General features: G+C 29.4%; 11 protein-coding genes and 1 long non-coding RNA gene across 20 annotated transcripts; 6 read left to right on the top strand and 6 right to left on the bottom strand.

Moving 5' to 3' along the window:
- Positions 1 to 8272: 8272 nt before the first annotated feature.
- On the bottom strand, positions 8273 to 9416 carry LOC129612461 (breast cancer metastasis-suppressor 1-like protein). Its single transcript, XM_055526065.1, has 2 exons — positions 9137 to 9416; positions 8273 to 9070 (listed from the first exon to the last, which is right to left on the bottom strand). The coding sequence occupies exon 2, from the start codon at positions 9046 to 9048 to the stop codon at positions 8365 to 8367; it is 684 nt and encodes a 227-aa protein (XP_055382040.1). The 5' UTR covers positions 9049 to 9070; positions 9137 to 9416; the 3' UTR covers positions 8273 to 8364.
- A 15396-nt stretch (positions 9417 to 24812) lies between these two features.
- LOC129612350 (tRNA N(3)-methylcytidine methyltransferase METTL6) lies at positions 24813 to 25824 on the bottom strand. Its single transcript, XM_055525908.1, has one exon. The coding sequence runs from the start codon at positions 25759 to 25761 to the stop codon at positions 24937 to 24939; it is 825 nt and encodes a 274-aa protein (XP_055381883.1). The 5' UTR covers positions 25762 to 25824; the 3' UTR covers positions 24813 to 24936.
- A 2691-nt stretch (positions 25825 to 28515) lies between these two features.
- LOC129612349 (protein PF3D7_1417600) lies at positions 28516 to 32504 on the bottom strand. Of its 2 annotated transcripts, XM_055525907.1 has the most exons (5): positions 32271 to 32504; positions 30243 to 32220; positions 29909 to 30190; positions 29423 to 29848; positions 28516 to 29225 (listed from the first exon to the last, which is right to left on the bottom strand). In XM_055525907.1, the coding sequence occupies exons 1-5, from the start codon at positions 32310 to 32312 to the stop codon at positions 28525 to 28527; spliced, it is 3429 nt and encodes a 1142-aa protein (XP_055381882.1). In that variant the 5' UTR covers positions 32313 to 32504; the 3' UTR covers positions 28516 to 28524. The 2 variants fall into 2 exon arrangements, with proteins under 2 accessions (XP_055381882.1, XP_055381881.1); XM_055525906.1 differs by having other exon boundaries at positions 29423 to 30190.
- Positions 32505 to 40288: 7784 nt separating this feature from the next.
- LOC129612395 (uncharacterized) lies at positions 40289 to 42394 on the top strand. 2 transcript variants are annotated; one of them, XR_008697226.1, is made up of 5 exons: positions 40289 to 40771; positions 40906 to 40956; positions 41037 to 41915; positions 42002 to 42129; positions 42199 to 42394. It is a non-coding gene; the product is annotated as an uncharacterized LOC129612395 (long non-coding RNA). The 2 variants fall into 2 exon arrangements; XR_008697225.1 differs by having other exon boundaries at positions 40290 to 40956.
- A 3669-nt stretch (positions 42395 to 46063) lies between these two features.
- Positions 46064 to 50100, top strand: LOC129612394 (venom dipeptidyl peptidase 4). The gene is made up of 8 exons (XM_055525957.1): positions 46064 to 46302; positions 46365 to 46518; positions 47441 to 47544; positions 47611 to 47738; positions 47819 to 48622; positions 48679 to 49433; positions 49516 to 49739; positions 49805 to 50100. Exons 1-8 carry the CDS (start codon positions 46297 to 46299, stop codon positions 49910 to 49912), a joined length of 2283 nt encoding a protein of 760 aa, XP_055381932.1. The 5' UTR covers positions 46064 to 46296; the 3' UTR covers positions 49913 to 50100.
- Positions 50101 to 51973: 1873 nt separating this feature from the next.
- LOC129612361 (trypsin-like) lies at positions 51974 to 53710 on the bottom strand. Its single transcript, XM_055525919.1, has 5 exons — positions 53642 to 53710; positions 53539 to 53598; positions 53234 to 53421; positions 52117 to 52637; positions 51974 to 52053 (listed from the first exon to the last, which is right to left on the bottom strand). The coding sequence occupies exons 1-5, from the start codon at positions 53708 to 53710 to the stop codon at positions 51974 to 51976; spliced, it is 918 nt and encodes a 305-aa protein (XP_055381894.1).
- A 9280-nt stretch (positions 53711 to 62990) lies between these two features.
- On the top strand, positions 62991 to 65138 carry LOC129612360 (trichohyalin-like). The gene has a single exon (XM_055525918.1). The coding sequence runs from the start codon at positions 62991 to 62993 to the stop codon at positions 65136 to 65138; it is 2148 nt and encodes a 715-aa protein (XP_055381893.1).
- Positions 65139 to 73978: 8840 nt separating this feature from the next.
- On the top strand, positions 73979 to 213797 carry LOC129612346 (trissin receptor). Of its 7 annotated transcripts, none has more exons than XM_055525898.1 (9): positions 73979 to 74413; positions 148219 to 149279; positions 174957 to 175101; positions 175171 to 175330; positions 181618 to 181818; positions 181886 to 182071; positions 185212 to 185423; positions 195760 to 195967; positions 205124 to 205479. In XM_055525898.1, exons 2-9 carry the CDS (start codon positions 148283 to 148285, stop codon positions 205268 to 205270), a joined length of 2256 nt encoding a protein of 751 aa, XP_055381873.1. In that variant the 5' UTR covers positions 73979 to 74413; positions 148219 to 148282; the 3' UTR covers positions 205271 to 205479. The 7 variants fall into 7 exon arrangements, with proteins under 7 accessions (XP_055381873.1, XP_055381875.1, XP_055381874.1 ...); XM_055525900.1 differs by lacking the exons at positions 73979 to 74413; positions 205124 to 205479 and adding exons at positions 74782 to 74910; positions 213728 to 213797; XM_055525899.1 differs by lacking the exon at positions 73979 to 74413 and adding an exon at positions 74782 to 74910 and having other exon boundaries at positions 175035 to 175101.
- Positions 213798 to 232933: 19136 nt separating this feature from the next.
- On the bottom strand, positions 232934 to 233898 carry LOC129612348 (protein G12-like). The gene is made up of 2 exons (XM_055525905.1): positions 233776 to 233898; positions 232934 to 233683 (listed from the first exon to the last, which is right to left on the bottom strand). The coding sequence occupies exons 1-2, from the start codon at positions 233840 to 233842 to the stop codon at positions 233040 to 233042; spliced, it is 711 nt and encodes a 236-aa protein (XP_055381880.1). The 5' UTR covers positions 233843 to 233898; the 3' UTR covers positions 232934 to 233039.
- A 25195-nt stretch (positions 233899 to 259093) lies between these two features.
- On the top strand, positions 259094 to 259770 carry LOC129612359 (uncharacterized). Its single transcript, XM_055525917.1, has 2 exons — positions 259094 to 259138; positions 259408 to 259770. The coding sequence occupies exons 1-2, from the start codon at positions 259094 to 259096 to the stop codon at positions 259768 to 259770; spliced, it is 408 nt and encodes a 135-aa protein (XP_055381892.1).
- Positions 259771 to 260851: 1081 nt separating this feature from the next.
- On the bottom strand, positions 260852 to 261637 carry LOC129612358 (uncharacterized). The gene is made up of 2 exons (XM_055525916.1): positions 261523 to 261637; positions 260852 to 261453 (listed from the first exon to the last, which is right to left on the bottom strand). The coding sequence occupies exons 1-2, from the start codon at positions 261575 to 261577 to the stop codon at positions 260852 to 260854; spliced, it is 657 nt and encodes a 218-aa protein (XP_055381891.1). The 5' UTR covers positions 261578 to 261637.
- A 3100-nt stretch (positions 261638 to 264737) lies between these two features.
- LOC129612465 (uncharacterized) lies at positions 264738 to 265576 on the top strand. Its single transcript, XM_055526069.1, has 2 exons — positions 264738 to 264849; positions 264919 to 265576. The coding sequence occupies exons 1-2, from the start codon at positions 264795 to 264797 to the stop codon at positions 265515 to 265517; spliced, it is 654 nt and encodes a 217-aa protein (XP_055382044.1). The 5' UTR covers positions 264738 to 264794; the 3' UTR covers positions 265518 to 265576.
- Positions 265577 to 281124: the final 15548 nt, after the last annotated feature.

The following is a 281124-nucleotide window of genomic DNA, read 5'->3' as shown; positions in this document are numbered from 1 at the left end:
TTCTGTGTCTTATAAAATAATTGTAAAGTCTTCCATTATTCATTAATAAACTGATAAGAAGTTAAATATTTGAAGTGAAAAGAGAAAAAGATAAAAATTAAAACCACAGAAAAGATAGAATTTAAAAATAATTAATTATTGCAATCTACGGTTAAGTTAAATTGGGTGTGTTTTGTTGTGTTTTGAAATATTTTGTCAAACTCAAAGAAAAAGAATACCTTATATTATTAAAATATTCAATAAACTAAAACAAAAATATATCATATTGTTTATGATAATAAGTAACAAGTATATAAAAAATTTACCGAGTTAGTAATTTAATTATGTGTGTATTGTACCTATATTTAAATGGATACAAAATTTGATAACGAAATTGATTGAGTGTGATGCGTGTGAATGAATATAAATAAAACTATAAAAAAATATTAAATACAAACTTCTGCCCATCATTTGCCATATAATTCATTAGGTAAAAAAAGTTGATTTAAATATTTTATTATTTTTGTCAATTTTTTATAATTAATATTGTTCATTTTAAATGTAAAATAAAACACACATTGTACATATGATTTCAAGCAGATAAAGTTATTTTTTGATTTAAATAGTAAAATTTAGGTATTATATGCCGTTTAAGACACATTATATATTACTATATCTGAAGGTGTCAAAAAAAATAAATATTTGTGAAAAAAAAACTATGATTAATATATCTATAATTTTTAACATATCAAAACATAGTTTCTTACTATCATTTGTAAAATCATATTAATGGTAAAATAATCGAAGATTTATTTGAGCATATGTGTTCAGAAATCCTTTCAATATCCTTTCGATATCCTGTTTCCTAAACAAAATATTAGGAGTTTTCACAGTTAGGGCAAAAAAAAAGAACTAAAATTAGATTTCAATCCAGTTAATAGACGGGCAATATAAAATTTTCTATTGGTCGGTTAATTGCAATAAATTGACAACCGTTTGTTTCGTAGTTCGGAAATAGCTATCCTGAAAAATTTATTTGGAAATCCTGAAAAAGTTACTGAAAAAGAAATACTGGAAAGCAATTATTGTTATTATTATTACATTTATTATTACCATTTCTACTTTCTTTTTTTTTTTAAACAATTAAAAAACAACAAACAATAAAAATTTTTTTAAGTCAATTTTTTTATTATATATTAAAAAATTTTTCATTATTTCAAAAATATTGCATTAAAAAATTTTTGAAAGCATTAGTTTTACAAAAAATTCTTCATTGAAAATGTTGATAATTTTTCCGAAATATAGAAATTTTTTAGGTGTATGAAAATTTTTTGTGGTGTATTTCTTTTCCTTTGATTTTGTTCTGGAAATCAGCTTTGATAGTGCCTATGTAGCGCACGAAATATATTAGAATAAATTAAAGTATTTTATTTCGAACAAAAGAAAGTTTTCTTTTCATAAACTTTAAAAAATTTAGTTCTACAATTCTGATTACGTATTCGACGTATTGTATCAAAGCTTTTACGATGTCAAGGGGCCTTATGTATACATATCTTATCTTATACTTATGTATGCATTTTGTACTTAACATTTTTTTAGGATATCAAGGGGAGACAGAAATACTTTTTTTATAGTTTGTCCAAATATTGTCTGCTTTTAAATTTAAATTTTCATTAAATATTGAAAGAATCCTAAATATTAATTTCCATCAATTTTGAAAGGATTTGTAAATAGAGTTTTCAATAAAAAGAAGTTAACAAGGAAAATTAAACAGCGGCAAGATATTCAGTTAAATATGAATTTCGCCAAGGCCACCGTCATATAACATTTAAACATGCGCCATGATTTAAACATTAATTAAAAAGGAGTAGAATTTCTATTTAAAATTCGTTATATTTTCATTCTAATTTACTTAAATTAATTTTCATTACTTTAGTTAAAATCTTTAAGCACGTTAAATATTAAGTGCTCCAACTTATTATCATTTATTGAAACATAGCAATTTGCTTTCATTTGCTGCAATTTTTTCATTTAAAAAAAACATTTGTTTTTTTTCTTTAACATTGATTTAAAGTTTCAAATTGAAATTGTTACGAGTATTTGATTTAAATTGTCAATTAATTTAAATAAGTGTTTTTAAAAAAGGTTAATGTTATTTTAAGTTTTGGATCTGAAACTTTTTAACTTCTCTAATTCTACTGTAGTTTCAACATTCTCTTCACTGCAACACAAAATTATAAAACGGCAGCACTGGTTTAAACAATTAGGAAGTATAACAGTGCATTTGCAAAGATAAAATATGGCACCTATGTTTATATGTTTATGTACATGTAACTGATAAATCCCGCAAAAAAAATTTACTAAATTGATTAGTGCCATTTTCGTAAATCATCAATAAAATTTTCTCATCGCTGCACTGAAATGTCCTTTTTAAAAGATGTAAAGAAAATTTAAAGATCAATATAATAAAAATTTTACTTAAAATATTGATCAGAAGTTTGTGCTTTCAATATGTTGATGAATTACAAATAAGATGGAATTAATATAATGAAGTTAATTTAAGTACAAGTTTAAAATTAAATTTCGGATAATTTTATGATGGTAATAATTTAATTCCCAACTCATCCAATCTAAAAATAAATTTCCTTTAAATCCATGTTTATTGATTTGACTGTATTTAAATCCTATTCCAAAAATTTAAAGTTAAGCCGAATTCCGCAATTATTCCTCTGCTAAATCAGCTTTAATAACCGTTATACTGTAATATAGAACAGAAGGTTTGTCATGTTATTAAGAATTTCAGTTGAATGAACGAAATTCCAAAATTGTTAGCAAGTATCCTTCTTCTTTTATAAAAATTAAATAGATGTATAGAACCATAATAATATTGTTACAATAAAAATATCATATAGTTATTAAAAGAACATTTAGCTTAAAGGTATATATTTCAGACCTGTAAATATTTTCAAATATTCCTCAATACATTATTAAAATCAAAAATAATTATGAATTAAATAAACTAACTTTAGATAGCTCATGTTAAATCAATTAAAAAAATAACTTTAAAACTTAAATCTTTTTTCCATTTTGAAACAAAAAAAAAATGCATATACATACATACATATATACAGAAAACCGTATTAATTTACATGTTTAATTATGATTAAATGAAGGTTGTAATATTTATTGGTTTTTCAATGTAATTGTTTTTTAATTAATTTAATGAAAATCTTAAAAATACTAACGTAAGTATGTAAATCCATTTGGAATGAATGATAATTCGGAGCCAAATTGTGGAGTAATTATTTTTTATAATATATTTTGTATTTGTAATGAGTTTATAATTTGAAATTTAGATGTGCGCACATCTAATTAATAAAATATAAAATAATACAACTCTCATAGCTCATAATTATAACATCGAAAAATAAAAATAATTTTGTACATGTTTGTGAAATATTTATACAAAATATATGTGAAAGATAAATGCATATGTATGTATATGGTACGAATATCATATGTATATATACATATAAGTATGTACTTTTTCCATATCACTTAAAATTACGGTTAACCATTATATTCATGTAGCTAAAATAGTGCTGTAAAAAATTATTCAAAAATTATTTACATACACTATGAATTTTTATTTAAATTAAATATATGCATATAAATACATACAAATATTATTGAAAAAGTATTAAAATATTTATAAATCAATATACATGTATATTAAGATATTATTATATGTATATAATTTTATTAATGTACATATAGTTCACTTTGTTTAGACTTAAAATTTCAATATATTCTATCAAGTTTTTGTTTAAATATACATAAATACATATATTCCTCGTCAAAATTTTTTATAATTGTGAAATAATACTGGAAAGTATTAATTTACTTAACTATTAAAACTTCAAATAAAAAAATCTGATTGAAAATTGTTTATTGTGTTTTATTAGCAAACAAATAAACTTTTATGTAAATAGTTTTTAAAATATAAACTATAAATCCTTTAATTTATTATGCTGTTTTAAAAAAGTCTGTGACATCTAAATCATCTCAAAATAAGGATGTGTTATAGTTTACACAAATACAAATTTATGTTTCCCATGGACATATTATACTATATGAACAGAGAGTAGCAGAGGAAATGTTCAAAGCCAGCATAGAATATGATTTATACTCGTATATTGCAACATAAAGAGTTATTGCCAGCGTAAACCAAAAAGTAATAATATTTTTTCCTCCAAAATTGTTAAAGTTTTATTAAAACTGTTGTTTTTTATTTTATCCATTAAGAAATGTAATAAAAAATTTTAATTTTGGAAAAACAAAAATTTCATACAAATTTATCAATATTTCGTTTTGATTGAGGTTTGCTAGGGAATATTTAAAATTTGATCACTGCCTTGCAATCAAATATAAGGCCGCATTAGAAAATTTTTCTTAATTTTTTTTTTGTATGTTTTTCCTCAATTTATTTCCTATTGATATTATTTTTTAGTTTGAAAAAAGCTTTTGAGAAAGTAGGTCCTTTTCGTTTGCTTAATATTTTTTTATTTTTATTTTCGTATATTATAAGAGAAATGACCAATTAAAAGCATTTATTTCTATTTGCTCAAGTTTTTTTGCTTATAACTTCCTTTTTAAAAAAGATACAAGCTTCAAATAAGCAATTTTTGAAAGGGCTAGTATAGGGTTTCAAAGCAACATATTACTTTACTTTGTATTTTATGAACTTTTGAAATACCTGGCCTTCGAACTTTGTAAAAAAATCTAATTTCCCTTCTTTTATTTTTTTATTTTTCTTCAATCGGATAATTTAAGTCATTAAGTCTTGTATGGTATAGGAGATAGAAGAAAAAAATCATTTCTATGTCAAGATTTTAAGGGCCCTAATAAAATCTAAAAAATCAAAAATTTGTCACTATTTTCAATTTTTATTGATTTTAAGTGCTGCAATTATCAACTACTAAATTCATGTCACCTACTTTTTTTGAATAGTGGCCCTGTTATTGAAATAGTTCACTCTATATATTTTATTTCAAAAGACACAAGTTTTTTTTGTATACAAATAAATGGTTATAGCTTTAAAACCGTGCGACATAGAATAACCATCGGGAGCTTGTTTTAAATATATGTAATATGCATTTTCGCATGCTTTTAAGCACATTTAACACGTTTTACTGGCAAAACTATGAGTGGTAGAAGAAATTTGTATGGTTTAATTTTTAGCAGTTTTCATAACGCATAAAAAAATATTTATAACAAAATTTCCAATTTTTAAAAGCAATTTAAAAAAAAAATCGGACTTTGAAGAACTTTATCTCTAAAATTATTGCTCAAATTGAATAACTTGTAAAACCTAAAATAAAGAATATTATTAAATACTCTATATTGAAATGTTCTGAAGTTATGAGCATTTAAATATACGCAGGAAAAATCTAGTATTTTTTTGTTTTTAATAGGCCGTAGCTCGAAAACGAGTATATCTGAAAATTTGGCTCAATTATTGCTTAAGTTAACATTCAAAAAAATTTAAAAGTTTTAATTGAAAATTACAAGTAGTCGAAGTTTATAAAGAAAATTAAATTTAGAAATTTTGTATTTAGAAAACAAATTTTGTATTTAGAAAAATTTGGCGCATTCTGAAGTAAGATATTTTTGTATATCCATAGTTTAAATTTGGATGTTTTGACATTCATTTTCATCTTAAAAATGTTACACCATCATCAATATGCGTAACTCCTTCTGTGAGCTACTAATTGCATTGCAGGTTTACATAATTAGACGTGTTACATTTTTAGAGTGTTATATACATAGGCCACTAAAAAGACACTCGAAATCTGAGAATTGTTAGTACATATTCTTCTATTATTAAAAGGTTGGTGTAAAATAACATTAAACTTCTGAGAAATGTCTAACAAATATAAAAATGAGGTATTATTTATGAATCTCTCGACCTAATTATTGTAAAACAAAAACTGCATTACAAAAATTAATTTCTGCTTAATTTATAGTATTATCATATTTCACATTACAATTTTAGCTCATTAAATTGAACTTATTTAGTAAATTAGAGTCCGAAATCGATCATTAAGGAAAATTTTATTTCAAAGTTATTTAAAGAAAATATATTTTAAATTTCGAGAGGCGATAACTTGAGAGTGGGTGGAGATGGAAAAAAAAAAAAATCATGTCAATAGAAAAAGAAAAGTGTATTTTCAATGCACTGACCCAACAGGTGCTATGTTATTACCGTTATTGGAACAAGCACCGTCAAGTATGTTTACATACTACTTAATTACTAAATAATATGGTTACCTACAATGTATAAACGTAATTATTGCGTAAATTCTTGCAAAGCTGTGTTACGTAAGAGTAAAATGTTGGAAAAGTTTAACAAAAACGAAAATGTATTCAGGTATTCATTTGAGAACACATACATATGTATATGTATATGGTCTCAAATATCGGCTGTAACGTATCATAAGTAACGTATCATAAGTTAACAATTATTATAAATATTTTACCTTACTAAAGCACAGTTTCTTAGTACCTAATCCCTTTGTTACTTCTTCTTAAAAAATTTGCAAAATGTGCATTTTTAGTTGGTGTCAATAATTGTACCGTCATAGTATGTATATACATAGCTATTGACACCCTTCGTCAACAGGAATTCACCAAAAATTCAATCAATTATTGACACCCCCCTTTTTCAATTATTTAATATGTACATATATTGTTTTTTCATTTAAATTAGGTACATACATACATATATATTTATTCAAAATGTGCATCGATTAGATTAAAAATATTGCAGGAACCTGAAAAGTTAATGAGATATACATACACTACTGATGCCTACAAAATGCCAGATCTTATTGACTTTTTTATATCTAAAGGAATTTCGTCAAATTTTTTGACTTTGTATGATGACTTTAATTTGATCATTCTGCTATCGTACTAACTTTAATGAGAAAATTGGTCTGTCTGAATTAAGAAAATTTTTAAAAATATTGTAAAACTTTATTAAGCTACGTTATTTCCTTTTATTTTTTTATTTAAATTACTACATCCACACATTTGAATTACATTTCGATAAGTTCACACTTAATATCCTGTTGTTCACATGGTGTTTATAGGTTTCTGACCATTATTTTAATGGGCTTTGTAATTTTTTTTCATAAGTATGACATTCTAATTTGGCTTTATTAACAGCTTTACTTAATTGTCTAAATTCACTTTTATTTTTAAAATTTATTTTTAAATAATGTTAGACTTTTGTTGTCTTCTTCTTTGGCTTTATTGACTCTCTTTCTTTATAAGTCTCTATTGTTTCCCGCCTAGGAACCTTGCAAGCCTTGAGCTCTTGCTAAACGGGTTTATCAATTTTGCTAAGTGTTCTTTTTCTCCACTGGCGACTGCTCTGCACAACCGCGTTCTTCGCAGATACTTTAGTAGAAATACCTAACACCCTCTGGGTCTAGACGTAAATCAGTAAATGGTCCATTCTGGATCAGACATGCCTAAATCTTGTTCGATGTATTCAAAATTTAAAGCGGGAAACAATTACATAAATAAATAATATAGCAAAATATAAAAGTGCAAATCAATTTTTGTTTTTCACAACTTTTCTTTACAAAAATTATGTACATAAATGCATACTATATTTTTGAGTAATCACTTGAAAGAATGGGACATTATTCAAAAAAAATTTTTTTTTCAATGGTTGATAATTTTTCCGAAATATATGTAATTCTTTTATTGGTATGAAAAGAAAACTTCCTTCTAAGAAAATCAGCTTTGATAAAGTGCGTATGTAGCGCACGAAATATATTAGCAAAAAAAAAAATAAAAAAAGTATTTTATTCCGAATAAAAGGAAGTTTTCTTTTCATACCAATAAAAGAATGGGACATTACTCAAAAGCGTAGAAATTTTATTATACATTTAATTCAGTAAAAAAATTTAAACTTTAAGATTTTTTTTTTGGATTGTAAAATTTTGAATAAAATTCCATACCTTCAAGTGATAGATCTCAAACAGGAGATAAATTCTTAGTTTCCAAATCTATAATGATTGTACATATACATGCTTAAACAGTAATTACCATTTGGGATTTAAGATATTAACATTATTAGTTAGAAATACAAAACTTCACGCATGTATTAAATGTAGAGGAAAACACTTCATTACAATAGCTATTAAAATCTTATATAATTAAGTAGGTACGTAGTGACCTCGAAAATAATAACTATGAATAGATATTGAAATAAGTATTAATGTTATAGTGTGTAGGTATGTATGCATTTATTGAAATGATTTGTACAAAATTTAACAAATATGGAGCAGCTTAAAAAATTATTCGTTTCATTCTTCATGGACCACTTGTTCTTTGTAACGCTTTTCGAATTGTCGTCCAGTCTTCTAAAATATCTTCTTCATGTAACATATAAACAATATAAGGACCTGATACAGTAACAGCTTTCTTTCTTCCAGGACCACGAACCTTATTTGCTCGTTTATCTATTCCCCAATCTGCCCATGATATATCTACATTATGGCGATCTTCTTCTAACCGCCTTATTTTATCCATGAGCTCTTCATGAATTTGATCCATAGCTAACTGCTTTTCACTGTCGAAGTGCTGCCTTGCAGCTTGTTCTTCTGACAAATATTTGTGATTAATATTTTCTAGACGATATTGCTTTAGAATTTCTGCAACCTCTATGCGATTTTTCAAATTTTCATCTAATTGTTGAAGAGGAAGCAAATATTCTTGCGAACGCCCGCCACGAACTTCTGATAACTGCCATTCGATTTGATTGATTCTTTCTTTATATAACTGCTCCCGTAAAATATTGAATTGTCTTTCTAAATTAGTAAGATTATCTAAACAATCGATTCGCCTTCGCTCACACTCAATTTCGTCCATTTCAGAAGAGTCGTCAGATTCCGGTACATCTCCCTCATCTTCACTTGATTCGTGTGTGGAGTCTTCTGAACGAGACACATCGCCATCACTTTCACCATCGTTTTTAACAGGCATAGTCACAGTCATTATTATTTGTTAGAAAAGAACCCTAAAAATTTTTATTTAAAATTTATTTTCGTGTCATTAAAATAAATAAACAAATTGTTTTACGAACAAGTTATTTCTCAATTTTCAAGTTGATATTTCAACCATGTGTTTATTTTTTTATTAAAAGCAAAAACTAAAATATTTTTACATATTCAATACATTTTAAGCCAAATATACTAAAGAAAACATTAATTTAGAACTTATGGTGGAGAAATTATTTTAAAAGAGTGTCTCGACAAAAGTAAGCATTAGGCGATTAGCAAAATTATACATAAACGATAAAATAATTAATTTTCTTTTAGAGACACACAGTATTACAGTAGAAAATTTCAAACTTGTAGTGCCACTAATCACTAAAACTATATTGGCCAGGACTGCCGTTTGGATCCGATCGGGCGCATTTGGCTCTGATTTGAAAATTTGTCTACGCGACTCCTCCTTTTGCATTTTAGCTCCGATTTTGTTTTTTCATCAGTCAGACAAACAATATTGATAATTATTCTTGAAAAAATTTGTCAGTTGAAAAATATAATTTGTAAACGAAAAAAGAATTTTTTTGCAATATTTTAAAAGTTGTTGACCAAACCTTGGCTAACGAAATTATGTTAAAAAACGTATACCTTTTTCTGCTAATTCAAAAGCCGCCACCTACCTTTTTGTAGTCAAGTTAATCAATAAGTCAGTAAAAATGTCAAATACCCGAGCTTAGCAAAATTCGTCGACGTCAGCAGATGAAATATATAGGTTTGTATAAAATTTTTTCAATAAACTAACGATAATATTCCAATTTTCAGACTATCTGTTTAGCACATTGTAGTGCGGCAGCTGAATGGTATTTTATTCTGTTAGTCTGATTAAGACTATATGAATTGTTATGAATATGTCTATAATTTTTGTTAAAAGCTTTTGTTTTGTTTTTCCATTTTTTTTTTTGTATTCGTACGATAATAAATTGTTTTTTTGGATATGAAAAATGGGAACTCAGGCAACTTTTTTGAAGATTTCTCCCTTTTTTGAATGTTTCTCCTCCACATTCAAAAAATCAAACGACTACCCTGATATTAGCACCATTTTCGTTTAAGGAATTGTAAACAGTGCTGCCACTTTGGCCCAATTTTTGGGTCATGTTTGGTTCATTTTTCTTGTTTAAAAACATCTTTTTCGTAATTAGTCTGGCATAAAAGTTGAAAAAAATTTAAAAGGAGAAGCCATTAAATTCTCGCAAAAAGGAAAAAAATCGAAAAAAACTTTTAAAAGCTTTATAAATATGTGATGAACGTCAAACATAAACAAATATATTTTGGTTATGCCAAAAACCGCAAATTTTGAATTTACATTATAAAAGTGTGAAACTTAGAAAAAAATATTTGAGAATTCATTTTGTTTATTTTATTTTTAAATGAAAAGTTTTGTAAAAAAAAATTATTGTTGATAAAAATTTTTTTTTCCAAAAATAAAACATTCTGACATAACCAGGAAAAATATATGTTTCGACAGCTGTAAGATTTTAAAAAATTTTAAAACATTGAGAAATTTAAAACGTCATCATTTTCTCTCATTTTTGTTCAAAAAGTGTTATCCCAGACGCTTTACATGCAAAAACTTTATAAAGTTTTTTAAAAGTTTTTGAAAACTTTCTTACACCAGAGAGACCTAATATTTGGTTCATTCTATAAATCTTAAAGAAAATTTTAACTTTTTAACTTTTCTCTTTTTTAAAAGTTTTTCATGGAAAATTTGATTATAAAAATATAACAAGACCTCAAAATTAAATTATAAAACTGTATAATATTCTAAGTATTTTTTGCAATGCAATTTTCACATTAGATGTTAGTTACACATCAGACTAAATATATACAGTAAGTTTGAAAGGTTTAAAATATGTACAGTGAATTTAACTTACCAATTTTATGGTGTGAGTAAAATAAATTGATAACATTATTTTTAAAGAATCTAAAGTAGAATCTTACATAAAGTAGTATTAATTTATTAGTACGAGTGCTTGTCTATTTTACTGAAGAAGAAAATATTGATTAAAATAGAATAAAAAAAAGAAAAAGAATAGTACAGGTCATTACTTTAATTATGTTTTTTAAGTAAAGGACAGTTCCATGACATAGAGTCAAAACTAATTCTAGACTTTATTGGAAATAATGACGGAGGTTTCAAAAATTTCACTAGAAACCGTATGACACATTCGAAAGATAGAAACTTTGGTGAATTAATAGTGGAATTTGTATAAATTCAGTTAATGGTCCTAACCCATTTGTTTTTAGTGCCATAGATAATATGTATACTCGTATTTTTTTTTTGTCAAAATTTTTAAACTTATGTTTTTTTGAATATCACTCACGGCTGACAGAAATAACTGACAGATTTTTTGTAATGTCAAGATTTTACTTAACAGTCTGAAACTACTGCAAACAAACTAAATAGTTTTAACTATAAAACTAAATAGTTTTAAAATAGTTCAGAAATGAAAGTTAATTACGACTTTCTTTCCATCCATAAAAATAATTTAACTTTTAGTAGTATTAATCTTAACATATACTTTGACATTGCCAAACATAGTTATTTTCTCAATCTATTTTAAAGCTAAACTTGAGGTAATGAAATAAATGGGTTATCTGACATTTATTTTTTTATTTTATATGTATAAAACTGTAGCAGAAATCAAAAATTGAAACATGATTTCCACGTTCGCCGAATTATCACACGCAACAATTGAATTTTTAAGTATCAATTGAAAAAAATTATACGTTTTGTGATCACTTCGCTTCACAACAGAATGCAGTGCCGGATATGACAAATCTCCCAAATTTTTGGTAAGAAAAAGTTGAAATTCAATCTTTTCTTAAAAAAATGTTTGAAATAAACCTTCCAATCTCTATACATTTTTAAAGCTTTCAATGAAGGCAACATTACAAAAAAAAAATTAGAGAAATACTTTTTGAATACGGAATTTGTTCTTGCATATTTTTTAAAATTTTGAAAGATGTACACTTCATGTTAATAAGTTCGTATGATATGTTTTCGTCTCATACGCATCATTATAATGGTTGATTTTTTATCGTTAGACAAGGATTTAGATAATTTTGGAGGGTGATTAGTAAATGTCGAGTCTTGAGTTTTTCGATTGGGAGGGAGTCTTCTGTTGTGCGACATTATTAAGGCAATCTTAACGGGGTGTTACCGGATAGGGTGAGTGCTTTTTGTGATCTTGGGGTTATGATTGCTGTCGGGTTGGATTTTGGGGCTCATTTGAACATAATTCTTGGTACGGCTAATTCGAAGTTGGGCTTTGTAATGAGGTGGCCTAAGAAGTTTGTTGATCCGTATGTTGCAAAGCATTTGTATGTGTCGGGCATTGGGAGACATTTTCTATGGTGGATATTTTTCGTGTTGAATCTGTCCAAGAAAAAATTCTGCGTTTTGCTTTGAGAGGTTTGGGCTGGTCTGATCTATCTTATGAAGCCAGGTTGATGTTGATCGATTTATAGCTATAGTCGCTGATAGTGTTTATCACAATAGATGTTAACACAACATAGTGAGCCTTATTCTAGTTGTCGCGTCACTTACGTGACATTTGTCGTTGTCGCTGTCACATCATTTGAAATGTGGTATTCAGGTTGTCGAGTGATATGAGTGCGAGAAATAATCGAAAATGAAACGTTTCAAGTGAAATTCATACATTTTAAAAAGAAATTTTGGCGAGTAAAGTTCAAACTAAAAAAAATGTTCAGTGTATATATTTATATTTTTAAATAATAAAAAATGTCATTTGCATTATGGTTTACGGATTCATTTCATTCCGGTAGTGATGAAATTGCCATTACAATAATTTTTTCAAGTAAATTAGTTGCAAACATTTTATTTGATTCACAGATTTATAAACTATTACAAACTTCCAAAGGAGGCCTTTGTATATTTACTGAATATTTTCGAGGGAAAAACGAGTACCCGTAAAGGGCGCTCTCTGTCATGAAATTTCCAATTCATCAAATTTATAAATACTTTCACGCTAAAAACAATAAATTGAATTATATGTTTTATGACTTAATTTATGTATAAAATTAATTTTTTTATGATTTTGTTAAATTGTTTTGTTTTAACTTGCATTTTTGGTGTATCCTTCTTGCTTGTCACTTGTTAAATAGTTTTCGACAAAAAACATCGTTTCACTACGACATATCTCGCATCAGAATGGCAACTGGAATATGCACATTTTGCATTTCCCAATAAGGCAAGTTGAGTAGTGTCGGCTAACAAAAATGTTAATAAAAGTAATATAGGTTGACATAATTCAACAATTTGAATTATCTCATTTCGGTTATTTATATGTTACTTATAGAATTGTTTCAAATAATTTCAGTTAGTTTTTAATTTATTAAGAATAAATATGTATGTACCTACTTCCAATCAATTTTTTTTAAATAATTATTTTAAAACTATTTCAAACATGTCCTACTTTCATATTTTATTAACAGGTAAACAACAGCAATCTATTTATAAAATGGCCTTGCCTGTTTATGAATCTTAATAGAAAACGCAACCGGACAAAAATTCACATCAGTACCTATTACCTGTCATTTTACAATCGGAGTTGAGTCATTTGCTAAGATACTTTTTATTTTAAAAATAAAAAAGATATTCGAATCCGGTCCTTTCCTTTCCTTTCCGGTCCTCAAAACCTTTCAAATATTTTTTTACTTAGGTAATATATTAAGTTTTAAAAATTTTCTCAAATAAAAATAAATTTTCTCAAATAAATATATTTTCAACTTGACCCTGCAATTACTTCCCATATCTTGAGTTAACTTACCCTATTAGAAAAAAAAGCTGTTAACTTAAAAATAATGTAATGCTTTCAGTAACATATAAAATGTTGAAGGCGAAGGTTGTTCTTCTTGTTTTTCCGCTTTTTTGTGTGTATTTTATTAGAATTTTAAAATAATTATGAATGAAAATATTAATATATTTAATTGATTTTTTAAATATATTTTCGAAATTTTACCTGCTTTATAGTAAGTGTGAATTTATTTTAATATTTCTTCCCAAAAAATAGATACTTCGATTTTAAAAAACCCATATAAAATAAGGTCATGCTTTCAAGTTTCTCTCTTAGCATTGGGATTTGTTAGACATAAAGACATTAGCTTAATAATCAAGCATTAAGTTGCTGTTTTTGAAAAGAGTACCTTGCATATATTGCTGAAAGGCAAGATTTAACAATTGTGGAAATTATAACCAAAATAATAACAAACTTCCACAAAAAATCAATTGTCTCCATTTGCCTTTTAAAAAATCTGACAGTAAAGCTGGATTCACTGGTTCGTCGCGACGCGCTGATGTATTTTGTCAAAAACGTAATAAATGCATCATAATAAAAAAAACGATCAGCTTTTTTCAGACGAACCAATGAATAATCAAGAGAAAAAATAGTTCGACTACAAATAGTTCAGCTCAAAAACGACGAATCAATGAATCCTATCCGACTTTACCTCTTATCAAATATAGGGAACATATTCACTGTTTTCATTGAAGGGTAACATCAGCCTTTGACTTAGGTGCATGTGACCATCTTTTTCATCATTTACATTTTTGTGAACAGAATAGGAGCGATTTTCCGCGGCGAAACGTGGAAGTTCATATAGAATACACTTACATAAATGGGACTGGCCCTTGACATTACAAAAAATCGAGGTCCTGAACCCTGCTCTTTTTGTGAATGTATTTGTAAAATTGTATATGTAGTTTTGGCGAAATGACATTTCTGAAGACTCATTTTTTTTGTTGCTTTTTTTTAGAAAAATTATGATTTTTGCCTATTTTCATTTTGAGTTTTCTATACGAAAAGTTGATTAAATCCTAAAAATCATATAATTAATATATTTATGTTAATTATATAAAAATTTATACTAACATGAAATTCGGAGTTTTCTCAACTACATATCAAAAATTCAAATTTCAACTCAAAATTTTTCAACTATAATTTTTTCAAACAATGTATTTTCGATACAATTATTTGATTTTAAGTTTTATAATTATGAAAGTGATTTTATAATTTTATAATCACTATAAAAAATGCGTCCTTTCAAATTATAAAGAAATTTGTATAAGTTTTACAATTTCTGATGCAGTAGTTTAAGTAAATCAGTAAATTAGACTTACTAACAATGTGAAAATAATTCCTAACAAAATTATAATCACATACATGCCTAAAAAAATTATGTGAATATCAGTAATTTTCATGAATTATGAAGCATATAAGTTTAATTAATGTAATACATATACACGTGAAAAATATATAGATATATATGTGATTTTGTAAGTATACATTTTGGAAGACATATCATACAAAATTAGCAAACTCGTTAAAATCAAATGTAGATTTCCTCAAATTTGAAAAAATACACCAAAATTAACTAAAAAAAACTTTTTTTTCTGCTGTGTAGGATTTATTGAAATCTTAAAAAAATGAACGGAACCTGGAAGGTTTTTTTAAATCAATTTTTTAATGTTTTAATAATACAAAACTTTAAGATTGTAAGCACTAGTAAAGTAGAAAAGGATTGAATTTTAACTTTTTCTAATAAAAAATGTGAAAAAAGTTGATCTTGTGTTATATTTATAATGCTAAAAAGGGCCCTCTATAGATCCCATAAGAATACGTGAAAATTAATCAGTTGTTAACTGTCACTTTCTCTTAGGGTCCAGGACGGTATTTCTGTCAGCCGTGGACTGGCCGGAATGAACCGAAATACCGACGAATTTAACTGACGGTAGTAGAAAAATTTAAAATTCTATTTTACCGCTATCCGCTTTTTTTTACATCATTTGTTCCTATGTGCGTGTGACGTTAAGTAAAATACTGAACTAACTGTTAATTGACAATATTAAAGGAAGGAGAATTTTAAAAAAAACATTGAAGCCAAACTCTCTTGTTTTCTTATACATTTCATTTCCGAGCATTGTCAAATTCGTAACAAGAGTGTACTCACTTGTTTTATCCGACCATTCTTTTTTTTTAATCAATAGGATATCTGTGATATATAAGAAAGAGTATGTGTAGTCTTTGAAAAAAATCAAATTTAAACAAAACTCGTTATTTTTTTCTCTTTGAATAAATTTATATTATAAATTTAAATTAAATAAACTTATTTTAGTATAATATCCTACTGCCCTTGAAAGTGAACTCGTTCACATATTTTGTACTGCCTTAGGTGTTACTTGCAATATTTATTATGTACTTTTTGTTGATGATGATGGTGTTACCAAAACATTTTTCAATGTAAGACGTTAGGTGCTACTTGCAATATACATACTTTTTGTTGATGATAATGATGTTAGCAGAAGCGTTTTCTAATGTAAGAAATTGTTTTGGGGTGTTATGTCAATTTTTTTGAATTTCGGATACAATACAGCTCTAAAACAATATAATTCTTAATAAATTTTAATGAATATTTTGCTTATTGCTTACTGAAATAGATGGTTTGTTGTTGTACTTTTCCTTATTTTTTAATTTAATGATACATACTCAGTGTAATTTTTTTTATTTTCCTCTTCAGCGTTTATTGATAAACAAAAATTTTAGCTTTCGAATTTTCGATAAATAAAAACTTTAATATAAGTTAAAATATCAAAAATTTTTTTTCATATTAAATAACAAAAATATATATGAGTTGCCAATCTACAGCCCCTTCATTTACAAAATATTCTTTTAAATTTTTCCTGATATACTGCTTTATCTCTTGTTACTATTTCTAGCAATAAATTGCAACCCAGTATCATTTTCTGTGATATTTCTCCAACTTTCAGGAATCACTTCACCGTTCTGATTTGAATTATCTGATTAAATTCGTGATATACTATTATCAATCAATCAAATATGGGCATAATCGGAATGCATCATCGATGTGTAATCATGTAAAAATCACGTACGAAAATGTACAGTAATACTTTAAAATATGGTGTCCAAAAATATCAAAAATACGCTTAAAAAAAAATAAGTTTTTTAAGTGGAAGCTGAGAAGCAAATAATTTATCATTTTAACTCAATAACTAACAAAGTTAATTATTTCTTTATGCACGGTATTAATATTTTTAAATGTTCCATTATATTAAAATCTCCAAAACTTAATTGAAATTAAAACAAATTTTTAATAGATTTTCAATTGTTAATAATGTCAATACTTTTATACAAAACCATTTCAAAATAAACGCCAAAAAACATGATTTAGAAAGTGTCCAAAAAGTCAAAATAATAATATTGCATCAGCATCGCATCGGTATAACATCAGCAACTTTTTTTGCATCGGCGCTGCATTGATGCACATTTTTGATTACTTTCCGATTATACCCTATGTAAACAAGCAGCATCTTTGGGTATATTATTCACTGTTGGTTTTTAAGTTATTATTGCACTTCTGTACATAAGCCATTTGGCAGACAAAATTTCGATTGCATTTTCAATCGTTCTTCGTCCTCTTGAAAAACGGTAATGGAACACTGTTTCAGTTAAATGACCAGTGCAATAACCACTGCACAATTGGTCAGGTACATACTAAGTATATGCATCATATTTTAATTTCCCTGGTGAGTTGGGGAGTAGAAACACCCACACCAGGCATGCTTGTATTATGAGGCTACAAAAATTCGGACAAAATGCAAGTGCATCTGATCCAGAATGGACGGCTTCCTGGTCTGCATCTGATCCCACAGGGACGGCAGTGGAAGAAACCCTGGCTGGGTTAATAAGCATATAACTTATAAACAAATATGAAATGTCTAATAATAAGAATATAAATACGGTAGGGATATCTGCCAAAATGTCGTCAGAGGCCACGGCTGTCGGCGAGGGCTTAACTGAATGCTTAAGACGTTCAGAGAAGTCGTCAGTGGAGAAAAAGAACACTTAGTGAAATTGATGAACCCGTTTGGCAAGTTCAAATGGCACGGAGAAAGACAAAATAGATGAAACAGATGGGGAAGAGTTGGCTAGTAATAGTAAGCAATATCGGTAATAGTAAGTAATATGTAACTAATTACACGAAGCTAACAAGCATCCTCAAAGAGGAAAGTATTAACGTGAAGATAAACATGTTGAACAACGATCAACTAAAAATAAATGTTGGAAATGAAAATGAATATAGGCAATTAACTAAGGTGTAAATAAGGCCAATGGCATACTTATGAAAATAAATTAACCAGGCCAATTAACGTAATTGTCAGAAACCTACATCCATCATGGAAGTCACAAGGTTAAATATGAGCTCATCTAAAGGAGAGTCAAATATGTAAATGTCGTAAATAAAATCAACACAAAAAAATTATGTAAATACTATTAAAAAGAGTCTACTTTTTATGTTATCCTCCGACCATATAGAAGGCACAAATAAAGTATATAAAATAAAATATCTTCAGCACATTAGAGTAAAAGTTAACATCTTAAAAAAAAAAGGGGTTCATCTCGCAATGCAAGGAATGAGATTTTGCCAAAGATGTGCTGGTGTTAAATGTGCTAGTAATCATTAGACGACAGAATGTAATAAGAAAGACTATTTTCTGCTAATTAACCTGCTAATTACCGAGGTTGTTAAATGGCTAAGGAGTTACAAAAGAAGGAGAGTGAAAAAGAACTGGCCTAAACAGGTCCTGGTTAATCATAAAGGGACCCAAAGAAAGATTAATGCTTTTACATCAAATAAGGTAAAAAATGGTATTACATGGCTTCCAAAATGGCAGAAAGTTATATAGATTAAAGACCTAAGAAAGACAAGAATAATAAAGAAATTGACAATAATACAATGCAAAAATCTAAACAAATTGGCGGTAGCATAATGCAAATGATGCAAGACGTGCTACAAGGAATTGACGAAATATCAATGAGACTAACTACTATGGTCCCTGGGGCCGTGGGCTTCTATACAGATGGATCGAAAACCAAAGAGGGCGTGGGTGTGGGTGTGTACGGAGAGGGCATAAGCATCACAAGGGCCCTCGGAAATTGCCCATCGATATTTCAGGCTAAAACATATGGAGCTATGGTCTCTAGAATGTATCAAAAGGAACATTAGAAGGAGCGAGATTCGGATGTAGGACCTTTCTTCGGGCTACCTCGTTTGATGTAGTAGGATCTAGGCTGAAATGCATTTATACCCTAGGGGTCCTGGCTACGCACAATAAATCAATTGGGCCGGAATCAGGCTTTGGGTAATCCCGGGAAGGATCTCGCGGCTTTATATGGTTGCTGTATTTCGGTTTGTCAGAGGCGTAGGTATAGGGCTCATGTAGATGGGTGCAAGACGTAAGAGGGGCTTATGGGCCTCTGTCCTTCGGAGGAAAAAAAACCTACTATGTAGAATAGATGCACTTACATATATCTAGCAACCCCGAAGCATGTTTTGAAAAGTGTCAGTAAATAAAATATGAATTGGTACGTGGAATGCTGATAGCATTCTAAGTACAAATCCCGAATTGGGGGTTTTTCTTAGAGCTAAAAATATCGATGTATTTCTGTTGTCAGAAACACACTTGGGGAAGAACTTGAATGTATTGGGTTATAGATGCTATAGGGCATCCTGGTAACCATTCAGGAAGAGGTAGTACTTTTTTAATTAAGGAAACCATAAAACATGATTAGAAATCCAAAATAGACACTAAGAAGATTCAACTTGTTATGGTTAAAATTGAGTCTACCAGACACAATTTTAATGTTGGTTCAGTATATTGTCCACCAAGGTGTAGATTGTAGATTTTTTCAAGGGAAGCGAGTGGGCAGGAGTATCCCCCGGGCCACCGCAGCCATTCGCGACTTATTGTAGCCTCCCCACGCCCCTCCTACAATATCCGCGCTCCAAGTATGAAATCAGAGATATATCTAAGAGAGTTAGACAGCAGCTCCCGAACACTTAAGAAACCCTATCCAAAACAATTGCGCCACCGGACAGCCAGTACCGAGCAGTCGAAAAATACGTGCATAGCAGTTTCATCACCGCCCCCGCAAACCACCAAGGTGTAACATAAGAAAGGATATTTTTAAGCATCTGCTATGCACGGGGGGAAATAGATTACTGGAAAGTTACTATAATGCCAAATATGTGAATTGAGACTCTAGATTGACCTCAACTAGAGATGGAGAACAAAGGAAAGCCAATCTTCTACTGGCAGTCCGACTTATTGGCCTACATATGCCAACAAAATCCCAGATCTTATTGACTTTTTTATATCTAAAAGGATTTCAGTAAACTTTTCGTGCTTGGTAGATGATTTTAATTTAAATCCTGATCACTCTGCTTAGAGTATAAAATTGATACAGAAAGTCGCCTGGTAAAATACAAGATTCCTTGAATTCAAATCTCCATCAAGTAATTATCCTTAGGATACAACTGATTTAATAGTAATTAATATATAATACAATAGTAATTAATAGTATTAATACACAAAAAAAAAGCAACACGTTTAGGCTATGGATCACCCAGACGATAAAATGCTTATGAATAGACTTTCTCAAACAGTCACAAAAAAAATAGAGAATTTTAAATCAGTATCATATGAAAATTATATAAGGGACTTATTTGCAACTAAAAAAACGAATTATTCGTTGTAGAAAGCAACGAAAGCTACCAAGAAACCAATAAAGCGAATCTCCCCTCTGAAAAAACCAGATGTATTATGGGCAAAAGGCAACAGGGATAAAGCTGAACTATTTCCTGATCACTTGAAAGGAATTTTTCAACGAAATGAACTGAATTCTAGTGTTTGTTTAATAGAAGATATTGATATGGATGAAAGCACTATGCCTTTATTTAATCAAAAAGGAATTTGCCAAGTGACAAAGTCGCTTAAACTGAATGAGACCCCAGATTTTTATCACATTATTACTGACACATTAAGAGAATTGCCGAGAAAGGCTATGAATGAAAAATGCAGTAGTTAACCTGAGGTATGTACCTAGTGCTTGGAAAGCACGAAACAATTGGTCAAGTGCTCGACAATATTTCTAGACGTGCCCCAGATAAAGTTTGGAACGATGTTTATTATTTAAGCTTAAGAAATTGAATTCAAGGTATATCTTTTCACAATTAATTCGACCCTTCATTTACATCACACTAATGCAATCACCTACCAATATTCTTATTCAAAAAAAAAAATCCCTTTACTAGAAGTAAGTTAACTTAAGCAGTGTACTTTCCTATTTTAATTTTTATAAGCATACGAATTATTAGGAGAGGGAAATTATACACAATAGATGTCTACGTAAGTATTTTTTTATATAACCGTACATATTATATATAAAGTATAAAGAAAAAACTTTATCGTTTCAAAGGCGCACAAAGCCATTTCTGTAATTTACTCCAGCGCAATGTGGCAACAATGCAATATAAAAAGGCAATGTAAAAACAAAATAGAGTGTTAAATAAAAAAATAGTTATAACTTATATACCCATAATTTTAAAAAAATAGTAAAAATAAATTTTAAAAAGACAAATAATTTAAAAAAAAAGAATTTCTAAATAAGAATGTAATAAGTTCGTTTATTTAATCTTGTCTTTATAAATTTAAAACACATATATCCACTTTTTCTTTTCAAATTTCTTTATTTCCATACCTCGTTTGTAATTTCGGTGATCAGTGTTAGGATCAATAGGGTAGACTCTGACTGGTTGCTAACCCAGAATTGCAACTGTTGGATTCTTAATCAAGTGCTTGAAGTGCCCGCCCGTGGTGGCAACCGGAAGCTAAATAGTGGATTAATTAACGGTATAAAGCAAAGATTCAACGAAGAAGTTGTAAACGAAAATGGTGAAGCTTTGATTGACGTCTGTACAAAGATATACGTAAAATAATACCAGAGGTGATCGTTCAACAGTTGATGATGTCCTCACAAACAGAAATATAAAGACTCAACAAATGCTAGACGTAAGGTTCCTTAAAACTGCTAATTTAGAAACAGATCACCATCTAGTGCTTTGTAAAATGCGCCTTACAAGAAATTGTTGCAAAAACAAACCTCCATCACACGCAAAAAAAAAATTATTGTTGGATCGGTTATGAATTCATCGACTCAGTATTTATACCAAGAAAGTTTAAAATATAAAATTCAAGACAACATGGTGAATCAAAACGACAAAATTGATGAAGTTTGGAATAAAATTAAACAAAATATAGATTTAGTGGCAAAGAAGCACTTGGCGTAAGAAAAGTCATTGTAAACGCATTTCCTATAGGACAACCGTGGTTCTCTGATGAAGTTAAATATCTTGCGAAAGAAAAACGTCAGAACACTTCAGAAAATTATATCAAACACAGCATCAACATGGTAGAATACAAAACACTTTTTACACTGCTTTTCCATTTAATATAGCAATAGCCACAACAGAGGAAGCAGTGCAAATACTTAAAAATAGAAAATCACCTGGAATTAATGGAATAGTCAACGAGCTTATAAAATATCACGTCAGTCTATTCCATTAGAATGGAAAATCAGCATTAAAATCTCTATTTTTAAAAAAGGTGACAAAAATGATGCAAAAACGTACAGTACATTATTAAGTGCAGTACAAAAGTTATTGACAAAGTAGTAAATAATATCCTATTATCCCAGACATAAATTGCTGAAGAACAGAATGGACCCTGGAGAAATAGATCAACCATCGAAGCAATATTAATAGTCAGGCAACTCATTGAAAAATCTATCGAATTCAACAGACCTATTTTTATTTGCTTCGTAGATCTAAGCCAAGATCTACAGATCGAGATCTGTATACCAACTATACAGCAAAGATCAAATCGAATAACACACTCACCGAATATAACACAACACCTATTGGTATTCGACAAGGCGACAGTCTCAGCCCGACACTTTTTAATATTATAATGGATAAAATTATTAGAAATATAGCTCACACACCCTGGGGATATCACATTGGAGACAAGAACATAAACATTCTATGTTATGCAGATGATGCTGTGATGCTGTATTGTTTGCAGAGGATGAAAATGATTTGCAGAGACTATTAGAGGCAAATTATCATATATGTACATATGTACATTCAATTAAAAAAGTTTTTGTAAACTTTGACTGTTTTATTTTCAAGCACCAAAAAATACATTTTTTAAGGGATTTTTTAATAAAAAATTTCAGCAATCGTTTCTTTGGGATGCGAAAAAGTTTATGTCAAATTAAAAAATGTTTGTACGAAATAGAGAATTATTTTCCCCGCGTTAAAACGAAACTTATTGTGCTACTAGTGTATTTTTGTTTAGGTAAAATTATAACTACTATAAGTAGCAGTATGTTTAAATAATAAGTACTATAAATAGTAGTAATTTTGAAAAAATACTACTACTATAAATAGTAATAATTTTAAATAAATTACTACTACCTACATATGGGCAGAGTCAAAGAAATTTCAACAGGCATGCGTGATGTAAGTGTAGAATTTCATTTGCAGCAAAAATCTTTTCGAGAAATTGAAGCCAGTGAGAGTATAAGTCATGCCACGGCCCAATTTGTGATAAAAAATTATAAAGAAAATAGAATAATAACTAATAAGCCAATGAGTGGTTGGTCAAAAATATTTACTTCGAGAGAACAGCGACTTATTGTCAACATGGTGAAAAAAAAACCAAAAATTTCAGTTCTTTCTATTAAGCAAAAAGTGGAAGATGTAATACAGTTGAACTGCAATCCTTAAACAATTCGAAATATTTTACATGATACTGGTTTTAACGGACGTTCACCTAGACATAATCCTTTCATATCAAACATCAATAAAACAAAACATTTCAAATTTTCTCAACAACACTTACATAAATAAATCGGAATTTGGGTTGACGTAATTTTTAGCGATGAAAGTAAGCATAGTATTTTTGGAAATGATGGTCCTTTAAAATAGTGGAAAAAATCAAATACTGCTTTCAATAAAAAAATTTTGCCAAAAATAAAACACGGTGGCGGTAATATGATGGTATGGGTCTATATGAGTGCTGCTGGAAATGGTAACCTGCTTTTTATTGATAACATTGTGGAAAAAACTGGCTACTTGGATATTTTGAGAAATAAAGCCAAGTGACGAAAAACTGGGTCTTAATATCCGTTATCCATGTTTCAACAGGATAACGATTTTTAGTGCGAAAATTGTTAAAGAATGGCTAATTTTCAATTCGCCAAAACAGTTACCCTCACCTCCACAATCACCTTACCTGGAGGAAAGGACAAATATAACATCTCAAGAGATTTCCAATAGCAGCAAAAGTCAACTCGACAAAACATTAAAAACAATTGTTTACTAATTTTTTTTGCAATAATGTGAATAATAATATTGTTGTATGAATACTTTTTTGATGTTATTTTAATTTTTTTTGTTTCATTAAACTTTAAATTATTTTTGGTTATAACTAAATACATAGATATAATAGCCACAAAAAATAAAATTGGGCATCTTTAATGGTTTAAGATTTAGAGCTTAATTTAATTTAACTTCATTGTTCTATTTTTGATACTTGTTTATTTACAATATTTTCTTTCTTTCTTGTCTACATAACTTATCAGCAACAATCTCTTAATAAAAATGAAATATTTTGAAGAGTGGAGTTGGCAAGCAACCGAAAACTGATGGTTTTGGACAAGTCGAATTAATGATAAAACATGTTTTCATACCATGGTTAAATTGTCAAATACAATTTGTTTTAAATTTATTTTAATTGAAGTGGTTTAGTAAAAATAAAAAGATTCTATCTATTCAAAGCAATTTAAATATGTATTAATATAATGTATCAATAATACACATTAGTACATACATATGTTTTTTAAGTTTGATTGCATTTACTTGTTTTTTTATAAATCAAGAAATGATTTTTTCTTTATATCTTCATAAATTTTCCTTGTATGAAAATTCGTGGGACATCGATTCCTTCTTTAATATTTATTGTTCTCCTATGCACATACCTTCTATCCATTACTTGAAATCCATGTTTTTGGAAAAGCTGAGAAACTTCATCTTCCGAAAAATAATAACTTCTAGTTCCATCTTGTCTTGCATAAAAATTTTCTGCTATTTTGTGACCTGGTTTAAATCGCAGCTGTGTCATATCGTAAAGACCATAATCTCTAAAAAATAAAAGCCCTCCAGGTTTTAAAAGGGATTGAAAAATTGAAATTACCTTCTTAAAATTTTCAGGATGAATAGATGACAACACAAACACCAATATGACAATGTCTAAGCTTTCTTTTTCTATTGTATTAAAAATTTCTGATGTAGTAATATCGCACTGAAAAGCATTAATCCTTAATGGATCAAATAATGGATTATTCAAAACATGGTCAATAGCTCTTTTTGAAAAATCACATGCGTAATAAAAATGATCAAAGTTTTCCTCTACCAAAGGATACATTAAATTGCCCACTCCACACCCTGCTTCCAAAATAATTAACTTTTTGTGAGAATGAATTAATTCACTAAACTCTCTTGTAATCCAATGACGATTCTTAAAAAATTTTGTATCATTTCTTTTATAGAATAAATCCCAGTATTTTTTAGCATCTTTTTCTAATTTTTTGGCATTTCCGTCTGATACTAAACGCAAATCGTGTTTCTTTAGTTGTTCTCTTTCTTCTGTTGATATTATTTTAGAACTCGTAGAATACAGAGTCTGGAAATTGTCTTCGTCAACCTTTACCTCCTCCATAGCATTCAAAATTTCAGAAACAATAAAGGCCAGAAGATTCCTATTCCTGCCGTTTTTGTGCTAACTTGCAATTCAACTAAAATTTAAACGAGTTGAATAGTATTCGTGAACTACTACTACCAGTGTTCCCGTTGGGAAATTTAAAAAGGTGCAAAAAAAGTGTAAAATTTTACTTTGGCAATAACTATATGAAATTAAGCTGAGCTAAACAATATATTAGTATTTTTTTTATATTAATTGTTTCCAAGAAAAAATAATGCAATTATTTTCAGAAAAGCTTTTATTTTCAAAAAATTATTCAAAGATTATCACCCACTTTCTATAAAACGTTATGTCGAGAAGCGATAGGATATTCTTCAAAAGTTTTGTTGTTTTCAGTATAGAATGTAAAATTTTCTTTATTTTTTTTTTAAATTCTACTTATTTCAAAAATCTGACTTTACTCTGAAAACTTAAAAATTTTTGAAGAAAACTCTATCCCATTTAGATTTTAAGTTAGAATATAATGTGTAAATATTTGATTTTAAGTTTTATAATTATGATATTGCTTTTAAAATTTTATAATCATTATAAAAAATGCAACGTTTCAAGTTGTCCCTTATATAAAAGCAAACATAATAAAAATATAAAGAAACTTGTATAAGTTCCTTATGCGGTTGTGTAGGTAAATCATAAAGTGAATTAGCCTTACTAACAATGTGGAAACATTTCCTAATAAGACAAAATCACATACATACATACAAACGTTTAGGCATACAAAGACTTTATATATGCAATGATTTTTATATTTAAGCACATAAACTGAATTAATACAGTATACACATGAAAAATATTTAAATATAAGAAGTATGCATTGTGGGAGACATATCAACGATAATTAGTAAACTTGTTAATATCAAATGTAAATTTTCTCAAATTGCACTATTTTTTTTTCTTGTAGTGTAGCATTTATTGAAATCTTAAAAATATTAACAGAACCTGGAAAGTTTTTTTAAAATCAATTTTTTAATGTTTTAATAACAAAAAACTTTGGGAATGTAAGTACTAGTAAAGTAGAAGAAGATTGAATCTTAACTTTTTCTAATTAAAAATTTGAAAAAAATTAATCTTGTGGCCTACTTTTTTGTCAGCCGTGGTAGAGGCTAAACAAAAAAAAAATAAATATGCTCCTGTTACGACTTTGACAACCGACAGTTCTTGGAACAAAGAAAGAGACAACTAGAAAGAATTTTTTTCATTGTTTGTTCAAGATACTTCTTCTTTTGGTATTATTTTATTATTCATTAATCTGCGTTAATTGTTGAGTAAGTAAAGTAGTAGGTCTCTTGTTGTTTCAAATTAACACAAATAAATACATAAATTATTAAAAGGGATTTGGATTTATTTTAGACTAGTTTAAAATTTACCATCATTCATAAAAACATTACATTCAGATACTTGCAGATACATTCTAGTATTTAGTAAGTACATAATATACAATTTATGTGCTCTTTTAAATATTTTAAAGAATATGTCTAAAAAAAATGATTCTGAAGACTCTGATGAAGTAGAATTCATCGAGCTGGATACCGATGCTAAAAAAACAAGTAAAAATAAACTTTTAAAAAATAAAAATGCTAAAACACAAGAATATTCAATGTGTAGTAGAAAGGTAAATAGTGTTACATCTCGAAGGAAAACCGTTCATAAAGTTATAAATGAAAATGATGAAATAATGTTTGAATCGTATCCAAAATTAACTGATTTGTCCAGAACTTCGTCAGATCGAAAAACAAAGAAAATGCCAAAACTAACACCATGTGGCGGAGTTGAAAATGATAAGAAGGGATCTTTAGCTTTAAACCAGATGAAAAATATCAAGAAAGATGCAACTCATCCCGGGATAGAGCATATGCATAGAATTGCATTTTTGAAAGCATGTATTAACTACATGCTTATCGCTGTTGGAAAGGAGCCAATGGACTTTGAGCAAGTTGGCATTACTCTTTCTAAATTAGTGAATAAATATAACGGAATAACGCCCGCAGAAGATGAAGTAATTGGTATATCTGATTAATCAAATATTTAGAATTTAATAAGTTTATTAAATTCTAAATATATTTATAAAAGCGAAAAACAAAATTTATTTTGAAAGATTTCTATACACTTGCATATTAAATATGTTTATTTCAATTAGTATAATATATAACAAAAACTAAAATTATAGTACATAAAAATGGCATCATACATGCATCCTAATAAATTTAAAATAGTATAAAAGAACAATAAACATAAAATATAGAATATAAACTAATTATTTAATGCGGCTACATAAAAAATCCAAAAATTTAAAAAAATGCCCTTAGTCCAAAATTTAAAAAAATGTTTTTGCACGATAAGAAAAAAACATAATAACGCAAAGAGGAGTAACATAATTATGTCGCGTATCTGTTAATGCATATTTTTGATATTGATATACTGGAATGTAAATACAATTACAGGACACCTTCCGATTTTAAACAAGCCCAAATATTTTTGTATTTTAGGTGATAATAAAGTACGTTTCATTTTTTAATTAATTTTTTAAACATATAAAATTTCTACGGCTGATTCAATTTAAAAATTTCAAAAGTGTTACTTTAACACAATGAGAATTTTAGTGTTGTAGTTCCAATTGATTATTTTCGAAGTTAACATTTATACGTTAGCCAAATAAATAGTGGAACATCTATGTATATTTCAAAATATTAAAGAAACCCGATATCTGAAAAGTAAATATTTTTATTATGATTTTTCCAGGTTGTTAGAATTTTTTTTTAAAGATTCTGTCGCAGTTGCAGCGTTTGCAAGGGCATTATATGTCTTTAGATATTCAAAATACATGCGTCGTGCTTGATTCAATACTCTGTTAACGTCATGTTTTCTCACCATCTTGTCAAAATGCATTGCCATCTCGTTATAGTCTAAATTATTTCTCATTATGATGTTGCGGTGTTGTAGCAATAAGGTTAAACACAGAAATATTAGAAATGGATTACCCCCACCGAATTCATTTGGAGGAGGTAGAAAATTACTTCTTTGATTCACCTTTACTGGACATTGGTCTGAATTCTCTTCTAAATCAAAATCAGACAGTATATTTGAATAAGAATCTGCAATTTTAAAATTTTTGTTTGATAAACTGTTTAAAACTATTTTATCAGTTGCATTCTTTTCATCGTTAGTACATAAAACGTCTTCGATTTTTTTTTTATAAATTTCGCTTATACCATTAGAGTCTTGAATTTTTAAATTTTTTGCGATGCTTAGTTTACTTTCATGAAGCTGATCACTTAAAAACGGGTTCAAAGATAACGATTCGATTTTTGTTTTTTCTACGTTTATGTCTGAGTTGGATTTATACGAAAGAATTTTCTGCTTATTAACTGCTTCTTTAAGAACTAATTTATTAACATTCGTTTGACAGGCTTCATTTTTGTTGTTTTCTGTAATGGAATAATTATGAAAATTTTTGCACATACAATTTGTTTTTACATTCACTAAATCAGGTGATGGGATTTATTCAAAAAATTTGTAACTTGCCGAATAAAATCAATTTTCAAATTAGACATTTTATGCTGGAAAACTAAATACCTTGAATAATACCCCATCGTACATCGAATATGAAGGAATATGTATTTACCTAAATATTTGATGTTATGCTTAAATTCGTTTTCACTAATATCAACTCCGCTTAAGCTGCAAATTGAATTTTTTGAAATTTGATGTAAAGGATTCTCCCAAACATACACGTCGGTATTATTGCCGCTACTTGCATTTTTTCGTTTGTTTATGTTTCCTTTTATGTCTATATTCCTTTCAAGATTCATATTCTTATCTAATCTTTCGTAGTTTATATTAAAGTCAGTTCGTTGGTTATCCTTTTTTGCATTTTCAATTCCCAATTTGTCCTCCTTTGGAAGCGTGTCATAAATATCTTGCATTTTTCCATTTATTTTTATTTCACTGTTTGAAGACTTTCTTTGTAATCCGTATTCTTGTTTATCTTTTATCTGATTTACATTATTTTCTATAATTTGAAACTTATCTTCTAGATCTAATTCAGAAACTAAAAGACAATGTTCTTCTGAAAATGACTTTTTTACTATTTCATTAATTTCTAGGTTACCCGACAATTCCTGCTTAGTCATATTAATATAATTTGAACTTTTTTCTTCAATTAAATTTGAATTATGAATCTTTGGACAGTTTTGAATAGGTTTATTTGGTGTTTTCGTTTTATTTGCGAAATTCAAAAATTCGTTTAGATTTTTCACTACTTTTTGGTTTTTTTCTGTGTTATATTTGTCGCAATGTTGCTGGTATGCTTCTTCTTTGGTAATGTTTTGATTTATGGGCACATTTTTCAAATCCAGCTGTGTTTCAATTTTGTCAGTTGAAGCTGATATACCTGTTGAAATATTGTTTTAAAATTTTCAAAATTTAAAAATAATTAAAAATACCTTTTTTTGAAGCCGTAATTTTTTCTTTTAGTTCTTTGAAATGTCCTTTGTGTTTCGTCATTATTTGCGATGTTGAAATGCTATCCGGTTTACCAAATGAATTTCCTTTATTTGACTCATCGGCATAATTAAGATTTAAATTTTTGTTTAAGTTGGTGCATTCTAAATTAGGTTGAATAAAATTCACTTTTTCTTGCTCCATTTTATCATCGCATATTAAAATTTCTGTACTTCCCCCTTTCACATCATTTATGAAAGGGTTTGTCGAATGGAATATAACTTTTTTATTTTCATAGTTTTTCATATCACATGATTGATTTTTAATTGTTTTTTTATCATTTGCAGTAACTAAATTATTGAAAGTATCTGATGAGTATTCAGTTGGAGAAATGTTTCTCATTAGAAGAAGCATTTTGGTTTCATCTAAACTTTGATGTGCTTTCATAAGATTTGCATGCTTTAAGGGAATTCTTGTAATGTTTTCATCTAAGCTATGATTAAGTCTTTTAAAATTATCTAATTTTGTGCCATTTGTATCTTCATTTAAATTATATAAATTGATCTGATTTAATGAATGATTAGAATATAAAGAACTAGCTGAAGTTTGACGTCTTAAAGCACATATGTTAGCATAATGATTTTCTCTTTGTTTTCTTTGCACTTCCATTGAATTCAAAGAATTATGTTTGCATGGCTTTACCTCTGTTTGCGGAGTATACTCTTTATCAAATAATTTTAATTCCTTGTCAGGTGGATCACTACGCAGTGAGCTCCACTGAACTTCTAGCATCCTCAATGAATCTTCAAATGGAAATTCTCTTTTAAGTTCTAATAACAACCATCTGTAACAAAATAATAAATCGTCTGCCTGTTGAAGTTTTAAATAATTATAAAATTCTATGTCATAGTATTGTAAAGCTTCTGTGAGATGTGAAAATTTTAGTGTCATAGCTATACCATCTAGCATAAAATTTGCTTTTAAACGTTCCATTATAGCGCAAAAGCAAATGTATGCATGAGCTTCGTCATTCATTGTTACCAAAAGGGGTGAGGCTAAATCTGACATTCCTTGACAATAACTTACTTTTGGATGATTTAGAGCAAATGTTGTTAATATATTAAATAGTGATGATATATTTTGATTATCATCACTACCAGCATAAAACTGATGCAAACGATCAGTTCTTAAAACGTCCTTTTTTACCATACTTGTTACATAAGCTAGCTCATTATCGAGTGAGCCACTTTGGACAGCAGATTTCCACACTTCCCGCATTTGCAAATATTCGGACGCTTTTCGCTTGATGTAATCCATTCTCTCTCTTCCTGTCATGCCGTTGGGATATACGTTTAGGATATGCTTCCAAACCACTTTTCGAAGGCTAGGATCTATCCCCCCTAAAAACACTACATGCCGCAAGTCTTGAGGCCTTATTATTTGTCCTACTGAATCTAAAAAACTTCTAAATTCTGAGTCTGATAATGGTGCTCTGGGAGGATACACAGGAATTTGCTCTTCTGCAAAGTTTAAAGCTCGTTGTACCATCGAAAAAGTTTTCTCCATTTGATTCATTATCAAACCAGGAAGTTTGTTTTGCATATTCTGAACATATTTTTGACCAGCATCTATAGACTGTTGAAAAGACGAATGTTCCAATTTATATGCTTCAAAAGAGCTTCTTTCAGAATTATTGGATTCTTCAAATGATTTGACGTCAACCCGCAAATTCAGACAGGGCTCAGAACCAGTTTGAACCGAATAATTGTGAGTTCTTAAAAATGCAGCATCTAAATCCCAATCAGACATCACAGCAAGGAATGTTTCATGCCCTAATGGATCAAGAGTTTTATAGAAAATCGAGAAATCAGACCTTATATCAAATGCTTTAGCTAAAATACTATGCAATATTTCTACTGATGTAATTTGAGGATCAACACTAAATTTTCTCCATTCGGGTTGGCAGTTCATTTCACATTTCTATAATAAATTTTTTTTTTAATTTTATTAGTTTTTAAGTTTCATTTTACCTTCACTTTGACTCGTATAGCTTCTCGACTATAACCGTACATGTTTGAGAAGGTTAGAGTTAAAACTGCAATGATTAAGAATATATCATGATATACTTCATTGGAACAAAAGAATATGTATAAGGTCCACTTAAATTTCTTTTAAAAACAGTCGATATTGAAAGCTGATTTTAATTATGTTCATTTTTTGCATTGTTTAATATATAAAACTGGAAGTTGTCGCGCAAGACAAAATTCTAATTGTCAATCTGTCATACTATATTTATTATTAAAAATACTTCCATATTGAATATTCAATTCAGCTCGACAATTGAAGTTATCAAAGTTCTTTATGACATCTGTATTTAAATATTGGTAGTACATAGTTAAACTTTACAATAATATTTTCCGCTTAAAATTGAAAAAAAGATGAGTTTCCACGTTTATATTCCCATAAAGTTTACGGCAAAAGGAAAGTTTTTTTTTAACATTATTTTAATGATGACATTTCTTGCGTCTCATTTAATAAAGGGAAACGAAAAAAGGCAAGTGAAATAAAATGACGAACACAACTTAAAAATAATAAAAAATAAAATACGGAAAACAAGAAAAAGACTAGGCAGGCAAGGTAAAAAAATATCAAGAACGAAACAGAAGGAAGCGTTAAAAAAGAAAAAAATCTAATGTACATAACAAACCTTTTTCTAATCTACGCAACAATGTATATTACGTAGATTAATAAAAGAATTTCAGAAGATTATGAAAATGCGTTTTAAACACTTCTTTACAATTTTAATGAATATAATAAGTTTTTAGTGAATATACCTAAAGAATCGTGAATTTGGCTCTTAGTAGATTTTTATTTTGTGCCATCCGAATTATACGAAGAGTTCGAATTCCGAATTATACGTATGGTAACTACCAGAGTTCAAATATTAAAACTATCTCAAGAAATCCCATCAATTCGTTCCGCAGATATGGTAAAAACTGTAAAATCGGCCCCTACATCAGTTTCCGAGCCCTGATCTTTCCAAAAAATATAGATTCATTGTTTTAACATCTCGATGAATTTCAATTAAATCGGTTGATTATTCTCTTTATATACCCTCTTTATGTTCCTCTTTATATAAACGTTCAGTTGCTGAAGCCTGATTTCTTCCAAAAGTCGGGAGGTTTCGCGGACGGTCGAATGAAGCTTATATATGAAATTTTAAGTAAATCTGTTGAATATTTTTTTTTAAATTATTAAAAATGTAAGACAGGCCCGCTAGAAGGCCTAGTTCTGATAAATCCCAAAAGTTGATCAATCCATGCGATATCAAAATAAACTTACATATAAAATTTCATCTAAATCGATTCAACCGAACTTGAGATACACGCGTGCACACACAGACAGACAGACCGAAAGGTTACTAAAAACAGTTTATTTATACTTCCTTACTATAGAGAAGTACAATCGCACCGAAAACTCGATATGCAAAATTTGTTTCCATCTCATAACCTATCTTATTGTATTGTAATAGATAAATAAAGAGGACCAAGACAGACAAGAAAAATATTACTATAAAATTAAATTACACAAAATTCTAGATCTAAGAGTACCCTAGTCACTATTAGTAAAATAGCAGGACCAAAGAATTAAAATTAACGCAACGCAACATTCTAGCGACCTGCACGCTTATGGTAGCATAATCAGTATAATAAATCATAATCAGTATAGCGAAAATTGAACAATTCAACAGATCTAATATTCCTTACATTATCCTTAATAGAAACCCGCTCAAAGAATAAAGGAGCAATAAATAACAGATTTATTGCAAGAAATATTCACCACACGGGAGCAGATTTAATACCGGAAATATTCACCACATGAAAGCAAATTTAATACGAGAAATATTTACCACATGAAAGCGAGTCCAAACCTGAGAAGCATACCCCACAATTGGCCTAACAAAGAACACATACAAATACTTCGCAATATACGGATCAACAAACTCTCTAGCTCACCACATTACAAAATCCAACTTCGAATTGGCCCTATCATCCTATAGAATCATATTCAAATGACCATCAAAATCCAACCTGTGATTATGCATAACCCCAAGATCACAAAAAGCGCTCACCCTCTCCAATATCGCCTCGTTAAGGCAATAATAATGCCGGATAACACAAAATTCCTTTCTCGGCGAAAAACGACACTTAAGACGCGACACTTACCAACAATAAATTCCAAGCCATCCGCTCGACACCACTCCGCAAAACTATCCGTTCAGTGAAGTGATTCATTCTATCTAAAGAACGAATCACTTCACTGATTTTAGCTGATTAGTTCACTTTTTCAAAAATGAATCGTTTATCGTTCACTAAGAGTTCCAATTCTCATTTTAAGTTATTAAAAAAATTCTTGCATATACATACATATTTTATTTACAATAGGTAAATTGATATGCATTTTATATTTTTCCTTATTTCTTTCTGTATTAATATTACACAATAGAAATAAAATTGAACGAAATATTAAATAAGAGAAAATGTAGAGAAGAGAATATACAGGTGAGAAGTGAACGAAATGAGCGATTGAACGAGAGTTTATAATCTAATAATAGAACTAATGTCTTTATATCTAACAAGTCCCAATGCTCAGAGAGAAACTTGAAAGCACACCTTATTTTATATGGCCTTTTTTAAATCGAAGTGGCTATTTTTTGAGAAGAAATATTAAAATAAATTCACACTTATTATAAAGCAGGTAAAATTTAGAACATATATTTGAAAAATCAAAAAAATATATTAATATTTTCATTGATAATTATTTTAAAATTTAAAAAAAAGCGGAAAAACAACAAACACAACCTTCGCCTTCAACGTTTTATATGTTACTGAAAGCATTTCATTATTTTTAAGTGAACAGCTTTTTTTTCTCATAGGGTAAGTTAACGCAAGATATGGGAAGTACCTGTGGTGTCAAGTTGAAAATATAATTAATGAAAGATAATTCTTAAATATTGATATAAATACATAGTAAAGAAAAAATTTGAAGAGGGAATTAGAAAATAATATCTAAAATACAATCAAATATTATTTGTTAAATACAAATTTTATATAAACTTCAAAATTTTACCTCTATTTTTATTTGAAAAAATATTAAAAACTTACTATCATTTATATCAATTACCTAAGAAAAAAAATATTTAAAATGTTTGGAAAAAACAATCATATATTTTTATGACCGGATTTGAATATTTTTCTATTTTTGAAATAAATGGTATTTTACCAAATGACTCGAAAATTCCGACTGTAAAATAACAGGTATTTTAAAATTTTTGTTCAGGTATTTTAAAATTCTTTCCGTTTAGAATTAAGATAGGTCATACATACACATGCAGGAACATTTTATAAATAGATTGCTCTTGTTTACCTGCTAATAAAATATGAAAAAAGAGCACAGCAAAATTTTTGAAGCACTCAATATAACATGTTTGAAATAGTTTTAAAATAATTATTTAAAAAAAAATTTATTGGAAGTAGGTACATACATATTTATTTTTAATAATTTAAAAACTAACTGAAATTATTTGAAACAATTTTATAAGTAACGTATGAATAATCGAAATGAGATAATTCAAATTGTTGAAATGTGTCAACCTATATTACTTTTAATAACATTTTTGTTAGCCGACACTACTCAACTTACCTTATTGGGAAATACAAAATGTGCATAAAAAATCATACATCCTTCCTCATTAACATTTGAAACCATACTGAAATATGAATTTGAATTTTTTTTTCATTTTTTCTTTTCTCCTACCTTTCTTTCTTTTTCGTGCAATAGAATTTAAATGGGAAGCTTTTTAAAAAATGTGTATAATATCCTGAGATTTTTTAAAATATTAATCTCGATCAGTGGCATTTAAAGAAAAAACCAACAACGAGGCCAAAAATTCGTAACATTTCGTAAAAAAAATTGAGTATTGGGACTTGTTAGATATAAAGACATTAATAGAACGAATCACTGAAATAAACGATAATGCTCATGACTACTATCTAAATCTCTTTGGAACGCCAAACAATCGATCTCCGACCAAACCATCTTCACAATCTTGGAATCATCGGCAAAACTATAAAGCGTGGATCCCAGAACAGAGGTAAAAGCGTCGTTAATCGCGACCAAAAAAGTATGGGGCCCAAATGACTATCCTGCAGAACGTCTGACACGGCAGGATAAACATCAGACAGAGCAGAAAGGAATGAAACTTTATACAACTTACATGTTAAATAGGAATAGACCCACATCAAGCTACAAAGAGAAAAGACTACACAAGCCAAATTTCTCAGAATAACATAATGCGAAATATTATGAAAAGCCTTGCTAAGGTCTAAGATAAAGATTAAAAATAAGATCAACCTGACCAGTCCCTTCCATAATACTAGTAGTAACTGAGACAAGCCCAACGAAATTGGTAACCGCAAACTCACCCTTTTGAAAACCATGCTAGCAGGAATGAATAAAAGGACCACAATAAGAATAGAAATAATTGACTAGATTGCCCTCAAAACCTTCGGAATAGCCGATATCTTAACAACAGGCCTATAGTTACTAAAAAATGTATACCCTTTTTATGAAGTGGAACAACCCCAACGAAACGAAGTTAAATAAAGAAGTAAGAGGGTAAAGAAGGGTACCAGCGCGCCTAAACGACGCTACTCCTAGAATTCCATCATGAACACGAGACCAGTTACCATCCAGCCGCTCAATGACCCGCAGAATACAATCAGTCTCCAGAGACAGTACCATTAAAATCAAAATTACCAGCGGGTCCCTCGCCTCAAAAGCTATTAAAATTTGAAGAAGCAGCAAAGTTCGAGGGCAAACCATCAACAGCACCACCCGGAGGAAGGCGGACAAATTAGTGATAACCAAAGGATCACTAGAAGATCTATCTAGTCCGTCTTTCTAGATCACTAGAGAAAATTGGCGTGAGGATGGATAACCATCAGACCCATTTTTAGAAGTAGTAAAATGAAAAAATCTCTTCGCATTACACAAAGACTTAAAACTATCACACGCCGAGTAAAATCTAGCATAATCCGCCGACGACTATAAAAGTTCCCCAAGCTGAGCTCCTAACGTTTCTAAGATGCTGCAACTCAGGGCGAAGACACATGTATCTTATGCGGTGCCACAGGCACAGAAGAACGCAAAGAAAAGACATATAAATAAAAACCCACGACCAGCATCCAAACTAGGGGTACAGTAATAGACAAAAATATACAAGTAAACATACAGATAATATACAAGTAAACATGCAGATTCAAACACATCGCTAGATGGATTAAAAGGCAGAAGCCCAAACAGGAATATCGATCTCACCGCCAAGAGAATCTATGCGTTCAAGTCTATCTGTCAAAAGCATCTGAAAATCAGATGAAAAAAGCTCCTCGCTAAAAAACTCACTATTAAGGCATGTTTCAGAAAGCACCATGACATCATGTGAAAAAGACTGCGAAAGCCAAAACGCATTTCTAGTTTTTTTGCGAAGACCCCTTACATTCTGATAAAAAAAAGGCAGAATATCCTGCTCGTACGGCAGCGAATCCCAAATAGCTTTTTGAGTCAGCCCGCATCTTCGAATGCTGGCACCTAAAACCGTTCCTGAACTCAAATTCCCTAACAAGACAACCCTCGGGCGAATTCCGTAGCAGCAGCAAAAGCTCAAAGTGCTCTTCCAGAACAGCTGACCTAGACGTCGCATAATTTCTAGCTGCCATTTTCGTAACGATCGAAACCACCTCCGCACGAATGCCAAAAAGGCACAAAGACAATGAAAGGCACAAAGACAATTCTACTCCTAGGTACCGACCCAAGTTGTCGATGCAAACTAATAATTTATAAGGTAAAAAGAAAAAATATTTTTTTTTTATGTTATTAAACAGACAAATCCAAAAAAACGGAATAAATCACCCAAGTAACAATTTATATTTTGAGTATTCTTAAAGATTATTACTCTTATAATTTCAGTCTTGTAGAACACTAAAACACCCTAGTGAAATCTTTATAAGAACAAAATTATTAATTCTTGTAATGAGATTTAAGCTCCCATTAAAAGAGTTTTGAAAGCACATAACTCTCATACCAAAACTAGTATGAGAGTTACGAAAACTCTCACAAGCCTTTTATAATAGTGTTACTAGAAAGAGAAAGCAATACATTGTAGGATAAATATATCGGTCTTACTTCGAACTTTATAAAAAATATATCTATTCCGCTTTTAATAATTATTATTTTAACAAAAATGAAAAAAAATATGATAATGTTTACGTATGTATACGATATGTAATCAATAAATATTTGTATTCAAAAATTTTATATTATAAAATTATAAATGTGGAAAAAATAATTTTTTTGTCATGATATCAAAAAGTTGCTGGCATTAAAATTTTATTGATAAAAGTTGATATTGTACTTCGAAAAATAACGTCAACTAAAAATAATTAAAATTTAAAAAATTTTTATACGTATTGTTTAATCCTTTAATATTTTTTTTCTTTTTTTTTTACATAAATTTTAAAATTTAAGAATTGCAAAAAATAATAAATAAATATACTAATGTGCATAAATTCCCACTAAAGCTTTATTATATTCAAATAAAACTATAATTTTGCATTTCATTAATTTTAATTTAATAATTTTTGGTACAATAAATATTTTTCGTACTTCTTTCCAAAAAAAGGAGTCTTAGTCTCATTAGGGTTAAAATTTAGATAAGGCAAAATGCCAATACTACAAAGGCCGTGCCTAACAACTATGTAGACTTACTTCTGCTATGAGAGTAGCAGAATTCTTAACACTACAAGTGCTAAGTCTTTATTGTAGGAACCTTATAAAAGCAAAAAAAAGAAAAAAAGTTATGAGAGTATTCGAGTGTGGTAAGAGAGTTTTATGAGATTTTTGGTCAAATTTTTAGGGTAGTCTTATTCTTGAAATTGTTACATGGGCAATTAAAAAAAATCTACTTCTGAACTGATGTCAAGAAAACCTACCGAAAAAGTAAGGTTAACACCACACATACATATGTACATTGTTTTTTCTCTCTTGCAAAACAATAAAATTTTCCTATCCCTTTAGCAATTACGGGGTTGTTGTCCATTAATTTATTTAAATGCTCGAATTGTTTTGGTTTGTTTTTTTCACGCTTAAATTAATATTAAGCAACCAGTGTTTTTTACAATACTTTGCAGAATCATCCATTATTACGCTATAAATACTATAATACCCAATAAAAAAAAAAAACACTTCTGTATTAATTTGATTTCTCATTCGCCAAACATGTCAAACACATAATTTTTATTCGACAGATTTGACAGGTCATTCGCCAAAATTTAGGCGAATTCGCTAAACATAATACTAAAAATTCACATTCGCCAAAAATTTCATTCGCTTCGCCGATCATAATAATGGTCCTTAATTAAATGCTCGAATTGCTTTGGTTCGTTTTTCTCATGCTTAAGTTAATATTAAACAATCAATTTTTTTTACAATAATTTTCAGAATTTTATGAACTTGCTTTACAGATAGTTTAGATTTTTCCCTTATATCACTATAAACGTTCAAATAATTATAATATCAAAAAAAAAAAAACGCTTATGTATTATTTTGATTTTTGGTTTCATTCGCCAAGCGTGTCACACAGAATTCGACAGATTACGCACCCCACTCGCCTAAAATTTAGAATTCGCTAATCGTAATACCAAAAATTCATATTCGTTGCAAAACGCATATTGTGGATCAGAACAGGCACTCACAGATTTCCACCTTTTAATTTTTTGTTATTAAGTTATTATCTTTGTTTATTAATAAAATATGTATAAATTCACAATCATTTTGGTGTAAACGTATAAAGTAATTTGTTTAAATTAAGCTTTACGTATTTTGATTTTAAATGCACTTCATTACACCTTCGACGACTTTGAAAAAGTAACGAAAAATTAACTTTATATACGGTATTGGAAAAAAAATGCACCGTGATTGATGCAGTTACAAATTTTACATTAGAACTGTATTAGCATATAAAAGTCCAATAAAAATATACATAAGTGCTGTACATACCTTTTCAAAATTAAATCTTATTTACTGGATTACCGTTTGAGTAATAATAACTCACAAAAACAAGAAATTTAAAGGGGTTTATCAAATTTTTACCAAGAGAAAAATCTGGCAAAGTTAAAAAAATTTGGCATTACGGGTAAAAAATCTAGTCATTTGTTAGACCTTTGAGAAATCTGGAAAATTAGACAAATCTGGCCATATAGTAGCACTGGTGGCAGATAACGTAGTTAAAACAAATCAAAACAAAGATATTTGCTGCCATCGGATTGGAATTGATCATCAAAGATAAGAATAATTTTGTTTTCTAATTTGAATTAAAGGTGTTATAAAAATGATAAAGAGTTTATTAGAATTCTTGTTCACCAGTGAAAGTAATTAAAAATATTAGGTGAAAAAGTGTAGTTAAAAATATTAGGTGAAAAGTGATTACCAATTGTAGTGTACAAAAATTTGTTTTATTGCATTTTGTGATATTTTTTTGTTGTTCACTTTTTGTTTACATTTCATTTATTGTATTTAAATTTTTTTTAATTAAGTTTTTTATTTTAGATACCATGTAATTATTCGAGATGTAAAAGCTCAAAACAGCCAGATAAGTAGGTATGTATATCTCATAAATATTTATATTTTAAAACAACCCATATACTTTGTCATTTGTTATTGTTTTTTTTTCTTTTTAGGTCTCTTATTGCCATTTGGGTTTCAGCTGAACCTTCACGTTCCTTGAAATAATGCGCATTGCTTTATTTTATAGAATTTGCAGAAGATCTTATTTTTTTTCACCCCAAAGAAACAATATTGAAGAACAATGAGGTGAATGAGCCAAAATAGTTGTGTTATATATGGCATTCGCACATTTTTAAATGAAATATCATCTGCGAAGAGGAAAACTTCAAGACCTTTATGAAACATTTTAACTAAACCTCAAGCAAGTTGCCAAATAAAGAATGAAAGAGAAAAACTGAAATAATAATAATATAATACATTGATATAATAAGTGATACTCGATTTTTCAAAAACAAAAAACAACAATAGCACTGAAAAAAAAAAACGCATCGGCAACAAAGACAACAAGCAAATCAAAATCAACAAGGCCAACAAGGAAGTGGCCGGCAACGGAATGATCGGAAATGGTGATAAGGGGAAAAAACATGAGGGTGGCATGTCTTCAGAAGAAGTCCGCAGATACGTAAGGAAAAGTCTCGAAGAGCTGAGGGCTTGCGAAACGGTTGTTACCACCAGCTGTCCCTAGAAAAGGGTAAAGTCAAAGAATAACACTCCTGGCGAATTAACGGAAACCAGAGTTCCGTCCTTTTCTTAATTTCTCCCTAGTAGCCGTCAGGGTGAAAGGGAGAAAATCATTTAAGTGTAAAAATCATTAAGGAACCTGAAACAGCTCCAAGGGTTAAAAGCCTCAAAAAACGATATGGCTGTCAGGTGTATCCAAATAAATTTCCAGTATGCCAGAACATCTAGGGATGTAGATTTATGAAGGATCACCCCAACATCGCCCTTACCCAAAAGTCTTACGTAGTGAAGAATCAGGTTGTTTCTAACAGGTGATCTATTGTATGATGATACAATTGTTGGTGGGCCTAGACCTGCGACTTGTTTAATAAATGACTAACATATATTCCCCTTCCAGATTATTGCTCCATCTGGGCTGACTGTGGAAGGAGAAATTTCCAGCTGATAAAAAGAAGAGATGGCAATGCCTACCACACCGTCTGCGGAAGCAGTGATATAAACAAAAAAGGTTTGCCTACAAAAAAGGTATTTATATATAGAAATGAGTAACGATTATGAATGAGGGCAACAGGCCGACTTTTATACTTTTTCTAGTTTTTATAATAGGAGCTGTTCCACCAAGCCGAGGCAGAGCAATAGGAACTTCCCGTGGTGAAATGAGAAGTTTCCAAGGCTTAGAATAAGGACCATAAAGCTCTTCAATAAGGCCAAAGCGTCGGGTTCGCGGAAAGGGTATAAAAGCTCACTCAAGAAATACAATAGGCAAATAAGAAAAGCGAAAAGAAGTTTTGAAAGAAAAAATAAATTTTGGGTTTGTTTTTTTGTTTCGATTTGTTAAATCTTTTACTTATTTTGAAATGAAGAGTAAAATTTCGGTACGTTTCTTTGTAGGTACATAAAGGTAAATAAAATTGTAGGTAAATAAAATTATATGTTTCCTATTGGCGGAAACATTGCTCACAATAAATCGATCCTTGCTTAAGATAGTTTTAGTACTGTGTCTGATAGATACACTGCCCTACGTAAAGTTATGAAAACTACTTTCCAAACTATTGTTTTACTTAGGCTGGGGCATAGCGTTTACTTCTCAAAAGCTTGCGCAAGGTTATTTTTTTATAACTAAAAAAGATTCATAAAATTTAAAAAAAAATAGATAAATGATTTACAAAATTGTTAAATATTTAGAGTGAATATTTGCGATCGTAATTCATTTAAACACCAAGGTCATAAGAAAGTTAAAAAAATAGAAGTACGCAATATATACTTATAATGCTTCAAATATAAAATAAATATTATAAAAAAATTGAGTTATAGTGAAAATACACATATATTCATCTAATTTTGAAATTCCAATTAAAATCTTTTTCATAAGTAATCGGCAGTGAAAAAGAATAATTACGCTGACAATGTTATTAAGCAAGCGAAACGCTTTTCTGTTTACTATTTGTATAACTACAATATATTTAATTAAAAGTTATTTCTATGTCTTTTAACTGTTTGTTAAGTTGAAACTAATATTTTTATATTCTAGAATCAATTAATACTAAATTTTCCATACTATACTGCGTGAAGTTTAATTAAAGGAATAAGACGTCCATCCGTAATTCGTATGCATAAAACACTCATAAATAAATAGATTTTCATAGATTCCTTTATGTAAGATTGCATGGAATTGTATTGCAACCGAAAATTTTCTACATAAAATGAAATTATGTACGTTGAAAGACTTTTGAAAACCCTAAATTACATAAAAGAAGTAGCATTTTACCATGTAAAGAATGTGTCTTATTATATAAAATAAGTTTGACTAGCAAAAGGTCGTATGGATGTTCATAAATAAATATATTATGTATATTATGTATAAAAAACAATTATCCATAGATCGCCGTACAGAAATTTAATTGTTTCCGTAAATGTTCTTATACTCCTTGACACATTTCCAAACATTAGCTGAAGTAATACGACTTAAAGGCTCTCTTAGCTTTTTAACATGAATTCTATGAACTTGTTCAATAATTTGATTTTCTTCTTCAAGAACATGCTGTTCGCTTTCTTGTGAAAATAATTATTAGATCATCACTAGTCATTGATTCTTCCGAAAATAATTCTTGAAAAATTTCTTAAGTAGGGAAATGGTATGAAAAATAAAACTACGTTAAGTAAAATAACGTAATAGGGGGGAATATTATAGGTGCCCATACGTGTAACTCATTTCTTATAAAAACAATATGCTTAATGTTATCGATATTATATATGTATATACACGTATATTTTTCTTAATTGTATAATATATTTGTCTGAGTTTATTTTCAGTTCTGTTAGTTATGGCTTAAAAATATTTATATGCACATATTGTGCATCTACAAATAAACAACAACCTATTACACAAACAATAAACCTTTTATATATCATCATGATACCATGGCTGGTTATTATATCGATAATTTCTCTAAAATGAATGATAAGTCATATCTCATAATTTGTGAAGATATTGTTGCAGTTTATTAAGATATAACTTTTGATAATATGCAGAAGGTCGTTAAAAACAAAGAAAAACAAAGATGGTAGCGCGATAAGAGCAAAAGTTAAACGATTTAACATTTTCCTCTATATCTCATAGTTTTTCGAGTAAAACGTGTTAAATGTATTTCAAAACATGCGAAAAATGCTTTTTTCATGCATCAAAATTGGTCAAAGAATCATCCTTGAAATTATTTATATTTCTTTAACATATAATAAAAACAGAGTTGACAATATAACTTGTGCTTTATAATATTTGTAAATAATATTGATGTACATATATTATATAATGGTGCATACTCTATACGAGCTTAAAAGCTCAATGAGACTAATAGTAAACCCAACTTTTCCGTCATCAACTTAACGTAATAAATTGTTGCAATTTTCAAGATCATTTAAAATTTCAAATATTTATAATTATTAATTTCAAAAATTTAGTACTAAAATTTACTACAATTTTAATACTATTTTTGGGCTCAGAGGTCGAATCGGATAAGATTCATTATAAAAAACGATGGAAATATTGTATGATATATAGGCAGATACTATTCCGTTATTGAAATTTAAAAGTCCATAAACCTTTTTTGTCTGTTTTGTTTTTTTATTATCATTATTATTGCTTTATAATAACTACTCTTACGTAAGTGTATAATATAGACATATACTTTTTTTCTGTAATAAATACCTACCTTTTTGCTTTTATGTCAGTTCTTGCCTTAAAAGTACGAATTGAAGATGAACTGGAATATTTACCGGCATATATACATATATGTATATTTGTGTTTGAACATGGGAACGTTTGTATACTAAAGAAATAAAAAACTTTGTTTTTTAGATGAACCTCAAAATACTGCGATTATATACTAATCATCGTATTGCTAAAGAAAATTAATTTTATATTCAATTTGCACAGTTGTTTACAATAGCTTCTGTAAGTTTAATTGTTGATTTGTTGTATACTCTCATATTATTATGTACAATTCTTTGCCATATTAAACGATACTTTTGGAAAAGTACAATAGTCGTACACATTTTTCATTGTTACTAAATATTTTCACCGGAATTTTAATTTAAGAAAAAAAATACTCTTATGTTCATATTTTATACATACATATATGTATATATCTAAGTCTGAGAATATGTATAAAAAATTTTAAACAAAAACCCCATTTCAACAAAAGGAGCTGGTACACACTTATAAATAATTCGCTTTCTTAGAAGATTTTTTTTTTACTCTTACCCTCTTCCATTGTTTTTAAACAGTATTTTCACTTGTTTAGAGGAAAGGGCTTCCCTTCAAGTCTTTGGTTTGATCCAATTGTACTATATAAAAATTTCAATCCAATTTAGATGTGTTGAAGCAGTGATCAAGGCCTAATAAATAAAATAATTTCGTAATAAGTTGTATCTTTACCTATGTACATATGTACTGATTTCACATTTTTTTTGGTGAACATTTTTTAATAGTTTCCCTTTATTGACTAAGACTAAATTTCTGTAAGTACTCTATATAAAATTAATAATAACTGACGATTTCTTCCCGATCTTAAAATACTCTTAGAAATTATGTACATATATTTTTTGCATTTTGAGCTAATTTTCGTTTTAATTGTAACAGTTAATTTTTTTAACAAACTTTATTTCTTTTATTAATGATATTTTTACTTTTTGTTACATTACTGTGGGTTGACTTTAATGAGCATTTCCATATATGAGAGCTTGCAAGAGAACTTAGAAGTAAATAATAAATTTTTTTTTCTGCAATTTCCTTTTGTGAACTATTCAAATCTTTGTACTTATCTTTTTCTACCTTTTTGTACTTTACTTTATGTATACATATACGAACTTAGATTTTATCGTTTATTGAATATAAATAGAACTAGGTTGGTAAAAGAAGATTCTCTTCATTTTGTTCAGTTTTCATTCTACTTTCGCCCGAGATTGTTGGTATTTTACTTAAAACTTATTTTTTTATTGTTTTTATTAATTAAAACTGCTTGATGCAGATATAAGTAGAAAACGAACTCAATAAATTAATTTGTTAGATATTTTATTCGAGATATAAAAATTATAATTGTTGTGCTTTTCTGTGTTTTTATTAAAAATAAAACTATAATTTAGTCTTTTATAGAATTAATTTAAATTCTTTTTTAATTTACATTTTTATTGATAATGAAGGTATAAAATTTCGCTTCTCTAGTGCTTACTTACTAAAATAAATTTTTTTTTAATTTTTGCAGATTATCGCAATTTTCCTGGTATTTATTCTAAAGTTCATAGATGATGTGCACTTAAATCCAATAAACAATGAAAAATCGAAGTTACCATGGGAAATTGAAGAAGCTTTAAATGCTCCGATTTCAATAAAAAAATTTGATGGAACTTGGATTTCTGGTAAAACTATAGTTAATACATGCAATGTTCACATACTTTTTTGAAATATGTACATACATATGTATATTCATTAATAAAAAAAATATAGGTACATTGTACATAACATATATACTTATATACATATAGGTTATACATATGTTTTATTATTAATGTTGTATGTAATGCTGTTAATTTATGAAATTGAACCTCCCAATACAATTTTTTAGAACAAAATGTGCTGTTACATACCCACTATCAATTAGATTTTTATTTGTTGCTACTTTTTGAAATTTGTTCATTTGGGTACAAAAAAATTTTAAATTAAATTATTTAATTTTAACATTTTTATAATATCAACAAGAAAATCTACGTTTGTGGATTTATGAATCTTTCAGCACATTTATCTACATATACATACATATGTAATGTAAGTAAAATAAAAGTATGTTTATCTCCATTACATATCTGTACGTTTTTAGCGCGGTATCTATATATAATTCTAATTGATTACAATTTTTATTTTCAATAAATTTTAATTAATAGATAAAGGGTATATAAATATCTATCGACACAGATTAGGTTTTTTCCACTCTTCATTGCATGATTACCTATAATATTAAATTCACACTTAAAAAAAATCATTTACATACATATTGAATGTTCCATAAAATTTAAAAAAAAGTTCTTTTATAACAATTAATGTACGAGTACATATGTGCATATACATAATACAGAAATATGGAAATAGAACTAGTCATACGAAAAAGTTATTAGCCTAGGAATAGACTAGGAAAAAATAAAAGATATTTACTAAAATAAATCATTATAATATATGACAAATAGAAATTGTAACTAAAAATTTTTCTGTAAATACATTTAAATAAATGTTTTGTTAACTGCTACTATCATAAATTTACAAAATATTACTTTTATTTTATTTTAGATAGCGAACTAATTTTTCCAAAAAAGGTCTTTGAAGGAAGAGAGTATTTACTTTTTAATGCAAAAACAAATTTGACTTCGAACTTTGTTTCTGGAGAAGCGTTTGTAAGTTCATAGTAGATGTTTATTCTTTATTTAGTATTTAATAGATTTTTTTTTTTAATTTTTAAGAAAAAATACAAAAATGCCGAGTTTTCATTATCAAGTGATAATAAGAAATTCCTTATTGCTTATGATAAAAAAACTATTTTCCGGCATTCGTCAACTGCCAAGTATGATGTTTATGAAATCGAAACAGGGTGAGCTATTCAAGAAAAAGTCTACGCTGATAAATAATAATCATGTGATACAGCATTGATTTATTTTTTTTATTTTGTAGTACAACTTATAGTATAGCCGAAGGTGAAATGATACAACATTGTAAATTTGGAGCTTTTAGTGATAAAATAGTTTATGTTTTGGGCAATAATATTTTTCTTTACAAATTCTCTAACGGAAACACATATCAAATTACTACTGATGGTAAAATTGGTGAAATTTACAATGGGGTACCTGATTGGGTATATGAAGAAGAAGTTTTCAGCGCAGCTTCAGCTATATGGTGGTCTCCTGATGGAGAAAAAATGGCTTTTGCACAATTTGTAGACAATGATGTGAAATTATTTAAATATTTCATTTATGGAGAGCCTTCTGACTTGGATTCGCAATATCCTGAAGAAATCGATATAAGATACCCAAAACCTGGAACACCAAACCCAAATGTTACTTTATATGTAGTTAACTTACAAAATATTGGTAAAGAAGAAGTTTCATTGACAAAATTAGGAGCTCCCACAAGTATTGTCACTCAAGATCATATTCTTCAATCTGTTAGTTGGTCCTCAAATGATAAAGTAGTTGCTTTGTGGGAAAATCGAAGACAAAATAGAGGAGTAATTGTGGAATGTGATACTAACTCCAAAAGTTGTAGAAATGTTAGAGAAATTTCTGAACCTAAAGGTTGGCTAATGACAAACAGTATTAATTGTAACACAAATGCAAAAAATACATGTAATTTAATTGACTGGATTGAGAATTGGATGCAAATTTGGCAATTGGATCTGGAGACAGGAAAAAATATAAATAACAAATCATTTGGAAATTTTACTGTTACGAAAGTTTTTGGTCAAAAAGGATATGATTGGTGATAACTAAGAATTAACAAAAAATGTTATTAAAATTTTTTGCTCTTTAATGTAGGTTCTATCAAGGCACCTTAGAAGGAAGTCCAGCCCAACAACATATTTATAAAAATGAACAATGCATTTCATGTGCGATTTTAGATTCTGAAGGGGAAAATTGCACAGCAGCTACAGCTTCGTTTAGTCATGATTTGAGTCATGTAGCGGTTTCGTGTAACGGACCGAATCCAACCATTTCACGAATTTATAGCACTGATACTATGGAGGTAATTAAAGTGTGGGAAACAAATGAAGAATTTCGGAAAAACATTTTGTCAAAAAAATTAATGCCAAAAATAAGATATTTGAATGTAACTGTAGAAGGAGGCTTAAAGGCTATTATTAAACTTTACTTACCTCCTGAATTAAATTGGGAAAATCCAAATAAAAACAAGAAATATCCTTTAATTGTGTATGTTTATAGTGGACCAAATTCAGCAAAAATTAAAAGTGAATTCGGAGTAGGTTGGGATTCTTACCTTGTAACTGCTAGAAATGTAATATATGCCGAAATTGAAGGTCGGGGAACTGGAAACAAAGGAAAAGATATTTTATATATTATAAATAATAACTTGGGGACAGTTGAAATAGAAGATCAAATTGCTGTCACAGACTTTTTGCAAAGAGAATATGGTTTTATAGATAAAGATCGAACAGCAATTTGGGGTTGGAGTTATGGTGGTTATGTTACGGCTAAGGTCCTGGCAACTGATGATCAAAGGATTTTTCAGTGCGGGGTATCAGTTGCTCCAGTAACTTCTTGGACTTATTATGGTACTAATTTTATTTGGTTATTTTATCAAAATTTTATTGATATTTTGTTGAATACATTTGATTGATTTTAAATTTTCAATAGATACTATTTATACCGAACGTTATATGGGGCTTCCAGAATGGCATGATAATTTAAGAGGTTACAGAAACGGTGATTTGTTGATGGAAGATTCAAGATCAATTTCTAATTTTAAAAACCACGATTTTCTTTTAATGCACGGTGTTGCAGATGATAATGTTCATTTCCAACAAAGCTTGCAGCTTTCCAAAATCTTACAAAGAAATAACATATTTTTTGAAGAGATGGTATAAAAATTTAATATTTTTTATTTTAAAATTTTTAATACATTGCTATAATAATCATAAAATAGATGTACCCTGATGAGAATCACAGTATTCAAAGGCTAAGACTACATCTGTATCGCAATATGGATCACTTTTTGGTTAATTGTTTGAATTTAGAAGGTACCGAAGACTGAATGAACATAACAAAGCTATTCCAGTAAAAATTATTTTTCATTGCTATACATATACGTATTATATAAAATATTCAGTACATAATTAATATTCTTTAGAGACATCAATTGTTTAAATTTGAAATTTTGCTTTTTTAAGTATATACATACGTATCTATGCATGTAAATAAAGAAGGATATTGTACAAAGTAGTTCTAATTTCATTATGGATTAACGTAATATTTTATTAAATATTGAGCAATTTTTGAATACTCTAATATCTGAGTATTTACCATTTCAAAATTTTTGAAATATCTTTTTTTAAATTTTTGCGAAATTTTTTTATATCCACATTCTGCGTGGATTCACCAGAAAATTTTTCAAATTTTTTGATATCTAACAAAACTTTAGATATATCATTCTGAGCTTTGATAAATGACTGCAAATTGTTCACTGTTAAAATTAAAATTTTTGTAGCTAATAATTTTTTTAAATCTGTATTTGGATAATTTGAATTCAAAATGGATTTTAACACACTTCTAGTACGGAAAAATGTCATTTTATATAGTTTCTTCATAATATCAATCAACAATTTTTCTCCATTTTGCAGTGTGTTCGTCTGTTTTGTGTCGGTCATATTATTCTGATGAATTATTTTTAACTCTAAGAACAAATCAGTCATTATGCAATGAGTAATTTCAATCAGCAATAATTTACTTGATTCAAATTCAGTATGAAATTTAGAGTTTGGTTGAATAAAAAATTTATCAATTGTCTTTAATAAATCGCGGAAGACTTTAGCAGTGTCTTTGAACAAATCATCTACAGTTGAACTAATATTTGAATAAAATTTTTCGGGCGATTTTTTTAAAATGTTGAATATTTGGGTTGATGCTCTGCTGTAAGAATCTGATACCACTTTGTTTGATTTTTCCATAGAACCTTTTTCACTCAATAACAACAGCATGCCTCGGGATATATTCTTTGTAATCTCTGTTTCTCTAGCTTTATGTTGATTAAAATTTTTAATATATTCCCGATTATATAGTTTTCTTGTTGTTTTATCTTGCTTATTATTATGAAATGTTGAATTTAATGTGTTATTATTGTTTTGCAAATCATTTGTTTTTATTTTTAAATTTAAATTTTTTGTGCTTTTTAGATTTAGTTTCCGATATCTGAAATTTTTGAAATCTTCTTTGAAATCACTTTTTAACATTTTTTTTGATATTGATCTACGGGGGCTTGTCCATGGATTTATTCTATAGAATTCATTATTTTTATTTTTGATTTGAATTTTTCTATTGTCTGAATTAGAATTATTTCTCTTTATGCGAACATTATTTAATTTTTTTTCAGGATTTTCTTTATCCGTTGTTGTGAGATTTTTAACAACGTCTAGTTTTTCTACAAGTTCCAATTTAGGTATTTTGTAATGAGTCTGACTAAGAAATTTTGTTTTTCTTTTTCCTTGAATTTCTACAGTATCATGTTCTTGAATTTTCTTGTTGTGTGTTAAATTTTTGTACAACACTTCGTTAATAGGTTTTAAAATTTGACGTTGTTTAGGTCTTAAAATACTACTTTTTGGTTTAATATTATTTTCTAGATTTTTTTGTTTTGATATAGAAATTAGGTAAAAAAGCATAAAAAAGAAAGTATTCTTCATTTTTATTTAACGTAACGTTGCTAAATTGAATAAAATTCTTAAACTAACTTTGTTTTTTTGTATTGGGAAGTTTTTATACATTTCTAAACCTAATATTAAAATACGATTTCTGTTTAAGTTTGCATAAAAACAAATTTTTTTTTGTGTACCTTTTTCAGAAAATTTATGCTTCATAATGTTTATTAATTATGTGGCTAGCATGAATGACATGCTACTCACATTTTATTCTTTTGTTGGAAAGTTCAACGTTTTCTAAGTTTTTCTATTACAAGTTTTTTTTGTTTTCAAAAAGTTTGTATTTAACAGTTGTTCAAACATTCTTTACATTCTTTTAAATTTTCTTAGTGAGACGGAATGGAGCCAATTATTTTTTGTGTTGTTTGAAAGTTTTGAAATGTAAGTATATGTGCATTTTTTTACCCATTTCTCACAAGTTTTTTTATATATTTTAAAAATGCTGGTAATTTGGTGTATACTCCAGGTGAATTTCTAAAGGCTATGAATGTAGAAAAAAGTTATTAACATAAAATATAGTGATAATTATGATTCAGAAGCCTACCACAACCAAGACCCCAGGAAACTATTCCTACTAGTCTATTACGTATTGTAATAGGTCCGCCAGAATCACCTTGACATGAATCTTTGCCACCTTGTTTGAAACCTGCACAAAATTGCCTTTTTGTTATCATTCCAGCATTATTTGTTTTTCTATTGCAATATTGAAAGCTAATTAAAGGAACTCTAGTTTTCCTCAATTGCGTTGGTAACATAACAGCTCCGGCGCGCATCGCTCCCCATCCTGTAACGGTTAAATACGTTTTTGAGGGTGGTAAAGTTTTCCTAAGGGTTATGCGTTGAATGGGGTATTGTGATGTCAATTTCTTTGAGAATCGATTTTTTAATTTAATGAGGCTTATATCCCAGTCATTAGTTCTGGGATTATATTTTTTAGCAATATATATTTTCAACGGAAAACCAATTACACCACCTTTATTATGAAAAGTTGAACCAGCTCTAATAAAATATTTAGAAATTGGAGTTTTGGAGCCGTAAAAGCAATGCGCAGCAGTTAATACCCATCTAAAATTTTACGTAAGTAATTTATCTATTTTTAATTGAATTATTAATTTTTAAACTAAGTATCTATATACAAAACTGTAATCATTTTGCAATTATTCGTTTTACAAATAAAAAATTATTTACATTTATGTTTAAAAATTTTAATATTATTTATAGAGATGTTCTTGGAATGGCAATAGAATTGTATTAGACACAATAATGTATTTTTATTATACCAATATATAAATAATGAAAAATACTATACTCTATTTCTTTTATGTAATTTGAGGTACGATTTAAATGTATAATTGAAATTGTGTATATGCAGTAGAATCTCTATATGTATATTAAAACGAACATTTCTGTAATAGTATCTCAAAGTAGTAACACCTCGGTGGCATGCTTTTTTGTTTTGTAACTTTCTATATTACATAGATTCAAAATTCATTAAGAGTTAAATGAAGTAAATCTTTTTTGTAAAATTATTTACAACAATATTTATTTCATCTGAGATGTTCGTTAAATTGTAAAGAAGTAAACAAGAGTTCGTTAATGTATAAAGAGGTTCTACTGAACACACTCATATAAACGTATATTTTATCTTGAGATATTATTACTTGCGTGTAATTAAGGATCCTCCGCAAAAATGTCCAAAGCCGTTCTCTTGAACAGAAACCTGATGGGGGTGGTTTTTTATGTTCGCTGCTTTACCCCCTACTATCTTAATGTCAATAAATGATTTATTTGATAATAACTCATCAATATAATTTGCGGCATCTACGTCAAATGATCTTTTAAAATTTAGCTTGAATTCCAAATTCTTTGCGTTATAAAGTAGTTCATTATAATCTGACCAAGTGTTATTGTCGTACCCGGTAGTGAAACTCGCAATTAATGCAAATAAAATAATATAAAATGTTACCATAGCTAATTTTAATAGTAATACTAAGGCTAGAATCAACAATTTAACGCTTTTTATAAACTTTATAAAGTGTTTTGAAAATTATATTAAAGTTTTTAAATACTAATGCGTTTGTATTTGTACCAGTCGTAAACTCCGAATTATTAAAACGCTTCTTAATTTCCCATTCCATTTGTGATTCTTATTCCAGTTAAGAAAGTGACAACAGTTTTTTTATTCAATTTCTTTTGTAGAGCCAGAGTTAAATTAAAATTTGCTGTTGAAGCAGTTTGTAACAGTTATATGCGATAAGATGTATGGATTGGGAGCCGGTATTTTTTCATATTTGCTGTTGTTATAACATAATGTGTTTAGAATAAAGAATACGTAATACACAAGCCCGTCCCCTTCAGTCGGCTGTGAATATCTGCCATTAGAGGTAGACTTGGCGTTCTGCTTGATGTGGAATCATGTCTTCGCTAGAAGGCTACCGAATGAAGTCATCATGCGAAGCTGTTCTATCCATCGAAATTCTTTTCAGAGCTGCTGGGGGTGGATCGAAATTTGGTTCTGCTATTACTGCTTTCCTCACTGGGCTTTGCACGGTGAATTATCGCCTGCAAAAACTGTGCAATCGGAGTGCCTTTTCTGTAGATTCTGTCATAACGACGAGGAGACGGCCATGTATATTCTCTGCACTGTCTCACTCTGGCCGTCATGAGACCCACGTGTGGGCGGGGCTTTTTCACTGTTGGGAAATCACGTCCTACTGCCTTAGCGATATCTCCACGTATTTATTTTGGACCCGGGTAATGTAAGTGGGATATTGTAGTGGTACAATAAGTCATGGCTGGCTGCCGTGGTCGGAGAGGAAGAGTTCCTTTGCCCACATCTCTCTTCAGTATTCAATACAATCTATATTAGTAGCTCAGAGTAATACATAAGTAACTCAGTTGCCCACTCTGAGTTTTTATTTTTTAACAAAACTTTTTAATTTTTATGTAAAAATAAATATGTTAATTAATTCTTTCTTTAAAAAATTTGAAATGCTTCGTAAAAATATAAATTTTACCATTTAAAAATAAAATATTACCATTTTAACGAATATGAAAATCGTTCAAATAAAAATTTTTAATTTAATTTGAGAATTTTAATTGTGTGCATTTGGTATATTTTTAAATAAATCGCAAAATTTTGAGTGTTTGAGCTTTAATGTATTTATAATATAATATTTAGTTATAAATAAGAAAAATAAAATGAAAATGCTTACGAAAATGCTTATAAATATTTTATAATCTAAAGTTGCTTTATTAATAAAAATATTATTGGCCTGATTGTGTACCTGTTGAAATTGTTAATTAAGTGAGTACCATCTATTGGTATTATGTATGTATCTCGTTTTTTCCAAAAATGTATAAAATGCAGTCAATATCTGTAGTCACTTTGTTTTTGAAGGTGGAACTTTCATTCAATATTTTAAAATGTTTACTTATATTTTGAGAAAAAAATGGGAAAATGAAAACTCTGATTCAAATGTGGCTAAAAGAGTGACTCTAAAAGGAGATTACACTATAGGGTTTCGGTATTCCTTGAAATACTTCGTTTTCAAACAAGAATATTTTTAAACGAGCATTGTATAAAAATATTTCATTGTATAAAAATACGAGAATATTTTTAAATGACAGAGTCAAATATTTTTAAACGAGCATTGTATAAAAATTTAACTAGATTTTTATAAATTTTAACAAAAAACTTTATATAGCTATGTATTAGCCATTAAAAAAATAAAAAAAAAAGTTTTTTTTCTTCTATATAAGATTCTAATATAAATTTTTAATATAAATATCTTTTTAAATAAATTTATTCTTTTTTGTCATATATACTCGCATGTAGTTGTAAATCAGGTTGAATAACAGCTTATTAAAATAGGGTCGTTAATGAACACAGGTTTATTTTTGTATCGTAATATTTCAAAATTTTTACGATACTACTGTAGGATTGATTACAATTTATTTAATGTATTTCAATTTTATTTCGAATTCCATTTTGTTATATTGTTTTTTTTTGCTATAATATTAAAACTATTCAAATTTTAGCAAATATTTAAATCATGCTTTTATTATTTTAAAAGAAAAAGTATAGAAACTAAAAAGTTAATTGATAAGCAATTTTTAGCAACAATGTTTTGGAACTCTGGTCACCGTGTATCTATTTATGTATACGAGAACATTCTTCTCATTATATAGTTTTTTTTGTTATGCAAAATTTTCGTAAAGTTTTCAGAAGGTGAAAAAACTTTAAAATACTGTTAATAATGTAGATAACGTAATGTACATGTCGTTTATAACATAAATTTTCGTTTAAATAAAAGGTAGTCTTATTTTTTTACTTTAGTGAAAAGAATTTTGGATGTTAACTTACTTCTACTTTATGATTTTATGTTACTTCTACTTTTATTGAAACTTATAATTTATGCGAAATACTACCCAAAAATTTATCATAATCCAAACTTTTGCACATGTATGTATGTACATACCTGGGAGATAAAAGTATTTTTAAATATTAGTTACAATTCACAATTTGTAATACCTCTTGCATCTACCTTAATAAGCTTTTAAAATTTTAAAAATATTTTTTAAAATTACATTGCAGCTACCTAAATCTGTTAAGCAATTTCTCTAGAACCTCTAGGACATATGTGAGTCTCCTAAGCAATTCCTCTAGAAATTCCAGGATATATGAGAGCTATAATTCGACACATGACTATTAAATTTAATGCACCTAGCTTTATACGTATATTAGTATTTATTTATCTATGTAATTATAGTACAGATAAAATTTTTTGCAAATTTATAAATTTTTTTGCAATAAAAAAAAGAATAAACGAACTTTTTCCAAGCTTATATTTGTATTTCAACAGCTATATATTATAGAGCATACGAGTATTATGAATTTCTATTTGTACTAAATTGAAACATTTCAGCCATACATTTTTCAGAATAAAAATTCAATTGGTCATGCTTATCACTTTTTTAATAAAAAAACTCGACGAGTGTAAAATTTTATTCGTAATTTACAAATGAAAATAATATTTCCACTGAGATCATTTCTCAGCGAATATAAGGAGTTTATAGTGAATTGCATTTAAAGTTTTTCGAATAATTAAAGCTACGATTATGGGCAAAAAACTACATGAAAAATTTTTTTGTAATATATTATAAGCGACAACACAATATTTTTAAGGTTTTGACAAAATATTTACATTAATTGGAATATATTGTCCCATATTTATTCTTGATGACAAATTGCCTTTGAATTTGGGAATAATTGTATGAAATAAATTAAATATACACTTTCTATTTTTTTTCAGTTGGTTTACAGGATAGTCCGCTTATAGGAAACCTTCATAAATAAAGTTGAGTCAAACCAATGGTTTGTATTGTAGCACTTTTCCCTGCAACAAATGAAAATACTTCTTTTAAATACAAAACTCTATTTATACCTACCACACTGTTAAAATTATTTTCATTCATGCACGAAACTATTTCTAGGACTGCATACATTTAGGATGAACGATTTATGCAGTTTTTGTAATAAAGCAAAAATAAATTAAAAAGGGTTCAAATAATGCTCGATTTTAAGGGTTAATTGTGTGAGTTAAAAAAAAATAATTATATTTTTTAATGACACGGGATTTACCGTTAGCTTTTTGCATTTATAGAAATTTGAAAAAACTTGTGGTTTCGCAAATATAAGGTGCCAAATATTCAAATTTTACAAATTTCGAGAGGTGATAACTTGAGAGGAGATGGAGATGAAAAAAAATTTTCTTTTAATGAAATAAACTATTTGTGAATATCTAAGAGCAAAATTTGAAAAAAAACTAGTTTTAGATAACGGTGCATTTTAACGGCCATTTTGTTGTTTTAAAGTTCGAAAACGGCATGCCGCGATAAAAGAAGACAGCCACTATTTTTTTGCTTTTGCAAAATTTGAAAAATGTTTATGGCTTCACTGCAATAAATAGTTAAAAAATTCCGTTTTTTGGATGAAAATTTTGTTCTACGGAAAAGGGTTTCTAGTAAAGATCTATGTACATATAAAATTTCAGCTTTCTATCTTCAAGGGTGTAGAAGTTTTGTAAACAGACACATGGACAGACGGACGGATGGACAGAGTGAAACTAATAAGTACTTTTTTTCAAAAATTATTTGGAAAAGTGCTAAAAAAAGGTTTTACTTCTTTTCACGCACTTATCATTTACACTAATCTCATTGTCTGTTTAATCTTCGAAATGAAATTCTGTTATAAGAAAAAACTTTTTAAAAGTGGTAACTTTGAAAAATGTTGACACAGCATAGAAATTTATACTTGTAAAAAGAAATAAAATCCTTAATCATCCATCCATAATTGAAATAATAAGACAATAAGAGAAGCAATACAGTTAGAGGAAATACTTAAAAAGTTTTTAGGTTATTATAAAATTTCTTGACTCAGTAATAATATTTTCGCAACAAAATTTTAGAATTCCAGAATGATTTCTTGGTGGTGTGAAAGTCAGTAAATTTAATAAATATTTTTGTCGTTAAAGATATTTTCCTTGCAATTGGAATATAGAAAAATCTGAAATATTCGGATACAATTGTATTTCATTTTTATTCTAGAACTTTGAAAGTCTTGTTTTGCATTCCTACACTTTCCTTTTTGAACTGCCTGGCAGCCTTTCTCTTTTCATTATTGCCCATAATACTTATAAAACTTGAATATAATCACATATGCATGTAATTTTCAAATATAAATTTCTACTGAGTTTTGAAATGTTTGTATTATAAAATGAAGATTTGAATTGAAAAATTATAAATAAAATACTCAGTTCCAGTTTATAAAAAAACAATGTCAGTGGAAATTAATACTTAAATTACATAATAAAATTCTTTCCGAAAATTTTTTGAATAATTTTAAAATTTCTTTTTTGTAGAACGTAAAAATTCAACAGATCAAAAATTCAGGCAGTTCTAATTGGCACTACAATTTTTTTATTTTGCAATATAAAATCAAATATGAGTTCTCATTATAACTTAAGAGCAGAATATAGTATGCAAATATAAATGAATTATTTTAGATTATGATTGCATATGAATATCATAACAGACTCCTTGCAAATATAAGATTTGTGTACTATTTCATTATAATTTTGATAAAAAAGACAATTAAACAAAAAAAAATTGGAATTGATAGTGAGGGTACTTTGGTTGTGTGCACTTCATGTGTAATTGTTAAACAATGTTTTAAAAACAAAAAGAACAATACTTTAAAATTGAACTACGCAATTAAGTTTTTATGAGTTTGTGGGATACGAGACATTAGTATTGTCGATATTAAATTCGTTTTAATTTGTTTTCTTATTTCAATAAAACAGCCTAAATACTTAAATGGGTCATTTTAATGTTCTTAGAGGATAAAATAATTTTAATATACCTAACGTATACTTATTTTATGAAAATAATAGACTAATCGTGTAGAGGACAAAAAACCTTTTAAGTGTTTTGTATAAATATTTGACAAATGAAATTCTTTTTGATCTATTGTCGTAAAAGTATTAGATAAAAGATACACAAGTCTTGTTTTCAATATTAAAAGGAAGTTTGTTAGCAATTTGTAATTATATACATAAATTTTTGACTATAAAGACTATTTTAAATATTTGAACAACAGCTCGATTATGTTGAAACATAAATGTGAATTAATAAAAAACGGTAATTAATGTTGAAAAGGAACTATAGTTTCTTAGTTTTTGTAAAATTGTAAACAGTGTTTTATTGGTGCATTAATTAAACTACTTCCTATAAAAACCATTGAAATTTATTGGGCGATCATCATTATACTTCTAATATTCACCGAGCTAAGTAAAAGGGTAATATTATGTTCAATGAAATAATTAAAAAGAAAGTTAACAATAATATTTTATGGTGATAATGAAGAAATTTTTGTTAACAGTTATTCTGCTTTTACATTTTCATTTCACACTGTCTACTACAACGAATAGAATAAAAGCAGATCATAAATCTGTGGAAAAGGAAATTTCACACAGTAATAAAACGATTTTAAATAATGTTCGTCAACCAAGACAGTTTATTGGAACTGTCGGCAGCGTTTTAAACTCAATTATAGAAGGAAGCAACAGCATTATAGGATCTTTATTGTCCGCACAACAAGATGTTATTCAAAGTATGATAAGACGACAAAACCAGGACTATCAAAGTGCTCAGGCATTTATGTCAACTTTTATGCCTGGGGTTCAGTTAGCTAGTGATCAACTTGGATATATTAGAGATACGGTTTTACTTGGAAATTCCAATTCTCCAAATTCAAACGTCAACACGAATGATATGAATTTAAATGACAACTTTTATGGCGATTATGCAGATGACTACGATACAGACCATTTCGGTCAAAGGCGAAATCATTTTCCGCTCAAAATCAATAATGAGGGGTACTTTTACTATGACGATGACAATAACGACGAATATTTTGATACCGAAGAAAGAAATATTAAAGACACTATAATTAGCCAAAAAGGGAATTTATCCCGAAATAGGAAAACAAAAAATACAAATAACAATAACATTTTACACGAAAAGAAAAATAATACATATGAAAGAAAAGATTTTAAATCTTTAGACACAATTGAAGGTAAACCGAATAAAACTGATGAAAAAGAAGATGCTCGAAGTTTGTTTGTTGATTTAGAAAATCTTAATTCTGATCCTGAAGTGGTTCCAGATATAAGTATAGCATTGCAAAATGCAATGAATGCATATTCCGGTATGGCTGAGGAAAAGATTCTTCAATTACTTGGTAACATGACATCTAACACAGAGAAATTAGTTTCTGATGCTACAGATTCTGTGACCAAAGTCTTAAGATCCACTGATAGATTACTGTCGGAAACAAAGGAAACAACCGGAGACACTAATTATAAAATTTTAGCAGAAAAAGCTAAATTGATCGAAGTAACTAGAAACTCCTTAGCAATTTTTTTGAAGGATATAGCTAAAATAACAAACACAACGGGTAGACTATTGAATTCGTACCCAATTAAAGCTCGCGAAATTATTGAAGCTGAAAATGAGTTAATCGAGAATGTCCGTAAAGCTTATAAGGCTATATTTGATGAAGTAGCTCGCGATATTGATGAAGTTTTAAAAAATCCATATAATGAAAGATCGATCCAGGCATTAAATATGAGAACAACTTCTATGCCTTCAGATACGAACTTTTTGGCGAGAACGTTAAAATCAGCTTCAGATAACATAAGCATTTTGGCAACATTAACAAGAAATTTATCAAAAGCAGTTGAAATGTCAACACGAATCAATCCTAAGGCAATGGAAATTCATTTAAGAAAAGGTGCTCAGCAAATTTTGAACTCCAGAAAGCATTTGATACGAAGTCACCGAAGAAATTTAAGAAAAAAGAGAAATCAGCAATTTAGAAAAGAATCTTACGTAAATGACAGAATAAGAGTTCATAAGAGCCCTTTTTCTTACGATCGTCATGAACATTTAATCGAAACAGATCAAAATTCAAAGAGACTGCCAAAATATTTTAAGAATCAGCAACCAAAAAATTTAGATGATATCAAATCTTCTATCTCATTGAATGGAAATTCTAGGTCAACTACTCATAAAACCACACCTGATGAAGTAATTGTCCCTTTAACGAACGCTTCTGTATTAAATGGTCTAGTTTTGAAAGTCGCTATACCTAAGCACAATAACGCTTTGAGTTTTGGAAGGAGTGAAAAGTAAGACTAATAAACATAAAAGATAATTCACTAAATTTTTAAACTACCCTATTTATAATATGTACAACCGTTTTAGAGTGAGAATTGAGAATATTACAATGTTTAAAGAATAAATTTTGTTGATTTCTTTTATTTTATGCAATTTAATAAAATTTTTTAAATAGATAACATAAAAACATACACATGTACGTTATATGTATTTTGTTTTGCTTTTTATAACTTTTATTTTATATCACGTTACTCCAAAAAACATAATATTTCACAGAGTAAAATCAATTTGTTTCTATTTTAACCAAATAAGTATGTATGTATGTGCAAAGAAAAAAATAAAAGTAGTTGACTGAATGTCTTTGTTATTTGAGAATAATTTAGAAGAGTGGTATTAAAATTTAAATATTTTTGCACAAAAATAAAAACTTTAACAACTGTCAATGAAAAAACAAATGCCAATATTATTTTGTGGCAATAGAAATGAAAAAATTAAAAGGAAAATTATTTAGTGTTGAAAAAATTTAAAAAAATTGAAAAAATTGAATAATACTTACATATGTTTAAAAATTATAGCTTTAATTTTAATAAATGTTGGAAATTCATCTCACTTAGTTTTCTTTATTGACATTGAGAGATATCAATATAATTAAAAAAGCTTGAAAAAAGTGATTGTAAGCTTCACTGTATTCGCGTGTTTCTTAGACTCTTAAGGATAGTAAACCGTAATTTTATACACAAATAGGTGTTTGCTAGAAATTTATTTCTCTAGAAGAAAATTGTTACCTACCTACTTTCCTCTAAGAACAATGGACTTTTCAATTCCCAAAAATGCGAAGCCACAAACATTTTTAAATTCTGCAAACCCAGGAAAGCAATTAAAAATTTAAAAGCAATATAAAATTTGGGCGACTTTCGAAGACTAATAAAAATTTATCTCCTTAGAGATAATTCTATATCCCATCTTCCATAATTATTGCTTCACGGAATTTGTAAAATTTGCATTTTCGGCGTATCATACTTTCTAAATTAGAAGCCTTTCAATCATTCTATTAAAGTGAAAAGCTATCGAGAAATAAAATGCTATCAAAAAATTCCATTATTAATTTTAGCTCACTTTCTTAACCATCGAATTCTAATTAGATCTCCTACATTTTTTTTCTCATCCTAAATGTACTTTGATATGTTTTAGTATAGTGAAAGTAATTTAATTAGTGTGTATCTACACATTTTTTATACAAACATTTTGTTGAAAAAGTATTTTTACTTGTTTATGGGAAAGGTGCTACTTTATAAACCATTGGTTTGATGCGAATTTATTCTCGCTACTCTTGACGACATTTTACACAAATCAAATTTTCTCACCCAGAACCTACATACATATATGCAATTTTGAGAATTTATTTTACATTCCACATTTTTTATTCAATTTTAATTTTGTTTTAATCTAAATTACAACACTTAAGAAAAAGAATAAAATAGGTTAAAAATATTTGAACAATTGTTTTTTATTGTACATTTCTAATTAAAGTTTATTGATACTTTTTTAATGCATTTAAGTCATTTTGGGTATAAAAACCTTAATCAAAAATTATGAAGCTATCAGAAGATGTTTTAATCTTCAAAGTAGTATCTTTTTTAAGTTTTAAAAACAATTTAAAACTTACTGATAGGGAGTATGAGAATTTGGTTTCTCTTTATACTGGTGACATTATTATGTCATCAGAATTCATTTGCTCGTTATACTGACAGTAGTAAAAAAGTAAATATTCAAAATAATTTTCAAAATGATGATGGTGACATTAAGCGCATACTAGGTAAAAGTTATATAGACAATGTTGATAATAATGTATATGACGAAGAAGACGAGCTTTATGATGAAAAAGAAAATAATGACGAGCCTGATGATGTCAAAAGAGGTTCCAATAATGATGATAATCTAGTTAGCTCTTCGGATGTAAATCAAAATGATGAAATTCCAAAACTAGTAGATTTAAACTTAGAGTCGTTATCAAACATTAGTTCACATGCACCAAGTTTGATACAAGAAGTAAAAAAATCAATCATAAAAGTTTTTAATGCTACAGTTTCATTTAAGGATTTACCAAATGGTAACAAGAGACTTGAGGAGGCAGAAATGAATTTAATGAAAAAGATCACAGATTCTTTATCTAATTTTTTAAGAGATTTAGCTAAAATTACTTCAGAGAACGCAAAAGCCTCTAAATCTGACCCAAGTAAAGCAAAAAAATTGATTGAAGCTCAAAAAGAGCTGGTAAATGCAACTCTTAAGTCTTATATTGATATTTTCGATGAAACTGAAAGCGATATTCGGGCACTTGAAAAGGAGCTAAAAGAAAATGGCGATTCATTTAAGTCAAATCAGGCAATTATAGTTCAAATTTTGAGAGCAACTTCAGACGATATTGAGGCATTGAATATCGCACATGGTACTGTTAAACTTCCAAGCACAACTGGTGATACTGAAGCTATTAAGACGACAATCGTAAAGCGAGCTATTGAAATGTATAGCACTAGAGCTCGTTTACGTAGAAGGCGTCGTAGAAAGACTAAAAGGATATTAAAGCGCTTTAGAAGAAGACGACGACGGCAGCAAATGAGGCTACGAAGAAGGCGTCGCCAAGAGAGAAGACGTTCTAATGCAAGACGCCGTCAGAAAAGACGTCGTGCTATGGAAAGACGCAGAAAGAGATGGAATAAAGCCCAAAGAATGAAATTTGTAAGAAGAAGACGGAAATTGCGAAATAGACTTAAGAAAATGAGACATAGAATGAACAGTCGTCGAAATAGATCTCGTAAGCAAAATTCGTTGAAAAGGCAGAAAACTAGACGCAGGATGCGAGACAGACACTTAAGGGACATAAAAAAAATGCAGTCTAGAATGCGCAAGCAACAAAGGTTGAGACGCCGACTACGTCTTCGTCGTCGTAGGCTACAAATGATACAAAATAATCGTGTACGTCAAGTGAGACCTCAACGACGTATTAAAAACCCTAGGAGACAGCGTCCTTTAGTTTTGAATAGAGATGTTATGTTTTTATTAAATCCACATGATAATGAAGTTGAAAATTCAGAAGATCAACCTATGACAGGTTATAAGGACTCCGATGACTTAGAACCGTATTATGGGGAAGGTAATATGATGGAATTGAAAGAAGAAACTCTAGGTTCTTCGGAAAAACCAGTGGTTACGGAATTCTCCAGAAGGCGCAGGATGCGAAGAAGAGCGCGTCGTAGAAGGTTGCGTTTACGTTTAAGATTAAGAAGGTTGGAAAAGAGGCGAAACCAAAAGGTTAAAATGCAAAACCGACGTAGAAAAAAGAAAAGATCAAAATTACGCCGCGCCGAACGTAGAAGACGGCTTAGAAGACGAAGGAGACGGGACAGCATGAGACGACGAAAGCAGAAACTCCGTTTACGTAGGGAAAGGTATCGTAGTAGAGAAGCAAGAAGGCGGGCAGCTCAGAAGCGAAGGAAACATCTTAGACTTCAAAGGTTAAAACAAAGGAAGTCACTTCTACAGACTCGAAGACAAAATCGCAAACGTCTTTTGCGATTACGTCAACAGCTTCGTAAACAAAATAAAACTAGGAATCGAGCAACTAGACGTAGAACTTCACGTCCCTTTGATCAAGGCTTAGATGAAACACAAGTTGAAAAGCAATCATCAGACAAGACGAAACAAGAAATGGAAAATAAAATTGATAAAAAATTAAATAAAACGAATAAGAACCCAAAAGACACGAAAACATCCACTGATAATAATAATAATCATTCTGATAATAACAATGACTTAGAATATTAGAAAAACATATGTATTACAAGAGTGTATTATTATCTTGAAAATAGTTTTCTCCTTTACAAAAATATGTTATGAAATTGTGCCAAATAAATTTATAATTTTTTTTCGTTACCATTGTTGGTTAATCATTTTGATTTTAATTTGAAAATGAATTGTTTTTTTTTGTTGTAAGATTAATTAAATGAAATACACTCGTATAGTGAGCTTTTTGAATAAGGAAATATTCCCAAGAAATATTTAAGTACCTATAAGACAAGGGTTACTAAGATACTTCGTTAGTCCTTCAAATGAGGAATTTTCCAAAGTCTTTACTTTGAGTAATGCTATATATATCTACAGGCCATCAAGCTCAGAGAGAAAATCAAAAATAAATTCTAAATTTATATGGAGTTTAAATGGAAGGTGTGTCAGAATTTATTTTTGTGAAGGAAATTAATCAATATTTTTGTCTCTACTGATTCTACATATCTTTTGAAATTTAAAATTTAAACTTAAAACAAAAACTGTTGGTATACTCCATCTGAAAAAGGCATTAAGAAAATCAAAAATTGCAATTTTTAGAACAGACAACCTCTCTTGCCTTCCAAATGGAAGTGTACTGAATTACAGAGCAAAATTTTGAAAAAAAATAGAATTTAAAAATAAATTGAAGAAAAAAGCAAAAAAATAATAAATATAATCTAGATGGTTTTTAAAACTACACTAAATAAAATGAGATTCGCAAGGAATACTCAAAAACTTCACAAAAAAAATAAAAAAATATTGTTTTTGTATTTTTTTCTGATTCAAAATTTCGAAAAAATATTATCATCTTGGACAGGCCTCCAAGATACGAGTATATATGTTATTATTTTAAGTGATAATGTTTGGTATAATAAAATGAATTAGTTAAAAAGAAAAATTTTTGAAAATGAAATTTATAGGGAAAACATTTTTAGTCAAATTTTCCTCATAGGTATCAATTGTTATAGATGCATTTATATACGATTAATATAAAGTAATATTAGTATATGAGATTAATATAAAGTTGAGTCAAACTAATGGTTTGTATTGTAGCACTTTTCCCTTCAACAAGTGAAAATTCTGTTGTTCAATGCAGTCTATGTATACCTCTCACACTATTAAAATTATTTTCATTCATATACAAAACTATTTCATACATGCAGTCTTTGAAATAAAGCAAAAATTAATATAAAGAGGGGTTAACATAATGCTCGATTTTAAGGGTTAATTGTGTGAGCTAAGAAAAATAATTATATTTTTTAATGTCATGAAATTTACCGTTAGCTTTTTGTGTTTATAGAAATCTAAAAAAGCTTGCGGTTTCGGCAATATAAGGTGTCAAAAATTCAAATTTTACAAATTTCAAGAGGCGATAATTTGAGAGGGTGTAGAGATGAAAAAAAATTTTCTTCTAGCGAAATGAACTATTTGTTAATGTCTAAAAGCCACTAAAATTTCAAGCTTCTACAGGCTGGGGTCTAGAAAAAAAACAAAATAAAAAATTTGGAAAAAAAGACTTTAGATAACGGTAAATTTGAATGGCCATTTTTTTTTCTAAAGTTTAACTATAGTATACCGCGTTAGGTGAAGCAAGTCACTGCCTTTCTGCGTTTGCAAAATTTCAAAAATTCTTATGGTTTCATTGCAACAAATAGTTAAAAAGGTCCATTTTTAGGATTTTGGGGGGGTATAACTACTAGAGCGGGGGAGATAGGTAAAAATTTTGTTCTACGGAAATAAGTTTTTGGTAAAGATCTATGTAAGTACAATATTTCAGCTTTCTACCTTCAAGTATGTAGAAGTTTTGTAAACAGACAAACGGACAGACGGACGGACGGACAGAGTGAAACTGATAAGCACTCTTTTTCAAAATTTTTTTGGAAAAGTGCTAAAAATGAAACCGTTTTTATTTGTAAATTTTTATTATATGTATAGTTATATTACTTAATTTGTTAGAAATTTGTTTGGTTAAAAATTAATTCAGCGATTACATTAATTGAAACATTTGGTAAAAGCTTGGTGGCGACTCCAGTTAGCAAAATTGAATTTTCCCTGGCGTACTCTATGACTACAATCAAATATTAAGAAAACAGCTGATGCTTGTAAAATATACTAATATTTAATCTTTCCGTAAAATATATATTTTCTTCTTTTTGCGATTCAAATGTGAAATTAACTGACTAATTAACTGGTGGCTGATTTATGATATCTGATAGACATGTATCTCTTAATCATGTGTATTGAAATTATGCCGCTTTCTTGTATTCACCGCTTGTTATTTGAAAATTTTGTACTACTTCGTTATCTTTTAGTAGACAGTTTTCATGAAAGTCCAATAATTCATTTTCTTTAAGCGTTTGTTGATAAGTGACCATCACACACAATATTACAAAAGTACTCCTTATTTAACGAATAAAGCCATGAATTCTTTCTTGTTGGTTGAATCTAATGTTTATTACTTCTTGACAATTTTATCTTGCATTCATTTCCTGTTGTTTATTGGGCTAGTAATTTAAATTCGCTTTTGATAGCATTCAGTTTTAATAACAGAGTGTTAAATTTCTCGTGATGAATGTTGGGGATAATGTCTAAAATCGTTAATAATGAAACATATTGGGCTAACATTAAAAACATCTTTTATCGGTTTTCATCTTGTTCTTTAGGCAACAAATATTTCAATGTTCTTTTTATTTTTTCTATTTCATTTTTAAAAAACATTTATTTGTTCAACTCTTTCCATATTTGTTTTCTTCATTAAATTAACTACAGCTTCAACAATTGATGTTTGATTTTAATGGGATTGAACGATTGTTTTTGCTTACTGTCAAGAGTTTTTAATATACCCTCAATAGCAAAATCGGCAATTTCATGAGCAATATAGTATTGGGCAGAGTTCTCTTTTTACTTTTTTCTCTCTCTTTCGGCTCTTGCAATTTTCTATTGGCTAAATTTTTATCTTCGGTTCTTTTCCTGTATTTTTTATATTACTTTCATTTTGATTCAACATGTCGTATATAATAGGTACTGGTGCTAATTGCTGTATTGTTCGCTGAAAAGTTCGATGTGCAGTTCTAACCAATGCCACTATTACCAGACCATCTGTTCCGCGGATTATAGTTTTAGCGCGTCCAATTGAGCTGTTAAAAGATGGCTGAATATTGTTTGTAGCCTTCTTCCAACGAAGAAGGCTACAAAGTTATTCTTGTTTCTATTTTATCTACATCTAGTGCCTTACTGCTGACAAGAGTTTCAAACACGACAACGAAGACATCTTTTGTACGGTTTAATCTTAGTTAAGAATTGTTTATAAGGGTTCTTTTACCCGAAAATAAGTCGGAGTGATAGCTTTATAATCATCTGGAATTTAAAATTGTTTCTGCTTCTTCTGTGACTGTGCTTAATTCTTCAAAAGTGAGTGATGCCAAATCTAATACGGATATTAGTAGCGTTTCTTGCAGATTTTCCGTTGCCTCCTATAGTCCACTAAAGGTATGAAATGAAACTGTATTCCATTTACACCACATAAATTCGCAATTTTCTCCTATTCAATTCTTTAAGATAATATTGTTATGAGGTGTTCTTCCAATTTATTTTTTTTACCAACAAAATATGTCGAAATGCCACAGTACAGATTTCTAGAAAAATGAAGCTACGTACAATGAATCTTTTAAGTACATCTATGAATACATCTGTTGTCAAGTCAAAAACTTGGTGAAACAACAGAATACTACAATGGAACTCTTGGTTGGTCTTTTTTCACGCAAATGTAATGAGTCTATATTGGACCATAGAAATGTACTCCGGCACTTATAAATGGACGAGTATGTAAGACCCGATATTGGGATGGGTAACATGCTAGACCCATCAATTGTTAAAACAGTTTTGGTTGGTGTTTATTGTATATCGTACAACTCCTAGGCACTGTACGTGGTAATTTTCTTCCCCTTGTTGACGAGAATTGTCACATGCAGTGCTTGATATATAAATGATTCATTATTATTTTGAAATGTAAGTTTCAGCCAATAATAGAATTGTGTGTTCGGCGTTATATGTTATGATTACATTTTCTAATCCTCCCCAAAGAATGGTAACATTTGATGGAAATTATGAATGCAGCTACAGATTTTGAGTAAGTTCGTTGTGCTTGGAAAGTGGCAGAGGTAATTTTGGTGCCCAAACCCAGGAAATCATCGAGAGAAACAAAGTCTTATAGGCCCATTTCACCGTTTAATGTCTAAGCTCTTTAATAAGTTGCTGCTAAAATAGGGGCCTCATACCAAACCATATCAGTTTGGATTTACAACAAACCATTCTACAATAGAACAGGTCCATAGAATAACGAATATTATAGAAAAAAGCTAAGAAAATAAAGAAATCTGCTCCTCTATATTTCTAGACGTAGAACAGGCATTCGACAAGGTGTGGCACAAAGGCCTTATATTTAAGTTAGGACAAATAATACCATCATCATTTGTAGCAATTTTTTTTAAGTTTTACTTAAATGAAAGACTATTTAGAATCAAACAAGACGCTGAACACTTCCGGCTAAGAGAAATAAGAGCACGTTTGCCTCAAGGCAGTATATTGGGCTCAACGTTGTACTTGCTTTACACGAGTGATCTACCACACTGCTGACGTTACCATAATATTGGCAGCAGGATCGAAAATTGACGATTCGACAAAAAATTACAGGAGTCAATTAACAAAATAGAAAAATCGAAAAATACTGAATCCAACACAAATTAACTATTGGAACGAATGTAGCAATCCATAAATCAGCAAAATACTTAGGAATGGCTTTAGATGTCAAGCTAAGGTGGAAAGAGCATATAAAGAAGAAACACATAGAATTAGAAAATAAATAAAGAGAAAATTATTGGCTTCTAGGTTGTAAGTCCAATTTGGCAATTGATAATAAACCAATGTGGCAATATGGCATTCAACTGTGGGGTTGTGCCAAGAAGACTCACATTAACAAAATTCAAATCTTCCAGAATAAAGTTCTACGGGGCAAGATAAATGTGCCATGATATAAACATAACAGTGACATACGCAGGGACTTAGGAGTTGATTTGGTTGTGGATGAAATTAGGAGTTGTGCTACAAAGCATAGAGCTAGTCTAGAACAGCATGTAAATATGGAAGCAGCTCGGTTTCTAGACAATGGCGTTGTCAGAAAAACTTAAACGAACAAGACCTTTTGGTTTAACACAAAATACCAATTTCCTTATGGAAGGTATTTAATTGCTGTACGGAAAAATTAAGTTAGCGCAGAGTTGGTCTGTAAGGCCAGTTTTATCCGTTCAGAGTTTAGGTGAGTTTTTAGGGTAGGAGTGAAAAAAGCGCACTCGCGCCATCTGCTTTCTCTGTATTATATCTCGTTTGATTTCCTTAACTTTTTCGACTTCAATTTTTTCCTTCTGCGATTTTTCTTGGCGTTTTACACTTAAGTTTAACAATTGTGTGTATAAATCTTCCGCCAAATATATATAATGTCCTTCACCGCCATAAAGCTCTTTTATGATGTTGTCAACTTCTTCAGACTCTTGCCGTATTTCTTCTAATTTCACCAGCTTTTCTTCAATAGTTCTGATTTTTCTTTGTTCGGCAGGCTCCTCTTTAAATATTTCTTTTAACGCTTTGCATTGTTTTGATTGTCAAATTTGGTTCTTAGCTAATACGTCCACATTAACTTTCGTAACGATAAACCATTATGTTCTCACAATGTAATATGAAATCTAGCTTGCAACAACAGTCGTTTCAGTAAATGTGTTAGCGTAAATGCTCGTGTAGAAATGTAAAGTCTGCATTGCATTACCAAACGCTTTTGTAAATGTGTCAGCGTATATATGTTCAATTCTGGATTGCAACACCAATCACTTTTGTAAATGTGTCAGCGTAAACGCCCGTGTCGATATCTAAAATCTGGCTTGCAACACTAGTCGCTTATGTAAATGTATTTGATCACCAAATTGGATTATGTCGGGTCACCAAAACCTAGAATCCTCGTTAGCTCTTGGCGCTAAGGAGTCATAGCTTAATTATACTACGCAGTATTTGGCTTTGCAGTAATCCGTTAATTACTATTATGCCGCTGAATTTATTGTCCTTGTCAAAAGAGATGAGAACACAGAGAAACTAAGGTATCGTTAATTAAATTTCTTTAACCAACTTACACAGTCTTTGAACTTTTATCTTCCTACAAATTAAAGTAAATCACAATTATTTTATTTTTGTTGTCTTAATATAATTAGCTTGTTTATGAATAATTTTATAAAGAAATATCCTAGTCTTAAAATAAACTTAAAATAAACAATTCATCCCTACTTTTACAAATTTAAAAATTATTACAAAGAAGTTGCAACTGCATTTCGTCCTTTGCCAGTCTTTCAAGTTTATTGCCTAATTGTTATTACATTTTATTATTACCATATGTAGTTAAAATATGTATTTACCAAATTAGCTAATATGTATTTTTATGTATTTATAAGTATATTTCTTTATTATTGCATTTATGTTTTTACATAAATAAAATTAAAAATAGTTATAAGAACATAATATATCCTTAATAACAAGGACCCAATACGAGTTAAATCGGTAAACTGTACTAATAATAATATTTAAAATAATAAACATTGAATTAAATAAAAATATGTTACGTAAATAGTTCCTTTTTTTACCACAATCAATTCAGGATGAAAACCTTTCTTTTTTTTAATGTGCTCGGGTAGATGCAACGAATTTGTCTATACGCAGGTGTGGTTCTAATTCGTTTGATGCTTCTTCTCAATGCAATAAGCATTGCACATTATGCATAAAAATTCATATTCTTGTAACATTATCATATGCAATAGTCATAGTATTAAAGCTTGGAATTAAAATTACTACTTTTTGCTTTGTTTTGTTAAAAAAAAAATCTGAGGTGGTCAAAACATAACCGAGTTCAATGTATAACGTCTAGTTAAGTAAAAGTTTTACAAAAGATTACAAAAATTTCTTATAAACATCCTTTTCCAATTTTTAGGACATTAGGAAACTTAAATTTAACATACCTAGAGAAATGTAAATTTGGCTCTTAGTAGAGTGCTACCCGAATTCCCTGAAAAGCTCGCTCAAATATCAAATTTCAAGGAATTCCATCAATTCGTTCCGCAGATATGGTGAAAATTGGAAAATCGGCCTGCAGATCAGTTTTTGAGCACAGTACGAAGAATTTAAATATTAAATTTCAATGAAATCGGTTGAATATTTCTCTTTATATATTCTCCAGTTTCTATTTCTCCAGTTGCTGACACCTTTTTTCTTCCAAAAGTTAAGAGGTTTCGTTCATATATTAAAATCTTTTAAATGTAAACTTTACATTAATGCATTTTAATTACATATAAAATTATAGATATTAATTATTTTTTATTTTATGCAAGAATAAATGTAAAATTTAAATTAATGTAATTTAGTTACATACATACATATGTCTCCATATACATACATACACATACTCGTATAATATTATATGCACAAATATGAAAAACATGATTCTTTCAAAGTCGTTTAAATTTTATTGATTTTCACTTTCATGATTTGCATATCTTTTTTCAGGTTTAATTTTATTTGAAAAAGGTTTAATTTAAAAAAAAAAATCTGATGTGGTCAGCACATAACTGACCGCAATGTGTATTGTCTAGTTAAGTGAAAGTGTTACAGAATATTATAAAAATGTCTGTTAAATACTTCTTTCCAATTTTTAGGACATTAGTAAGTTTATAGTTAACATACCTAGAGAAATGTAAATTTGGCTCTTAGTGGAGTTTCGTTTTGTGACGTCCGAATTCCTTGAAATGCTCGCCAGTTTGTTTCGGTAACAACCAGAACTCAAATATCAAATTTCAAGAAATTGCGTCAATTCGTTCCGTAGATATTTCGAAAAATGTAAAATCGGTCCGCAGATCAGTTTTCGAGCTCTGATATATCCCAAAAGTTGATCAAACCGTGCCATGGAAGAAATAAACTTACATATAAAATTTCATCAAAATCGGTTCAGCCAAACTTGAGATACATGCATGCACACACAGACCGACAGACCAACAGACCGACAGACCGACAGGTTGCTAAAAATAGTTTACTTACATTTCCCTACTATGGAGAAGTGAATTCCCACAGCAAAAGGGTTAATTCCACTCGCAAAAAGGTTAATTTAGTTCGCAAAAGGGTTAATTTAATCTAAAAATACTATAATATACTATAATAGTTTTAAATGAAATATGCAAACATATTCCAAAAATTTAAAATTGGTTTACGTTTTTGAATTTTTTTTTTCCTAAAACTATAAATTGAATCTGAATTGAATCATTTGTATGTAGGTCCATATTCAAAACTAGTTCTAAAGTATGTACTTGTAGTTTTTGTAATCAAATACTGTAACAGTATTTTTTAAGAGCTTTTTATGTTATAACGTTTTTGAAAAATTATATGTTTCAAATATCAATACCATATGTACAAATTTAATTAAAAATAAGTTTTGTAAAATCTGTGAAGAAAATTTAAAAGCTCTATTCATTCATCATTCATATTGAAAGCTTTGAAGAGCGAATTAGTTTTCCAGCTGAAATCCAGCTGTAAGAATACATAGCTGAAAAAAAACAATACCTAATATTCTTTTTATGATGTACGAGTGAAATAAAAATTTGTTATTTAAAAGCACTTTGCAAATATATTCTGCACAATTTTCATTTCGTCCATGCCATTTTTTTTATTTTATTTTTTTTGTTATTTGCTTTCTAGTTTGATTGTTCTGTTTACTGCCTCAATTCACTTATTTTTAATTTCTAAAAATTTCGCAATGTTCAAGTGCTAGTTGCCAAAAATTTTTGTTTTAGTTACTATCGGTACATTGAACACTAAAAACGATTCTAGCGGGAGTTACGCTTTCTAAACAAAAACTTTAAAATTATCTTTAGATGTATTCTAGTAAATATAGGTATACATATACATACAGTAAATAGATATAGTAAAAATTATAAAAACGATATCCTCCATAACGTATACATGCATATTAATATGCATACTAGTGTTGCAAATTGTAATATATTCTGTAATGTTTATGGAAAGTTGTGTTTTAGTAAAGTAACACTATACAAATAAGAGTGGAAAGGGAAAAGCGCATTTAAAAAATCGGAAGGAAGAATAAAAAAAAACATATCGCATTATACATATATATATAAATTAAAATATGCATAATTGTGTTTTACATTGTATGATTGGATGTATTTACATATTATGTAAGTACATATAATATAACATATTAGATAAGATATAAGATATTCTAGCGTTAACCGTTTTAATTCTTTTAGTTAAAAATAATGTTTTAAGTCATTATGGTTCTTTGTAAATAATAAAGTAAAATGTTAATTTGTGAATAAATAAAGTTAAAAATGTTAGTGTGTAGTTATGAAAGTATTTGTATTTAGAAACAGCAAAAAAAAAAAACTTTAACATTAAAATTATTTTATTTTAATGCTCCTTAATTTACTAAGTGAAAAGAATTTATAAAACCTCATGGAAGTAATTAATATTTCGTGTGTTAAATTAAAATTCAAAATTAATCTATTTTTTGTTATAGAAAAATGAAATATCATATTTAAATCTTGTAAATGAAAATAATTAGAGTAATTGTTACATTACTTAAATGAAATATTTATTGTAATATTCTAATGCTGGATACATTTTTAAACTGTTTTTCTTAATTGTGGGTAGCAACTTGTACTTTGAATCCATGGTATGAATCCAATTTGAAATATATTTTTCTTTAATATAAGTTTATTCTTTTTATAGTACACACTTTTAAAGTATCCAATAATTCATAAAGAGCTATGGAAATTAAAATTTTTTGAAAAGATGTATAATTCAAGCCTCCTGTTATTTTAATTATTGGAATTTCATTTTTTTATGTCATACATATATTATTTGTAAATTAAAATTAATCAAATTATAATTTATTAATAATATCGATTCTTATATTTTTTGAAACTACTTAGTAGCTAAATAATCTATAAAAATTTTTATATATTTTGTTCAGAACAAGCTATGCTTTGGTTTTTTATCACTTTTCCACAAAATATTTGCAAAAAAGTGCTTATTAGTTTCACTCTGTTCGTCTGTCCGTGAACATATTTACAAAACTTTTATATGTGAAAAGAACTTTACTAAAAACTTGTTTCCATAGTAGAAAATTTTTACACCTCTAAAAATTATAGCCGCTCAAATTCCCAAAAATGCCATTTTTTAAGTACGTATTATAACAAATTCAGTTTAAATTTTGCAAACGCAAAAGAGTAATGGCTGGTTCTTCTACCGCAGCATGCCATATTTAAACTTTAAAAAAACAAAAAGATCGCTAAAGCCATCGTTATCTTAAATCCGTTTTTTTTTTAAATGTTTGACATTGTTTTTATTCTAAACCGTAGGTTGTAAAAGTCTGAAATTTTAGCAGCTTTTGGACACTACTAAGTCGTTCCTTTCGTTAGAAATTTTTTTTTTCACCAGCACGCCCTATCGAATTTCGCTAATGAAAATTGAAAATTTTAATTTTGGACACCACATATTTCGAAGCTGTTAGCTTTTCTAAATTTCTATAAATGCAGGAAACTAATGGTAGATGCTATGCCATAACAAAATATGATTATTTTTCTTAATTCATGAAATTAACCTTTAAAATTCGAGTATTATGATAAAGCCTGTTTAATTTTTTTCTATTTTATTTTAAAGATTGTATATGCTGCTCATCCTAAATGCATCTCAATATTTTCATTCGCTGAAGCGAAAAGTACTGCTTTACAAACAATTAGTTTGACTCAGCTTTATTTAAATTGTCAATCTTTTATTGTTCATGGGAGAGTAAAATAAGGTTATGATGTTGATAACATTTTTTTGATAAGAATGTCATAAAATAAAAAAATATATATTATAATATGAATCTGTTATTAAAAATCAAGTTAATTCAAATCAAAAGAAATACTCAATATCCAAAATTTAAAGAAGAGATAGTATTAGGAATATTAAGGGATTCAAAGGAATTTTTATAACTATAAAAGAAAATATTGTATTCATAATTTGATAATTTTAATCAATTTATTATTCAATGATTTGCATTGGATCGTTTAAACTGAAGGTGACTTAAGCACACTTTTATTACAATTAAAATATAACTATTTTCCTGCCCAAATAAATAATTTTGAATTCCAACTAGTGACTTAATAGTTAATCGTAAAATAAAAGAACTTTGAATTTTTGAATGGACCTAGGCCATTTAACCAAATTATAAAATGAATTTATTGAAATTTAAATTGCTAAGAACAACAACATTAAATATTTGATTTAAATTTGAATGTTTCTTCCATTAAGTGAATTTAAATGTTGTGAAAAGTATACAACATTTCACCGACAGTATAATTTCATGTAAATCTTGAATAATTACTTAAAATCAAAAAAAAGAAACTAAAATCAAAAATAGAACTTGAAAGTTATAGAAAATTATAGCAGTGAAGTATATAAACCAAAAAATTGTTTGTGTTTTCTTAACATTTTTGAACAAAGATTTTTTGAAATATACACATATACATATATGCAGGAAAGAAATTAAATTTGCTAGAGAATTGTTGGACTTGTCACGTAAAAAATTATATTCACTTATATATGTACTTATGTATGTATTTATGTGTGCGGCACCCAATGTAGCTATTTGTCGATATCGTTAAATAAAATGTTTAAATGTACATTGAAAAATAGAAAAAAATTGGTTTTAGATGTTAGTTGAATTTGCATGAGATATGATTTTTTTTACTACTCGAAAGAAAATTATTGGTTGAAGGTTTTTTACAATTTAATTAATAAGAATATATAATTATGAACTCATTTCTTGGCAATAATGTTAAAAAAAATTATTTTTAAGTGTCTATGTGTTTAGTTCAAAAATCATTTTTTTTATTCGCACGTTTACATATCACATAAAGCAGTTTTATAAAATTATTAATTCATGTTAATATATTTTAAAATTATGAGTAATTAATTAAGTCCTTATTCACCCTCATTTTTTTCTAAGTAATTAATTTATTATAAAAACCTGGATTGAAAAAATTATGTTGGTAATTACTACAATAGTTGAAGTATCTTAAAATTAAATGTTATATCAATGCGTCTACTTTTATTTAAGTTTCAGCCAGTTGTAACGTATATAAAATATATTTGTGTAGTAAAATTTTGGCTCTATTTTACTGCTTTATTCTACTAATGAATTCTTATTTATTACGCAAACTATCGATTAATTTTATTAGACAAATAGTTTACCCAGATGCTAAAAATGTTCTTTTAAAAACACAAAACATAATTGAAAGAATTAAAATTAAAACAACAAAATATTCGGTTAATGAACTTTTTGTTTTAATAAAAGTGCATTAACACACCATGTCAAACTTAACAATTAGTCAAGTATAAAAAGCTAATGAAATAACAAAGAAATTTCAGAAATTTTTTTCAAGTTGTTCAATAAGTTTGTCAACGAAATTTAGGTTTTGGAATGAAATTTAAAATAAAAGTTTTCTTGATTATAAAATGAAATTCAAATCACTTTTGCTGTTTTCGACCTTATTTTTGTGTCAGCAAGAAATTTCCAGTCGAGTGACTAATCATTCAAAATATGAAGTCTCTGAAGGTATAAACCAAAAGAATTCCGCTGAAAAGCTATTACAAGAGCATTCAAAAAACGTTCATGGGGCGCAAAGATTTATTACATCTTTACTTCCCAGTCTACAGATACCATCGTTAGCGGCATTTATGCGAGAAGCACCTTTGTCCTCTTCAAATAATGAACAAAAAACAACAACCCCAAACGAAGAAATTGTAATTTATCAAACAATTTTACCATTTTACGATGATTACGACCATGATAATGATGATAATGATATATATTTCGACTATATCGACAATAATTTATTAGAAAATGATGCTACATTTGATGATGATGATAATAATTACCTTTTTTCAAAAGAAGATGAAAATGATCAAATTGAACCAACTGTTCGAAAACGAAGGGTAAGATCAATACCAGCTCAAACAATACAAGTTAATATCCCGTCGGTGCCAGGAGTTTCCACAGGGATAGGAAATCTTGTTCAAAATACTGTTAACGCTTTCACAGGTGTAGCCGATCAAACGATGAGACTTCTAATGAATATGTCTTCAAGTGCTGGCGTAATGGTTAGAGATACAACTTCTTCTATATCAAACGTTCTATCTTCGGCTTCCACATTTACTTCACAATTGGGATCTGGGGTTTCTCAGTTCGATGAAACACTAACTTTAGAAGAGTTAAGGTTGGTAGAAAATACAAAAAATGCAATTGCTGCTTTCTTAAATGATTTGGCAGTTATTTCTTCTGGAAATGTGCGTGTTTTTAATAATAATCCAGAAGAAGCTGAAAAATTTATAACTGCCCAAAACGACTTAATTGATGCTACTCGTGAATCATTTGTGCAGATTTTTAATGAAACAGCACGTGGGATACAGGAGTTAGAAAGGCAAATTAAGTCTGATTCAAGGCAAGTTTACTCGTATAGCTCTTCAAGTTTACTCACGCGGTTATTGAAATCCGCTTCAGACAGTGTTCGAGTTATGGCTAATTTAACACGAAATCTTTCAAAAGCCATAGAGTTGTCAAGTAGAGCTCGGAACCCACAAACTTTAAGAAAAGAAATACAAAATAGTACGAAACAAATTAAGAAAACAACTAATCGATTAGCGCAATATCAAAGACAAAATGTCAGACAAATACTTCGAAGAAATAAAAGACAGAACGATGTAAAACGACGCTCACAAGAACTGAGGCGAAGGCGTAACAGAAGGCGCCGTGTAAATAGAAGAAAGCTAATGCAAAATCGCCGTAAACAGAAGAATAAACGTAGACAGAATAATGCTGCACGTAAGAGACGTCGTAATAAAAGAAAGCAAAATCGGAACCGTAAAAGAAGAAATCAGAATCGTCTAAGGCGGAATCGAAATCGGAGGAGGCGAAATCGAAATCAAAAGAGAAGAAATCAAAACAGAACACGAAATAATAGACCGTTTCCTAATATCCGCCGCAGAAATAATTTTCGCCGCTCAAGACGACCGATTTTGAGAGGCCAACCAATTCGTTTCAGTGTGCCTATAGCAAGAAATGTCTCCGAACTAGAAGATGTAAAATCTTTTGAATTAGATAACGAGATCCGTGAATTAGCCCATAAACTAGTGACACAAGATCACAAAGAAGCATCAGAAAAAGATAAAATCAGCCTAGAAGAAAAAAAAGTAGAAGATCATTCCGAAATTCCTAAGGAAAATATGAATGAAGTTAAAGAAGAAGACAAAAGAGTAAAAGAACAGGAAAAAAATAAAAACATGGTACATAAAAGGCGTAGGAAATCAAAGGGAAATGTTAAGAAAAATTAGTTTTTTTAGCAAAATATTTGATCAAAATAATTTTACTTTAGAGTTTAATTGATAAATAAAACAGTTATAATACGTTTTTTCATAAATGGTTTAAGAATTGTATTAGTTTGCTATTTAGGGTTAATTGCAGTTCTACTTGCAGCCTCTGATTTTTAAGTTGGTTTCGAAAGGTGTTATTTAATTTAGATAATCCAAGCATTCCAATCTTTACAAATTTTTTATTTTATTCTCAATTATTATACAAATTATTTATTCTTATTTATTAAAACTAAAATTAATTCGAGTTATAACAAAGTTATATTACATTTTATGCACTTAAGTCGAGCTATCAATATTGTTTTCAAAACGATAAAACTAATATATTATGAATATTGAATTATCATTCGGTGCAGTTCTAAATATTTGGCTATCAATTAAACTCAAAAGTGTAAAATTGAATTTAATATATTGATTTCATACACATAATTATGAAAGAAAACAGCAAACCTCTACATAAAAGAAAGCAGCTAGTAACGTTTATAAATTTTTTATTATGATTAGGTAGCCCCTTTTAGCACTTTTTCAAAAAATTTTTGAAAAAGTGCTTTTTAGTTTTACTCTGTCCGTCCGTGGATGCATGTTTACAAAACTTCTACACCCTTGAAGATAGAAAGCTGAAATTTAATATGTAAGTAGATTTTTACTAGAAACTTATTTCCGAAGAAAAAAATTTTTACTTATCTTCCCCCTCTAGAAGGTATACCCCCCCAAAATCCTAAAAATGCCATAACTATTTATTGCAGTGAAACCATACGCATTTTTCAAATTTTGCAAACGCAAAAAGTCTGTGGCTTGCTTCTCCTAAAGCGGTTTATACTATAGTTAAACTTTAAAAAAACAAAATGGCCGTTCGAATTTACTGTTACCTAAAATCCGCATTATGTTAACCCATCTTTAAATTAATTTTTGTTTTATTTTAAAGACTGCAAACATCGTTCATCCTAAATATATGCAATCCTAGAAATAGTTTCGTATATGAATGAATAATTTTAATAGTGTGGTAGATGTACATAGACTGTTTTTAAAAGAAGTATTTTCACTTGTTGAAGGGAAAAGTGCTACAATACAAACCACTGGTTTGACCCAACTTTATTTAATAAGCTTTTGTTTATGTAACAATTAAATTAGTCGTAGTTGTAAACGTTCACACTAAAGACTAAATTACTTTTTTTGAATGAAATTTATTAGAAATGTTTCCTTTAAATTTAGTTGAATAACTTAGATACTTATATAATCGATTTAAATATTTTTTTTGAGGGGTGTTATAATTTTTTTCATTTTCTTTGTTATCCGATGGGAATGTAATAAACTTTTTTGAATATGGGTTTTTACATATAATAGATATCTATATAAAGTATATGTTATACAGGGTGTTTCACATAAGGTGGCGAATAATTTAAGATAACACAAATTTTCGAGCAATTTCGAGTTTTAAAAAATAAAATTCAAAAAAAAAAAAAAAAGCAAAAATTCTGATTTTGACGAGCCTTAAATCAAAAACTATGGCTCAAATCAAATTGATTCAAAAACCGAAAATAAAGAGCAATCAATTGTCTGTGAAATAAGCTCCCGATGGTTACTGAACGTGGGATGATTCCGAAGTTATATCCGTTTGTTTATATGCAGGATAAAATCTGGTACCCTTTTTTTCAACAGCCTGTAGCTTGGAAATGAGTATATCTGCACCTCCAACAATCGATAGAAGTTTTTTCTGGAAATTGATCAAAGAATCATCCCTGAGATTATTTGTCATCTAATGCGAAACACCCGTATATCTATATCATAATTCAATTTTCGTGACTGGTTTTGAATTTTTCCGGATAAATGCTTTTATTTATTCATTTGTTTGCTATTTGATTGGATATTTATGGACCATCAAATGAAATGATTCAAATGATTTTATTAACAAAATATTAGACAAGGATTATTTTTCTGTCTGAAATTCTGTTTGTCCAAATTTAAGAATTAAAAATAATGAGAAGAATTGGGTTAAATTGGCTTTTGTAGGTAAAATAAGTTATAAAATTGCTAATATTTTAAAATCAAGTTTAAACTGTAACGTAGCTTTTTATAACAGATACAATTTAAAAAACATATTTTGCAATAACAAAGGCAAAGTGGAAAAGTATGATAAGTCGGATGTTTATTTAATTGATTGTAATGACTACAATTACACATATATTGGGTAAACTGGACGAGATTTTAAGATAAGGTTTTTCGAACATATGCGCTCAAATAGATATGACAAGAATGATTCTGCATTAGCTAAACATTTAAATGAAAATAACAATGTTTGCACTATTAATAATTTAAAAATTAAAAAAAAGTGGCTTCTACACAATAAAGTTATTCGCCTATCTTCCAGCATTCTCGAAATGAGGAGAATATGAATATTTGCGTTTTAGCATGCGAAATACATTCTCCATGAAAATAAAATTTTCGAAAATAAATAATGCTGTTCTGGGACTTTCTTTTTTGAGAATTAGAACAGGATATAACGTTCCATATTCTGTTTTTGGAGTTGACATGAAATGTGAAAATGAAACTTGGTGCTTTGTAAACTAAGAATAACTTTTCTGTTGGAAATTTTTAGCCCTGAAATAGTTCTATTTTCAGATTTTCTAAAAAAAACAAAAGCACGTTTTTCTTTTATACTTTACGAGTATATTATTTGAAACACAAACAGAGAAATAAATAATATTCGAAAATATAATGATCTCACATATTTTTAGTTAGAAAAATCGGAATAAGTTTAAATAAATGTTAGCTGTTATCAAAAACATATTTCGTATAACACTTCAAAAATCATCCTATTTTACATTATATATATATAACCCCAGAAAAAACAGAATTCCATCCACTCTCTCCCTTTATACCCTCCCAAGATGTTATGTGACCACTTTTTCCAAAATGGTGCTACATTTCATGGTGGTAATTTATATATATTTTGGAGTATAAATATTGTATATAACTTGATTTTTAGAAATGTGAGATACAACAAGAAGAGCACACTTCCTTAAGAAAATTGCCAAAGTTAATAAAAGCTACATCGTTTATTTTAATAAGTATGTTCGCACGCGTTTAGTTATGTTTTCTTTTTACGGTCTGCTTCAAAATGTATTAGTAAGCAAAACATAAATGTACATTAAACTTCTTGACAATGTATTTTTAAGACAAAATTTAATAAAAAATTGTTATATTATAGCATTAAGCTTTTTACAAATATGGTAATTTCAAAAAAACATTTAGAGGCGGAAACTCGCTGATATTGATTTATAAGGGTAAAACTTTTTTAATTTCATTTTAAATAACAACAAAAAAAATTATCAATAAAACAAAAAGTTCATCTGAATAATGGCAGTTTTCAGGGTTCGAACCTGAGATCCCTTGCATAAAAATCATATGCTATACGCATTATCGTAAATATTATTAGTATTAACTAATTATGCATTCACGAAATTTATTTGTATACATTATAGAATCCAAATACATATGTACATGCATTATAATTACTATCGAATTATTTTATGCGTATGCAATAATTCCGGATTTAAAGCGCTTATTGTCAACGGTAATTTACAATTTCAAGCGGCATAACTTAAATCTTAGAAAAAATATTATTTGATGTATTTTTAAGATCGTTTCTTATTTTAAGTTTTATTATACCTGCACTTCGTGAAGGATATATTAACTTTGGTATGGAGTTTGTAACTACTTGAAGGCGTCATATGCGGTTGATTTAGACATGTCCGTCCGTCCGTCCGATTACACGATAACTCAAAAACGAATAATGCAATCGCCAACAAACTTTCACAAGTTGTTCTTTTGTGCAATGCCCAACCCAATTAATATTAAGATTATGATGATGCAAAATTATTATGATGCCAAGATATGTCCAATTACACTTTACATAAGTCCTGAAAATTTAAATGGAATGGCTGCACTAATTCGGGTAGCTGCCAAGCACCTCCAAAAAGCTAATTTCAAATATTTGTAAAAATAACAAAGTCAGATTCATGAAACGTGGCAGATGTGTGTCCAATTATAGATTACATATATTTACATATATTTTAGACATTTAGATTACATATATTCGGAAAAATAATAAAACTAGATTCAAGGAACTTGGCAGTCACATGTCCAATTCCAAGTTACATATAACGCTGAAGTTTTGGTGGAATAGCTTGACAGGTTCGGGTAGCTTTTACACAGCTCCAAAAGCAAATTTAAAATATTCGAATAAATAATAAGTTAAGTTCATGAAACTTGGCACTTATCGGACAAATCTGTGCAGTTTTAATAGAGTGCTTGGAGAGGTTCCAATACTTGGGATATAACAATGAGAGCTAATTCTAGATATTTCAAAAACAAATTTTAAATTCAAATTGTATCGACTGAAACGTTTTTACTTGTTATTCTTTCCTCTTTATATTTCAGCCTATTACCTTCATTTATAAATAACAGTGCACCCATTGTTGTTTTTAGCACTTTTCCAAAAATTTTTTGAAAAAAAGTGCTTATTAGTTTCACTCTGTTCGTCCGTGCGTCCGTGTTTCTGTTTACAAAACTTCTACACCCGAAGATAGTAAGCTGAAATTTAAATAGTTCATAGATCTTTACTAGAAGCTTATTTTCGTAGAACAAAATTTTCACCTATTTCCCACCCTCTAGAAATTATACCCCCTAAAACCCTAAAAATATCATTTTTTAACTGTTTAGTGCAGTGAAACAATAAGCATTTTTGAAATTTTGCAAACGCAGAAAGGCAGTGAGTTGCTTCTTCTATCATAGCATGCTTTACTCGAACTTTAAAAAAACAAAATGGCCGTTAAAATTTACCGTTATCTAAAGTCCGTTCTTTCCAAATTTTTGATGTCGTTTTTCTTCTAGATCCTAGCCGGTAGAAGCCTGAGATGCATATACTGTATTTAAAAGCAGTATTTTCATTTGCTAAAGGGAAAAGTGCTATACTACAAACCATTGGTTTGACCCAACTTTATTAATTTTTTATTATACAGATATAAATGACAATTATACGGTCATTTTCGAAAATGAAATTGAAGATTTTCGATAATTTGTAAAACGATCGAATTTTTGAACACTGTGTTTCAAATTAAGTGAAGTATAATTTCGGCATCGATTTCACTCGAAAAACAGAACAAGGGCAATATTTACTTTTTTTACGTCGAATGTCTTTCAAAAATTGAAACTTAACTAATTTATTTAAAATTTTGTCAATCATTGTAAAATGCAAGTATGATTTACACTTTAAAGTGATGATAAAAATATTAAATTATAAATTATGTTTTATATTTCACATTAAATTGGGAAAATCTAACACATTTGCCTTTTCCCGCAAAATTTTTCTTGATTTTTTTATTTTTTACTTACATAATTACTTTCTTCACTAAATAATAACAAAACAGGATCCATTTTTATATATTTTTTTATCAAATTTATAATGTAAAACGTCATAAAACTTTTCAATTGTATAAAATAAAATGTTTGGACACTTAATTTTGAATTTTTGCAAATAAAACTGCAACATTCAAATAAGGGAGATTGTGTGAACACCAGCTTTGCATTGTGGAGTATGTGAAATTTTAATTCCATTAACATTCTCCCGAATGTTGGAACTTGGTGTAATACGATATAATAAATCAAATTAAAAATGATAAATATATAATAGAACTCTTATACTTTAAAGAAATTATAGTTCTTCCCTCAGTCTTATTTGTCATATAGCTGAATATAATTTTGTTAATGAATAAGAATACTTTGTACCGTCGTTTAAATGCACACAATATGTTTTTAAGTATTTATTAGACTCAATAGGTTAAGAAACCATGAACCATAACAAATTTTTAAGCATTAATATGAACAATTTTAAACGATTTACTTGAAATTTCATATATAAGCTTCGATTGACCGTCCACAAAACCTCCTTACTTTTGGAAGAACTCAGACGTCAGCCAAATATACATTTTTGCATATATAAAGAGAAATAATCAACCGATTTCATTGAAATTTAATATTTAAATTCTTCGTACTAAAACAAGAAACATATAAATTTTTTAGAAAGATCAGGGCTTGAAAACTGATCTGCTGGCCAATCTTACATTTTTAACCATATCTACGGAACGAATTGATGGAATTTTTCGAATTTGATATTTGAGTTCTGGTTTAACTGGCGAGCATTCCAGGGAACTCGAGTTGCACAAAGCGAAACTCTACTATGAGCCAAATTTTCATTTTTCTAGGTATGTTATATATAACCTTACTAATGCCTTTAAAAATTGGAAAGAAGTACTTAACAGGCATTTTTATAATATTCTGTAACACTTTCACTTAACTAGACAATACTCATTGCGATCGGTTATGTGCTGGCCACATCAGATTTTTTATGTATGTACTTGTATAAAAAATTCAAATGTATGTTATTCAAAATATTGTCAATAATTTTTTATCAATATTTCTAAAGTGTAAATGTTGGATATGTATCACTGATATGGTGAAAAGAAATTTATTTAAAAGCAATTTACAAAATCTTTTTGATATTGTTGAATATTTTAGCAACGCGAATTAATATTAAAAATGTAACTCGGAAATTCCTCTTGTCTAATTCCTGTTGATTGAAAGTTGCTTATTATTAAAACAGTTGGAGAAAGAAATTAAAAAAAATACTTTATATTACTACAATAATTTTATTAATTTTAAAATTCTTTACGAACTTTTCTTTTCTGTAAACTTTTGCAACGTCCTGTAATTAAAATCTTTGAAACGTGGACTTTAAAAATAATTCAAGAGAGTGCTGTTGAAAGTTCTTTCATTCCTTTTAAGTTTATCTTTACTTTGTTTTAGTAGATTTTAGTAGATTTAAGCATAAATTTAAGTATTTTAAGATTTTGTTTAATTTAATAAATTGAATTTGCTTAATCGACCGCTTGATTAGTTTTCTTTTTATTTTTAAAATTTTCATTGTTTTACATTTTTAATATACGGCCTAACGAATTTTATGTTTCAAAAAATTTTTTTAAATAAAATGTATGGTTGATCAAACAAATGAATGTAAAATTCCTCTTTAACAATTTAGGTGTACAACTTGTGTTTATAAATATGTACCTTTTTGAAAGTAATATAAATAAGTAATATTTAACAAATCCTAAATAAATTAAATTTCTTCTAATTGTAGGAGAAACTTATTTAAGTATTTGAGTTTTCTATAATAAAATTTAAAAGAACTTTTAGCATACTAATTTTCGAAAGGTTTTTGCTAATATAGCTTGGGTTTTATTGCTAGTTTATTTTCTTAATAATTTTGGGTAAGACGACGGTTGCTGTTACATTTTCGCTTTAGAAAGTTAGTTATTATCTCGATTAAAGTTTATTACGAAAGTTTTTGGCCCCAATATATGATATTTGAGAGTTAAGGGGTCGTTTCGAAGGCGTTTTAAATTTACCTTGTTTTTTTATGATTGGGTAAAATAAATTTATTAGAATAATGAATACTCGTATATTAAAATTTTATAACGAATAAGGAGTAATAAAAACTCATTATCAATAAGTATTGTAAATAATTATTTTTGAGGAAATTGAAACATAATATCCTGTTTTTTATATGATACCGAATATTTACTCGAAATTTTAAGTTTAAAAGCTGAAACAAATCCGTTAGTTGGCGAAACCAGCAATCAAAAAAAAAAATTGCTAGTTGTTAAATTGAACGAGCTTTTAGTTTGAATAACTGATCTCACATAAAAAATTCTATTTCTAATTTTTTTTGCTAAAAAACTATTATTATAAATTAAATTCTTAAACTTATTATCTAAAACACTTACATTGAACATTTTTTTATTAAATGTATAGTAATTAAACTTAAAATTTGAATTGTAAAATTGGAACTTGTATAAAATTAATTTAAATAAAAAACTTGTCGAAGATAATTGGAAATCTATGGAAAAATGATATTTTCCGTTTACTAAAACATAATTGAAGAACAAAGACTGAATTTGTAAGGTTTTTTGTTCTAAAAATGATTTATTTAAAACCATTTAAAATGCGTATGCACCACTTAATGTTGAAAGAGTTTGCTGGACTTTCTATGTTATCTCTAACAGTAATTGTAAAGCTTTATGCGACTCTTGACTAGGTCTTTATTTGAAGAAATTTGTGGTATAGCATCTGAATTTTCACCAGATCGGTTTTAAAAACCCTTCTTAAAAAAAAGTGCGCCTCAATGTGTCAATATAAATGTATTGTCTCAATATGATATATGGCATGATTGTTTTTGAGAAATTTTTTCTAGGTTTATCTTGGGATCTTTTTAAATTATTTTGTTTTCGCTTCCTCGGCTGGTAAACAGAGTTTAGATTATCGCAACTTAAGACTTCAAGAGTTTCGAAATCAGAATACTTTGTAGCCCTTCCTAAGTCTCTTTGGGACCATTTTATTCCCTGGCTTATTCTAGACTTTCATCTTTTTCTATACCGCATTTGCAGTGCGAATAAGAGGAGAGAAACAAGGGGAGAATAGGCTAATATTTCAATAAAAATTTCTACATGTGTGCATATAATATATAAAATAGAACATTTTCAAAAAGTTTTTACAATTTTATAATTATTCATAATTCATCACGAATTTTTAAATAGTTTTTTCAAAGGAAAAAAAACGAATAATAATTACATACTCGTATTATGCTAACTTTGATATGCCAAAAGGTACATAATGTACCACAGAGTAGGATAACCATAGAGTATATTTTTTTAATATTAAATAAATCTTCAAAATTAAATACGTATGTATGTGTATCTACAATATTGTTGAACAAGGCAATACGTGAACGGTGATTTCGATGCTCATCATCACCATAGCTATTACGAGAAATTTTTAAATATTTAAAAAATCAGAATTTAAAATTCAAAAATAAATTCGACAATAAATGTCTTCGGTTTTTTTTTTCGAAAACGTAATTGAACCGTAACATATTGTCGATCGTGCAACATTTTTTTTTATGTTACCATTTCGACAATAAATGATTAATAATTAAGAAATTTTAAAATATTATTTTAATCTGCACTGGTTTATGCAAAAGGTCGTATATTAATTTACTGACATATCAGAGCGAAACTTTGACAATTAGAAAAACAATTTTATGTAAAAAAATTTCCCTTTTTTTTGCCCTAATATTAGTGAAAACCCCAGATATATAGTTGAATATATTGTGCGAATTTTACTTTTTTTGTATTTGTGTATGTTTATGTATATACTCAAAAAATTATAAAAATATATGTATTTAAACATGAAATAATAAAAAAAAAATATTTGAACCGAATTGACATCGAACCTACGCTCTCTGTATTATAAATAACAATACCCAATAACTGAAAAAGTTACTTGAATTAAACTTTTTGTATCTTTTCCCCTAATCATACGTTTACATATATTGTTTCCATTTAGCAATTGAAAATTTATCATTTTTGATTGAGAAAGCTTGCTTTTTTTTGCAATTGCTGTTGTAAAAATGAGTTTGATTTGGTTCAGCTGTTTCGCAAATAAAGTTAAGAACTTTCAAAAATATACCCATTCTTTTTTTTTAATTTTAACTAGGTAATCTTACATAACCAGCAACAAGTAAAAAAAAGCATGCGATAAGGTAAATTTAAGAGATGTAATTTTTACAGGTATTGTTATTTACCTTAGTCTCTTGTCAGACAGATCTAAATTTAAAAACCCAAAGTCACATGGGTAGAAAAAAAGTATTTAACTTGATATCAACTTTTTTAACACAGATTTGTAGAAAAAAAATAAATTAGGTTCCTCATTAGTTTCAAAGTTATAACTAAGTTTATAACAATTGAAAGTTCTGATGTGTCAGCATAACAGAAATTGGCCTATAGAAAATATTACACTTTTAGGCTGAGATTGGTTTGTAATATTAAATTTCAATTAAACTCAATAATTTATTTTATATACATATGTATGTATTGACAAAAATGTAAATTTGACCCTAAGTACTGTTCACCTTTTTGGCTCCTAATTTCCACGGAGAAAATATAGCTTTAATTTTTTTTCCACATTCGACCATCAATTTATCAAAATATACTCAGGTAGAATCTATACCTATGTGGGAGTGGTTTACTTCCCCCCTAATTCTGACGAATCCTCTTATAACGATTTCTTTACCATATGTAACGAAATATTTTCACAAATGCATGAGGATGATGAGATAGTTGTTCTAGGTGATTTTAATCGGTCGGCTTTGTCGTTTATCAACGATGAATGTGATAACCATCTTCTTCCAGTCAACTTCATGGAAGACATCGATTTTAATCTCGTTAGTACGTTCTATGGGAACGACTTGCAGCAGGTGGTACGTTACCCAAATGAAAGAGGTAATTGGTTGGACTTAGCTTTCTCAAATGCCTATGACAGCATACGGGTTCGACTTGCTACAGACGAAGAGAACCTTTTCAAAAATTCTATTCATCATAATGCAATTGTTCTCGAATTTCCTAATAACAAACTTAAGTTCTCTAAATCTTACAATAAAGAGATTGTATATGATTTTCTTAACGCCGACTACAACAGCATCAATTATGCTCTTAGCTTAATTAATTGGAACGATATGTTCCATCAGGACAATTTAGACAATATTATCTCCGATTTTTACTCTATTTTGTTCAGATTAATTGACGCCCATGTTCCAAGAATCCTTAAAAAGGATAGACTGGCGGAACCATGGTTAGACCGTAATTTAAGACAATTACGTAATCGGAGAAATAAATTATACAATAAAATTAAGCATTCTAGGGACAATAACTCACTTATTAATGAATATAATGAGTTGGCGAATGAATTCAAAAATAAATCCAATGAGGCATATGATATTTATATCCAAAATATAGGCAGCTCGATTTTGGGGAACCCGAAAAGATTTTTTGACTTTGTTAACTCCAAACGTAAATCGTCGGGATATCCGAGCTCCATGAGCAAGAACGGGTTAATATCATCTTCTAACTCTGAGATTTGCAATTTTTTTGCCGATAATTTTCAACAAACTTATAGATTAGATTCTCTTTCTAATTATGTCTATACCCCCACTAGTATAGATAACGGTCATCCCCTTTTTAAAGATGTTCATCTTTCAGTAGACAACGTACTTCAGGGTATTTGTGACTTAGAAACCAATAAAGGACCTGGACCGGACCTTATACCACCTATACTTCTTCATAACTGTAGACACAATTTATCATATCCGCTTACTTTGATTTTTAACAAATCATTATCCTCTGGTTTTTTCCCGTCAATATGGAAAACTTCATACCTCATACCTATTCATAAAAAGGGGGATAAGACTGCGGTTGAAAACTATAGGGGAATTGCCATTCAATCTGTCATTCCTAAATTACTTGAAAAATTGGTCACGGGTATAATTGCACCCATTGTTAACCCATTACTAAATAATGAGCAACACGGCTTTAGGACTGGTCGCTCTGCGACCACCAATCTTTCAATTTTTACATCCGATATTCTTTCGTTTATGGAAAGGGGGTTTCAAGTGGATGCGATATATACAGACTTCAGCAAAGCTTTTGATCGCATTGATCACGTTGTCTTAGAGCATAAGCTAAGACAATTTGGTTTTAGGAACCCACTATTGGGATGGTTAAAATCTTACTTCACTGAAAGGACCCAATTTGTCAGGTTCCAGGGTGTTAAGTCGAAACCTATCCATGTCTACTCTGGAGTTCCCCAAGGAAGTCATTTAGGCCCTATTCTTTTCAATATCTTCATTTCTGACCTCTCTCAGTGTTTGGCGGGTGTTCCGCATCTGATTTATGCTGATGATCTGAAAATGTATTATATTGTAAGGGATATTTCTGACACTAATTATCTCCAATTAAAGTTAGAACATCTAAATTCTTGGTGCGAGACTAATAAATTAGAACTTAACGTTAAAAAATGTTATGTTATTAGTTTTTCACGTAAGCGTTCAAACCTCTTTCAAGAATATTCACTTCAAAACTCCATTTTAGAACGCGTTGACCATATTACTGATCTAGGTATTATTATGGACAGTAAACTCAATTTCAATTTTCATTATGATTCCATTGTTTCTAAAGCAAGCAAAATGCTAGGTTTCATTAAGAGGAGAGCCAGAGAATTCAACAATACTGAAGTAACCAAATCCCTCTATTGCTCCCTTGTTCGTTCTGTTCTTGAATATGGCAGTATTATTTGGGATCCGGCATTTTCTGTACACAGAAATAAAATTGAGTCGGTTCAAAAACAATTTTTGTTATTTGCTTTGAGAGGCCAATATAACCCCAATGACTTCCAAAATATTCCTTCATATAAAATTAGACTTCAATCCCTGAATATGTTAAGTCTGGAGTCACGCCGGTCTTTGTTGTCTTCTTGTTTTACCTATGATGTCCTAACAGGAAAAATAGACGTTGACTTCATTAGAGACAAAATTATTATCAACAACGACGTCAGACCTACCAGACATACTAAATTCTTAAAAGAATATACGCATAGGACTGAATATGCTAAAAATGAACCAATAAATAGATGTTGTACTGTATTCAATCGTTTTAGTCATTTTTTTTCACCAGTAGTTACAAAATACACCTTCAAAAAAAAAATTCATAATTCACTACTGACCTAGTACAATATCATATGATAATTATACGTATGACCTAATTGTACAATTATTAAATCATATTAATATTAAATACCTACTCAGCATAAATGATAACATAATAAAATTCTTTCTTTTTATTTATTATTTTTTTTTTAAATGTATCATATTACATTTGTGTCATAAATTCATTTAATGTTTTGTTAGTGTAATTCAACTTAGTCTATAAGTATGTATAATGTATATTTTTGTCAATTATTGTAAACTATGTAAATTTTTGTAATTATGTAGCATCTTGCTTGGTGCAAATTAAATAAAATAAAAAAATAAAATAAATCTATTAGTTAGTATTTTCTTCAAAGTAGTGGATGGTGTAAAATCACGTCTTGAAATATTCAGTTATCTAGATTCTATGTAGTCCAAAAATTGATTAATTTAATATTATATAATAATTAATATACGAAGACATGCAAGTATACTGCAAATAGATTCATGAACTGAAGTTGATGTACAGACTGGTAGTCTAATAAAACGATTTTAATTTTTGATCCTACACTTTTTTAATAAAAAAAATTGAAAAAGGTTATATATTTTTATATATAGATTGATTCAGTAAAGAATACAATATTATACTTATATATCATTGTTTAATGCATCAAAACTGGTAAAATTTTTGCTTGGAACTAGTTCTCAAAATCCGACGGTTTCCAAGATACAGGGATTTTAACGAATTTTTAATTAGACTTTTACTTGTCCCAGATTTTTTGCTTATAACTTCTCTCCCAAAAAAGATAAAGGCTTCAAACGACCAGTTTCTGAAAAGGCTGATAAAGAGCTGGAAAGCAAAATATTACTTAGTTTTTTATTTTATGTACTTTCGAAACACCATACCTTCGAACTTTGGAAAAACGCCAATTTTTTCCATTTTGTATTTTTTAAATTTTTTCTTCCCTACCATTTTGTGTGAAAGTTTCAGAAACTTTAAATTTTTTTGTTACAGACTTTTGGCCAGTTTTTTAAATTTCAATTTAAGTCCTCAAACGTATATATCATAAAAACCATTTCTATTACAAGATTTTATGGCCCTAATAAAATGTAAAAAATTAAAAAATTTTCATTAATTTTGATATTTATTGAATTTAAAAGCTGAAATTCCCAAACATTTTTAATTTTTGACCACAATAGTTACTTTACAAAAGCAGTTAACATCAATGAGAAACGCGTGTGCTATTCTCCAGGACATTAAATTTTGCAAATGTTAGAGAAACTCGGTTGTTAAGTTGAACATTTGGATAACAGAAGAGAAACACAATTGTGGATGAATTTTGTACATTTTTCTCAGTCATTGATGGAAAAATTTGGTATAAAAAAAGATTTGCACTGATGTATTTTTCTCAATAACTCCAAAATCAGATCAGCTAGCGTGATGACTTATACACCAAATTAAAGCTCCGTTGTTAAGATTGCCAGTTGTGCTAAAATTGGAGAAAACTCTAATGTTACGTCACCTAGAAAATTAACGTTTTTTAAAAAAGTTAAAATTTCAAATATTTCGAAGTTTTAAAGTCATGTGATTCGGAAATCTGAACAGATAATAACTAATGAACATATTCATAAGAAAGCCCTTACTCTGAGGTTTCTAAATCATATTTGTTAATGCATCTGTCTCTCCACGTTCGCGGAGTTACACTTAAAATTTCAAAGAGGAAAAAAATCAGTCGAAATTGATTTTAAGCCTCTGTAACTCCGAACCTGTTCCGAAGCTGTGAACATCGCCTCGATACAAAAGTTTTGTCTTCTTATGATTGCCTATACAATGGCATATAGCAGTGCACTTTGTTGCGAGACACCCTGTATAGACCAAATAATTTATATCTTTTTGTGTTTACTATATTAGCGTAGGTTGCAGATATGATGAAGTTTAGGAGCCTATTAGGGATGTAACTTGATCCATTTAAAGTTTGTTTTCTTCAACAAGTTTCGGGAAACATTCAATTATGTATACCTATAAATATTTAGAAGTTGAAATGTACAGAGAAATAAATTAGATTTTATCTAAAATAAACTTTTGGAAACAATAAAATAATTAAGGTTTTTGATGTGGAAATTTTTTATGGATTTTATTTGAAAACATACAAAAGACATTTCTATTATATCTATATTGTGAGGGTACATTTTTCTTAGAACACTACTTTTATAGATATACTTTGTATCAACTGTGTCCGTGTCAGTACATTTATAAATGTATTTTTGTATATTTGGATATATATAGATTATTAAAAAATGTGATTATTATATGATATAATTTTGGTTAACGCTGAGATAAATGGTTGTTTCTGCCACTATTGTTCATATTTGACCAATTGATAGTATAAATGCAAAAGTCTCCAATTTATTTAAAAATTTTATGTGTCATAAAATTTTATGTATGTAACCTGTTGTGAAGGTGTTGGTCGTAAGTAAAAATCCGAAAAAGGTTACAAGAAAGATAAAACGATATTTTTTTTGACATTTCCAAAATTACTTTAAGTTGTTGTATTACCTAACTTATGCAAAATTTCAGTACTGTGTTTTCAATATTTTCTAAGATATGACCAAACTATTATTGAAGTTGGCTGCTACCAGAAATAGCCAAGCAAACTCAACAACTTTAATCACACACACATTGGCCCTACTAACGTATTTGCCTGTGTGAAATTTCAATATCACAGCTTTTATAGTTTCTGAGATATAGCTAAATAACTTTCGAAGTTGTATTGCAGCTACCAGAAGGAGCCAAACAATTTCAACTAGTTTTGTCAAATACATTTGTCCTACTTGCATATTCGCTTGTGTGAAATTTCAACATCACAGCTTTTATAGTTTTTGAGATATAGCCAAATAACTTTTAAAGTTGTATGACAACTACCCGAACCTGTACTCCGATTACATCCAATTTAATTAGGGTTCTGGAATTTACTATGATAAATCATTTGTGAAAATTTGGTGAACTTAGCTCAAAACCTTTGTGAAGAAGCACATTTTCTTTAAACACATTTACATTTTTACCGACCGCATTGTGTATTCAATAACGATCTTTATACGCAAGTTTTTTTCGACAATGGCACAGATTGATCAAGTTTTGGGATATATCAGGCCTCGGAAACTAAACTTTTTAACGGGCATGCTTTAGACTTGTAACCATTTTGAAGAAAATATTCAACCGGTTTACTTGAAATTTCATATATAAGCTTGAATCAACCGTACGTGAAACCTCTTAACTTTTGCAAGAAATCAGGTGTCAGTAACTGGACGTTTCTTGTTCTTAGCATCATAGCTCTTGATGAAACATTGCTTCATCAACAAATTTCTTATCCCTGTAATACTGAGGTCTAGTTCAACGAATTCTTACCATCTTTCCCTTGGGCACCAACGTTTTCCATGACCATGCGGGTTCTATCAAATACTATCTTTACCATTCTTTGCACTGGCACAGGAATCACATGTCACAGCCAGCTGATTCTTTCGACAACAAATCTAATGACACTTTCTTTCCCTATTAGATTATCAAGCTCGTTGTTATATCTTACTCGATAGATATTGGCGCTGATATGTACAGGACCATATGTATTTCTCAATATTTTACGTTCGAAGCTCAAAAGTTTGTTAATTTCCCCCATCTTTAAAGTCTAACTTTCACAGCTATATCTCAAAACAGGTCTTATCAATGTCTTCCACATACGTAATTTTTGCTTTGCTGAAGAGCAATTTGAATTTGAAAAGTTTTATGTGCGCAAAATATGTTTTGTCAACAGCACGTTTTTTATCATGTATTGCTGCCAAAGTATCTTTGTGGTTGTTAAGAATTAGGCCAAGATATTTGAGTTCTTCAATTGCTTCAAACTTATAGTTATTTATTGTGAGATCTTGTACTCGCCTTGGTGATCTTGTATGTAACATGCATTTTGTTTTTGTCTCGTTTATTTCCAACCCCATCAACTCTAAATGTTTTCCTAAATTGAGGAATATGCTTTTATTGCTTTTACATTTTTGCTGATTATTACAATATCATCAGTGTAGTCACAGATTTGGACGCTTTCATTAAATCCACCGGGGTCAATTCCTTCTAGTACAGAATGTAAAATAAAATTAAAAACCATTGACGATAGATCATCCCCTTGTTTTACACCTGACCTAATTGTAAAAGATGCGACAGTTCACTTTGTATTAATACCTTTGGATCTGTTTTTGTAAGTGTAATGTTTATAAGATTGACCATTCCCAATCCTAGATCCATCTAAAATATGCTGTCAAAAGTATATTGAAAGTCTATGAATAAACAGTGGATATCTACTGAGTACTCATAAAACTTTTCAAAAATTTGCGTCATTGTGAAACACTGATCTATTGTGGAAAGATTTCTACAAAATTCGCATTGATATTCTCCTATTATTTCTTCTGCAAGTACGTTGAGTCTGTCATACAAAATGTTTGTAAATAGCTTGTAGTCAACGCTAAGCAAAGATATACCACGATAATTTTTGCATAACGCTTTGTCCTCTTTTTTGTGTATTGGAACAATGAGAGACGTTTTCCATCCATGTGGTTACTGCTAACTTTACCATATTTGTTTTGTGACACATAGCATTATATTCGGCAATATTTAGATCTTTTCCACTGCTTTTATTGTTTTTCAATTTATTCAGTACTTGATCTTAATGTTTGGTAAATCGACTCTGTTTTCCGCCGGTTATGATTTTTATTAATAAGTTTACTGAAATGTGCTTTCCACCTGTCCAGGATTTTGTCTTTTTCTTTAATAATATCACCATTCTTATCCTCACATGCGTTTGTTATAGGTTTATATTTCTTGACTGGACGTTTACTATGGGCATAAAAAGAGAAATAATCAAACGATTTCATTGAAATTTAATATTCAAATTCGAGGTGCTAAAGAAGTTACTGACGAACTATTCTTATAATTCAGACGGCACAAAATGAAACTGTACTAAGACCCGAATTTACATTTTTGTAGGTATGTTAACTAAAAGCTTATTAACGTCCTTAAATTTGTAAAGAACTATTTAAAACGCATTTTCATAATCTTCTGGAATACTTTTACTAATCTAGACAATATACATTGCTGTTTGTTATGTGCTGACCACATAACATTTTTTTTTGTAACCGAAAGCGCTTAAGATATTAAGTAAATCTGCATTCATAACTTTTTTTTCGTCAAAAATGTACATATAATGTTCTCATAATATCCAGGGTTTCATGTACATAAAAATGTAGACGGCAAACCCTGGATATTATGTGCAAGCATATATGGAATATCTTTATTTATATTATAACTGTATCCTTTCATTTAAGAAAAATTCAATTTAAAAATATTAAAATGAATACTTATATGCTATTATAAAACAGATTTTTAAAAATTGATTTTCTTGTTACCTACCGCTATTGTTACTATTTTTGTAAACAATATCAATTTTTAATAATAAAAACATTTAACACAAACAAACTTTAGAAAAAATCTTTATTGTTTTATTCGCATTATTTTATTTAAAAATCAACTTTTACACTATTTCCTATGCATTGATTTTAACTAAACATAATAGGGATTTTTCTGCACAAATTAACTTGAAATAAAATAATATAAAAAAATGTTTTTAAAAAACAAAGCTTGATACAAAATACACAATGAACAAAAACGTATAGAAAAAATTTCGAATATGTACACGCGTCCAATAAAAGCAAAATTAAAAAAATTGGATGGAAATTTGTGCTAAAAGTTTTGTGTGAAAACTCTTACAAAAAGGGTTGTGGAAAACAAGCGGCTAATTTTATAAAGTTCAACAGAAATAATCGGACTTGTAGAAATAGCTTGAAAATCCCTTCGAAAAGCTCAAGAAAATAATAAAAGAAATATAAAAATGTCTATTAGTTTCAAAAATCCAACATTGCCATAATGAGTCATTTTGAGTAAATTGGAAAAAACTGCTTACCGCTTTATTAAGCATGACATTAGTATGAATTTTTGTGTTTTTCACTTTATTTTAAGAAAGAAAGTTGGAAGCTGTAACATTTATATTTCTGATACATTCTGAATTATATCGAAATACCAAATGGAACTGATAGTTTTTGTTGCCAAATATCAAAATTAATGGTTTTTGTTACATAAACATATTGAAATTGGAGATAGAAAGCTAAAATTTTATACATAGATACGTATTTACTAGAAACTTATTTTCGTAGAAGAAAATTTTTGCCCATCTCCACCCATCTAAAAATTACAGTTTCTCAAAGACCTACAAGTACCATTTTTCGATTGTTTGTTGTAACAAAACCGCAAACATTTTTCAAACCCTGTCAACGCAGGAAAGTAGCGTCAGGCTTTTTTTACCGCGTCATATTATATTGAAATATTAAAAAAATGGCCGTTAAAATTTTCCGTTATCTAAAATCCATTTTTTCCAAATTTTTGACATCGTTTTTCTTTTAGGCCTCAGGTTGCAGAAGTCTAACATTTTAGCAGCTTTTAGACATTAATAAATAGTTCATTTTGTGAGAAAAAAAATTTTTTTCCATCTCCGCCTCCGAAATTTTTCCCACGTTATATTCTCGAAACTGCAAGGTTTTTCTTTAATTGCAGATTTCTATAAATGCAGAAAAATTTCTATATAGCGGCAAATTTCACGCCATCGTAAAATCCAATTATTTTTCTTAACTTACGCAATTTACCCTTAAATTCGATCTTTACGTTAACGCCTCTTTAAATTTTTTTTGTTTTATTTCAAAGATTGCATAAATCGTTCATCCTAAATGTATGCTATCCTTGAAATAGGTTCGTTTATGAATCAATGTAATTTTAATAGTGTAGTAGGTATACATAGATTGTTTTTAAAAGCAGTATTTTCACAATTGGTTTGATCCAACTTGATTTAATCGCTGTATATTTCTTATATCAATATCCTAATTAAGTTCTGAAAGTTCTATGTTAGCATAATATTACATTACATTACGATTAAAACACTAAAAATATATTAAAAAGTAGAATAGGTAGAGATGACCGTATCAACTATGTGATACCCATGCGAATGAATGTTTTTAAGTGCTGTGGTTTAGTTGCCATAATCTTTAACACATAAGTTTTTATACCCTGCACTTCGTGAAGGGTATATTAACTTTGGTATGGAGTTTGTAACTACTTGAAGGAGTCATCTGCGGTATGGACATATATATATATTCTTGCTCAGCTTAAAATTCTGCGTCGATTTAGACATGTCCGTCTGTCCGTCCGTCCGTCCGTCCGTCCGTCCGTCCGTCCGTCCGTTCGCACGATAACTCAAAAACGAATAATGCAATCGACACCAAACTTTCACAAGTTTTTTCTTTTGTGCCAAGGACGAGCCCTATTGTTATTGGACTAATTCGGACAATGGGTTCGGGTAGCTGCCATACAACTCAAAGAGTTTATTTTAAATATTTCAAAAACTAATAAAGCTATAAATATAAAACTTTGTATACATGTGTCCAATTATATTCTACACATGCCATACAACTCCAACAGCAAATTTTTTATATTCGGCAAAATAATGAAGTCAGATTCATGAAACTTGGCGGTCATGTGTCCAATTATAGGTCAAATATACTTCTGAAGTTTTAGAGGAATTGCTTTACAGGTTCGGGTACCTGCCATACAACTCCAGAAGCTAATTTTAAATATTTGGAAAAATAATAAAGTCAGATTCATGAAACTTGGCAGTTGGATGTCCGATTATAGATCAGATATATTTGTGAAGTTTTAGAGGAATTGCTTGACAGGTTCGGGTACTTGCCATACAACTCCAGAAGCTAATTTTAAATATTTGGAAAAATAATAAAGTCAGATTGATGAAACTTGGCAGTTGTGTGTCCAATTATAGGTCAGACATATTTCTAAAGTTTTAATGGGATTGCTTGACAGGTTCGAGTAGCTCCCATACAAGTCTTAAAGCTTATTCTTAATATTTGGAAAAATAATAAAGTCAGATTCATGAAACTTGGCAGTTGTGTGTCCGATTATAGATCATATATATTTGTGAAGTTTTAGTGGAATTGCTTGACAGATTCGGGGACTTGCCAAACAACTCCAAAAGCATATTTTAAATATTTGGAAAAATAATAAAGTCAGATTCATGATACTTGGCAGTTGTGTGTCCGATTGTAGATCAGATATATTTGTGAAGTTTTGATGGAATTGTTTGACAGGTTCAGGTACTTGCCATACAACTCCAAAAGCTAATTTTAAATATTTGGAAAAATTATAAAGTCAGATTCATGAAACTTGGCAGTCGGATGTCCAATTATAGGTCAGACATATCCGTGAAGTTTCTACAGAATGACTTCACAGGTTCGAGTAATTGCTACACAATAACGAAAGGTGCAGGGTATTATTCAATCGGTTTATACCGACTGAAACGTTTTTACTTGTTTAAATCTAAAGTGTTTTTATAGAGATATGGCAGATAGTAAATGGCAGACACTCATATTTTCTCAAATAAATTTTATAGAAAATAATTACCATGTTACCATATTTCGTTACTCAAAGTTTTAGCACTGTTATTTTATTGAAATATAATTATAATTTCGATATAATATATTACCAAATAACTTTTGAAGTTGTATGGCGTCTACCATAATTAGTCAAGAAATTTAAACAATTTTCAATAAACATAACAGCCCTAATTATATATTTGCTTGTGCGAATTTTCAATATCATAATTCACAGCTTCAGTAAATTCTGAGATATAGTCGAGGCGATAACTTGAGAAAAAAACGATAACTTGAGATTTTAGATAGCGGTAAATTTTAACGGTTATTTTACTTTTTTTATGTTTGAATATGATATGCCGCGATAGAAGAGGTCTGCAACTACTTTTCTGCAGTTTGGTTACAATAAATAGTTAAAAAATGGTATTTTTAAGTATTTTAGGTATAAATTTTACTTTATTTTATTTATATTTTATTATCACGCTACATTAGTTCAAACATTTACAATTACTTGACTTATACGTATACATGGTACGTATACATGGTACAATTACTTAACTTAATTTAGAAATTAGGCAGAAATAGAATACATTATATTTATATTATTTTGTATTTACTTAAAAATAACCAAGTAAAAAGATGCTTAGTTGACAAAAAGTTACTCTCAAAAATACTTAAGAAAAATAAAAAAAAATCTGATGTTGTCAGCACATAACCGCACGCAATGTGTATTGTCTAGTTAAGTGAAAGTGTTACAGAATATTATAAAAATGTCTGTTAAATACTTCTTTCCAATGTTTAAGACATTAGTAAGCTTATTGTTAACATAACAAGAAAAATGTAAATTTGGCTCTTAGTAGAGTTTCGGTTTGTGCTACTTGAATTACCTGAAATGCTCGTCAGTTAGTTTCGCTAACAACCAGAACTCAAATAACAAATTTCAAGAAATTCCATCAATTCGTTCCGTAGATATGGTGAAGAATGTAAAATCGGTCCGCAGGTCAGTTTTCGAGCCCTGATCTTTCCAAAAGCTTATATGTTCATTGTTTTAATACGAAGAATTTAAATATGAAATTTCAATGAAATCGGTTGATTATTTCTCTTTATATACAAAAATGTATATTTGGCCCGTAGTAAACGTCCAGTTGCTGACACCTGATTTCTTTTTAAAGTTGGGAAGTTTCGCGGACGGTCGAGCTGAGCTTATATATGAAATTTGAAGTAATTCGGCTGAATATTTTCTTCGAAATGGTCAAAAATGTAAAACGGGCCCGCTAAAAAGTGCAGGTCCCGAGGCCTGATATATGCCAAAAGTGGATCAATCCGCCATGGTCGAAATAAACTTACATATAAAATTTCATCAAAATCGGTTCAGAAGAACTTGAGATACACGCGTGCACACACAGACCGACAGACCGACAAACCGATAGACCGACAGATTGCTAAAAATAGTTTATTTACACTTCCCTTCCATGGAGAAGTACATTCCCACCGAAAATTCGATATGCAAAATTTGTTGCCATCACATAACCTACCTATTGTATACACAATACGGTCGGTAAAAACATTGCAAAATCAGTAAATCATTAATGTAGGTCAGAAAATTATTCAAATATATAAAATATTATACATACTATATGATATTTACACCTATAATAAATATTATATTAAAAGCTAATATAACCTTACAAATTGCTGCTAATGTAATTTTATGCAAAGGGTGTTCTTAAGTTGGACTTTCGTTAATGCTAACTCTTCACGCGAAATGTATTCATTTACAACAGCTAACATTCTAGAAATAGGTTCATTCTTCTCATATAAGACAGATGATAAGGCAGATTGAAAATTTTATTATTCCGAAAACATCTAACACTGTGTAAGTGAGAATCTAAGATATTTTTAGCATACTCAAAGTTTATGCGACTCATAAACACCTTTAAAATAAACAAAATATCTGCAATAATTCTTCGACTTTCTATCGTTTTTATTTGAAGTAATAATAGTCTGAAAATAAGAGAGTTTTCCCACTGCAAGTTCCGAAGAACATACCTTAAAAATTTTTTTTGAACTGCCTCCGGTCTATTAATATGGTAAGAAGGAGACCAAACCTGACTTGCATATTCAAAATGTGGCCGAACCATATTTTATAAGGAGGCTCCAAATGACTACCTTGAGGTACACCCGAATTTGCAACAAAATAATTAGAGGTGCAAGAACGAAAAATAACTCCATATTTTCTATTACATAAATACGAACTAATACATTGAAAATAAACAGGAGGAAAACCATATTTCATTAGCTTAAAGAGAATTACGTTATGTGGTGGGAAATCAAAAGTTTTATTCAGATCAGTGTATATAAAACCTGTCTGGGAGCCGGATTCCATCGTGTTTAAAAATTTAGAGCTAAATTCGACTAGATTGGTGACCGTGGATTTCATTTTTAGAAACCCATGTTGATTTGTCACCACCAACTCTGAACAATTATTGTAAATTACATCATATACCATTAATTCAAATACTTTTGGGATGCTAAAGAGCTTTGCTACCGGACGGTAATTTTCGATGTTCCTTTTTTCTCCGTTTTTGTGTACCGGTTGTATGAAAGAGGTTTCCCAAAAACTAGGAAGATATAGATCGCGTAAATCAGGTTGAAATTGGTGTTGATAAGGCAGACGAACATTGCTTTCGGGGATATTATCATCGCCCAGTAATCAATCGATTTTTGCAATCTTTGGAAAGAACATGAACGTTTTTTGCAATCTTTGAAATAAAGCAAAAATACATTTAAAGAAGGGTTAACATAATGTTCGATTTTAAGGGTTAATTGTGTGAGTTAAGAAAAATAATTATATTTTTAATGTCATGGAATTTACCGTTAGCTTTTTGTGTTTATAGAAATTTGAAAAAGCTTGCGGTTTCGAAAATATAAGGCATCAAAAATTCAAATTTTACAAATTTCAAGAGGCGATAACTTGAGAGGGGGTGGAGATGGAAAAAAAATTTTCTAACGAAATGAACTATTTATTAGTGTCTAAAAGCCCCTAAAATTTCAAGCTTCTACAGGCTGGGGTCTAGAAGAAAAACGACATCAAAAATTTGGAAGAAAAGAACTTTAGATAACGGTAAATTTGAACGGCCATTTTGCTTTTCTAAAGTTTAACTATAGTAGACCGCGCTAGTGGAAGCAAGCCACTGCCTTTATTTGCAAAATTTGAAAAATGCTTATGGTTTCATTGCAACAAATAGTTAAAAAAGGCAATTTTTAGGATTTTGGGGGGGGTATAACTTCTAGGTAAAAATTGTGTTCTACGGAAATAAGTTTCTAGTAAAGATCTATATACATATAAAATTTCAGCTTTCTACCTTCAAGGGTGTAGAAGTTTTGTAACCAAAAAAATTGTCCACGGACGGACGGACAGAGTGAAACTAATAAGCACTTTTTTTCAAAAAATTTTAATAATAATACGCTGAATAAAACTAGATGATGAAGTTTTTAATTAATTTTCTAGCGGAAAACTATTTTTGGGTTGCGTCGCGTAAATTTTGTATTGCAAAAATCTGAGATGATTTTGTGAAAAGAAAATGAAATACTTTTTCATTATATCGTTATAAGGGTGAGGCCGATGTGCTACCCTTTTGAAAAACAACATTTTGTAATATTTTTGTGATGGTTTTAAATCATTAAAAATAATAAATCATTAAAAATAATAAAAGTAATACCGTCATTAAAAATAGATCACATGAGAATTGTTAATTACCTAGAATAACCTATTGTACGCATGGGAATGAGTAATTTTTAAATGTTATATCACAATTGCTAGACAAAATCAAAATAGATTTAAACAGAAAAAACAAAACGATATTAAAACTTTTATTGAAAATAGTAAAATAGTATTATCATATATACGTTTATGCAAAATTTTAACACTATGGTTTCAATATTTTCCTCAATATGCGATTGAATATTCAAATTTCCAAACGGTCCTGCCTCTGCAAGATAAAAGACATATTGCAGGACCAAGCATTTCAAAAGGTCGACATGTTATTGTCAAATTCACTTTTTACACTATGGCTAATATTGTAGCGACAAGACAAGTTCACTTGATTAAAATGATATATATCTCAGATTCTTTTAAACATAGTCATTATTGCCGACAGGAAAATCGTGTATTATTAAACTGAGTTTAATTCTCTTTGTCAAATATCAACAACAGGCTTCATAATTAACTTTTATTATACATATATACATATAATATTCAATTAAAAATTTCAGAAGCTTCAAATTTGAAATTTATTTGGTGCAGAATGTCGTTAAACTTTGGGTTATATCTTTTACCGTACCATTCTATATATGATCTACAGTATAATGTGAACATACTTTTGCTCAGAGTCAATTTCTACGCCCATATAGTTATTTCCGGCCAATGGTCCGTACTTAAATTAGCGAGAGCGTAATGGACATCTCAAGAAATTCAGCAGAGAGCAATATTATTACTGCATGCGAATCGGCATAGAAAATAAACACGATTGGTCCACTGGAACTGGTTATTCCCGTGCAAGATTTTCTACAAGAAGCTGTAATATTCAAATTTCACATAAACGAATATATTAGTAGGGCCAATGTTTTTTGTAAAATTCATAGCAATTGCTTGGCTCCTTCTGGTAGCTGCCATATAACATTAAAAGTTAATTGGCTATATCTCTACCGTAAAAGCTGTGCTATATTGAAATTTTGCACAAGTAAATATAAAAGTTAGGCCAATTTGTTTGATAAAGGTCGTTGAAATTGCTTGTCTATTTCGGGTAATAGCCATCAACTTCAATAGTTGTTTGGCCGTATCTTAGAAAATATTAAAACAGTACTGAAATTTTGCATAAATTAATATGTCATACTCTGTCCCATTGTTAGCTATGGCATATTTATTCGCACATAGAACAACAAATTTGTACGAATATCACAGAGTTGACACGGTCAACTCCATTTTTTCTCGTTTTTACTTTATCTTACATACATATATATTATATATATATGTATAGCAATGCACCATAAAAACATTTTTTTTATTGTATTTACTCATCAAATTTCATTTTTCATTTAAATGTTCCTTCTTTGTATTTTTAATTAATTTTAGCGAAGCAATTTTTTGTATTGTAAAAAACAGTTAATAGTAATTTATTACTGTAAAGAATAAGATATGAGAAAATTTTCGAATTTTGTTTAAAAAATTTTTTTACTTTTTCTTGTTTAATATCTTTATTATACTTTTGGGACAATAATTTCGATTTTATTATCAACGTAATTATATATGTACACCTGTACATAAACATACACGTGTATTAATATACCTACACATCTAACGTATTATACATTTTGTTAATCCAAAATGTGGCAATACCTCCTTTAATGCCCAATAATGTTTTGCATTAAAAGATGAATAATTTTTGTTTGATTCTAAAAATTTTATTTTTTTTCCACACTACTTTTAATATAAATATACATTGTGCGTTAATATCTATATTTTAAGCTAAAAATATCTTAATAATGCATGACTACTATTTATGAAATATGGTTAAAGGAATCTTAATGAAAGCAAGTAACACAGCATGTCTCGAAACGAATGTGTGTGTACCGTTTTTTATCTGTCATCATTTAAACATAATATGAAAGAATTTTATATGATAGTATGACTTTTTCTCCTAATAATTTGAACCCTGACAAATCCAAAGCTTCTGCATCGACCACATCCATTTTGAAATTAAAATTTTGAAAATTGAAATTCGTAAAATTAAAAAAAAATAAAACAAAATTTACTTAAATTAATTGCTTTTTGTACAAAAAAATTAAAAACTCTAAATTACAATCGCCTTCGCGAATATTTTCTCTAACAATGTTATAGAATTTGTAAAGAAAACAATGATTTGACAAGAAAAACAATCTGATGTGGTCAGCACATAACCGACCTTAATGTGTATTGTCCAGTTAAGTGAAAGTGTTACAGAATATTATAAAAGTGCCTGTTCTTTCCATTTTTTAGGGCATTAGTAAGTTTATAGTTAACATAACAAGAAAAATGTTAATTTTACTCTTAGTAGAATTTCGCTTTGTGTTACCCGAATTCCCTGAAATGCTCCTAAGTTTCGGTAACTACCAGAACTCAAATATTAAATTTCAAGAAATTCCATCAATTCGTTCTGTAGATATGGTAGAAAATATAAAATCGACCCTCAGATAAGTTTTCAAGACCTGATCTTTCCAAAAATTTATGAACTCATTTTTTTAACACCTCTATTGTAAATATTAAATTTCAATTAAGTCGGTTAATTATTTCTCTTTATTTATGGAAAAATGTATATTTGGCCTGTAGTGTCCAGTTACTAACACCTGATTTTTTCCAAAAGTTAGAAAGTTTCAAGTAAATCTGTTGAATATATATTCTTTCAAAAATATAAAACACGCCTGCTAAAAGATCCAGTTTCCGAAGTCTGATATATCCTAAAAGTAGTTCAATCCATGCCATAGGCGGGACGAACGGTTCAGCCGAACTTGAAATACACGCGTACACAAACAGACCGATAGGCCGACAGGCCAACAAACCAACAGACCGACAGATTGCTAAAAATTGCTTATTAGTATTTCCCTACAATGGAGAAATATGTTCACACCGAAAATTCGATATGCAAAATTTGTTGCCATGACGTAACTACCTTATTGTATACGTAATGCCGTCGGTAAAAATATAAGTAATAAAAGCATAAATTTATAGTAAAAGAGTAGGATTGTACATTAAAAGATCTGATGTGATTAGCACATAACCGACTATTGCCTAGTTTAGTGAAAGTGTTACAAAAGATTACGAAAATGAATTTTGAACACTCCCTTTTAATTTTAAGGAAGTTAGCAAGCTTTTAGCTAACGTACCTAGAAAAGTGTAAATTTGGCTCTTAGTAGAATTCTGCTTTGTGTCTTCCGAATCTCTTAAAAAGTTCACCAGTTAGTTTTGGTAACAACCTTACTTAAATATCGAATTTCAAAAAAATTCCATCAATCCGTTATATGAATATGGTAAAAAATGTGAAATCGGCCCCCAGTTTGTTTTCTGAGACCTGATCTTTCAATATATTATTACATTCTAATATTAAATATTAAATTTTAAGGAAATTATTTGATTATTATCCCAAAAGTTGATCTATCCGACTTGGGATACACACGTACACACAATGAATATTTAATCCCCACAATTCCAGTTGAAAATTTTTGGTTTCGATAAAAAGGTGTTTCGACTAAATATCTATAACTTTTTTAATTATTAACCGATGTAGAAAAATTAATATGCAATGCAAAACTGAAAAGTAGCAAAAAGTTAGAGTTAAACAACGTCGCTGTAATAAATGAAAATTTACTGCGCTGTTCGCAATAATATCGATTTTATACTCCTCTTTAAACTTTGTAAATAGAGTTATGTCTCTCCAACTACACTGAAAAGTGAGTATCAAAATTTAACTGTTTTATTTTCAAAACAAAATTCTTTTGTTCAAGTAAAGTAAATTATTTATTTCCCCTTCCCAAGATACACTCCTAAAATTTGGCGAATAATTAGTGTCCGGCTCTCTATTTCTTCAACATGTAAGTTTTATTGCGCTTCTTCACAAAAAGAAAAACAAAAAAACCGAAGTAACTATTCTTTTACCCAAAAGTTTACTATTATACCGTAACTATATGATTAACATAGGGTAGTAGGTATAAAATTTAAGTTCAACATATTAGCAGAAACTATAAACTATTTTAAAGACTTAGAATTTTATACAATTGTATACAATAATTTGCTTAACTCAAATAAATTTGCAGAGGAAGAAAAAATTAATACACAATTAAGCAATTACTTAAACTATACTTATACTAAAATCTGTTTCAATACGGAAATAATCAAATTGATTTCATTTTTGTTTTTATACAAGATAAACTTAAACTGTAAAAACTACCAGACAAATAAAACAAATTTATGGTAAGTTGGAGAACAAATCTTTTTTAGTTGTTCTCTACTTTGCGACAAATCAATAAAATTTTTATATTTATTAACATTAATAAACATCCGGTTTGTTGGTTCGTATTTCGTATAATTTGTTCGATGAAAAGCTGTAATAAATATATTTTCTGACCTAAACCGGGTACGGGTATTTCAGCTAGAATCAACAAATGCTTTAGTTCTTGTAGCATCAATTTGCCCATTTTTAATCTGGAAAATGAACAAAACGGTTATCTGCAACGGTTCTTTTAGATTCTAAAGTATTCAAGCCTAAAAGTTTAAGTCGGCCTCCGTACGGCGGGCAGATTTAATGGATCATGCCAATTTAGGCCACGCAGTGTAAATTTAATACAGTTCCTCTGAACCGCAAAATTCTTCTCTATGCAAAGAATAATGTGGCGCCCAAACTTGACTTGCATATTCAAGATTAGACCGAACCAATGATAAATACAAAGATTTCAGAATATAAGGATCATTGAATTCTTTACCCCCCCTTTTTATAAAAGCAAGCATTGAGTTGGCCTTAATGATTATTGCATTCAAGAGAGTTATAAAAGTCAATTTTCCATCAAAGACAAAGCCCACATCTTTAAAAAAATCAGTTCTTTCTACAAGCTCATCATAAATACAATAGTCAACAATAAAAGGAACCAATTTGCGCTTACAACCGCACATTTACCAACATTAAGGAGCAGATTGTTGTGGTTGCACCAGGTTAAAAAAAAACCAAATCCTCTTGCAATTTATTATTATACTCCAAGCAGGAAATGGCGTTAAAAATTTTTATATCACCAGCATAAATTAAAATTTAACTGTACCTAATGACAGAAATAACCATATTAATTGCCATTATAAATAACAAAGGCCCTAGGTGACTACCTTGCGGAACCCCTGAATTGGCAACATACGAACTTGAAATGCAGGATCTAAAAGAAATATAGTAACTGCGACCAACCAAATATAATTCAAATCAGTTTAGCAAATTCGGAGGAAATCTAAGTCTTTCCAACTTTAAAAAGATCACACTATGCGGCATTAGATCAAAAGCTTTCGACAAGTCCGTGTAAATGATATCAGATTGGAAACCAGACTCCATAGCATTCAAACAGAAAGAAGTCACTTCTACTAAATTACTCATGGTTGATTAGAAAAAATTAGAAAAGGAAAAAAAAAATTTAACTGTGCGAAGATAATCATTTAATGCTAGATTAAATAGAGGACAAGATTAAATAGAGGACGATAATTATCTACATTAACTAAAGGTAAATCACCGCCATTTATAATTAAGTTACACCAATCTGTAGTAAAAATCAAGTTCAATTGCCTGTTTTGAAAATTAACTTATGACCAGGTATTAAAGAGCATTCTTCATCATGGAAGATTAAAAACTCCAAACATTCATTAGAAATCATGAAAGAATTAATATAATCAATAGCCTTGCACAAATTTTCATAGGTTTCAACGGATGAATTAGGAGGAATATAACAATTCACTACAAAAGTATTCTTGCAAATTAAGTTCATTTTTATGGCAACAATTTCCAAAAACGAAAACTGATACAAATCTATCTGATTTGTATTAAAACTATTTTTAACCGAAAGCAGAACACCTCCGCTTTCAAATAATTCAAGATCATTAATCGTATGGCAAAGCCAGGTCTCAGTTAAAGTAAAAATAAAACAATCAAGGACAACTAAATTTACAAAAACTTCAGAGGTCTTTTTTAAGTAAGCCTCTTACATTTTGATAGTAAATCAAAATAAAAGTAGGTTAGAAATTTATATTCGATATCTTGGGGAGACATACCCATCTCTTCATGGAATTTTATGCACAAATGCCTTAAATTCTGAATATCGCATGACAACCCCTCCTGCTGGATCAAGACCTTGACTGTTTTTGTTTTTTCATCAACACAAACATGACCCTCTGGGCCATGCAATTAAGACAAAAATAGCTTAACATTTTCATAAATCCGGTGATCTCTAAGACGCGATAACACATACACTCACCCTCCTCAATCGCCCTTTGCATTAGTCATACAATAGATGGAACCAAAGGATTGGCCAAACTTTGAGAATTTGAGGACGACGAGCTTATCTACAGTATTTACAAATTTGCATACGTTTCTCGTATGTCTAAGAGTTTCTCCCCGAGAAAATTTGGGATACAATCTATCAGAGCCTTTAATCGAACGAACCGGGGAATACTACCATTATTATTATTATTATTATTATTATTTACATTTTTTTATTATTATTATTTTTGTATTGTGATTATTGTTATTATTGTTATTAATATTGTTATTCTTATTCATATTACTATTATTGTCATTATTGTCGTTGTTATTTTTATATACATTATTAATTTTTTTTATTTTTACTACTACGAGTAGTATCAATATTTTTAGCACTTTTCCAAAAAATTTTTGGAAAAAATTGTCTATTAGTTTCACTCCGTCCGTCCGTCTGTCTGTCCGTGTGTCTGTTTACAAAACTTCTACACCCTTGAAGATAGAAACCTGAAATTTAATATGTACATAGATCTTTACCAGAAACTAATTTTAGTAGAACATAATTTTTACTTATCCCCCCCTGTAAAACTTATACCCCCCAAAACCCTAAACGCATAAAAGCAGTGGAATGCTTCTTCTATCAAGGCATACTATACTTGAATTTTAAAAAAACAAAATGAGCGTTAAAATTTATAGTTTTTCTTCAAGAGTCCAGGTTGTGGGAGCCTGAAATTTCAGGCACTAACAAATATAGAAAAAAAATTTTCCCATTTCCAGTTATCGCCTCTTGAAATTTGTAAAATTTGAATTTTTGACGCTTTATATTTCCGAAATCGCAAGCTTTTTTTAATTTCTATAAACGTAGAAAGATAAAGGTATATTCCATGACATTAAAAATATAATTATTTTTCTTTTCTTATTTACTTACGAGGGTCACTATTTATATTTCGGGTCCTGGCAATACTAGTGCTGCCAGGTGCAATCTGACACTTCCATTGGAAAGTTTGACATTTTTTAGGACAACTTCACTCAGAACGTTTTGTCATTCGAGCGCGAATTGTTTTGTTTACAGTGACTTGAAAAATTCATCTCGGTCAAAAAATGGAATTGTCCCGTGAAAATTTTCGTGCGATGATTTTTTACGATTTTCGGCGCGGATTATCGAGACAAGAGTGTCTCGATCAACTTGTTTCGACTTTTGGTGATGAAGCACCATCAAAAACCACTGTAAATCGCTGGTACCAAGAGTTTGGTTTCGGACGCCGTTCGCTCCAGGATGAATTTCGTGAAGGTCGGCCAATTTCGGTCGTTTTGCCGGAAACCATCGATGCTGTGCGCGAAATGATAATGATGGACCGGCATGTGACATACTGTGAGATTGAGGCATCCTTGGGCATTAGTTCCACCAGCGTACATAAGATATTGCATGAACATCTTGCCGTGAAAAAGGTGTGTTGGAGCAAAGAAATGTTGAAAAAATTCAATTGCGGTGCGTCAAAAGACGTTTATAAGATAGTCACAGGTGATGAATCATGGATCTATGCATATGAGCTCGAAACGAAACAGCAATCGACCGTATGGGTGTTCCAAGACGAGCCAAATCCAACAAAAGTTGTTCGTGGAAGAAGCACATCGAAGCAAATGATCGCGTTTTTTTTTGGTATAACCGGTCATGTGGCCACAGTACCTTTAGTGGAACGTAGGACGGTCAATTCTGAATGGTACACCACCATCTGTTTGCCGAAAGTTTTCGAAGAAATAAGGAAAACAAACAAGCGCCGGCGAATCATTCTTCATCATGACAATGCAAGCTCTCACAAATCAGCTGAAACAATGGACTATTTGAGCACTCAAAATGTCGAATTGATGGGTCATCCGCCGTACAGTCCTGATTTAGCACCCAATGACTTCTTCTTATTCCCTCACATCAAAAAAAAAATGCGTGGACAACGATTTTCAACACCTGAAGAAGCAGTCGATGCGTTCAAAAACCATGTTTTGGAGGTGTCTCAATCGGAGTGGAAAAAGTGCTACGAAAATTGGTTTTAGCGCATGCAAAAGTGTATTGATCTTCATGGGGAATATTTTGAAAAACAATAAAACCATTTCCAATGATAAATGTTTGTTTTTTATTGCTAGACCCGAAATATAAAGAGTGACCCTTATTAACCCTTAAAATCAAGCATTCTGTTAACCCCTCTTTAAGTTAATTTTTGCTTTATTTCACAAACTGCATACCCTGCATGAAATAATTTTAATAGTGTGGTATGTACGAGTATACATCGATTGTTTTGCAAAGCGGTATTTTCACTTGTTGAAGGGAAAAGTGCTATAATACAAACCATTGGTTTAACCCAACTTTATTATTATTATTTTTACTAATAGTATTATTACGAGTATTGTTATTAATAGCGTTATTATTACTCTTACTACAGTTATTTTTATTATTAATTCTAATTCTCTTATTATTATTCTTGTTGTTATTTATTAATACTATTAATATTATTATTATTATTATTATTATTATTATTATTATTATTATTATTATTATTATTATTATTATTATCAATACTATTATTACTATTATTATTATTATTATTATTATTATTATTATTATTATTATTATTATTGTTATTATTATTATTATTATTATTATTATTATTATTATTATTATTATTATAATTATTATTGTTATTATTATTGTGACTTTTTTTATGTGATTTTCAGTATTAATATGGTTAGTATTAGACATAGTTTTTAATGTAAGATTAATGTGTTTTGTATAATTACCATGGACACCATGGTCGCCTTGTTGATTCATATCAATCAATGATCTCCCTTCATACCTTCTACCCTATCTATGACGCCATAACGATGCTTTTGCGAATGTACTTGTTGTTGTTATCAGACCACCTTTCGTTCGCTGCCCTAATTCTACTCAAGCGAGGCTCCAAATCATGATGAAACCATTCGGTGCCAAATAGGTTAATCTTAGTTGGTGAGGAAACATTGCCAACATTCTTGACGTTACTTATCTTATAACACATATGGTCCGACGCAAGTATTTATTCATAAATGTTACCAAGCCTGGGGAACTCATTGAGGAGCGGTTTTTGAGATCCAGCAATTCTCGCTTCACTATTGAAATTTCTTGCAACACCTCTAAAAGAAGGGTGTTAGGCGACTCATTGATAGATCTCTTAAATTTGATAATAAGAGGTCAAGTCATAACTGCCCCTCTGCATTAATGAAATGCCCTTCTCGTATGCCTTCAAAAGATACTGCTAGATTATTTTTAAACGAAGTGACAGAGTATAGGGATGAAAGCTTAGGTAGGACTATTGATGTGAGCAAAAGTGAAACAATTATTTTCATCGGTGAATTAGCCTTCTTCTGTCTGTAGATTGTTTAACGTTCAATTAGTTATTTTATTGGTGGCTTCACAGGAATCGAAGTCGGGTTAATAGTAAACTTGCTTCGTTTGCTTACTGGCAGGTTTCTGAATGTTTTGTTATCGTTAGCTTCGCTGTTTTGGACGGATGTTACAGCGACATCACTTGATAATGTAAGTTGTGGTGACTTCAGCTGTATCATGACTTAATCCTAGGTTAGGTGGTTCATTATTTGGAGTTTTCACCGGTAGAAGTGCAAGTGACGTAATCTGGCGTTTAATTTCTCCGTTTTTTGTATTAAGTGTGACTACTCTTGTAAGATTATTTCGATTTTTACGTTCTTCTAAAACTCTCCCTAAAGTCCATCTTGAATGAGGTAGATTAGGTTCACGAATTAGAACCAATGTGCCTCTTGTGAAATTATATTTTAGTTGTTGCTAAGTAGGTTTTCATTTGACAATTTTTTCCAGAATTGCTGATTTATTTGTTCTACAAAGTCCCATCGCCGAAGCCGATTTTCTTGCAAATCTATTATGTTTTTGGTAGGTACATTGAGTAGTTTTGAGCCTACTAAAAACTATTCAATGTATCTATGTCTCCTGAATGGTGTAAGTGGACGAGAATTTAAATTAATTTCTAATTTTGCTAGAACTTCAAATGTGAGTTTAGTATCGCCAATCGTTTAGTATCGCCATTCATTCCATTTTTGTTCCATATGTCTTGTAGAAACATTTTTACGGTTAATACAACTGGTGCTACCCATCCAAGTGGGTCGAAAATTCTGGAAATTTCGGAGAGTACAACCCTCTTTGTGATATATTTTGGTGTGTTCGGAAGGTCGATTATTATTCTAAATTCGTCTTCTTTCGGGTACCATTGTATTCCTACTGTTTTACGTGACTCCTACTGTTTTTGTGTATTTTCCATTTCAACCAATTTTGTCGGAATTGTATTGCTTACGAGTTGGGAGTTGTTACCTGCCCATTTTTGAAGTCTAAAGCCAGCCCCTTTTAGGATGTTTACAAGTTGTAATTTACCTTGTGCGGTTTATTCAACTGTATCGCTACATGACATTACATCATTTGCATAATAATCGGTTATTTTTGCTACAAGAAGCGTATTTTGTTCATCTATTCTTAGTTTTATCAGAGTTTTCATTGCTAAATATGGAGCTGCAGCTGTTCCGTAGGTAACTGTGTTTAACGTATAGTCTTGAATCGGATCATTTGGTGAATATCTCCAGACAATTTTTTGTATATTTCTGTCTGCGTCACTGATTAAAATCTGGCGATACATATTTTCAATGTCTGCCGTATAAACATATTTGTGTTTTCTCGATCGTGTTATAACAGAAGTTAATGACATCATTGATACTTATCTTGTTTTGCGACTTACTGGATCCAACAAATGCAACAAGAAGTTTCGTGGTTGCACTTTCTTCTTTTAAAAATGCATTATGTGGTAAAAAGTATGATTCAATTTAGTTGCCCATTTCACATCTTTTCATATGACATAGGTTCTCATATTCTCGCATAAATGCTTTGTAGCTTTTAGCAAGTTTTTGTTTTCTTGCGAACTCTTTTTCCATATTAATTAGACATGCGATTGCTCTTTTTTTACTGTTGTTTTTAAGCAATGCGACTTATAGTCTTATCTGAATGGGATTCGAGCAACATATCTTTCTTCGTAATTACGCTGAGTAGTTGTTTCATAAAATGCTTCACATTCTTCATCTTCTTTCACCATTTCATTCTTCGGAACAATGTCAACCAGTGTAAAATAACATATTAAGCTGTCTTTAAGGGCTTTTACTGCTTCAGGACCACATACAATCATTCCAAGGTCTGTTTGCAGAGCTATTGGATGGTATGGTTGTAGTTTTAATATTCACCTAAGCGATATTTTACTAATGACACCTGACCCTAATATAAGATCAATTTTTGCTGGTTTTTCAAATTCAGGGTGTGCTAAATCTATGTTCTTAAGGTTCTCCCAATTGCCTTTATGTACTTGTTCTTGCGGCAGGATTTTTATCAAATTTTCTGAAACGTAAGCCGTGGTGGTAACCGCAAATTCTTTACATTGCTTTGATGTAATTATTATGCTCACACTATTTTTTACAGAGTTTATTTCTTGAGTTGTAATTGATTTCCAACTTCCTATTAGGGCTCGCAGTGGTGTATTTTTAACGCATACATTTGCTGTAGGTAATGAAATTGTCGCATTTTTCGGTATGACGCAGTTGTATGATTGCCCGCCCGAATTACTGGGTGTATTACGTTTTTATTTTTCTTTCATCATGTAACAGGCGTCTTTCATCATGTGATGATTTGTGTTGCATTTCATGTAAGTGTTCTTTGATGTGCACTTGTTTCTCACATGATTGCTGCTGAGACAGTTTGAGCATAAGTTGTGCCTTCTTACTGCCCATTTTTGAGTAATACTAATGTCTCTGAATTTTTGACATGAGTACATTTTGTGCTACTCTTTACAAATTTGACGTTCTTTTATCTTCATCGCGCTGTGATACATTTGGTTGCCTCGCTTTTCTTGTTTTGGTTTTGTTGCCGGGCCTCCCCAAAGTTTCTAACACCTTGTTTCCAGAAACTGTAACATAGTTGTCAATTCTGAAACAATCATGTTTTTTAATCCAGGCGATGTTTCATTATTTAAATTTTTTTTTCTTTCTTTTTTTTTCTACTAGAAAAAAAAATACCAAAATGAGGTAGAGATAGCTTATTTATATATGTTGAGAACAGTATTCTTGTGTTGTTGTATCTGGCTGTTATTAATTCCCATGCAGTAACGTAATTTTCGTTAGTTACTGGTCAATGTTCTATTAAGTCCATTGGCTCTGGCTACAATAGACTTTTGAGGTAATGAAATTTTTGAACGTTATCCAAGTGGCTATTTGAATGTATTAGCGAATTGAATAGGTTAAAAAAAATGGTCCATGAGTCATACTACCCGTTTAACGTTGGTATGTTAATTTGCGGTAGTTTTACTTGGTCTTCTTGTGTTCTTGAAGACTCGCCAGATTAAATTTGCTTCTGTGTATGCTGCCTTATTTTTGTAACGATTTCCTGATGTTTCTCTTCAACTTTTTTGAAATTCTCATCTTTTAGGTATTCTGAGTCTTGTTAATTTGCGGCATGCGGAATAATGTCATCATTTGTTCTAATGATATCTTCCAATATGTGGTGAATGTTTCAAGATGCTGCACACACGCTGTGACAGAGTCCTTTTGTTGCTTGTCTAACTTATTAATAACTCGGTAAAACATTTTTATTTTATTATTAACTTACTACAGTTATTTTCACTCTTATTATTATTCTTGTTGTTATTTATTAATACTATTAATATTATTATTATTATTATTATTATTATTATTATTATTATTATTATTATTATTATTATTATTATTATTATTATCAATACTATTATTACTATTATTATTATTATTATTATTATTATTATTATTATTATTATTATTATTATTATTGTTATTATTATTATTATTATTATTATTATTATTATTATTATTATTATTATTATTATTATTATTATTATTATTATTATTATTATAATTATTATTGTTATTATTATTGTGACTTTTTTTATGTGATTTTTAGTATTAATATGGTTAGTATTAGACATAGTTTTTAATGTAAGATTAATGTGTTTTGTATAATTACCATGGACACCACGGTCGCCTTGTTGATTCATATCAATCAATGATCTCCCTTCATACCTTCTACCCTATCTATGACGCCATAACGATGCTTTTGCGAATGTACTTGTTGTTGTTATCAGACCACCTTTCGTTCGCTGCCCTAATTCTACTCAAGCGAGGCTCCAAATCATGATGAAACCATTCGGTGCCAAATAGGTTAATCTTAGTTGGTGAGGAAACATTGCCAACATTCTTGACGTTACTTATCTTATAACACATATGGTCCGACGCAAGTATTTATTCATAAATGTTACCAAGCCTGGGGAACTCATTGAGGAGCGGTTTTTGAGATCCAGCAATTCTCGCTTCACTATTGAAATTTCTTGCAACACCTCTAAAAGATGGGTGTTAGGCGACTCATTGATAGATCTCTTAAATTTGATAATAAGAGGTCAAGTCATAACTGCCCCTCTGCATTAATGAAATGCCCTTCTCGTATGCCTTCAAAAGATACTGCTAGATTATTTTTAAACGAAGTGACAGAGTATAGGGATGAAAGCTTAGGTAGGACTATTGATGTGAGCAAAAGTGAAACAATTATTTTCATCGGTGAATTAGCCTTCTTCTGTCTGTAGATTGTTTAACGTTCAATTAGTTATTTTATTGGTGGCTTCACAGGAATCGAAGTCGGGTTAATAGTAAACTTGCTTCGTTTGCTTACTGGCAGGTTTCTGAATGTTTTGTTATCGTTAGCTTCGCTGTTTTGGACGGATGTTACAGCGACATCACTTGATAATGTAAGTTGTGGTGACTTCAGCTGTATCATGACCTAATCCTAGGTTAGGTGGTTCATTATTTGGAGTTTTCACCGGTAGAAGTGCAAGTGACGTAATCTGGCGTTTAATTTCTCCGTTTTTTGTATTAAGTGTGACTACTCTTGTAAGATTATTTCGATTTTTACGTTCTTCTAAAACTCTCCCTAAAGTCCATCTTGAATGAGGTAGATTAGGTTCACGAATTAGAACCAATGTGCCTCTTGTGAAATTATATTTTAGTTGTTGCTAAGTAGGTTTTCATTTGACAATTTTTTCCAGAATTGCTGATTTATTTGTTCTACAAAGTCCCATCGCCGAAGCCGATTTTCTTGCAAATCTATTATGTTTTTGGTAGGTACATTGTAGTTTTGAGCCTACTAAAAACTATTCAATGTATCTATGTCTCCTGAATGGTGTAAGTGGACGAGAATTTAAATTAATTTCTAATTTTGCTAGAACTTCAAATGTGAGTTTAGTATCGCCAATCGTTTAGTATCGCCATTCATTCCATTTTTGTTCCATATGTCTTGTAGAAACATATTTACGGTTAATACAACTGGTGCTACCCATCCAAGTGGGTCGAAAATTCTGGAAATTTCGGAGAGTACAACCCTCTTTGTGATATATTTTGGTGTGTTCGGAAGGTCGATTATTATTCTAAATTCGTCTTCTTTCATACCATTGTATCATTGGGTACCATTGTATTCCTACTGTTTTACGTGACTCAATTTGTGTATTTTCCATTTCAACCAATTTTGTCGGCATTGTATTGCTTACGAGTTGGGAGTTGTTACCTGCCCATTTTTGAAGTCTAAAGCCAGCCCCTTTTAGGATGTTTACAAGTCGTAATTTACCTTGTGCGGTTTATTCAACTGTATCGCTACATGACATTACATCATTTGCATAATTATCGGTTATTTTTGCTACAAGAAGCGTATTTTGTTCATCTATTCTTAGTTTTATCAGAGTTTTCATTGCTAAATATGGAGCTGCAGCTGTTCCGTAGGTAACTGTGTTTAACGTATAGTCTTGAATCGGATCATTTGGTGAATATCTCCAGACAATTTTTTGTATATTTCTGTCTTCGTCACTGATTAAAATCTGGTGATACATATTTTCAATGTCTGCCGTATAAACATATTTGTGTTTTCTCGATCGTGTTATAACAGAAGTTAATGACATCATTGATACTTATGTTGTTTTGCGACTTACTGGATCCAACAAATGCAACAAGAAGTTTCGTGGTTGCACTTTCTTCTTTTAAAAATGCATTATGTGGTAAAAAGTATGATTCAATTTTGTTGCCCATTTCACATCTTTTCATATGACATAGGTTCTCATATTCTCGCATAAATGCTTTGTAGCTTTTAGCAAGTTTTTGTTTTCTTGCGAACTCTTTTTCCATATTAATTAGACATGCGATTGCTCTTTTTTTACTGTTGTTTTTAAGCAATGCGACTTATAGTCTTATCTGAATGGGATTCGAGCAACATATCTTTCTTCGTAATTACGCTGAGTAGTTGTTTCATAAAATGCTTCACATTCTTCATCTTCTTTCACCATTTCATTCTTCGGAATTTCTTCAGCGGGATAGAATTGTTTGACTTGTGCATCAATGTCAACCAGTGTAAAATGACATATTAAGCTGTCTTTAAGGGCTTTTACTGCTTCAGGACCACATACAATCATTCCAAGGTCTGTTTGCAGAGCTATTGGATGGTATGGTTGTAATTTTAATATTCACCTAAGCGATATTTTACTAATGACACCTGACCCTAATATAAGATCAATTTTTGCTGGTTTTTCAAATTCAGGGTGTGCTAAATCTATGTTCATAAGGTTCTCCCAATTGCCTTTATGTACTTGTTCTTGCGGCAGGATTTTTATCAAATTTTCTGAAACGTAAGCCGTGGTGGTAACCGCAAATTCTTTACATTGCTTTGATGTAATTATTATGCTCACACTATTTTTTACAGAGTTTATTTCTTGAGTTGTAATTGATTTCCAACTTCCTATTAGGGCTCGCAGTGGTGTATTTTTAACGCATACATTTGCTGTAGGTAATGAAATTGTCGCATTTTTCGGTATGACGCAGTTGTATGATTGCCCGCCCGAATTACTGGGTGTATTACGTTTTTATTTTTCTTTCATCATGTAACAGGCGTCTTTCATCATGTGATGATTTGTGTTGCATTTCATGTAAGTGTTCTTTGATGTGCACTTGTTTCTCACATTATTGCTGCTGAGACAGTTTGAGCATAAGTTGTGCCTTCTTACTGCCCATTTTTGAGTAATACTAATGTCTCTGAATTTTTGACATGAGTACATTTTGTGCTACTCTTTACAAATTTGACGTTCTTTTATCTTCATCGCGCTGTGATACATTTGGTTGCCTCGCTTTTCTTGTTTTGGTTTTGTTGCCGGGCCTCCCCAAAGTTTCTAACACCTTGTTTCCAGAAACTGTAACATAGTTGTCAATTCTGAAACAATCATGTTTTTTAATCCAGGCGATGTTTCATTATTTAAATTTTTTTTTCTTTCTTTTTTTTTCTACTAGAAAAAAAATACCAAAATGAGGTAGAGATAGCTTATTTATATATGTTGAGAACAGTATTCTTGTGTTGTTGTATCTGGCTGTTATTAATACCCATGCAGTAACGTAATTTTCGTTAGTTACTGGTCAATGTTCTATTAAGTCCATTGGCTCTGGCGACAATAGACTTTTGAGGTAATGAAATTTTTGAACGTTATCCAAGTGGCTATTTGAATGTATTAGAATGCGAATTGAATAGGTTAAAAAAAATGGTCCATGAGTCATACTACCCGTTTAACGTTGGTATGTTAATTTGCGGTAGTTTTACTTGGTCTTCTTGTGTTCTTGAAGACTCGCCAGATTAAATTTGCTTCTGTGTATGCTGCCTTATTTTTGTAACGATTTCCTGATGTTTCTCTTCAACTTTTTTGAAATTCTCATCTTTTAGGTATTCTGAGTCTTGTTAATTTGCGGCATGCGGAATAATGTCATCATTTGTTCTAATGATATCTTCCAATATGTGGTGAATGTTTCAAGATGCTGCACACACGCTGTGACAGAGTCCTTTTGTTGCTTGTCTAACTTATTAATAACTCGGTAAAACATTTTTATTTTATTATATTGCTTTTTGTAACGCTGCTGTTGCTCTATGGCCATTAAATCATCAGAGTTTAATTCAGCTTCGTCATTATAGTTCTCTTCCAAATGGCCGGGCGTTTTATTGTCTTCGTCAGCTTGCTTTTCAACTTTGGAGCTCTTTGGTTGGCTTGCGCTTTGAGCTGGTACCGTACTTGTGAGTCGATCTTGCAGGTTCTCCTTGAGTTGCTTCACTTTGTTTTAGTATTCAGTTTTGAAACATGTATGATCAGTGTTCGCACTCCAAAACTCTTTTATTATCGAGTTTCCGTAGTTTGTTGAGTTTATCTAGAATAGCGGCTAGATGTTCTGCTGTCTTTGTTGAAGCAGGATCTTTCTTAAAGTTAATCAGTAACTTCTCTATGTCTTCTCCTAACTCCTTCTGTTTGCCAGCAGTTTCATCCAGATTTAAATTTTGTGACATTTTTTTGGATTTTTTGGTTGAGCCCCAAAAGTGCTAGATAGTATAATTGAAAAACTTGTTGTTGCTTGGCTTGAAGCTAATTAATTTATTTATTAAAAATTGACCTATTTATACAAAAATTATACTACTTAAAATTCCCATAGAAATAAATTAGTGAGCAATTTTATGCATTTATAAAATTCTTAACTTTCCAATGTTAGCTTACGTATCATATAGATTTCAAATTTCTTTAAAGTAAAATTGACAAACAAAATATATGTAATTTGACTCCTACTAAAATATTGTGAGAAAGTTATATATGGGCAAATATTTACATTAACTAACCATAATGTTTAATAATTTTGGTAGTTTAAATAAATGGGAAACTAATAATTAGAAATTAAAGTTTAAAATAGTTGTGGTTACACAGCAATAAAATATGTATTACTTTTATTCATTAATTTTGGTATACCTACTCTTTTGTACAGATTCCTGCAAAAATTTAATTTTCTTTTTTTCATAAAGAAACATATTTTCAGACCTTTTTTTAATATTTTTTAAAGTATTTTAACTGAAATTATGTTTTTAAACAAATGCACTTGCTGTTGGTTTCAAATTCTTGTGTAGAATCACAAACTTATTCATAACGTAATTCAACTGCTGGGTCAATAATGTTATCTACTTAAAATTTTTTATATTAAGTATTATCTTAATTTCTGAGTTGCTATTATAGAGAATATTGTAATAAATTTGCAAATTTGCCGCTGGCAGAAAATGTTATATTAAGAAGTTTTAATTTGATTTTTTTTAATATTTAAGTATAATTTTGTATTAAATATTTCCGTTTATTATATTTTGGATACAATCATGCTAATGACATGCTTCTCTTTTAAACGATAGGTCTATATTGGATGAATATAGAAAATAAGAATATTTTATTAATTGTTCGATAAGAATATTGGATAAATATAGAAATAAAAGAAGAATATTTTCGCTCTGAGGGGTTTGAATATCATTATTTGGTGATTTTTTAAATAGGTATAAATAAAAAGTGTAATTGTAAAAAAAGTGCAAAATTATTTTATTAAAATGAAACAAAAATATAAAACATTTAGCATTTTCTTACTTAATTTTTTGTACCTATGAATGTCATGTACGAGTACATAAAAACATATATATGTGTGCATTCATATGTATATATTGAAGAATATATTTAGGTTATTTTCAACACGAAGAGTCAGACTCGATTCTGAATTGTTCAGCACTCCACACAGTTTCCAAAAAGTTATGTGCAAAATAATTCTTAGAAGCAAAACTATAACTGAAAATGCTATTAATCAGTAAACTACAGGTACTCGAGTTAAAATTGTGTACTCGAAAAAAGTATGTGTTACGGATGTAACAAAAGAAATTAAAAAATTATTTTGCACGAATAGTGCTCTGTATATATGTTTTGGAATGTTAAATGTTATATGTATACTTAATCGTGGGTATTTATGGTCATGTTTTGTTTGAGAGTATTATTTTCTTTCCTTTTTAGCACTTAGCCAAAAAATTTTTGAAAAAAAGTGCTTGTTAGTTTCACTCAGTCCGTCCGTCCGTCTGTCCGTGTGTCCGTTTACAAAACTTCTACACCCTTGAAGATAGAAAGCTGAAAGAAAATTCCGTGGAAGAAAATTTTTCCCTATCTCCTCCCCTTTAAAAGTTATACCCCCCTGAAACACTAAAAATGCCATTTTTTAATTATTGACTGCAGTAAAACTATAAGCATTTTTTTACTTTTGAAAACTCAGAAATATAATGGCTGTCTTCTTCTACCACGGCGTACTATACTTAAACTTAAAAAAAACAAAATGACCACCAAAATTTACCGTTATCTAAAGTTCGTTTTTCCCAAATTTTTGATACCATTTTTCCTCCACACCTGAAATTTTAACAGCTTTTTCTGAAATTTTAACAATAAATTGTTTATTTCGATAGAAGAAATTTTTTTTCCATCTACACCCCATCTCAAGTTTTTGCCTCTCGAAATTTGTAAAATTTGAATTTTGGACGCCTTATATTTTTGAAACGGCAAACCTTTTCAAATTTTTATAAACGCAAAAAGCTAACGGTAAATTCCATGACATTAAAAAATATAATTATTTTTCTTAATTCACGCAATTAACCCTCAAAATTGAGCATTATGTTAACCCCTCTTTAAATTAATTTTTGCTTAAAACGTTCAAAGACTGCATAAATCGTTCATCCCGAATGTATGCAATCCTTAATGAAATAGTTTCGTATATGAATGAAAATAATTTTAATGGTGTGGTGGGTATACACTGATTGTTTTTAAAAGTAGTACTCGTATTTTTAATTGTTGAAGAGAAAAGTGCTACAACACAAACCATTGGCTTGATACATCTTTATTTATTGCTTTTAATTATAAAAAGTAATAATTACCTGCGCATATGTATATCCATAATGCTCGATTTTGATATTCAATATTTAATATAAAGAAAAAAATGTTCTTGTATTTATACTGTGAAAAGTGGTACGTTTTTGATTTTAGAACTGTAAAAGAGCTTCAGTGGTATTTACAGCATCAAATTTGTGTATTTCCTTATGGAAAAAAATATTACCTTAAATTTTAAATATAAAACCGCTTAAAAATTTCTGAAAAATTTCAATTTGTTAATAAATAAAAATTTGTAATAAATAATCCTATAAATATAACTGCAAATCAAATTTTCCAATTTCTTTGAAAAAATTGTAAACGTAGTAAATTTTTGATACTGTGTTTGAAACTAATGAGGATACATCGTTAGGTAGCCACACACACATATATATAAATGAAAATTATTTTTCAATAAATTTGCAATTGACATATCAAAACATGATTGCTGTTTTTGTTCTCAGAACTGTTTTTTCCAGGTTTCAGAAACATAAGAAAAATTTTCATTTTCTGAAACATAAGAACTATTTTTCAAACTTGAAACAAAATCTTCAAACTTGAACCCAAGCTTGTGTAACTAATTGTATGAATAATTTGTATATGAACATTTCCTCTTTTGTTATAGGAAAGCAATTATTTTGTGAAAAATTTATGTACGTCCAACAAAAGAAAAGTTATGCTATTGAAATTGAATAAGAAATTTGATTGAAAAGTTATGCTATAAGTTTTGTTTTCTTGCAAAAAAGGGTTGTGAGAAACACGTAAAAGACAAGTGATTTAATTGGCGTTTACTTGAAATTTATTTTTAATTTTGTACATTTGATACAAGGCATATTTTTAAGAAGTTTTTTTTGTATTATTTTATTTTAACATAAAATTTTTTTACTATTTTGTATTATATATTTACATTTAGTGTGTTTGTAAAGATATTATTCGCTATGCATTTCACTAAAACTTCTGTGGGGATATTCCCATGAATTTCTTCTAAACTACTTATATAGAGGTCGTTTATTCATCCACGGTGCTTTTTTACCTTTTGCGTACCGTTAACGCCCAAGAATGCATTAAAGGCAGTATTCTTCTCCAAATCGCCTCATAGTTGTAATTGCTTCAAAAGTTACCAATAACTTATTTATTTTATCCAATTTATTTACCAAAAAGCAAATGTATGTATATGAATACGTATGTAATTTCAAATTAAATTTTTCATTAGAGCAGTTTTTTAACACTTCACATTGAAGTATATTTTTCGACACAACATTCGATAATATCATATGAAATTTCAAGTTGTAATTTGATAGCACACGGAAAAGAAGTTGTTCGGAAGTTCAACGAACGAGCTTTCTAATTTCAAAAATGTAGCTGTGTACGAAAGCTTTTCGAACCGAGCCACACGCAATTAAAACACCAAAATTTTGCATTCTCGTCAGACTTAGCACTTCATGCAAAATTTGGTTTCGGATCGAAGTTGCAGAAATAATTTTGTTAGAAATTTGTTAGAAAATCCCAAATATCTGGTGTGAGTTAACATAAGGGTTGTAATTATTTTTGAGCAATACACAATGGAATAAAGTGAAATTGTTTTTTTTTTATTTATTTTTTTTTCCAGTTTTCAATGGCACCCTTGTTTTTAAGAGCTCATTGCTTTCATACAAAAATTTACTGAAATTGTATAAATGGAAAAAAATTCAAATTTGAAGCAATTATTTCTTTTCATTATTCAAAACCATTTCCATTCCAGAAAATTTAATTTGATGCAATTTTTTAATTTGGTGAAAATTTAATTTAATGCGTGGCGGCGTTATTATCATGCATGTAATCCACCACATAATACCACACACAACATATGTACATGAATACATGTACAATATATGTTTTTCTCATGAATTTGTTCACCGTAAAAATTTTTTTAAATCATTCCATTATTAACTTTTATTATTGTATATATACATCTTTGGTTATTTTTTTTATTACTTTATCAAGTGAATATTGTTCAAGTTTAACTTGCAAGTTTATTATCAAACAGGAAATTATGAAGTTTATAAAATACGGGTTTCCTAATTCTAATTGAAAAATTGTTAGATTAAATAAGAGGAACAGAATTTTTTTATGTATAATATTACAGTATTATTAAACAATTTCATATTTTTTTACAACCTTTTTTTATTGAAAGATGGAAAATAATATATTATTTTATGGAAGTAAAAGCCAGTGAAAGTATATCCGAGTTTGAATACACGAAGGATTAGAATAATATTTGTTGTAATAGTAATAAAAAAAATTTATGAGCATTCTCCACCAAATTTTCTTTTTAAAACTCTTTGTACCTTAACAGAAAAGAGAGTTCTTTGAGTAATAAAACGATACGGATATTTTAAGATATAACGAGAAAAAATCGAGTTGACTGTGAAGCATTGCTTTTGAAGTTGAATCGCAGCTATCTATCAGAAGGAGCCAAGCAATTTCCCATTTATATATTTGCTTGTGTAAAATTTCAATATCACTGCTTTTATAATTTCTGAGATATAGCCGAATAACTTTTTAAGTTGTATGGCAGATACGAAAAGGAGCCAACCAATTTCAACGACTTTTATCAAACACATTGGCCTACATATATATTCATTTGTGCGAAATTTCAATATCACTGCTTTTATAGTTTCTGAGATCTAGTCAAATAAATTTTGTAGTTGCATGACAGCCACCTGAAACAGAATCCCGATCATATCCAATTTAAATAGGGTCCTGGCATTTACTATAATAAATCATTTGTGAAAATTTGGTGAACACTAGCTCAATTAGTTTTTGCGTAATCTTTGGACGGACGAACGGAAGGACGGACAGACAAAGCTAAATCGACTCAGAATTCGACGCTGATCAAAAATATCCATTTGGTCCATATCTCAGACGATTATTTCATAGCGTTACAAACGGTAAGGCAAATTTAGTATACCCTTCGAATGTACGTTTGAACGGGTATAAAAACGTAACTTTTACTTTGTAATCGTAACTTTTCAATATAACAATGCTTGTGGTATGATTCGTGAAAGAAAAAATCTTATGTGATTAGCATGAAATGCGTATTGTCTAGTTTGGTGAAAGTGTCAATAGAATATAACAAAAATGCCTTTTGAACACTTTCTTTCGATTTTGAGGGAGTTATTAAGCTTTTAATCAACATACATAGAAAAATGTATATTTAACTATTAGTAAAATTTCTCTTTGTAATAGCTCAATTCTCTGAAAAGTTCACCACTTAGTTTCTGTAACAATCAGATGTAGTATCAATCATAGATGAGCAGTGTTCCGTAGATAAGGAATAAAATGTAATACCGGCCCCAGTTCTGTTTCCGAACACTCATCTTTCCAAAAAAAATTATAGATCTATTGTTTTAACATCCCGACCTTAAATATTAAATTTCAAAGAAATTGGTTGATTGTTTCACTCTATATACGCAAAATGTGCCATAGCCCAATTAAACTCACATATGAAATTTCATCAAAATCGGATCAGGCGATCTTGTTATACACGCGTCCATACAAAAACCGACACACCAACAGACCGAAAAGCCGACAAACCGACAGACAGACATAAAAAAATGGTTTATTTTGTAATAAACTAAAATAGTATATTTACGCTTCCCTATTATGGAGAAGTGCGTTTCCACCAAAAAATCGATATGCAAAATTTCTTGCCATCACGGTCGGTGTGGAATGCGGTCGGTAAAAAGAATACAGCCTTATTGAAAAAAAAGTATATTATCCGCTTTTTTCCACATAATTTCCGTATATCTAAAGTATGTTGGTGCTAAAAGAAGGTTTGTTTTTTGAAAATATTTTTGAATTTCAATAAGCATAATCAAAACTTGCATTTTTGATTGTTCCAAAATTATTCAGTAAGCATTAGAGAGCTTGGCCAACTGGTTAGATACATATTTAAATTATAGTATAAAAAAATACGCTAAAAATTTTCTAAAAAATCCAAACTGACACGTGTAACCAAAAAATTTGTATTAATATCAAACAATTACATGATATGTTACAAAAGTAAATTTTAACCGAAAAATTATTAAAATGCTATTCTTTTTTTGTACATTTATTATGTAAGATAGTACAAAATTATATTATTAGCTATTGAAACTCTTTAAAAATTGTTAACTTGGCGCTTAAATCACGATGTCTAAAAATCATTACAGACTTTTTTTCAGAACTTGATAATTATAGTTATATGAGTAAAAAGGTTTACTATGTGACACTTTTTTGGGTGGCTGAAGATTTATTTAGTCAAGACGATGATGCTGACTAATCCAAATTATTTAGTTAGTTAACAAAAAATAAAGTTGGGTCAAACCAATGCTTTGTAGTGTAGCACTTTTTCCTTCAACAAATGAAAATACTGAATTTTTTTGGGAAAGTGCTAAAAAGTGTTAACAAATAGTTTTTCTTATAATTAAAAAAGGAATTAAAAATCGTCTAGTGATTAGCCAATTAGAAATTCAATTAAATTTTATTTTCATTAAAAAACTTTTTATATGGATGTATATATTCATATATGTATGTATGTGTACGTTTGCGATTAAGCTGGTTTATAAACTTAGCGCTTTCCTAAGAATATTGTTAGAAAAAATTTGCGTGTTAGTTTCACTTTGTCAGCCAGTCTGTTCATATAAAACTTCTTAGAATAGAAATAGAAATTCTAAATATTCTAAGAAAACATTCGTTAGAATAGAACACTAGAAAGTTAGAATAGAAAGTTTTATATATAAATCTTTACTAGAAACTTACTATTTTAGAAGAAAATTTTTATTTACCTCAAAGCTCTCAAAACACTAATAATCATAATGACAAAATGGCAGTTGAAATTAATTGTGATTCAAGTCAGTTTTTTTTTAATCTAAACAATATCAAATTTATGACATCGTTTTTCCCTCAGACTTTCCTCTTTTTCTTATTTCGAAAACCAACTATTAATTTACATTTAACAATACATGCTTACAATTTCTATAACTAATAGACTTTTTCTAAAAAATTGATGAAAATTTTCCAGACGCAGTTTTATATCGCCTTTTTTATACGGATAAAGAAAGATGGAATTATTTTTTACATAAAATTGAAGCAAAGATCGTAAAACAATAAATATCATGATTTCGTGTCCAATACCATACAAAATAAATTTTTTTCTTGCAATACGAATTTGAAAAATTTTCGTTTTATTTCTGCAAAAACAATGTTAAATACATATGTATCTAATTAATAGTTTCATATTTTTTTTACCGACCGCATTGTGTATACAATAGGCTGATTATGTGAATGCAACAAATTTTGCATATCGAGTTTTCGGTGGTAATATACTTCTCCATGATAGGGAAGAGTAAATAAACTATTTTTAGCAACCTGTCGGTTTGTCGGTCTGTATCTCAAGTTCGGCTGAACCGATTTTGATGAAATTTTATATGTAAGTTTATTTCGACTATGGCACAGGTTGATCAACTTTTGGGATATATCAGGCTTTTTAGCACTTTTGCACTTTTTATCGGGTCTGTTTTACATTTTTGACCATTTTGAAGAAAATATTCAACCGATTTACTTGAAATTTCATATATACGCTTTGCTTGATCGTTCGCGAAACTTCCAAATTTTTGTCAGAAATTAGGCGTAAACCACTGGACGTTTACTACGAAGAAGTGCATTCCCACCGAAAACTAGATATGCAAAATTTGTTGCCATCATATAACCTACCTATTGTATACACAATACGATCGGTAATAACAATTATTAAATATATCAAATCGGGCGACCTATTTATATATACATATATGAATGTATAAATCCTCTTTACAAAAACTCTACTAATCCGTTCATATTTGTAGTAAGTTGATAAATTAATTTCTTTGAATATTAAACTAACCTGAAACTTTGAATATTTTTCCGTAGACGTTATATTATATTATATTATATTATAATATTATGTATATACACTTAGATATAAAAGGAAAAAACATTGTATAATCCAAACATACATCGTAACCTTACCTTTGTAAGCATCCTGTGAAGATTGAACGTACCTTTATCCTTTAAATACTTATTGTATTTTGTTAACCAAAATGTAGTTACATATTTACCTCTGTTAAAAGAAAAAATTATTTCGTCAGAAAAAATTGTTGAGATTAAAAAAGAAAAAGAAATTTTTAATGATTATTGAGTTTAGGATATGGGGTCGCCATTGTGTATAAAAAACAAGATTTGATTGTATTGTGAATTATTTTGTTTTAAAGTTCCGTTTTACAGAATTTTTTTTAGGTTTTTAAGAAAAACTAATGTACATATATATCTATCTGTAATTTGGTTTAGTTGGAAAAATATTAAATTATTTTTAAATTAAAAAAAACATTTTTACCGATCGAGCGTATTGTGTATGCAATAGGTAGGTTATGTGATGGCAACAAATTTTGCATATCGAGTTTTCGGTGGGAACGCACTTCTCCATGGTAGGGAAGTGTAATTAAACTTTTTTAGCAACCTGTCGGTCTATTGGTCTGTCGGTCTATGTGAGCACGCGCGTATTTCAAGTTCGGCCCAACCGATTTTGATGAAATTTTATATGTAAGTTTATTTCGACTATGGTACGGATATATCAGGCCTCGGCAACTGGACTTTTTAGCGGGTCTGCTTTACATTTTTTTCCATTATGAAGAAAATATTCAGTATATTTACTTGAAATTTCATAAATAAGCTTCGCTCGTCTGTCCACGAAACCTCTTAACTTTTGAAAGAAGTCAGGTTTTAGCAACTGGATGTTTACTACGGGCCAAATATACATTTTTGCGTGTATAAAGCGAAATAATAAACCGATTTCATTGAAATATAATATTTAAATTCGAGGTATTAAAGCAATGAATCTATAAATTTTTTGGAAAAATCAGGGCTCGGAAACTAATCTAATAATTTGGTATTTGAATTCTGGTTGCTGGCGAAACTAACTGTCGAGCATTTTAGTGAATTTGGGTAGCACAAAGCGAAACTCTACTAAGAGCCAAATTTACAATTTTCTAGGTATGTTAACTATAAGCTTAATAATACCCTAAAAATTGGAAAAAATTTTTAACAGGCATTTTTATAATTTTCTGTAACCGTATAATATTCTGACCGTATTGTATACACAATACGATCGGTAAAAGGAATAATATTCAAAATTGATCGAAAATGCTCACACAATTTTGTTTTCGATTCATTCTTCTATTGGATCACATTTGTAAAAATATAGTAATTTGGTGGATAATAACTAAGGTACCAAATTCAAATATTAAATTACATAGTTATAAACTTTATTTTGGTATTCACAACAAAATATATCTATGTAAGTATATAGGTTTGAAAAATTTTTACTAACTTTTTTAAAATATTCGATTTTTAGAAAGAGTAATATTATATTTTTCTAAATTAATCTTTCGTTTAAAAATTAAAGCTTTTAACAAAGTTTTCTTGAGATTCTTGAAAAACTTTACATAGAGAAATCCAAAAATTTTCCTTTGGATAATTACTTTTTATATGTGCATTACCATAGCATTGAAATGACATTATAAACCAAGCGATTGAAGAAGTAACAAAATTTTTTTTTATGTTCTTGAAAAAGTAAACTTTTAAGAAAAGTTAAAATCAAGAAATAGAACACTTACAAATACCATTGTTAATAATTTCTTCATATAAATTTCTTATTATCCTAATCATATGTAGACTAAAATAATATAAAACGAGAAAAAAAATAGAGTTGACCTTGTCAACTCTGTGATACCCGTACGAATTTGTTATCCTATGTGTGAATAACTAATGTGCCATAACTAACTATGGGGCAGACTATGACTTTAAGTTGCCGTATTACCATATTAATTTATGCAAAATTTCAGTACTATGTGTTATTCAAAATACTGGTTGTGCCAAACTACTATTGATGTTGTATGGCAGCTACCAGAAAGAGCCAAGAAATTTTAGCGAATTTTATCAAGCACATCGGCCCTACTAATATACTCACTTGTGTGAAATCTCAATATCACAGCTTTTATAGTTTCTGAGATATAGTCAAATAACTTTTGAAGTTGTATGGCAGGTACCAGAAGGAGCCAAGTAATTTCAACGACTTTTACCAGACACATCGGCCCTACTAATATATTCACTTGTGTGAAATTTCAATACCATAGCTTTAATAGGTTCTGAAATATAGTCAAATAACTTTTGAAGTTGTATGGCAGGTACCAGAAGGAGCCAAGTAATTTCAACGACTTTTACCAGACACATCGCCCATACTAATATATTCACTTGTGTGAAATCTCAATATCACAGCTTTTATAGTTTCTGAGATATAGCCAAATAACTTTTGAAGTTGTATGGCAGGTACCAGAAGGAGCCAAGTAATTTCAACGACTTTTATGGGGCATATTGGCCCTACTAATATATTCGTTTGTGTGAAATTTAAATACCATAACTTTTATAGTTTCTGAGATATAACCAAATAAATTTTGAAGTTGTATGACAGCTACCCGAACTGGTACCCCGATCATGTCCAATTTAAATAGGGTTCTGGCACTTAATACAATAAATCATTTGTGAAAATTTGGTGAACTTAGCTCAATTAGTTTTTGAGTTATCGTTGGGACGGACGGACGGACGGACAGACAAAGCTAAATCAACTCAGAATTTGACGCTGATCAAAATTATACACTTGAGTCTATATCTAACACCGTTATTTCTTAGCGTTACAAACGGTAAGGCAAATTTAGTATACCCTTCGAACATACGTTCGTACGGGTATAAAAATCTGATGTGGTCAGCACATAACCGACCGCATTTTGTATTGTCTAGTTAAATGAAAGTGTTACAGAATATTATAAAAATGTCTGTTAAATACTTCTTTCTAATTTTTAGGACATTAGTAAGCTTATACTTAACATACCTAGAAAAATGTAAATTTGGCTCTTAGCAGAGTTACGCTTTGTGCTACCCTAATTCCCTGAAATGTTCGCCAGTTAGTTTCGGTTACAACCAAAATTCAAATATCAAATTTCAAGAAATTCCATCAATTCGTTCCGTAGAATGGAGAAAAGTGTAAAATATATCAGTTTTCGAGCCCTGATCTTTCCAAAAAATTTATATGTTCACTGCTTTAATATAAGGAATTCATATATTAAATTTCAATGAAATCGGTTGATTATTTCTCTTTATATACACAAAAGTGTATGTTTGGCCCGTAGTAAACGTCTAGTTGTCGATGCCTGATCTTTCCAAAAAATTTACATGTTCATTGTTTTAATACGAGTAATTCATATATTAAATTTCAATGAAATCGGTTGATTATTTCTCTTTATATACACAAAAATGTATATTTGGCCCGTAGTAAACGTCCAGTTGCTGACACCTGATTTCTTTTAAAAGTTGGGAGGTTTCGCGGACGGTCGAGCTGAGCTTATATATAAAATTTCAAGTAAATCGGTTGAATATTTTCTTCAAAATGTTCAAAAATGTAAAACAGGCCCGCTGAAAAGTGCAGTTCCCGAGGCCTGATATATACCAAAAGTTGATCAATCCGTGCCATGGTGGAAATAAACCTACATATAAAATTTCATCAAAATCGGTTCAGCCGAACTTGAGATACACGCATGCACACACAGACCGACAGACCGACAAACCGACAGGTTGCTAAAAATAGTTTATTTACACTTCCCTACTATGGAGAAGTACGTTCCCACCGAAAACTCGATATGCAAAATTTGTTGCCATCACATAACCTACCTATTGTTTACACAATTGTTTTGATAATTTCGTTATATTTTTATACCCGTGCGAACATATGTTCGAAGGGTATACTAAATTTGCCTTACCGTTTGTAACGTTGAGAAATAACGGTCTTAGATATAGACTCAAATGTATGTTTTTGATCAGCGTCGAATTCTGAGTTGATTTAGCTTTGTCTGTCCGTCCGTCCGTCCCAACGATAACTCAAAAATTAATTGAGCTAAGTTCACCAAATTTTCACAAATGATTTATTATAATAAGTGGGTAGCTGCCATACAACTTCAAAATTTATTTGGCTATATCTCAGAAACTATAAAAGCTATTGTATTGAAATATCACAGAAACGAATATATTAGTAGGGCCAATGTGTCTGATAAAAGTCGTTGAAATTACTTGGCTCTTTCTGGTACCTGCCATACAACTTCAAAAGTTATTTGACTATTGATATTTTACACAAGCGAATATATTAGTAGGACCGATGTGCTTGAAAAAATTCGTTAAAATATCTTGACTCTTTCTGGTAGGTGCCGTACAACTTCAATAGTAGTTTGGCACACACAGTATTTTGAAAAACACAGTACTGAAATTTTACATAAATTAATATGGTGATACGGCAACTTAAAACATTTTCTGTTCCATAGTCAGTTATGGCTTATTTATTCGCACATAGGATAACCAATTCGTACGGGTATCACAGAGTTGACAAGGTCAACTCTATTTTTTCTCGTTATTTCCTTTGTTTACCTTTTATTTCATTTTCCTTTCCACTCGCTCTTTAACAATAAATCATATAACAAAAATCGGTTAGCTGTTATACATGTTTCGCATAAGCTCAGCAAATGTTCATAGAAAAATGGAAAACAGAAATTTGTAATAATTGATATTTTTAGCACTTAGATTTTAAAGAAAATCAAGCATTTTACAAAATCACTAAGTGTTTCGCTACATTTATCGCTAAATGTTTGAGTTTATATTTTTTATTAAGTACAAAATGGTTTGAATACTATATTTTCTGTACCATAAAATATTTTTTAATATTTATTGGCATAAATTTCGGCTTAAGAAAAATTTTGTAAGAAAAAAATTTAAAAAATTTTGCAAGAAATTACTGCGTTGAATAAAAATAAAAAAATTTGATTTTTCTAAAATATGCGTTCTAAGTACTCGGAAAGCAGTTATATGAAATACAAAACCATGTAAAATGTTGGTTTCAAGTCCTTTGAAGACTTTCGAAGCTCCTATCAGTTTTACAACGGAAGTAATAAGCAAACACACATGAACAATTAGAATGCTGATATAATATTGTTGACATACCACAGTACATAATACATAATATCTGTATCTGTAAAAACATGTAGTTTTTGTTAAACAAAATTGATTACCTCCTATGTTTATCTAAAAAGTAAAATGTATAAAATTTGAACTAATAAAAATTAAGTTGAGTCAAACCAATAGTTTGTAAAGTAGCTCTTTTCAATTCAACAAGTGGAAATACTGCTTTCAAAAACAACCTACTACAGTAGTATATAAAAGAGTAGTGTAAAGTAAGAAAATGTGTGAATAATTTTCATTCTATGAACATTTCATTGTACGGTGCGAAAGGAAAATATATGAAGATCAATACTAAGTGTTTTGCGTAACTGACCGTTTTTTTTCATGCACATTTTTTATATTATTAGGAATAAAATATTATGTTTGTATGTAGGTACATTTTATCAAGTAAATTTCGCTGGAAATTGAATTAAATTTGTATTAAAAATTTTTTTTTTTAAATTTAAGGTTTTTTAAAGTTTCTAATGACGCCCCTGCTTTTCTGTCGCCCACTGCAAATGCATACTTTGCATATATGAACCGTCCGGCCCTGGTGGTCGGTTATGTGCTGATCACATTAGATTTTTTCCTATTATTGCCAAATGTCAGAGAAAAATAATTTATTATTTAAATTGGCAATTATTTCTAGTCTAATGGAAGTTCTCAGGTTCTGCCTAAAAATAATTTTTCTTTGAGTGCAGTCTTTCAAACTAGACTTTTGCGTTTATTAATAAAGATGTAATTTGAAATTTATTCTATTTTTTATTATTTTTGACATAGATTCTTGCTTTGTTAAGTTTAAAAAATTGTTTTACGATTCTACGAAACCATTTTGTTTTTAATTATACCAGCTGTGCAATTGATGTTAACAAAGAGGAATTAAAACGTTAACGAAATCATAATTATCAAGTACATTCACCGTAAAAGAAACTTTATTCAATAAAATCTGATGTATTTTTTTGATGGTATTTATAAAAAACGAGAAAAAAAATAGAGTTGACCTTGTCAACTCTGTGATACCCGTACGAATTTCTTATCCTATGTGCGAATAACTAATGTGCCATAACTAACTATGGGGTAGACTATGACTTTAAGTTGCCGTATTACCATATTAATTTATGCAAAATTTCAGTACTATGTGTTTTCCAAAATACTGGTTGTGCCAAACTACTATTGAAGTTGTATGGCAGCTACCAGAAAGAGCCAAGAAATTTTAGCGAATTTTATCAAGCACATCGGCCCTACTAATATATTCACTTGAGTGAAATCTCAATATCACAGCTTTTATAGTTTCTGAGATATAGCCAAATAACTTTTGAAGTTGTATGGCAGGTACCAGAAGGAGCCAAGTAATTTCAACGACTTTTATGAGACACATTGGCCCTACTAATATATTCGTTTGTGTGAAATTTCAATACCATAGCTTTAATAGTTTCTGAAATATAGTCAAATAACTTTTGTAGTTGTATGGCAGGTACCAGAAGGAGCCAACTAATTTCAACGACTTTTATGAGACACATTGGCCCTACTAATATATTCGTTTGTGTGAAATTTCAATACCATAGCTCTAATAGTTTCTGAAATATAGTCAAATAACTTTTGAAGTTGTATGGCATGTACCAGAAGGAGCCAAGAAATTTCAACGACTTTTATGAGACACATTGGCCCTACTAATATATTCGTTTGTGTGAAATTTCAATACCACAACTTTTATAGTTTCTGAGATATACCCAAATAAATTTTGAAGTTGTATGGCAGCTACCCGAACCGGTACCCCGATCACGTCCAATTTAAATAGGGTTCTGGAACTTACTACTATAAATCATTTATGAAAATTTGGTGAACTTAGCTCAATTAGTTTTTGAGTTATCGTTGGGACGGACGGACAGACAAAGCTAAATCAACTCAGAATCTGACGCTGATCAAAAACATACACTTGAGTCTATATCTAACGCCGTTATTTCTTAACGTTACAAACGGTAAGGCAAATTTAGTATACGTTCGTACGGGTATAAAAAATCTGATGTGGTCAGCACTTAACCGACCGCAATTTGTATTGTCTAGTTAAGTGAAAGTGTTACAGAATATTACAAAAATGCCTGTTAAAAATTTCTCTCCAATTTTTAGGGCATTAGTAAGCTTGTAGTTAACATACCTAGAAAAATGTAAATTTGGCTCATCGTAGAGTTTTGCTTTGTGCTACCCGAATTCCTTCAAATGCTCGCCACTTAGTTTCGGTAACAACCAGAACTTAAATATCAAATTTCAAGAAAATCCATCAATTCGTTCGGAAGATATGGTAAAAACTGTAAAATAGCCCCTCAGATCTGTTTCTGAGCCCTAATCTTTCCAAAAAATGTATATGTTCATTGTTTTAATACGAAGAATTTAAATATTAAATTTCAAGGAAATTGATTGATTATTTCTCTTTATATACGTAAAAATGTATATTTGGCCGTAGTTAACCTCCAGTTGCTGAGGCCTGATTTTTTCTAAAACTTAGGAGATTCTGTGTACGATCGAATGAAGCCTGTATATGAAATTTTAACTGAATATGTTGAATATTTTCTTCATAATGATCAAAAATGTAAAACAGGCCCGCTAAAAAGTGCAGTTTTCGAGACCTGATATATCCCAAGAGTTAATCAATCCGTGCCATGGTCAAAATAAACTTACATATAAAATTTCATCAAGATCGGTTCAGCCGACAGGTTGTTAAAAATAGTTTATTTACACTTCCTTACCATGGTGAAGTGCGTTCCCACCGAAAACTCGATATGCAAAATTTGTTGCCATCACATAACATACTTGTTGTATACACAATACGGTCGGTTATGTGCTGACCACATCAGATTTTTTTTTTTATTTGGAGAGAACCAAATTCAAATCATTAATTATTAAAAAAATTTAAAAATAAAATATTAAGCAAAGAAAAAAAACAATTAGTAGATTTTTAAATCACAACTTTAGAAAATGTTAATTGTGTCATGTTAAAGAAAAATTAGAAGGCACTTCTTTAATCTACGGACTAGCTACAATACAATTGTACGGAGTAATACATAAAGGGCATTTGTTTATTTAACAACAATTATTTATTTAACAATAAATATATAAATAACGCAGGCTATAAGTAAAACTAATTTTTAGTGCGTTTCCAATGTGCTAAAAATTAATCTTACCGTTTATTTATAAAACTTTTATACCGTCTAGGCCAGGATGGAAAGATGAAATTTTGCAAAGGAAAAACATTTTTCTTATCCGGTTCAGCTTAATATAGTTTTTTAAATATGTAAGAATTCCTATTCCAAGACCAAAAGCTATTTATAGATTCCGTGCTCGCAGGATCGTTTGGCATAACTTTTTTCATTCATAAAAACTGTAAACAGTTGACTATTCATACAAAACTGTCAGTTTTTTCATTCATAACATACAAAAATGTCGAGTTGACCCCTTAAATAGAGTGAGCCTTTTTATAGATATTGATAAGCATTTCATTTTACTAGGACAAATACTTCTGAGTAATTCCTCCGATTGAAAGAGTAAATCGCTCTTCTCAAAGAAAATAGCTCTTTTCAATTTCCGTTCGCCGCCTTAGTTTTATTTTTACAATTATTATAGAAAATGTTGGCGCCAAACCCATGGTTTGTAAAATAGCACATTTCCTTTTGACATTTGAAGTTAGAGCTTACATTTATAAAGCTCTGGCTCCAAAGCAAAGAAAGCAATTTATTGAAATACAGGTATCCCTTGTATAACGCGGTACTTATGCAACGCGTTTTCGATATAACGTGATTTGGAAAAAAATTCGGTTTCAGTACAACGCGAAATTCGGACTTTTATAACGCGAAGTTGAAAATCCCAATATCCGATAAAAATATCTTTACCATTGTTTTCACAATCATTTTGGCCATTGGGATGTGTATTCATATTTGTTTTCAATGTAAACCGGGAATTTCCCATTTTTGCCTTCGAGACGCTCCTCCTATAACGCTCACAACTTTCTCGAAATAGGATGTTTGAAGACAGCGAAACAGATTAATTATAATGAAGTTTGTTTTAATTTTTTTTTGAATTTAATTATATGTATGAATCTGTTTTATTTTGTTTTTTGAATTGTTATTATTTTTATTTTATGGTTTTAATTTTAAAACAAAATCTGAATTTTAGTTTTGAGTTGAAATATATGTTATTTCTTATTAAATATGTATTTTATTTTGTAAAAAAACTTATTGGAACATAACCCCCAAATTTATATGAAAACTAAGTCTTATATAACGCGAATCACATAACGCGGAATTTCCCTGGAACGTAACTATCGCGTTATACAAGGGATACCTGTATTTTTTTAATACCATGTAATTTTGCATAAATTTAGGAGTACTTTAAGAGTAATCTTTTTCGGAAAATTCATGCTAATATCAGAAATAAGTAAGAGATTCTGAATTGAAACATTTTTTGGTTAGATGTCGCTACGTACACCGAAATCAAATTTTTCAGAAACTAAAATTTAAAAAGGACTTTTTCTTTTGGGCACAAAAAAAACATAAAAACAATAAAAACAAAACGTAAAAGAAAATAAAAAAAATTTAAATTTTGAGGATTTTAAAAAATATTTAAATAATTTTATAAATGATGTTGATAAATTTTTTTTTTCAACTAGGTGAAAAAATCTCTAAAGACGAAGAAGGACGGCGCTACCTGCCTTTTCCCTCCGACAGTGGGGGAGCGTGACTCCTACCCTAAAAAATCACCTAAACTCTGAACGGATAAAACTGGCCCTACAGACCAACTTCTGCGCTAACTTGGTTTTTCCGTAGAGGAATTAAATACCTTCCATAAGGAAATTGGTATTTCGTGTTAAATAAAAAGGTCTTGTTCGTTTAAGTCTTTCTGTCATAACAACATTGTCTAGCAGCCGAGCTGCTTCTGTATTTACATGCTGTTCTAAGCGAGCCTATGCTTTGTATAGCATAACTCCTAATTTCATCTACAACCAAAGTAACCACTAAGTCCCTATGAATGTAACTGTTACGTATATACTACGACGCATTTACAATGCCCCGTAGAACTTTATTCTGGAAAGTTTGAATTTTGTTAATATGAGTCGTCTTGGCACAACCCCACAGTTGAATGCCATATAGTCATATTGGTTTAATGATTTGGCGACAAATCAATATCTTATTATCAATTGCCAAACTGAAATTGTGAAACTTTTGTTGCTTTTAAGTACTAATAAAAAATTTTTTCCAACTTTACCACTTCACAAGTTATCGTGTCTCGAAATTTGTAACAGTTGCATTTTCGACAGCACATATATCCGAAATCGCAAGTTTTTTCAAATTTCTATGAATGAAAGCTAAGAATAAACGACGCAATTAACCCTTGAATTCGAGCAATATAACGCCTCTGGTTTTTTTAAAGCAGTAACTTGGAAAATTGCTCCTTTATAAAACCATTTAAAATTTTAAACAACGTTATTTTCGATTTCTAAATAATTTATTTTATTCATATAAAACAAATATCTATGTGTGAGTGACTACACATACTATTAACAAACGTGCACTAAATAACACATTCAGTACTTTTAATAATAAAAAAAAACAGTGTCCTTTTGAAAGAAAAATGTTGAAAATCAATTTATATGAACTGAATAAAATGATTTCAAGATTTTAAAAATTTTTTAATTTTTGAAAAATTTTTGAATTGTATATTTATTATAAGTATATGTATGTGTTTCTAAAAAAAATATTTTTATTTGCGTTTGCATTTTTCATAAATATACGCACACATAAAACCGCTTTTTATTAAATTTTTTTAAGGGAAATTTCTATTTTTCAGTTTTTTAAAAGGAATATTAGTTCACGTTAGAAATTATAGTTTTATTATTTGGTTTTTGTATCTAACGCATTTAAACATTTTCATATATTTTATAATTTTGAGTATATTTTTCTTAAAAACTAAAAAGTAAAAATTTCCCATCTAAAAAAAATTAAAAGTAGAATTTAATAAAGTTGGGTCAAACCAATGGTTTGTATTGTAGCACTTTTCCCTTCAACAAGTGAAAATACTGCTTTTAAAAACAGTCTATGTATATCCACCACACTATTAAAATTATTTTCATTTATAAACTAAACTATTTCTAGCATTGCATATATTTAGGATGAGCGATTTATGCAGTCGTTGAAATAAAGCAAAAATTATATAAAGTGGGGTTAACATAAAGCTCGATTTTAAGGGTTAATTGTGTGAGTTAAGAAAAATAATTATATTTTTTAATGTCATGGAATTTACCGTTAAATTTTTGCATTTATAGAAATTTAAAAAAGCTTGCGGTTTCAGAAATATAAGGTGTCAAAAATGCAAATTTTACAAATTTCAAGAGGCCATAACTTGAGAGGGGGTGGAGATGGAAAACAAATTTTTTTCTAAAGAAATGAATTACTTGTTAATGTCTAAAAGCCCCTAAAATTTCAAGCTTCTACAGGCAGGGGTCTAGAAGAAAAACGACATCAAAAATTTGGAAAAAAAGGACTGTAGATAACGGTAAATTTGAACGGCCATTTTGTTTTTCTAAAGTTTAACTATAGTATACCGCGGTAGGGGAAGCAAGCCACTGCCTTTCTGCGTTTGCAAAATTTCAAAAATGCTTATGGTTTCATTGCAACAAATATTTAAAATAGGCCATTTTTAGTGCTTTGGGGGGGTATAACTTCTGGAGGGGGGGAGATAGGTAAAAATTTTGTTCTACAAAAATAAGTTTCTAGTAAAGATCTATGTACATATTAAATTTAAGCTTTCTATCTTTAAGAATGTAGAAGTTTTGTAAACAGACACACGGACAGACGGACGGACGGACGGACAGAGTGAAACTAATAAGCACTTTTTTTCAAAAAATTTTTGGAAAAGTGCTAAAAAGCTGAAAAGTAGAATAAAAATATTCACGTCTTTTGTATGAAATTCTAAGTCTGTAAACTATACTGTAAAAAATTTCTATGGAAATATAGTACGAAAAATTTTGGCACTCGATTTGCCAACATTAACCAAAGTAAAAATAAAAGGCTGTTGTAATTTTGCAATTAATGATTTAAAGTTTATTTGCAGATGTAACTTTTTACTGCTGATAAATGTGAAAATACTTTAAATGGTACTATTATTGCTAATATGAAACAGAGAAAATTACCTTTTGATATTGTTATTGTTTTTTGTTGTAAAGAATTTTAAAGAAATCTCCTATTAAAAATAATGTACTAATAATGTGCGAAATCCGTATTCATACTTTGTTTTTATTATTTTAATAAAAAATTTATACATCAATAAACAATGAAAAATAAATTTCATTTTAAACAAATATTACAAATATTAACATTTTCATGTTTTGACAAAAAATTAACATAACTTTAAAGAATGTAATATTATAATAATAACTTGCCCTTGGAATCACTTATGTATGTTGTGATTATTAAAAAAAAAATTAGAAAATAAATCTAACATTAATTTCAAATAGAAAATAATGTATATGTTATATACTTATAACATATACATACACAATAGATTTCAAAAAGGATATGCAATAGATTTCAAAAAGGTGTGTCCCTTGGCCCTTGTTTGTTTGAAATACTTATTAGATGTTGTAAACTTTGCAGAGTAAGACTGGCTTCTTTAGGATAACACATGTTAAAGTTGAAAAAAAATATTAAAATCATCTCCAAAGCATCTTCTAAACTGGTTGTCGTGTTACATTGTACTTTTTTAACAAATATAGAGAAAACGGTTGAATCTAAATCCTTTTCTAAAATTAGAAGTAAAGTATGAACGTGATAAAGTGGTATAATTACAAAAAAAATTAGTTATTTACTTATAACTGCTATCCATGATAAATTGTGCTTTGGATTTACGCTTGTACACATGTTCCAATATAAAATTTAAAAAAATATATTATATGAATGAATATTATTTTATATACATTTGCTTAAGAAATAATATTGTATATTTTGCACTATATGTGCACATACCTCAAAAAATAATACTATGTAAATAAAAATAAAAATAATATAAAATAAAAATCAAAATAAAAAAAAATAATTAACACAACTTGTATTTGCACAAATTTGTTTAATTTTTAAACATATACCAGTAATAGCTGCTACAACAAATACGGCACACTGTGTATAAAAGCGTAAACTTCTTTTTCAATTTTGCAGAACTTTATAGGAAAAGGAGTTAATAAATTTGAATATTTTATCAGTTTCGGCTCAATAAGTATTTCTTCAACATCATATACATATGCCTTTGGTGTTTTCTAACTGAATTTCATAAATATTTCCATAAAATGCAAGTTCTGCATAAGTTTCATTTAAAAGTATCATACTAATTATATTTAAAATTTTAAAAGTCATAAAACGTAACCAAACACGTAAACATATTGAAAATTATTGCTAAAAATACTTTTTTCAAATTACAAATTATACAATTATATAAATTAACTTATGTAGTAAGTACCGCTTACAATTTTTTTTAAATTTATTTAAGTTTTGTAGTTTTAAATACTTATGAATTTTCGCGAATTTTTATTAATTCTAACTTCATTCACCAAATATTTTTTAAAACTAATTTGACAAACAAAATTTTTTACACATTCATACATATGTACAAATATGCATCGGCTGTTTTTTTTAAATTACATTAAGCACGTACACATACCCTGCATTTTACGTCGGTGAAACAATTCAAAAAAAATTTGTCCATTAAAATTCAAATAAATCTCGTATTAAAACAAATTAAAAAAAAATCAATCAATGAAAATTTTCCTTTTGCAATAATTAACGTAAAATAATTAATTTAGTTTACAAAAGCTAAAACTAACACATAAATTTAAATAGCGTAATTCTGGGGATAGCTGTACGTCGGGTTAAAATATTTGACATGATAAAAAGTAAATATATTGATGTACATATAACAGCTACAACGAAGAAGAAAAAAATCAAGTTTTTGCATGTTTTATAGACGAGCCGTTATAAAATTTTGTATTTCCTTTTTTCTCTTGTACCTATTCCACAAGTACTAATATATCCAAATTATTTGAATTTTAATGGCTAATAATGTACTGGACTGTAGTTTTTTACTATTTTAATGTAATAATTTACATTAATCGGAGCAATATACAGAAAAATCTGTAATATTGCATAAAGAATGTAAAATTACTCGCCGAAAACAAGTTTTTTTGAGTTTTGCTTAATAAATCGTTGTGAGTACTATGAATAGTGTTGTAGGTAAAATTGTATAAAATTACCGAAATTTTTTAGTGTGTAGTTTCTGCTAATATATCAAACTTAAATTTTATACCTAGTAACTTAGCGTCGGCAGAGTTCTACTTTGATCCATACGCCACTTTCGAAATTTGTGACTTAAGACCACTTTCATAGGTTTTCGACGATGATCTTTCAGTATATGTAATGAGATTTTCGCTATCTCATTTAGTTTCATAGATACGCCGATATCATTTTGATCCACCTCCATATCCAAAATCGGTGGCATACGGATCAAATTTTCATATGTATAAATTTTCTGGAGAAATTTTTAACTGCTATAATGACAATGAAAATTTTTTGTATGACATGGTTCATTGTAGCACATAAACTGTAAAACATTCTGAAACAATCCAATTTGGCTATTTACACAATTCTAAAATTTTTTTATCCGATAAATTATTTTTTAATTTATTGACCTTACTTGTTTTTGTCACATACTTACTTAACTAAACAAAAATATTTTAAGAACTTTTAAAAGCATTAGATCGCTTTGTTCTTATATTTCAAGGGATGCTTACCAAATATTGTGTATTTTACTTTTGTAAAATTTTACTTTTGTTAAATGTTTGTAAACCTGAAAACAGTTATTTCAAATATTTGAAAGTCCCTCCTTACAAAATGGAATAGTAAAGAAAGTGCCCGTATTTGACGTAATTTTGTATTTCCAAATGCTGGGTCAAACCAATGGTTTGTATTGTAGCACTTTTCTCTTCAACAATTAAATACTACTTTTAAAAACAATCTGTGTATACCCATCACACAATTAAAATTATTTTCATATACGAAACTATTTCATTAAGGATTGCATACATTCGGGATGAACGATTTATGCAGTCTTTGAAACCAAAAATTAATTTAAAGAGGGAAATATTTAAAGAGAAAAATAATTATATTTTTTAATGTCATGGAATTTACCGTTAGCTTTTTGCGTTTATAAAAATTTGAAAAACTTGCCGTTTCAGAAATATAAGGCGTCCAAAATTCAAATTTTACAAATTTCGAGTGGCAAAAACTTGAGAGGGGGTGGAGACGGAAAATAATTTTCTTCTAACGAAATAAACTATTTATTAAGTGTGTAAAAGCTGTTAAAATTTCAGATTCCCACAATGTACGGTGTGGAAGAAAAGTGGTATCAAAAATTTGGAAAAAACGAACTTTAGATAACGGTAAATTTTGGTGGCCATTATGTTTTTTTTTAAGTTTAAATATAGTACGCCGTGGTAGAAGAAGACAGCCATTATATTTCTGAGTTTGCAAAATTTAAAAAATGCTTATAGTTTCACTGCAGTCAATAATTAAAAATATGGAATTTTTACTGTTTCAGGGGGGTATAACTTTGAAAGGGTGGGAGATAGGAAAAAATTTTTTTCCACGGAAATAAGTTTCTAGTAAAGATCTATGTACGTATTTCTTTTAGCTTTCTTTCTTCAAGGGTGTACAAATTTTGTAAACGGACACACGGACAGACGGACGGACGGACAGAGTTATGTATGTTTCTACACAGCAGAAAACTCTTTCAAGTGATCACGAACTTCGCACCGAATTATTGGTCTAGTAAAAACCATTGTTCAAATTCTTTCGATCTAATTAGTTTAAATATTCATATTTTACATATGTTTTAAATTTAAACTTCTTATTTTCGCGATATAATCATTTTTTTAATAGAAGTATATGAAAAATAATGGGACATAGAGTACAAATTTTTTTTGTTTAAGTTTGTGCTATTTTGATCCATATCCATGAATTTTTGATCCACGTTATACAAAGCGAATATTTTTGATCGAAAAAGTGGATATGGATCAAAATCGCACTGGACCTTCCTAATTAATCTGCTAAAACTCTCGATCACTTGGGGATTAAATATTCGTTTGCATCCAGCCATTTCATGGCAACGATATTTTTCATAAAATTATCCCACCTTCCTGCCCCTGAGAAACTAAATCGCGTTACAGGTTCACCCTGTATATACATACTTATGTAGGTACATACATACATTTTACATGTGAAAACACCAAATTTTGGATGTCAAATTTTCGATGGGAACGCACTTTTCCATAGTAGGGAAGCGTGCACGTGCTTATCCCAAGTTCGCCTTAACCGATTTTGACGAAATTTTATATTTAAGTTTATTTTAGCTATGGGCCGGATAGATCAACTTTTGGGAGAATAATCAAGCTATTTAATTGAAATTTTTAATATTTAAATTCGGGGTGTTAAAACAAATAATCTATAAATTTTTTGGAAAGATCAAGTCTCGGAAACCAGGCTGGTGGCCGATTTTACTTTTTTTTACCATATCTACCCAACGAATTGATGGAATTTCTTGAAATTCGGTATTTGAGTATGGATGTTACCAAAACTAACTCGCGAACTTTTAAGGAAATTCAGGAGGCTTAAAGCGGAATTTTACTAAGAGCCAAATTTCCTTTTTTCTAGGTATGTTAGCTAAAAGATTCCTAACTTCCTTAAAATTAAAGGGAAGTATTCAAAACTCATTTTCATAATCTTTTGTAACAGTTTCACTAAACAAGGTAATATACATTGTGGTGGGTTATGTGCGGAGCACTTCAGATTTTTCAAAGATGCATAAATGACACAATTATAGCTGGAATTTTGAAGTATTTGAAATTTTTAAAAGGGTTGCCAATATCAATTACAGAATTAAAATTATAGCGTTTGTCTAACTTGCAGGATAGAGTTTTTAAAACTATGACAGATATTACACGTTCATCATGTGATATTTTAAACAAGGCCAGACTTTAGTGTTTCGAGTTGATTATTAGAAATAAATCGACTTCAAACTATATAAACATTTAAAATTTTCTGCAAATTCTTGTAAATTACTACGGGGCGTCATATGTAAATAAATTGGGTTATTTATTTTATTCTATTTTAAATATTTGTTTAAATATTTAGCTTATTCTATACTGAAAATAATTTATTATGTTTTTATAATTTTTATAGGACCGGTAAGATTTTTACATACATGTATATAAAAATTTGTTTATTTTTATTTGTAAAAAATCATTCAATTGCAGTTATAGCAAATATCTGATTTAATTATCTTTTTCCTTGCAGGTGACATTAAATATTAGCATTTGAAGTGAGAATTCTACTTGCAAATAAAATTTTTGTTCACTTTATGATGGAAAAACCTAACGTTTTAAATAAGAATGAAATACAACGAAATTTTTATAACAATTTTTTATTATATAACGAAGGTTTTCATTTAGAGGACACATTCAGTAATTCCACCAGAGAAAGACAAAACAGAAAAAAAATATCTGCGGATATATTCCCCATTGAGTATTTGACACACTTAACAAACAATACAAATTCAACTAATTTAGACATTGAATCACTTCAATCCAACAATAAATATCGTGAGCGATCTATAAACGAATGGATTAACGATATTGAAGATGAAATAAACAATAACTCAGTTGAAAATACTGCAACACCATCACCGACATTTTTTAATAATTCATCTACCAAACAAACTGAACTTATTGAGAATGCTTTTAAAAATGTTAACGATAGTATTAAAAACACAGATATAAAACAAAATGTGAAGGAGACTTTAAAATCGACCTTAAGTTATGGTTATACGACAATTTTAAATTTTTTAAATAGCTTAGAAACGGCAACATCATACCCTACATCAAATATTACAAATAATTTTATTCAGAGTCTTCATAATAGTAGTTCGAACGTTACAATAACTTCATTTAATGAATTTATGAATTTGAATCGTAGTTATTATCGTCATTTGCCCCCATCCTTATTAAGCGGTCATGAATTTTTAGTAGGAATCGATTCCTATGGCAGTCAATTAAATAATATTAATTCAATTAATAACGAAAATGATGTTTCAATTATGAGTAAGAATAATAATGATTTTGGTGTTGTTGTAGGTAGTTATATAAATTCAACAATTGTGAATAATTTAAATGATTTTTTATTAAATAATTCAACTGATGAACAATATATTATTAAGCTACATGAAACGAATAATGAATTGGATGAAAATGATGAATTATTTGCCCCAGGTGCCAAACGAGATTTTGTTTTTGATAGAACTGATGTAAAAATTATTTTTATAACTTTATATTCTTTGGTGTTTTGCTGTTGTTTTTTTGGTAAGTAGTATTATTACATACATATGTATATAAATAAATATTATATTTTAAATTTGTTAAGTTTATATTAAATTTTGCTGCTTTCTGGATAGCCTTAAATTATGGTATCACAGACAAAATATAGTACCGATATGTAAACTTATATCTATTGAAAGAATGAGTCAAATATTTTCAGTATTTTTCTACATCATATCGGAAATGGGTCAAAATTTTGTGTTTAGAAATAAATGTTTAAGCCCAACATAAAATATTTTAAAAATTTTAAACGAGAGCTTAAATCAATGCATAAAAAATAAAGTTGCGTCAAACCAATAGTTTGTAATGTAGCACTTTTCTTTCCAATACGTGAAAATACTGCTTTTAAAACAATCTAGCTATGTACTAAATAACATTATATATTAAAATTACTTTCATTCATATACGAATATATTTCAAAGGTTGCTTCAGGATGTGCAATGTGTGCAATCTTTGAAATAAAACGAAAAAACTTGAAAAATGAGTTAACATAATGCTAAAATTTTAGGGTTAATTGTATGAGTCAAGAAAAACAATTATATATTTTAATGACATTGTATTTTTCAAAATTTTGAAAAGCTTACAGTTTCGGAAATATAATGTGACAAAAACTCGAATTTTACACATTTCAAGAGGCTATAACTTGAGAGGGGGTGGGAGTGGACAAAAACTCTCTCAACAAAATGAACTATTTATAAGTGTCTAAAAGTTGTTAAAACTTCAGACTTCTACAACCTGAGGTCTAAAAGAAAAACGATATCAAAAATTTTAAAAAGGGTAAATTTTAAAGGCCATTTTGTTTTTCATTAAATTTCAAATATGGTACGCCGCAGTAAAAGAAGCCAGAAACTATTTTTCTGCGTTTGCAATATTTGAAAAATTTTTATGGTTTCGCTGTAATAAATAATTGAAAAATGACGTTTTTAGGTGTTGGGTATAATTTTTAGAGGGGGGAGATACGAATTTAAAATAGATAGGAAGATAGAATTTTCTTCTACAGAAATAAGTTTCTGCTAAAGATCTATATACGTGTAAAATATTAGCTTTGTATCTTCAACGGTGTATAAATTTTGCTAACAAGGATAGAGTGAAACAAATAAACATTTTTTCAAAAATTTTTCGAAAAGTGCCAAAAAGAACTCGATTTAAAACTATTTTAGAGTTTTGGTTTTTTTTATTGGATATTCAAGACAACAGACTTCTATAATTAGATCTAGGTTTTTTTTTTACTAAATGATAGGATAAAATAGGAAACGTTAAGAGTCATAGCATTTAAAAAAATCTACGTGGCTTCAATCGGAAATTAGAAGGAAACAATATTAACAAGGTTAAACAGTAGAAAGACTTCGTACAATCTTTGAACCCAGGGACTGTACTGAAATCTATATATGCTACACTCTACAGTCATCGATACAACAACTATCAATATCATGTTTGTTGTAGTGTTATTTGTTTATTTCTTTTGAGAAAAAATTTCTTTTGAGTGAAAAATTTCTTTTGAGAAAAAATAAATCAATAGTTAAAAATTTTTAAGCTTAATACAATAATATGCTATGGTTAAAATTCTCATGGTGCAAGAATCTGAAAAATTGTGAAGAAAGTTCTTACACAAAAATAAATTTTCCATTAATTTTTTACTCATTTTCCTGAAAAAAATGAAGTTAATTTTGTTTTTCAAAACGTACTTTTTTAAACAAAACTTCAATAATTTATGTTCTGATAAATTATAATCCTCCCAATGATGTATTTAAATATACATAAAAACATCGTACCCATGTACATATATAAGAATAATTCAATGACAAAATTAAAAATTAATTCAATGCAGATATTGTTCAACACTATATGACCCTATTCACAAACGTATTAATAATTGTTGTTTATAAAATGTATGTACATATGTAAATAGCATAATTATTTTTAAATACATATAATACACATATAGGAAATCGACAAATTGTTCATTGAATTAAAATTTGAGGTATTGTTTGTATACCTGTACTAAATTTTCGTTTACCTAATCTCTCTAAAACATGATAAATTTCTCAAAAGCGTCAAGCTCAAAATTAAGATTGCTGAATCATCATATTTTTCTTTTATGTAGATCGATATTCATCGTAATTTTTTTTTATTTTATGAAAATTTGTTTCTATTGAAGTAGCTTGCTATTAAATAATATTTAAAGTATATTGTCTTATAAGTACAATACTTCACAAACGACTTTCTTCATTTTAGCATTTTTGCAAAAAAATTTAAAAAAAGTGTTGATTCTGTCTGGCCCGTGGAAACAGTTTTTAAATTCTGTAAACAAAAAAGCTAGCTTTTTGCCATTAATATTTACAGTTAAATAAAATCCGTTTTTTTTCCAAACTTTGGATATCGTTTTTCTTCTTGAGCCCAGGTTGTACGAGTTTGAAATTAGTTTATCTTAGACATTCACAAATATTTCAAATCGTTAAAAGATACTTTTTCTCCACCTCCATCCCTTCTCTACTATTTATTGGTATCTAAAAGCTGCTAAAATTTGAGACTCCATTTGAATTGAGATCTAAAAAATTACATTTTTAGGGTTTTGTATAGCTTTTAGACGAGGGAGATAGGTAAAATTTTTCTCTTACGAAATTCTAGCAAAGATTTATGCACATATAAAATTTCAGCTTTCTCTTTTCAAGGGTATATAAGTTGTGTAAACATGTTCACGGACAGACGGATGGAGGATAAATATAGTGAAACTAATAAGCACTTTTTAAAAAAAATTTTTCGAAAAGTGCTTAAAAAAATGCAATGAATAAATATTATAAATTATCTAACAATTTTCATATATTTGAGCAACAAATCATTGTTTTTTAAAATTTTACATTTTTTAGATTAAAATAAATTTAACTGCTCATCCATTACAATTTGCATATAGAATATATAAGCGACTTTTATTTACGTAAAGCTCTCTCACGAGGTTGAAAGATAGAAATTAGGCTTTTGTACTTAGAAATATGAAAATTTGGTTCTTAGTAAAGGTTCATTTTCCGAGATCCGATATTTCTGCAAAGTCCCATTTAATTTCGTTAACAACCAGGACTCATATAATAAATTTCACGAAATTCCGTCCTGAATTATGATCGAATTTATAAATACATGTATAGCAGAGGTATTAGTGAAAGTTCTGTTTCAGAGGCCTGCCATTCTTGAAAAATTGATCAAACTATACTCGAAGTAAAATCAGATATAAATTTTCGTAAAAATCGGTGACATATTTCTGCTAAAAACTCGGCATATGAAATACAGCGCTTTCATTTAACCTTCCTTATCTTAAATATTTTTAATTTCCCAAATCAATATATGTACAAAAATTTTAACTAAAAATATTTTAAGGATCCTAAAATACTTGAAAAGGTGCAAAAAAAGCTTTCATTTTGTACAGTATTCAATTTCGAATGTTTCTTTTTATAATTTACTTTTCTTTGTTTTTGCTTTTTATTCGAGGCTCTTTCTCAAGAATCTTAATTTTACGTTGGGAATACACCCATCTCAGACCAGACGCAAAATCAAGGGTTTGCTGACAGATGTTCCTTTTTTTGTTTTTCTTTTTTTTTATGATATTGTTTCTCTTATTTTTCGGAGTGAGCCAAACAATGAATTAAAAAAGAAGTAACATGAAAATGTGTGTATATAAGTGAAATAAAATATGTGTCTCTAAAAGATAGACAACTTAAAATCGATTGCTTTTTTTTAATATTTTTTATTTTATTATTGTCTGTGCAAGTTTGTGTTAATATATGTATGTTAGAAGTAAGTATATAGGTATATAATATGGTATTAAATACTAAAAAGCAAGAAATTATATGACATATAGAAGGCAGAGTTAGTTATGTTATGCCTATTTTGTTTACATTAATTTAAAATACACTCACTTATTCACACGTATATAAATACATACTTATACGTATATACTCGTAACATTTAATATAAACCGTTTTTATACCAATATCGTTTTTTTTTTGAATTTTTGGTTAACTTTTGAGTAAAAAAACACTGAACCACGAAATCCCTCTTGGAATAGATTTAAAGATTATTTAATAAAATATTCTTCATCAATCAATGAATGATTTTTTTATGTGTGTATATTTGTAAAAGCAATTTTGAGTATATTATATACATATGTACATACTGAGGGTTACCAAAATTCATGATATATTGATAGATATGTCTGCAATACTATACTTTTGTATACTATTGCAGTTTATTTTGTAAATCAACCAGTCTACAAAAAAAAACAAGAATGAAAACGTGTTCTGTTTACGTTTGTTTTCATGCCCTTAATAGCAATGGGTTAAATATTCACTTATGATTTTTTATGTAGCCTATAGGTAAAAAAAGGTTAACTTTACCCTATACCACGTTTATTATTTAATCAATTGAGTGAAAATTTACATTAATCATTTTGTTTGCACAGTAGTTCAAACAATTTAGAAAAAAGCAAATTTACATTGGTTTAATACTATAGAATGGTTGCCTGGGTGCAGACAGCAACACAAAGCAAAATGAAATATATGGAATGACTTTTTAACTTTTTTTGTTACATACCTATTTTGTGTTTTTCGCTATTTATTAATTTGTTTATAAATTGCTCCAAAGTTATAATTTTTAATTTTTCGCTGAGGAATCTTTAATCAATTAAAGTCATAAGTTTTAATAATTTTTTAACTGTTTTTTCGATTTCGAATCAATCTCAGAACAAAATCCTATCAAAAGCAACATAAAAGCGCTAAATAATTTAATACAAGGAAAAACACTTTATGAAATGTGCGAGAAAAATAAATCCTAGCTAAGCCAAAATCCATAGAAGACCAAAAATAGCCAATATTTTTCTAGCAATGTGAATATATTTTCACTAAATAAATTTATTTTAAAAATTGTCACAAAATAAACTTATGATAAAAGTTATTTAACTTTAAAAGAACTTATTTGATAGACTTTAAACTAAGACCTGTATTTAAATTATTCGTTTAAATTACTATTATAATTTCACGTCATATTATAACTTTTCTCAGGATTTGGTTTATTAATAAATAAATATTTTGTGTCTGCTAGTTCTTTATTTCTTTTTTCTAATATAGTGTTTCTTTTTAGCACTTGTCCTTTTCCAAAAAACTTAAAAAAAAGTGCTTATTAGTTTCACTCTGTCTATACGTCCCTGGGCATGTTTACAAAATTTTTACACCCTTGAAGTTAGAAAGCTGAAATTTCATATGCACATTAATCTTTATTAGGAACTCTTTTTAGAAGAAAATTTTTACCTTTCTAAAAGTTATAATCTCTCAAAACTCTAAAGATGGCATTTTTTAATTATATATTGCAACGAAACCATAAGCATTTATGTTATAAAGCATAATAAGCATTTCATATGGCATTTAAATTTTATTGTTATCTAAAATCAGTTTTTTTACAAATTTTTGATACATTTTTTCTTCTAAATCCCAAACTTTAGGAGTCTGAAACTTCACCTCCTCTCAAGTTGTTGCCTTCGAAATTTGTAAAATTCGAATTTCTGGCACCTTATTATTTCCGGAACTGTAAGCTTTTCCAAATTTCTATAAATACAGCTAACGGTAAATTCCATGTTATTAAAAAGTATAATTATTTTTTTTAACTTCGCAATTAACATTTAAATACGAATATAATGTTTACGACTCTTTCAAATTTTTTTTGGTTTATTTCAAAGACATTGCTCATTCTACGTTAAATGTATGCAATTTTTATACCCGTATGAACGTATGTTCGAAGGGTATACTAAATTTGCCTTACCGTTTGTAACGCTAAGAAATAACGGTCTTAGATATAGACTCAAGTGTATGTTTTTGATCAGTTTCGTCAAATTCTGAGTTGATTTAGCTTTGTCTGTCCGTCCGTCCGTCCGAACGATAACTCAAAAACTAATTGAGCTAAGTTCACCAAATTTTCACAAATGATTTATTGTAGTAAGTGCCAGAACCCTATTTAAATTGGACATGATCGGGGTACCGGTTCGGGTATCTGCCATACAACTTCAAAATTTATTTGGCTATATCTCAGAAACTATTAAAGCTATGGTATTGAAATTTCACACAAACAAATATATTAGTAGGGCCAATGTGTCACATAAAAGTTGTTGAAATTACTTGGCTCCTTCTGGTACCTGCCATACAACTTCAAAAGTTATTTGGCTATATCTCAGAAACTATTACAGCTATGGTATTGAAATTTCACACAAACGAATATATTAGTAGGGCCAATGTGTCTCATAAAAGTCGTTGAAATTACTTGGCTCCTTCTGGTACCTGCCATACAACTTCGAAAGTTATTTGACTATATCTCAGAAACTATAAAAGCTGTGATATTGAGATTTCACACAAGTGAATTAGTAGGGCCGATGTGCCTGATAAAATTCGCTAAAATTTCTTGGCTCTTTCTGGTAGCTGCCATACGACATTAATAGTAGTTTGGCACAACCAGTATTTTGAATAACACATAGTACTGAAATTTTGCATAAATTAATATGGTAATACGGCAACTTAAAGTCATAGTCTGCCCCATAGTTAGTTATGGCACATTAGTTATTCGCACATAGGATAACAAATTCGTACGGGTATCACAGAGTTGACAAGGTCAACTCTATTTTTTTTCTCGTTTAAAAATATATTCGTAAGAAATTTTATAAATGTAGACTGGTTTTAATTAGCATTGTTTTCACTTGTTAAAAAGAAAAGTGCTAAATTACGAACCATTGGTTTGGCCCAACTGGTTTATTTAGTTAACGAATACAAACCATACAGTCTGTTTTTTCCTTTTTTACTTCTTGGAGGAGCATAGGGCTGGTGCATGATATCATAGATAATCATGCCCCACTTTCCTAGCTTGCGGTAGTTTTTTCTTTTTATATATAAATATTTATGGTTATTAGTATTTATTATTTATTTTTCCTGGTTTATAATATGGTATATTAGGATATATGAAAATTACTTGTAAAATAAAATTTTTTATTTTTTATAAGTATTGTATTTTATTAAACTATAATACTGAATATAACTTTTATAGTGACTTGACTGGGGTTTGAACCCGAGACCCTTCGATTCGATTAAAGGTGCCATAACCACGGTGCACAATGGTCAGGTTGAAAAATTATTTTTGGTAAATTAAGTACCAAAATGTTTTGGTTTTTGCTCCCGTTTTTATTTTTTAATTTTTTCTCTGGTTTGGTTCAGTTCCAGTTCTGTTCAAAAATGGTCTATGCGATTAAAATGTGTAGGAGTATGGAATATAAATTAAACGTAAAGCATAAAATTTGTAGTTCATTTACTCAATTCATTTGTTGACAATAGATTGTCAACAAACATAAAACGTGTCATCCATAAAATATTTAAACTTAAAAATTTTTAATTCTATAATACAAAATACGAGGTCTCTTGTGCACTTAAAACACGTCACATTTTTCGCACTATTTTCCAATTTTATTTGGAAAAGCTCTAATAAATATATAAAATATATCAGATCGGTTCAGTCAAAAAATTTCGGTTCACTCCAGTTTTCACTCCCATATCAGCTTCACTTCATATGTCTAATACAAAAGCATGTATTTTCACATGTGCTAAGGTTTGTTAAATATGCATTCAGGCTAGTTTTCGAGTTTTCAACAAAAGGAGTGATTATAAAGAATTAAAGCGCATTTTAACTTTCTTTAAAAAGTTAATGGTGGTAGGAAATTTTTTTGAGTTAATGTACCCAGGATTTTATTGTGGCTTAAGCTTAAGCGAAAATATCAAATATTCAGATTTATCTTCAAATAATATAAAAAAATATAAAAAACCTTTTTTATTAATGGTTTTGACAAGAAATGCTTATACAAATTTCTACGCAGCAATTTTATAATTCGCAAAATGGGCGATTACTCATTTATACTCAAAAAATTTCAAATACATGCATGAAAATGTTCACATGAGCACTCGCTCGTGTATAAGTAATCAATAAATTCTTTGGCTTTACTTTTGTCTATTTGTCGTTAAGTATCCGCTTACGTTTATTACCCCGAGGGAACATATCTACACAATGCATGTATATATGTATGTATTTGTAAAAACACGTATTAATATTTTTTTTATTTTAGGCTTTGTGTGAAAAATTAAAAAAATTAAGTTTTTTTTTTTAACTTAATGAAAATTTCTTCATGCAACTGCAGAACAGATGGATGACGTAATCAAAGGAACGAGTTAAAAATTTTTCTCCTCGAACTGGACTCGAACCAGTGATCTACCGCTTTCTAGGCGGACGCTCTACCAACTGAGCTACAGAGGTATGAAGAAATTGCCGACGAAATGTTCTCTACATTGCTTTATACTGTAATTCACATGATTACTAAGTATTTGTTTTTTGTTTACATTGATTGCTACATACAATCCATTGAAACACACAATAACAAGAACATATATATTTATAGGATAGTGCCTATTCCACTAATTATATTATGAATTTTACTAATACAACATTATAGTTGCGGAATCAATAAGAATGTGCCTATTACACTACTAATTTATCTTAATGGAAATTTCTTCATGCAACTGCAGAACAGATGGATGACGTAATCAAAGGAACGAGTTAAAGGCAGAAAAATTATTCATTAAAAAAGTTTTTCTCCTCGAACTGGACTCGAACCAGTGACCTACTGCTTTCTAGGCGGACGCTCTACCAACTGAGCTACAGAGGCATGAAGAAATTGCCGACGAAATGTTCTCTACATTGCTTTATACTGTAATTCACATGATTACTAAGTATTTGTTTTTTGTTTACATTGATTGCTACATACAATCCATTGAAACACACAATAACAAGAACATATATATTTATAGGATAGTGCCTATTCCACTAATTATATTATGAATTTTACTAATACAACATTATAGTTGCGGAATCAATAAGAATGTGCCTATTACACTACTAATTTATCTTAATGGAAATTTCTTCATGCAATTGCAGAACAGATGGATGACGTAATCAAAAGAACGAGTTAATGCAGTTGCATGAAGAAATTTCCATTAAGTTAAATTATTAGTGTAATAAGCACATACTTATTAATTTCACAACTATGATGTTGTATTAGTAAAGTTCATAATAAAAGTTTTTTTTTATTATTTTGGGGATGGTGCCGAAAAAATTGATTCAAATATTCGCTTCATACTTTGAGACGTCATCATTTATGTTAGGACAAGAAACTTTATCCCTATCGCCTTTTTCGCAAATGCCCAAGAAGAACAAAAATGTCGTGAAAAGATGAGATTTGTAAAATTTTTAAAGCTTATCCTTAGACTAATAAATTCAACGTCAGTCGAATGTTAAATTAAGGTTGAAAAGTTATCTACCTTGTTCGCATTGAATGAACAAAATAATGACTCTCCTCCGGATAAAATTATTTTTAGCATTTTTCCAAAAAAAGCTGGAATAAAGAATTTATTAGTTTCATTCTGTTTCACCGTAATTTTTCTTACAAAACTCCTACATATTTTAGGTAGACAGCTGAAATTTTATAATTAAATAATAATCAAACAAATAGATCCATACTAAAAACTTATTTCTATCGAAGAAAATTTTCCGTATCTCCCTCCACTGTAAAAGTTGCAGACCCTCAAATTCTAAAAAAATGTTATGTATGACTTTTTATTGTATCGAAACCACTAACATTTTTGAATTGTGCAAACGCGTAAAGGTAGTAATGTAGTTCTCCCACCCCCAAACATCATAAATGAACTTTTAAATGACAAAATGGGCGCTTGAATTAACCGTTATTATAAACCTTTTTTATAAACCGTTTTAAGCTTAAGAAGCGAGTCAAGACAGAAAACTTTTTTCTCTGAACTGAACTCGAACCAGTAACATATCGCTCTCTAGGTGAATGCTCTACTACCAACTGAGGTACAGAGGTATGAAGAAAATATCGGAAAATTGTACATGTTTGTTTCAAAATAAGGTATGACGTCACAAAGTATGAAACCAATATACGGATTTACCTTTCCGTTTCCGGACTTCAGGTCCACTTCTGAGAATACAGTTCCACTGAAAAGTTGATTAATTTAAATTCATAAAAACTGTAACAAAAAATTTAAAGATAATTTTTGTTTACTTTTTTGGATGTTTTGATATTTTGTAAATACTTCGTGGCGCGATCTAGATTTACCTAAAGTTGATTAATCAGTTTATTCCATTTATAATTTTTTTTTCTACTAGGTGACAAAATCTTGAAAGACGGACGACGCTACCTGCCTTTTTCCTCCGACAATTGGGGAGCGTAACTTCTACCCTAAAAAATCATCTAAATTCTGAACGGATAAAACTGGTCCTACAAACCAACTATAACCTCTGGGCTAACTTGGTTTTTCCGTACAGGATTTAATTACCTTCTATAAGCAAATTGGTATTTTGCGTTAAATCGAAAGGTCTTGTTCGTTTAAGCCTTTCTGTCATAACACCATTGTCTAGTAGCCGAGCTGCTTCTGTATTTACATGCTCTTCAAGACGAGAGTATTTACCATGCGCCGGAGAACTTTATTCTAGAAGGTTTGAATTTTGTTAATGTGAGTTTTCTTGGCACAACCCCACAGTTGATTGCCATATAGCCATATTAGTTTAATGATTTGGTTATAAATCAATACTTTATTATTTAATCAATACTTTATTTATTATTTAGGAGCCAAAAATTTCTCTATTTTTATTTTCTAATTCTGTGTTTCTTCTTTATATTCTCTTTCCACCTAGGTATTTTGCTGAAGTCAGCAAAAGTGGCTGACGATACTGCATTATTGGCATTTTCTATTTGTAGCAGATCACTCGTGTAAAGCAAGTACAACATTGGGCCCAATATACTGCTTTGAGGCGCACCTGCTATTATTCTTCTTAGCGTGGAGTATTCAGCGTCTTGTTTAAATCTAAATAATCTATAAACTAATTAAGGTTCCAAAATTGGTACAAATGGCGTTGGTATCACTTGTCCTGATATAAATATAAGGCCTTTGTGCCGTACCTTGTCGAATTCTTGTGCTACGTCTAGAAATATAGAAGAGCAGATTTCTTTATTTTCTAAGCCTTTTTTTATAATATTCGTTATTCTACGGACCTGGTCTATTGTCAAATGGTTTCATCTAACACAAAATTCATGGTTTGGTTGAGGACCCCATTTTCTATAATTGATTTCAATCTCCTTAATAGCAGCTATTCAAAAAGCTTAGACATCATTTGTAACGATAAAATGAGCCTGTAAAACTTTGTTTTCCTCAAGGATTTCCCGGGTTTGGACACAAACTTCTGCGACTGTCCAATCACAAGGAACATACTCAAAATCTATAGTTACATTCATGATTTTCATCAAATGTTCCAATGCCTCATCGTCAGTACATCCGCAGCAATAAGTTCAAAACCTGGCGATTTTTTCAACTTCAGGGATTTTTTCTCTTCCTCAATTTCTTTATGTAAATTTATTAGAATCTATCGCTTCATTTGCGATATTTAGGATTTTCCTGCATTACTGGATAGCCACCTGGCGTATACAATCCTTGTGTTTTGTTAATTGCATCGGATTTTTCTTCTTCTAGCTTTTAAGAATAATCCCCTCGTGCAAGGCAGCACATATAATTTCTGCCATCCCTCAAGAACCAGTTGCAAACCAGAAAACCGCTCAAATTGAGTTCGTCGCATCTGGATTTCTATTGGATTTTGGTGGTTTCTTACCACAATCATACCTTACCGCGCTATTTGGTGGCGCAATGAGCCGATTTTGGTTTCATTTATAATAAAAAAAGAAATAAAAATTTTCATAAACATTGGTCTGTTGAAAATTGAAGGTCTTATCCCAAGGAACCCAACTTTTTTTTTCAAAATAAATTTTTTTAAAATATTTATGTTAATTTTGAATTAGCGAAATTTTTCTCGAAAAAATTCTCAAAATATATAGTTTTAATCTATAGCAAGAACTATATAGAGCTCTTCATAAATCCGGCGACTTTTCCATCTAATCTTATTTATTTTAAAACTAACCTCATTGCCTATTTTTGAGCGTTACGAAGAGAGGGGTAAATCTATATTCTGTAAAACCTGCGAAACCCGGACCCTATGAGAAGCGAAAACCTATCATATGCGAAAAAAATGGTCGATTAAACATTCCTGCAAAAATATTTCGAAAAGACGGAAAAACTGACAAAAGTGTAAGACACCGTTTACACATCAAGCAAAGTTTGATAAGTTTACTTGATTGGATGGAAATTTGATGTGTAAACATCCAATCAATCAAGCAAAATCGTATGAGAAAAAAAGAGTTTTGTCAAATTCTTATGAAGCTTTTTGACAGAAATAAAAAAATAAGATAGCAATGATAGATTTTACTTGTAAGTACAATGATTAGCTGTTTATTGTGAATTTTATTTGTATTTTAAAGTTTTTTTATATAACTTTTAAAGCTAAATTTTTTGAAAAAAAAGAGTGCTAGTATGAAATGGAATGTAAAGTCAAAAGATTATAAAAATTACTATGAATAATAGAAACTCTTTTAATAAAAGTTTCTATTTTTAAATAAAAGTTGCCAATTTCAGCTTGGTAGAAATTGTCTTTCTGCCCGGTTTGCTTGTTTTTCTATTTTATGTTCAATCTATAGACAAAGGAAATCTTTTACTTAAGGATGGTTTAACCCATATTTTCTTGTTCTTGCGAAGGTCGGAAAATTTAAAGAATTTTTAGTCATAGTTCAACAAAACTTGCCTATCGTTTTATTGCGATTTCGCCTCTGACAGGTTTCACTGTAGTATCTTTCGATTTTTGTTTGTACGAGTATTATAAGGAAAGGTGAATAATTTTGAAACTAAAATCAATGTTTTGATCAGTAACTTTGAAATTTTCGACTTCGGGTGCAATTCAAAGCTTAATTTTAAGCTAGCGTAGAATCGAAATTTTACACCGAATTCATTTCACACGGAATGCAGAGCGGAAAACCTTCTTTATTGTATGTCATATAGTTGGTAAAACAACAGCCAATATAATGGTGAGTAAAAGGGTAGTTGATAAACATATTTAAGTATGTATATACTTGTAGACAATCGAATAAATTGTACCTGATTTTTTGCAATGAAATATCAATGTATTATTTAAAGTGAAATTTATTTGCTCTCGATAAAATAAAATCGAGTGGTGTCCATACGACATATTTGTATATTTTGATTTAATTTATATCTATATAGATCCCCAGGTGTCCAATAAGATTCGCTGAGGGCTACGAAGGTGAAAAAAATGGGGGTCTATCAAACGAAAATGTGCTTTATTATGCCCGTACAAATGTATGTTTGTGTATGTTTGTAATCAGCGTCGAACTAGCTGAAGCTAAATCAACTCAAAATTCGACGCTGATAATTGAGTTAATTAGACATACTTAGAGAAACTTCAGAGTTAATTAAGCTAAGTTTAACAAGTTTTCGCAAAGGGTTTATAGTAAATCTCAGAACCCTATTAAAATTTTATATGATCGGGGTACTGGTTCGGGTAGCTGTCATACAACTTTATAATTTATTGTTTGTTTGGCTCCTTCTGTTAGCGGTCATACAACTTCAATAGTAGCTTGGCCATATATATTAGAAAATATTAAAAACACAGTGCTGAAATTTTTCATAAATTAATATGGTAATTTTTTCATTCCTACTTCGCTCCTGGCAGGGCTGATGCACAATATTGTAGATAACCACATGAACCAGTTTCTTATGTCATTAAGTTTACTAGGTAGGTGACGAGCCTACCGCAGTGTTATATTATATATTTGAGGTTATTGATATTTACTATTTTATTATTTTGCTGGTATTTTTAATATTGGATATTATTGAAATATGTTCAATTAGTTAATATTAATTTTATATGTAATGTATAATATTGAATATAATTTTTTATAGTGACCTGACTGGGCTTTTTGAGCCCGAGACCCTTCTGTTAAAGGACCAGTGCAGTAACCATTGCACCATTGGTCAGGTATAATACGACAACTTATATACTGATAGTCTATCTCATAGTCAGCTATGGCATATTTATTCGCACATAGGATAAAAAATTTGTACGAGTATCACAGAGTTAACACGGTCAACTCTACTTTTTCCCATTTTATTTAAGTTTTATTTATTGTTTATTTAGTTTTGCTCATGTAAGAATTACTTTACTTTTATTTAAATTTAATAACTAAATTAATTGAATTAAATAAACTTAATAAAAAAAATTTGAATTTACTTTAATAAGTTTTTTATTTAACTTTCTCACACCATAGGCGTATCATGCTGCTGTTAGAAATTTAAATCTATCAAAGAAAGTAGAAAGTTATTGTTTTAAAATATGTAAAAGTGTACATTTTTAATTATTCATTATTTTTTAATATGAATAAAAATTTTAATAATAAATAAATATTAAAAGGGTTTTGTTAAATGCTTTAAAAATCTTTTATTTAGTGAAAGTAATAAAATAATTTCATCGGCAATTTCTTCATGCCTCTGTAGCTCAGTTGGTAGAGCGTCCGCCTAGAAAGCGGTAGGTCACTGGTTCGAGTCCAGTTCGAGGAGAAAAATTTTTTTAATGAATAATTTTTCTGCCTTTAACTCGTTCCTTTGATTACGTCATCCATCTGTTCTGCAATTGCATGAAGAAATTTCCATTAAGATAAATTAGTAGTGTAATAGGCACATTCTTATTGATTCCGCAACTATAATGTTGTATTAGTAAAATTCATAATATAATTAGTGGAATAGGCACTATCCTATAAATATATATGTTCTTGTTATTGTGTGTTTCAATGGATTGTATGTAGCAATCAATGTAAACAAAAAACAAATACTTAGTAATCATGTGAATTACAGTATAAAGCAATGTAGAGAACATTTCGTCGGCAATTTCTTCATGCCTCTGTAGCTCAGTTGGTAGAGCGTCCGCCTAGAAAGCAGTAGGTCACTGGTTCGAGTCCAGTTCGAGGAGAAAAACTTTTTTAATGAATAATTTTTCTGCCTTTAACTCGTTCCTTTGATTACGTCATCCATCTGTTCTGCAGTTGCATGAAGAAATTTCCATTAAGATAAATTAGTAGTGTAATAGGCACATTCTTATTGATTCCGCAACTATAATGTTGTATTAGTAAAATTCATAATATAATTAGTGGAATAGGCACTATCCTATAAATATATATGTTCTTGTTATTGTGTGTTTCAATGGATTGTATGTAGCAATCAATGTAAACAAAAAACAAATACTTAGTAATCATGTGAATTACAGTATAAAGCAATGTAGAGAACATTTCGTCGGCAATTTCTTCATACCTCTGTAGCTCAGTTGGTAGAGCGTCCGCCTAGAAAGCGGTAGATCACTGGTTCGAGTCCAGTTCGAGGAGAAAAATTTTTAACTCGTTCCTTTGATTACGTCATCCATCTGTTCTGCAGTTGCATGAAGAAATTTCCATTAAGATAAATTAGTAGTGTAATAGGCACATTCTTATTGATTCCGCAACTATAATGTTGTATTAGTAAAATTCATAATATAATTAGTGGAATAGGCACTATCCTATAAATATATATGTACTTGTTATTGTGTGTTTCAATGGATAATAGTGTAATAGGCACATTCTTATTGATTCCGCAACTATAATGTTGTATAAGTAAAATTCATAATATAATTAGTGGAATAGGCACTATCCTATAAATATATATGTTCTTGTTATTGTGTGTTTCAATGGATTGTATGTAGCAATCAATGTAAACAAAAAACAAATACTTAGTAATCATGTGAATTACAGTATAAAGCAATGTAGAGAACATTTCGTCGGCAATTTCTTCATGCCTCTGTAGCTCAGTTGGTAGAGCGTCCGCCTAGAAAGCGGTAGATCACTGGTTCGAGTCCAGTTCGAGGAGAAAAATTTTTTTAATGAATAATTTTTCTGCCTTTAACTCGTTCCTTTGATTACGTCATCCATCTGTTCTGCAGTTGCATGAAGAAATTTCCATTAAGATAAATTAGTAGTGTAATAGGCACATTCTTATTGATTCCGCAACTATAATGTTGTATTAGTAAAATTCATAAAATAAAATAATACTTAAAGATCATTAATAAAATTCATGCGAAATATTGCAAGAGTAAATATTTGTAAATATTTTATGTAAAATGTGCATAAATATTTTTTATGAAAAACTAAATTCAACAGATAAGGTGTTTGGAAGGATCATAAATAAATAATTTATTAGTTAAAAAGCTATGATAACATTAAAATACTTTTAACCCATAATAAAAGCCTGTATGTTATTGAAACATATTTGTTTGTAGTTAGTTATAATGGTTCTTTATATAATATAATTATGGTAATTTTTTACGCGTAACAAATATTTGCTATACATTAATCCAATTTATAATTTTAAAAAATTCCCATTTTGGTTTATTGAGTTTTTTAATTTTATTTGCATTTATTATGCAAATTTATCGCAATTTGCATATTCAAACAAAAGGTACATTTTATCTAAATTAAATTTTATCTTTAATTTTTTTCTCTTAATATGCTTGCCCATAATTAAAAATATTAACTGAAGGATTTAGCAGAAATTTCAAATGTTTTTAATGAAACCAGCAACTAATTGTGTATCTAATGAAAATAGCATGAATATATGGAATCTTAAACAGGGATTTTTTCAAAAATATTTTTTATTCAAGAGCAAAATAAATTTCAGTCAGTTTAATATTTATATTGTTGATTTGTTTTTGACAGTCACACGAGCAAAATAATATAAATTATATGGGCAAAAGGCTACAATATCTAAATGAAATTAAGTACCTATAAATTTTCATCAAAAATATATTAACATTTCTATTGAAAATTCTAAGTTTCCAAAGATTCCTGACGAAATATGTTAAATTTTCTGCTATATGTGGGAAAATTGTAGTTTTTCACTGAACTTTCGTATAAAATTGACATTTACACATATCAGGTCTTTAGTTTGTACTTCTCAGTCAAAAAATAATTCAAATAAAAATAAAAACAAAATATATAAACGGCAACAAACCTTGATGTTCTTAAATATTGAAATATTTCTTCCTTGTTTACATATTTTGTGAAGTAATCAATTTAATCCATTACGTTCTTATATAGCCAGAAATAAATATTACACACCAATTTTAACAATAATCTACAATTTTAGTATTTTATAGTCTTTCTAAAATGAACGCCTTCAAAGTTTTGATCGCATAGTTTTTATACCCTGCACTTCGTGAAGGGTATATTAACTTTGGTATGGAGTTTGTAACTACTTGAAGGAGTCATCTGCGGTATGGACATATATATATATTCTTGCTCAGCGTAAAATTCTGAGTCGATTTAGACATGTCCGTCTGTCCGTCCGTCCGTCCGTCCGTCCGTCCGATCGCACGATAACTCAAAAACGAAAAATGCAATCGACACCAAACTTTCACGAGTTTTTTCTTTTGTGCCAAGGACGAGCCCTATTGTTATTGGACTAATTCGGACAACGGGTTCGGGTAGCTGCCATACAACTCAAAGAGTTTATTTTAAATATTTCAAAAACTAATAAAGGTATAAATATAAAATTTTGTATACATGTGTCCAATTATATTCTACACATGCTCTGAAAATTATAATGGTTCGGGTGGCTGCTATGCAACTTCAACAGCAAATTTTTCATATTCGGCAAAATAATAAAGTCAGATTCATTAAATTTGGCAGTCATGTGTCCAATTATAGGTCAAATATATTTCTGAAGTTTTAGAGGAATCGCTTGACAGGTTCGGGTACCTGCCATACAACTCCAGAAGCTAATTTTAAATATTTGGAAAAATAATAAAGTCAGATTGATGAAACTTGGCAATCATGTGTCCAATTATAGGTCCGACATATTTCTAAAGTTTTGGTGCGATTGCTTGACAGGTTCGAGTAGCTCCCATGCAAGTCTAAAAGCTTATTCTTAATATTTGGAAAAATAATAAAGTCAGATTCATGAAACTTGGCAGTCATGTGTCCAAGTATAGGTCAAATATATTTCTGAAGTTTTGGTGGAATTGCTTGACAGGTTCGAGTAGCTCCCATACAAGTCTTAAAGCTTACTTTAAATATTTGGAAAAATAATAAAGGCAAATTCATGAGACTTGGCAGTCGTGTGTCCAATTATAGGTCCGACATATTTCTAAAGTTTTGGTGCGATTGCTTGACAGGTTCGAGTAGCTCCCATGCAAGTCTAAAAGCTTATTCTTAATATTTGGAAAAATAATAAAGTCAGATTCATGAAACTTGGCAGTTGTGTGTCCGATTATAGATCAGATATATTTGTGAAGTTTTGATGGAATTGCCTGACAGGTTCAGGTACTTCCCATAAAACTCCAAAAGCTTATTTTACATATTTGGAAAAATAATAAAGTCAGATTCATGAAACTTGGCAGTCGGATGTCCAATTATAGGTCAGACATGTCCGTGAAGTTTCTATAGAATGATTTTAGAGGTTCAAGTAATTGCTACACAATAACGAAAGGTGCAGGGTATAATTCAATCGGTTTATACCGACTGAAACGTTTTTACTTGTTTTTATTTAGTTTGAAAATGACATAAAAACAAATGAGTAAAAACGTTTCAATCGGTATAAACTGATTGAATTATACCCTGCACCTTTTGTTATTGTATAGCAATTACTCGAACCTGAGAAACCATTCTATAGAAACTTGACGTATATGTCTGACCTATAATTAGATACGCGACTGCCAAGTTTCATGAATCTGACTTTATAATTTTTCCAAATATTTAAAATAAGCATTTAGACTTGTATGGGAGCTACTCGAACCTGTCAAGCAATTCCACCAAATTTCAGAAATATGTCTGACCTATAATTGGACACACAACTGTCAAGTTTCATGAATCTGACTTTATTATTTTTCTAAATATTTAAAATTAGTTTCTGGATTTGGATGGCGGGTAACCGAACCTGTTGAGCAATTCCACTAAAACTTCACAAATATATTTGGTCTATAATTGGACACAAGAATGCCAAGTTCCATGAATCTGAATTTATGATTTTTCCAAATATTTAAAATAAGCTTTTAGACTTGTATGGGAGCTACTCGAACCTGTCAAGCAATTCAACCAAAACTTCAGAAATATATTTGACCTATAACTCGACACACAACTGCCAAGTTTCATGAATCTGACTTTATTATTTTTCCAAATATTTAAAATTAGATTCTCGAGTTGTATGGCAGGTAGGCGAACCTGTCAAGCAATTCTACTAAAACTTCACAAATATATTTGACCTATAATTGGACACATGACTGCCAAGTTTAATGAATCTGACTTTATTATTTTTCCGAATATAAAAAATTTGCTTTTGGAGTTGTATGGCAGCCACCTGAACCGGTGCAGCTATACTATTAAAATTAGAGCACGTGAAGATTGGACAGATGTATACAAAATTTTATATTTATAGTTTTATTACTTTTTTAAATATTTAAAATAAACTCTTTGAGTTGTATGGCAGCTACCCGGACCCCTTTTTCCAAATTAGTCCAATTACAATAGGGATTGTCCTTGACACAAAAGAAGAAACTTGTGAAAGTCTGGTGTCGATTGCGTTATTCGTTTTTGAGTTATCGTGCGATCGGACGGACGAACGGACGGATGGACGGACGGACATGTCTAAATCGACGCAGAATTTTACGCTGAGCAAGAATATATATATATGTCCATACCGCAGATGACTCCTTCAAATAGTTACAAACTCCATACCAAAGTTAATATGCCCTTCACGAAGTGCAGGGTATAAAAAGGAATATTTTGAGTGTATTGCTTCTATTTATGTTAATAACCGGCTTTAACATTAAATCTTATAGAGGGGAAAACTTTAAGCAATTTTCTTGAACTTTCACCAATTGATTTAGTTATGGGATAAGATTATGGTTCTTATAGAAGTTCATTTTTGTTTTTATAGAAGTTCAATATAAAAGAAATAGAAGATCGAAATTTCCACTTCGCTTTAATAAAATTTGCTTTTATTGAATAAAATATACTTAATAATTGTTTTGGAATAACGGTCGATTGTAAGGGTCATTTCAAAATCCAATAACATTTGTACTCAGACGATTGCTTGTGGTTTAAAGTGTAAAAGTACATCAGTGTACATAAAAGCTGCGCAGGCAAACAAAGTCGAATACTTTGATTTTATATGCGTTTGGAAAGAAATAAGCAATGGTAATCAGCGCTAAAGTATATGTAGATAAAACTTTGAAAATCTTTGTTATTTGATAAAAAAATATTGTATTTATTTCTTCGTAGATCACTTGAATTTCACTAGCACAGTATTTGACGTTTAAAAAACGGAAAAAAGGCAAGTAACCTTTTGTAATCGCCTGGGGACATAAAATATTCTCCAAATAGATGATGTGACCGATTTTTAAAGAGAAAATTTTCAAGTTAATCCATGTAATAAAAATATGTTCACTATTTATAAATAGGTTGAAGGTCTCACATTATTATAAGAACATTTCTTCATTTTTCTTCGAATTTTTTATATAATTTTGTTGTTGAGAATTTAAAATCCTGTTTATTACGAGTATGTGTAGTATTTATTAATATGTACACATGTATGCGTATTTGATTTTTTTAGCATAATTATATTTTTTATTCTATAAATTTAAATTTATTTAAATTTATAGAATAAAAAATATTTAAAAATTTAAAATTTAAGGTTTAAAATTTTTTTATTTAATAAAAATTTTGCAACAATAATTTTTTTAAGAATTTGAAATGTTGCGTTCACTGGTGATCTCCACAAATTAATTAAGTTATATCAAATGCTTACTTTATAATTACACGTTTAGAACTTTATTGATATTTTTGAAGCTATCATTTCTCTAAATATCAATTCATTTTAAATATATATATGTACATAGGTTGCTGTAATTGCAACATATTGTATATATAGGAAACTATTTTCGTCCTAAGTTAATGATTTGAAATAATTCGTAATTCTGAATGCTCTTAAGGTTGCATAATTGTAGATTGATATATTCCAAGGGCATCTTGGCTATCGACTCCTGGCAGAGAAGTCGGTAAGTCGTTAACCGAGTTTCCTTTATTATGTGGAGGTACAGCGGCGGCAAGCCAATCATAACCTCCAAAGCAGCGGTAGGAGCCGTACACATTGCCCCAGTTACTCTTAGGCAGGCCATCCTCTGAAACTTCTGCAGCTTTTTCTGTTCATTCTTCTGCCGAGCCCTACACCACGCTACAGTGCTATCCCAGGACTAATGCCCCAGGTCTTGCGAATAAAACTTCTACATGTCCATAAGGCCATTGTAGCCCTGCCGATGAGTTTGTCTATATGGCTATTCCAAGAGAGGTGATTACCAAAGTAATCCCAGGTATTTCACATCTCTAGAATAGATAATACGTTCACCAAACAGAATTGGGCTGGACTTATATTGGACTTATATTGAACTCCCGCATTCACTCCACCTTTGCACAACACGCAGATTTCGCTGTAAAAGGTCGAAAATCGTGCTCTCAAATTACTGCTACAAAAAAGCTACATACGAGTAACATCCGACTAACCCATCTACTCGTCGTCGCATGCAATACTACGTTTGTGCAACGACTTGGGTACGACATGATATGAACTGTTATCAAATGCACCTTCGCTTATTTGCCTTCGGAATGTATGTTACCTTCGCCAATATTCACGCTGGAAAAATATTACCCCATGCGTAGCTCGCACGAAAGATTTCCGACAACGCCCTAGTGATGTTTTTAAAAACCCTCCGCAAAAACGCAGAATATATCCCAAAAATTTGGAAGACCTGAAAGAGCAAACCGCCCATCGTGAAAACCGAGCAGAACCGTTGCCAGCCATCACTCCCGGGCCGAGATGCCCTAGGTTTAATGACTGCACCTGAGCAATTTCGAAGAATCCTCGAGTCAGGAAAGTGCGTTGAGGCCATCCGCTCCAACGTTTGCTCTCCGTCCTCTGTCATAGCGTCACCAGGTCTTTCCATTAGGTCTAACCTGCTAGTATATTTTCTGGAAAGTACTTTGTGAAGACGTGCACTGCTTGGAAGCTCATCTGCGCCGCAAAACACCCTCCATGAGGGCATCAGTCATAGTCATCGTCAGGGCCACGGTGGTTAGTTCAATATCCACCATGGTCCTGACAGAAGAAGGCACGGAATCGACCACATCCATGGGGAGCGTTTCAAATTGACTCCTACATTTATTGACTGAACTTCTTTAAATTTAGTATTTGAGTTCTGTTTGCAACCAAAAGTAAATTATCAAATTTATTTGACAAAATTTATTAAAATTTTAATTAAAAATTTATATTTTTGTAGAACTTCATTTGGATGTTTAAAAAAATCATTGCTTATCAGATTTATTTCCTCAGTTCAAAAGAAATTAAAAAATATTAGACGTGTTCTTATACCAATTGTGTTTTTTGCTTTGTTTCATGCAAATATTCCAAAATCATCAAAGTTTTATAATAGAAAAAAATCATTTGCAAAATGTATGCCATATATATCTACCAGGTCACTCAGAGAGTAACTCAAAATAAATTCCAAATTTATATGGAATTTAAATAGAAGGGGTGTTGGAATTTATTGGTGTGAAGGAAATTGATTAGTATTTTTAGAAGAGAAGAAAGTCAGCTTTGATAAAGTTTATATTAGCAAAAATAAAAAAAGTGTTTTATTCCGAATAAAAGGAAGTTTTCTTTTCATACCAATAAAAATAAAAAAATAGTATTTTTAGCTCTACTGATTCTACATTTTTTGTATATTCTGTCTTCGTGAAGGGTATATTCATTTAGGTATGGAGTTTCCAACAACTTGAAGCAGTCGTCTCCGTATGAACATGCATATGTATTCTTGCGTTTATTTAGCCATGTCAATCCGTCTGTCCGATCAAAAACGAATAACGCAATCGACACTAAACTTTCACAAGTTGTTTCTTTTCTGTCAAGGACGGCTGCTATTGTAATTGGGATTGTAATTGATTCGGACAACGGGTTCAGGTAGCTGCCATAAAACTCCAAAAGCTAATTTTAAATATTTGGGAAAATAATAAAGTCAGTGTGTCATAAAGAGTGATTAGATAGGTTCGAATGATTGGTTCGATTGATTTTTAGGCTCAGATTCTGTAGGTGCAGGGTATAATTCGGTCGGTTGATACCGGTAAGAACATATGTTCGAAGGGTATACTAAATTTGCCTTACCGTTTGTAACGCTAAGAAATAATGGTCTGAGACACAGACTCAAGTGTTTGTTTTCGATCAGCGTCGAATTCTGAGTCGATTTAGTTTTGTCTATCCGTCTGTTCGTCTGTCTGACCATTGATAACTCAAAAACTAATTGAGCTAAGTTCACCAGATTGTCACGAATGATTTATTGTAGTAAATTCCAGAATTCTATTTGAATTGGGTATGATCGGGGTACTGGTTTGGGTAGCTGCCATAAAACTTCAAAATTTATTTGACTATATCTTAGAAACCATAAAACCTCTGGCATTGAAATTTCGCACAAACAAATATACGTATTAGTAATGCAAATGTGTTTGATAAAATTCGTTGAAATTGCTTGGATCTTTCTGGTAGCTGCCATACGACTTCAATATTAGTTTGGCTATATCTTAGGAAATATTGAAAAATTACCCAGTACTGAAATTTTGCGTAAATGAAATGTTTAATATGGTAATACGACAAGTTAATATAACTTAATGGTAATACAGTCAACTCTATTATTTTCCTACGGTTGTCTAGGCTAACTCTTTCTAGATCTTTTTTGCAGGTAAAAGCTCTTTAAAATTGAGCCACTCAGTCCCAGTCACTAAACATAAAACTATTGAACTTTCCTTAATTATCAAAAATATGGTGTTGATTAAAGTAACATTTTACTTCAATCACAAAATCTATAGTTCTTTAAAAGTTTTATTTATTCTGCTAACATTGCATATAATTACGAAATTTTCTGACTGCTAATAAGTAGTTGCTAAATTATTTTAACTGTTTAAAAACTGGAACTAGCCCACACGTTTATAGTTATTCACTAGTCATTTTATTGATTTGCTAAAGCCATAAAATGACTTGTGAATTAATTAAAAACTTTCAAAAACATCACCAATATTTAAAATCCGCCGATTTGGCGACAAAAATATATTATTCAAATTTTAAATCTGCATATAGTATAAATTACGAAACAACATTTTTTGCGGCTACTAATGCTAAATCCAAGCAAACATGGGACTTTGTTGCAAAAAGTTTTTGTGTTCCAAGTACAGGGTTTTGATACATTTCATTATATACAAATGTAGGATTTTGATCAGCGATTTTTTAATAAATGTTTTTTAGTGAAATAACTTTAGCAACATGTTTATGTTAGGAATATGAGTATTTGGATTTTGTTTCTATGATCTATATATATGTGCTACTGTTAAATGTGTTAAAAATACTTGTGTAAAAATAAGGAATGTACTTATTGATTTTGCTCTGTTAGTTCGATCGTTGATTGCTTGAACGTAGCTTAAACATAGGCTAACGTAGAAAAATAGGGGCTTGCTTTTTCTATTGTTTCACATTTCCTATTTGGCAAACATTGCAAGGATAATGTTAATAGTCATACCTGTTTTTGTTTTTAAATAAATAAAAATATTCTTATACAAATCTAAGATTTTATCCGTTTTATCCGTATCCGATATTATTTATTGGCTTAAAATATTTATTAATTTATTTTTTCAATTCTCTCAAAACTATTCCGTCTCATAATCTGCGAAATTTTAATTTTCAGCTACTTATTTTTCTGGAACTAACCTAACCTTTTTCGAATTTTCACGAAAGACTCTAAACTCGCCTAATTAGACACCAAACTCAGCATTATGTCATTAACATTAGTCATTTAACATTAATATACCTATCATTATTCTTTTATTCCGAAAGTAGGGAATGACAATGACATATTTTCGAATATCAACGAAAATAATGAAAATAAAATTTTAAATATTTTGAACAAAAACAAAACTTAAGCACTTTCTAAAAAAAGAGGAAAAACTTTCCTTTAGTACTATAGAGAGTATTTTAGAAAAAATGGAATTATCTTTTTCGAATTAAAGAAATCTTTTTCCTTTTTCTAAAAAGTGTTTTTGTTGTCATTTGTTTAAGGTATGGAAGACTATAGTTTTTGCTTAAGGAGTAATTTAGAGGTACTGTTATAAATTGCTTATATGACCGAGTTGAATTAAAGTTAAAATTCTGTATCTCAGCTTAGTTTATTCAGTTTGTCACGACGTATGTAGCTTATTCAAAAATTTGGTCGATCGTCGGTTGCTAACGCACTTATTTGAGAAGGCAAAGAGCTGACGACTTAAAATTTGACATTTGATAAACTCCCGGTAAGCGCTTTAAAAAAACCAAAAATATGTGGTTATGGCATGTTTTTTTCTTGAAGTTATCTCTAAAATGTGAAACGGTAACCGATTTCAATTACAATATTATTTTGTTGGCTACCCATGTTTTACACAATTTTTTTCAGTTCAATGCTATAATAAAAGCTTATACATAAGTTCAATCAAATTAAATTTTATTTTAAATGATAAATTAATTTTGATAATTGTAGGAAATCTTTTAGTAATATTAGTTGTAACATTATCAAGAAGACTACGTTCGATAACGAATTTTTTTCTGGCAAATTTAGCTGTTGCAGACTTCTGTGTTGGTGTGTTTTGTGTCATGCAAAATTTGACAATTTACTTAATAGACAGGTAAATTTATATAAGCAAAAACATGTTTTGCGTATATATTTTAATTAATTTTTTTTCTTTTTTAAATAGTTGGGTTTTTGGAAAGTTTCTTTGTAAAATGTATCAATTCGTTCACTCACTTAGTTATACGGCGTCAATTTTTATTTTAGTTGTTATATGCATGGAACGGTATTTTGCTATTATACATCCTATTACATGTAAACAAATATTAACACCATCAAGGTTAAGAGTAAGTTACATATATTATCGTTTATCTTTTAATATATATTGAAATTCTTTTTGAATATTAAATATAAATTTTAATCATAAATTTAAAACTTTATTTTTACCGACCGTATTGTGTATACAATAGGTAGGTTATGTGATGGCAACAAATTTTGCATATCGAGTTTTCGGTGGGACTTCTCCATAGTAGGGAAGTGTAAACAAACTATTTTTAGCAACCTGTCGGTCTGTCGGTTAGTCGGTCTGTAAGTCTGTCGGGCTGTCGGTCTGTCGGTCTGTGTGTGTACGCATGTATCTCAAGTTCTGCTGAACCGATTTTGATGAAATTTTATATGTAAGTTTATTTCCACCATGGCACGGTTTGATCAACTTTTGGGATATATCAGGCCTCGGGAACTGCACTTTTTAGCGGGCCTGTTTTACATTTTTGAAGAAAATATTCAACCGATTTTCTTGAAATTTCATATATAAGCTTTGCTCGACTGTCCGCAAAAATTCCTAACTTTTAGAAGAAATCAGGCATCAGCACCTGGACGTTTACTACGGGCCAAATATACATTTTTGTGTAAATAAAGAGAAATAATCAACCGATTTCATTGAAGTTTAATATTTAAATTCCTCGTATTAAAACAATGAACATATAGATTTTTTGGAAAGATCAGGAGTCGAAAACTGATTTGCGGCCGATTTTACATTTTTCACCACATCTACGGAATGAATTGATGGAATTTCTTGAAATTTGATATTTGAGTTCTGGTTGTTACCGAAACTAACTCTCGAGCATTTCAGGGAACTCGGGTAGCACAAAGCGAAACTCTAGTAAGAGCCAAATTTACATTTTTCTAGGTATGTTAACTATAAGCTTACTAATGTCCTAAAAATTGGAAAGAAGTATTTAACAGACATTCTTATAATACTTTGTAACACTTTTACTTAACTAGACAACACACATTGGGGTCGGTAATGTGCTGACCACATCACATTTTTTGTAAGTACATTTATAACGAAAATAAATGCACTCTGTGTGAAATATGAACTGTATTCTAGTATTTTTGATGACGAGTATTCTTAAGGGACGAATAGAATCACTTACGACTACACCTTGTAATTTAGTCCTTCAGTTCAGTGAACAGATTGTGTCTTTATATATTTAAAATTTACTGACATTTGTTACTGTCAGTATAAAATTAAGCATTAGCAAATGTTCTGTTATCGAACCAGGTATGCTTCAAAATCTAATCAGTTTCTTAGGTTCCAGACAAAATTCAAGTACACATTTATTTCCTTTAAATTAGCTTAGAGTAGCTCAGAGAAATAAAGACATTGAAAAATATTAATTATTTTCTGATGAAAAGTCTATTTTCGTTGAAAAGCTTACATCTGAAACCATTGGTTTGATTAAAGGTTATTCTTTATAAATCCCATATCTTGACAGAAAAATAATGATTAATAAAATAAATTTAAATTGAATTTTTTCAAAATACACTTAATTATATTAGTTGATTTTAGAAATCTTCTATCAAAACATAGGAAGTTCATTTCTAAAATTTTATAATTTATAATTCATTATGGACGTTCATATGTATGTAGTGCATAAAAAATATACGAACATGTAAATTGTGTGCAAATTTGGAATACGGTTTAAGTACGAAGCAATAATTTTTATTTAAAAATATTTAGATACGAGTATTTAAATAAAGGTTGTTTCTTGAAAAGTACCTTTATTAATAAACTGTTTTATAACGTATACTACATCCTTATCTCTTATTAGTTTGGGTGATGTAATATAAATGAAAACTTAAAATCTGTTTGGGATTTTTAGCTCTAAAAGGAAACCGCTCTCTTCCATTCTCAAAATTTTTTGTTTTAAGTAAAATAAACTTTAATTTTGCTTTATTTGTTTTTGGAAAAACGTAGTAAAATAATGAATATGGAAAAGCGAGAATAGGAAAAGGCAGCCTGGTTTTGTTCTACAAATGTATGAAAAAAAGGAAATTAAAAAAAATTTCTAACGAATTTTAGGTTTTTATTGCATTAAGTAAAAATAAAAATTAAAGTTTTTTTTTTTAATTAAATCTTAAAAATGTGATTTTTGGAAACATAAACAGTGTATTACCTAAACCGTAAGAGATGAGTGTGTAATATTCTATCGAATTAAATGTAATCGACAAAAAATTGAGTTGACCATGTCAACTCTGTGATACCCGTACCAATTTGTTATCCTATGTGCGAACAAATATGCGATAGCTAACTATGGGACAGATTATTATGATTTTAATTTGCCATATTTCCATATTAATTTATGCAAAATTTCAGCACTATTCAATATTTTCTAAGATATGGCCAAACTATTATTGAAGTTGTATGGCAGCTACCAGAAAGAACCAAGCAATTTCAACAAATTTTATCAAACGCATTGACCTACTAATGTATTTGCTTGTTTGAAATTGCAATATCACAACTGTTATAATTTCTGAGATATAGCCAAATAACTTTTGAAGTTGTATGGCACCTACCAGAACGAGCCAAACAATTTGAAAGACTTTTATCAAAACCTTTGTCTCTACTAATATATTTACCCCATTTAACTAGGGTTCTGGAACTTGCTACAATAAATAATTTCTGAAATTTTGGTGAACTTAGCTCAATTGGTTCGTCGGACGTACGGACGGATAGAAAAAGTTAAATCGACTCAGAATTCGACGCTAATCGAAAACATACACTTGAGTCTATATCTCAGGCCATTATTTCTTAGCGTTTAAAACGGTGAGACAAATAAATTGGTAGAACATAAATTTCTTGTCATATTATAGACTATGACGTCACAAAATATGAAGTCATTATCTGAAACCACCTAATCGCTACAAAAGTAGTTTTTTATTTTTTTTTTTTACAGCAGAACCTTTTTAAATAAGTTATTTTTATTATTTATACACATATGCACATTTAATAATTTTATAAAAATTTCACAAAAAATATCACAAGGTACATACATACATATATTGTAGTTTAGTCGAGGTTTAATTGTTGGGTTTAGAACGTTTTAAATAACTTTTTAGAAATTTGCCTATAAATTTTAGTTCGACCGTATATTTTAGTGTCTGTTAAATTTTAATTGGAATCTACTTTCAATAAATAAAAACTTTCGATCTGTTTCTTAAAAGAAGACTTCTTAAACTAAATTATATTCGTTTTAAAAAATGTGCTCAAATCCTTTAGTTTATTCATTCAACTTATTTTAACAAAGTTTTTATCCTATGTAATTTTAGACCAAATATATTTTAAAACGAGCGGAATTTTACGGTATTGGCTTCGTTTTTAAACTTTATTTTGATATTATAATAAATAAGAGTCTATTATAATTGCAAATGAGGCCAAAAACTAAGTTCAATAAATGTATGTTACAATAATATAAGTACTCGTACATATTGTTCTCTTATGCAAAAATACATACATATGTAAACAAATACAAATCTACATGCACAGTTTTATAATGTGTGAGAACATTATTAAAGATTTGTATAAAATTTTCCGAATAGATTTGTGCTTTAATTTGTTTGTAAAATTTATAATACCAAATTTCAGAATTAACTTTTTTTTTAATAACGGTTCTAAGAAATATCAACTGCTTTGAAGAAAGACTATATGATCAAGAATTAATCATGATTGATAATTATAGGCATTAAAATTAATTAGAAGCAAAAAAAGTGGCAATTGTTTGAGTTTGTACTATTAATTAAGACCTTTTAAATAACTAAAATATAAATAGGCTTAGTTTTGGTAGAGGTTTTAGTGTTGAAACTAATTGATAATTAAATAAGCTTATTTGTATTCCATAGATAGGTTTATATTCAAACGCGCATACATGCAACTGTCTGATCGCATGGACTTAAGCATTCAAACTGTCTATAATTTTTTACAAATTGATTGCAATTTTTTGTTAACGTAATGGATTTGAATTGACGCAATAGTTTAGTGGGTCGCTTGTGCGCATCGCTTTACAATCAAGTAGTATTAAGCGAAACTAAAAATTGCATGTTTTCCTGAGTGCTAAGAGATTGGGAAATATTCTGTAAAAAATATTAAACTTTTTGCATATTTAAATATCTGCGTATCTCAGAAATCCATAAGATTCAGCATCCAGTCCGAAACAATAGATTTATTTATTTTAGATTATTTATAAATATGCTCACGCTAAAAAATATAAAAAATTTTTTAAATACGAGTACAATGAGTGAAAACACAATTTTTACAATATTGTTTACATAATTAAAATTGTATTACATTAACAGTTTGTAATTTTTTACAAACTGATTGCAATTTTTATTAAACGCATTCGATTTGAATTGACGCAATAGTTTAGTTGGTTAGATGTGGACGCAATGGGAAGTTGGTTGAAGTTGTATATATCTGAAATCGAGGCCTTAAGCTAATTAAATTGATTTAACTTAAGGTCAAATTTTCTATTTTCACTTAAATGCTACAGTTTAAGTTTACTTATTGTAAATGTTTGCATTGGAAGAATTTTGAAATGTAAATTGCCAATAAAACGAAACCATAAATATCACTCTCGATTTAAAAATTTTCACTTTAGCAACGTTAAGGCATATACAAATGAAAACTGTTTTGTTTTTTAAAAAAGTGTTTTTTTTTTTTTTTAAAGCGATAACTAGTTGTTTTAAAAATCTTTCGAAATGATATTAATTTTCGTCTTTAAAGTAATTTAATGTTATTCTGTTATTTTTATTGTTTATAACTTGTTTATTACAATGAAAATGAATACATGCCATAATCTGCACTCAGCCGAGATTTATCTGATAGATGTAGTATATCAAATTTCATAATATGCAATATTAGCTTGCAAGTGACGAAAGCAGGTTTTTTCGATGCGCGGATTTCGCGGATCGATATTGAATCTTGGAGACCGATTTTCAACAACAAGGAATAGAGCACTTCCTCAAAGCTTTTGAAAATCGATGCTAACAAAATTAAAACAGATTTAATAATTTGTAAGTCACCCATAAAATTAGTACAAAACTGGTTTCTGATATAAATGTGTTTACTAAAATGGTATTTTTTCTTTCTAGTATCTGAAAATTAGAAATAATTTATTTTTCATTGTATTCGATAAGAAAAAGTACAGTTAATATTAATATTATACTCTTGCTATTGGTAAAACAGTACAGTTAATATTAATTAGTAATTTATTAAAAACGTGTATTTATCAAGTGAAGTATCTTGAAACATTTAAAAGTTTAATATTTGAATAATCTCACGAATTAACAGTTGCGGAAAACGAACAACCTAAGGTACGAGACTCAGAAAAATGGAATAACTATCAACTTGACAGTTTCCAGATTGAATATATTAATTTAGATAATCGATTTATTTTTATTCCTATAATGTTAAATATAAAATTAAATTAAATTTTTATATCATCATTAACGCATATTATGGGTAAACAAGAAAACTATACACAGAAATACATACAGATAAATTTATATACATGCATTCATGTACATACATTTTTAGCTTTACTTAGAGGGAAAACCAATTATAAATTATTGACTGTATGAAGCAAAGAATTAGAATAATAAATTGGCAAAAATTATTATTGTTTGATTTTATTTGTACATATTTTTTTTATATTTTAACAGTATTGTAATTTATTTATGCGGCTGTTGAATTTATTTAAAGATTTTATTTTGGAAGATACATAGATAAAATTTGAATAAAAGTCTGGCACATTAAATCATTTGATAATATTATTAAATTTTATATTTCTATACTTGAGTATATTTATATGTATGTATATATTATGTATAATGAGTATGACGCACTTCTATGTACATTTTAGATTAGCTATACTTATGTATAAGGCTATATAGACAAAAATGCGTCAATGAAAGTTTATTATGTAAAACATTAATGAAATTCAAGGCAATTTTCATTATATCTAAAAATTAAAATTTGCTATTGGAAAAGAATAAATTTTCAAATTTGTAATTTAAATGTTTATTTTTTTATTACATATGTATATTGAAATTAAATTTTAAGATTTCTTTATGAAATCTTCTAAGTTGCATTAGACTAAATATAGCGTATGCGTAAGTTATTGTGACGCTTTTAATAAAAATCGATAAATTTTCAATTAACTGCATTTTATAATACGAGTATATGTATGTATATGAATATAATTTGTACATATATATACACGTAACGTATATTTATGTGTAGGTTATTTACTTTCTTGTTAATTTCACATATGTATATATAATTTTCATTTTACAGTTAGTAATTTTGGGAGTTTGGATAACATCAGCGGTTTATTCAACACCAAAGTTTATATTTAGTAAGACTATAACTAATATTCATACAATAAATGGAATTGAAGAAGATATATGCATTTTGGATAGGCAGATGTTTAATTCAGAAATTTTAGATTTAATAAATTTCGGATTTTTGTATGTTATTCCGCTATTAGTTATGACGGTAAATTTATAAAAAAATAAAAATTATTATATTATATTTAAAAATGAAAATTATTTCTCCGTAACAGATACTTTATAGCAGAATTGCAATCGCTTTATGGAAAAGTTCACGTGGTCTTGAAAGGCATATAGCATTACAAAACACATCTACTAGCTCACCATCCTATTCGGGAGCTTATCTTTATCGTAAACAATGTAATATGAAATTTGAAAAACAACAAAGAGTAACACCTGCAGGTGTTAGTGAAAGTCAGGTAAGATATTAAATTGTATTTGCTGATGAAAACAATAATCACAATTATTCATTGTGTTCTATAACCTTTCTTTTAATGACAAAATTCTAAGCATTTATTCAACTTCATTTTTTAGTTAAAAGCAATAGAGAAACGCGTGTTACATTATAATCTTATATTATGTAGAGCACAATGAATAATTAAAATAAATGCGGACTATCTTTTTGTCCTTATTGATTTGTTATATACCTGTTTCTTTCTTTGTTGCCGCCTCGTTAAAATGCTATAATTTTAAAATTAAATTAAAATTCAAAGAAAATCGCAAAATAAAATTCAGCGTAAATGTTGATAATAAAAATCACAAATTTTTTTCAAAAATATTTGTATGTATGTCAAAGTACTTTGTGTTCACATAGATTGATTAAAGAAATCTTAATGATAAAATTGAAATAAAAAACAAAGGAAAATAAAGGAAAAAGCACCAGTAAAGTAGAAGGAACTAACTTTCTATTTTTATATTTTTGTTAAAGAGCACTTTCATTTTAACAGCAACGAGTTAGGAGATTTTCTTACTTGAACAATATTTTAATTAAAAAAATAATTTCACAACAACTTTCTATTTTATTCCAAAAGAGAAAAAATAAAGTTGACCTTGTCAACTCTGTGATACCCGTACCCGTAATTTGTTATCCTATATGTGAATAAATGTGCCATAACTGACTATGGGATAGACTATGACTTTAAGTGCCGTATTACCATATTAATTTATGCAAAATTTCAGTACTGTGTTTTTCAAAATACTGTGTTTGCCAAAGTTGTATGGCAGCTACCAAGGAGCCCAGCAATTTCAACGACTTTTATCAAACATATTGGCCCTACTAATATATTCGCTTGTGTGAAATTTCAATACCATAGCTTTTGTAGTTTGTGAGATATAGCCTAATAACTTTTGAAATTGTATGGCAGGTACCAGAAGAAGCCAAGTAATTTCAACGACTTTTATCAGACACATTGGCCTTACTAATATATTCTTTTGTGTGAAATTTCAATACCACAGCTTTTATATTTTCTGAGATATAGCCAAATGAATTTTTGAAGTTGTATGACAGCTACCCGAACCGGTACCCCGATCATATCCAATTTAAATAGGTTCTGGCACTTACTACAATAAATCATTTGTTAAAATTTAGTGAACTTAGCTCAATTAGTTTTTGAGTTATCGCTGGGATGGACTGACGGACAGACAAAACTAAATCAACTTAGAATTCGACGCTGATCAAAAACATACACTTGAGTCTATATCTCTGACCATCATTTCTTAGCGTTACAAACAGTAAGGCAAATTTAGTATACGCTTCGAATATACGTTATCGTACGGGTATAAAAATAAAAATGGATATTGACCTAGTTAAATAACAATAAAGTTGAACGAATGAAATTTAATTAAAATATTTTACTGACAAACTGTCCGTCCGTCCGTCCCAACGATAACTTGAGCTAAGTTCATAAAACTTTCACTTAATTAATTATAATCGATATACTAGTTCGGGTACCTGCCATATAACTTCAAAAGTTATTTCGCTATATCTCAGAAACTATAAAAGCTATAATATTGAAATTTCGCACAAGCAAATATATTAGCAGGGCCTATGTGTTTGACAAAAGTCGTTGAAATTGCTTGGCTCCTTCTGGTAGCTGCTACGCAACTCCAGAGACCAGAGGCATTATCTCAGAAACTATAAAAGCTGTGGTATTACAATTTCGCATAAGCAAATATATTAGTAGGGGTAATGTGTTTGACAAATGTCGTTGAGCAATTTCGAAAGTTATTTGAGAGTTAAAAAATAAATTCAATATTATGCATATCACTTGCTTTTTGTAGACCCTCATTTTTATTTGATAGACCCCCAATTTTTTTTCAACTTCGTAAACACCTAGCAGGTCTTCATGGACTCCTGGGGGGTTTATAAAGACCACTTTAGGAATCACTAAGAATGAAAAATTTTGCAAACTTTTGTTTCATTTAAAGATTTATGTTGATTTCTTAAATGTTGAAAATCTTATGGTATCAGTGGGTAGAATTATGAGTCTTGTAGAGTAAAGAAAGACTTTTGGGTTTTCGATGTAATATTCTTTAGAAAGGATACCAAATTATACTTGCAAAAAAGTACGTTCAATTAGTGAAAATCATAAAAATGTAGTAGAAATAAGAGCTTCGGGCTCTTAATTGGAACACTTTCTGTTATGAGCTTGAAACTTTCTGTTATAAAGCTCTTAAATTTTTCCAAAAATTTTGGTTCTTATAAGCTTTAAGATTCAATAAGTTTTGCTAAATTTAAATATAAGCACATGCAATATTTCCAAAATTTCCTAAAACTTAATCTTTGTTGAGCTAATATACATAGTTATAGCATAATATTGTTGTATTTGATTGGTATTTTTGTTAAATAATTATAACGGTATTTTTTAAATTGGATTTTTATATTAATATTTTGAAAATAAACTAGGTTGACAGCAAGTGATAGCTTTCAAAGTGCTCAAATGAAGTTATCTTAGAGTCTACGATAATTTTTTTTCTTTCAAAGTAAAGCAAATGTGGTCATCATTGAGCCGGTACTTAAATTATTGAAAAAAATAAGCAAAAAACTATTTAAATAGAAAGAACACAAACTTTTGTAAAAAATTTCTTTTTTATGTCAAACATCAAAATCAATTGTTCAATTGTCAAAACTATGTATTATTAAATCATAAAATTTCTCTAGCTGCTAGACAAGCTAATTATACGAAAACTATGGTATTTTTCAAGCTGCCAAACAACGATATGTGAAAAGCAATAATGTGCTGCAATGTATGAAATAAAAGCTTTCTAACTGTTTGAACCTTAGAGAACTATCAAAATTTCGAATTAAATGGCAGTAATTTTTTTTGCTACTAGTTGTGCTTAAATGCTTTTTCGAAATAGTCGCTTTCTGGAAATGTTGCCTTGAATATCTTAGGTTGATCTAAGAACTGCCAATGAACTTCTGAATTTTCGACCACTTTTTTATATGATATGCGACTACATATTATATAAATAATACACTTTTTCTTAACATGTGTATTATTTATATGATATGTAGTCGCATTTATTTAGTTGAATCATATATAAATATTATTTATAGGTGTCAATGGAAGCTGAAAGAGCTGTGGTTTCTACATGGAAGAAACCAAATAGTTTTCATCAACGTCATGGTACCCAAGTAGCTCAAATCTCAAATTCTACAAATAATGTTCTTCGAGCTAGACGTGGCGTCATTAGAATGCTAATAATTGTTGTTTTAACATTCGCTTTATGCAACCTTCCATATCATGCAAGAAAAATGTGGATATACTGGTAAGCATTCCACCTTTTTAAATATTTTATATATGTACATATTTCTCATAAATATGTTTTAAGAGAGGCATTGTAATCACATTAATGTCTGAGAAATCAAGAATTTGTCAAATATTGGTCAATTTTTGACTAAGATTTCGAATTATGTATTAGCAAATATTGTTCTAAAATTAAAAGTGCCATAGTGATACGATCAGCACACAACCGAACGCAAAATCAATTTTCTGGTTTGGCGAAAGTGTTGCACTATGGATTATGAAAATGCTCTTAAATAAAATTACCTAAAAAATAGAAGTTTGATTCCCAGTACTGGTTCATTTAAGATTATCCGAATTCTCTGAGAAGTTTGTTTGTTAGTTTGGGTAGTAAACAAAATTTGAATATCCAATTTTACGAAATTCCTTAGATAAATAAAAAACATTAAATTGGCCTTTAGTGAAAAATCGGTTTCCGAACTCTGATATTGCGGAAAGATTTACAAGTTAATTTTCTTAACAATCTTAGTATAAATATTAAATTTGAATGAAATTTTTTAACTAGTCCTTTGCATATGGGGAAAAATGTTAATTCGCGCCGTAGTTCATGGAAGTCAGCTTTTTGAAACCTCATTTCTTCAAAAACAAGGTGGTTTGTTATACTGTCAACAAAGTTCTATATAAAATTTTAACTTAGTCTAGATTTTTCCTTGTAAATAACAAAAAGTAAAAAATGTTTGATAGTAAAGGTCCAATTTCCGTGATCTGACCAAAAAGTTGATTAATCCGTGACATAGTCAATTATAAATTTCCATCAAAACTTTGATATTAAGTTTTTTTTACACTTCTTTGCTATGGAGAAACTTGACTTGCAAAATTTGCTGTTATTATATAACATTGCTTATTTTGTGTATTCTGGTCGGGAAAAAACCAAATCCCTTCTTTTTTAAATTGCAAAGTTGTTACTGTGTTATTAATAATCCTTTACACGTGGTGGAATATTATAAGGCAGCAATATTATGTTTATGTATGCGTGTATTATATTATGGGCACGTACAAGGAATGAAAGGTCTAATGAGTTTTATAGTCAATAAGTATTTTTCGTTTCGTCTATAAGAATCTTTATTGTTTTTTCACGTGCTATCGATATTTTATTTCGTCTCGTGGATTTATTTAGAACAAAAAAAGGATAATGAATATATTTAGGATAATGAAAGTATAGGATCGTTTTTTTTTAAATATCCAAAATTTTTCTTAGTCTCAAAACATATTTCAATTTTTGTACATAGAAAAAATCTTTACGGGCAATTAAATTTGAATAAAAATTTTTATAAATGGATACAGTATGGAATAAAATTGAAAATGAGACGCAGCCGTTGAAGACTGCACATTTACATACACGTACAAAAGTATGTTTACAATATATGTACATATATTAAACAACTGTACTGTAGCATGTTTACGCTGATGATTTAAATAGTATGTGTCCTGTTAGCAAATTGAATGATGAAAGGGAAATATTGAAATCTCATGAGAATGCTGTACTCACGATATTTTTCTTCAATAAAAGTTTATTCATCACCTCAGTCGATCCATAAGCCTCATATAAAATTAATTGTGAAATTAAAAAAAAAATTTTTTTGTAAAACTTTCGTTTTTCTATTGGCATTTTGTTACTTAACTTAAAATGATCCTTTTGATTAACTTAAAAAATAAAATGAAATGTTAATTTTAAACAAAATAAACTTTAGAAAAAAATTTCTGTGAGCAAAGGCTTTAAATTTTAAAACGATACAATTCTCTTGTCAATTATATTAAGTGTTTTTTTTCAAAGACTAGACGTAAGCATAAATAAATAGATACTCTAATTTAAATTAGTTTATTTATTTTGTTTCTCCTTTTTTTTTAAAATTTAGATAGGCATCAAAAGTTGTTTTTGAGATGTAGTTTTTCATATTTAAATTTTATTGCGGTCTTTAAGAGATTAGGGCGTTGTTGAAATAATGCAAAAATAAAAAAAAAAAATGAATCCACCTGTTGTTTTTATTAAATTAGTTCCAGATAAGTGGTTCGTTTAAATTATTTTTCATACTATCTTCTTCATTAATAAGTGTATATACATATACATATCTATGTTAAGTGAGTGGAATATGTGCTTATAGAGAATTCCTCTAGAAAATGAAGAACGTGGTGGTATGTACATACTCGTACATTCATTATTTATTTTGAAGATTTTTCTTTGCCATTAAATTTTAAAAAAAGAATGATAAAATAAGAATTAACTAAGAAATAAGAAATTATTGGAAATTAAATTGATGAAATGGGTAAAACTCTCATTTTTACCTACCGCATTTCATACAATAAGGGAGGTCATGTGATGGTAACAAATTTTGCATATCGAATAATCAGTCGGAACGAACTCCTCCATGGTAGGAACGTGTAAATAAACTATTTTTTGTCGATCTGTTGGTCTGTCTGTTTATGTGTGCACGCGTATATCTCAAATTCGGCTGAGCCGATTTTCATGAAACTTTATATGTGAGTTTGTTTTGGCTATTTCACGGAATGATCAACTTTTGGCATATATCAGGCCTCGAGACCTGGACTTTTTGCGGTTCAATTTTAGATTTTTGCCCATATAATAAGAAATAACCAACTAATTTCCATGAAATTTAATATTTAAATTTGGAGTGTTAAAACAATGAGCATATAAAATTTGTGAGACGATCAGGGGTTAGAAAACGAACTAGAGGTCGAATTTACATTTTTTTATCATATCTATTGAACTAATTGATGGAATTTCTTGAAATTTGATATTTGACTTCTGGTTTTTACCAAAAATAGCTGGCGGGCATTTCAGGGAATTAGAGTAGTACAAAGCGAAACTCTACTAAGAGTCAAATTTGCATTTTTCTAGGCATTCTAGCATTAGATCTTAATCTTAGAAGATTTACAGGAAAGAAGTAACTAGACAATACACTAGACTGTTGGTTATTTGCTGACCATATCCGATTTTTTTTTCCTATATTGCAATTTTGTAAAGAGACTATTTTTCTACTTACTTACATACATATTACGATATATGGGTGTCTCTTTTGTTTGTATTCAATTTTTGTTACTGTTAAAATTAATTTTATTTAAGAAAATTTACTCGTTCTTCCTTCAACTTACCTGTTCTAATTTTTTTCACTATTGTTCTAGCTTATACTTTTTTGTTTCCTTAATATTTTTATATCCCAATAAAATACTATAACGGACTATTACTATATATGCGGCTAATTAAACACATTTCCTAATAATTAATTACACATACAAAAATGTATGTTTGTGATATAAATAGATAGCTCTATTAAATAAATGTCTTATTTTAAAGTAGAAAAGTTACAGGAAAAAGATTTTCTTGATGGAGAAAGTTTGGAAAAATTAATTGGAAGTGACTGAATTAAACGATAACACGTCTCAATATTTTTAAAGAAAATTATAATTTTTAATTTATGGATAAACTCATTCAAAAACATATTTTTTGAAGTTACACGTGCGAAGTTTTTTCACACTCAGTCAATTTTGCATCAGGTATGACACTACCAGTAAAACTTGTGAAATTAATTTTGGTTTTACGTTTACGAAAAATGGATTATACAGCAGTTTAACTATGTGCAAATATGGTCAAATTTTTATGCATGTTATAGAATATTCTTTTATTTGATATTCCAGTTAAATATTGAAAATAATTAAATTATTTGGGATAGCCAGGATAGCCATAAGCAGAGAAATAAAGAAATCGAAGAATGGTTTAAACAAAAGCAAACAAGTACATTGAGTGAAAATTCTATATATGTAAAGTACCGCCCAACATAACATTTCCAGCCTATTGTTAATTTTCTACATCAATGTCAATGCAAAAAGTAAAAAATTAGGGCTATGTCAATTTAAATATTAATTGTTAAAAGTTTACTTTATTAAGCGTTTTATATAATTCGGAATGCGTAACATCGAAAAACTTTTTTAACGATACAATGAAGAACATCACACATTACCAAAACTTGCTGTTTTTTGCAATACGGAATTTCGTTCCTATTTTGCCTTTTGGTCTTTTACTTCTATCATGTTCACATTTTTTATCACAGGTTTTACTTTATTAAGATTTTTCATCTAGCCAGACCGTTCTCAGAAAACTCTGTGTATAATAATATTTAACACTAAACTAGAAAACAAAAATTTTATAATCTCCATTTTTTAATTCTCTCACATAATTATAAAAATTAGATTTTTGTGATTCAATTTACTATATAGTTACTAACATTTTATTCAATAACTCATTGCGCTAAAAAATTTTAAAATAAGAGAATCCTGCAAATATATTGTAGTGTATTATAGTGTAATTTAAAAAAAAACGAGTAAAAACGTTTTATATATAAACGAGTTGGTATATACCGACCGCACCTTGGCAATCTGAAATTTAGTTTCGAAATATCTAAAATTAGCTTTCATTGTTATATACCAAGTACTCGACCTGTCAAACCACTATATAGAAACTTCCCGGATATGTCTGACCTATAATTCAACGCACTACTGTCATGTTTCATGTTCTACTACTGTTTCATGAACCTAACTTTACTATTTTTAGAATATTATAAATTTGCTTTTGGAGTTGGGTGGTAGCTATCCGAACCTGTCAAACTATTCTACCAAATCTTTACACAAACTACCTGAACTACTCGAAACAAGTGCAGTTCCAATAAAATTTTTAGAAAACATATAAAATATAATTAGACACATCTTTGCAAAATTTGATATTTATATCTGTATTAGTTTTTGAAATATTTGAAAAAACCTCTTTGAGTTGTATGGCAGCTATCCGAATTCGTTGTACGAATTGTTCCAGCCTTGGTCCTTGGTAAAAAAGAAATAACTTGTGAAAGTTTGGTGTTGATTGCATTATTCGTTTTTGAGTTATCATGCGGTCATACGTTCGAACATATCTAAATCAACGCACAATTTTACGAAGAGCAAGAATATACATATATACATGTCCATATCGGAGACGACTCTTTCAAGGTTACAAACCCTATACCACAGTCTTAACTCTTTAATAGAGACCAACTTTTTTAATTCTATTTGTAATTTTCTTACAAAAACATTACGATTTCTCTTAAAATTTAGTGGTTGATTTACATAATTATTTTTGTTATTATTGATATTGAATTGTATAGGACTGCAAGGAAATAAAACTAAGTTTTAAAATTCTGAGTAGTCGAAATAAAAATAAGTTTTAAAATGTCGAATGGTGGTAATAAAAGTAAATATTTAATAGCAACAGTTGCTTTAGTTTTGGAAACGGATATAAAATTAATTTTTAAAGAATATATTCTTCTTCATACTTTTGCAATTCAGATTGTCTGGATTATCAATTTTCTTTAAAGCTTAAAATGTTTTTTATATTCGAATTCGCTCCTAGCACAAAGCGGTTGATTTACGAGATGTATAGAAACAAGAAGTTTTTAACCAACTTGTGTACGTCAATATATCCATAGTCGCTGTAATATATCCATAAATATGATTTTAAAGTTATATATTTTATAAGCTCTTATCTAACATTATACTTTTGCTTTTAATAATAAGAAACGATAATGATTCAATTTCATCCTTTAACAAATTATAATTAATTTTTATACCCGTACGAACGTATGTTCCAAAACTCATTGAGATAAATTTACCAAATTTGCACAAATGATTTATTATAGTAAATGTCAGAACTCTATTTAAACTGTGTATGATCGATATACTGGTTCGGATAGTTTCTAAATTTATTTGGCTATATCTCAGAAACTTTAAAAGCTGTGGTATTGAAATTTCACACAAGCGAATATATTAAAAGGGGAAATTTGCGGCCATTATTTTTTTTTAGTAAAACTCTTTTAGATTGACGAGTTTTTATGGAAATTACCATATTCGTATAAAATATCACTTGGCATATTTTAAAAAGCAAGATGTTGTATGAAACTGTATGTCCGTCCGTCCGTACGAGGACATGTTTATAAAACTTCAACACCCTTGAAGACAGAACGCTGAAATTTTCTATGTACATAGATCTTTACTAGAAACTTATTTCTGTAGAATAAAATTTTTACCTATCTCCTCCCTTTATAAGTTATACCCCTCTTAAAACCTAAAAATGCCATTTTTTAACTATTTATTGCAAAGAAACCATAGTCATTTTTTAAATTTTGCAAACGCAGAAAGGCAGTGGCTTGCTTCTTCTATCGCGGCATACTATAGTTAACCTTAAAAAAAAACAAAATGGCCGTTCAAATTTATCGTTATCTAAAATCCGTTTTTTTTTTTCAAATTTTTAATGTCGTTTGTCTTCTAGACCCCAGGCTATAGAAGCCTAAAATTTTTGCAGCTTGTAGATACTAATAAATAGTTTATTTCGTTAGAAGAAAAATTTTTTCCATCTCCACCCCCTCTCAAGTTATCTCCTCTTGAAATTTGTAAAATTTGAATTTTTGACCCTTATATTTCCGAAACCGCAAGCGTTTCGAAATTTCTATAAACGCAAAGCTAACGGTAACTTTAATAACATTCAAAAATATAATTATTTTTCTTAACTCACACAATTAACGCTTAAAATTGAGCATTATGTTAAGCCCTCTTTATATAAATTTTTGATTTATTTCAAAGAGTGCATAAATCGTTGATCCCAAATATATGCAATCCTAGAAATAGTTTTGTATATGAATGAAAATAATTTTAATAGTGTGATAGGTATACATAGACTGTATTTAAAAGCAGAATTTTCATTTGTTGAAGGGAAAAGTGCTACAATACAAACCATTGGTTTGACCCAACTTTATTTATTTTTATTTTCGTATATTATAAGAGAAATGAACAATTTAGCCATTTAATTGCTTCTTTTTATGATGCTCTTCTAACTAAAATTTTAAAAATCATTTTTTGCATAATTATAGCTCATCTTAAAAAATTAAAAATTTTATTTTTGTAGATTTATTGGTTAAATGATATTAGTAATATGTATATACAAAAATATAACCAGCAGCAACAAATTGTTATTTCTATATTACGATTTTTTTCAAACTTGGAATAATTTTGCAGCATAGAAACTTAAACATTATATACTACGATTTTCGAAAGTACTTTTTTTATCGAAATATTGTATTTTGAGAGATTTCAAAATTTTGACTTGTCAAAGATTAATACAATATATCTAAAGTTAATATATGTATCTAATTATAAACGAATACCTAATATTTCCTTGGATATAAACATGATTTCAGTAAAGCTTTATGTTAAAAGGAAAGTTTGCTAAGAGTTTGGTGAATTTACTCTATGAAAATTTCGATTTTATTTTCATAATTTAACTCAGTACTGTTTTAAATATCAATGAGGAAGACCTGTACCGATTGACTTTCTATAAATTTTAGGGAATATATTTTAAAATTTATTTTGAATGCAAACTTCCTTCTTTTGGCATTTTTTTTTGCAAACATCAATATAAAACTACAAAACTTATTTATATAAAAAAATTTTAGGTATTAAATATAAATGACCTAAAAGGACGGTGATAACTTTTTTTTTTCATATGAACTCTATACATTTTTTTTAGAAATCATAAAAGGAAAATGAGAGTTACTCTTTCTACATAGTGACCTTATACTTAGCAGGGCGGTATATGTACATAACAATTTATGTCTTACACAAAAAATAAGTACAAATATAGGAATGAAATTTATTTTGAAATATAAAACTTCTAGATTTAATTTATAAAATTTATAAATTATATGTTTAGAGATTTATTTCTAAGTATATTCTTAAATGAAAATTTCTAAAAATTGTTCTTCTCAGCGGATTTCTATTCCACCACAGCTGTCCAAATTTCATAGGTGTCACTGTTTATTTATTTCGATTTGAATTCTATTTGACTTTACTGTGAAAATTAAAAAAATTAATTTTCTATAAGATAATTTAAGGGAAAAGTTTGTATTTAGTTAATTATTTTTATATAGTTTATTTATCTTTAATATTTAATTAGCTGTGTAAAAATAAAATTTCCTTTTTTACCACAGCTTGTTGAGCTTTCAATTAGTAAGTTCTCACGCCTCTTTAAAATAATAAAGTGATTCACTGAGAAAAAATACGTAAAATATAATTTCGTATTTTATCTACTTTTGCTGTAATTTCACATTAAAGACTTGTTTATGAATTTAAATTTATTTAATCATATAATATGAATGTATGTTAATTTATAGGCGTGTATTTATAAAAAAAAATTCTCATAAATAAATTCAAAAATTCTTCAGAGGTATAACTAATCTGATACAAAATAAACAGAAATAATAAATTATTAAACTTGATTAAGATGCTTAAATTTATATATTGTGTACATACATAATTTTGTTACTTACATAATGGGGTTTGAAATAATATACAAAATAAACTGTTAATTTCACATATATACATATATGTAAGTGTTTCAGTATACACATATTATATACTTGTATTTCAAAGGGATTCAAAGGTAATATAAATAAATTTTCAAATATAAAGGATCACAGTATAGATTTAGGTAATAGGAATCGGTATAATATTTTACCTACATTTTGTAAATAATAATTACTATACAAGAATTTTCTTGTATTTATATTAAATAAATATCACATATCCATAGGCGTATAAGCAGTAGTAAAATGGTAGCTCGATAACGACCGGCTCGCATATTTTTAAGATACAAAGAAATGTTTGTACGAATTATTTCGCAATTATTTATTTAAAACATGCATAGTATTAAATATAAATTTTAATTGTCTTAACTCAAATCATGAAAATCGAGATTGTTGAATTTTACGAAACTTTTACTGTTCTTTTATAGTAATGTGGCGATTTTCTGAAAAAATATATGTATGTAAAAATATTTCTTTGATTTAAACAAATAATTTTTATTTTTAACTGTTTTATGGACATTTTTGTTGCAATCAAAAAATATTTTTTTTTGTGTATATAAAAATAAACTTCACATAACCCCCACTCTACCGCCATAATTTGTTAAATCAAAAATTTTGCTATTATTACAAAATTTGTTTTAACGTGTTGTAAATCCCTGTCATAACCGTATGTTACAGAGCAAATTATTTTTTGGAAACATACAAAAAATTAACTTCATACTTGTTTTATCAAGCAATTATGTAAATAGAACCGTATAACCTCTTACTTGAAGTTTCAATTGTTTACATTTTAAGAAAATTATATTAGAAAATTATTAATTTTGAAGTAATTTCCCATTTAGAGAAAGTTTTTACAGTTAATGGAGGATTCCTTATCGTTATAAGATGGTTTAGAAGAAAAAAGAAATCTTTTTATTTAATTTTTTCTTAAGGTTAGACTAATTTTCGAAAAAAAAAATGTGATTTGCCATTTTTACCGACCGCATTGCGTATACAATAGGTAGGTTATGTGATGGCAACAAATTTCTCATATCGAGTTTGCTGTGGAAACGCACTTCTCCATGGTAGGGAAGTGTAAATAAGCTATTTTTTGCAACCTGTCGGTCTGCGTGCACGCGTGTATCTCAAGTTCGGCTGAACTGATTTTGATGGAATTTTATATTTCAGTTTATTTCGACTATGGCACGGATTGATCAACTTTTGGGATATATCAGACCTGGGGAACTGCACTTTTTAACGAGCTTGTTTTACATTTTTGATCATTATGAAGAAAATATTCAACAGATTTGCTTGAAATTTCAAACCTAACTTTTGGAAGAAATCAGGGATCAGCAACTGGAGGTTTCCTATTGGTCAAATATACATTTTTGCGTATATAAAGAGAAACAATCAACCGATTTCATTGAAATTTAATATTCAAATTCTTCGTATTAAAACAATGAACATATAAATTTTTTGGAAAGATTAGGGCGCGTAAACTGATCTGAGGGTCGATTTTACATTTACGATTTACTATATCTAAGGAATGAATTGATGGAATTTCTTGAAATTTGATATTTGAGTTCTGGTTGCTACCGAAACTAGCTAGCGAGCATTTCAGAGAATTCGGGTAGCACAAAGCGAAACTCTACTAAGAGCCAAATTTACATTTTTATAGGTATGTTAACTATAAGCTTAGTAATGCCCTAAAAATTCGAAAGAAGTATTTAGCAGGCATTTTTATAATATTCTGTAACACTTTCACTCAATTAGACAATGCACATTGTGGACGGTTATGTGCTGACCGCATCAGATTTTTTCCGTTTAATTTCGCTAATAATAATTTTGTTTTTATAAGCTTCAGAAGCTATACGAAAAGATAATTAAATTCAATAAAATTTGTATTTTCTATTTCTACAGGTCTGACACATATAAAGGATATTCAAACTTCAACGCTTTATTTACTCCCTTAACATTTTTAGCTACTTATTTTAATTCAGGTGTTAATCCATTATTATACGCATTTTTGAGCAGGAATTTTAGAAAAGGTATGAGAGAATTAATAATGTGTTCTTTTAAAAAAAACAAGAACAAATCATCTTCCATGCATCAACGAATACCATTGCAGGTGCGTATTTTTTACATAAAAGTTTTATAAATACAAATATACCTATTTTTATGAATTTACATTAGAATAAAACCAGGCCTTTTCATTTGTCATATTATATATAACGTCATTTTATTTAAAATACTAACGAATACACATATATATATATTTGTATTATGTATATGTACATATATAAATATATTTAAACATGCACTTTTTACACATTTAATTTTTATCGTAATTCTATTTTGGGTAATGAAAAACAAAAATACTTTTTCTATACTCTTATGGTGTAGAATGACTGACTCCACGACAAGAAGTTTAATCTAATTGGCAAATTTCTACCATATTAATGATTTATTTCTCTGAATTAAAAAATTTTTTGTAAGAAATTTTAGATTGTGCTAAAATATTTAGACTTAAGAATTAATATTTTTTCTTGCCCATGCAAGGTTATAACACTGTTTGGAAGCACAAGTTATTTAATAATTCAAATAGATTCAATAGATTATACTCTGCACTTTCGTAAAGGGTATGTTAACTTTGGTGTGGTCTCCAATATGGACATAAATACATATTCCTGGTCAGCATCAAATTCTGCGTTGATTTAGACATGTCCGTCCGTTCGTCTGATCGCACGATAACTCAAAAACGAATAAAGCAAACATGACCAAACTTTCAAAAGTTGTTTCTTTTGTGCTAAGAACGAACTCTATTGGACCAATTACAATGATTCAATACCATATAACTTAAAGAGTTTATTTTAAATATTTGGAGAACTAATAAGATATAAATATGAAATTTTGCATACGTGTGTTTAATTACATTTTGCATGTGCTATAAAAATTTCAATGGAATGGCTGCACTGGTTCTAAAACCATTAAACCACTTTTAAATATTGACAACTCCAAAACCTTATTTTAAATATTGGGAAAAATAATAAAGCTAGCTGCATGAAATTGAACGGACGCGTGTCCAATTTCATGCAGCTAGCCCAGATGTATATTCTCAAGGTTTTTATGAAATGTCTTGACAGGTCCCGGTAGCTGCCGCGCAAGTCCAAAACCCAATTTTACATTTGAAAAAATTTAATATTCAATATTTGAAAAAATAATAAAATTAGGTTTATGAGATTTGGCAGTTATGTATCCAATTATAGTTCAGATGTATCCCTTAAGTGTTTTTTGAATGGCTTGAGAGGTTCGGGTAGCTGCAAAAGCTAGTTTTAAATATTCCGAAAAATAATAAGGTTAGACTAAAGAGACTTGGCAGTCATGGGTTCAATTATAAGTCAGGCATATCCGTAAAGTTTTTGTGGAATGGCTTGACAGGTTTGCGTAACTGCCATATAGCCGCAATAGCTAATTCAAAATACTTCAAAAACAAGTCTTCATACTCAGATTCTCAAGGTGCAGGGTATAATAACGTATAGTCGGGTTAGACCGGCAGTTCGCATTTTGAATTTGAGTAAAATAAATTCTCATTGCACGAAATACACGAAAATATTCGCGCTTCAAAAGCGTTTGTTAAAACACTTTTAAATTTTTCTTAAATTATTTGATCAAATCACGATTTCTATGTTATTAAAATTTGATTAAATTTTTTATTAAAAGAATTTTGTTTTTGAGATCAAAATGGATTATATATGTAAATTTTCCATTGCAAAATTGTATGTTAATCAAAATAAAAAAAAATGTAGCAATTTTTTTTTTGTTACGTGCAATGTTTTTTTCATTTGTCTTTAAAGTCATGTTGTATGTACATATCAAAATAGAATTGAGACAATAGTAAATGTGATTGGTCCTTTTATAAATCCTTTTAAAAGTAATTATGAAAACAAAAAACTTCAAAAGGAAATAAAGTTTTTTTCTTTACGATAATCGAAGCAATTTGGTCAAAATACTGAAATTTTATTTCATAATTATGTGCTTTTTTTCTAAAAATTCTTTTTCAAAAATTGCTCTATAGTACAAAAGGGTTTTGTAAAATGGCAGACTATAACGTCAATGATACCGAATTGAATTGTACCGGCTATTAAAAACAACTAATTTGTTCTTTAAAAATAAAAATATTAACTGTACGATTTATTGTTATGTTATAACTACTATTGTTACAAGTAATTGAGTTCAAAAGCAAATTCAATGAGTGATATTAAAAAAATTATATAAAATGTACAATTTAAACATTTTTATTAAAATTCAATTATGATATGTATCTAAGTATATTAAATGTGGCAACAATATATAAAAAAAATGTATAAAAATTCAGTAATTTATTGTTTCTTGAAGCTGTTCTACGTTGTTCATGAGCAGCTGATCACTTGAAAAAAGAAAGCATATGCCTATAAGAAAGTAAAGATACTGTAAATTTTAATTGTTCGGAAAACAATTTTCAATAAAAGATTTTTTGCTTATTATTCCTTTCCTGATTTCAACTAATTAAGTTCAAACTATCATTCTCAAAATGTCTATATCACACTTTTAAATTATTAATTGAAAAGTGAACGAATTATAAACATTTTATCATTTGAATCTTTATTTATTTCTTCTCACTTAAATAAATAAACAAACAAGTAAAAACATTTCATTCGGTGTGAACCGACTGAATTATACCTTGCACCCTTCATTGTTGTATAGCAATTACTCGAACCTGTAAAACCATTCTTTAGAAACTTCACAAATATGTCTGACCTATAATTGGACATACACTGTCAAGCTTCATGAATTTGAATTTATTATTTTTTCAAATATTTAAAATTAGCTTTTGAACTTATATGGCAGGTACCCGAACCCGTCAAGTAATTCAACCAGAACTTCAAGAAATATCTGACCTAATTGGACATACGACTGTAATGTTTCATTAATTTCACTTTTTTATTTTTTCAAATATTTAATAGTAGATTTTAGGACTTCTATGGCAGCCACTTAAATCTGACAAGCAATTCAAGCAAAACTTCAAGAATATATCTGACCTATAATTGGGCACACGACTGCCAATTTTCATGAGTCTGACTTTTCTACTTTTCCAAATACTTAAAATTAGCTTTTGGAGTTGTATGGCATATTTATATCTATATTGATTTTTGAAATGTTTTAATAAAATCTTTGAGTTGTATGGCAGCTACCCGAACCCGTTGTCCGAAATAGTCCAATTACAATAGGGTTCGTCCTTGGGACAAACGAAATAACTTGTGAAAGTTTGGTGTCGATTGCATTATTCGTTCTTAAGTTATCGTGCGATCGGACGGACGGACGGACATGTCTAAGTCAACGCAGAATTTTGCGGTGAGCAAGAATATATATACATGTCCATACCCTGATGACTCCTTCAAGTGGTTGCAAACTCCATACCAAAGTTAATATATCCTTCACGAAGTGCAGGGTATATTAAAGCAGGGACGTGACACGATAGTACTGTGTTTCCTAGCATACTTTTTGACAGCTTTAAAGGATTTTCTCTGAAATTATTGTTATTACCAGAACTATTGTAGTACCAGAGCAACAGTTATTTACTCTGGTACTAAGTTTACATATTAAAAAGCACGATAGCTCTATTCACTCTTGTGGGTTCCAATGGTTTATTAAATGAATAAAATTTCTTATGCAGCGAGACATTGTGATTTTGAACATGTGTTCGGTTCAGTTTGCACCAATTAACTTAAATCGCTTAACTTAACTTAATTTGTCAATTGCTGTTTCAAACTTGATAATATATTTCTTCTGATAATCAATCCCTTCTATTCAACAAAAAATAATTAAAGTGAGAAACGCGTTACCATATTCTATATATGCTTATATAACTTTATGTGCAATGCCTTAAAATTTATGGTAATCACATCAAATATTTTCCATTCAACTAATTTTACAAAACCAATTGATTATTCTTCGAATATTTTCCAAAAACACTTTTTAAAAAGGAAGAACAAAATTTTCTTTAATCCAAAAAAAATAACTTTATTTTCGTCAACATATTATATTTCGTGCGGAGCATATTCATTTTATTCAAGCCGATTTTCCTCAACATACATAGCTTTAAAGGTTTGTACGTTGTTATGTCTAAATGCTTATTTATATAAGTTTGAGCCAATTCCATTTAACATATACATGATCTGCGGCACGTGGCCCATGCAATTGTTTAATTTTACTTTATAGAAAAATAATAATAAATTTAAGTCAAACGAGAAAAAATGGAGTTGACCTTGTCAACTCTGTGATACCCTTACAAATTTTTTATTCCAAGTCCGAATAAATGTGCCATAACTGATTAATTTTTGCAAAATTTCAGTACTGTGTTTTTCAAAATACTGTATGCCAAACTACTATTGAAGTTGTATGGCAGGTATCAGAAAGAGCCAAGCAATTTTAACGAATTTTATCAAACACATCAGCCATATTAATATATTCGCTTGTGTGAAATATCAATATTACAGCTTTTATTGTTTCAGAGATATAGCCAAATAACTTTTGAGTTCTTCATATAGCCAAATCACTTTTGAAGTCTTCAAAATAACTTTTGAAGAAGATCATGTCCAATTTAAATAGAGTTCTGGCACTTACTATAGTAAATCATTTGTAAAAATTTGGTGAACTTAGCTCAATTAGCTTTTGAGTTGTCGCTGGGACGGACCTACGGACGGATAGAAAAAGCTAAAACATATACTTCAGTCTATATCTCAGAGCATTATTTCTTAGCGTTAAGGCAAATTTAGTATACCCTTCGAACATAATTTAATATACCCTTCGAACGGGTACAAAAATAAAAAAAATAAAAAAATTATTAACAATTGCTTTAGGCGTGGAATAAAAAAAATTCACAGCGTGGAATATTGAACAAATTTTGTGTGGGAGAAAATATCAATTGAGTAGAAATGAAATTTCCTTCTTGTTTTATATAAAGTTTTAATTTATAATATGTATGTCATATTGAATTTAAAATATTGATATTTATAATTCTATTATAGGTCTACACAAAAATTAATTACAACACAAAATTTAATTACAGTCATATAACAATTTATTATATCAGGAAGAGAGTAGGGCTTATACTATTTAATTTAATTTTAGATGTGACCCGACTTTATAAAATTTTTTTTTCTGATTTCTTAAAAATATTTCAAAGAAAATATTTATAGTTTTTTATAGTCAAATTTTTATAAGAGAAATATTGTATAACGATTTTTTAAGTTTTTGTTATATTTTCAAATATATATACGCCCCCAGATATTGTTTTCAAATTTTCGTAAACATGTAAATTTATCTATAAGTCATAATTGTTTGGTGTTTCCGCTTTGAATTTTTAATTTATATTTTAATTTATAAAAAAAACTATCCAATAGGATTCTTGAAAACTTTTGGGAAAAAGTACTTATTCTATTATAGTTACGCATAAACATGGTGCAAGTAGTTATTCTGCAAAATTTAGTGAATTAACGCAATTAGTTTGCTTCACAAAAAAATATATTTTTGAATTTATATTCTTTTTTATACCCTGCACTTCGTGAAGGGTATATTAACTTTGGTATGGAGTTTGTAACTACTTGAAGGAGTCATCTGCGGTATGGACATATATATATATTCTTGCTCAGCGTAAAATTCTAAGTCGAATTAGACATGTCCGTCTGTCCGTCCGTCCGTCCGTCCGTCCGATCGCACGATAACTCAAAAACGAATAATGCAATCGACACAAACTTTCACAAGTTTTTTCTTTTGTGCCAAGGACGAGCTCTATTGTTATTGGACTAATTCGGACAACGGGTTCGGGTAGCTGCCATACAACTCAAAGAGTTTATTTTAAATATTTCAAAAACTAATAAAGGTATAAATATAAAATTTTGTATACATGTGTCCAATTATATTCTACACATGCTATAAAAATTATAATGGGATAGCTGCACTGGTTCGGGTGGCAAAATAATAAAGTCAGATTCATGAAACTTGGCAGTCATGTGTCCAATTATAGGTCAAATATATTTCTGAAGTTTTAGAGGAATCACTTGACAGGTTCGGGTACCTGCCATACAACTCCAGAAGCTAATTTTAAATATTTGGAAAAATAATAAAGTCAGATTCATGAAACTTGGCAATCATGTGTCCAATTATGGCTCAAATACATTTCTGAAGTTTTGGTGGAATTGCTCGACAGGTTCGAGTAGCTCCCATACAAGTCTAAAAGCTTATTTTAAATATTTGGAAAAATAATAAAGTCAAATTCATTAGACTTGGCAGTCGTGTGTCCAATTATAGGTCCGACATATTTCTAAAGTTTTGGTGCGATTGCTTGACAGGTTCGAGTAGCTCCCATGCAAGTCTAAAAGCTTATTCTTAATATTTGGAAAAATAATAAAGTCAGATTCATGAAACTTGGCAGTTGTGTGTCCGATTATAGATCAGATATTTTTGTGAAGTTTTGATGGAATTGCTTGACAGGTTCAGGTACTTGCCATAAAACTCCAAAAGCTTATTTTACATATTTGGAAAAATAATAAAGTCAGATTCATGAAACTTGGCAGTTGTGTGTCCGATAATAGATCAGATATATTTGTGAAGTTTTAGTGAAATTGCTTGACAGGTTCGGGTGCTTGCCATACAACTCCAAAAGCTTATTTTACATATTTGGAAAAATAATAAAGTCAGATTCATGAAACTTGGCAGTTGTATGTTGAGTTATAGGTCACATATATTTCTGAAGTTTTGGTGGAATTGCTTAACAGGTTCGAGTAGATCCCATACAAGTCTAAAAGCTTATTCTTAATATTTGGAAAAATAATAAAGTCCGATTCATGAAACTTGGCAGTTGTTTGTCCGATTATAGATCAGATATATTTGTGAAGGTTTGGTGGAACTGCTTGGCAGGTTCAGGTACTTACCATACAACTCCAAAAGCTAATTTTAAATATTTGGAAAAATTATAAGGTCAGATTCATGAAACTTGGCAGTCGTATGTCCAATTATAGGTCAGACATGTCCGTGAAGTTTCTATAGAATGATTTTAGAGGTTCAAGTAATTGCTACACAATAACGAAAGGTGCAGGGTATAATTCAATCGGTTTATACCGACTGAAACGTTTTTACTTGTTTATATTAACTTTGGTATGGAGTTTGTAACTACTTGCGGTATGGACATATATATATATTCTTGCTCAGCGTAAAATTCTGCGTCGACTTAGACATGTCCGTCCGTCCGTCCGTCGGTCCGTCCGTCCGTCCGTCCGTCCGATCGCACGATAACTCAAAAACGAATAATGCAATCGACACCAAACTTTCACAAGTTTTTTCTTTTGTGCCAAGGACGAACCCTATTGTTATTGGACTAAGTCGGACAACGGGTTCGGGTAGCTGCCATACAACTCCAAGAGTTTATTTTTAATATTTCAAAAACTAATAAAGCTATAAATATAAAATTTTGTATACATGTCCAATTATATTCTACACATGCTCTAAAAATTATAATGGGATAGCTGCACCGGTTCGGGTGGCTGCCATACAACTCTAACAGCAAATTTTTTATATTCAGCAAAATAATAAAGTCAGATTCATGAAACTTGGCAGTCATGTGTCCAATTATAGGTCAAATATATTTCTGAAGTTTTAGAGGAATCGCTTTACAGGTTCGGGTACCTGCCATACAACTCCAGAAGCTAATTTTAAATATTTGGAAAAATAATAAAGTCAGATTCATGAAACTTGGCAGTCATCTGTCCAATTATGACTCAAATATATTTCTGAAGTTTTGGTAGAATTGCTCAACAGGTTCGAGTAGCTCCCATACAAGTCTAAAAGCTTATTTTAAATATTTGGAAAAATAATAAAGTCAGATTCATGAAACTTGGCAGTTGTATGTCGAGTTATAGGTCACATATATTTCTGAAGTTTTGGTGGAATTGCTTAACAGGTTCGAGTAGATCCCATACAAGTCTAAAAGCTTATTCTTAATATTTGGAAAAATAATAAAGTCAGATTCATGAAACTTGGCAGTTGGATGTCCGATTATAGATCAGATATATTTGTGAAGTTTAAGAGGAATTGCTTGACAGGTTCGGGTACCTGCCATACAACTCCAGAAGCTAATTTTAAATATTTGGAAAAATAATAAAGTCAGATTCATGAAACTTGGCAGTTTTGTGTCGAGTTATAGGTCAGATATATTTCTGAAGTTTTAGTGGAATTGCTTGACAAGTTCGAGTAGCTCCCATACAAGTCTAAAAGCTTATTTTAAAAATTTGGAAAAATAATAAAGTCAGATTCATGAGACTTGGCAGTCGTGTGTCCAATTATAGGTCAGACATATTTCTAAAGTTTTAATGGGGTTGATTGACAGGTTCGAGTAGCTCCCATGCAAGTCTTAAAGCTTATTCTTAATATTTGGAAAAATAATAAAGTCAGATTCATGAAACTTGGCAGTTGTGTGTCCGATTATAGATCAGACATATCCATGAAGTTTCTATAGAATGACTTCACAGGTTCGAGTAATTGCTACACAATAACGAAAGGTGCAGGGTATAATTCAATCGGTTTATACCGACTGAAACGTTTTTACTTGTTTTTTGTTTATTTTAAAGTTATATCTACTTTTATTTTGTATCGCATGCAGTATTTCATTTTTTAACACTTATACATTGGCACATACGTACAATAATATCATTATCCAAACCTTTTTTTTTTAATTCTTTCTTTTTAACTTTTTCAAATAAAATTAAATAAAAAAAATGTCTTAAACTATAAAACAATATTCGGTTGAACTTATTTAGTAATTATTTTCACAATTAAAATCTCTTAAAAAATTCAAAAACAAAAATCAATTTTTATCATTATCTCAATATAGAATCATTCTTTACCAACCGATTCAACTCATATAGGGAACCAACTATGATGGTGTTATATAACTATTATTCTAGTTGTTATAATTTCGTTATTTATTTTACTACTGCAGTTCATTGGAAACTTTATATCAAATGAGTAAAAAACAAATTTATATGGCATCGTAACATAACAAAAAAATACATATAAAAAATATTCATATAAAATTCTTATAAATCTCAAATCATCAAATAATTCGAAAAAACATAACAGCTAACCCAATTCTAATTATATTTGGATGATTGTATATAAAATGAATAAAGAACGAATTAAATAGAAAGAAAATGAAGCAACATAATTTTGTCCAAAATTTTGCTAACAGGAAGTGGCATCTGTTGTTCTTCAAGCAGTTAATATACCATTAGGGAAACTCAACGCTGGAACAGAAAATTTCGACCAACCAACAACAGTTAAAACAATGCAGGTGAAAGCTTCAAATAATGACCTCCAGGGAATTAGTGAAATTTAGCATAAACCATATTGCAAAATATTTTTTTGATTCTTAAAATATTTTAATGATGAAAATATTTATACATGCGTAGGTATAGTAAGATAAATTTTACTTTTATATTATATATGTACTTTTATATTAAAATTCATTTTTTAAAAAAAATTTTTAAATTTAGAACAATAAAAAGAAAATATAGCTTAAATTAATAATTATATAAGAAAAATTAAACAAAATTATACTTAAAATAGCAAAAGCATTTTTAAAGTTTTAAAAGTTTCAAAATTTATTTTTAATTTTAAATGGCTAATAATTTTTTTTTGAGGATATACGTTATATATACAAACAAATCATGTATAGAGTAATAATGTGTTTCTGTGATAAACATAAAAAAATAATTTTCACCGTTTTATTCGATACATCAACAGATGTTTAAAATAAATTATTAATATGGAGGTTTTTATTATTACTTTAAATTATTTAATTTATTGCCTACATTTAACGTTACCTACATAAATTAAATAAAATTAGAAAGATTCTGTTAAAGTAATTTATCAAAAAAGGTACAATTAATAAACGCTCAACTTCAACATAGCAATACGAAAGAACGCGGCTGTAAAAGAAGCCAAAAGAAAATTCGAATTTTAGAAATTTTTTAATTCATTATATAATATAAATTTAATAAAAGTTTTAAAATTTTATTATCTTGCATGGTTAATGAAAAAAAAACAAATATTGAAAAATTTTACAATATTCTTGTATAAGAGCAACAATTTTAACACACGCGCACATCTTTTATCTGAAAAATTCATCAATAAATTTAATATTCCATTGTACACAAACCAGGAAAATCATGTTTTATGTTTTTCTCAGTTTTCTTTTTATATTATCATAGACTTTTAATTTCGTTTGTTAATAATAAAGAATTTTTTATTCATTATGCATCATCGTGATATGGTAACCACTTATATATATTCTTGCACAGCGTAAAATTCTACATTGATTTAGCAATGTTTGTCTGTCCGACCGCACGATAACTCAAAAACTAATAATGCAATTTTTGGTGTCGAATCTTTCACAAGTTGTTTCTTTTCTATCAAAGACGGCTGCTATTGCAATTGGGCCAATTTTAAAGGAATATTTGTTATACAACAGTGTAAAAGCTAATTCTAGAAATTTCAAAAACAAATTTTTAAACTCAGATTGTCTAGGTTCAAGGTATAATTTGCTCGACTGAACCTATTTTTACCCTTAAATAATAATACTGACTGAAAACTTTTTACTTGTTTTTCTTAAATTTTGAAAAGTGAAAAAAAAATTTGGCTATATTTCTGTAAAAGAATTTGGTAAAGTTTGTTGAAAAAACAACTTAAGTTCTTATCAACATAGCGCGACTTTGCGACAAAATATTGTTTTTTCCTCTAGGAAACTCTACCGCATGAATTTAGAAAAAGAAATGTATGAGAAACTGAACTTGTTTCTAAAACATTTAAATATTATTCCTTCATATTCGATTCTCATACGGTCAAAATTAAAATTATTATAGCGATTTACAAAAACAATAAAAATTATAAATTTATAATTGTTATTTGTAATATATATATTTGTATTATAAATTTTCATTTATAAATTTTTTTGTTAATGATATAAAAAAATTTATAAAAGGGGCAAAATACTTATTCTCAAAGAATTAGGAACAAAGCAAATACATTGTTTTAGGTCTTTAAAGAAGCAACTTTCCTTCGAACAATTTAGAAAACCTTCCTTTAAAAAAATGATTTTGGATAGATACACATTATTCTTTTAACATATTTAATGTTTTTGTACATATTTCGGATGAATATACAAAATGATAGGTTACGATGAATTAGGATAAATTAGCTTACATAAATAAAAACAAGTACAATTAGTTATTTTCAACATTTTTCCAAAAAAGACAATTGAAAAAAGTGTTTATTCTTTTCACTCTGCCCGTCATAAATTTAGGCATAGTTAAACATTTACAATAACAAACTGCCCGTTAAAATTAATCGCTGTCTTAAACCAATATTTTTTTAATTTTTGATATCATTCTTCTTTTAGGCTATAAGTTGTAGAAATCTACAACTTGTTCGGATTTTATAGACTAATAAATATCTGAAAAAAATATGTTACATAAACACTTGCTGCATAAAATACCAGATTTTACCAAAATTACGAATCTATATGTATATGTACATTTGTTTAATAATTAGGCCCACTTGTTTTAAATTAAACTTTGTAAAAAAATTAGTTTTTACAGTATTAGAATAATGTGAAAGTCTTTATTGAGAAAAAATATAAAACATGTTTCAAAACAAAACATTGGAATAGTTACAAGTCAAAGAGGAGAGAGATTGATAGCAGATTGGATTAATGTAGATCGTGTAGTGCTACATAACAATTATTACTGAAACACCAATGTCAAAGTTCCATACCTTTGCAAAAATATTTGGCAAAATAATTCAAAAAGTTTGCATACACGGAATATTGAAAACAATTTTATGTTTTAGCATTTCCTTAAAAAATAACTTGATTTTAAAAATGTATTAGCAAATAAATTAGAATACTGGAAACTTAAGTATAGTTAAAGCAAATAATGTAAATTAATAATAGGTTAAAGATATTGTGTAAGTTGTATACAATATTACAAATATACTAGTAATATTTAGGTAACAAAAAATTTATGTGTGCGATAAGATAAAAATAGTAAATATGTAGATAATAAAATAAAGAAAATTTATTTAACTATAAAATATACATAATAATGTATTTATAATCAACGAAGTTAATTTTATCGAATCGATTTTTTAATGTAAAAACAAAACATAGTTTCCTTTGTGGAGTTATTTTAATTCAAAAAACATTTTATATACGTACATATTATAAACTATTTATTAAAAAAATCGATTACATCGAGTTTTTATCGGCCTATAAATAATAAGCATTTTGCGAAATTTTGCTCTTACAAAAAAAAATCTCTTTTTATTTTAAAATTGTGTTGCATTACCAAAAAATCATTCAATGATTGCTAAAACGGTCCTAAAAGAAAATAAAAACTTCTTTAAAATTGTTATATACTAGACTTGAAAATTGTGAATTAATTCACAATTCAGCAACTAAAAGTAAGCTCAATTGTATAAAAGTATCATATTACTCCAATTTCGGAATGACGGATGTTTTATTGATTTTTTGTATACTATACTCATGTAAAAATCTCATATAAGAAGTATGTAGTCTATTCAAACACATAATAATTCTGAATATACTTCAATTATATATATATATATATGTGTATATGTATGTTTTACTATTCATAATAAAATAATTTATATAACATTAAATGCAATATTAAGTAATGTTATTTTCGTATTATGTACATCTCAAAATTATTATGATGTCAAAATTTTTAAATCAATAAATTCATAGTATTACAACTTTTTATAATATTTGTGGCATTTGAAATTCCTCTTTGATTTTTAATATGAGTTATAATTTATTTATTTTTAAAGAAATTATTATAAACATTTAATATACATGTAAGTATACAAAAATTGTAATTTATTTATATTAAATTTAATATTTCACTTCGAATGTATCACACAATAAACTATATAAATTGGTGTTCCAATATAACAAATAATATAAAGTTGGAGTCATTCGTAATACCGAGCCCGTTCGTTATATCGAATCTTAGATCTTAGATTATTATATCGAATGGATTTTTGAAAATAATTTTCAATTTCTTTTATATTAAAATGCTTTCTATATTTACCATTATATATATTTTTCTTTAGTACAAATACGGACGCAAACAAAACCACAACCGATTGAAAGAAAACGCATAAAACTGACCAAAAAAAAATCTGATGCCCAAATTTCGTGAAAACATCACCAGTTAGTTTTGATAATTACCATACTCAAATATCAAATTTCAAGAATTTCCATCAATCCGTTGCGTAGATATGGTAAAAAATGTAAAATCTGCCCCAGTTTGATTTCCGAGACTTGATCTTTTCAAAAAATTTATTGATTTATCATCTTAACACCACCGAATTCGAATATTAAATTTCAAGAAAATAGGTTGGTTATTACCCCAAAAATTAATCTATCTAAAACAAACTTACATATAAAATTACATCAAAATCGGTTCAGGCGTACTTGAACACACGTACACGCATGTACACAACAGACGGACAGTTCGACACCTCTTTAAACGTAGTTTATTTACGCTTCCCTACTATGGAGAAGTACGTAATTCTCATCAAAAACTCGACATGCAAAATTTGGTGTCATTACATAACCTTCCTTTTTGTATACAATGCGGTCGATAAATATTACAACTAAAAATCCAATTACGTTAATAAAATTAAATTACAGATAAAATTTCCCATACATTTTTGACCCGGCAATACTAAAATTTTTTTTTTATTTAGTTTACGATATTATAGTTTTCTATAAGATATAGAAAAAACCTGATGTGATCAACATCTGATTGTGATCAACAACCGCAATGTACATTGTGTATATTAGTAAAAGTATTATAGAAGATTATGAAAATGCGTTTTGAACACTTCTTTACCATTTCAAGGACACTAATAAGCTTTTGGTTAACATACCTAGAAAAATGTGAAGTTGGCACTTAGTAGAGTTTCGTTTTGTGTTCTCCGAATCATACGAAAAGTTTGTGGGGAACTTCTGGTAACAACCAGAACTCAAATATTAAATTTCAACAAATTTCATCAATTCGTTCCGTACATATGGTAAAAAATGTTAAATCGACCCCCAGATCAGTTTCTGAGCCCTGATCTATCCAAAAATTTACAGATTCATTGTTTTAAAGCCTCGAATTTAAATATTAAATTTCAATGAAATCAGTTGATTATTTCTCTTGTTATACGCAAAAATGTATAGTTGACCCGTAGTAAACGTCTAGTTGCTGACGCCGGATTTCTTCCGAAGTTAGGAGGTTTCGCGGACGGTCTAATGAAGCTCATTTATGAAATGTCAAGTAAATCGGTTGAATATTTTCTTCAAAATGATCCGTTAAATAGTTGAGTTCCCGAGACCTGAGATATCCCAGAAGTTTATCAATCCGTGCCATAGTCGAAATAAACTTAAATATAAAATTTCATCAAAAACGGTTAGAACTTGAAATACACGCGAAAATGTACCGGTACTTTACCTTAAGTTAAAATTTCATTAAGCTAAATCTTGAAGAAGCTGGTGAAACCATAACCATTTTAAAAAATTAAAATTTTTTTTTTTTTTTTATTTTTTTTTTTTATTTATAAGCTTTATTATTGCAACTGAGAACATAATTCACATCCAGCAATTCTTTCTATCGTGTGTTGGCGGTTGTGGGGTCGTCATCCACTGATGAGTCCCCAGATAATAGTACATTTTATCTCACTGATGCAAGCTCAAGTGGCCTGACCCTTCTTAATCGTCTCTCCACTTGGTTACCATCTGTCAGTTGCAGCATCTCTGGATTGTCGTGCTGTAGCAGTCTTGACTGGTGACTGGTTGCAGATTTTTTTATCTCTTCTTTGACAGTGCGTATGTTGAGATCACGGTGCAAGGTATCGTTGCTTACGTACCATGGTGCATTAACCATTATTCGAAGGACTTTGTTTTGAAAAGTCTGAATTATTTTAATATTGGTATCTTTTGTACACCCCCATAATTGTATACCATAAGTCCAAACAGGTTTAAGAACCTGGTTATACAGCAGAATTTTGTTGTGTAGGCTGAGCTCAGAAAACCTTCCTAGCAGCCAAAAAAAAAAAAAAAAAAAAAAAAAAAAAAATTAAAATTAAAATTTTTTTCTTTTCATTTGTAAAAAATGGCGCCTCTTAAAGAAGATCAATAAACTTTTAAAAAATTATTTAAGAATTATTGAGAATAGAGAATTATCATAATATTGGCTTCAACCTAGGTTAGTCTATGAAATTTTTCGACCCGACTTTTTAGAACTGTTCAAATAAAGTTTCGGTACCGTCGGTTAAATGAGTCCTACGGTCTCTTTGAAAAAAGACATCAAAAACACGACCTCCGCCGTTTAGGCTACTGTGTCTTAAAATAATTTAATCTTTTGTATGGCTGAAGGGAAAATATTGTTATTTTATAAAACACAATCAGTAAATATTAATATTTTTTCTCTCGTACTATCAAATATTAACATATACTTATCTGTTTTTAATTGTGCGTTTTGTTTCTCATTGGCTCCTTATACGAGTAATATTATTATTAACATTGTAACTGAAAATACTTCTAGGAATTTTAGAGATCTAAAAAAGTTTTGAATAAAGAAATAAAATAGTAATAATAATTGGCATTGTATCCTTCGCTTATAAGTGTTGTAACATAATTATAAAATATTATATAAAATAATGCCAAAAAATATTAACATTGAAATTGTTATCATTTTTGTTATTTACATATGTACAAATATATTATATAACAGTATAAATTTGGTTATATTTATGTTATAAGATAAACTAGAGAAATCATGATGTCTATACGAGTATAACAATACAAAACTGATATAGATTCGCTACTGTGTTATACATAATTATAGTAAAATATTTATGAATGTATTTATATTAAATAAGGAAAAATATGTTTTTGTTATAACAAATGTATTATAATATTAAATATACAAGTAAAAAAATTTATTTTGAAATACAAAGCAAATCTACATATTAAAAAATATTAAGACACCTATGTATATAATTTCAAAAAATATCTTTTTAAGTTTTGCTATAGGTGGTATGAATCCTATTATGTTCTTTCATTTTATTATTCATATATACATATGTATGTACATAGATAATGTATATGTGAACATAATATACTTATAAATTTAGTACTTTACAGCATTTTCTTTATGTAAGAGAGAATGGATCTAGCTCCTATGTCTGTTAATTTCATATAAAAATTCAAAAAGCGTCATTGAACATAAAACTATAAATTTTTGTTTTTTGCGAAAATACTAATGTATCTATCTTGAAAAAGAATGAGGGAGTAAAAGAAATCCAAGTAAAAGGACAAAAAATGGTTTTCAAGCATAATAAACACATACATACATATGCAAATACACAATTACACTAACCAAAAGAAAAGGTAAATCTAGATTAATCTAACAAGAAATTTAACAACAAGTTGTGAAAGGATGCCAAAATATTTTTTTGTGCTTGCTTATGAATATTTTCTTTTTGCGACTGGTTGCAATGACAAATAAATTATCTTCTGTAGAGGTAATTTCAAAGCAATTTAAATAAAAGTACTGACTAATTACATTTTATGATGATGTATCTAAAACAAACAAAAGAAAAAATGGAAAATGTATGATAAAAGAAGGACAACTATATGGGAACGATAAATTTAAAAATCACAGAATGAAAAAACTGGTATAGTCCCAAATCCACAAATCTCCTTTTTTGCTTTATTATAAAATATATTTTGTCTTTCGCAATGTGGACTTTTGTAATTTATTGTTATACATAACTGTTTAATAAAATACATTGTTTCTTTTTTATATGTTTTTTTTTTGTAAATTTTAATTTTGCATGTCCGACGTAATTTTTCAAATCGTTACTTTTTTGCGTTTCTCAATGTCCTTAGAATTGATGAGCATATTTAATTAAAAATTGAATAAATCTATTTGGGACTTCGAATTTTGGAGTCGTTATGACTCTCAAGTTCGAAATCCCCAAAGCATTTCAAAAGAAAAAATTAAGCAAATATAATTTGGGTATTTCAATTTAAAATAAGGAACCATATCATTATAATCCATTAAATTATATTGGACCTTGATATATTAAAAAAAATAAATTTGATAAGGTATGAATAGAAAAAGCTTGAATTTTTTAGTTCAAGTGTAGCTTCTTATAAGCATTTTTGTATCAAAATTTACGAATATATCTCCAAGTTTCATTTGCTAAGCACGTTTCTTGGAAAATAGACAAATTGTACTGAAAAAGTGTGGAAATTTTTAAATTTCATTAAAGTTTTTTATTACGAATATGCCTTATATAATTATAAAAAATTTTGATCTTACTTACTTTTGCTGTCAGTAAGTTGCATGACATGTCTTATTATCTATATATAACAAAAGCATTTTGGAATTTTAATTTCACTACAGTTGAATTCAATTTTGAAAATCTATAAGTACTAGTAACAAAGTTTACGAATGTGCACAACATGTGAATAATTCCATTTTAATCATTGTCATTAAAAAAATTTGAAGGATAGTTTTAGTCGTTATTCTAACTACTAAAATTCGTTTTGATTTTAAAATAAACATTTTGTCAAATTAAGTTTTAAAATTCATTTTTAATCTTCACTCTTATTTTTAATTTGCCAGCTAGTGAGTCAACCAAATAATCAATCAATCAAAATTTAGTTACAAATGTCAGTAAATTTTAATTTTGATTTATTGTTATTGAATTTTTTTAGTATATGTTCTGCCGAAGCAAAACCCGAAAATGTCTTCTTATCGGGATGCAGTAGAACAGGTCGAGGTGGCCATCACTCATAGACTGTATCCAGAGGAAAGGCTATCCGAAGTCCAGATGGCGAAAATCAAAGTAGCCATCATGGATGAAATGGATAAAGTTGTGGATTCTCATCCACAATTCACTGCAGCGTTGCAAAGGGATGGATGGATATCCGTAACATGCAATAATCAAAACACCAGTGAGTGGATAACCAGTGTCTGCAGGAAGATAAAGCCTTGGGACTGCTGCAACGTCGTGGTATTGGATGGCGACGAGATGCCCAAACAGCAAAGGTGCTGGCGACAGGACAGGACAAAATAAAAAACCAACGCCCACCGCACTTCAGGCCAACCAAAAGTGTTAAAACTCATTGGAAAGTCTGAAGTCGCTCCAAAAATGGCGGCAAGGGAAACGGAAGGACCATCGACCAGCACGCCCTTATCCAAGAGCCTTACGTAGTGAAGGATCAGGTTAAGGGCCTAACAGGTGAGCTATCGTATGATACAACAATTGGGGGCCTAGGGCTTGCATTTTGCTTAGTAAAAGGCTAACGTTTTTCCCCATTCCAGATTCTAGAGATCAGGTAGCTGCGTTGGTAAAGGTGAAGTCTTCCGGGGGTTGGACAGAGTTCATTGTGTGCTCATCCTACCACCCGGGAGACTGTGCCCACCCACACGAACAACTAAAAGATCTAGTGTACTTTTGTGGAAGGAGGAACTTCCAACTGATAATAGGAAGTGATGCCAATGCCCACCACACCGTCTGGGGAAGCAGTAATATAAACAAAAGAGGTGAGTGTCTACTTGAATTTATATATAGCAATAAATTAATGGTTATGAATGAGGGCAATAGGCCGAAGAGGTCCTTGACATCGCCCTTTCCACTGAGTTTATCGGCAGTAGAGTTAGTGGGTGGCATGTCTCAAATGAGACATCCATATCCGATCATAGGCAGATTAGGATTGATATTATGGTCTCCGGGGGCCTGGCAGGAGAAATGTATCGGGTGCCCCTATCCACAAATTGGAGTCAATTCGAAACCCTCCTCATGGATGGGATTGGATCCAATCCTGTTTCTCTCAGTGCCTACCATGGCAGCTGCCGCGCTAAGCCGAGGCGGAGCAATAGGAAGTACCCGTGGTGGAATGAAAAGCTTTCAAGGCTTAGACTTAAGACCAGAAAGCTATTCAATAAGGCCAAGGCGTCGGTTTCGTGGGAAGATTATAAAGACTCACTAACGAAATACAATAAAGAAATTAGGAAAGCGAAGAGAATTTCGTGGAGGGCGTTTTGCAAGGGCATTGATGAACACTTAAGCAGTGCGCGTCTTCACAGGGTGCTTTCCAAAAAGTATGCTAGCGGGTTGAGCCTAATGGAACCGAGGGCATCCTGGCCCACGAGGGATGACTGGCAACGATTTCGTCTGGTCTTCACGATGGGCAGGATTGAAAGGGCTGTTTTCTCTTTCAGGCCCTTCAAATCTCCAGGTGATGACGAGATATATACTGCATTTTTGGAGAGGGGTTTCCAACATATCGCTAGAGCACTGTTGGAAATTTTTCGTACCAGCTATGTCTGGGGTTACATCCCCCAGGCATGAAGGGTGGCTAAAGTGACGTATATTCCGAAGGCGGGGAAGCGACTAAGCAACCACCCAAGGTCTTTCCGTACAATCAGCCTTACTTCTTTTCTATTGAAAGCAATACAAGAAGTGATTGATAGATTTATACGGGACGATGTACTGGAAGCAATTCCTGGCATGAGTACGCTAATCAGTCGGGAAGGTCTACTGTACTCTCTCTGCAGAGTCTGGTGAGGGTCCTTGAAAACTCACTGGAAATGCGGGAGGTGGCAGTTGGCTGCTTCCTTGATATAGAGGGAGCTTTCGACAATATCCCATATCATATCATCTGTGAGTCGTTGCACGAACGAGGGATTGATGCAACGACGAGCAAATGGGTTAACCGGATCCCACAGAATAGGATTATTAAGTCCGCCATAGCTGGCGATACGCAAGTCCGCAGGGCGGGGTTCTTTCGCCCTTCCTGTGGTCCATTGTAGTGGATGATCTAATCGCTGCTCTCAAGGGCTCCGGGGCACGTCACGGGGAAAATTTAAGAGCACTATTTCTGATCTTCTACAGCAAAATTTACGTGTTGTGGAAAGGTGGTGCGAACGCGTTGGGTTAAATATAAATCCAAGCAAGAGCACTTTGGTCGCCTTCACCAGACACAGAAGCATGGATAGATTAACGAGCCTAATTCTGTTTGGTGAACGTATTAGTTACTCTAGGGAGGTGAAGTATCTGGTGGTAACCCTGGATGATCGTCTCTTCTATAATACCCATATAGATAAAGTTATCGAGAGGCTTAAGGCGGCCTTGTGGAATTGCAGGAGCTTCATCGGGGGGACCTGGGGGATCAGTCCCAGGATAGTACTGTGGCTATATACGGCCCTTGCCAGGCCCATCGTCACCTACGCGTCAATTGTATAGTGCCGTAAGGCTCAGCAAGCGGGTGTGCGGGCCAAGCTGGAAAAACCACAGAGGCTGGCCTGCCTGGGAGTGGCCGTGGCAATGCGGACGGCTCCTACCGCTGCATTGGAGGTGATGATCGGGTTGCCGCCACTGCACCTCCATATATTGAAGGAAGCACGGCTAGTGACTTACTGACTTCTCTCTGGCGAGGACAGGGCAGGGCTAAAGTTGGCCCAGAGGTCTCACAGAGACTTTATTGAGAGCGATTCGATTCTAAGAACAACCATGTCGGATACCCGCGGTAAAACTTCGACCACAAGTACAGAGTTCTGTTCCACGGTCGGTGGAAGTGGGATCGGGGTGGCCCGGTACTTAAACGGAGTCGGGTGTTGGTTCGGGTGTATACGGTTCGTGTGTTGGTTCGGGTGTATATATGCAACCCTTGACCCGTATAGCACGGTGTTCCAAGCCGAAATACATGCAATAGAGATCTGTCTGATAATCAATTTGGAAAGGGGGTATAGAAATCGCACCATCTATGTATTCTCGGACAGCAGGGCTGCACTGCTGGGGCTCGTTCAGCTCAGGCTACATCCAAGCTGGCCAGGGGCTGCCTTGCTGCACTTGTGGGATTGGCATCGGAGAACAGAGTCACACTCGTTTGGGTGCCGGGCCACAGCGGCCAAGCGGGCAACGAAATTCCCGTTGGGATGGCGGGATGGGGATCTGAGGCTGGCTTTGTGCAGCTGCTGCCTTTCTCCGTGAGTGAGCCTTCTTCCGCTGTGGGGGCCAGGTTTGCGTGCCTGCTCGCGGCCGAATGCGGTTGTCACTGGCGGGACACGAAAGGGTGCCGTAATGCGAAGGTGTTCTTCACGGGGCACTGCCCAGTGAAGTACCACCTGCATAGGCTGGGGAAGTCGGCCTTTCCCCTGGGATTTCGGCGCCGCAATTGTCTTGGATATGGGTCCCTAAGTGTTAGGGAACTGTTGTCCAACTTCCTTAGGGATATCCCCTGCTTTGTGATTGGGATGGGGATATTATAGATGGGAGCGTGGGGAAGCTACAATAAGTCAAGAATGGCTGCGGTGGCTTGGGGGGTTACTCCTGTCCAACTCGGTTCCTGACAAGGAATTCAACCAAAACTTCAAGAATAAGTCTGACCTATAATTGGACACACGAATAGCCAAGTTTCATGAATCTGATTTTATTATTTTTCCAAATATTTAAAATTAGCTTTTGGAGTTGTATGGCAGTTACCTGAACCTGTTAAGCAATTCCACCCAAATTTCAGAAATATATCTGAGCTAAAATTGGACACACAACTGCCTAGTTTCATGAATCTGACTTTATTATTTTTCCGAACACAAAAAAATTGCGTTTGGAGTTGTATGGCAGCCATCCGAACCGGTGCCGCTATCCCATTAAAATTTTTAGAGCAAATGTATATAAAACATAATTGGACAGACGTATACAAAATTTTATATTTATACCTTTATTAGTTTTTGGAATATTTAAAATAAACTCTTTTAGTTGTATGGCAGCTACCCGAGCCCGTTGTCCAAACTAGTCCAACCACAATAGAGTTCGTCCTTGGCACAAAAGAAATAACTTGTGGAAGTTTGGTGTCAATTGCATTATTTGTTTTTGAGTTATCGTGCGATCGGACGGACGGACATGTCTAAATCAACGCAGAATTTTACGCTGAGCAAGAATATATATATATCTCCATACCGCAGGTGACTTCTTCAAGTAGTTACAAACTCCATACCAAAGTTAATATACCCTTCACGAAGTGCAAGGTGTAATAATTGATATATGTATATATTTTTTGAGTAATTTCAAATAGCTCTGTTTCATAAATTTGCCTTCAGGCAAATATGAAATAAAAAATTATACTTATTTAGTCGTAATATATACGTAATAATTTATGTATACTACTCGTATATATGTATGTACATACATATTTATACTTATATCGTGTATGAACTATAATTTACACATATTAACATGCACGCATGTACGTAAATAAGTGGGTAAGAGTTTGTGTTTTCTACATATTCTCGTTAACAATCTAAATATGTTAAATAATTAAATAAAAATTTTATTTGTTTTCTTTTGTTTGATAATTTTATCGTCATTATTAACACAATTAAAGTGAAAAAGTCCTTAATTAATATGAAAAATTTCAATTGAATGGTTATCGATTTATGTTTTATGAGAAAATAAAAAAAGATTCATTGATTCAATTTTTTTTTCAAAAGAGAGAAATCATAATTTGCAGACTGTTAAATGTCCTACAAGATTTTATTGAAGATATTGTTACATTTGATTATTATTAAATTAACTGTGAAGACAAAAAAAGGCAGAATTACACGAAGACATGATTTTTATATTAAAATTATCCCAATTTTATAATTAACTTATTAGGCAATGATATCAAAAAAAAATTTCTTTTTTAATAAAATAAAAAACAAAACCTGATGTGATAAGCACATAACCGACTGCAATGTACATATATTGCCTAGATTAGTAAAAGTCCAGAATTCCAGAAGATTATGAAAATGCGTTTTATGCACTTCTTTAGAATTTTAAGAACTCTAATAAACTTTTAATTAACAAACCTAAAAAAATGAGAATTTGGCTCTTAGTAGAGTTTCATTTTGTGCGGTACAAATTATACAAAAACTTCTTGAGTAATTTCTGGTAACAACCAGAACTCAAATATTAAATTTTAAGAAATTCCATTAATCTGTTCCGTAGATATGGGAAAAAATCAAAAATTGGCCCTTAGATCAGTTTCCGAGCCCTGAGTTTTCCAAAAGTTATAAATTCATTGTTTTAAAACCTCGAATTTAAATATTAAATTTCAATAAAATCGGTTGATTATTTTTCTTTATATACGCAAAAAATGTATATTGGGCCCGTAGTAAACTCTCAGTTGCTGATAACTGATTTCTTCCAAAAGTTAGGAGGTTTCGCGTACGGTTGAATGAGGGTTATATATGAAATTTCAATTAAATCTGTTAAATATTTTTTTTTAAATGATCAAAAATGTAAAACAGACCCGCTAAAAAAGTCCAATTTCCAAGGCCTGATATATCCCTAAAAGTTGATCAATCCGTGCCACAGCCAAAATAAATTAATTAATAAAATTTCATCAAAATCGATTTAGCCGAACTGGAGATACACGCGTGCACACACAGACCGACAGACCGACAGGTTGCTAAAAATAGTTTATTTATGCTTCATGCTAAAATGTGGTACCATTACATGACCTACCTTTGTATACAAAATGCGACCTTATAAATTGTTGTTGAAGTCTGGAATGCATTCATACTTATTATTTTTTTATAAAAACAAATAAAAAAACTAAAGCTAATGCAGAAGTCTGAAAAATCCTTTTGCTTTTTAAATGAAATCCAATTTTCATTTTTGTTTTAGCAAAAAAGTAAAAAATAAGCACTAATTTTTTTAAATTTGACTGTAAAATCATATAGAAGCCTTTTTCTTTCATTTTCTAAAAAACTTGAGAGCATACCAAAAACGCTAAAAAATTTAAAATGATAAATATTAAAAAATTCTTTTTTTTTTTCCTTTTTTTTGCCTTAAAAACTTTTTAATGAATTCAACATTTATTGACAAATAGTCTGACAAATATGAAAGTATTTGTTTGCCGCTACAGTATTATCCTAAGCCTAAGGATAATAAATTTAAACAATAACTCAAACATTGTTAAATTTAAAAATTTATGCTTGTTTTTATATCCTGCACTTCGTGAAGGGAAGAAAGATGTTTATATGTATACTATTGAAAGTAAGATTTTTTATTGCTCTTAAAGTCAGTAAAACCCATTAAGAATAATTTCCAAGAAGGTAAATGCACGAGTATATGCCATTAATATCTTTTAAAAATTTATATAGTAGTGTGTAGTATAGTATAATATAATATTATATACATGTAGTAGAATTAAATAATGTCAAAATACTGAAAACGAAAAAAAAAATCAATGACACCAATGTTTTATCAGCACATTTCTTTTCAATTATCGCGAGTTTATACTTTGACAATCTGTCAACAGCTAACAAATGTCTGTTCATATTTATTCATTTCATTTGCTGTTCATTTCTCTTTTACCATTAAACATTTTGACTTTCTTAGTTTATCTAGCTGATTGATGTAGTGGAACTTGGTAATGTTTTTTTGTTATATTTAAATTAAAAATATTGTATTACAAACCATCGTATTATAGAGTACAGTATTATAAGCCATGGATTACTGAAACCACAAAGCTCAACGGTTTTCGAGACATAGGTATATTAACAATATTTGATTAAATCTTTGCTTGTAATTTTCGTTGTATTGTTGATAGGAAGTTCAAGGTTCAAGCAAAAAGATTTTGAACGAACTAATAACTAATAAAATTAATAAAACCAAGCATTTCATTTAAAACAAAACTTTAAATTTTACCTTTTTATACCCTGCACTTCGTGAAGGGTATATTAACTTTGGTATGGAGTTTGTAACTACTTGAAGGAGTCACCTGCGGTATGGACATATATATATATTCTTGCTCAGCGTAAAATTCTGCGTCGATTTAGACATGTCCGTCCGTCCGTCCGTCCGTCCGATCGCACGATAACTCAAAAACAAATAATGCAATCGACAACAAACTTTCACAAGTTGCTTCTTTTGTGCCAAGGACGAACCCTATTGTTATTGGACCAATTCGGACAACGGATTCGGGTAGCTGCCATACAACTCAAAGAGTTTATTTAAATTATTTCAAAAACTAATAAAGGTACAAATATAAAATTTTGTATACATGTGTCCAATTATATTCTACATATGCTCTAAAAATTCTAATGAGATAGCTGCACCGGTTCGGGTGGCTGCCATTCAACTCCAAAAGCAAATTTTTTATAATGGGCAAAATAATAAAGTCAGATTCATGAAACTTGGTAGTCCTGTGTCCAATTATAGGTCAAAGATATTTCTGAAGTTTTTGTAGAATTGCTTGACAGGTTCGAGTGGCTCCCATACAAGTCCAAAAGCTAATTTTAAATATTTGGAAAAATAATAAAGCCAGATTCATAAAACTTGGCAGTTGTGTGTCTAATTATAGGTCAAAGATGTTTCTGAAGTTTTAGTGGAATTGCTTGGCAGGTTCGGGTACCTGCCATACAACTCCAAAAGCTAATTTTAAATATTTGGAAAAAAAATAAAGTCAGATTTATGAAACTTGGTAGTTGTGTGTTCAGTTATAGGTCAGACATATCCGTGAAGTTTCTATAGAATGGTTTCACAGGTTTGAGTAATTGCTATACAACAATGAAAGGTGCAGGGTATAATTCAATCGGTTCACACCGACTGAAACGTTTTTACTTGTTTAATTTTTCTTTAGTTTTTTTTTAATTCAACAATTTAATGGGAAGTTTTTTGAATCTGTAAATTTCTTTTCCCTAGCTTCTGTCCAAACAATTTAAGCCGAAAAACTTTAAAACATTTTGGCAGGAGATACAGCAAAAAAAACCGTTTGTATTGAAGATTTTAAAGGCCTTAAGAAAACGCATAAGCTCAAACAATTTTGGCTATTTTTTTATTCAAGTGCTATTTTATTATTAATTTTTTTACAGAAATAGTCACTCTAAAAAGGAGTTGATATTTCTGGGAAACGTAGTTTTGAAAACTGAATTTGGAGTAATAAATTTACAGTTCATACTGATCAAGAAACTAGCCTCGTGAGTGATATTTAGTTTATCAAGGACTGCTTTAGTCCTTGAATGGTCAATGATCGCCGAAACGAGTGTTATGCTACTAAAAATTCTTCAACAGATGTCAGTTCAATAATGTATGCATAACATAAGGGTCAAGCGGGGACAGCTGAGCTATAAAGAAGGTGCTGAAAATGTCAGAATTGGAATTTTTGACGAAGGCTTTCCAGATTGAAGGGATTGAAGCGTGAAGCCTCAAGTTCTGGTAAATTCGTTGCGTTTCTGGTAAATAATAGCTTTTGCTAGTCTGCCAGGACGAGGATTCTGTAGACTGGCTCAAAGTAGAGCTCTCTGAGAGGGAGCAAAACTTAAGGCAGTGGAAAACATTCCAAGGGCGAAGGTCTTCAAAGTTTCCTTCCCTTAATATGTCGAAACGGCTGAGAAAGTCTTGGGCTATATTGGAGACCAGAATTCCGGACTTTCGATGGCTAGCTTTATAGCAGAGGATCTTGTGCCCTTAGGGTCATCGGATGTCACTAAATCCAATGCATGAGCTGAGGTGTATCAAGGAGTTAAGATGCATGAGCCTCCATAACGCTAAAGCAGCGTTTAACTGTCTGAGCAGAAGATTCACCAAAGAAGACTTCCACATTGGGTTTCTCCAAGAACAGTGACCTTATGGCGGGCAAATCAAGGGACTTCAAGATAAAAAATGTAAGTTGAATTTCTCATATTAGCCTGAAATACCACGAGTCGTATTGTGACTTTATAAACCTTTTAAATTTCTTAAAATGCAGAGTTCATAACAAGAGATCTGGTGGCATTGGAGGTCGGGGCTCGGCAAACCAGTGAAAATCTGAGGCTAATCTATGCCTCAGGATATTTTCTCGGAGAAGAGAACTGTGCCCCTGCAGAGGACGTGGAAAAACTCGCTGAGTACTGCAAGAGAAACAACGAGGGGTCATCATGGACTGTGATGCCAATGCTCATAATATAGTGTTGTGAAGCACCAAAACGAACCGCAGAGGTGAGTGCCATTTTCATTTTCTCTTACAAATTAATTAAGATAACCTTTATAAAATAATTTAGAACCGACCTTTGTAAACGCAATACATAGGGAGGTTTTAGACCTCACAATATGTAGCACCTTGTAGCCTCCCTAATTAAGAAATGGCATGTATCTGAGAGGGTTAATATGGTTCTTCTCTTCACTTTGACGACCTTTGAGGGGGATCTGGAGAAACTTACATGAAGTACTAACTCACCGAATACGGGGATGTGGTAATGAGGGGGTTGGTATTCCACATAGTTGAAGGAAAGTAACGGTGGTATTCATAACAAAGGCCAATCACCCTGATACTTGGCTTTTGAAGCCGATGGAGAAAATGATGGATGAGAAAGTGAGAGCCCAAATCGAGGGGGCCTCAACACTGCACAAAATTCGCCTATCGGGCGGAAATGTCTACCGAGATTGCTCTGCATCGCCTCACTCAGAAGAAGAAGGAGCATTGGAGACCAAACAAATAGACTTTGGGGACTTTCTAGATGTGGGGGGGCCTTCGATAATACCTTTTTCGATCGATAATGAGAGTTACAAGAGAATTGAGGCGCCCATCTTGAAGTGGATCGGCCATGTGCGCTCACGAACCCTCACAGCCACTGTTAGGCACCAGAATTACTGTTAGGGCCATGCGCGGTTTGCTGTACAAGCTGTCCCATAACGGTTATAATGCGCAAGGCTACGCTGATTATCTGGTAGTTATTGTGAGGGCCGTGGCATTAAGCCTGGAAAAGCAGTCATTGTACAATTTACTAGACGGTTAAAATTTATCTCGCGTCCGGTGTCCCTGGGAGGCAAAATTATTAATATATCTTGCACGAAGATAAAATATCTTAAAGTAGTCCTAGATCAGCGATTAAGCTGGAGGCCTCGCCTTTGGGGAATCATCGATGGAGCCACTCGGGCTTAATGGGCTTCGACGAGGCTGTATGGAAGGACATGGATCCTTATATCTAAAATGGTTTCTTGGAGCTGCACTGCCATTGTTCAACCTATATACCGTGATCTTCTATACTGATGGATTCAAAACCAATAAGCGTGGCTATGTACGGCGAGGGCGTGAACATCACAAAGAACCTTGGACACTTTCCATCAATATTTCATTCTGAAACATATGCCATAGAAATGTGTGCTCTGGAATGTAGCAGAAGGAACGTCAGAAGGAGCGGGATATTTATTATGCCGGCCGATCTTGGAGTCCTTTCGTCTGACGAAGTGGGATCCGGACTGCTGAAGGAAAGCGTTAATATCCTTGGTGTTCTGGCCGGGCACAATAAGTTAACTTTTATGTGGGTGTCAGGACGCTACTGCATAGATGGAAATGACTGCATAGATGGCTCGCCAGTGGGGAGAGCGCGCTTTGAGTGTCCTATTGAGATATTGAAGGGATGTCCTCGGTGGACACTGCCACTCGTTGGTTCATCTGAAAAAGCTATCGGGGTGTGTCGTCTCTCCCTGGGGGAGGACGAAACGATGGAGCACATATTGTGTGAATGCGAGGGTCTATGACTGAAAGCTTCGGAGGGGGCTTTGTGACCCCGAGGAAAATTTCGCGGTTCGATGTGATTGCTATACTTAACTTTGTCAGAGACCTAGTTATAGGACTAATGTAGATGGAGATGGGAATCATAAAAGATTCTATGTGTCGACATGAGAAGGGCTTAAGTGCCTCACGGAGAGGAAATAAAAACACATGTGCGGAAAGGAAATAAAAACACATGTGCATACATATTAATGTGCTCATATGGATACAATATAAATTTGAATCATACGGTGGGATTCAAAAGTTATTGATGGCGAGATGAAAATTAATATTTATATTTTATGTAAATGAATCGATGTTCTTCATTTATGTTTATGTATAAATTCATTAATTCTATTATGAAAAAAAAAAAATTAATCTATGCAATGATTTCAAAAAGAAAAATACGATTTTACTTAAGAAAATCAAAAAAAAAGCCGAAGACAAGTTAAATTGTTTAGAACGAACATATAAAAGATATACGGCAGAATAAAATTCTTTTATACGATTTTCTTACTACATAAGTGTATGAAATTGAACACATAAACAAACAACAAAATTATAAATAACAGAAGAAAAGAAAATTTTTGAAAATCCTTAGTATAATTCATTTTCTGTTTTGTTTGTTTTTTAGAAAAAATGTAATCAATATTCTAGAGATCAGATTCGGCCAGATAAATTTTTAAACTAATTTCTTTTTTCAAACAAAAAAGCTAGTCACATTCCAGCGTGCGTTTTTAATGATCTCTGGTGACAGTTTTCCAAAACAATAAAAAAAAACTATATAAAGTTTTCTTCAAGTCTGGTCAAATCGATTTTACAAAAAAAAATTAGTTTCTTTTTAAGAAATTTTGTTTATTTAATTTTATTTAATTTATGGTCACGGAACATACATTATACATACATGTATATACAGGGTGATTCAGTAATCAGTGACATAAAGTATACCATCAAAGGGCTTAAAAAATGAGTAAAATTTTTGTTCATAGCCAGGTGTCAAATCTCAACGGTTTCCGAGGTACAGGTATTTTAAAGAATTTTCACGTCTGTTTATAGATGTATGTATATATAAACATGTATGTATATGTAACACACTTTTTTTTATTTACCACACAAGAATTGAAATCTAACAAAATTTATGGAATGCTAAATGCTTATAACAAAATATAAAACATTGAATGATAAAAAAGTTAACATTAGCAGTGGCGGGTTACGTTTTGTGTTACCCAGATTGAGCTTTTAGATGGGAATTGTATATCATTTCTTTTTTTTTAGCTCATCGATATTATTCATATAAAACATGAAGGCATTCTAACGTTAATATTGTGATCTCCTTTAAACTTGTTGTTAATGCATTTTATACATTCTATTTAGAAGGAGCAATCCTTTAATTTTATAAACTGAAAATTTAAATATTAAAAGTTTGATGGTCCACTTGCTTTTTTCACTCACGTACCTAGTAGTTTTCAAATTGGAATTCCCACTTTTTAATTTTTAGTCTTTTTCTTCTTCTTCTGCTGGCGCTACATCCCGTTGTGACATTTGCCTCCATTCTATTTTGTTTTCCACTTTTCTTTTCCATTCTCGAACTCCTAGTGCTCGCGAATCACTTTCCAAGCCGCCCAACCACCTAGCGCTTAATTTGTCAGGCATCCGTGCTAAGTGGCCAGCTCATCTTATTCTCTATGACTTGATGTGTTTTAAAATATCTTCCTCATGGATTAACTGATTCAGTTCGTCGTTCGTTCGTATAAGGAATGTTCCATCTTCAAGTTGCTCGGGATCAAAAGTCTTTCTTAATATTTTCCGTTCGAATATTCTTAAATTATTTTCATCAACCTGAGTTAAAGACTATACCTCGCATCCACATGTCACTGTCGATCTAATGTTTTTGAGTTTCTTGATAATAGTCTAGACTTAAAAAGTTTTTTATTTGCGTAATAACTTCGATTCGCATTCTGAATTTTTTCATTTACGCAAGCATATTCATGCATACTGTTGTCATTGAATATCATTGCACCCAGATACCTAAAATGCAAGACTCCTTCGAAATTATATTCTCCTATGGTGATGTTTTGTGGTATTCTTCTTCTTTTTTCGTCTCTACTCATTTGTAAACACTTTGTCTTTTCTTTGTTATCTAAAAGACCAACTCCTCAAGTGCTCTCTCAGCCAACTCGACGAATGTTTCAACCATAGTTTGGTGGCTCCTCAAAACAATGCACACGTCATCAGCGTATGCCATTTTCTGATATGGTCTCGTGAATATGTGGCCCCCAGTTTCGAGTGGTCCAATAGCGTACCGCAAAACCATATTAAATACCAAGGTTGGTAAAGCATCACCCTATCTGACTCCAACTTTGACTGGAAATTGCTTAGACGTCTACACCGTGAATCAATATGGCAATTTTCGAGTCTTGTACTGTTAGCAACATCATTTTTATTAACTTTTGAGGAATACCCCTTCCAACTAACGCTTCTTGTATCTTGCTTCGTTTTACAGAGTCAAATGCTCGTTGAAAACCTATACGTAGATCCATATTGTATTCATAGCACTTCTCCATTGTTTGTTTTAATAAGAATATTTGATCTACAGTTGAGCGGTTTTTTCTAAACCCACACTGGTATTCACCAAGGATTTCCTCGCTGAATGGCTTTAATCTATTATAGAAAATATTTCAAATTTTTTTTTTACAAAGTATCCAACAACATGATGTCCTTGTAAATTTGACACAAAGTTTTATCGCTCTTTTTATATATGGGAACAAGTACCCTTAGTGTCCAGTCGACAGGTATTCTTTCATTGCACCATAAGCTGCATATCAGAGTATGTATGTTATTTAACAACACTTCACCACCACCTCTGACAAGCTCAATCGTTATTCCGCTCTTTCCTGGGGCCCTATTACTTTTCAGCTTGTTTACCGCTTCCCTCAACTCGTCAATCGTTGGTCGAGTCTTTAACCGGGTCCACAGGTAAATTATCGTACATGTTTTCTTCATCTGCATTGTAACCTTCATTTAATGTTTTCTGAAAATACTCGACCCACCTATAACCTCGAACCTTGCTTTCTTCAGTTATAATATTACTTCCTGAATCTTTGCAAATATTTGGCTTGGCTTGATAATCCTTGGTCTGTAATATGGTCCTTCTATAAACTTGCCTGATATTGCCTTCTAGGTGTGTCTCTTGAATTTTTTCCCCCACTCTTTTGAACATTAATTTCTTTTTCTTACGGCATAGTTTGGTAGCATATTTTCGCTTTGGATTATAGTCTTCGTGGTTTGATCTTGAGTTTCGCTTTAACTGTTTTTGGCTTGCTTTATTTTTCATTTCAATAACTAACTTTTGTCAAATCATTGGTTAACTGATTGGTTTGACAATATTCATTGTCAAACCAATCAATGTTTCGTTGAATCTGTTTTCTTCTTACAATTTCGTCGGTGACTGTGTTAATGGTACTTTCGATTTGTCGTTGTTGTTGGTATTTAACATCTCCTTAATTCTGTCTTGCAATCGTTCTCGAATTTCAGGAATTTTTAATTTCTCGGTGTCCCATTTAATTCTTTTGGCGCATTGTGTTTCGCAATATTTGAAATTCTCTGTCGAAGAACGAGCTTTATCAGGGAGTGATCACTATTATAGTTTGTACCTCATTTTAAATGTCAGGTTATATAGAGGTGAGATCAAAATCGCCCAAGAGTATAAGATTGTCGTACGACCCTGCCTTTTCACATAATGTTCTTCAGCATCTTCAGTTGGAGCATACTCACATATAATTGTAATATTACAGAATTTTGCCTTCAGCCTCAGTGTGCATAGCCTATTATTAATGGGTGTAAACCCTAATATGTTATCCTTTAGTTTTTCATTTATGATGAATCCTGTACCGTACATTCTTCTTGCCTTTTCATCACCTTTGTAGTATACTATGTAATCTTGCTTATTAATTTTGCCGTATCCTTTCCACCAGAATGGTAAAGATAAAGAAAAAAATACACAGTAAATAACTAAGCTTTCGTTTAAAAATATGATGAGAGCAAGACAAAAAATATGAAAGGTCATGAACGTTACTCGTAAATTTTGAAGTATGTACCTACGTATTTCATTTCGTATCTTTTCTTGATTTTATTACTAAAGTCAACAACTTACATGATATGTTGTGATAAGAAATACAAAAGTCTAAGTACTCACATGTTGTTACAGTACTGTGATAGTGTTAAAACTTGTGTAATTTGTTTTTTATTATGAAAATTCACGATTTTGTTGAAGATAAGAAATAAAGAAATATTTATAAAAAGGTTATACAATTTTATAAGAATTTACCCACTTACCAAAATAATGATATATTAATGTCATAAACATAATAACATATGTATAGTAATAATAAAATAAAACTGAATATGATATTTAAACTCACAGCAGGTGGATTTTTTAAATATTGTGTTTTGTTTAGGTAATGCAAACTGTGTTATTATTTGCACAAATTGCGAAAAGAGAGTTTTCCACAATGAAAAGAGGACCTCAGCGCAACACCTAAAAAGTACATAGGTGCAGGAACTGTACCTATGGGGTTCTTAGAAACTGGCGATTATGTGAGAATTGTAGACTAAACAGACGCTTTATAGATGGTGCAGTGTCAAAATAACTTTTTACTACCAAGTGATTAATTCAAGCCTTGCCAACCAATAATCTAATCTAGATATGTTGTAATTTATAAATTTCTTTATAGATTATAAAATGAACTTTATAAATTTTTCGACAAAGTCTTTTTTTTTAAATGAGGTAGTATTGGTTGTTTTAAACGCATTATTTTGTAATTGTAACCTTACCAAATTTCAAGGCAGACAACGTAAACTACTTAAAAATTCTTATTTAAAAATTTAAACCCAAAAATATTTATTACCGGTAAAGTTATACTTACTTATACATATGTCTGTTATAAATATTATTAGAGCCCTGAATTTAATTAAGAGAAGAATTTTAATTATAAATATAAGTATGAAGAATGGGTAAGTAATTATATAAAATTTTCAAAACCTTAATTTCTTAATTTCAAGTACATTTTTAAAGCACGTATCATATTTATGCTTTTAAAGGAAATATGATAACAAAGGCTCTTATTTAATTTAAATTGTTATATAGAATTGTAAAAATTTTTTCTTTGAGAATGCCAGCTACTTTGAATTTTTTTCCTCTTTATTAATTTCTTTATTTAATTTTTAAATAGCTCCAAAATGCTTTTGAGCTTTATAAAATTTTTTAATTATTTAACTATTTGTTTTTATCGTTAGTTCTAAAATTTTGAAAATTTTATACAGATTTTGCCATTCTTGAATATTCTCGCAAGAACACCTCAAGTTAATACACAGATAAGTTAAAATTAGGGTTATGATAAAATGATTTTCTTTACTGGAAATTAATGTCTTTTCATTGTAATTCTGTATAAGAAAATTTTTCCACAATAATCAACACAAATTACAAAATTAAAAGAAAATAGTAAGTAAATAAAAAAAATGTCCATAACAAAAAATATCCTTAATGTTATTCTTGTAATATACAAATGTACATACGTTAGTATGCACGAATTCTATGAAATTTAAATCTAATAAAAAATATTTTCCAATCAAGATGAAAGAAAAAAACAAAAAAAAATGTGTATGTATGAATGTACTCGTATGTACATGTATGTTTATTTGAATATTTGTAAATTTTAATTCAAAGAAGCTGACGTTAAACAGATAAAGTGATTGTCTTATTTTTAAGATACGAGGAGTGTGGTAGAAATTACAATTCCATTTTCTTAGGCATTGTTCCTTTTGTTGAAGTGTAGATGGTGAAGAGAAACTTTAGAAGCTAGACTGATTGGCTGAATGAGAAAAGGTATGTGTACAAAATTCAAGTGAAACATATTTTGAAAGTTTCACATTTATTACCTGAAATAATTTTTCGTCTCAATTTTCATTTGTTTTTTTTTATATTGAAATCAGATACACAGCAAAAATATAGCAATAACAACCTTTACTAATGTAATTTGCAAGCACAATTACGATTTATCGCAATCAGTAAACTGTAGAATGATTAAAAATTCGATATCTGTGTTGCTAAATACGTTGAGGTTGAAACTATCTACCAATCTCTAATACGAATAAGTCAGAATATACCTGAGCAAATTGCTCAGAACATATGAATGACGATATTACGATTTTTGATAATTCAGACACACATTAAAAGTTGTAATATAAATCTTAAAAATCTCTTCATTCTGTTCAAATATTTACCTTCCAGAACATACCATATAGAACTACCATATTCTTTATATAACTTTCGTAAACTTTGCAGTTTTGGTAATATATCAAACGTGGTATTTTGGTAATATATCAAACGTGGTTAATTCTAAACTGAATTCTCGAAAATTACAACGGTGAAAAGTGTATATATTGAAGATTATAATGTTGGTGAGATAAATTTATTTTATTTGCACAGAATATTAACAAAGTATGTATGTATAAATGTTTTCCTTCACAAAAGTTTTTCCTTTTTATAAATTTATCTGTATGTACACATACATATATTTTAAAATCTTTCTAACTTTTCTTTTGCTCCTTTTATCTGAAAAAGCTTAAAATCCGAAAAAAAATTTGCCTATTTTCATGCGATAACAAAAAAATTTGAATTCTAATACGAGTAAGAATTTTTTTTAATAATACGATCACTCTCATTTCCTTTATTTAATTTGATATTTTTCCTTGGGTTTCTAATACATAATTTCGAGTAAATAAATGGAGAAATTTTCAATCTAATAATGAACAAATTCAGGTCCTGGTAAATATTATTATCAAATATATTACTCTTGTATTACTTATAATATTCATTGGTTCAACACATACATACATACTGAAATTTACCTTAATAACTTACTTAATGAGTCTCTTGACAATAAATGGGTTACGAGATATATCATATAAAAAAGTTACATGATGTACAATTAAAATTTTACGTTTTGTGATTCTTGACGGCAACAAGAAAACTTTAAATGAATACTTGTTTTTAAAGTTGCGTTTTTTGCATTAAACTATCCGTTATAAGAAAAAAGATAATGTTTTTCAAATTACGAAAAATAAAAATGCAATTATAAATTTTTAGCGACCGCATTGCATACGATAAGGGAGGTTTTGTGATCACACCAAAGATACAGTTCTTCATGGCAGGGAAGCGTAAACAAACTATTTATAGAGAGATGTCGGTCACGCGTGTATTTCAAGTTTGGCTGAATCGATTTTGATCACACTCTATATGCAAGTTTATTTTAACTGTGTTATGGATTGATCAACTTATGCAAACACCCGTTTTCTTGAAATTTAATATTTAAATTAGAGGCGTTGAAATAGTGAACTTATAATTTTTTGAAAATTTTTGGGAAACCAAACTAGGAGCCGATTTTACATTTTATTATCTACCAATATATCTACTAACTGGTGCAATTTTTTGAAATTTAATACTTGCGTTTTGTTTGTTACGAGTACTAAAGCTTACTGCCGAACTTTTCGGGGAATTCGGATGACTTAAAGCGAAAATCTACCAAGAGCCAAGAATTTTAATTTTAGTAAGTATGCTAGCTAGCTAAAAGCTTTCTAACTTCCTTGAAATTGAAAAGAAGTGACTAAAAGGCATTTTTGCAATCTTCTACAGCGATCAGTTATGTGCCGGCTATATTAGATTTATTAATTTGCTATATTCTTCGAGCTTTTCTTATACACGTCATATAAATGTTGGCAGATAACCAATTAAATAAACTAACATATATTTTCAGCAATAAAGTGCTAGTTATTAAGTTCCCTTCCTAAATGCTATGTTTTTAATGATGTGGTTGAAAATTGACATTTGCACAGAACTTTAAATTGAAATTTTCAAACAAACGTCAAAGTATGTAATAATATTGTAAAATATTCAAAGCTGTGAGACAATACTAAAATCGTATTAAACCCGTACTTAAACTTTTTTTACTTAAACCATTATTGAAGTCACGGAATATGTATTTCTGGTGAAATAAAAATGCTGGAGAATATCTTTCATGAGTTTAATATATACATATATACATATATATGTTGATGAATTCATTAAGTTTTGGCATTTGCCCGCAGCGATTCTAGCTCTTTGAATTCCAGTTATTAACTGGATGATTTTTGTTTAAATTTTAATATTAGCTCTGTTATTGGGTTTTCTTAAAACGTATTTAGCGAATAAAATTTACTGCAATCGAAAACGAATAATGCAATCGGCACCAAACTTTCACAAGTTGTTTCTTTTGTGCAAAGGATTCCCTTTGTAAAATATTTTAAATAATTGTTGCACCTCACAATTTTAAGTTGAAAATATAATGAAAAGCAATAGAGAACTTTTTCCATTTGTGGTTTATGCTTTATTAAAAGATATTTAAGAAAGATGTGCATATTATCAAATTATTGATAAAATTTTTCAACTTTATTACTTATAATCCATTTAAAAATATTTAGCTGTTGTTGTTCGGTGTGGTCTCCAGCCAAAGAAATCCATAATTTTTTTCAAAAGGCCATCAGCATCTACTCCAATATCCCTTAAGCGTTGCATTAAATTTTTAAATGCATCAAGATCCTCAATAGCATCACCAATTAAACGAAATTCTTCTGAGCTTAACAAATCCATTGCTGCTCTTAGATATTCATCTTCTTCATATAAACGTCTCCATGTCTCCTTTAATTTGTCATGTGGTAAAGTATCGTATAAATCTTGCAACATACCATTGAAACCTTCACGCCGATAATTATTAACTTCGGATATTAGTTTTGGTGGACGTGTAACCACTGGTAACCCAATAACTTCAGCTAAAGAATTAATATAAAAGTAAATATCAAAATGTAACTGCTCACAGAAAAACTCTAATGCTTCAATATATTCGCTTTGACTGTTCATCGTATCAATTATTTCATTAAACTCTTCTCCAGTAAGGTATTCCATCACACGTATAACTTCTGGATCGTTACTAACGGCAACCATATAAATTTCTAACCAATCGTATGCTGGGATTAATTCAAATAATTCATGAACTGCTTTTGCTAAACCTTTGCCATTAGGACTAACACATTTATCACCTGGTGGTGGTGGTACTAAAATTAATTTAATATAAAAGTAATTACTTGTCACATAAATCGGATTGAAACAAAACAAAATTGTTATTTTAACATTGTCCAAAACTCACATATTCCGGCCAAGCAAAATGATGTGAAAGCCAGAACAAGGAAAGTTTTTGGTATTTTATACTTCATTTTATATAATATTTCTATAGTTATGAATTAGCGTGATACTGAACTATAACTGAACTTATTTAAATGCTTGATTGATTTTTTATATCACTCAGAAATTAAATTAATTATGTCTAAATCTAAAGATATTTTTGATAAGATAATGAAAAGACGGATTTAAATCTTAAGACTTTGTATACTTATGATAAGTATTGCATAAAAATCATTTGAAACTTTCGCACAATAAAAATTTTGTCACAAAACATTAAAAGGTTTGTTACAACGGCACGTACACAAACCGCATAGACGATGAAACTACTGAACAATTAAGTTGAAATTTGGACATGATGCTTTTTTGTTACCGCGATGGATTGTAAGTTCCAAATAATGTAATACAGCCCAAATAATCTAATTTTGCATATTTTCAAATATTTAGGATACATAATATGAATTGTCAGTTACCTTTTCGATACTACTAACTCAATCGAGCTTTTGTAAACGATATAATTCAAGCTTTGTACGTATATTATTATAGATATTTAGAAAATTATTATTCTAGGAAACTTTTGACTTAAATTGTTAAAGAGAAATACATTATTTACAAAACGTAGGTTTGATGTAGTAAAATTTTTACTCAAAGTTTGGCGAATATTGTTTTATTGAAAGAATCTTCGTAAGTTGTAAGACTTTTGCTAGAATTTATTTTTAAAGTTTCACTTTTTGATTGCCCTATCTTATACCTTTTCTGTTCTTTTGACTTCCCGCATGCTTAATTGAAATTTCAAAAAGTGTGAGCGAATATAATGAAATAAGGCTGTGTTTAAGAAGTCTTGAGGATTTCAATAACTTTTGATCATCGACACTTTAGAAAATATAACGTACAAGGCTTAAGATAACACATAAAGTTCCATTAAGAGGCAACTACATAACATATAAAGTTCCATTAAGAGTAAACTGTATAATTAATGAAATATAGTGTTGTATGGGATATTTTGAAAAATTAGTCTCACAGATATCCTGAAAATCAAAGAAACATTTTCAAAAGAACCAAATAATTTTCCAAGTACGTACCTGATAGATTTCGTGTAATAGTGTAGGAAAGTTTATAGAAAATTTAAAGATCGAATGTATTGAGAGGGAATTTAGTGCATGAAATTAGTAAAATGGAATGATAAATTTTATCCCAGAAACACACAAAAGTTTAAATGAATTAAGTTAATGTCGAAACTCATTACTAAAAACAAAAAAATTTTTTCTTTTTTGCAAATAAGAGTAATTAAACGGAATTAATTTTTTTGCATAGTTGTAAAAAAAAATTAATTGAGAATATGAAACATTTTTTAATCCTGGGGTGACAAGAGGCAATTGCTCGTCTGAAATTGCACACATTTGTTTATTAACATTTTAAACAAAGTGAACACAAAAAAATTAATTAAGTATTGAATAAAATGTCATTGAATGGTAGTAGTTACGTGCAATTACTTTCCAGTTTCGACTTACAGTAAAATAAACTCATTACATCATTTACATCGCATTTTTATGTTAAGTTACGCTTAATATTTTGAAAAGAATTCTTTAGTCTATTGTTATTCTTGATAACCAGTTTGTTAGATTTATTTTATCCTACGTATGTAAATGTATGTAATTAATAATTTGTATGTATGTATATAATACATATTTATTTATTTTCGAAATGAAAAAAATTTTTAGGACGTTTCCAAAAAAAGTTTAAAAAAAATTGCTTATTAGTTTCGCTCTGTCCGTGTGTCTGTTTACAAAACTTCTACACACTTGAAAATTTAAAGCTGAAAATTCATATGTACATAGATCCTTCCTGGAAACTTATTGCCGTATAATAAAAGTTTTACCTATAACCCCCCCCCCCCCCCCCCACTTCCCCCAAAACGTTATAGTCACAAAAACCTAGAAGTGCCAAATTTTGACTACTTATTTTAAAGAAACCATTAAGATTTTTCAAATTTTGTTAATTTCAATAGAGCAGGGCTTTTTCTAGCGCGGCATAGCATAGTTAAATATTAGAAAACAAATTGGATACTAAAATTAACCGTAATTTTAAGCCTGTTTTTTCGAATTTTTGATATCGTTTTTCTTTTAAGACATAAGTTTCGGGAGTCTGAAATTTAAAAAGCTTTCAAATATTGGTTAATGCATTATTTCGTTAGAAGAAATTTTTTTTCAGCTCCATCTCAAGTTATTGCTTCTTGAGATTTGGAAAATCAGAATTTTTGGCACTTTATATTTTAGAAACTGCAAGTTTTTTCCCAATTTCTATAAATGCATAAAGAAAGAAAGAAAAACGGTGAATGCCATGCCATCAAAAAATATGATTATTTTTCTTAACTCACTTAACCCTTGAATTCTGGCAATATGTTAACGCCTTTTTAAATTTTTTTTTGTTTTATTTCAAAGATTGCTTACATTACTCATCCTGTATATGCAATTTTTGAAATATTTTCATATGAAAATATGAATGAAAGTAATTTTAATAGTGTAGTACACGACTAGATTGTTTTTAAAAGCAGTATCTTCGCTTGTTGAAGGAAAAAGTACTGCATTACAAACCATTGGTTTGCCCCAACTTTATTTAAGTACAAAAACACAATCTCTAATAAATAGTTTTACTTATATTTTACTTATTAACAAATTACTTTAAATATATTTGGTTACAATATATATGTATGTATATAGTTGTTTAAATATTAAGATTGCGTGTGTTCAGTTGTTGAAATCAAAAGGTAAATATAGTATTTAACTAGAAATTTCTAAATTATTAGAAGTCATGCTAAATGTTTTTTAACGTTAATAATAAATAAAAATTAAGGACGAATTTTTACGCAAGTGTTTGTTCTTTAAACCTAAGACTATGGCACTTGCAATTAGTGGGCGATAAAATTAAATCGTATATAATACTATTGAATTTATGACGAAGTTTTAGCCATAGTAAAAAGTATTTTCTCAGTAATGATTAGGCTCTTTTCTCAAATCATAGCAAAAAGAATATTCTTTTTGCTGATTTGAAAAAATACGCTCCACCCCAGTCAAAATTGATGTGTTTATAGTTTTCAAACATTTTGTAGTGCAAAACTATCGTAAATTTATTGTCATTTTGTTGTAAGAAACTGATTTTAAAATTGGATTCTCTGTAACTGAATACATAGTTTAACAGTTTAAAAACTTTTAGGAATTACACCTTACCTAATCTAAGAAATGTAGGAAACGCAACATTCAAAATTTTAAAATTTATTTATTAAAAAGTAATTTTTATTAAAAATTTTCAAAGTATTATTTTGTGTAGTCCTTATCTCAAGTTACGAAATCGATTTAAAGAAAAGATGTCATTGCAACAAATACAAATACCCTTCTTAAAGTTTAGTTGACTAATGAGATCGAAAAGTTTACAAATAACTCAATGGCATTATTTATTAATTATTCAATTTCCACAGCTTTATTAACAATTTTAATAGACAATTTGAGTTAGTTTACATAAGGGTGGTTTCAGGTTTTGTAAAATACTCTAATATTTGCGATTATGATGGCAGAAACTAAAAAATGAATGAAATTTTAATTTATATAAATCAACTTCATTATATGAAGTTTATAAAATTAAGAAACTTCAGATATTATATTCTCTTTAGTGACATTACTTGCACGAATGTATGTATTTGATATATGTAGGTACATATGTATAAAACAATTTCATTTAATCAAGTTGCTTTAGTTGTTTTTTTAGATGAAATCATTTTTATCCATATATGTTTATACATACATATGTATATGAATGAAATGCAGAAGTTATGCATTGGAAAAAATGTGTTTGAAAAAATATTGTAAAAAAACAACGTTTAGATACTACTTATATCAGTAATTACAATAATAATTGTAATTACTGATAAACAATAATAATAAATTGTATAATAATTTTCATTTTAGTTATTAATGCAGAAATTAAATATTTTTTTTGTATATGACCAAAATTGATCACGAATATAAATCAAAAAAATTTTTTAACACTTTTTGAATTTAACAGATTCTTTATTTGATTATGTGGCGCGAATACTCGTAACTTTGTTTAATTCCAAATTTTTGAGATGTCTGAAAATTTATCTATATTTAAATATAAAAAGTGACTCTAATTTTAATTACAAATCAAAGAAATTTAATTCAGAGCCAATTTATCCAATTACCGTAACATTAAATTTGAGAACTTCAAATAACAATTATGCAACTACAATATGTACATATCAACAGTTTTATAATATTCGGTATACGCAGTTACATAAACATCAAAAATAATTTTATATACGAATAGAATATAAGCGTCTACCAAAATAAATGTTGGCGCCAACGTTATTTTTATCATTTTTGGTAAAATCAAATTAAATAAAGAATAAATTTTTTCAAAGCGCTCAATCTGCAGAAACAAAATTTTTACAAAAGAAATATACGATTTGTGTTACTTTGCTATATTTGTTTAGTACATTGATACTTGTAAAGATAACTTTTTTTTGCTTATCAAAATGTAAATCAACAATAATTTCTAACCATAGAAAATATTTTCTTTTTAGCGAAAAAGTAGAATGTAAATTAGTCGTCAAGAAGTTTGCATTTTCATAGACGCCATATTGAATTAGAAAATGGGTTCTTTTGAATTCAAAATTTATGAACATACACTGGGAAAAATTTAGATTTAAAATTTAATTTAAAAAGTTTCCATATACTTACCCAAATTTAAAAATTTAAAATTTTCACTACAAAATGAAGGAATTTACAGTTTCCGTTTTTAACTGTGTTAAAATTTTAAGTTTCAAATTTCACAGTTTTAAAATTAAATCATACTATCTAAATAGTATAGAAAACAAAATTGTTTACAGAGACGATATTATTTAGTTATGATTGTCTGCAAGAAAGCACCTGTAAATATAGAAATCAGTATTTTAATAATTCTAATAACAATCTCTTTTTTAACATTTCATATATTTCTTACCACAATTTGGGTCGAACCTGAGGCTTACAATTCTTTAAAAATGTGTTTTTCCTCTGAGGGCTTAATACTTAAATAAATAAAATTATTCAAGTATTATAAACACAAGATTATAAAAATGTCTTTAAAAACTTTTTCTCAATTAATGCTAGAGTAGGCTTTTAGTTAACATAACTAAAAAATATAAACTTGGCTCTTTGGCCAGTCTCTGTATCAAACAGTACTTAAATAATAAATTTCAAGAAATTCCTTCAATTATTTTCTCAGACATGGTAAAAAATGCAAAACCGGCCGCAAGTTTTGTTTTTTAAGCCTACATATTTGTAAAAAAATTTATAAGTTCTTTTATTTTACCACAGTGAATTCAAATTTAAATATATTTTTCTTTAATATAAATTTATTCTTCCTGTAATGCACAATATTTATCCAATAATTTATAAGAAGGGCTTAGCTATATTGATATTAAAATTTTTGAAAATTTGCAAACCTCCCTTGTTTTTAGCACTTTTCCAAAAAATTTTTGAAAAAAAGTGCTTATTAGTTTCACTCTGTCCGTCCGTCCGTCCGTCAGTGCGTCCGTCCATCCATCCGTCCGTCCGTGGACACTTTTTTTGTTTACAAAACTTCTACACCCTTGAAGATAAAAAGCTGAAATTTAATACATATATAGATCTTTACTAGAAACTTAGTTCCGTAGAACAAAATTTTTACCTATCTCCCCCCTTCTACAAGTTATACCCCCCCAAAACCCTAAAAATGGCCTTTTTTAACTATTTGTTTCAATGAAACCATAAGCATTTTTGAAATTTTGCAAACACAGAAAGACTGTGGCTTGCTTTCAGTAGCGCGGTATACTATAGTTAAACTTTAAAAAGCAAAATGGCCATTTAAATTTACAGTTATCTAAAGTCCTTTTTTTCCAAATTTTTGATGTCGTTTTTCTTCTAGACCCCTGCCTGTAGAAGCTTGAAATTTTAGGGGCTTTTAGACATAATAAATAGTTCATTTCGTTAGAAAAAATTATTTTTTTCCATCTTCACCCCCTCTCAAGTTATCTCTTTTCGAAATTTGTAAAATTTGAATTTTTGAAGCCTTATATTTTTGCGTTTATTTTCTATAAACGCAAAAAGCTAACGGTAAATTCCATGACATTAAAAATATAATTATTTTTCTTAAAATAAATTTCATTACAAACTTCATGAAATTTATTTTTAAAGGCCATTCTAAATAATTTTCTACATTTTTATAAGTTTTAACTTTCTAAGGGAGCCCTAATTTTTATGAATTTAATTTAAAACACATAACAACATAAATACGAAATGTGCATTTTGATTTAATCCGATATAGATCTTTTAGAACTTTTTATTTGGACTTTACGTAATATATTTTCTCAATTATAATTTCTTGTGCTTTTATGTCTATGTTCATGTGTAGATGTATAGATAAGCTCAATGAAAATGATACTGCAGTATTATTTTACCGTTGCAAAACACAAATTGTTACTTAAAAATGCAATTTTAAATAAAACTTTACGCTCGTTGTAAAACAAGAAAGAGATTAACAGATAAAAAATTGAGAAAATTGAAAAGCATTTAATTTTTGGTCAAATTAGATTTAAATATTATTCGACTTCTTTTGTGCGCATAATTTAAAACACATTTCGGTGTTGTTTTGAGTAGATATTATTTTAAATTATTAACGTGTTGTCGCAAGAATTAAATCTTAGTATAAAAAATTTATAAGTTTGGTCACATTTTGAAGGAAATTTGATTGCTTATGAAAATTTTAAAACAAGCAAGTTTTACTCTGGCGTTGACGAAACAAGCTTTTTTATTGGAAAAATATTGTTAGTAAATAAAAAAGTGACCAAATAATATTTTTTCAGTATTAATTTTAGAAATAAATAATTTGCAAATATATACCTGTCATATAATGGTAATTTGCCAAAAAACTCTCGTATTCGGAACGCTCTTGGACGACCTTTATCCATAATTACCTTCATATATCAGGCTACTACATAATTACCGTCATATATCAGGCATTCATTATATATGTTATCAACATCAGGAGATTTTCCGTTTTTCAGTGATTGTACGGTTTCTGCAACACGATTTTGATCTATTTACCCTGTACGATGTATAACTATGCCCTGTACGATTTTCGATGGCCTGATCTCTGTTATTGTATGGAAACTGAAAATGTGATATCCAAATTTCAGGAGAAGTGGATCCAACTTGAACATACTCATTTATAGATTTCTTATAGTTTCTAAGAAAATGAAATTCAACATTTTACGAAACCACGGTTTATCATTTCGTTTCGCGTTTAAGTTGGTTTTTTTACACCAATTGCTCTATGGTTGCTGTATTAATATTTCGCTTAAGAGTAAACGATGCTCATGTTTGTGGCTTGGATTTCAGAAAAGTTTTTCGACATATACCGTAAATACAGTTAATATTCTATCATCGAAGTAATTAATTTTTGAAACGTTCTTTTCAAAACGATCATGCAATAATAAGGCTATCTAGATTGTGTCCTTTCTGATTTTCCTCTGCCACTGTATATGAGAATATAATTTTTGTATCTATCTGTGTCTCTTCCTTTTTCCTTAGTTTCGGATAAAGCTCAAAAATCGATTTTATGGTTCTCCAATTCTATTGGTAACTCCTACTCTCTGTTGTTAAAAGAGGTTATATTCCAGCAAGCAAATCGTAAAATATTTAGGTTTTTCCTTATTCGTTTTGTCCTTATTCGTTCCGGGTCGTTACCATTTAAATCCGACTTTGCATCCGAGGTTTGTATTCCAGTACTTTGAGCATGTTTGTTAACGTCTAAGAAGTAGTTTGCTAGACTCAGCTCCAACAATTCGCACTTACAATTTTAGCCTGTACTGTAGGTGGATGTCGTATAGAGCAGTTACCGGGATTCACCACTGGGACGTAATGTAAGCACTAGCTCGGGAACTTGACTGTTACACATTTGTGCCAGCGACCAATCAAATGCTACCTCTTTCAATCCCGAACTAGATTCCCCCTTATGGGGCTGATTTTAAAAAATATTTTAATTAAAGTTGAAAGAATTTAAGTACTTTTTGAACACATGCCGCAAAGCATTTTGCTGAATTTTAGCTAAGGTCCTACTCGGGTTTCAATTTCTTGCGCTTTTACTGTTATTGAACCAATTAAAATTATATTTTTGAAAAAAAAAATTCCAAAATTAAATTGCCGAACAATAATTTTACAAACAATTTTCCGCAAATTTGAATTATATTTTTGGCTAAAATTGATATTTTTTCCAGTTTATATCGTATTGTGTTTACTCATGATATTCATTAAATATGTTAATGTAAAATGCAATAGATTTATAGCTATCTATTTTAAATAATGTTTGTTTAATGCAATTTTTAGACATCTATAGCGTTGCAGCTTTAATATAATGATGTACCGTATAGAAATAAATCTCAATGACACTTTCCTCCAATACCAAAACAGAAATAATAAAACGGAATTTTCAACTTAATTTGCAATTCTTAAAACTTGGATTTTTACTAATTTTGATTTTTTACGCTTCAAGTACTTTGAAAATTTTTCAATTTACAAATATACCTATTATTCCAGAAAATAGATCTGAAGTATATATCAATCTGCCCAAATTGTGTTTTTTAATCCATACAGTTTCTATTGACTTCATCATTTATTATTTGCAGTCAATTACACATTTCCAAACCGATTGATTTTATTTTTATCAAGAATGATGTTTTGTTTTAACATTTTGGACAGACGATAGATATACATACAGTATAACACGCATAAAAGAAAATTGTCTTTGCCATACATTTTGTTTCTTACAAGCGAAAGTTTCCTTTAAAAGGTTCCCTCTTAAGATAAACTCGATTGCTTAGAAGCGGTTTTCATAAAAAAAATGAATACACAAATTTTTTTTTTAAATAAACGTTTATATTTAATGACATAGCAATAGCTTAATGCCAAAATATGATAGACAAAAAGTTTTTTGAATTGACATCTAAAAATATAAAATTTTATGATTGATTGTGAATTTTATTTCATTATGTTAAATCCTTTTTTGTCCAGACTTATATGAGGGTGAATATCTATGTTGTGTTATTATTTTTGTCTTCTAAAATTGACGCTTTTAAGAGTTTTTTATCTTATAAAAGGCTTTCTTTTAGAAAAGTAAAAATACATTGATATTTGTGTAAAATGACAAGTGCATGAAAAAGTGTTTACTTAAAGCGGGGGTTTCTATATAGGTTCTCTTATAAAGGTTCGTTATAGGAGGGTTATACTGTATCCCCTTTCCAATAAAAATTAAAAAACCCGATTTACATAAAAATACGTATTTATATACATAAAAAAGCTAAAATACATGTATATGTACTATGTATATTTGATACCTTAAGAATCTGAGAATCGGATTTTTCAAGCTCATTATATAGCTCTTTTATATGTTCTATATGTGTGAAACTACAACACAATAAGTTTAGGTAACGTATATATAAATATAAATAGGTTATATTGAAAAATATATTTTCGTAAGAGGATTAAAACAATATAGATGTCTAAAAAGGTTATATAAATATATTTAAGTTTGCGTATACAAATATAAATAATTTATGGAAATCAATTATTTTGCATTTAATTTAAAGTTTCCCAGAGTTTGGGTATATTAAATAGAAGAATTTTAAACAATTAAAGAAACTGAAAACCAGAAATGAAAACAATAAAAGTATTCAAATTTACTTTTAAGAAAAACGTTAGAAAAGCTTGAAACTCCTATTTTTTCATCATTGCATTAAAATACACAAACTCTATGACGTTCGCGTACAAAATGAAGTGATAAAACCAAAAGATAAGATTAAAGTCGATGTTTCTTAAACCTAAATCGGTTGTTTCACCTTTTTAAATGGTCGATCTGATCAGTAAATCAGCCAGTTAAATTAAATTAAATCATCAAAAAATATGTAAAATAATATAAACATCTAAAAAATTAGTTCTCTTATATTTCTATTGCTCTTCCGAGTGGTCCGCTTTAAGTGTTTAAGCTCTAGGTCTAGGGTGATTCGTTGAAATTTTTTAGGAAAAAAATTATTATAAATTTATTGATATAAATAATCAAAAAATTTTTTTGATTATTTGAAAACGGTAAGTTTGACAACAATTTGTCTTTCAATTTGCTGTAAGGAATATTCTTCTTATATAATAAAATAATTACCAACCCTATCATTTCTATATAGCGTTTGTAGCTTCGAAATTCGGAAAATTACGAATTTCATATTCTCAATTTTGAATTACTAAAATTCTATTACGAATAATCGTAATAGAGTAATCGTAAACTACGTTTTTAGTAAAAATAACTCTCAATAGTCTGCAAAAGAAATACTCACACGTAACAAGCAATTTAAAGAGAGTGCTTTTTATAAATTTTCAAGTTTTCAATTTTTTTTTTTGAGTTTGTGTTCTTCCAAAATAGCTACTATAAAACGAAATAAATTCATATTTGCTAAGAAAAAATTTTTTCTCCACTTTTCCAAAAAACTCAAAAACGATAAAAAATTGTAAAACTTCGTTTTTAAAAAATATTCCTTTTTATGATAGTTTTGTTTGATGAAACAGATTTTTACTCCGCAAAATTGTGTTGTTGTATTGTTGCTCATTCATTGATCTCTACGAAAGGAGTTTGTGAATGATCACAAAAAATTAATGATTAAAAGTTTATGTCGTAACTGAATTCGTAATTCGTTGAATTCCTTGAGAGAATTCATGAGATAGGTGGATGTTGATGGTTTTCTAAAGTAGATGATTCTGTATTAATGTGAATAAACATTTGTAAAATCAGCTTTGTTGCAAACCAAATTAGTCTACTAAAACAGTAATTCCCAATATGTTAAAATTTTCGGTTTAAAATCATCTGATCCTAAACATATGCAAAAAAAATATAATCCATCAATGTTAAGTTGCAAATTAAATCACATCACGAACATGGTGAGGAAAAGTTTTTGAATCACATTATCCGAACTTTATGCAATTAAAACCGTTTTTAATTTTGGCTTGTTTTTATTTAAAACATTATTTAAAACATTATTGAAATTCAAATATTTACAATAAACCAGAAATATGTAAATAAACGTTAAAAAAATTAAATAAAAAATTGTAAAATAAAAAGCTGTTTAACGAACAAACAGCTTTATAAGCGAACACAAATTTATGTGCAAGATGTTGAAAAATGCTTATCAAAAAAATGGAAGTGAATGTTATTAAATTTTAAATTTCAGCTACAAAAAAGTTGAAAGTCACATATTTTATCGTCATCAATAATAAATTTCTTCTATAAAACCTATATACAAACAATTTGCTAAATTAACGACAACGAACTGCTAAATTATTAATTTTTTTATTTTATAACTTCCTTATTGGTTTGGTATGATTTCAGCTTTTAAGCATATTTTAATTAATTTTTGCACCAAACTGTTTAAATTAAGCATTTGAAAGAAGTAAAAGGGCCATCTAAAAGAATTCGCAGTTTTTTATTTGTGGTTGCGAAGTACATATGTTTTTGAAGCGAATCACATAACAACAATAAAAATTAAAAAATAAAATATAAGAAATCTAGAAAGAGATTACACAGAAAAAACTGTATACAACGAATTCTTTTTATTGTTGCCTCAATTGAAGAAAATCGGCTTTGAAATATGCATGTGTAAGAATAAGTAAAGTACGTTTTTTTTTTTAATTAAAGCAAAAAAAATCTTTAAAAAATTTAAAAAAATTGCAGATTCAAGAAAATAAACAATATTGTATTTAAAAAATATATTTGGTATTCAATTATTTCACTTAATATATGAAGTTTTGAAATGTTAGTACTACCTAATCGCTCTAATAGGTCTAATGTTACTACCTAATCTTATACAATCGGTATTTAAGTAGAAAAATAATTATATAACATTAGATCGCTCTTATACCTTTTAAAAAGGTAAAAAAAATATTTAATTACCTTTCCCAATTTTAGGTTTGACTTAATTTATTTTCCGCTAATGCATAAAAATATGTTGCAAGTCTTACTAAAATATAGTTACGGTGACATTTTGGTTAAGATATGGATATCTTGACATTTGTCAAGATTTCCATTCAATAAAAGCTAACCGATTCAATTTAATTTAAATTTTTTTCTAAAAATAAAGCAAAGTCAATATGAAACTTTGAAATTTCTTAAGCTTTTCATTATTTTTCTAAAAACCTTAAACTTTTAAACTAATTCTTTGTTCTATTGGAAATAATATGTCCTTTTTAAACAAAGAAAAAAAAACGACAAAGAAATAGAAGAAAACAAAATATGTGTGTGGCTATGTATATGTGCAAGGGAAAAATATTAATTTCTTTTTTACCGACCGTATTGTGTAAACAATAGGTAGGTTATGTGATGGCAACAAATTTTGCATATCGAGTTTTCGGTGGGAATGCACTTCTCCATAGAAGGGAAGTGTAAATAAACTATTTTTAGCAACCTGTCGGTCTGTCGGTCTGTGTGTGCACGCGTGTATCTCAAGTTCGGCTGAACCGATCTTGATGAAATTTTATATGTAAGTTTATTTCCACCATGGCACGGATTGATCAACTTTTGGTATATATCAGGCCTCGGGCCGATATTGATCTGCGGGCCGATTTTACATTTTTAACCATATCTACAGAACTAATTGATAGAATTTCTTGAAATTTGACATTTGAGTTCTGGTTTTTACCGAAACTAACTAGCGAGCATTTTAGTGAATTCGGATAGCACAAAGCGAAACTCTACTAAGAGCCAAATTTACATTTTTCTAGGTACGTTAACTATAAGCTTACTAATGTCCTAAAAATTGGAAAGAAGTATTTAACAGACATTTTTATAATATTCTGTAACACTTTCACTTAACTAGATTACTTTCACTTATGTGCTGATCACAGCAGATTTTTTTTTTTAAATTTTTCAATGGTTTATAAAACTATTGAAAAACGTAGCAGAGTTCTAAAAGAAAAAGTCTGATGTGGTCAGCCCATAACCGATCGCAATGTATATTTTTTAGATTAGTAAACCTCTGGATTTAGTTTCCTAAATCCAGAGGTTTAGGAAAATGTGTTTTAAACACTTCTTGCACGAACTTTTCGTATAATTTGATGCCGTCCAAATTATACGAAAAGTTCGTCAGTAACCTCTGGTGATAACCGGAACTCAAATATTAAATTTCAAGAAATTCCCTCAATTCGTTAATAGATATGGAAAAAAATGCAAAATTGGCCCCCAGATTAGTTTCCGAGCCCTGATCTTCCCAAAAAATTTATAGATTCATTGTGTTAACGCCTCGAATTTAAATATTAAATTTCAATGAAATCAGTTAATTACACCTCTTTATACACGCAAAAATACCTCTTTACACACCTCTTTATATTTGGTTCGTAATATAAATATTCCATTCAGCTCCTGACGCATGATTTCTTCCAAAATCTAGGAGGTTTCACGTACGGTCGAATGAAGCTTATATACGAAATTTCAAGTAAAACTGTTGAACATTTTCTTCATAATGATCAAAAATGTAAAACAGGCCCGCTAAAAAGTGCAGTTCCTGGGGCCTGATATATCCCAAAAGTTGATCAATCCGTGCCATAATCGAAATAAACTGACATATAAAATTCCATCAAAATCAGTTTAGCCGAACTTGAGGTACACGCGTGCACGCAAACCGACAGGTTGCTAGTTTATTTACACTTACATGCAAAATTTGTTGCCATCACGTACCCTACCTTATTGTATACACAATGCGGTCGCAAAAATTTAAACCGCTTTGCCATATCATGTAAATATCTATGAATATGTATATTTCTACGTGTATTTTGCAAAAAAATATAATATGTATAAAAATATATATTTTTCTGTAAAATTGCTTAAAAATTAAAAATGTGAAATAATTGAAAATTTGAAAATATTTCCAGAAACACAATGTTGGAAAACTTGGAAATTATTTGTTATATTAATAAATTATGTGATAATGAAACATATGTTTGTACCATTGAGGCCAATTAATGGTCAGAAACCCAAATCCATCATGTGAGCCTCAGAATATTAATTGTGAGATTATCCAAAGCAGATTCAAGTGCGCAGATAAATACAATTAAAGAAGTAGAAGAAAATGATGTAAATAATATTAAAAAGTTGCCACTTTTTAGCACTTTTCCAAAAAATTTTTGAAGAAAACGTGCTTATTAGTTTCATTCTGTCCGTCCGTCCGTCCGTTCGTGGACACTTTTTTTGTTTACAAAACTTCTACACCCTTGAAGATAGAAAGCTGAAATTTAATACGTACATAGATCTTTACTAGAAACTTATTTTCGTAGAACAAAATTTTTACCCATCTCCCCCCCTCTAAAAGTTATACCCCGTCAAAACCCTAAAAATGGCCTTTTTTAACTATTTGTTGTAATGAAACCATAAGCATTTTTGAAATTTTGCAAATAAAGGCAGCGGCTTGCTTCTCCTAGCGCGGTATACTATAGTTAAACTATAGAAAAACATCTAATTCTAGAGAAATGCCCGTTCAAATTTACCGTTATCTAAAGTCCTTTTTTTCCAAATTTTTGATTTCGTTTTTCTTCTAGACCCCTGCTTGTAGAAACTTGAAATTTTAGGGGCTTTTAGACATTAACAAATTGTTCATTTCTTTATTTTTTTCCATCTCCACCCCCTCTCAAGTTATCGCCTCTTGAAATTCGTAAAATTTGAATTTTTGATACCTTATATTTCTGAAACCGCAAGCTTTTTCAAATTTCTATAAACGCAAAAAGATAACGGTAAATTCCATGACATTAAAAAATATAATTATTTTTCTTAACTCACACAATTAACCCTTAAAATCGAGCATTATGTTAACCTCGCTTTATATTATTTTTGCTTTATTTCAAAGACTGCAGAAATCATTCATCCTAAATATATGCGATCCTAGAAATAGTTTTGTATATGAATGAAAATAATTTTAATAGTGTGATAGGTATACATAGACTGTATTTAAAAGCAGAATTTTCACTTGTTGAAGGGAAAAGTGCTACAATACAAACCATTGGTTTGACCCAACTTTATTATTGTTATTTTCCGTATATATAAAAAAATTTTTGGGTACATTTTTGCTTTAAATTTAGCTTGGATACAAAGGTACCGAAATTTGCTAAAATGTATTCAAATCTAGAACATTTAGATAAGAACGTACTAGAAATATTTTGGTGTAAGCTTGGTGTGATAGAAAATGCATTGCCTGTACATATTTTTAAAAATTTGTCCATTTTCATAGTAAATCGTCTTTACCGCGTAGTTCAGAACAGCTACAGAACATATACATATGTATGTATTTTCTGACCTTAACTTTCACATTTAAAGTGTGATAGAATTGTATTTGATTTCTTAAAAAATTTACTATTAATAACAAAACTCTTATTGTTTATTAAAACAAATAAATTATGAGTTAATTTGTAAAAAATAAGACGACTTAGTATAATAATTTTAATTTAAGAGGTTGGATACATTTAAGAGGTTGGATTCTTTTTTACCGACCGTATTGTGTAAACAATAGGTAGGTTATGTGATGGCAACAAATTTTGCATATCGAGTTTTCGGTGGGAATGCACTTCTCCATAGAAGGGAAATGTAAATAAACTATTTTTAGCAACCTGTCGGTCTGTCGGTCTGTGTGTGCACGCGTGTATCTCAAGTTCGGCTGAACCGATCTTGATGAAATTTTATATGTAAGTTTATTTCCACCATGGCACGGATTGATCAACTTTTGGTATATATCAGGCCTCGGGCCGATATTGATCTGCGGGCCGATTTTACATTTTTAACCATATCTACAGAACTAATTGATAGAATTTCTTGAAATTTGACATTTGAGTTCTGGTTTTTACCGAAACTAACTAGCGAGCATTTTAGTGAATTCGGATAGCACAAAGCGAAACTCTACTAAGAGCCAAATTTACATTTTTCTAGGTACGTTAACTATAAGCTTACTAATGTCTTAAAAATTGGAAAGAAGTATTTAACAGACATTTTTATAATATTCTGTAACACTTTCACTTAACTAGATTACTTTCACTTATGTGCTGATCACAGCAGATTTTTTTTTTTAAATTTTTCAATGGTTTATAAAACTATTGAAAAACGTAGCAGAGTTCTAAAAGAAAAAGTCTGATGTGGTCAGCCCATAACCGATCGCAATGTATATTTTTTAGATTAGTAAACCTCTGGATTTAGTTTCCTAAATCCAGAGGTTTAGGAAAATGTGTTTTAAACACTTCTTGCACGAACTTTTCGTATAATTTGATGCCGTCCAAATTATACGAAAAGTTCGTCAGTAACCTCTGGTGATAACCGGAACTCAAATATTAAATTTCAAGAAATTCCCTCAATTCGTTAATAGATATGGAAAAAAATGCAAAATTGGCCCCCAGATTAGTTTCCGAGCCCTGATCTTCCCAAAAAATTTATAGATTCATTGTGTTAACGCCTCGAATTTAAATATTAAATTTCAATGAAATCAGTTAATTACACCTCTTTATACACGCAAAAATACCTCTTTACACACCTCTTTATATTTGGTTCGTAATATAAATATTCCATTCAGCTCCTGACGCATGATTTCTTCCAAAATCTAGGAGGTTTCACGTACGGTCGAATGAAGCTTATATACGAAATTTCAAGTAAAACTGTTGAACATTTTCTTCATAATGATCAAAAATGTAAAACAGGCCCGCTAAAAAGTGCAGTTCCTGGGGCCTGATATATCCCAAAAGTTGATCAATCCGTGCCATAATCGAAATAAACTGACATATAAAATTCCATCAAAATCAGTTTAGCCGAACTTGAGGTACACGCGTGCACGCAAACCGACAGGTTGCTAGTTTATTTACACTTACATGCAAAATTTGTTGCCATCACGTACCCTACCTTATTGTATACACAATGCGGTCGCAAAAATTTAAACCGCTTTGCCATATCATGTAAATATCTATGAATATGTATATTTCTACGTGTATTTTGCAAAAAAATATAATATGTATAAAAATATATATTTTTCTGTAAAATTGCTTAAAAATTAAAAATGTGAAATAATTGAAAATTTGAAAATATTTCCAGAAACACAATGTTGGAAAACTTGGAAATTATTTGTTATATTAATAAATTATGTGATAATGAAACATATGTTTGTACCATTGAGGCCAATTAATGGTCAGAAACCCAAATCCATCATGTGAGCCTCAGAATATTAATTGTGAGATTATCCAAAGCAGATTCAAGTGCGCAGATAAATACAATTAAAGAAGTAGAAGAAAATGATGTAAATAATATTAAAAAGTTGCCACTTTTTAGCACTTTTCCAAAAATTTTTTGAAGAAAACGTGCTTATTAGTTTCATTCTGTCCGTCCGTCCGTCCGTTCGTGGACACTTTTTTTTGTTTACAAAACTTCTACACCCTTGAAGATAGAAAGCTGAAATTTAATACGTACATAGATCTTTACTAGAAACTTATTTTCGTAGAACAAAATTTTTACCCATCTCCCCCCCTCTAAAAGTTATACCCCGTCAAAACCCTAAAAATGGCCTTTTTTAACTATTTGTTGTAATGAAACCATAAGCATTTTTGAAATTTTGCAAATAAAGGCAGCGGCTTGCTTCTCCTAGCGCGGTATACTATAGTTAAACTATAGAAAAACATCTAATTCTAGAGAAATGCCCGTTCAAATTTACCATTATCTAAAGTCCTTTTTTTCCAAATTTTTGATTTCGTTTTTCTTCTAGACCCCTGCTTGTAGAAGCTTGAAATTTTAGGGGCTTTTAGACATTAACAAATTGTTCATTTCTTTATTTTTTTCCATCTCCACCCCCTCTCAAGTTATCGCCTCTTGAAATTCGTAAAATTTGAATTTTTGATACCTTATATTTCTGAAACCGCAAGCTTTTTCAAATTTCTATAAACGCAAAAAGATAACGGTAAATTCCATGACATTAAAAAATATAATTATTTTTCTTAACTCACACAATTAACCCTTAAAATCGAGCATTATGTTAACCTCGCTTTATATTATTTTTGCTTTATTTCAAAGACTGCAGAAATCATTCATCCTAAATATATGCGATCCTAGAAATAGTTTTGTATATGAATGAAAATAATTTTAATAGTGTGATAGGTATACATAGACTGTATTTAAAAGCAGAATTTTCACTTGTTGAAGGGAAAAGTGCTACAATACAAACCATTGGTTTGACCCAACTTTATTATTGTTATTTTCCGTATATATAAAAAAATTTTTGGGTACATTTTTGCTTTAAATTTAGCTTGGATACAAAGGTACCGAAATTTGCTAAAATGTATTCAAATCTAGAACATTTAGATAAGAACGTACTAGAAATATTTTGGTGTAAGCTTGGTGTGATAGAAAATGCATTGCCTGTACATATTTTTAAAAATTTGTCCATTTTCATAGTAAATCGTCTTTACCGCGTAGTTCAGAACAGCTACAGAACATATACATATGTATGTATTTTCTGACCTTAACTTTCACATTTAAAGTGTGATAGAATTGTATTTGATTTCTTAAAAAATTTACTATTAATAACAAAACTCTTATTGTTTATTAAAACAAATAAATTATGAGTTAATTTGTAAAAAATAAGACGACTTAGTATAATAATTTTAATTTAAGAGGTTGGATACATTTAAGAGGTTGGATTCTTTTTTACCGACCGTATTGTGTAAACAATAGGTAGGTTATGTGATGGCAACAAATTTTGCATATCGAGTTTTCGGTGGGAATGCACTTCTCCATAGAAGGGAAATGTAAATAAACTATTTTTAGCAACCTGTCGGTCTGTCGGTCTGTGTGTGCACGCGTGTATCTCAAGTTCGGCTGAACCGATCTTGATGAAATTTTATATGTAAGTTTATTTCCACCATGGCACGGATTGATCAACTTTTGGTATATATCAGGCCTCGGGCCGATATTGATCTGCGGGCCGATTTTACATTTTTAACCATATCTACAGAACTAATTGATAGAATTTCTTGAAATTTGACATTTGAGTTCTGGTTTTTACCGAAACTAACTAGCGAGCATTTTAGTGAATTCGGATAGCACAAAGCGAAACTCTACTAAGAGCCAAATTTACATTTTTCTAGGTACGTTAACTATAAGCTTACTAATGTCCTAAAAATTGGAAAGAAGTATTTAACAGACATTTTTATAATATTCTGTAACACTTTCACTTAACTAGATTACTTTCACTTATGTGCTGATCACAGCAGATTTTTTTTTTTAAATTTTTCAATGGTTTATAAAACTATTGAAAAACGTAGCAGAGTTCTAAAAGAAAAAGTCTGATGTGGTCAGCCCATAACCGATCGCAATGTATATTTTTTAGATTAGTAAACCTCTGGATTTAGTTTCCTAAATCCAGAGGTTTAGGAAAATGTGTTTTAAACACTTCTTGCACGAACTTTTCGTATAATTTGATGCCGTCCAAATTATACGAAAAGTTCGTCAGTAACCTCTGGTGATAACCGGAACTCAAATATTAAATTTCAAGAAATTCCCTCAATTCGTTAATAGATATGGAAAAAAATGCAAAATTGGCCCCCAGATTAGTTTCCGAGCCCTGATCTTCCCAAAAAATTTATAGATTCATTGTGTTAACGCCTCGAATTTAAATATTAAATTTCAATGAAATCAGTTAATTACACCTCTTTATACACGCAAAAATACCTCTTTACACACCTCTTTATATTTGGTTCGTAATATAAATATTCCATTCAGCTCCTGACGCATGATTTCTTCCAAAATCTAGGAGGTTTCACGTACGGTCGAATGAAGCTTATATACGAAATTTCAAGTAAAACTGTTGAACATTTTCTTCATAATGATCAAAAATGTAAAACAGGCCCACTAAAAAGTGCAGTTCCTGGGGCCTGATATATCCCAAAAGTTGATCAATCCGTGCCATAATCGAAATAAACTGACATATAAAATTCCATCAAAATCAGTTTAGCCGAACTTGAGGTACACGCGTGCACGCAAACCGACAGGTTACTAGTTTATTTACACTTACATGCAAAATTTGTTGCCATCACGTACCCTACCTTATTGTATACACAATGCGGTCGCAAAAATTTAAACCGCTTTGCCATATCATGTAAATATCTATGAATATGTATATTTCTACGTGTATTTTGCAAAAAAATATAATATGTATAAAAATATATATTTTTCTGTAAAATTGCTTAAAAATTAAAAATGTGAAATAATTGAAAATTTGAAAATATTTCCAGAAACACAATGTTGGAAAACTTGGAAATTATTTGTTATATTAATAAATTATGTGATAATGAAACATATGTTTGTACCATTGAGGCCAATTAATGGTCAGAAACCCAAATCCATCATGTGAGCCTCAGAATATTAATTGTGAGATTATCCAAAGCAGATTCAAGTGCGCAGATAAATACAATTAAAGAAGTAGAAGAAAATGATGTAAATAATATTAAAAAGTTGCCACTTTTTAGCACTTTTCCAAAAATTTTTTGAAGAAAACGTGCTTATTAGTTTCATTCTGTCCGTCCGTCCGTCCGTTCGTGGACACTTTTTTTTGTTTACAAAACTTCTACACCCTTGAAGATAGAAAGCTGAAATTTAATACGTACATAGATCTTTACTAGAAACTTATTTTCGTAGAACAAAATTTTTACCCATCTCCCCCCCTCTAAAAGTTATACCCCGTCAAAACCCTAAAAATGGCCTTTTTTAACTATTTGTTGTAATGAAACCATAAGCATTTTTGAAATTTTGCAAATAAAGGCAGCGGCTTGCTTCTCCTAGCGCGGTATACTATAGTTAAACTATAGAAAAACATCTAATTCTAGAGAAATGCCCGTTCAAATTTACCGTTATCTAAAGTCCTTTTTTTCCAAATTTTTGATTTCGTTTTTCTTCTAGACCCCTGCTTGTAGAAGCTTGAAATTTTAGGGGCTTTTAGACATTAACAAATTGTTCATTTCTTTATTTTGTTCCATCTCCACCCCCTCTCAAGTTATCGCCTCTTGAAATTCGTAAAATTTGAATTTTTGATACCTTATATTTCTGAAACCGCAAGCTTTTTCAAATTTCTATAAACGCAAAAAGATAACGGTAAATTCCATGACATTAAAAAATATAATTATTTTTCTTAACTCACACAATTAACCCTTAAAATCGAGCATTATGTTAACCTCGCTTTATATTATTTTTGCTTTATTTCAAAGACTGCAGAAATCATTCATCCTAAATATATGCGATCCTAGAAATAGTTTTGTATATGAATGAAAATAATTTTAATAGTGTGATAGGTATACATAGACTGTATTTAAAAGCAGAATTTTCACTTGTTGAAGGGAAAAGTGCTACAATACAAACCATTGGTTTGACCCAACTTTATTATTGTTATTTCCCGTATATATAAAAAAATTTTTGGGTACATTTTTGCTTTAAATTTAGCTTGGATACAAAGGTACCGAAATTTGCTAAAATGTATTCAAATCTAGAACATTTAGATAAGAACGTACTAGAAATATTTTGGTGTAAGCTTGGTGTGATAGAAAATGCATTGCCTGTACATATTTTTAAAAATTTGTCCATTTTCATAGTAAATCGTCTTTACCGCGTAGTTCAGAACAGCTACAGAACATATACATATGTATGTATTTTCTGACCTTAACTTTCACATTTAAAGTGTGATAGAATTGTATTTGATTTCTTAAAAAATTTACTATTAATAACAAAACTCTTATTGTTTATTAAAACAAATAAATTATGAGTTAATTTGTAAAAAATAAGACGACTTAGTATAATAATTTTAATTTAAGAGGTTGGATACATTTAGGAACACTGCTCAGGATATCTTTTTTCTCTGCCTTCTTTTTTCTATCTTCTTACAAGGTCCTTTGAATCTATTGAAAGAAGTGAGACCCAAGAAATATATTCACAAGCGTTGGGTATGAACAGAGTGGGTCATCGTTTCCTGCACACCTCCGTTCCAGCAGCCTCTACAGAAATCGCTTAAAGGAATAACTTTCCTCCTGGTTTTTTCGCAGATCAAACAATTTTCTTTTGGAAATCTTATTGCATTACCGACTGTTGAATTTCCCGTTGGAGAAATACTTCCTCATTGTGTTACAGGTTGATCCTTTTCTATATTAATATAAACAAATGTATTCATGTTCAGCTAGAGCTGATGACAAAATTGCAGCAGAAACTACTTTTCAATAGCATCTAATATGCAACTGTTCATTTTTAATTTTATTAAAACTGTTCATATTAGTATCTAATATGCAACTGTTCAATTATTATGTTGGCGAAGTATTTTCTTCGTAGTTTATTATATCTACAATTATTTTATTATAATGCCATATAAAGATTCCGCAAATTTTTGTCCGAAAATTCTTGGAAAATCATCTCAAAAAGTTTAAAAAGATTTTTTTTAATAACCACGCTTTTTATTAACCTAGCTATACCATGCTGGTAGACCCCTTCTGCCAAAAGTTTTAAGGTTGCAGCTAGTTTCATTATGATTTTAGCAGCAAACTTTTAGATAAGCTGGTTTCATTCACATGTTAATCTGCTTGTTTATTTCCGTTCTTCTTCAATTTCTCTTAAAACATATTAAGAGATTGCCTCTTTTGCAACTCGAAAACTTTTTACACATTACACATTACAAGAAAAAAAATCAAAAAATTGGTGTTCTACTCCTTTTCTGGTAACTTCATTATATTTGACTGATCCTTTATCCCTTTACATATCCCTTTACGAATTCCCGTATGAGTACATTAAGCTACGCAACAATTCAAATCCTCGTGATCATTTGAGCTAGAACTTAGTAAACTTATTGCAACGCAACTCATATTTTTTTTAAAAATTAATCTTTTTAATGTACATTTATGTATGATTATTTTACATAATTCAAATGTTTACTTTGAAAAAACTAACTCAAAAATACAAAAATTTTAGAAAATTTTCCAGTTTAAATTTTTTGCGATGCGATAAAATATTATCCGAAAAATATCGTGATTATTGATTGACAGAATACTTTTATTCCATCTACGTATTACATTTTCATATTTTTAAAAAGTTTCAATAAATAAAATGTATGTACATATGTACCAAACAAAATCTGTTTCATGTTCAACATACTTTTAATATCACGTCCTACACATTTTACAGCTGTAATATTCAGCATACATAAGAAATATAATATAATGTGCTTACACAAGTATATTTTTTTAAATGTTTTTTTCTATATAAACTATTGTTTACGAAACCAAAACAATTTTATGAAGCCCTTGAAAAGAACACTTTGTATGTACATACATACGAGTACAAAGTTATGTATATAGATTTTTATATTAAAATTCTGTATGGATTTGTTTGTTATATAATATATAAAAATATGCAAATATTTTTCTTTTGTTATAGCATTGTAGAAAAGTCTTCAACATATTTTTGCAAGAAATTAAGCCAAATCTCTTTGGGAATGAAAAAATTTAGATTAAAATAATATCGCACTTATTATCTTATAATTAATTTTACATATAAATATTTTACGTGGTTGTCAGATTTTTAAAAGAAACAGAGACCATGAGAATTTTTTTATGAAACGCATAAAACTTATAAAAAAAATGGCCTTAGTTGTACTCGTTCTTAAATTTTTGAAAAGACGAACAGGTAGACATGGCTAAATATTATGTATACGTCTACACACTACACTTAGCAATTTCTATTTTACCAAATAAATTTTAGCTTAAAGAAGAGTGTTCCTATTTTATAAGCAACACAATTTGCTCATTTCAAATACTGCAATATTCAAACTTAAATTGAAAACATTTAAAAATAAAAATCTATTACTACTTCTATGGTATTATGAATGTAAATCTATGGTATCAAAAGAAAATTTACAGTCAGTCATTTGAAAAAACATCTTCCAAGAAATAAAAAGCCGGAACTTTTTTTTTTAAATTTTTCGTTACTGTATTTTTTGATTAAAAATTCTAAATAGAAAGCTTTACCATCCCGAGAACATTTTTCAGTTCCCAAAAAATTTTCATGAAAACCGGTACTATAGTGACAACCCTTTTAATTTAATCTAGTATATATAAACAACAATTTTAGGCTTTGCAGTTGAATATGTATATAGTCAACTTATTTGATATTTTCTCAAGGCTTAAAAGAATTTAAATTAACTTTCAATAAAATGCAGTTATGTTGTATCGTTTCATTCGATCGTTGCTTTTAAGTTTTTCAAGTTCACTTTTAAGCTAGGCGGATTTTACTAACATTTAGTGTCAGAGAATGAATAGAATGTGAATTTCAAAAATACGACACCTTGTCACGAGACCGATGAATCAATTAATCCAGCTTTAATCAGCATAGAACAGTTATAACTATGGCAAGCTTTAGTTTATAGTTTAAAATCTATTCAAGCCATGATGATTGAATATGATTCATTAAATATTTTATATCAATTTACCGCGAGAAAAAATGTTGTAAATTTTGAACTTATTCTTGCATCTACTAGTTTAAAACTTCTTGTACTTCATTATATTTGGTTTTGAAACCACTCTCTAGTCCTGTTTGTTGAAAATTTTGAAATGACAATAGAATATAAAGTTATTACAAAAATTCGAACCTCTTTGTTGGTTGTATAAGCATTCTAAAATTTTAGTTATGTGTAAGTCCAGCCTATCCTTTATTATTATGTATGTTATCCAATGTTATCTATTTTCTATTTTTTGAATATTGTTATAAAATTAAAATATCATTTTCACTAATTATCAGACTAAATCTAATCTAGCTTAATAAACACGCGCATTCTACTTAAAATTGATTTTACAAAAACTAAAAATATATTTCCGAGATTATTGTAATCTAATCAGCTTATGAAAATAATTCAGATTTTTTTTGATCGCTTTGATTTACTATAAAAGTGTAACAATGATCATGAAAGTTATCATTAATTCTTGAAAATTTCAAATGAAAACTGAGCTAAAACAATAATATAAATCACCTAATGAAATGCTTGATTTTCAGCCTGCTAAACTGTTTAGCTACATTGCCCAATTCAAATTAGCTGAATTTATTTTTTAATAATTACTCGTAGGAAAATTAACCAAATAAATTAGCTGATTTATCTACTATACTAGCTAAAATACCTAAAGATGTGGATTTCAACTAAGCAAATAGTCGGTTCACCTAATCATTTAGTTGATTTATTTTAAAACCCTTTTGAAATTTAACTAAAGAAAAAGGTTTTTTTAGAAAAACTATCTAAACAATTTAGGCTCTTTTCTAAGTTTATTTATAGGTTTAATACTGAAAATAAAAGAATGCTATAAATTAAAAATTAAGTTTTGCTTCATTTAATTTTGTTTGGTATATATACTGTGCAAATCATGAAATTATTTTTTTAGCGGTTTCTGTTCTTTTCGGTGGAACTTTGGGTTATTGTATATGATGTTTTTTTTGACTTAAGTATCAATTATTCTATGTTCTGTTCTCAATTTTTTTTAAACTATTAACATCACCTGTTTTCGATGGACCACAATGTTTGCCAGTAAGTGGAGGTAGTCTTCCAACTACAATTAGGGAAGCTCTTGACTTAATTCCATTAGACGATGTCGTAGAAATTTATATGGTCGCCATTAGTAATGATAAAGAAGTTCAAGAAGTTATGGAATTCGTTCAATCTGATGATTTTATAAAAATTGTAACTGCTGTTAACAAGCATCCAAAATTTCATGAGGTATTAAAATATGCATGCGATGAACTTTACTTAGACGCTTTTTATCACTTGAATATTGCTCACGAATATTTGGGAGAGCCAACAATTGAATGACAACCAATTGCTAATAAATTTGCTCGTTCGGCTTTCCTTGACATGTTTCAAGATATTTCGGATATTGTCCCAATCGATAACATCATGGCTTTAATGAAGCAAAAAATTGAGCCGGACGAATATGTCAAGAAAGCTGCTGAATTAATGAAATCAGATAATTTTAAGGCACTGGTTTCCACTGTTCATAATTTACCTGAACATCAATAGATGCAAATTGATCTAAGAATAATGGGAGTGCCAGTTGAACAAATAAATAAGTTCTTAGAAAAATTAAATTATTGCAATAAATATTAAAAAGGTGGCGGAAAAAAGATTCCTATCGTTAATCAATTTGAAAAAAGAAAGACATAAAAGAACTTAAAAAACATGTGTAATAAAGGTTGAATCAAGTACATTTGCTCTTAATTATTTGTTATTATTTGGAAGAAAAATATTATAGCTATATTTTATTCAATGTGTATGGTAAGTTGTATTACATTAAAATAATTTTTGAAATAAATACAGGTGCATTCAGGCATAAAAGTGCAAATTGTGCCAATTGCATAAAAATTTAGCGCATAAAACTCTTTACTACAATGTTTAAAGGAAATAAAATAGGACCAGATGGCAGTTGACAGCCTAAGAAAAGAGGATATCTCTTTTCCATTTCATACGTTAAACCTCGAAAAAATTTTTTTTTTAATTTCTTGATCAATATAGCAGATGATAATAACTCATAAAACAACAACAACATAATAAAAGCACCTGAAATCCGAAGCAACAGTCATTGGTTATATCAATTAGCTTTCAACAATATGCAGTTTTTGCACATTCAAAGATTTGTTTTTAAACATGCGTGTAGTTTTTTTTAACTTTAGCTGGATAGTAACAAAAAAAATTGTTTTTTTTATATGTAATCTTTTTTTATACTCAACAGATTTGCATATGCATCTTACATATCAAGTTAATAAATGATGAAATTCCTATCGAATTTACTATAAAAAATAAAATTAAGCATTAATTCATTTCACACACTAACAAACTTGTTGTTTTTTATTCAGGATGTTTTCAAGATTATAATGATCACATTGTTTTTTTTCATCTAAAAATCCCATCCAAAGAATTTTTGTAAAAATTCAATGATTTTTTCGACTGGAGCTCCCATTTTTCTCAATTCTCCTTCTAAAAATTGGTATTCTGGCATATCAGTTACAGTTTTGACTAATGCTTTGAAGTCATTTGAACTCATCATTTCAACGGCTTTCTTAACATATTCATCACTTTTCACTTTTTCTTTCATTAAAGCTACAATTTTTTCAGTTGGAATAACTTCTAAAATATCTTCTAACATGCCAAGGAAACCTGAACGGGCAAATTTGCTTGTGAATGTTGGTCGTTCAATTGCTGGCCATCCTAAATATTCGTGAGCAATATTCAAATAATAATAAGCATCAAGATAGAGTTCGTCACAAGCATATTTCATCAATTTGTGGAAATTGGAATGTTTGTTAACAGCTGTTACAATTTTAATAAAATCGTCTGATTGAACGAATTCCATAACTTCTTGAACTTCTTTATCATTACTGATGGCAACCATATAGATTTCTACGACTTTATCAAGTGGAACCAAAGCAATAACTTCTTTAATGGTTGGCATAAGCCCACCACTTGGTGCTTGGCATTGTGGTCCATCGAAAATTGATGCTAATTTAATTATAAAGTAAGTTATATAATAAAATAAAGCAGTTTAAAGACATAAAGATATGAACTTACGATAAGCATTAGCTCCACAGAGGAGAGCGGTAAAAGCAACAAAAATCAATTTCATGATTATTCGTAAGATTTTTATTTCACAGTTAAACCACTACTATCTCTACTTAGAGTCGTAGATAATTATTGAATGAAATTTGGTACAAATTAGAACGGTTTATATACCAATGCAAATATTTGATAAAAGTACATTATTTTTGTTATGGTTCAAAGACAGAGAAAATTTCAGTCATAACTTTGAAACAGAAAAAAAACGTTAATTTTATCAAATTTCATTAATTTACTTCTAATCTAATCATGAATTTACTTGACATTAAACCCAATTTATTACTAGTATAAAAACAAGCCAGTAGAACTAGTTCACAGAATCATTAAATTTATGACTCGTTCTTAAAAAGTTTAAAAAAAATTAACAAAATGTTTCGATTAATTTCTTAATAATTTAGTAAGTACATTGTCCAAGGGGTAAATATATTTTATTACTTGCATACGCATATCTATATTTGTATGAACTTTGACCAAATTTTAATACAATTATAAATTACAAAAATTAGGCTTCAGTACACCTATTTGTTTAACATACCTGTCAAAACTTACTAATTTTTAAAATTTAAAATTTAAGTAAGTTTAAATTCTCTTTATGTGGTAGTAACATTCATTCAACATTAAATAATGCTTTAATCATTTTTGGTTTTCGCTTACTTAATAAACCCATTGTATAACCATGTATAATCCTACGTATGTACATGTACATAGTTATAATTAACTAGTATAGTTTTTTAAAATGTTGAACGATTGTTACTATGAAGCAACTAGTTATAGGTATTGTGTAGGTTGCATTAAAACAGCCAACGCTTAAATTGCATCCGTTTAATATCATATTTTCATTGCGCACCTTATTATATTTTGAAAAGTTATAAAACTATCGTTGATTCATTTTCAATTTTAATCGGTCAAAGGCAGAGCTGTTTTAAATTTTTTTTTCTCGTTATTTCGTTTTTATTTGATTAGATTTCTAAGCTAATTTCTTTTCTTAACACCCACATAAATTTAGGAAATATTTTATAATATCACATTATACTTATACAGCTACAGATTATACAGATATACTTATATAGCTACAGATTAATTTTAAAAGCTACAAAAAAAACAAAAAAAACATAATGTTCAATTACTGTAAATCAAAAAAAAATTTCACACATATTTGCTTTTTCTCACATTCACCGATACAATTCCTGCTCCAAATTCATTTTTCTTAATTATGTATTTAACATTTTCATCATTATCTAAGTCGTTTAGTATATAATACCACTTGTAGAAAATCAAATGTAACAAAAATTTTTAACATTTATTAAACTTAATAACACACATAGTACTTCTATAAATACACGCATGTCGTCCCAAGATTTTTGTTCTGCTCTAGTGCTGCTCTAGTCATAAACTTAACTAAAACAATATTGCCCTATTCTTGTAAAAAACATGGTTTCTTCACAATAACCTTGGGTGTTTTACTTCAATAGGTTTTCTTAAATAGTCAAGATTTTAATTTTCTCCTTTTTCTTGTCATTTAAGTGGATATAACATGCTTTAGAATAGAGGTATAGAGAAGTTATTAGCGATTTTTGTTTACCTAGATTTTTACAATATCTACATTTACATGCATTCCACACACTTATCAAATTTCATTAGTTTAAGAAATAACGAATAAATTTGATTATCTTCGATAAATTCTATCAATTTCAGAAAGGGTATTTCTGAAAACCATTCTTAAATTACTATTGAATTTTTAAACCAGTTCTGCATTTTAGCACTTTTCCAAAAATTTTTTGAAAAAAAATAGTGCTAATTGCTTTCAGTTCGTCCGACCGTCAGTCCGTACGTCTGTTCGTCTGTCCGTCCGTTCGTCCGTGGACATGTTTACAAAACTGTACATAGATCATAGTAGAAAAACGAAATGGCCGTTCAAATTTACCGTTATCTAAAATCCGTTTTTTTCAAATTTTTGATGTTTTTTTTCTTCTAGACCCCAGGTTGTGGGTGCCTGAAATTTTAGTAACTTTCAGGCACTAACAAATACCTCATTTCTTGAGAAGACATTTTTGTTCCATCTTCACCCCCTCTCAACTTATTGCCTCTCGAAATTTGTAAAATTTTTATATTTGGCACCATATATTTGCGAAACCGCAAGGATTTTTAAATTTCTATAAACGCACAAAGGTAACAGTAAGCTCCATACCATTAAAAAATATAATTATTTTTCTTAACTCACACAATTAACCCTTAAAATAGAGCACTATGTTAACCCCTCTTTAAATTAATTTTTTCTTTATTTCAAAGACTGCATAAATCGTTCATCCTAAATATATACAATCCTAGAAATAGTTTTGTTTATGAATGAAAACAATTTTAATAGTGTGGTAGGTATACATAGACTATATTTAAAAGCAGTATTGAAAGAATATACTTGTTGAACGGAAAAGTGCTACAATACAAATCATTGCTTTGACCCAACTTTATTTCAATTTGTCCTAATTTTGACTTTAATACTTAAGCAAACATTTTTTTTATAAAAATAAAATGTATTTACTTTATGTATATATGTAAGTACACTTTAGAAATTTTTATAGAGTATTTTAAGGAGCAACCGATAAAGTAGGAGGGTAATGAAGAATGGTATGCGAAATCATACTCAAGTATTGGATGCAAATAATTTAAAGCATTAATATAATAAATTTTATTTTTAAACATTTAACTTATCATCCTAGAAACAATAATTTCTATAAATAATTGTATTCAACTACGATTCTCGACACGGATAAAAGTTCATACAACATGGGTGAAATCGAAAACTAAATTAAAACAAGAGAAGTGTTATCATAAAATTATTGCAAAGCAATTGCATTACACTTAAAATGAAAAAGAACCGCGTAAGGTAAGAAGTATATAAGACTTTCTCAATACTAAAATTTCGTCAAGCTTAAAAGATTTTGTTTAATCAGTACAATTTCATTTCAATTAAATGCTTTAATCCCTTCAAATTTAAATAAAATTCATATTTTTTGTGAAAGGCTGTTTAATACGTCAATAACTATAAGAGATTACTTAGCACTGCCGCAATATTTTTATCAATATGATAAGCAAATGTACTTTAAGCACTTACATATAAAGAGTATATAAAGAGTTATAATTTATATTTTAAATCATTCAATTATTTCTACGACTCTAAGTAGAGATAGAAGTGGTTAAACTGTGAAATAAAAATCTTACGAATAATCATGAAATTGATTTTTGTTGCTCTTACCGCTCTCCTCTGTGGAGCTAATGCTTATCGTAAGTTCATATCTTTATGTCTTTAAACTGCTTTATTTTATTATATAACTTACTTTATAATTAAATTAGCATCAATTTTCGATGGACCACAATGCCAAGCACCAAGTGGTGGGCTTATGCCAACCATTAAAGAAGTTATTGCTTTGGTTCCACTTGATAAAGTTGTAGAAATCTATATGGTTGCCATCAGTAATGATAAAGAAGTTCAAGAAGTTATGGAATTCGTTCAATCAGACGATTTTATTAAAATTGTAACAGCTGTTAACAAACATTCCAATTTCCACAAATTGATGAAATATGCTTGTGACGAACTCTATCTTGATGCTTATTATTATTTGAATATTGCTCACGAATATTTAGGATGGCCAGCAATTGAACGACCAACATTCACAAGCAAATTTGCCCGTTCAGGTTTCCTTGGCATGTTAGAAGATATTTTAGAAGTTATTCCAACTGAAAAAATTGTAGCTTTAATGAAAGAAAAAGTGAAAAGTGATGAATATGTTAAGAAAGCCGTTGAAATGATGAGTTCAAATGACTTCAAAGCATTAGTCAAAACTGTAACTGATATGCCAGAATACCAATTTTTGGAAGGAGAATTGAGAAAAATGGGAGCTCCAGTTGAAAAAATCATTGAATTTTTACAAAAATTCTTTGGATGGGATTAACTATATTGAAAATGATATTTAATTAACAATTAATTTTGCTTAACAAAATTTTTCAAATATACATTAGAATATTGAATTTGAAAATTATTTTTTTGTTTAACGAAAACTTTTATTTTTTAAATGATAATAGCTAATAATAGTAAAAGTTAGTAGATGTACTAATGGCTGATTTCCAAATGGCTAAAAGTGCATAGCAGCTGGGGCACAATTATTGTAGATATGTATGTTGTACTCGTATGTACAAATAGTAGTTGCCTTGTTATTAATATAGTTTGTGCTAAACATATCAACTGCCAAAAGTTTAATTTACACCCTGCAGAAAACATTTTGTACTTCATTTTTATGTAAAGTTTATATTCAAATTTAATTAGACATTACTCAATTTTTTTTACGAAATATTACGAATTTTTGGCTTCGTTGCTGGTTTTTTCTTTAAATGCCACTGATCGCGTCATATTTTTTATTATTTTTTTCTTTTTTTTTACGTAAAAAAGAGTTTAATATTTTAAAAAATCTCAGGGTATTATACACATTTTTTAAGAAGGATGTATGATTTTTCATGCACATTTGTATTTCCCAATTTTACAAAAATGTTAGTAAAAGTAATATAGGTTGACACATTTCAACAATTTGAATTATCTCATTTCGGTTATTTATACGTGACTTATAAAATTGTTTCAAATAATTTCAGTTAGTTTTTAAGTTATTAAAAATAAATATGTATGTACCTACTTTTGTAACTTCCTATAAATTCATACCCTGTCTGTGTATGAATCTAATTAGTAAACGCAAACGGACAAAAATTTACATCAGTACCTTCTGCCTGTCATTTTACAATCGGAGTTTTTGAGTCATTTGCTATTCGTAAGATACTATTTATTTTAAAAATAAAAAAGATATTCGAATCCGGTAATAAAATATATTATTGTCTTTTCCAAAACCTTTCAAATATTTTTTTACTTAGGTAATATATTAAGTTTTAAAAATTTTTCTCAAAAATAGAGGTAAAATTTAGAAGTGTATATAAAGTTTGTATTTAAAAAATAATATTTGATTGTATTTTAGATATTATTTTCTAATTCTCTCTTCAAATTTTTTCTTTACTATGTATTCATATCAATATTTAATAATTATTTTTCATTAATTATATTTTCAACTTGACACCACAGTTACTTCCCATATCTTGAGTTAACTTACCCTATGAGAAAAAACAGCTGTTCTCTTAAAAATAATGAAATACTTTTAGTAACATATAAAACGTTGAATTGGAAGGTTCTGCTTGTTGTTTTTCCGCTGTTTCAAGAATTTTAAAATAATTATGAATGAAAATAATAATATATATTCTTGATTTTTCAAATATATTTCCGAAATTCTACCTGCTTTATAATAAGTGTGAATTTATTTTAATATTTCTTCTCAAAAAATAGCCACTTCGATTTAAAAAAACCTATATAAAATAAAGTTGTGCTTTCAAGTTTCTCTCTGAGCATAGATATAAAGACATTATTCATATACATACGTACCCATAGACGTCTTTATATAAGACTGCGTAGTACCACAGGGATCTTTATTCTCAAGACTTCGTAATACACAATTTAGTAATACATACTTGCGGTGTTTTCAAAATTGATCATCATACTTTGTTAAAAAATATATTCTTATATTATAGGTATTTTCGAATAAATTAGAAATGTTCATGGTAATTTAGGATGTTTGAAAAACAAAAACGATTAAATACAAAATTCCTTTTTAAATAACGAAATGAAATTTCATGTTGTTACAAACTGGAATAAAGGTAACAAAACAGGTTTTAGGTAATTTATTTGTTTTTTAGGTAAAACAAAAATAGTAATGACATACACAATAAGAATTCTTTTTGAAAAAAATAACTTTGAATTCACATTTTTATTATCTATGTACATAACATATTTACTTAAAAAATAAAATTTTTAATCCATTTTTCTTAAAGCTATATGCTTTATTATTACCTCGTTCTTTGGAAAAATAAACGTAGGTATAGCATTTACGTTCTCCTTTTTCGTAGACTATGTTACTGTTTTTTATAAAAATGCAACCTTTGACGTAACATCTTCGAACATATATAAAAATAGTCAAATATATTATTATATTTTATTTTATTATAAAATTTAGTATTATTCTTTCAAAAGCACCTTTATTTTATATTAAATAATATGAACAAAAGACAAAATTTAATTAATATAAATTATAAATTTTCGATTTGTTTAATAACACAAATAATAAATATTAACTAAATTATTCACTAAATTTAAATTAAATTTTAAACAACAATTAAATTTTTTTTACCGCTTAGCGGTCCTGGAACTTATTTTCATGAACTGCTACTGGATAACGAAAGACTTAAAAAGTAGCACGATGTCTTATTCAAAATTTCAATCCATATTTTGAAAAATTAAAAAATTTGTTATTATCAAAAAATCAGATTTTGTTTTTTTTTTCTGTTTGAGTTATTTTGATAAATACTTTTGAATACAATAACCTGAAAATGTCAAAAGTGGCGTATAGGCCAATCAAATTCCTGAAGTAATTCTTAAAAAAAAGATTAAAAACCGTAAAACTTCCAAAATTTTAAATTTTTTTCTTTTTTTTTTTAATTATTGCAGGCATGCAACAGCATGCACACACACCAATATATGGACGTACAGTTAAAGGCACACTACTATATAAGGAAATATCAATAAGTACATACGACTGACATCTACATTTTTAAAAGCAAAATAACTACAAGCATCATGTACATATAATACATATGTATATACATTTTATACTTAATGAACATTTGCCTACACATTTTTGCTCTACAATATTGTTTTTTAAATTAGTAAAAAGCAAAAAAAACGAGAAAAAATAGAGTTGACCTTGCCAACTCTGTGATACCCGTACGAATTTGTTATCCTATGTGCGAATAAATATGCCATAACTGACTATGGGACAGGCTGTGACTTTAAGTTACCGTATTACTATATTCATTTATGCAGAATTTCAGTACTGTGCGTGCCAAACAACTTTGAAGCTGTACGGCTATTACCAGAAGGAGCCAAGCAATTTCAACGACTTTTATCAAACACATTGGCCCTACTAATATATTCGTTTGTGTGAAATTTCAATACTACAGCTTTTATAGTTTCTGGGATATAGCCAAATAAATTTTGAAGTCGTATGGCAGCTACCCGAACCAGTACCCCGATCATGTCCAAGTTAAATAGGGTTCTGGCACTTACTACAGTAAATCATGTGTGAAAATTTGGTGAACTTAGCTCAATTAGTTTTTTAGTTATCGCTGGGACAGACAAAGCTTGGGTCATAAAAAACATACACTTGAGTCTATATCTTTGGTAAGGTAACTTAGTAAATTTAGTACGGTGATGTAAATTTAGTATTCCTTTCGAACATACGGTCGTGCGGGTATAAAAATAAAGAGATTATTTATTATACTCTAGTACTCACAAAGGGTAAATTATTTTTGTTAGTGTTTTTAAATGTAATACTTTATGTTCTGCCAATGTTTGGCCCCCGATTATAAAAATTGAAAAATATTTTTTTGTTCTTGTTGAACTATCTTGTAATTATAAAGGCTTTGGTTAAAGGTTATATGATTTTGATTTAAAAAGCAATGTAGAAAAAATTGTGGGTAGTGAAATTTCAATATCCAAATTAAACTATTTTTATTTATTTACATAAATTTAACAGTATAGATGATGCTTAATAAACATCACCTATATAAATAGAATGCATATTATAAAACATATTATATCTGTCATTAATATTATATCTGTCATTAATTTTCCCATTGTTTTAGCTTTTATTGTAACATATCTAATGTGGTTACGAAATCTAGGTTAAATCAAATTCTGCCATAAGCTGTACTTTCTTAATTTAAAACTATTTTAAAATTTTTAACATTTTTGGTACTAGTTTTTTATCTATACCTATTCAGATAACTCATGATCAAAAAGTACTTATACTTATAAAGATATGGTAATCAGAAAGTTGTGTATCCATTATGTGGAAAAAATATTGCGAACTAATGCCAAATCTAGTTGCATATTGCTCAGATACTTTATCACATATAACCAAACCATGTTAAGCAAAGGATTGTAATAAGCCCTAATGTTGCATGAGTTTTAATTCAAAAAATTAAAATGCTTGCCTCCCAATATATAAGAATTCGTGTACATATATGAGTATTCATGAAGTTTGTTAATAAAATTGACAACATTCATGAGTTTCATGAGATCTGTAAACGGGCAAAGTTTATGTGCTATGTTGAAGTATTTTAAATGCCAAAAAAAGTTTGATTTTTCAAAACGTTTCTCAACTACTAAAAAACTAATGGGCTATTAATATTTTGGTGTACAAACACCACCATACGAAGTTACTTCTATTTGAGAAATGTGCTACATATATGTGTATTCAAAGCAATCCTTTTTATATTTATGCAGCAATATTTACGACAAGATAAAGACATGTATCACTTATTCGTAAGGGTTGTTCAATATATTTAGATTGTGTAGTTTATTATGTAATCTTTGTATGTTTAAATATAAAATATTAAGATTATTTATATATACACACATATTTGGTATTTCCTATACATATTTTCTTTTCTACCCCTGCTATACACCCTTATGTTGTCATTAATATCTATCATATCATCTTTTTTATTGGAAATAAAAATAATTTTTTAAACCTACATTTACTGATAAAAAAGGATTACATTTTATGTATGTCAAGCAAAATTTTGAGTAAATAAACAAGAAGAAAAATAAAGTTGTATTGTAGCACTTTTCCCTTCAGCAAGTGAAAATACTTCTTTTAAAAACAGTCTATATTATACTAGTCGTGTGTGCTTGCATTGCAAGCCTTGCAAGTATTATGCCTGTAGTTTTGAAATTGTGTTCCATTCTGTGGCTGAGATATTTTAAGTTTACTTTATTTCTTCAAAAACACACCCGTAATATACATATAGATATGTTTTTTGCTGATAAATAATAAGATAAAACTTAAAACTTAAAATAAAAAAGTTCTGAAAAATAATTACCCAAAAATGCATAATTAAACAAATAATTAGTTCGTTTGAAATCTAATACCTTTTGAGTATTTTATTTTAAAACTTCACTTGGAGTTATGTCGCATAAAATCGTAAAATACCTTTTACAATAAACACTTTAATCCATAAATTATTGTATATGCATGAATTAACTTGCTACTACAATTCATGCACGTATGTATTTGGAGTTTATAATACATGCGAATAAAACGCGTGACTGTAGAATGAGTTAACACCAATACTAACGTATATAGGTTAATACGTATTGCATACGATTTCTATGCGAAAAGTTTCAGGTTCGAACCCTGCAAAATGCGATTTGCCAGATGAACTTTTTTTATTGATAATTTTTTTTTTTTAAAATGAAATTAAAAAACCTTCACCCTTACCAAATCAATATCAGCGAGTTTCCGTTCTAAGTATTTTTTTTGAAAATACCCTACTTGTAAAAAGTTTAGTGCAATAAAGTAACATTTTCTTATAAAATTTTACCCTAAAAATATATTGTCAAAGAGTTTAATGTAAACTTATGTTTTGCTTTCTAATACATATTGCAACAGGTCCCGAAAAGAATGCACAACTAAATGCATATGTACACACTTATTATAAAACAATGTAGATTTTATTAAAACATTACAATTTTCTTAAGAAAGTTTTCACTTTTTGTTATAACTCACACTTCCAAAAATTAATTTATATACAATATTAATACTTCCAAAAGTAAGTAAAAAATTACCCCTACAGGATGTAGTACCATTTTGTAAAAAACGGTTACAAAACATCTTGGGAGGGGGTGAAGGGGGAAAGCGGGTGGAATTCTTGCTTTTTCTGGGACCCTAGAGGCAAAACTCTACCTAATGCCTTTTGTCCCGTGTCTCTAGCCCTTCTAGAAGTACCCGTACTTTTTACCACCTGAGAAGTAGCTATATATATATAATGTAAAATATGATGGTTTTTGATGAGTTATACGAAATATGAATAAAATATAGAATTATTAAGGGAAATTCAAGGTACTGCGTAGCCTAGTGGTTAGCGTGGTAGTCTCATAGCCAGAAGGTTATTGGATCAATGCTTGCCTGGATGGTGTCATATTTTTCTTTTTTTGGATTATTTTAAAAATTTTTTTTTATTTTGTTTAAATTTTTTGTTTTATTTTTTTTTTTAATATATAACAGATAAATAATATTATTATAAAAATTTAAAGAAAATTTCCAAAAAAAAAATTGTTACAATAGTTAAGTGCATAAATATGTATGTATATATTTTTTTAAAGCTTCCTAACTAATTTTTTTAAGCTTTCTATATGAATTGAATAATATTCAAATTGGTGGTTTGGCATATAGAAACACATAATTATTAAATCATGGGGGAAACATAAGAAATAAATTTTTCAAATAAAGAAAAGGTTTAGGCATAAATAAAATAATATTTTTATTCAAATATATGTATGAACATTAATGTATTAGAATTGAACATTTTAAAATTTTTTGTTCAAAAAATTTGAAATAAAATTTTAAGCAAAAACGTACATAATTATGAATGTATACCTATTTTTTTAAAACTGCGGGTGAACATATAGAAATAAGTTTCTCAAATAAAGAAAAGGTTTAGATTAAAATAAAATAATAATTTTATTCAAATATATGTACGTACATATGAATGTATTAAAATTTAGCATTTTACAGTTTTTCGTTTGGAACAATAATAATAAAATTCTAACTACATACGTACATATATTCTGTATGTATATTTTTTTAAAGCTTGCTGACGAATATTCAAAATATTCAAAGCTGAGTAATATTCAAAACAACAACAAATGAAATATTGATATTCAGATGCCACAAAACATCTGATGTCTGATAAAAGCTGACATTTATTTACGTTAAAATTAATTCGATTATGCGAACCAAAAATATGTGAGATCATTATATTTTCAAATATTATTTATTTCCCGGTTTGTGTTTCTAATATGTTAATAACGTAAAACGTAAAACGTATCATTTATTTCTTGGATTGTGTTTCTAATTATAAAAAGTATAAAAGAAAAACGTGCTTTTGTTATACAAAATTTTTTTCAGAAATCTAAAATAGAGCTATTTCGGGGCTAAAAAGTTCCAATGTCAGATTTTTCTGAGACCCTAGAGGCAAAACTCTACCTAATGCCTTTTGTCCCGTGTTTCTAGCCCTTCTAGAAGTATCCGTACTTTTTACCACCTGCTATATACATATATATAATTATACTTATCAAACTATTAAAATTATTTTCATTCATACACGAAACTATTTCTATGATTGCATATCTTTGAAATAAAGCATTCTTTAAAATAAAGCAAAAATTAATTTAAAGAGGGGTTAACATAGTGCTCTATTTTAAGGCTGAATTGTGTGAGTTAATAAAAATAATTATATTTTTTAATGGCATGGAGCTTACCGTTACCTTTGTGCGTTTATACAAATTTAAAAATGCTTGCGGTTTCACAAATATATGGTGCCAAATATTCAAATTTTTCAAAATTCGAGAGGCGATAACTTAAGGGGGGGGGGGGGGGGGGGGTAAGGTGGAAACAAATTTTCTTCTAAAGAAATGAACTATTTATTAGTAACCAAAAGATGTGAAAATTTCAGTCTACTACAACGTACGGTGTAGAAGAAAAACGTGATCAAAAATTTGAAAGAATTGACTTCAGATAACGGTAAATTTTAGCGGCCATTTTATTTTTTTAAATTTCAAATATAGTATGCCGCGGTAGAAGAAGCCAGTCAATATATTTCTGCGTTTGAAAAATTTAAAAAATGCATATGATTATAGTACAATAAATAGTTGAAAAATGGTATTTTTAGGGTTTTGGGTGGTAAAACTTTTAGAAGGGGGGAGATGGGTAAAAATTTTCTACGAAAATTAGTTTTTAATAAAGATCTATGTACATATAAAACATCATCTTCATTTTCAATGGTGTAGAAGTTTTGTAGACAGACACACGGAAAGATGGACGGAAGGATGGACAGAGTGAAACTAATAAGTACTTTTTTCAAAAAATTTTTTTGGAAAAGTGCTAAAAAAAGAACTTTTACCATAAAAGTGGAGGTGAAATACAGCTCGACAGTTCATTTGAATTAAATAATATTAAAATTTTTAAATTGTGAAAAGGTTAATGCATTTATAAAACTATTTTTATAAAAAAAAAAAGATTTTAACACGTTTAAAAAATTTAAATTGCAAAAATTTAAGTCGTTACAATTAAATAACTGAATAATTGCTAAGATTTCATTTGTAGAAATACTTAACATCAACTTATTAGTAAATAATAAATTACATATAATAAATTCTTGTTAAAATTAAAATAATAGTGGTAGTTTTTAGTTTAGTTATTTTTGATTATTGAAATTGTATCTATTGTGGTCATGATTGTACTCATTATTTTGTGCAATATTACTAATAGTTCCAGATTGTAGAATGTAGATTAATTATAGAATGTATATATTTATAAGTTATTTTTTTAAATTTTCATCACTTAAAAGAATTACAATCAGTTTATGCAAAAGATTATGAAAATTTGATAATGGATACAAAAAACAAAATATTTTATGACCTTTTCACGGAAAAAATCAAATAAAATGGAACTTAACAGATCTAAGAATATCGCAGAGAACTAGACAAGAATAAAGTAAACATACACTTTATAAAAATATAGTTGGGGCAAGTAAATGATTTGAACTGTAGCACTTTTTCAATTCAAGACGGAGTATACATTGGAAAAGCAAAACAAACGCTTCAAAAAAGATTTACAGAACATCTAACATCAGTAACACATGCAAACCCTATGCTGAAGTCAATTATTTGGTATACCAAATGATAATTTTTATGCAGCTGGTGGTGTTATAGATTTTATAAGTGATAGAATTCTGTGTTCGAGGTTTATTAATAGGAGTAGTGCTGATGCCTTAAAAATTGATTGTAAAATTCTTGATAGGGAATTCCCTTTTTTATGTATTTATAGATTTAATAGTTGTAACAAAGAATTATATTTAGATGAAGTGTCGGATTATTTCATATTGTCAGTGATATAAATTTAAATGTTTTTTTCTTAATCATATTTTAATTAAATTTCTTTATATGGTTTTGAATCTTGTATTAATTGTGCTACACGAGTTAATGATGTGTCCAATTCTTGAATTGGTCATATATTTGTTCGTCTCGGTAATGCTAATGGTTTGATTTTATATAGCTCTGTTTTTGACTATGGGATTTCGATCATGTATTAACTGCTCAAATAATTGGTGATAACAAACTGCCTACGTCGCCTAGTTGGCAGTACGCTTCTTAGGAAAATAAATTATGAACTATTAAATGAGAGGCTTAGACTTTAAGCGTGGAATGATTTAATTAATGCACAAAATCCGAATGCGTTATTTGATCACATTTTTAACCAGCATTTGATTTTCTGTTCCCAGTTTTTTAGTAAATAAAATAGTTATACGCCTTTGAAATTCTGGATGAGTGATAACTTGTTAAAGTAATTTGATTTTAAACATAGATTAGCTAAAAAATGTGCTTAATGTCCAAATAATTTTATTTTAAGTGCAAGATAAGAAAATTTGTAAAAAGGTGAGGCAGGATGCAAAAAAAGTGAAAGAGTGTTATTACATGAGGGAACTTAGTAGGGTTAAAAGCAACTGACGTAGGTAAGGGATATTGTTAACAGTTATTTAGATCGTAGTGGAGTTACCAGTGATTGTGATATCTCTTTGAATTTACATGATGTTATTGTTAACGATAAAAAGGTAATTGCGAACAAACTTAATAATGAATTTTCTGATATGAATAGTTTGCTGTGTGATTTTAGTTCACTGAGATTTGGTGCTGATTTTTGCGATTTGGTTGATGACGTTTATCAGGTTAATTGCAGTTACTTTGAGCAAGGACATTATAATTACTATTTAAATATAAAGTAAATAATTGTATTTTTAATGTCTTTGAGTCAATTTCTTCATATGAACTTTATAAACTGATATGTGGATTAGATAGTTCTAATTCTAATTTTTTATTGAAAAGAGTTGCTTTTAACTTGGTTGATATTCTTTCTTTTATTTTTAACTGGTGTATAAACGATGGTATATTTCCAGATTTATTAAAACTGGAGATTGTTCCATTTTATAAAATGGTGATAAATATAATATTGAGAATTATAGACCAATTTCAAAGCTTTCTTCGTTGTCTAAGGTTTTCAAAATTATATATTTATATACATAAATTTTTTTAGCAATGTTCAATATGGTTTTAGAACTGCATTTTCCACTGAGCATGCTTGTTGAATTTTTGCTCCAGAATTTATGCGGATATTGAAATGTTGCTCTTTTTATTTATATTATGAATGCTTTTAACATTATAGACCATAGCATTTTACTCGATAAACTAATAATTTATCGAGTAATATCTCTTTGAATCTTATTTAAGTGGTATGAAACAAAAAGTTGTAATAAATAGTACTTATAGTCAATTTAAAGATATTCTTGTAGGTGTACCTCAGGGGTCTGTCCCTGGTCATATTCTTTATTTAATTTTTTTCAACTTTTTCTTGTTTCAGAATTTTAGAGGTGTCCCAACTGCTTTTGCAGATGGCGTATTTTTTCTGCTATCAGCAAAATTTTCACAATATCTCTGCTAGTGCTTATTGGTCTACCTCAACTTTTCAAATCTATTAAAATAAAAGATTCTACATACCCTTCCACAACAGCTCGAGTGCAATTTGTGCAAATAATTTGACTTACTAGCCATTAGTTTTGTTCTACTGTTCTTTTTTGTCTATATAACTTTAGGATAAATTGAGAGGTCCCATCCGTGTCAGTTTTTCTGTCTTAATCCTCTCCTCTATAAAGGTCTCAACAGTCACATGTTGCTCCAAACGTACCCTATGTTTCACAGTTCTCTATTTCTTTTCTTTCTTCGGAGATACCATACAAAAGCACCACCAACCATTTTACGAAGCAATTTATGTTTTGGAAACCTTGTATATGCCTGATATGCGTTTGCTCGGCACGACCTCATGGCTTTGTACCATATGTCCGTAAAGGCTTTATCATTTGGTTACGTATTAACATTTTGTTTTATGTTGCCAAATTAAACCTACAATCTAGAAGCATTTCTCTACATTTGAAAATTCTTTTTTTTCTTTTTAACATATTCTTTTCATCTGAGTTTCACATCTAATATCATTTTTATCTGTATTTCTATTTTGCTGTACATATTTTGGGGAGACAAAAGTTGGCATCGGTCCTAGTCGGTTTCACATTCTTCTAACATGTGAAGCTGTAAATGCTAGGAAATGCCCTCTGAAAACATCAGCTCTCCAACAAATCCGACTCACACCTCCCAGAAGGTGGGTAACATAGTTATCTGCCGGGTGTTTCCTGGAGAACTTACTTAGTAAGGCTAATGAGAACGGCTGAGAGCGAGCACCCGGCGCTTAAACCAGGTCTTAAAAAGTGTCTGACCTAGGCGTCTGATGCCTGAGGGACGGCAGTTTTTGCACTTGAGATTGGATCCTAAAGAAAACGAGAAAAAAAATAGAGTTGACCTTGTCAACTCTGTGATACCCGTACGAATTTGTTATCCTATGTGCGAATAACTAATGTGCCATAACTAACTATGGGGCAGACTATGACTTTAAGTTGCCGTATTACCATATTAATTTATGCAAAATTTCAGTGCTATGTGTTTTTCAAAATACTGTGTGTGCCAAACTACTATTGAAGTTGTATGACAGCTATCAGAAGGAGCCAAGTAATTTCAACGACTTTCATGAGAGACATTGGCCCTACTAATATATTCGTTTGTGTGAAAATTCAATACCATAGCTTTTATAGTTTCTGAGATATTGTCAAATAACTTTTGAAGTTGTATGACAGGTACCAGAAGGAGCCAAGTAATTTCAACGACTTTTATGAGACACATTGGCCCTACTAGAATATTCGTTTGTGTGAAAATTCAATACCATAGCTTTTATAGTTTCTGAGATATAGCCAAATAAATTTTGAAGTTGTATGGCAGCTACCAGAAGGAGCCAAGTAATTTCAACGACTTTAATGAGACACATTGGCCCTACTAATATATTCGTTTGTGTGAAAATTTAATACCATAGCTTTTATAGTTTCTGAGATATAGCCAAATAAATTTTGAAGTTGTATGGCAGCTACCAGAAGGGGGCAAGTAATTTCAACGACTTTTATGAGACACATTGGCCCTACTAAAATATTCGTTTGTGTGAAATTTCAACACCGCAACTTTTGTAGTTTCTGAGATATAGCCAAATAAATTTTGAAGTTGTATGGCAGCTACCCAAACCGGTACCCCGATCATGCATAATTTAAATAGGGTTCTGGCACTTACTACAATAAATCATTTGTGAAAATTTGGTGAACTTAGCTCAATTAGTTTTTGAGTTATCGTTGGGACGGACGGACAGACAAAGCTAAATCAACTTAGAATTTGACGCTGATCAAAAACATACACTTGAGTCTATATCTAACACCGTTATTTCTTAGCGTTACAAACGGTAAGGCACATTTAGAATACCCTTCGAACATACGTTCGTACGGGTATAAAGAAGTCCAGTAAAAAAAAGAACAGTGGAATCACCTCCGGAAGTGGTCCAGGTGACGATCAACGCTGAGAAAGCGGATGTTCTTAATTCTAAAAATCGAGGCGATGTCACGAAAAACTCTAGACCGTAAGTAGTTTATTTATGACTCTAGTCATAAGTAATGTGGTTGACTGTAATCAAATAGTGTCAAAATTAAAAAATAAGGACATGAATTATAAGGTTAATATAATGAATAACAATCAATTAAAGCTCATTGTAAATTCCGAACTAACTATAGGGAATACCTTGTAGCTAAGGAACTGCAAAAACGTAGGTGTAACAGCAACAAAAGTTACAATTTGAGGAAGAATTCTGACCGGTTACCGAGGCAATTCACTTCGAGAATAGTATCAAAAGATGTAACATCACAAGGACGTCCTCCAAACGAAAGCCGATGACAGTAACACGAGCAATAAAGCAAGGCCTAGTAACGTGAATGTTTTGCATAAAATGCAAAATATGATGCAAAACATGCTAGATATGATGAGTTTCGAGATTATAGAATTTACAACTCTGACCACCCAGGAAATATATAGCGATAATAATAACATAAAATATAGTGCATTGTGATCTGCACCACGCGCAAGCCGAACGACTGCAAAATGACGGCGGTTCAATTCACTTCGACTAAGCAAAAATTTAGAATGGCTGCATTATACTGTCCTTACAGATTTTAAATAACGGCAGAAATAACGGTTTCAAAACATTCTGGGCGACCTAGGCGAAATATTTATATTGGGAGTGACTTTAACGCCAAGCACAGTGATTGGGGTTCAAGGTAGTCATGGGCAATATCTTTCATTTCAGGGATTCGATCTGAACCAAAGTATATTTATTAATAAGTTGTTCGACTCGTTCTATTCCGTTATTTTTCGTTTGCTGGCCACTTCCAAAATCTTAAAATATTAATTTTTTATTTAGAAATAGATGGTAATAGGAGTTGTGTAGGCAAGAAAGAAACAAAATATTGTAAACTAACGATTGTATCAAAAACATTGAACTGAAATAAAATTAAATTAAGTTACGTAAAAACTTTGTTATTTTTATCTTGATAACAAATTTTTTTTTTCATATTTTATTTTTCATTTCATAAAAGTTAAGTAAAAACATTCCAATCTATGAAAGTAAAAGTTATAAGTTTAAAATTTCATACTTTGTTCTACGGTACATACCTATTCAAGGTAGTAATATGTAGTAATATATATGTACCCCGTTTATATGGCTGCTTCAAGCTTATTATTGTCTATGTAAACGTTACTTGAGCTGAAGCCGGCTTTACTCAAGTCGCTTACTTGACTTGAAATGTTAATAATAATTTGAAGTTTAATAACATTGTTTTAGTGTTTTTAAGCTAACATAGTAAAACGCAGCTTGAGTTTCGAGCTGATTTCACGTCAAATACAAATAAATAAGGGAATTTTTTGTATACAAATATTGGTGAGTGATTGCATTAGTGTGATGTAAACGGAGAGTCGAATTACTTATTAATAGATATACTTTGGTAATAACGATCCTCCACATATACTAGCAAAAGTAAGACAAAGCAGAGGGGCGAGAAAGAGGTGGCAGCAAACACGTGATCCAACTGATAAAGCTAGTTATAATCGTAAATCGCAGCAACTAAGACGCTGTATTAGAAAATACAAGGAGGATTCGGTTACCAATTATGTTCAAAATTTGACGGCGTGTGACAAAATTAATTACTCACTGCGGAGGACAACAAAGAAAAAGAAGCAACTAACAAACATCTCGCTCCTATTAAAAACAAAGATGGAACGTGAGCAAAAACTGACAAAGAGAAGGCAAATGCATTTGCCTACGCAACTATTACATTACCATGAATTTAAAAAAAAATGGAATATTTTGAAGACTGTAAAAGAAAACTAACGGTTTTGGGAAAATCTAACTACTTCTTAAAGAGATACTTTGATTTTAATAAAATTTTATGAATATTCGTAAAATTTGGGATTTGTAAGTAAATAAGAAACAAAACAAAAGAGGAAAAAAAGGTCTCATTTCCCGTTTGGAAATATTATTGCAATCGTAGTTTGTCTACGTTATGTAGTGTTGTCGCTTTGCACACCATACATATATGATTTTCTTTGGAAAAGAAAAAACGAACTTATGAAACCGTCTATTGTGGAATTAAAGTTAGGAATAAATTAGAATTGGAAAAAAAACCAAAAAACTAAACGAAGAGTGACATAATTAAGCGTAACATTTTCTTTAATTGATTTATTTACTCTTTTTATTATTTAATATTTTAGAATTTTAGTTCGTTCAAAAGCAAATACTAGAAATAGTAAAATATATAGCTATACATTTACAGTTTCAAAATAAAAATTGTAAGCTTCAATGAGAATAGATATGTTTACTAATGTCTTTATATCTAACAAGTCCCAATACTCAATTTTTTTTACGAAATATTACGAATTTTTGGCCTCGTTGTTGGTTTTTTCTTTAAATGCCACTGATCGTGTCATATTTTTTATTATTTTTTTCTTTTTTTTTACGTAAAAAAGAGATTAATATTTTAAAAAATCTCAGGATATTATACACATTTTTTAAAAAGCTTCCCATTTAAATTCTATTGCACGAAAAAGAAAGAAAGGTAGGAGGAAAGAAAAAATGATAAAAAATTTCAAATTCATATTTCAGTATGGTTTCAAATGTTAATGAGGAAGGATGTATGATTTTTCATGCACATTTGTATTTCCCAATAAGGTAAGTTGAGTAGTGTCGGCTAACAAAAATGTTATTAAAAGTAATATAGGTTGACACATTTCAACAATTTGAATTATCTCATTTCGGTTATTTATACGTTACTTATAAAATTGTTTCAAATAATTTCTGTTAGTTTTTAAGTTATTAAAAATAA

The sequence above is a fragment of the Condylostylus longicornis genome, unplaced genomic scaffold, assembly GCF_029603195.1.
Source record: "Condylostylus longicornis isolate FDR11 unplaced genomic scaffold, ASM2960319v2 ptg000072l, whole genome shotgun sequence".
NCBI lineage: Eukaryota > Metazoa > Arthropoda > Insecta > Diptera > Dolichopodidae > Condylostylus > Condylostylus longicornis.
The sequence above is the reverse complement of the archived record's forward strand: the minus strand, read 5'-3'. Positions and strand labels throughout refer to the sequence as shown.

Excerpts from the sequence above, each read along its gene's own strand:
- LOC129612465 (XM_055526069.1), top strand. The coding sequence starts at position 264,795 with ATGAAATTGATTTTTGTTGCTCTTACCGCTCTCCTCTGTGGAGCTAAT. Across the intron at positions 264,850-264,918 it reads CTGTGGAGCTAATGCTTATC|CATCAATTTTCGATGGACCA; the intron begins GTAAGTTCATAT and ends TAATTAAATTAG.
- LOC129612359 (XM_055525917.1), top strand. The coding sequence starts at position 259,094 with ATGTGGATTTCAACTAAGCAAATAGTCGGTTCACCTAATCATTTA. Across the intron at positions 259,139-259,407 it reads TCGGTTCACCTAATCATTTA|TATCAATTATTCTATGTTCT; the intron begins GTTGATTTATTT and ends TTTTGACTTAAG.
- LOC129612360 (XM_055525918.1), top strand. The coding sequence starts at position 62,991 with ATGAGAATTTGGTTTCTCTTTATACTGGTGACATTATTATGTCATCAG.
- LOC129612349 (XM_055525906.1), bottom strand. The coding sequence starts at position 32,312 with ATGTACGGTTATAGTCGAGAAGCTATACGAGTCAAAGTGAAG. Across the intron at positions 32,221-32,270 it reads CTATACGAGTCAAAGTGAAG|AAATGTGAAATGAACTGCCA; the intron begins GTAAAATGAAAC and ends AATTTATTATAG. Across the intron at positions 30,191-30,242 it reads AATTACGGCTTCAAAAAAAG|GTATATCAGCTTCAACTGAC; the intron begins GTATTTTTAATT and ends ATATTTCAACAG.
- LOC129612461 (XM_055526065.1), bottom strand. The coding sequence starts at position 9,048 with ATGACTGTGACTATGCCTGTTAAAAACGATGGTGAAAGTGATGGCGAT.
- LOC129612394 (XM_055525957.1), top strand. Across the intron at positions 46,519-47,440 it reads TGATGGAACTTGGATTTCTG|ATAGCGAACTAATTTTTCCA; the intron begins GTAAAACTATAG and ends ATTTTATTTTAG. Across the intron at positions 49,740-49,804 it reads ACATATTTTTTGAAGAGATG|ATGTACCCTGATGAGAATCA; the intron begins GTATAAAAATTT and ends ATCATAAAATAG.
- LOC129612358 (XM_055525916.1), bottom strand. The coding sequence starts at position 261,577 with ATGAAATTGATTTTTGTTGCTTTTACCGCTCTCCTCTGTGGAGCTAAT. Across the intron at positions 261,454-261,522 it reads CTGTGGAGCTAATGCTTATC|CATCAATTTTCGATGGACCA; the intron begins GTAAGTTCATAT and ends TAATTAAATTAG.
- LOC129612348 (XM_055525905.1), bottom strand. The coding sequence starts at position 233,842 with ATGAAGTATAAAATACCAAAAACTTTCCTTGTTCTGGCTTTCACATCA. Across the intron at positions 233,684-233,775 it reads ATTTTGCTTGGCCGGAATAT|TACCACCACCACCAGGTGAT; the intron begins GTGAGTTTTGGA and ends AATTAATTTTAG.
- LOC129612350 (XM_055525908.1), bottom strand. The coding sequence starts at position 25,761 with ATGGAGGAGGTAAAGGTTGACGAAGACAATTTCCAGACTCTGTATTCT.
- LOC129612346 (XM_055525898.1), top strand. The coding sequence starts at position 148,283 with ATGATGGAAAAACCTAACGTTTTAAATAAGAATGAAATACAACGAAAT. Across the intron at positions 149,280-174,956 it reads GTTTTGCTGTTGTTTTTTTG|GAAATCTTTTAGTAATATTA; the intron begins GTAAGTAGTATT and ends TGATAATTGTAG. Across the intron at positions 195,968-205,123 it reads ATCAACGAATACCATTGCAG|GAAGTGGCATCTGTTGTTCT; the intron begins GTGCGTATTTTT and ends TTTTGCTAACAG.
- LOC129612361 (XM_055525919.1), bottom strand. The coding sequence starts at position 53,710 with ATGGAATGGGAAATTAAGAAGCGTTTTAATAATTCGGAGTTTACGACT. Across the intron at positions 52,638-53,233 it reads GGATCCTTAATTACACGCAA|ATGGGTATTAACTGCTGCGC; the intron begins GTAATAATATCT and ends GTAAAATTTTAG. Across the intron at positions 52,054-52,116 it reads TTCCTGGGGTCTTGGTTGTG|CCTTTAGAAATTCACCTGGA; the intron begins GTAGGCTTCTGA and ends CTACATTCATAG.